Below are 256,853 nucleotides of genomic sequence, written 5' to 3' on the forward strand. Positions count from 1 at the left end.
GTGGATTCTCCATCTCTGACAATTCTTAAATCAAGATTTCTAAAAGATGAATTAGGAATTACTTTGGCCAGTGTTATACAGGAGGTCAGACTAGATTATCACAATGGTCCCGTCTGGCCTTGAAATCTGTGAATATATGAATCTATATATAAAGTCTGGGTTATATATTTAGAGATTTAGAAGACAGCCTACTACATTGGAACTGAATTATTCTCAGATATACAGACTTGCGTTTTGTCTTGTGTTTTCTACAATCTCAGGGTTAATTTCATCTCTGCTATAACCATGTTGATTCCAATGGCAGTTGCATTTGCTGTGCCAGGCATAAATATGTTCCAAATTTTTTTTCTCAATATTATGTTTTAAAGAATAGCTTTCCCTGGTGTTTTTAAGGGCTTGTCTAAACACAAAAGTTTTATACCATTTTAACTATGCAGCATAGTTACAATGGAACAACCCCTATAATGTAGTTGCAGTTATACCAAAATAAATATAGATTATTCCCATATATGCAATAATCTATACTGGTACAAGACACCTTTATACTTGTATAACTGCCTCCACATTATTGGGGTTGTACTGGTATAACCATGCCAGTAGAAAAATCACCCCCTAATCAAAATAGTTATACTGGTATAAAAACTGTATGAAGATCAGGTCAAAAATACCTGTTAATATTTTGATATGTGACTTTTCCTGTTATAACAATACATGGGACAAAATAATTTTCCTTTTCTAAAAATCTATTTTTTATTAAAGCCACTGCCACTAATGCTCTCTAGATATACAGTGTGTGTCTGTAGATTTTTCTATAGTGCCTCCTTTAACCTGGTTTTATAAATCAACAATAACAATGCACTTTAGGCTAAATCTGGCATAAACAATCATTTTTCAATTTAAAATGGCAGATTTCAATTGTAAAGCAGTTAAAAAGCACTACCGATCCCATGACTCTGCAAGCCCCTCTTTTTAGCTTTCATTCAGTGTTATTAATGCAATTTGCATATCACCAAAAAAAGAAATCATGATTTATTTTTAACTTGTCTGTGTCCAGATTAACCTCAGAGTGATACAGTTCCAGAGGTGTGTCTGCCCACTGCTACACACCTTTTCTTTGCCCCTGTAAATCAGTTAACTGTAAACACACATTCTGATTATGCCACCTTGACACCACTGGCAATACCCCTATGCAAGGACAATCATAGCTGTTGTCAATCATAGACAGTTTAGCATGGGACAGAAATTGGTTCCTAGATGGTTTGTGGGCAGGGATCATGTCCTTTCTACATTCTATAAAATGCCTAGCCTAGGTAAGGCACTGTTTAAACTAATTAATAATAATCGGAGTGACCTGGCCATTTGGATCAAGGTGGAATATTAATTCTGCTGTATTATTAATTGGCTTGTTCATAGGGATAGGAGAATATAAGAATGGTCCCTAACCTTCATCTAACCAAACCTCTCTTCAGGTACAAATAAGGACCCTATTCCCTCTCCTTAACTAGAGCATGCCCACATACCATTCTTCTCTCCATGAATTTCCAAAAGGAAGGCAGAGAGCCATGGCCAAGGAAAGACACCGGGGGAGAGAGAGAGGTGAGTTACAGTGTTCTGGGCCATTGCAGTAAAAAGCTTTTCATAAGGGGGATGGAAGGAACCACTTGAGGGATTTGAGCTAGGAAGAAATCCCAGGAGCCTATTGGGGTGTTCCATGGAGAGGAGAAGGAAACCTTTCCAAGTTAGGAAACATTCAGAGAATCATTCAAACTGCTGAGGTTCTCCTCACCTGCCCTGTTAGTGTGTTCAACACTGGGGAGATTTTACTGTAGTTTCTGCCTTCAAGATTGAGAAAAATGTTCGCATTTTCAGGGTGCTAATGGGTCAAAAGATACTTGATATTTGTCACAATGCTGTTAAATAATATCAAATAAAGCAAACAAAAATGATCTGTCATGGCCTCTGTCACCATCGTCTTTGAGTGACTCACAGTCTTTAATGTATTTGTATTCACAATGCCCCTCTGAAGTGGGGCGGTGCTATTAGCACCATTTTACAGGTGGGGAAAGCTTAATTAGTATATGTTTTGTACAAAGTATGCCTTGTGAGGTATCCTTCTAAAAGTCTTGATCTGTTGAACATTAATCTCCAGTTGGATTGTATGTGCTACCATTGTATGGGAAGTTATGAAGTTTGGCTCTGTATGTGTTACTGAAATATGGAAATACCCATAACCAGCCTTTCAGGTACAACAATGGAGAAGCCAGACAGCGCTGATGGCCCATTAAAGGGGAATCCACACTACCATGGACTGTCACAGGATCTGTATACAATGAAGACTTCTCAGAGGGAGCACATAACAAATTATGGACACAGCTTGATTCATGTCATAGCAAAAGATCTTTCCAGCAAGCTGGAAGAATGTATAAAGGAGGGGAAGTGACATCATCATCAGTCCTCACTCCCCACACAGCTCAACACCTGGAAACCCGGCTGGAGAACAAAGACCTTGAACAGGGAGGTGGTCCCAGGCTGAAAAGAGGAATCTCAGCCTGTGTATGAAGGAACTATACCATCAGGGTAAGACACTGCTTGATTCAAATCCTGTCTAGTTTATAGAACTCAAATTGTGATCTACTTTTATTTCTTAGGTGACCAACTTTGATCTGTACAGTTACTACTTATAATCACTTAGATTTCGTTTTATATTTTACCTAAAACAGTGTGTTTTGCTTGAAGTTCTTGGGAAATCTGCTCAGGAACTAGAGCAGGTGCTTGTCCTCTCCACACTGAGGGAGGGGTGGACTGGGTAATAAACTTACATTGGTCAGGCTTCTGACCAGGGCAGGATCATGGTACAGCTCTGGGGTCTTAGGCTGGGGGGGGGCTATGGGGAATTGGCTGGAGTCTCTCTATTGTTAGTTCATGAGAGGCTAGAAGAAGCATGTATCCCTACCTGTGAATGTCTGCACATGTTTGCCTGGACTGGTTTGCAGCTTGTCACAGCATCACAGTGCGAGAGGGAGCCCAGGTTGGTAAGACTGAGGGCTCAGCGGTACCCCAGTTCCAGATTGCATCCTGGGGAATCTGTCACAATAGTGTAGACATAGCCTATGACCAAGGTTGTTAGATTACTCTAACTTCCTGTGTGGACATTATTTGGGCACAAACGTGACTTTTTCTGGTTTAGCTTAAACAGCTTCCAAAGTGACATAAGCCAAACCTGAAAAAGGACTCTGGTAACAGAGTATGGGGAGTTACTATCACTGTGGTTTAAATTTATACCCTACCTTATACCAGTATAACTTCCCATATAGAGAAGCCTTTAGCCTGGGCTACACCCTCTCCCCAGCCAGTGTTAAATTTGGGGTTAAGGCTAGTTAGCTCCTTGGCAGAGACGTGGTTGTGGACTCCATGGGCTACTGATAGTTTTCTAGGCAGAATTGCTGCCACCAGGTGCATTCTTCCCTGGCTTATATCAACAGACACTGAGGGCTCAGTTCACCCTGAAATATACCAAAGTTTTGTCTGTATGTGTTTCCAATAACAGGTGCAGTGCATAGATATAACAGTGATAGATCAGCTAAATCACTATGCCTAGAGGGCATTACATGCTGACGGCTTAGGGAGCAACAAGAGAATATTTTGATCAATGCATTTTATAAACTGAAAAGATATAGCGAGTGAAAACACCAAAATTCAAATATTTAACAAACATCTATAGAAGGATGTGAATAGAAAACCTGGAATTCTATTAGGCTTATATGGACTGGTGCTCTTGGAGATACTGTTTGCTAACCAATCTTGCTCATGTTTCACAACAGAAGAATGGAAACCAACTGCTAATGTTCAGTGTCCACAGAAAAATAATCAAGTGTCAATCACTGGTTGAATATAAGACAGTGGGTGGCAGCAGGGAGGTTGCTCTTCCTACCATATGTCTTTTCTCTTGCATTGGATCCACTGTGGCATTTGTGAAGTGTCAGTACTTGATTCCTTCCATTACCTGGTTTTAATTAACCCCCTAAAGTCCCTTTGTGTGGCTGGTGATGTCAGCTGTGGCTCTGAATAGAAGCCATCCCGTCAATATTTTTCAGAACAAGCTCCTCTTGAATGGGCCCAATGAGCCAGAGGACTATTTCCTCTTTAATCCCACATTTAATAGCACGAGCTGGTGACAATAAACAGCTCCTCCAGCCTCTTCAGGCTTGATTCCATTTGACATATCCAACCCTCTTTTGTCTGCCTCACAAGGACATTCCACCTCAATGTACTCCACACAAGATTCACTTCACAAGTGTCATTGAGATGAAACAGTCAGAGTACTGGGACCTGCAACTCTAGGCCTCAGCCTCCATGACCAGCACTGACACTTCTCTCACATGCCTTTGTGACTATATACCTTCAGTGAATGAACCCATTTTATTTTCTAGAGCACTTGTACAGCTATAGTCATCAAAGCAATGCAACTGAATGCCACTGTATAAATTTTCTTTTTTCCCCCTTATATTCCTATAAGGACATGTTTTCATCAAAGAAGTAAAGGATTATAGATTTTGCCATGGCAACATGCTATTATGAATTCAAATGTACTGCTGGAAAGGAGGGAAGAAAGACATTTATTTCTCATAATTAAAATTAGAAAAGGATTTAAAATTGCAATTTTACATATATATTTTTAAGACTAGAAACAGTGCTCATTGCAATGTCTTGCTCTTCATTTTCTCCAGAAAGCTTTATTTACTTCAAAAAGGGATTTTGGGGGGTGGAAGAAGAAAGGGTTTTATTTACTTTTTCTCATCATAAGTTACCATTTCACATACAAGGTGTTAGGATCTGAAAGTCATTTGCTGCCTTGTGGAGGATTTTGCTATCCAAAAGGAGGAGGAAAGGTCAATGAGATTGTTAATGCCAAGAAGCCATGTTTTAAATAACGGAGACTTCACAAGCAAAAGCTGTGCTGTCTATTGCCTTTCATTTGTATTTACAGTGTTGGAGTCAATCACACATTCATTAAATATTCCTTCAAATACTCACTGCACATGGAATAAATGAACTAATTAGGTTACTTTTTTAAAAAGTCCTAGAATGTGAGACACATCTCAATTGGCTAACACTGAGTTGAACACTGTGCAAAAAACACCTGTTAATATCTTTATTTACATGTTCATATGAATTTATCCTCTTTGCTAATGCAAAAAGGCAAAAAAGATTAACCACAAAGTAAACACCAAACAAAATATCTCAAAGTCAGCAGATTACTGCTACTCCAAGAAGAGGAGAAAGAAAATCAATCTGACCTTAAACATAGTTTAAATCTCTGTTGCTATTTGCTAACAAAAAAAAAAAAAACCTACCGACCAAACAAAGAAAAAGTCACTAAAAGTAGCTGGCCTTAGTTTTGTTAAGGTTATGTGGATATGAACTAAATTTTCAAAAGTGACTAGTAATTTGGGAAGCCTCCATTTCAAAGTGTTCAACTTGAAATAATTTTAAAAGGAGCCCAGTTTCCAGAAAGCAGGTGGCTAGTACATTAATTTCCTCTACTGGGTGGGAAGCCATACATGCTCATCCTTCAGAGGGGTAGCCGTGTTAGTCTGGATCTGTAAAAGCGTCAAAGGCTCCTGTGGCACCTTATAGATTAACAGGCGTATTGGAGCATTAGCTTTTGTGGGTGAATACCCACTTCATCGGATGCATGTAGTAGAACTCTTTGCCGCTTATACATGCTCGTGTGTGAACATATTGTTTTCAAGGGGGTGGCCTACAGAGGATATAAACCCTAGCATTTCTTCCACTACAGCTCCTTGAGATTCTCCTTGGGTTTTGCAGCTAAAGGTTCTGGCTTCTACACTTAATGTTGCGTCTGCACAGATGAGGTGATGACTGTGATATCTGTAGCTATGAATTTGTTAGGTAAGGATTTTGATGGCCTGGACAAACAATAATTAAGCCTAATATCACTTTGCATAGTGGCTAAGTATTATCAGCTGGGTAACCTGAGGTACATGACTTATCCAAGTCCACATGGCATGTCAGAGGAAAAGACCAGAACACAAAATGTTATCTCCTTTGTGCTAACCATTGGACCCACTCACTCCCAATCGTAGGCACTGACTCCATGGGTGCTCCAGGGCTGGAGCACCCATAGAAAAGAAATAGTGGCCACAGCTGTTCGGCAGTGCTGCCAATCAGCTGTTTGGCAGCACCCCTGATCAGCTAATCAGAGGCACCGCCAAACAGCTGATAGGTAACATTGCCAAACAGCTGTTTGGCCACTCAGGAAGCAGTTTGGGGGAGGGCAGAGAGCAGCAAGTGGCAGGAGGGGGTGAGAAGAGGCAGAGCAAGGGCAAGACCTTGGGGAAAGGGGTGGACTGCAGGTGGGGCCTCAGGTGAAGGAGCACCCCTGGGGAAAAGGAAAAGTCAGCACCTATGCTCCAATCACAGGGAACATGTGAGAGCTGAAAGCCACAATTAAAATTCAGCTTGCCACATCACATGAGATCATCTGAATGTTACCCATGTAACCATCAGTGTATAATATTGCCCAGCAAGGACACTTTCAAAGGGTTGGGAAAGAGTGGGACATGTCCAAGTCTTAGGCCATGTCTACACTTACAAACTTACAGTAGCACAGCTGTACTGATAATAGCTGTGCCAATGTAAGATCACTCATGAAGCCGTGTTAAGCCGACAGGTGAGAGCTCTCCCATCGACATAATAAAACCAGCTTAACGAGTGGCAGTAGCTATGTCAGCAGGAGAGCGTGGTTTTTTCACATCCCTGAGCAATAAACATTATGTCAACATAAGTGCTAGTGTAAACATGGCTCTAAATCTGTGCTGAATGCCAGAAAGCAAAGCAAGGGTAATTGCAGTATTTCTAAAACACTGCTACAGACTTCGTGCTCAAACTCCTGTAGCCTCCACAATGCCAGTCTGATGTAATTCTAGAAGGAGCGTATTGCTTGGAGGTGGTATCAGTTTATTCAGTCACTACCCTGCCCCTACCTGGAGGCTCCCGCTCAAACTCTCCTTGAGAGACTCCCACTGCTCCACCCAATGAAACTCACACACACTCTCTCTTCTTTCCTTCCAGCCATTCTCACTCCTACCATATTCTTTCTGCTTAAATAAAGGAAAATATACAGTTTATTCCCACTTTTCCAAACCCCAATGCCTTGATTACTGAGATGGGTAAAAGTTTGGCTTACAGATCCCTAATGGGCCCTGATTCTATATCCTGCATGCTGTGGCCTATACACAGGAAGTAGTGGAATGGAAGCTGAGGAAACATGGTGGGAGTGTTTGCAAGAGCAAAAGAGAGCTCTCTATTACTGCTGTCTTTTTAATCTGTGTAAGTGCATGTGGCTTGCTAACAACTGTGAACTAGAAGGCAATGGGCTGAAAGAGGCTCGGGAACACCGAACTGGTGAGTTTTAAAATTTTTGTCTGTGCTCTACTGTTTATTAGTAAAGTCAGCCATGACAACAATCAGCCATTTTGCAGTTCTGCTGAAGTTGAACAGTGGATAAATTATATTGACTCAGTGAATCAGTTTTTCTTTGCAAATCACAGCCCTGAAGACAAACAGGGGCTTGTGTTGTGAGCTTGTTAGGCAACTGCACATGCAAGATACTTAAAACATCTGACATGGCCTCATTTGGGGAAAATGTATGCTGAGGCTGTTGGAATAGCAGGAGAAATATTGTATTTAAAGTTAAACTGCTCATTTTGGAAGAGAAGTGACTTTGTAATCATAATCTAAACCATAAAGAATTATTTGATGGCTGAAATTCACAGAACGTTGTGAATCTCGAGTAAGTGTAAATGGGCCACATTCAGAGGTGATATAAATGGTGGTGTATAATTAAACACAGATATGGGGCCTAACTTAAAGACTGAGAGGGTAGGACAGGTTTGCATCAGGGAAAATTTGTAATGAAAAGGTATGTAACAAAGCAGTAAAGAGTTAAACCAGGAATAATCTCAGTCATTGCTAGAGTTGGCCAGGAAACGAAATTTCAGTTCTGAGAATATTTTTTTCAAGTTTTTAGAAATATTTTTCATTCTGAATCAGGACAAAAAGCCAAAACCTCAAATTTTGTGTAGAACTGAAATATTTTGTATCTGAAACACTGAAATGTGGTTTTTCAGAAACAAAATATACTCCCCAGGATTCTTGGCAGCCTTCCTGTATTGAAAAAGGTGTTGCAATTGTAGGTTGTCACTTTAATTTGCAAGAGGTTTTCAGGTCCTGCATGCAGGCTAGGGGACTCTGTAGGAAAGCATGCAATCAGAATCAGTCCGCTAAGAGGCAGCTACAACAGAGTGAGATGAGTTGTGACTAACATGGATGATGCTGACCAGACTCATGTTGTCAAGTTAACCTTTCCAGGGCCCATAGAAAGTTCATCAAAATTGCTATTGCTATGATATTTAGTACTGAGACTTTAGTAAGGTTTTGTTAGTTATATTAACTATAACAGAGCCAGAAGAAATGGAAGTAAAATATAATTGCATGCTGCTCTGGCTATGTTTTCATTCAATTAACACTGTTCATTTTAATTCAGCAAAATTAATTGCTTTTCAAGAGTTACTTAAGAGTGACCCAGTAGAGTAAACAAAACATTTTATTAAAAAGTAATTTCTCTGGGCCTATTTCTAGCATCTCACAGCAACTGGTACATGCCAAGAATGACCTTTTTGCTTAGAACAATTTCCTAATGAGTGCTCCCCATGCATCCTCCCTCTTCTCCTTCCAACAATTCCTGAAGAGTCACCTGCTCCGTGAAATATTTTGGCTTTAAAGCCCACAAGTCAGTCTGTGCTGGTTTTGTAACCTATTGTCCTGGATAGAGTTGTGCTTTTAGGCTGGGACAGAATCTGTTGTTTGTTTGGCACATTGTAATAGAGGGCTAGGATCATCTTCATGATCAAATAAATAGTAATATACATCATGACTGAGTGGGTACCAAACTGTGGGACTTGCCCAAGGTCAGACACTGAATCAGCAGCAGAAGCAAAAATAAATCGAAGACCTTCTAACTTTCAGTTCAGTCACAACACCTTGCACCCTTGCCTCCTTATTCACTGGTTAATACACAGAAAGTTTGAATGTAGTTCAGTACAAGTCTCTCCTGTGAACCAATTTCAAAAATATTGTCTCTCTGACCACTACCTGTTCTTTCAGCGCCTGATTGCACACTCGTTAAGTCAATTGCAATCTTTCTATTGATTTTAGTGGGAGTAGGACTGGACCCTAAGTGAAAGTTCTTGGGATTTACATAAACATTAAAAATGTTAATTTCATATATGTATCTCCCTCCTGCAGGATGATAAGGAGTTAATTTGCAGTATGCTGACATTGAGTTTATAATTATGATCAGACTTGCCTCATCTTATGTAGAACCCACAGCAACTCTGGAACTAATTGTTCAATGAAGCAGAGATTTTAAAGACTATACTGTACCTGTTGTACATATTGGGTTAGTGAAGTCTATCCCTTTTTCATTTGGTAGTGCCTGGTTTTGTGATGGCCAGTTGGGAATAGAAAAGAGGGACTGATTTGGTAAATCCCAAATGTGTATTCTTTAAATGGAAAAAGAGAGTTGTCCATTTTTCCTGCATACATTATGCATGACTTATTTAAATGATCATTCTTAGTGCTTGTAAAAAGATGAATGTGTAACCCAGAGGAAATGGAGCATTACAGAAATCTCGCATGATACTTGGCATAAGTATACCGCATCAATATTTTTGAATGATTAGGATCTGATTGGTTTCAGAGTAGCAGCTGTGTTAGTCTGTATTCGGAAAAAGAAAAGGAGTACTTGTGGCATCTTAGAAACTTATGATGAAAGCTTATGCTCAAATAAATTTGTTAGTCTCTAAGGTGCCACAAGTACTCCTTTTCTTTTTTAGGATCTGATTCTCAGTCAAGATCTGACTGTTTTCAGCACTTCAAACACTGAAGTCTACTATTACAGACCACTAGTAATAGGATTTATTACTCTCAATTTGAACTTTCAGCTCCTAAAAACACTGAGAAAAATAAAAGAAATAGAAATAGTCTCAAGTAAATGGAAAATAAATTCTTAATATTTAGAAGGGGGACATTCTAGTTTTTTTAGACTCATTTTAGATCAGAGTTGTAAGGGGTTTTAATGTGTAGGTAAAATATTTGCCATTACTATTAATGTCTCAAAATCTGATGTGTTATGAATTTTTCTGTAAGTGTATTACTCAGCTAGGTGTCATTTCAGGAAAGTATTCCTATTCCAGACAGGAAATTAAGTATGTTCTTAAATTCCATTGAAGTGTTTGGGTCTTAAGCATGTGCTTAACTGCTTTCCTAAATCAGGACCATAAGGCTCTATTGTGTCTAATGCACAACCCTGCTTGTATTTTTATTTCTTTATTTCTATTTATTTTACTAAATAAAGCCCTCAACCCAGTCTCTGGGCTCCCTGGAAAATCATTCAAAATATTCAATTATACAGATAAATAAATGGATTATCTCAGCCACTCCCTAGACAACAGTACCCTGGCCACAGCCAAAAGGAACTAAAATTATAAGCCCTCACTAGCCTCACAAATCTCCCCCCCTCTCAAAAGACAGGGCTTTGCAGTGTGCCTGAAGGTCACTCTTTTGGAACCAGGGAAGAGGAGTGAATTCTTAAGGCAAGGGGGCCTCACGGAGAACAGCAAGAGGGCTCCCGCTCCAGGGGCCTAACTGAGCAATATGGTAGTGGGGGACTGAAGATGTGCACTGTCTCAGGAACACCAAGAGCCATTAGGCCTGAAGCAGACACAGTGCCTCCCAGAAAACCCAATCCTGCCAGAGGCTGAGAGCCTACTAGCCAGCAGGAGTTAATTACACCGAGTCCCTTGCCAGGTAAGGCCTAAAGCTGTAGGGAATACAGTGGCAATATAGCTGCTACCCCACCCTGGAAGAGGGTACAGTGTCCATGTCCTTATACACATGGCCAGCCCTTTTAGACAGTACAGGGGTAAGGCCCTGGCCCTGCCTTTCTTCCCTGTCCGCTCTGGTGCTGGCAGTGGCCCTAGACTCACATAGGCCCAAATCCTGAGCTGTGTCCAAGGAGCCCACAGCATAACTGATGAGGCCAGGGTTTAAAGCTAGGTTTAGCCACCCTGGTGCCCGCTAGTCATTATTGATGACTAGCTACACACAAGGCCAGTCCCCAAGAGTAAACTGGAGCAGCTTGAAGACTCCTGTGGCTAGCACCAGCTGCCAATAGTGCAGGGAAGCCTCACCCATTTTCCCTTTTTTCCAGTCATGTGCCCACCCTTCTGGTGGGCAGGAGAGAGGACAGCATAAGAGGTGGCAATATGCTACTGAATATCAGGAATCAGGGCCTCCAGTAGAGCCAGTCTTCTGTTACCAGATTTTCCCATTAGTTTGGGGTACTCATTTATTTGGGGTACTCTTCAGGTGGGGGGTGTCTGTATTTCTATCAATGTACTGCTTGTGTCACTTGTGTTCTCATACGGAGCTCTCCTTCTCCCTTCTGCAAGTTCACTTCCAATGGAAGTTCCCCAGGGCTGGGTTCTTCCAGCACCAGAATTAGACACACACACACTCTCTCTCTCTCTCTCTCTGACAGAGTGCATCTGAGAGGACTGGGTTAATCAGCACTCACAAGCTGACCCCTTATATGTCCCTGGACTCTGTAGGCTGGGTCGAGCAGCACTTCCAAGCTGTCACCCTTATATGCCCTTGGACTCAGCCAGCTAAGTCAAACAGCACTTCCAAGCTGCCATCTTCCTATGCAACAGGTTCAGCATGTCCCTATCCCCACTTTCATGTTACAATTGTTCTGGTAGTAACCCACTTGATGAGCAAACCCTATAGGATTTTTGGCTGCTACGGGGAGCTGTAGCTTAGGTAAGAGGTGTGTTCCCCAAATGGGGAAGCTAAAAACACGAGAGAGAGAGAGAGAGAGAGAGAGAGAGGGAAGCAACCAGCTTAACTGTAAAAGTTATTTATTGCCAGTTAATAACCATACAAAGAGAGCCAAACAAAACAGTTATATTAAATCGAGCTTAAATTTGATTACAAAAGTCAGGTTTAGAAAACTGTAACTGATCACACAAGTCAGGGTTACAGAGTAGAGTACCTAGAGTAGAAAAAAAAAAAAGAGAGAGAGAAAGAGTTGGGTTTTCACCACTCTGTGAAGCTTGAACCGGTTGAGGTTCCCAGGTGGTGGTGGTGGCAGCTGAGGGTCTGGAGTGATGGAGACAGGTAGAGGCCCCAGCATGATCAGTCAGGAGAAGATGAAGTCCTGATAGAACTGATGCAGATTTTGGATCCAGGTATCAGAGCACTTACTTGAGCATGGGTAGGGGTTTTTTGTAGGGAAACAACAATGGGTCAAGGGAGAACACTAGATTTGTTTATGGGTAAACTGATGGCTCAAGGGAGTATACCAAAATTGTTTTGTTCAGACTAAACAATAGGAACTGATCATTCCTGGCTGTGGGCGGTGTTCCTTCAAGGGAGCTCACAATGCAATTAGGCAGCGTCTGTATTTTGGATACCAGTAAAGGATTTATTACTAGAATTGGTGTGATAACTACTGAGCTGGGGATGTGCAGGTGTGGGTTTGTTAACATCTGGAGCAGAGATTCCCCCATCATGCAGTGCTTTTCTGGTTCCAGAGTTCAGTGTGGTTCTTGTGTTGGAATCTCTGTTCTCCATTCTGTATGCTAATGGAGATGCCTCCTTGTTCCATCTGTGATGGAAATGAGGCTAGGGGAGTTGCCTTAATCCTGTCACCCTTGTCCGGAGGGGTTTAGGTATGTCTCCCACTCCCTTTTCATTGTTTTTTGTAAGTCTTTCTTCTGATCGGTTTTGGTTCAAGCAGAGGCTGGTGGGGGCGTCCTTTGTGAGTCAGACAGGTTGGATACTGTGCCCTGGTTCCCCAAAGACACAGAGCTGACAGGTAACACTTCAGGCAACTTAACGAGCACAGTGGGCCTGTAGTAGACTGCATGACTGGCTACAATTTGATTGATGGGAAGAGTCAGCAGATCAGCTCCTCAGTCCAGCAGCAGTTTGGAGGCTGCTCAAAGCATTTGCCTATAGCTGTGATAGTCCCTGTGCCTGCTTGTTCCCAGCCTTGCCTGACTCCAGGTAACCCAACTCTGACCCTTGGCTTTGGCCTTGGCTCTGATCTTGGGGCTCCTATTCTTTTCTGCTGACTTCTGCTCTAACCAGTATATGCAACCACCGATATTCTAGTCTCTAATACTGAAGGGTCCCCCTTGTAGTGGAGAGATGCTCCCATGGCTAGCTATGCTGGCATTAGGGCTGCTTTGCGCTGGTGGTATAGCACAAAGCAATCAGAGTGCAGAATCTGCCTTGCAGTCTCTGCACTCAAGAGAACACAACTGTCAAGTTGTGCCCATCCCCTGCATGGTTAAACAAGAAAGGGATATTCCCTGTGTTTTTTTCCCCTCTTTGTGACTGTGCACAGAGCTGGGTACGATCATGCCCATGTCTTACAAAAATTATTACTTATTAAATAAAATAGGCCAAATTCTCAGCTGCTGTAGATTATCCTGGCTGCACTGAAGTCAATGGAGCTAAACTGATTTTACAGCATCTGTGGATCTGACCCTGTATTTTTAATATGGAGTTTGTCATTTAAACTATGGTTTGGCAACAAACCAAGTTTTGAAGCTTCATTTATTTTCTGATGAAAATCTTGGTGAAATAAAGCATATTTGTAATGCTATATCAAAATTTTTTGCTGTAAAATTTAAGGAAGTGGTGCTAACAACTACAGGTCCCACTGATCAATACCAAATTTCTGAGAGAAAGCAAGGCAAACAGTGCCCTCTATAGATATTACTGTGATCATTACAGCTCTCCCTCTAACTCAGAAAATAATGCTGCTACTGCAACTCCATAGAAGCTGCAAAATGCTGAAATAATAATTAAAAGACTGATGTTTTGAAAGAACTAATTCTTTGCTCATTTATTTCCCTACATTACTATTCAGTGATGTACAGTAAGGGATTTTCATTACATTTCTAGGCTTGTATTTTTAAAAGCTTTAAATAATTCTGTGTCTAATCCTGTTTTGTTTAGATTAAACTCCTCTTTGTAATCAATAGGCTGACCCACTTATTAATATTAATTTGTTTCCTGTAGCATCCTCAATGTACTGTCCAAACTCAGATTGTAAGCTCATCAGGGCAGGGACTGTCACTTTGAGTGTCTGTACATTCCCTGGCACAATTGGCCCGCAATCCATGATGTGGTCCCCTAGGCAAAACCACAATACAAATAATAAATAATAAAAGTAGGCACAATCCCTGCTCTCAGGTGCTTATAATGATTTGCTGTAGTACATGGAATGAATTGTAAGAATAGAGCCTGATTCGGGCGGTAAGTGTTTTTATGTTATCTGGTCTATCTTTAAACATGTATAAAAAGCAAATTTAACTAAGAAAAAAAGACCAAATCCACATGGGCTTCAGATGTGTAGGTAAGTGTGTGTTTATTTTATGGGGTACTTTGCAATGAAAGGTTCAACCAACAGATCAGTTCAGGAGAATATATTTTAAATGTCAATGTTTTTTCACTGTCTTTGCTGGTTTTAAAACAAACAAAAGATGCAAGCTGCAAAAAAAAAAAACCTAGAAAAAAAAAGTATAATATAATAAAACAGCCAAACAATGTTTACTTTGCAAAAATAAAATCCTTGATTGCTATCCCATTCTCTTCCAACACCCATCCCTAGAACTCACTCACATCTGTGTTTTGTTTATATAAAAAAAATAAATTCCTCCCATGGTACAGGAAATCCCTCGATTGTCATTAATCCTATAATTGGTGCTCCTATCGTTGCAGTTTCTGGCATAGCCGTTTAGCAGACTTTTCTACTTGGACACAAGCTTTCCCCTTTTCTGAGGATCAGTCTCTTTGCACAACCAAAGACAATTGCGGTCTGTTTATTAAAAGATTTAGATGTCCCACACATAAATGAGATTTCATGTAGAGCCTTAAAAAGGCACAGACTTGTGCTGGGGACACTCCACAGCCACTGTGGTCAAGGAGGAGCACTGGCACAGAATGCCTCCTAGAGTTCTCTGGGCTGCTGGGAAAGCATGCATGCTGCTATACCTCTTTATATGGTGCATCACACTTTCCACTGTACATTGGGCCAGTTTCATAGCCCAGTGGAGTCTGTGTATTCCTGAGAGAATATAAAAGGTATAGTCCCTGTGCTTCCCTTAGCAACTGTGCCTGACCTTCAAGTGGGCCATGAATCTGTGCAAGGGAAAAGCCTGGTTCTTTCCCGGGCAGCCGTGCACCTGCACTAACACAATTGTTGTGTGTGACTTCAGCGGGTACTCCAGAGCTTTCTGCTTGGGGAGAAAGTGGAGAAGTAATGCATCTAGTTCTGGCAAAAAAACAGGCACAATACTTCATAAACAGCACTGGCCAGAATTTGTAAAGGACTCAGCATCTGGCAGTTGCTGCTGTTTGCACTGGGTGTTGTTTAGAGCTGAGCTTTATTCAAAATCTGGCCTCAAATATACAAATACAGAAGATTTCATAAAGCCACAAAATAAAAAAAGTTACCTATTAAACCTAATCCCTGCACTGAATCCAAGATGCATATGGGACCCATCACACACTTCAATGTATTTTAGCCCCACAACATTGCTGTGGAACAGGGCAGGGCTCTTATCCCCATTTTACAGATGGGGAACTGAGACAGTGACTAAGTGGCTTGATTAAGGAGACATAGAAAGTCTGTGGCAGAGCAGGGGCTTGAACCTAAGTCTCCTAAATTCTAGGCTAGTGCCCTAACCACTGGATATCCTGCTCTTCTTTGATGTACCTAGATGTCAAGCAATTGAGTGGTCTCAGAATTCTCTTACCAATTGTCTGCAGTACCCAGCAAACATAAGCTAATTCCTTCTCGCTTTTGCGCCCAGCCCTACCTGGACAAAGTCAAACAGTAAAACCATACTGGCAAAGTTCAGCTGCCCACCCAGACAAACATTAACATAGCCCCGGTCTACACTAGGAGTTGAGGTCAAATTTAGTAGCATTAGATCGATTTAACCCTGCACCCGTCCACATGACGAAGCCCCTTTTTTTCCCCCCTGACTTAAAGGGCTCTTAAAATAGATTTCCTTACTCCACCCCCGACAAAGGGATTAGTGCTGAAATCGGCCTTGCTGGGTCAAATTTGGGGTACTGTGGATGCAGTTGAATACAAAACAAGTCTAGTCCATTTCTAGTTTTGATCCACTCCATCTATCTTTTCCATCTTTGGCTGGCAGCAGACAGTGCAATAGGACTGCTAGCCATCCTCATCTCCTGCCTGCTCACCGTAAGATGATACAATAGGACTGCCTGCAGGACTAAAGAGAATGACCTGGTTGAGTTGCTCCTAATTTAGTCCCTGCGCCCATATCTGTCCAGGCGTTCCTGACTGACCTTACTGCGGCAGCCAGGAGCACCTCGGATACGATGAGGATGGTTTTCAGGCCTATTGCACCATCTGCTGCCACAAGGCAATGGGTTGCTGCTGCTGTGTAGCAATGCAATACCATGTCTGCCAGCACCCAGGAGACATATGGTGACAGTGAGCTGAGTGGGCTCTATGCTTGCTGTGGTATGGCGTCTGCACAAGTAACTCAGGAAAAAAGGTGCAAAACGATTGTCTGCCATTGCTTTCACAGAGGCGGGAGGGCGGGCCTGATGACATGTACCCAGATCCACCCGCGACAATGTTTTTTGCCCCATCATGCATTGGGATCTCAACCCAGAATTCCAATGGGCAGCAGAGACTGCAGGAACTGCGGGATAGCTACCCACAGTGCAACATTCTGGAAGTTGATGCTAGCCTTGGTACTGTGGAAGCACTCCACCGAGTTAATGCGCTTAGAGCATTTTGTGTGGGGACATACACAATTGACTATATAAAAACGATTTCTAAAAAAACAACTTCTATACATTTGACCTAATTTCGTAGTGTAGACATACCGATAGAATTATACAAGTCTCTGACCTGGTCCTTAACCCTGATGGCAGTCCCCACAGATTTAAGGACTACTCACATGAGTAAGAGTTGGCAGGATCAGGCCCACACCGTTCAACTCCTTAAAAACAGTATGAAAAGTATCCCTTTTCTTATGTCATACACTAGCATATGTACAATATTTTCAGTATATTAAGAACAATTATTTCTCATGCATGTGTCTTGCAGAATTAAACTCCCCAACCCAACTACTTCAGATCTGACCAAGAAGGTAGCTCCTGCAAGGTAAATGTGGAGATAAAAGAATATTTTTACCTGTGTGTTTTCACAGATGTTTGATGATGTGGCATGTTACCATTTTGCAACTAGTGTACAGAAGTCAATGTAAACAGGGAGAGCAGGGCTGGCCCGGGGTTTTCAACAGGGCATTATATTGTGTGTGGTCCATATGGACTAAGCACATTACTCTGGGCCTCCTTCCAAGAAGAAGCTCAAGTAAAGTTCCCTAACACAGCTTGGACCATTGCAGTATAAGCATCTCTTCATACCATCAGTATTCCTTAACCTTGACCTGTAGTGACCACCTTTAGGAGGGAGACAAACAGTATATCAGCCTCCAAACTCATTCAGTCCTTGGGCTCTTTGCAGAGATTGTCCAGGGATAGTTGATGCCAACTGTGGTGATGGTTTGTTCTTTGGACACTTCTCTGCTAAGAGCTAGACTAAAACCTGTCATCTAACTTCACAGATGGTACTGAACAGTCACTATCTTCCAGCCTTGACCAGCTTTTAGCTGAGAAGAGAACATCCATTACTACTCCCCCAATCCATTCAGTTTCTGGTGTTTTAATGTTGTTATATTTCATAAACCCTCCTTGCTTGTGTAGGTTCTTGTTGACATGTTGCTTATTTCTATTGACCTATGGTTGTAGCAAACCCTGAGGCATCATAAGGTTTCCCTCTGTTACATACACACAATAAATAAATAGAAAAGAAAAAGAACGTATGGTATAAAAGACAAGCTAGATTAGCTCCCCTGTCTGATGACTTCCAAAAATTTTCCCTCAAGGAACTGTAAAACTTGAAATAATTTCCTGATTCAGGCCCTGAATCGGGAAGATACTTAAGCCTGTGCCTAATGTTAAACCTCTGACTTATCATTCAAGTCAGTGAATACTTACTATGCTTAAAGTTAGGCACATGCTTAATCTTTATTTACCTAAAGAATTTAAAATATTCTGCCTCTTCCCTGTAATCAAACCTTCCAGAGGCAGCACTGCCCCCTTTCAGTAGCAGAGGGGTGGGAAGACGCCATAGCCATTGGTACCCACAAGAATGTTAGATAGATCAGATAGTAAACGGGGTGAATTTGCTGTCCGCAGCCCAAAGAAAAAATGTTCTTAATTTGTATGGGAAAAAAATATATAGACATCAACACAATTAGTCTTTTTCCTGTAATCACATTACAGACATGGGGTGAACCAAGGGACAAAGGATATCAGTAATCTTAGATAAATGCACAGTCTGCTGAGCATGCAGGTGGGAATGTGTTACCATTACCAATTACCAATTCTGGAAGTATATAGGAACAACATCAGTCATGCACTACTGGATAAAAGCCAAACTTTGGCTCATTCCTCAGCCAGTAAAGCAGAGCTAAATACTGACAAGGCTAACACCAATCTGGCTTGCAATTCAAGGTTTAGAGTCTGATCCTGTATGGTGCTGAGAGTACCTTTGAAGGTAATGGGAGTGGCAAGTGCACAGCATGTCATAGGATCTGGCCTTTAAGGAAGTTACGTCAATAAAAGGCAGAAGAAATTGGTGTATGATGGATTACTGGAGCACAGGGATTATTATTTGGTTTTGGTAGCACCCATACTGTGCTGTGTGCTGTTCACACAGAAAAGAAGGCATGGTCCTAAGGGCCTCACAGTCTAGAGGGAGACAGATAAACATACAGAGGGCAAGGGAGTAGTCAAGGATCTCAGCCAACATCTTGACAAAGTAAGGCTACGTTCTTTTTTTAATGTGGGCAGTATGAGTTGGCTGAATTCTCCATAGGCAGCACAGCAGAAGTAGACTTCAATGGATGTTGTTTGTGGAAAAGCACAGTTTGTAAGAAGTTCAAATTCAGGGATGGACAAGCCTGCTGGAATGAGGGTTCACAAATTTCTTGAGCAATTTTTTAGTTTTGCAGAATTCACAATCTCATTCAAGATTGTGAACATTACCTCACCCCCAGCCCCCCAAATCCAGCCTATATTTTCTCCCTCACCTAGAGAGAGTCAGTTTAAAAGAAGCTTAACACTAAAATCTAAAAGAGAATCAGGGAAAACTGCACTGTTAAAATTATCCTACAATGCTATTATTGTGGAGTGGACCATTGACATCTAATTAGCACCATCAGTATAAAAGTCTAATGTATTTTTCTTAAGTCAACATGTAAAAAACAAAACACCACAACTCTTCTCCTTGCCAAAATCAGTAAGCTCTGTACTACAAACAGCTGTGAAGGGCCAAATCTGGAGATAGCTGCTTTTTTTTTTTTGGCCACTTGGGTTAGAGTAATCTGTCACCATGTAAGCAAAGCCATGGGCAGCAATATTACAAAGTACAAGAACACTCCCATTTGAGAGTCAGTGTGCTCAAGTGCCAGTAGCCTGTAATGAGGGGGCGGGGGTTCTATTTGCAGTTCTTCCACAGATCTGCTATGTGACCTTATGCACTCTGTGCCTCCATTTCCTTCCTGCTATCTGCCTTGTCTGTTTTGTTTGTAAGCTCTTTGAGGCAGGGACTGTCTCTCACTTTGAGTTTGTACAGTGCCTCGCACAATGGGGCCCCACTTCTAGTTGGGGCGGGGGCAGTGTTACTGTAGCATACATAATTATAATAGGTAAAATAAATGTTTTCTGTAACCCAATAATAATCAACATTTCTCCGTGTGAGGCATTCCCTAGTTCAAAAGCCAATTTGCCAACAGCCGGTAATAGTTGTGTTTCAGAGTAGCAGCCGTGTTAGTCTGTATTTGCAAAAAGAAAAGGAGGACTTGTGGCACCTTAGAGACTAAGGTGCCACAAGTACTCCTTTTAATAGTTGTGTATAACACTCATTTATAAACTGAAGTGCAGCATACCACAAGATGGCACCATTGTACATTACATTAAATTACTTATATAATTTGGATGTTCCTTCAATACACAGCAATGTCAGTTGAAGCATCTTGTGGAAGAGACCTGTGTCTGGGAAAACATTCTGTCAGGCAAACTCTTAAATCTCATTTGTGTAGATACATAAACCTACTCTTGGCATTTTTAGCCCACTCAGAGCAAGACCTGAAGATAATGACATCTTGTTTTGCGACTACATCTGAATGTTTTGGCTTGACAATTAGCATTTCAGAGGCCAAGGATATATAATGACCTGAGCTAAGCAAACAGTTTCTTGAAGTGAATATCAGGATTAATGGTGCAGCACTAAATGAACTGACATTTACCTACCTGAAAGTGTCCTCCTGACTAACAAGGCTCTAATAGATGAGGATGTGAAGTCAATATTATCGAAAAAGCTAGCTCTGCATTTGGTTGTCTGCATGATTGTGGAGAGAGGGGGTGGGCTGAAATAGCATTTGCACAAAGATCAAAATGAACAGACTGCTGTATGGTGCAGACCCAGACATGGAATCAGTTTTACAACTGATTTAAGTTAAACTAGTGCAAACTGTGCAGAAAAGGCCTAAAATTATAACGAAAAAGGATTACAGAAAAAAACGTTTCCTGGATCTTTGTTTGTTTACTCTGTGCATTTGATAGCACTTTGTGTATAGCCAGTTTCGCTGTCTGATGGGCAGTCAGTTTCTCCTGTAGTATGTGCATGGGTGGGTCTTTCACAACTGGGGAGAGGAAAACATTTTAGAAAACTGTTTTTGTAAAACTCCTAAAGTTGGCAGTAAGACTCATGGGCAGGTGTTTATATCTGACACAGTTTTAAACTCATTTTTAAAAAAGGAAGTTTATGCTATCCTTTTTGAAGGGGTAGAGCTTAAAAACCATACGTTTGCCTTCTGTATTAGAAAGTACAGAAGGGGAAAAGGTGTCTGCTCTGCAGCATGTCCCCTCAGACGGCATTGAGAAGACAGGAGCTAGGGCCTTCAAAACTCCCACTGATGCTGCGATCTGAATGAATAATGCATAGGAGACCCTCTGATTCTATGCCAGAATGCGAGGTTCCACTCTACCTCCAGACTTTTCCCTGCTCTTGAGCATAACAAATTTTCCAACCAGCAGATGTTGGATTCCTTCAATCCTGCTTCCAACCTGGCATCCTATTCAAGAGCACAGATAGCATGTATTTAAAGATGGCTGTGGAGTCACAGCTTTCATTGTTGCAGCTCTCATTTTGGAGAGCTGATAGATTTTTCAGGATAAAAAAAACACATTGATATAGGGATAGTTCTAGACCCATCAGCCTTCACAAGATCCCTTAAGTCTTTGCTTCCCCAAAGTTTAGAAAACTTAGCTCCCCTTCATGAAAATAAAACCAGTCATGGCCCATTATCTAGGAACTTGCTAGTGCATGTCTTCATAATATGATCCTTCCTCTCCTTTCATCCATGCTTTGAGCAGTGAACATTTAAAGTGTTATCATTGGCATTTGAGCTAGTACCTATTAAAATGAATAAGCAGTTCAAAGCTATTGTTTCAGGCTCTCTGCTAACTCAGGCAGACACTTCCTAATTGGTTAAAGTCAAGGCACATTTTATGTTTTGTTGGCAGTCATAACAGCTAGAGATTTACTCTCCCCTTCCCCCCCCAAAGGAAACTGAGGCTTTGGAGAACAATTGAGATGTGTCCACACACACTCAGATATCCTTTCGCATCCATCTAAGGGGTTACGCTCCACACTTTAGAAAGCACTGCCTTACAGTAAAGTTAAGGGTCTGTTTTAAACCCACACAAGTGGGGAAATTGAAACTTTGTCCTTAATTCACTACAAGAATGAAATAAGTTGTAACAGATGCCTAGTATATGGGAGTGAAAATGCTGTATGTGCTGTAACACAGGCACAAGGACAGAATTGTAAGATACAATGGAAGTGTGGGATTAAAGTCAGACCCTCAAAGTGACTTCTAGTGCAGGCTTCTGCATGGTTATGCCCTTTATTTTGTTAGCAAAAGTTTAAGTCAGAGGAAATATTCACCTGAAATTCATACGACTGTGTGGATCATTCTAGACTGTATTGACTATTGGGTCCAGCACCAGTCTTAGGATATGACTGTATTGCAGTTAGACACCCATGGCTGGACCATGCCAGCCATCTTGGGCTCATGGGGCTTGGGCTAAGCAACTGTTTAATTGTAGTGTAGACTTTTGTGCTCAGGCTGCAGTTTGAGCCTTGGAACCCTCCCTCCGCACAGGGTCCTAGAGCACAGGGTCCAGCCCGGGCCCAAATGTCTACACTGCAATTAAACAGCCCCTTAGCCTGAGCCCTGCAAGCCCCAGACAGCTGGCACAAGCCAGCCACAGGTTTTTAATGGCAATGTAGACATACTCTTAGTGTTTCTGGTTTGCCAAGGCAGGCAGATCAGAATGCTCTGTTTGAAGCCAGAGTGAGTGTTTTTAGCAGAGATCTTCACTAAGAAAATGTAACCTTCAGGCTCTAATTTCAAAGAAAAGATACAAATAGAAGCACATCATCTTCATGATACTTTGCTAGGTGGGGTTAGTAAAATTAGCAGCCATTGTTCATTTATGTGAGGCTGTTTGATGCATGTTTAGGTCTCAGTATAGTGCATCTATTTACATGGATATGATTAAGAAAGGGACCGGTTGATGAATATGAAATCCCTTCATTTACCTTTGTGTTATGTATTGCTCCTAGGAACCCCATGGAACTATGACACCATATAGCTAATTTCATATCTGAAGGAAGGCTGTGTAAATCGTGCTTTTAGCCCACAATTGTTCATACAAAATGTGTTTTTGGTTTAATTCTGCAGAGTTCAAATCTCCTAAAATCTCCAAACAAAACTAAGCCAAATAATTCCATTTTTGCCTAACTTTGTATGGAAAATATGTCCAGCTATTGAACTTTGCCTGGTTTCTGACAGTTACAATAAATTACTCCTTCACGAAAAATTTAGGTCAGGTTTGCCAGCAAACCCATCAATGAACCTGACCTGAGAAACGTAGCAAAACTGTTGGTACAAGTTTTTCATAGCCAGTCTGAAACCTATCTGAGCTGATCTTGACAATAGCTGAGGAAACTTAATCAAATATACAACCATTTGAACTCCACTTCGAGGAAACCTATCCAAAAACATAGGGCCATATTGTAAACCCCACCCTCCGTACAGCTGCATGCTGGGAGGAACTTGGGGGCTGCTGGTGAAAAGGGGGCAGAGAGTAGGCAAAGCCATTGCTCTCCATCCCTGCACATGGTAGCACCTACAGCTGACCAGCCACGTGGGAAGGTGTATGCTGTGAAAGTATGCTGCATTTCCTGAATGAGTGTTGAGAATAGCTTCTTGGAGCTCTGGAGGCATTGTGCTTCTCTCTGACAGAATGTCACCTGATGCTTTCCATGGGGTGGAACTAAATGTCATAATTGAGCCCAGAGGGCCTGATCTAAAACTCATTTAAGTCAATGGATATGTAAGCAGAGTCAGGATGAGCCCCACCCTGACATCTGGTGGTGAGTTGTGGCAAGTTGTGGAAAAGAACTTCGGGGTCTGATCTCTTGCCTAGGCACACCCACCCTGCCTATCATGAGCCCATAGATGCCCAAATGGTCACTTGGGCTGCTGTGGGATCCCCAGTTTCTCTGTTATTGGGACAGGAAGAATAAATTATTATCCTGATTATGTGAATCAAGGACAGTGGAATTGTACTTGGCCTTTTGTAATGATGGAGGGACTCACCATCACCTAAGTAGCACTCACTAGGCAAGGGACATGGGTTCCAAAACCTCAGTGAATGGAGAGAGGCTGAGGACAGGTATTAATACCTGGTGGTATGGGCCCCCTGGTGAGGGCCTTGCATGCTAACTGCACTTCTTTCTTTCTCCACTGTGGAATATCAGAGCTAATTTTGATTCCATTAGGAGTCTAGTTAGAGGTTGCTGAGCTGAATTCACTTTGGGCTAATGGTGCACCAGCACTGAGGCTCCCCTACTACAAGCTGAAATCACAAAAGAGCTAAATTTACTAAGAGCTGAAATCACTCAGTGTTGTGTTTAGTGGGGGAGCCTGAAGATATATTGCAGAGCAGTTTGCGGGACGGCTTGCTGGCAGAGCAGAGCGGCTCTTGGAGCAGAGCCGTTCATGGGATGGCTGGAGCAGCTCATGGGGCAGCTGGCAGAGCGAAGCAATTCGTGGGATGGCTGGTGGAGTGGAGCGGTGCCCCATGGAGAGGTTGGGGCAATCAGCTTTGGACCATGTAAGGTGCCCCTTAACCCCCACCCCCCGATCGCCACCGCAGTTGGGAAGTAAAACTCTGCAGATAAACTTTCGAACTCTGGTGCTGCACTGACCTGGGACAGAGACTTTTGGGTTGTTGGACTTTTGGTTGCTGGACTCAAGGACCTAAGGGAAAGGTCATTCCCCAATTTGCTTGGGGTGGGTTTTTTTGCTCATGGGTGCTGTTATGAATCCTGTTGGTGGTGGTTCCCCAACATAATGCCACATTTAATAACAGAGAGAAACAAAGGCTTTTGCTACACTCGGACTCTGTGCTTGCGAGAGGGGAAGTATTGCCTCATGGAGGCACCCAGCGGGAGTGGTATACATTTGTCCCAGGTCACTGGGTGGGGGCTTGAGCCAGTTTTGCATTGTGTTATTGGAATGAAACCCCTAGATACTGAACCCGGCCCTTGTTGCTGCCAACTCTGACGGGCAGAAGGGTTATAAATAGAAAAACTTTTAGCCTACAAGGAAAGGCTGTTGCTTTCTTCTTAATGATACTTATAGCTTTGTTTACAGCCCATCACCATATTTCACTGGCCAAAGCCATTAGGTGGCATGATGGGCTTAGCAATGTTTATACCCTATGCCTTCCCCCCTGCCTTATCCTGCTTCAATTTAAGTTAATGGCAGGAATGGGCCCAGAGAGTCCTCCTTTGGCACAGTACCACATACTGCTGTTGGGGCCATTTGTAATGCAAAAAGAGGAAATGTTAGGCTCTTCAAGGGATGGATTGTCACTTCCCATTTGTTTGCACAGTACCTGGCATGGTGAGTGAGACCTCTAAGCACTATTGCAACATAATTGATAAATAATAAGTATTTCAGAAAAGGGGAGTGAAGATGGGAATTCTAAATAGATGGGTGATATCAGTGAGAAAACAAACCTGAACTGGAAAGATTAGCAAAGAGAACAGATAGGATCTCAAGAGTGTGATGGTGGAGCGAGCAGTCAGGAGAATAAGGGGATTGAAGATGTATTAACAATTACACATATTGGGCCAAATTCCTCACTGACTTACTTGTAATTCAAGGGCAGAATTTACCCCATCATGTAACATTAAATTGAAAAAAAATTAGTAAACTCTTCATATATGCTCTTCACATTTGTCTGATATACACTACAAGTGTGCTGTAGCAAGCATGTTGTAGCAAAAAAATTTTTTAAATCATGTTTTTTGAAATAAAATGACCAATTTGACAATTCAGACTTCATAGTGGAATTCTTAGATGCAGAAATCAAAAGGCAAATTGCTAAATTCAAGATAGTTCTGGGAAATTCAGAACTAAAAGAACACTCAAACTCAACTCTTAAATCCACAGACAAGTCTCCCTTTCTAGCTGAATTGTGGCTCTCCTCTCTGCAGTATGAATCTCTATTAATTTGTATTCATTTTACTTGCACTCTGTCCTTGTCTCTGTGGGTCCCACATTTCCTGGCAGATTTTGCTAGTCTCAGAGGCTCACTGTGACCCTCCACATAACCCTTCTCTCTCTAGGGAGAAGGGTCACAGTCTATTGAGCCATTTTCATCATAAGCCAGTGAGGAGAAGCTATCCTCCCTTGCAGTCTCTGTTGTCTCCCAGTCTCAGTGATTAATGGGGGGGGGCAAAAGGGGGAGTCCAGGCACCAGCCCAGGGACCCTAATAGTATCAGCTATGGTAGCTGACCTTTTAGAAACATGACACATACAATTCCCTGGGCTACTTCCTCAAGCTCCACTTCACCCTTACCTCAGGGCCTCCTTCCTTGTGCCTGATATAGTGTGTACTGCTCAGTCTCTCCAACAGCACAACTTCCTCCCACAGCTCCTGACATCTACCCCCACCTGACTAACTGGGAGGCTTTTAACTAGTTTCAGTCAGTCTCTGGTTGGCTTCAGGTGTCCCAATCAACCTGGCATTTTCTCTGCCTTCTGGAAAGTTCTTAATTGGCCCCCAGTGTCTTAATTGACCTGGAGCAGCTGCCATTTCACTTATCCTGGTACCAGGGATTTGTTTAGCCTGGAGCTAATATATCTATCTCCCACTACTTTTCTATAGCCATCTGGCCTTGCCCCGTCACACTCTGCTATTTATTCCATGCTAATGCCCTGCCAGAGAACTTTTGCCTCTTGCTCTGTTGTCTCAGGATTTATGGGGATTTCTCTAACTATGCATCCTTGTGACCGTGAGCTCTGCTGATACATATGTGGTCCTTCAAACCCTTGCTACTAGTCCCATTGACAACTCCAGGTGATGAGCACTACACTTCGATAATATATGTTCGCAGGTTTGGGTCCTATGTGGATAACAATGACACTGACCAAGTGACATAGGTCTGTATTGCTACTTGGAACACCAGGTCAGGTGGGAACAGCTGCAGCACCTGAGAAGTGGTTGACGAAGGCATTACGCTTGAGTAGCTTAGGGGAAATTCCATCTGAAAATCTGCAGTTTGTTCTGACCAGTTCCAGCTGACCAAATAGGTTTTGGAAAGGAGCAACGGGTTTTGGGTACTAGCATTCCTGGAGCTACTGGCTTTCCACTTTAAACCAACCGAGCCTAGTCCAAGCCAGCAGAAAGCAGCAGAAGGATTCTGATGTAGTTTATGGAATTTCCACCCAGGTTGAGCACAGTGGCGCTAGAGAAGCACCCTTGGAAGCTGTGCCCTACCTGTACTAAAGCTATCGTGTGCACTCCCCTCAGAGCTGCTCTCCCAGCATGAGCAGATTGCATGGGGCAGGGAAGGATTCAGTGAGCCTTTTCTCACCATTCTTTCAGAGCAGCGGCTCTGGGGCAGTTTTAACTTGGTCCTAAATATTTAAATGTAAACTATTTGTGCACTGAGAGCATGTCTGCTGCACAATGTCTGTTTTGTTAGCCTGCCACAATTAAAGTTCAGGGCTCCGTGTTTGCTTTCATATATTACAACCATAGTATGACACATTTGTGTGTGGGACACATTTTCAAGATAGAAGCCGTGTTAGTCTGTATTCGCAAAAAGAAAAGGAGTACTTGTGGCACCTTAGAGACTAACAAATTTATTAGAGCATAAGCTTTCGTGAGCTACAGCTCACTTCATCGGATGCATCCGATGAAGTGAGCTGTAGCTCACGAAAGCTTATGCTCTAATAAATTTGTTAGTCTCTAAGGTGCCACAAGTACTCCTTTTCTATTTTCAAGATAAGTATAATGCTACCAATCAGAAGTATGGACAGAGCTAATAAAGACAGGTACTTATCCTGCTGTGTTGTTATTGAAATTTGTAGGCTGGGCTGCTCTCCTGGTTGTCATAGAAACAGCCTGAGCTGTTGGCGTCTAGAAAACATAAAAGAACAGCAAGTGCAAGAGCACACATTCCATCCTGCCTTGTAGATTAACTAGCCTGTCAAACAAGAGCAAAGCATCAGTGGGTAGATAAGGTCTATAAAGTAGACAGCCACTCAGTAAACAGCCTCGCAGACTAAACCTAGAAACGTAAGTACTTGTCTTTGTTTCGTCTTTTATAAAAACATGCACTACTGTGATTAAAGGAGCGGCATTTAATATCTTGTGCATTTTGCAACAGGCAATTTCTCTTATAGCACAATTATTACCCTGCCATTAACTCTTTCTTCAGACTGAAAGTTGCTATTTCAAATAGTATACGTGGTTTTGTTTTCACAGTGAATTGATAGCAAATGCCTTAAGACAGGAGGCTTGTCTTCTATGTGCATGTAAAGTTAACTGTCCATTTTGGGCTCACTACAGATAGTAAAGTAAACAAATAATAATTCTCTAAGTAATAATGCTAAAGAGTGATTTTACTATGGAAATAGTTGGCCCAATCCTGCAAACACTTTCTTTACATAAAAAGAACAGAAGTACTTGTGGCACCTTAGAGACTGACAAATTTATTAGAGCATAAGCTTTCATGAGCTACAGCCCACTTCAGAGTAGTTCCATTAAAGTCAATGGGAATATTTGTGTGAGTAATGCCAGAATAGAAGAGTAAGGATTGGGTCCACCATGTGTAATTTTCTATGAATAAAGCTGCCTTTTGAAAAGGAATGAAAGAGGAGGATCATGAAAGCAGCACCGATGAACTGTGTGTGTTCCTTGATTTAAGTTGTAAATTCAGAATCATGCTAGTTATATATTAAACAATAAATGAGATAAACATTCTGTGGCTGTTTGGCTCTGAAATCCTAGCATCAAGTGACAAAAATGTATAATTAGGAATGATAATACAACAGTTGAAGACATGGTGTGAACTATATATAGTTCTCCTTTATAACTTCACTATCAATTTAATCAGTGGTCATTACTGTTTTTCATCTTCTTTTTCTTTCCCTTTTTTAAATATAGGCTTTGACCCAAAGAAAAGAAAATAATAAAATACACTTTTTACACTTACTATATCTCTTTAGTCAATAGATTTTCCAATACTTTTTCCAGCCTTGGAAAATGTTTCCTGATTAACTTAACCTCTGCCCAGGACATGTTAGAAAAGGCCTAAAGAAATAAAAATTAACCGCATGCAAGCTTCTTGTCCTAGGACCTGATCCTGCATATACACATATAACTGGTGTGGTGGGGGGCGGGTGGGGGAGGGGCACTGATGGAATTTTTTGTTGCTGTAATAAAATGACTGTGCTGTTTAAAAGCTAGAATTAGCCCAATATGTTCTGTAGTCAACATCTTCATGAAACCCAGTAAAAATGAAAGAAATTACCAATAGAAACTAAAGGAGGACTTGTGGCACCTTAGAGACTAACAAATTTATGTGAGCATAAGCTTTCGTGAGCTACAGCCCACTTCATCGAATGCATCCGATGAAGTGGGCTGTAGCTTACAAAAGCTTATGCTCAAATAAATTTTAGTCTCTAAGGTGTCACAAGTCCTCGTTTTCTTTTTCGGATACAGACTAACACGACTGCTACTCTGGAACCAATAGAAACTAGTAATTTTGATGTTTCAACTTTTAGGTACCCAACCTGAGACACCTTAAAGGGCCTTGATATCAAAAATGCTGAAGCACCTACTCTCTGAATATCAACCCTCCCTTATTTTTTCCACCAACCACATTACCTTCATATGTAAAGTTACTCATGCACGTGTATACAGGATGCTGTAAATGTCTCATATGCAAGATGATATAAAATGTCTTAGAGTAGGCACCCAAAACATGAAGCACCCAAAATCACTAGTCACTTTTGAAAATTTAGGCTATTGTACAGTTGAATAACCAAGCATTTGATTATCAATATATTGTGTTTACTAAATGAAATCATTCAGTGGGAGACTGGCACATGCATGCACTCACACAAATAGACACACATTCATGCATCTATGCATTTTTTTTTTGTAATAATTTATTCTTTAAAACCACTGGGAACACAGAATCCTAAAACTACTGATTTTATATCTATTCAGAGTAAGTGTAAAGTACATCATATTTGTAAGGTATTCTCTTCCAAAAGACTGAACAAAGTATTTTCGTATAAGAGGCAAGTCTGGAAAGTTCTGAAATTGATAGCTGATATATCATTTAAAAGTAAGACAAATATCTTTCCATGATATAAATTATATACATGTATTTTTAAGATTTCTCTTTATGACAAACTCAGGATTTTATTATACAGCCCTAACACACCCTTAGGGCAGGTCTACACTACAGCCGGGATCAACGCTTTAAGATCAATCCACCAGCGGTCGATCTAGCAGGTCTAGTGAAGACCTGCCAAATTGACAGCAGATCGCTCTCCAGTCAATCCCGTACTCTACCCCCAATGAGAAGAGTAAGGTAAGTCGACAGGAGAGTTTCTCCCTTCGACCCCCCACGGTGTAGACCCCACAGTAACTCAACCTAAGGTATGTCGACTCCAGCCATGTTATTCACGTAGCTGGAGTTACATAATGTGACCGGTTCGGTCACAGAGACTCCCTTGGGACTGTCACCTGACATGCTGAAGTTACCTCTGAGTGCATTTTCCCTGCCAGCCTGGGACTCCAGAACCCTGTTTGGTTGAGCCAGAAATGCTAGCCTGCTGCAACACAGACCCAGGTCTGGTCCACGCCCTCAAAGCTGCAGACTTTAGGTAACCTGCAGAGCTGTTTTCACTTATCTCCAGCACCCAGACACCCAGTTCCCAATCCCAAATAAATCCATTTTACTCTGTATAAAGCTTATACAGGGTAAACTCATAAATTGTTCACCCTCTATAACACTTCTAGAGAGATATGAACAGCTGTTTGCTCCCCCAGGTATTAATCACTTACTCTGGGTTTACTAATAAACAAAAGTGATTTTATGAAGTATAAAAAGTAGGATTTAAGTTCTTTCAAGTAATAACAGACACAACAAAGTAAGTTATCAAGCAAAATAAAACAAAACACGAAGGTCTAAGCCTAATACATTAAGAAAATGAATACAGGTAATATCTCGCCCTCAGAGATGTTCCAATAAGCTTCTTTCACAGACTAGACTCCTTCCTAGTCTAGGCCCAATCCTTTCCCCTAGTACAGACCTTGTTAGTTCCAGCAGGCATCTTAGGTGAACGGCAGGGGATTTCACATGACTGGGACCCCCTTTGTTCTGTTCCACCCCCTTTTATAGCTTTGGCACAAGGCGGGAATCTTTTGTCTCTCTTTGGGTCCCCACCCCTCCTCCTAAATGGAAAAGCACCAGGTTTAAGATGGATTCCAGTATCATGTGACATGGTCACATGTCCTGTGAGACCCTAGCCTTCTTTCTTCCAGGGCTGGCCTGCACATACCCAGGAAGGTTTGCAAGTAAACAGAGCCATTTACAACCAATTGTCCTAATCAATGGGAGCCATCAAGATTCCAAGCCACCATTAATGGCCCACACTTTGCATAATTACAATAGGACTTCAGAGTAATACTTCATATTTCTAGCTTCGGATACAAGAATGATACATTCGTACAAATAGGATGAACACGCTCAGTAGATTATAAGCTTTGTAATGATATCTTACAAGAGACCTTTTGCATAAAGCATAGTCCAGTTACATATATTCACACTCATAAACATATTTCCATAAACATATGGAGTGCAACGTCACACATAGTGTAGGTCAACTTACCACAGTAGTGTAAACATAGCCTTGGTCAATGAGCCTACTCATGTGAGTGAGGAATATTCATAAGAATGGCCATTCTGGGTCAGACCAATGGTCTATCTAATCCAGTCTTCCAACAGTGGCTGGACCCAGATGCTTCAGAGGGAGTGAACAGAATAGGGCAATTTATTGAATGATCCATCCCTTGTCATCCACTCGCAACTTCTAGCATTCAGAGGTTTAGGGACATCCAGAGCATGGGGTTGCGTCCCTGACCATCTTGGCTAATGGCCTTTGAGGAACTTGTACTCCATGAACTTATCTAATTCTTTTTTGAACCAGTTTTACTTTTGGTCTTCACAATATCCCCTGGGGAGTTCAACAGGTTGACTGCGCATTGTGTGAAAAAGTTCTTCCTTCTGTATGTTTTAAACCTGCTGCCTATTAATTTGATTGGGTGACGTTTGGTTCATATGTTATTTGAAGGAGTAAATAACACTTCCTTATTCATTTTCTCCTCACCATTCATGATTTTACAGACCTCAATCATATCCCCATCATCTCTTTTCTAAGCTGAACAGTCCCAGTGTTGTTGTTCACTCCTCATATGGAAGCTGTAAACTGTTCCATACCACTAATCATTTTTCTTGCCCTTCTCAGTACTTTTTCCAATTCTAATACAACTTTTTTTGAAATGGGGCGACCAGATCTGCACACAGTATTCAAGGTGTGGGTGTACCAAAAATGTATATAGTGGTACTATGATATTTACTGCCTTATTAGCTACCTTTTTCCTAATGATTCCTAACATTGTTATCTTTTTTGACTGTCACTACACCTTGAGCCATGTTTTCAGAGAACTATGCATGATGACTCCAAGATCTCTTTGAGTAATACCAACTAATTTAGACCCCATCATTTTGTATGTATAGTTGCATGTGATGAAGCAGAGAGATCACCACCAGCAGGGAAGGGATGAAAGAAAGACTTTGGGCCCAGTTAGCTTTGCCCTGTTATACTTGCAACCAATGCCAGGCCTGGAGGGGTGGAGGAGGAAAGGAGGGAGTCTGGCTCAGTTTGGGGCTGACTGGTGAAAAGGCAGGAGCTTGCTGCCTCCCTCCCTGAGGGGAAGCGTTACTAGGCTGCCAGCCAAGGCAGTCACAAGGAAATAAGTACCAACTCCCTGGCCGAAGAGACTTAGAAGCACCCAGCCTAAGAAATAACGGCATGACTGAGGCATCGAGACCTTGTGGGGTTCCAGCCCTGCCAAACTTATGGCTGCCCCACCTGGAGGAACATGGGACCGCAGCAGAATGCCACCCAAATTCCACAAGAGGGCACTTCTAGAGATAAGCCACCACAGTGACTTGGACTATAGGGGCCACACCCCAAACTGAAGGGACAACAGTAGGAAGTAGCCCAGGGCAGTGGACATAGACTCCCCATTGGGAGGTCCCCTATTCAGGGGTGGACTCGCGCAAGGCCCTGGGCTGGGACATGGTGGAGTAGGAGGGCACAGGTACCCCTACTCCACGGCCCTAAAAACTGAGACACCTCGATCAGGGAAGCAAAAGGCCAGAACTCAAGTGTTCCAACAACTAGGCCAACTGGCCCTCCAAGATCCCTGTTATACTGGGATTATTTTTTCCAATGTGCATTACTTTGCATTTATCAACACTGAATCTGTCTGCCATTTTCTTGCCTTGTCACCCAGTTTAGTGAGATCGCTTTGTAACTCTTCGCAGTCTGCTTTGGACCTAACTATCTTGAGTAGTTTTGTATCATCTGCTAACTTTGCCATCTCACTGTTTACCCCTTTTTACAAATCATTTAAGAATATGTTGAACAGCACTGGTCCCAATGCAGATCCTTGGAGGATCTTGCTATTTACCTCTCTCTACTGTGAAAACTGACCTTTTGGTCCTATCCTTTGTTTCCTATCTTTTAACCAGTTACCAATCCATGAGAGAACCTTCCCTCTTATCCTAGGACTGCTAATTTTGTTTAAGAGCCTTTGGTGAGGGACCTTGTCAAAGGCTTTCTGAAAGTCCAGGTGCATTATATCCACTGGATCACGCTTGTTCACGTTTGTTGACACCTTCAAATAATTCTAATAGATCGATGAGACATGCTTTTCCTTTACAAAAGTTGTGTTGACTCTTCCCCAATAAATGGTGTTCATCTAAGTGTCTGATAATTCTGTTTTTTACCATAGTTTCCACCAATTTGCCTGGTACTGAAGTTAGGCTTACTGGCATGTAACTGCCACAAATGCCTCTGGAGTCTTTTTAAAAAATTGGCATCATGTTAGCTATCCTCCAGTCATCTGGTACAGGGGCTGAGTTAAGCAATAGGTTACATACCCCAATTAGTAGTTCTGTAATTTTATTTTTGGTTACCTTCAGAACTCTTGGGTGGATACCATCTGATCCTGGTAACTTATTACTGTTTAATCTATCAATTTGTTCCCAAACCTCCTCTATTGACACCTGCAGGCCCGCTGATAGGGGGGAGCAAAGGGGGCAATTGCTCAGGGGCCCGGGCAATTTAAAAGGACCCCAGGGGCCTGCTGCCACTGCCACAGTTGCATTCATTTTTGGCCTGCCTAATTAAACTTTTACACTTGACTTGCCGGAGTTTATACTCCTTTCTGTTTTTCTCCTTAGGGTTTGACTTCCAATTTTTAAAGGATGTCTTTTTACTACTCAAAAAGAAAAGGCACCTTAGAGACTAACAAATTTATTTGAGCATAAGCTTTCATGAGCTACAGCTCACTTCATTGGACCACCTCTTTTATTCTGCTGTTTTGCTATGGTGGTGGTTGGTTTGTTTTTTGTGTGAGTGTGCGCTCTGTATTTTCTTTTGTTTTTGTACCTTCCATCTGAGGGTCTCCAAGTGTGGTTTTGTTTTGTTTTTTTAAACATTAAGGACACATTTGACAGGGCAGATTGGAGGCACAACACCCTACTGGAGGTGCTGGAATAATGGACCTAATTTTCCACTGTTACACCAAATTTACACTATTGATTGTGGTGAGGTTACTCTGGTGGAATGGAAAATCAGGCTCATTGTGCTTCTGTAGACACAATGGGTCCAATTCACCATTGCCTGGTACTTTGTGTAGCCATTTGACCAATTCAAATTGTGTGTTAAATGCGGTCATCTGATTTGGTAGCATTTTACACCGCTTGGCTCTCACTTTGCACTGGTATAAATGCCTACACATGATGCAGGCCGAAGGTGAATGACTGGGCTGGAGCAGCCACAGTGTCACCCTTTGACAGGAAGCAGCATGCACTTCCATCCACACACACCCAAGTGGGACTAGCTCCAGAACTATTTGGGGGAACTAACTCTGCCTAGGTTGTTAGGCTTATACAGTCTTTAAGGAAGACTATGGAAGGCAACTGTGCCTGGCCTCTGTGCAGACACGAGAGAGAGAAGGTCCCTTGTGCTCTCTTCTACCCATGTGGACTTATGCAGAGCTGGGAACAGTCTTGCTCTAACCCAGGGATTGGAAACCTTTGGCATGTGGTCTGCCAGGGTAAGCCACTTGGTGGGCCGGGCCGGTTTGTTTACCTGCCGCATCCACAGGTTCAGCCGATCACAGCTCCCACTGGCCGCGGTTTGCCGCTCCAGGCCAATGGGGGCTGCGGGAAGTGGTGTGGGCTGAGGGATGGGCTGGTTGCTGCTTCCCACAGCCCCCATTGGCCTGGAGCGGCAAACCGCGGCCAGTGGGAGCTGGGATCGGCCGAACCTGTGGATGCGGCAGGTAAACAAACCGTCCTGGCCCACCAGGGGGCTTACCCTGACGGGCTGTATGCCAAAGGTTGCTGATCCCTGCTCTAATCAACTGAAGCTCACAACACCCTTGTGAGGTAGGTAAATATTCTCATCCCCACTTATTGGGGGATAATGCTTTCTTGTTCCCTTTGGGTCTGTTTTTTATGTTAATTTGCCTCACTTAATTTTAAACATCACAGCCCCAAGTCTCTGAAATGTTTTCTTCCAATATCTACAAAAACATGTAGTGGGAGTGACAGGCTGCTATGATACCACATGCTTGACTAAACCAAACACTAAAGTATCAGTGACTGAACCAGTGGCATTCACTAGCTTGCTATTTCAAAAGAATGCTAATATGCATCCTTCACATGCCCAGGCTTGAACAAGAATACTCATTCTATGGTATCTAAGGCCCCAATCCTGCAAACACTTAATCACACATACTTTTACTTGCTTGAATAGTCCTACTGGAGTCCATGGGGCTACTCACATGAGTAACTTATGCACTTGCATGAGTGTTTGCAGGATCTGAGTATAAGGTTACAGTTTTACATAGTTTGTCTTTAAAAGAAAGATTATAAACCCTATGAACAAGTCTGTATCCTTATACCCAGAGGCACTCCTGCTACAACTGTTTGGCTGCTCTGCTTAGAGATAGCAGCCTTAACTTCCCCAGTGCAAGATATTGTAAATATAATTTGCTGTTTAATAACAATAATAGCAGATCATCCTGTGGTCTTGAACCTGTAGCCTCAAAGTCTTTAGAGCATCAGCTTTAATCATTAGGTTATTGAACCTGAGGCTCTTAGGCTGGGGGTTTTCTATATTTATCTGTAGTCTAACTAAATACATACATAAACTGACTAAACAAAAAATCTCATAAGTCCTATTCTGCTATCATCCTCAACAGTGAACCCACTACAAATTCCCTTACAGTAAACTGGACATTCTGGGCCATCCCCAGGACTCTACTGCCTCCACAGTATGGATTCCACCATGGCTTCATGGTAAGGCCAGGTATCTCATCTGATATGAAGGCTTATAAAGGGCCTGACTCTCGTTTACAGTAAGGCCCCTTACACCATTATTCAATGTAAACATAATTTACACTTGTTCTGAGGTTTCCTTACACTGCCAGGTTGGCTTTAGTGTTTTTATAATTAAGAACATAATTTGTAATCCCATTGAATTCAATGAAGCTACTCATGTCCTTAATGTTAAGCACATGAATAAATCTTTTCAGGATGTCCTTGGAGATGTAGTTTCATAGAGTTACAGTAGGACTAAAGTTATGTCCAGAAAATCTGATAGGTTTTCATGTATAAAGGTAATCTTTATGCTGTGTATAGTGGGAAGAAGAGGATGTCATTCTTGTTTCTTCAAATGCCAGAAAGATGCACATCAAAAACTATGAGGTAGTCACAATTTGAACATAAACGCAACCGTCTAAAGGAAATCTCAGCTGTTCTTTTCTAGAGACAGTCAGTATTAAATATAAAAATATACAAAGATGAACACAAGTCTGGAGTACTCTTTGCTCATTAAGGCTAGCTAATTCAAGTGCTAAAAAAGTTTGCTTTTTCTCCCTTCTGCTTCTGTCTTGCGATTTCTATATGAGAAGGGTAGTAACTTTTCTTGGCAAGATATATTTAAATATACAAAGCAGTGATCCTCTGCCTGTGCCTTTTGAGCCTTTTCAGAGCTCTAAATATGGTTCTTCTGCTGTCCATGTGTCTGAAGGGTTCTCTGCATGCTCTGTCTGAATCCTGGAAGAAAGCATGGAGTTCTGATTAATAATTCTCCCTGTCTACCTAATCTATGTGTATTGCTCTATCTGGCATAAAGCTGCTGTGGAGTCAGTCCCAATACCTGTGTGAATGCAAAATCTTTAGTGTGGGAGGGAGGGATAGTTCTTTTTTGAAATTAAAAAACAAACAAACTTTTAAATAGCATGGCCTGATTTAAGCCAACAAAACCAAAGGAAAATTATGTAGTGATGGCAACCAGTCCACCCTTACTGTCATGCTTACCTACTTATTGCAGCTATTGAAATACAGCACATAGCTCTGATATCCTGTAATATCTATGAATAAGGTGAGAGATGGTCCGTCTTCATAGAGTTCTATTTCTAAATGTCTTTGCTTTTGTCCAGCACCCTTAACATTATTTTGATATAGGTCTAGGATTGGTTGGGATTTTGTGTGTGTGTGTGTGTGTGTGTGTGTTTTAATTCAATCTGTGTGCTTTAGCCAGGCTCACAAGACTCTGTGGATTTAAGCTCCTCAGTGTTTGATACAGCACTTTCACATAGTCACATGTAAACACAAGCTATCAATGAAGATTTTTAATTAGTTTTTCTTCTCAATAGAGAATGAAGGAAAGCACCCTGTGAAGAAGTTAATTGTATAGTCTCGAGGCTTCCACTGAATGGGATTAGCTTCCCTGAGACGGCAGCATTCTTACACAACAGCCACGGACTGTTGCTTTTTTGGTTTCCCTAACATACAGCAGATCTGCAATTAACAGAAAAATTACTGAGCATGATCAAAGCAAATTCAAGCATTTAAAATAAGAAACAAATAAAGAAAAATACCCCCCCCCAATTCCCTTTATTACCAGAAGCTGGTAAGAAAAGAGGGGAAAAATCATCTGGCAAGGAAGCTTTTTGGACAGTCTGCTTTAAAATGCAGAAAAACTGGCACAATATTAAAAATGCTTGGTTGAAACAATCAAAGCTGAATCATTCTGATGGTCAGTTTATGACCACTTTGACTTTCAGCTAGCTTTTCTTAAAAAAGCCAATTTAGGTAATTTAAAGTTGTCTATTCAGGGTCAAATCCTCTGCTAGCATATGCATGCCAAACTCTCTTGAAGTCAGTGGCGTTGTTGCTGTTTACGTGATAAATATATCCTGTTGGATTGTTTCCATGTGAAAGCAAAAGTCCTGCAGCTGAGGACACAGCTTCTTTGCTACTTTGTAACTGTATAACTGAATGGCCCCATCACTGGAGCAGGTAGCAGAATTGCTACCCCACTCCTATAAAGCTGGCACTCAAAGGATTGAGGAAGTCTGTGGGGGAAAGTGCTGAGTCATATCTTTCCTCACGTTGTTGTGTGGAACGAGCAATGCACTCCTGAGCAGTGAGTATGTATTGAATTGGATCTGAACGGAAATAACAGTAAGTCAGCATCTGGGGCAAGACTCTTCAAAAGAAAAACAAGCTAAATCCAACACAGTAACTGGTTCTCTGTTTCTTTCTTATCTTCTTTTATGCTCTGTCAGCAGACATTTCTAGGCACAGGGGGAAAACTGGCCCAGAGACCCAATTCTGTGTTCTGAGTATACTTTTCATTAGGCTCTATTATAACATTGGTTTATAAAATCTGAAAGAGAATTGTATTTGTTTATTGTATGTGATACCCAGTACATCACAAGTTCTATTAGCATGAGACATCCTTCAGCAGGATGGTTGACCATGATTCTGATCTTAGACAGATGAACATACACTCTGTTTCTTGTTCAGCTTTCTTATATCAGAAATGTCATTTATTTATTCTCTCAAAATCTAGTTTTTCAGTCTTCTTGGACTGAAAACTACTGGGTCACCTGCATACCACTCAGTAATCTAATTTGTGCACTGACCTTAATAATAACCTTGAAAGTTTCTGAATTTACAAACTTCTGTACTGGGTCAGCTGCCTCTTGTGCTAGACGTTTTTCAGTTTTAATGTATAATTGAAGGAAATGACACAAATGTAAAGATAAGGGAACAAATCCTGCCCATCTTCACATTCTCAAAGTTAGTCAGCCAAATATGTAGCCTGCACTATTTGTCTTAATAGTTTGCAAAGTTCATTCATATGTACTAACTTTTTGAGTGGTGGAGAGGTGGTTAGGTTTCAAAACCATACCCACAAGTCATTTCTTATAACTTGCAATAGAACGGAGGCAAAAACAGAGAGGAATATGGATATTACTAGCATCTCACAAGCAACAATGAGAAATGATATAAAATATATAAAAAATTAGACCTCTAAATTGTGGTAGAGGAAGAGGTAGTTGGTTTTTAAATATAAAAAAAACCCCTTGTAAATAGAGTGCCCTGATGTCAGGCTGCCTTCTTGTAGCCCCTGTGTGCTGAATGATTGTATCATAATGCACACACAAGAGGACAGAATGAAGTTTGCATGAGCTTTGCAACATTAACATATTTTAATGTAGTTTGTTGTAACATAGTTTCCTAGGTTTTGGGGAAGGGGGGAATTATAGAAGGGTGTGTGTGATTTTTTTTGTTTAAGAAAAAAGAACAAACATTCTACTGTGTGCATCTGTAACAGCCCCTCTGCCCCCTCATGAATCATCAGAAGGGGTGGACCCACAGACTGCCACTACCTGAGCTACACGGCTAACAACATTAGTTAGCAAGGAAGAGGGCTCTCTTTACAGATGGGAGGATGGGTTGCTTGGTCCAGGTGCTGAGTCCAGGGGATACTCGGGGGGAAACCCAGCTAGGCCTGACTTTCTCACTCTCCCATCCTCAGGAACTAGGGCAGCTTCTGCCCCAGGTGTTGCTCTCAGCGAGAGAGACTGGCTATTGGCACCAAGGAGTGGCTGAGAGGAGCCCTGTACCCATCTCTTTCTCTCTTTCCCCCTCCACAACTGGATGTTGGGGAAGTTTCTACCCCATGTTGTGCTTTGGAGTATGTGTATGCATGTGAATGGGCCACTGAGAGCATAGGCTGGGTTGGAGATGCATGTGCAGCGCTCAGCCTGGCTGTCTCTCCTCTCTCCCACTCCAGCAGCAGCAAGAGCTTGGCCTCATAACGTTCAGTGATTTTTGGCAGGCTGTCCAAATTTTCCTGAGGAACACAAGTGAGAGAATGGAATGTGTTTTTTTAACATGTCATAGCTCAGCCAAATCATAACTGTATTTCATGAAGCCAAAAGAGAGGGAAAAAAAAAAGCCATTCCCCCGCCAAATATCAAAGGCCTTCTGAATACCATGGAGTTGTGAGAATTTATCAAAGAAAAGATCACAAGAATCTTTTATAATGGAAAATGTTATGCAACCTAAATTTAGGGCTTGCTACCAGCTCCTCCAATAGCACTTTAACAGTGTTCTCTTAAGATACAAATATAATGCAACACCAAGGAAATGAAATTTTAAAAATTACATTGTTGCAATATTATGGATAATATTGCATATACACAAAAGATGGATACATTTATGTTGTAGTTGTGCTGATCCTATGTTGGTGCAAATTAGCACACCTCCATTGAACTTATGCTGATTTTAGCTCAAGAAATGGCCCATAATTCTCACAACAGATTTAGCTCAGATACTTCACATATAGTGGTCTAAATGTTCAAAAGTTGGCCTCTGCTTTGCACCCACAGTTTTTGATGTCAGTTGATGTCATTTGGATATCTAAGTGCATGACTGTGTCAGGTGTTCCTTATGAAACTTTACAATCTCTGAAAACATCTGCTCAGTGTGCAGTGGCAGTCAAAAAAGCTAACAGAATATTAGGAACCATTAGGAAAGGGATAGCTAATAAGACAGAAAAATATCATCATACCACTATAGAAATCCATTCTTTGTCCATGCCTTGAATACTGTATGAAGTTCTGGTCACCCCATCTCAAATATATATATATATATATATATATATATATATATATATATATATATAATTAGAATTGGAAAAAGTACAGAGAAGGGCAACAAAAGTGATTAAGGATATGGAACAACTTCCATATGAGAGGAGATGATAAAGACTGTGACTTTTCAGCTTGGAAAAGAGACAACTAAGAGGAGATATGATGGAGATGTACAAAATCATGACTGGTGTGGAGAAAGTGAGTAAGAAAGTGTTATTTGCCTCTTCACATAACAGAAGAACCAGGGCTCATGTAATGAAATCAATAGGCAGCAGGTTTAAAACCAGCATAAGAAGTACTTCTTCACACAGTGCACAGTCAACCTGTGGAACTCATGCGCAGTCAACCTGTGGAACTCATTGTCGGGGATGTTGTGAAGTCCAAAACTACAATAGGATTCAAAAAAGAACTAGATAAGTTCATGGAGGATAGGCCCATCAATGGCTATTAATCAGGATGGTCAGGGATGCAACCTCATATTCTGAGTGTCCCTAGCCTCTGATTGCCAGAAGCTGGGAATGGACAACAGGGGATGGATCACTCAGTGATTGCCTGTTCTGTTCACTCCCTCTGAAGCACCTGACATTGGCCACTGTCAGAAGACAGGATACTGTGATAGATGGAACATTGTTCTGACCCAGCATGACCATTGTTCTGACCCATTCTTATGTCTTTATGTGTACAGCAAGAAGAATCTGAGCTTTGTGCCTCCTAGGGTAGAGAAAAGGAAAATTGGAGCTAGGAAAGTTGCATGACCCCAGATTCACCTTCCTCACTGTAATTGTTCTCCTGCTGCAGGTAAAGCAATGGGCAGAGCCTTGAAAACCACTCATCTTCCATTCTTTCTATGGCAGCTCCAAATGCACTTGTGCTACAAGAGTACCATAGCTGCATGGTCAGATGGGAGTCTGCAGGCCCAGATTTCAATTTTCCTGTGAGACTGAACTCTGCCATAAGAGCATAATGGCTTGGTCTCTCAGAACTAGCAATGGAAATCCCCATCTCCAGCCTGACCAGTACATGGTCTCTGATGAAAGGGAGAAGGGAAAGTTGGAGCTTCTGGGGAAGGACAGAAAGGAGGGGTCACTCTGACAGTTTGGGGATATGCCTGTGTCAAATTATGAATTCCATATTGTTTTATGCATGCCATTGGTGATTGTAACCTTCATTGTGGATTAGAGCATCCATTTTGTAGCAGAGGCTTGACACCTAGTGGACAGACTATGTCTGAGGTGTAGTGTACACTACAGAGTTAAGTCGATGCAAGTAACGCCAATGATCATAAACCGCTATAATTACATCTCTTGTGCATGTTCACACAATGCTCCTTCTGTTGGCGGAGCATGTCCACAGTTGGTGCTCTAGCATAGACAGTGAGAGGAGTGAGTGCTGGGTAGCTATCTCAGTGCAACTCACCACCTTCTGCTGCTAGGAGTTGTGGGAAGGCAGAGTGGATCAGAGAGCGTTATGATGTGGGCTCAACGTCCATGATGCAGTTTTTTCCGTCCCATCATTCCATGGGCTTCCAATTACATTTTGCACCCTTTTTAAACCACCCCTGTTTACTCTGCATCCTCCATCTCTTCCTGAAAAAATGGATCTTGCACTGCTCTCTATTGTTGTGGTCAATTTTATGCTGATCATGCAGTATATCATAAACTTCAAAATCTGAATAGAAATTTGAGGTGCCTGCCCTGCTGTGTGCCATGGAAAGAAACAACGCCAGATTACTTTTGGCATTCATGGAGCAGCTTCACACAGTGGACCATTGCTCTTGGGCTCAGGAAACAAGCACTGAGTGGTGGGATTGCATCAATATGCAGGTCTGGGATGACAAGCAGTGGCTGCAGAACTTTTGGATGTGCAAAGCCACCTTCCTGGAACTGTGTGAGAAGCTTGCACCAGCACTGTGGCACAAGGGCACCAAAATGAGAGCTGCCCTCTCAGTGAGAAGCATGTGTTGATTTGCTTTGTGGAAGCTAGCAACTCCAGACTGCTACTGGTCAGTCGTGAATTAGTTTGGAATTAGGAAGTCCACCATGGGTATTGCATTTATGCAAGTGTGCAGGGCCACTAATCACATCCTTTTATGAAAGACTATGGCCCTTGGAAATGTTTGAGAAATAGTGGCTGGCTTTGCAGCAATGGGATTCCCTAATTGTGGTGGGGCAATAGATGGCACGGATATCCCAATTTTGGCCCTGGATCATCTTGTGATGGAGTACATTGACAAAAAGGGGTACTTCTCTATGGTATTGCAGGTGCTTGTGGATCACCAGGGTTGCTTCACTGACATCAAAGCTAGGTGGTCAGGGAAGGTGCATGATGTATGCATCTTCAGGAACACCGGCTTTTACAGAAAGCTGCAAACAAGAACTTTCACACCGAAGATTCCACTGGAGGATGTTGAAATGCCCATAGTGATCCTTGGAGACCCAGCCTTACACAGGATACTCTTCCCATCTCAGTCCCCCTTACTTCCCTGGTTCATGAAGACTTGCATAGAAAACCTGGACAGCAGCAAGGAACGCTTCAACAATAGACTGAACAGGTGCAGAATGACCATTGAATGTACATTTGGCAGATTAAAAGCAAGTTGGGGCTGTCTTTATTGCAGGTTAGACCTAAAGGAGGAAAATATTCCCATGGTCATAGCAACCTGCTGTGTGCTGCATAATATTTGTGAGACTGTGGCAGGGCAGGTGTAAACCCCTTTAAGGCCTTGCCAAAATGCTGTCTGCAGTCTACTCTCTGGCCAGGAGGCCGGGGTAGAGATGCAGGTACTCAGCAGGAGTCCAGCTGCAAGCCCTAACGAGGGCTGGCTCAGAGGAACATGCTAAGCTAAGTAGTGACAGCTGGGCTGAGGCAGGAGAGGGCTATAAAAGGCCTGGGCAAACCTCAGTGGGGAGGCTAGCTTGGGAGGAGACAGGAGGGCAGTATCACTGTCTCCTTACCAAAGAAGGAAGTCTCAAAAGCCAGGAGTCTCTGGGGAGGGTCTGTGGGGCACGAGCTATTGGGGACTGCACGAACACTGTAAATAAAGACACTTGGGTGATATAGCAAAAGAAGGCGTGGAAGATTCTTTATTATACCAGCCTAAACACAGGGTGCGGGCTCAAGAGGGAGAAAGCCTCTATCACAGGGTCACCTCAGGCTAAGGGTGAAAAGTTTCCCCAGGGGTGGAGTGTGGAGTTGGATCGCCTGGTGGCTGATTTTAAGCAGCCAGATACCAGGGCTATTAGAGGGGCACAAGGGGGTGCTATTTGAATCAGAGAGGCTTTGAGGTACCAGTTTGACAATGAGCACCGGCAATGTGTCTTTCTATAAAGCATTCTGCCATGCTTTAACTTGCCACCTTGCATGAAAAATTTTGATGATTGCTTCCTGACCATGATTTGCAGACTGCAAATGTGCTAATTGCTCGGTGTATTAATTCCAGAAGCAACCACCATGTGTAGGAGACAAATAAAGATTGATTATCTTTCAGAGAGTATTTTTTATTAAATATCAACAAACAACACTCAGAAAACACTTTCTGGAAAGGGACATAACATTGACCAGGGCACTTCCCTGGCGGAGGCTCTCATAGCTGCATCTCACTACAGCTATCATTTTGGAAGCTGTCTGAAGGGGCGGAGTGAATGGGATACTGCAACGGGCCAGGAAGATGCAAGGAATGTGTGGGAATAATTTGGGGAGGGCATGGCAAGCAGTTCTGTATGGGCGGCAGGGGAGGCGAGTACATGTGTTCTGCCTGCAGCACTATTAGGGACTTGAGCATCTCTGTTTGCTCCTCCTTCACTTTTATCATCTGCTCCTGGCCCCCTACAATTTGCTCATGCCCCTGCTTCCTCTCCTAACTATTTTTAAATTTTCATTAATTGAGTTCTCTCCACGCCTTGTGTTCTTGATCTGTGGCATGAGAGGATTGGAGCATCTCCCAAAACATGTCCTCCTTGCTCCTCCTCAGTCCCTTCCTTATCTGGTGGAGGTGCTCTGCTGGTGTGTAGGGGGTTCCTGTGAAGACCACACCTGCAGAAGCACAAGAAACAATAAACAGAGGCATGATTGTTAGTGCACTCACAACTTCAAATGATAATAGTAAAATACACCTCTTTCTCACTGTCCCTTGGCAAGCACAGAGCTCAGAAAACACCCTACATATGGTAAGTTCAGCTCAGGGATGGGAGAGGGCATTCAAGATGGGGCAAAGGGTCTTGGTGGCTTTTTAAGAGGATCACTGCAAATGAGTATAGACAATATTGTAAATTCTGCCACTATTTTACAAATGTGGGATCATTGAAGCTGATATCTCATTCCTGAGCGTAAGCAATGATGCAAGGGAGCATCTCCTGCATGCATGTGGCTTCAGACCCGGTCCTTATGCTGTTTGCCTGTGTGCTGCTTTGGTCCTTGCACAAATGATTGCCAATTGGCACAGGAAAGTTTCCTACAATGGGGGAAGGAACAAAGCAGCTCTGCCAAAGAACCTCCAGAAGAGGATCGCTGAGTACCTCCAGGAAAGTTTCCTAGAGATCTTTCTAGAGGATTCCTGTGAAATCTCGGTCTGCATTAACCCACTGATCTGCAGGGGCCTCGCTGCATAGCTACGTACAGATACAAACACTGCTAATCTTGTACATTTTTATCCCTTAGCCCACTTCTAGCATATAACAAAGCAAAGGACAGTTCTACCTCATGTAACCAAGCAGTATCAACTCAAAACAAGCACTTACCAGAGCCCCTCTCTCCTGCATTATGCATGCCAGAGACAGAGTGCTGTGACTGGCTCGAACCTTCCAGGGTTGAGAAGAAGTCCTGGCTTGCCACAGCATGACAAGATGTCCCCGTTGCCTGTTCCACCTCATCCTCAATTCCACTTCCTCGTCCACCACTTCATCCTTGGGGTTAAGTCCACAGGCCACTCTCTCCAGCCCCCGTGAAGTATCCACGGGGCTCTTGGCAGAGGAGGTGGAGATGCCACAGAGAATGGCATCCAGCTCCTTATAGAAGCAGAAGGTCTTCAGCACAGCACCAGAGCAACGGGTTGACTCCCTTGCCTTCTGGTACACCTGCCTCAGCTCCTTTATCTTCACCTGGCACTGATGCATGTCCTGTTCATAGCTCTTCTCCAACATGCCACAAGAAATCTCGCCATAGGGATCGAAGTTCCTATGGCTGGCGCAGAGCTGGGATTGCACAGCCTCCTCTTCCCACAGTACCAGAAGATCCAACAACTCAGGTGTGCTCCAAGTGGAAGAGTGTTGGCTGTGTGGAGCCGCCATGGTCAGCTGAGAAGATGCAATGTGAGCTCTCCACGCCGAGCAAACAGGAAATGGAATTTCAAAAATTCCCAGTCCTATAAAGGGGAGAAGGGGTAGTGCAATAGTGGGGGTTCAGGGAGAAGGGTCAGCCTGAGGCGGGGCCTTGGGGGAGTGGGTGGTGCGAGGGCATGGCCTCAGGGGGCAATGTGGCGTGGGGGGACGGGGCCACAGTTTGGGCACCTGTGGCCCCCATACTTGTAAAGTGCTTCCATCACTCCTGCTCTAAGGCGAAAATGTCTAAGAGGTTTCGGGAAGGCTGTGGCACATGTTCTGTGGTGTAGGTGGCCAGACTGAGAGGTTCCACTGCCCAAGAAAAGGTGTCAGATATACGGTCTTTACCTGGAAGTGCATCTGAGAGACCCAGAGCTTGGAACAGTGACCAATCACTACCCAGACCCAGGGACCTTAGAACCACATATGATTCAGTGGTTAGATCCAATCACAACAGCCTGAAGTTCATCCAGAGAGGAGGACTGGCTCAGGCTCTGACAGTCACTGAAAGAGAGGCAACAGAAAACAAACAACAAAGGAAAAAAATAAGAAGAAATAGAACACACCAAAAACAGAAGAAGGAAAACGTGAGGGAGGAAAAAAGGAAAAATGCACAGAAAAGAAAAAAAATAGACCAAAGACAGGGGAAAGAGGGGAAAAAATGAGGAATGAAAGCATTTTTCTGGAACATGGTGCATAGGAACATGAAGGGTAGCAACAGGGAGTATGCCCAGATACCAATCTAATGCAAGGTGAAGGCTCCAATATCAAATGCTGATGAACCCCTGTTGTTCAGTAAAAAGAACAGGAGTACTTGTGGCACCTTCAGAGACTAACAAATTTATTTGAGCATAAGCTTTCGTGGTTTACAGCCCACTTCATCGGATGCATAGAATGGAACATATAGTAAAAAGATAGGTTTCAGAGTAGCAGCCGTGTTAGTCTGTATTCGCAAAAAGAAAAGGAGTACCCGTGGCACCTTAGAGACTAACAAATTTATTAGAGCATAAGCTTTCGTGAGCCACAGCTCACTTCATCGGATGCATTTGGTGGGCTTTTTCCACCAAATGCATCCGATGAAGTGAGCTGTGGCTCATGAAAGCTTATGCTCTAATAAATTTGTTAGTCTCTAAGGTGCCACGGGTACTCCTTTTCTTTTTGCGAATACAGACTAACAAATTTATTAGAGCATAAGCTTTCATGAGCCACAGCTCACTTCATCGGATGCATTTGGTGGAAAAAGCCCACCAAATGCATCTGATGAAGTGAGCTGTGGCTCACGAAAGCTTATGCTCTAATAAATTTGTTTGTCTCTAAGGCGCCACGGGTACTCCTTTTCTTTTTTAGTAAAAAGATATTTATACATACAGGGAACATGAAAAGGTGGACTGTCTGGCCAAGAAGGAAGTAATACTGAAATGCTCCAAAATTTCTTCTAATACCACGAGACTGGGAGCATACAGAGAGGGATTCACAAAGTTATTTAGGTGCCTAACTCCCATGAGAGTTAGCACCTAACTACCTTTGTGAATCCCACACATCATAATCCTATAATAGGGTGACCAGATAGCAAGTGTGAAAAACTGGGACAGAGGGCGGAGGGTAATAAGAGCCAATATTAAAAAAAATCCAAATATTGGGACTGTCGCTATAAAATCGGGACATCTGGTCACCCTAATCCCATATCATAATATGGGCTCCCTCAGGAATGGGGGGAGAGCCGCAGATTTCTGAGTAGGATAGTCCTCTCCACTCAACTCCATACCATCATGGAGAAAAATATTACGTGAAGAAGATAAATAGAACTAGGATCCAAATTATTGGGTATGTGGAAGGAATTTAGAGTTGCATATTTGGAAGGTAGGAAATGGCTGTTCTACGTTCACAAAAACCAAAATCCTGCCTCCAGCACCTATCACAAGTGATGTAGCTGGACCCCTCTCTCACCCTTTGTCAGTCTTGTCTATTTAGACTATAAGCTGGTCTGGGGGAGGGACAGTTTCTTATTATGTGTTTCCACAGCCAGTGATCCACTAGAGCCCTCTATTTGTTTGGAGCCTCTGGACACTATTATACTGCAATTAAATAATAAGAATACATAAATAATGGTTGGGATAACCTATATGGCCTTTGGTCATTGCATAGCAGAATAGCCTCACCCCAGTCAGATATACGCAGATACTCCCAGTAAATTCAATAGTTGCAGCATTAGGTCCAGACATCGTGAAAACCTTGCTACTGGGTGCATCTGAGTTCTTCCAGTGCTGTGCACAGTGTTAATGCATATGCAGTAAAATCAGAGTTAATGATGTAACCTTCAAGCAGGCCTCTCCATACCCCCACCCAAAGATTAGTTCAAGCAGGAATTGCTGTTAAGAATAATCTCTGTAAAGCTGGTAGGTAGGGATCATTGCCGGGGCAGGAGCTCTGTGCAGATGAACATGTCCAGTACACATCATACTAACTCTAGTTACAAAGTGCTTGCAGAGCACTCTCTATATAGGTTTGGAGAGAGGCAAAATAGGGGTGGACAACTTCTATGTCCCCATCCCACTGTTGACCATAGACTTTCTTTCAGGAGTCCATGGGCAGGGCCTGCCAGAATGTGACCCCAAGGATCTAGCAGTAGGCTGTAGCAATAATGCATGATTCTGCCTCTAGACAGGGCCCCATAAAAATAGAATTTACTTGTGTCCAGAAGAAAACAGCTGATTTCTTTAGGAATTTATACTTCATAATGTATGGGGGAGGGTTAAAGTATACCAAGAGTTGGGCAGCTTGACCCAAATAAGACTGTATTTATCTATGGATGAGCTCAAGTTCAGAGGTAGAGTCGGAAGACATTAATCCCAATTCTGTTCCGACTGAAAACTGGAGGCATAAATTAGACCAGCTCTAGAGACTACTCTGCTGGCCACACTTTCTTAGTGCAGGAGCCCAGAACAGCAGGGACATATTGTGCTCTGGTAAAAGGACAATGAGAATACTTAGGAGGCTAAATAAGAGGCTATTGCAGTAATCAAAATGGACTATAATGAGGGGGTGAATGAAAGATTTGGCTGTGAAAAGAAGATTTGGTGATGAAAAGAAAAGAATGGATGTTGAGGAGGAAGAAATGGCAGGATTTGGATCTGGCCTGGATGTATATGATTGGGAAAGGGAGGAGTCAAAAATACCACAAATTGCAGGTTTGAGTAATGAGAAAGATGGTGGTGCTGTCAGCAGAGAAGGTTTGGGAGGAAACATAAGGAGTTTGATTTTGGTCGTGTTAAGCTTCAGCTGATGACAAGACATTGCATCGGGGAGAGAGGCTGAAATGTGGGATTGAATGGAAGGAGATAGGCTGGGGCAGAAAGAGAGATTTGCAAGTCATTATCCTAGAGATGATAGTGCTGATGAAATTGCCCAGAGACAGGGTGAGAATTGAGAAGAGCCTTGGGTATCCCTACAGGCAGCGGGAGAGGGGAGAAGGAGAGCCTGCGACCTGTGCCGCTTCCTGCAGCTCTCATTGGCCAGGAACGGTGAACCGCAGCCACTGGGAGCTGCAGGCGGCCGTGCAAATGTAAACAAACTGTCTGGTGGCTCGCCAGTGGATTATCCTGAAGGGTCACGTGCGGCCTGCGGACCACAGGTTGCCCACCACTGCTTCTGGGGTTTATAGTCCTGTCACTGGTAAGCAGGCACGTAGCAGTAGTAAATGGGCTCCAGAGCCCTGGAGTAAGGGCAGCCAGACTAGTCACAGGAAACTCTGAGAGGAAAGTGATTTTATTCTGTAGGGACAGTGGATTCTAACACTGTATAGGATGGTTGGATTAATGCTAAAAGGAAAGGGGTAATAATATCATGAAAGAGCAGTGATAAGAAGAGCACTTCCTGGTGGTGGAACCTAATTATTATTTCAGGCCTTGGCTCATTTCAGAAACTTGTAAACTTGATTAATTTCCCATTGCAATGGTAGTTCTGAGTGGCATAACTCAGAAGCTGTTTATAGCTGTCTTCTGTTCCTCTCCTGTTGTTCTGTCCATTGAATTTATTTCCACAAGGCACCATTTAAAAAAAGATTCCATGGGGGACGATGAGAGAAAGCAGACCACAGTTTATATTATTTATACATTGGGGGTGGAGTTGGCAATAGTCAGACTTGTAACTGAAAAGAGGACATAATAGTCTTAGGCCATGTCTACATGTACAGCACTGTGGTGAAGATGCTCTATGCTGGTTTCCCGTAGGCATAAAAAACCATCCCTGCGAGCAGCATAAGCTATGTCTGCAGGAGAAGCTCCCATCGCCATAGCATTGTGCACACTAACACTTATATCAGTATAATTTATGTTACTCAGGGGATAGAATATTCACACCCCTCAGGGACATAAATTTTGCTGACATAGGCAGACATAGCTTAGAATTTTCCAGTCCTAACACTAAAACAGATTCTCACTGGAAGCAAAAAATCCTATAAACACTGGCTTAAACTGCCCCTGCATTTGGAGTACGGAACCTCTACACGTTCCATTCAGAAAGTATTTATCAGGCAAACAGTTAATTAAAATAAATGATTGAACTAATTCTACATATCTGATATCAAAATGTACTGATTTTCACCACTCCAAACAATTTTAAAGACTAAATATTGTGCATGAGTTTGGACAAGTTTTACTGTCTGAAACTACTGGATTGAACAGTTATTTAAAAACAAAATCCATACCAGAGTCTTTCTAAGATTAGGAATACACCACCTTCCTCAGATAATATGGCCATACTTTGTGCCAGAATGAGTATGTGAGGATGGACAGTTTCTGTTTACTGACCTCTCGTGGAAGGATAGGGTTCAGTCCACTTGCCAAGCACAAATTTGAAATTCAAGAAGTAATGGTTCCCTGAGCTCTACAGTCTTTCAAAGTATAAACTGAAAAGCTGAAAAAACCTGCATGTGGAATGCTCACAATTTCTCACTTTTATGGTACTTGCTGATTCTGTCAAGGAAATATCATGTCTAATGGAAACAAATTGTACAGTGGCAGAGACTTTTTAAATAGCCATGTATCATTAATATTTTAATGAGGAGTTCCCACAAGAAAATGTCCCTGTTAGCGTGTGATAAATCCCTTCTTCCAAATGTGCCTGGGCTGCAAAGAGGAACGGGACTGACTGAACTGTCTATTCATTCTTTTTATGTCCAAAACACTGTCTCTTAACCGTAGCCAAGGAAGGAGGGCAACAAATGTATAGGAAATACATTTCACTGGAAATGTTTACACTTAGTTTCTGAAAATGTAGGGGGTATATTGATACTACAGCGGAGTGTTCAAAGAAGTATGATTTGAAATGGGGTGTTGTGTACAACAGGCCTTTCCGGGCAGGGACTCAAGTTCCTTCTTTGTGAAATTTTATTAAAGTACCTAACATTTAATGCAATCTTCTGAATTCCATAGACTACTCTCTAGAAGTATTTTAAAGAGCCCCAGGGATAAATTGTCTCTATTAAGGTAATTAAGCAACATCCAGAGAATGAGAGTGTGTGAGGAGGAGGGGTGGATTACATAGCCCAGATTCTCTAGTCCTAAAGCCACTTTGTGCCATGATGCAACCTTGGACACAATGGAGAATCCAGTCCCATTAGAGAGCAGGAAATCACCCTAATCTTCCCTTTAGTTTAGTGGTAGAATTTTAACAAGGGGCTTCTGAGTGTCCCTGTGAGCCCTTTCCAGCACCTCGTGCCTTTTAAAAACTCTCTAAAAATTAATCCAAACTAAGAGTCTCCCTGCAAAGCAGTAAAACTTATTTTTCAGGACGGTTGTAACCCACCATGAGTCGTGGGAGATCACAAAAATCTTGTTAAAATGTTTTCCCCCCTTTTTTAATTTAAATTTGAAATTTCAATGAAGAATCTTGTAAAAAGAAAACAAAAAACAATCCTGAAATTGCAAAAAGAAAAGGAGTACTTGTGGCACCTTAGAGACTAACAAATTTATTTGAGCATAAGCTCAAATAATGCATCCGATGAACCTTAGTCTCTAAGGTGCCACGAGTCCTCCTTTTCTTTTTGCGAATACAGACTAACACGGCTGCTACTCTGAATCCTGAAATTGTTGGCCAGCTCTATATAGCCACACTTGTGATGACTAAACCAAATAGTTCAGAGATTTGGTTTGGCTAAGCACGAAAAGGTTTGTCTACCTAGTTGAACCCAAAAATTCCCATCCATGCATACTCTTCAGACCCTTTGTGTCCTATGTCCCTTTCTCTGTTAGGCTCTTATTTCTCCTTTGGAACTCCCCCTCCACTTTTTCTTTTCTATAGACTCCCAGTGCCTTCTGAGTCTCTCTGATGCCTCATGATCATATTCCAGGTTTCCAGCTCCTCCAGACTTCCCCAGGGGGTCTTTCCTGCCTGTTCAGTTGTGACCCTTGCCCTTCTAACAGCCCTTCCACAGCACTAATAATTATCCAAAAGATGCATCTAAGGGTAGGAGCCATTAAGAGGCTGTGTTCAGGTTTTATCATTGTTTTCTAACTAATTTCTTACTTTTATTTTATTTTTTTTGCAGAAAAGCTTGTTAAAAATCAACAAAAACCTTTTTCAAACCCCCAAAGTGTGCAGACAGCAGAGTAGCTTGAGTAGGAGTTATGTAATGCACATTTCTTTTTAGATAACTGGAGGCTCAAATAGCAGTGCAGTGCAGGTGATTTTAATATTTTGCGGACACTATAACCTACAACAGATATTTCACTGCCTGCATATTGCTTGCCAAAAACACACCAAAATTTAGCATGCAGTACTTACTGCTATGATTATTTCTGAGTTGCAGGGAACAAAAGAGGATAGCAAGTATTTTTGGAGATAAAGCTTCATTCAATACCAAAATACAGAACACAGCTTGTGACTAAACTAACTGTGAAACAGAATTTTCCTATGGTGGCTGCATGAGAGTAACAAAACAAAGCAAAGCTCAGGTGAGTGAAAAGAATTAGCAGAGGAATAACTAGTTAGCTCTGATGAGAATTTATCAAAAAATGTGTTTTGCTTTTGTTTTTTGTCGTGGCTATATGCTTTCAGAACTTACTTTGAAAAATCATTAAACTTCTATTGATTTTGGTTGGCGTTTGCGATGCAGGAGAAATTTTGAGTGGCAGGCTCATATAGCACTTTAATTAAAATCTCTTTTATAGACATTAAATTCATACTGCTGCTAAACTTATCTATGAATTTTGCTTGCAAAATACTATCTTCAAAACAGATAAATCCAGATCATTCTCGGCAATGTGTGAGGGGAATATTACTGCATTTATGACACAATAGTGATACTGTAAATATTCTGATTTATTTTATCATATCCTCAAGCCAAGGAAAAATAAACCAAATGTGAAGGTATGGTAGTAGAATTCTCATTGTAATGCATGATTGGATCCTTAGATATTTGGGGCCAACTTCATTGCTTGTGTAACTGCATAATATCGGGGGAGTTACAGCATGGTTGTACTTGACCTTTGAAGTTTAACATTAACTAAATGTTCAGGTGGCATTTCTGGTATGTTGTAAGAGATAATGCTGTGGAATTTGGATTAAATATTTAATTTCAACAAAAAGCTGTCTGTATCCTGAATTCAAGAGAAACATGTTTTTCTAACTTTTAAAATAGTTGCTAGACATGGGAGGTGAGCATGAAATTAAATTTCCTTGGAGAGAGCTCATTAAAGTTTGCTCTCTAGAACACACATCTTCCTCTTTTCATGGATGTGTAAATCCTGGGGCATTTGCTGGCCACCATAATTTCTGTAGATATACTGGTGTGTGACCAAACATCAAAGAAATAAGTGGACTGAAATGTACCTCTTTTGTAAACTGTAAATTTGAAGTGTAATTAAAAGGACAAAGAAGTCATTCTATCAAGAGGCAATGATGTTTATAATTTTAATGTTCAATGTATCCTAGAATAACAATGTTCTTTGTAGGGTTGTCAGGAGGAAGTGAATCGAGACTGTCTAGCTCCAAAGCAAACCCATTAGCAGGGAGCTGTCCTCTCAGGATCAACCACAGATTACTAATACAAGGCTAACTAACAAACTACTAAATGCATTTTAACATATTCTGTTAATAGGGTGCTACACAAATGTTTGTATATTAAAACGCTCCATTGTTTGTTTAAATTAGGTTTGGATTGGTACCCTATGAATATTCATTAATTATATATTATTATTATATTATTACTATTAGTTTCTTGCGGACCACATTTTTTTAAACAATCAGCTTTTATTGTACTGGCTTTCTGATGCACTGGACATGTGTTCTAGAGATGGGAGAACATTTAAACATTCTAAGGGCTAAATTCTTCCTTCGGATTCAAAGACGATTCTGGCTGGCTTCAGTGGGAACCACACCCATGGGCAGAATTTGGTCCTAATTGGTCCTACTGTATAAGATTTCAAATTAATCAGTAAAAATATATTTCCACCCTGTATCTTATCTCTTATCTTGAGGCAGGATATTATTTATTATTATGATCATTAGTAGTAGTATTTAGCATTGGTAATACTGTAGTATTTTTTTTTTTTGAGTAGGGGCAGGGCAGGGGGCAGGAGCAGAGTCGGGGAGAGGGACAGAGGCAGGATCCTGAGCCTCAGCAGCTGGGCTGCTGGGAGGGGGCCCCTCTCGGTTTGGCTCAGGGATCTGGGGGGTGGGAAGGGGACCCTCAATGATGCCGGGCTTAGGCTCTATGGCTGGGATGGCAGCCATGGCATCGGGAGGTGGACAGTCTTCAGTGGGGTCCCTGCCCGGGAAGGAGGTTGGTTGCCCCACACCTATAAGGGATACCCCATGGGCCTCGGGTCCCGGCCGCGTGGCACTGGCCATCGCCTCAGTAGGCTCGGCGGCCGTCAACGGGGTGCTACCTGCGGATGGGCAGATGAAAGAACCCAGGGGACCCTTGGAGGCAGGAGCAGAAGCAGCAGTTAGGGGGAGGGAGCATGGGGAAAGGGGGACTGGGGTGAGGTCACTTAGATCGAGGCCCGCTGGCAGAGGGTCATCCTCCCCCTGGGTGACCAAGGTCATACCCAGGGCCTCTATCTCCTCATAAATGGAGGGGAGATCACCTTCCACCACCCCAGGGTTCTCCCTGCTGACACCCAAAGTGACGCTCACTTCAGGGCTTTCAGGGGCTTCAGCTGTTAAAGGGGCAGGAGGGGCTCCATCGGGGGCCTCTGAGGGAAGGGACTCCAGTGGAGGAGTGGTACTGCCCTCCGGTGCTGCCACATCTTCCCCAGCTGGTACTGGTGGACAAATTCCACCCGGGGGCAAGGCGAAAGGCCCGGCATCGGTGTCCCCTTCCTGGTCTTCCGCATCAGTGGGAAGGAGCAAGCTCGAGCCTTCTGGTTGTCCCGCTTCCCCTGTACTAGGGTCCAGCCCTCCATGGCATCATCTGGGGGCTGGCTAATAGGGATCAGGTCGGCGGGTAGGGACGATAGCTCAGGGATTCAGGGAGGTAGCAGTGGGGCAGCATGAGGGAGGGAAGATTCCCCCTGGGGCGGGTCCTCTCCCATGCCCGGTAGGTATAAGAGACCAGGGAGGCTCAGCCTCCCCAAACAGGATGCGGCGCACCTCTCTCTAGAGGTGCTGCCGCCGGCCTGCCGCCTTCAGAGTGCTGCTGCCAAAAGGGCATCTGGGCCATAACCTCACCCATGCTCCACTCGTCCTCTCCCCCCATCACCCTGCCCACACTTCTCCTCTTCCCACCCCCTCTCCCTCATTCCCCCAAGGTCCCGCCCTTGCTCTGCCTCTTTACCCCGAGGATCCCAATGCCGCTCACCTCTCCACCCCTCTGAGGAACGGTGGGCAGGGGAGGTCTCGGGGGAGGGGGCGGAGAAGTGCAAGCAGTGGGTAGGGCGGCTTCGGGGGAGGGATAAAAGAGGCACAAGCAGCGGCAGCCTCAGGGGAGGGGACCAAGAGGCACAAGAAGTGGGCGGGGGGCCTCGGGGGTGCAGAGGAGGGAGTGGTGGGTAGGGGAGCTTCGGGGGAGAGGGTAGAGGGGGAGGGGACCAACCAGGAGCGGGGCCTGGGGTGGAGTGTGGACAAGGCCTTGGGGAAGGAGGCAGAACAGGGGCGGGCCTCAGGGTGGAGCAGGGGTGGGGCCACAGTCCAGACACCAGTGGCCTTCCCCACTTCTAGGAAGCTTCTGGTGCTTACACCCAGCCTCCCCAAATGCAGGAGTCACACGCTGCCCATGATATTTATTATTTATACCCACTGTGGTAGGGACCAAAGGCCCCAGTCAGGATCTGGTACCATTGTACTACATACTGAAAAACATGAGGCTGGATGGCTGAAGATCAGGGTGTCCCTATTAGCTCTTGTGGCTCCCCCATCCAGTGCACCCAAGGAGAGCTAGGGCAGAATGAAGAATCTACTCTGTTGTCTGTAGCACACGTGAAGGTTGTTAAACTGCTTTGCTTTGCTATTTTGCTTTGATGAAGTAGTGTAAAGGATGCAGAACATATCATTGAATCTGGTCCCAAAAAGTAAAAAGAAAAGTGGAAAGAAAATAAAGATTTTTTTGTTATGCCTATTACAAGACAGTAATAAAATTGTAAAATATAATAAAATTATAGAATTGTCTAGAAGCTAGGAGGAGAAAGAGAATGAGTGAAGTCAATGGCGACTGCATAAAGGGTCATAAATAAGGAGTGGAATCACCTGTGTTTGGACACGGAAGAGAGGGGAGAAGATGGAGCTGTGAATTGTCTGTTTACTACAATGCTGTCGGAAGGCCAGCAGACAATATAAAATCGGATTCTAAATCAAACTGACTAGCACACCTTAGTTTTCTATCTTGAGTCTTCAATGTTGAATTCACTATGTGGTTTTACCAGTAATAAATGTGAAAGCTGCAGATCAGTGCTGCGAACATATGATTAATGTTTAGTGATTATCAAACTTTGTATAAACTTATCTGACTCTACATGTCTAAAGTTGAAGGGAGTGTAGGAAATAAGTTCTGAAGTAATGAAAAAAAATAATTTTGAAATAAAATGTAAACCTTGATAAGTAGTAAGACAGGAGTCATATCCATCTCAAAAGGTACAGAAAGTCAGTTTTTCAGATTCTTCAAGATTAAAGGAGTCACTGAAACTCTGTCTATTGAAATGGAAGAGTAGAACATTAACTTAATGATCCTGAAAGTGAGACATTTTCCATGCCGTTGTCATCATGAAAACATAGATGTGATGATAATTTAAGTCCCAGTGTCAGGCTCTTTAGCAATTCTTCAGCATCAGGTTCATTTATGAGCAATCTCTGTTCATCTTCTGCTTAAAATTTATGTTCAGGAAAGGAGTTGTTGCACACTTGATTGCATCATAATGGTGAAAAATTATGGAAGTAAAATTAGTTGAATTCAAAATTGTGTCAAATTTTAAAAGACCCACACCCTTGTTTAAGCAGCCCAGTATTAATCAAGTGTGTTTTTCGCATATTTGGACTGGTTAAATCTAAATTGGGCAACAGGTTAGATTCTGAAAAAGCAAATAAGCGGGTAAAAGTATCTCCAAACAAATACAAAAGTCTGGTGGGTCTAGCCAGTTAGCAGACCAGAGGAGTAGATTATTGTGTCTTGTATTTTACTTACAAGATTGCAAGCTCTTCATTTTGGACAGAATGCCTTTTTATGTCTGAGGAATAATTATGCATATGAAGTGAATGTATATGTTTTGTGTTTTACTTCATAAAATCTTCATGGCCTGTTTTAGTTTTACTCAGAAGAAAAAGTGTTACTTTTTTTTTCAGGATGCAGTCAAATCAAAACAGCCTGATTGTAAGATGCTGTCTGAATCAGGTGTCTACACAGTACAGACACTCCATGCCCCTCCCAGCCTGGGTATAAATAGCAGTGTAGACAGTGAGGCACTGCTTAGGTGAGTAAAGACACACCAGAACCATAGGGATGCACTCACCACGGCTCTCTAACTTGCCCAATCAGTGGCCCCTGATCTACACTTTCTATTATTAGCAGTGTATTGTTCCCCTGCTGGAGCCTTGCCCCGCTGCCCGAGTCTTTCACTGCAGCGAGGAACAGCTCCAGCAGCGGGAGCTGCTGGGGCATTTCCCTGCTGCCTCCTCCCCGACAGACCCTTTTCCTGTTGCTGGAGGATCAGGACACTACGCTGCTAAAAATAGCAGTGTAGATGGGAGAGACACTATTTGGGTGAGTAGAGAGCTGTGTAGGATATGTACCCTAAGTTTCTCTCATGTCTTTACTCATTTAAGGAGTGCCTCACTGCTGTTTATACCCATGCTGGGGGGGCATGCAGTGTGTATAGTCTACACGCCGCCATACGTATAGACTATAGCCTGAGAGAAGAATGTTCATATTGGTTTGGTACTCAACCGTAGCTATGATGAGAGCTATAAAATAGTAAAGATTAAATGACTGAGATACAATTTGTTCTTTATAAATCTCCCTGCCTTTATTATTTCTATTACAGGCATGCCTAGAGGCGCCAATGAATGTAGGGACGCTATTGTGCTAGGCAATGTACAAACACATAGTAATAGACAGTCCCTACCCACAAAGAGTTCACATTCTAAGGGCTAGATTGTCACAGCCCTCAGCTATGCAGGGGAGTAAGAGGCAGTAAGACCCCACCTTTTACTTCCCTGCTCAGATTGCCCTCCACTGCAGCTAGTGTTGCAGGGGTTATCAGCACTCACTCAATATTCCTGGCAGCAAGCAAGTGCATTGGGAGGAAACTGATAGGAGCAAGGAGTAGGAGGAGCCCTGTCTTTGCCCTCACCCTTGTCAGCCAGAGTAGCTGGCAAAGTGCACAGGGGAAAGTAAGCTGTTCTATAAAATGGATAAAACAATTTATTCCTCCCCGAGTGGAAGGGAACAGCTGGCAAGAAAGCCAATGGAGTCACAGTTTGTTCTCTGACTTGCACTAGGATCAGTGAAGCTATGTGTCTCCCCTAACCTGAGGAAGTGCTCTGTGTGCAGGGCCAGCTCTAGGCACCAGCAAACCAAGCACGTGCTTGGGGCGGCACTTTTCAAGGGGTGGCACTCTGGCTCTTTTTTTTTTTTTTTTTTTTGCACTTGGGGCAGCAAAAAAACCTAAAGCTGGCCCTGTCTCTGTAGCTTGAAAGCTTGTCTCTCTGACCAACAGAAGTTGGTCCCATAAAAGATATTACTTCACCCATCTTGTCCCCTAACTTAGGGTAGATTGTAAAGTGGCAGTGTAGCCCTGAATAGACAAGTCAGACAATGAGTGGGAGAAAGTCTTAACAATTAAGTGAACCCTAATATAATAAAGTTACTCTTATTCTCATTAGGTAATGGCATGTGATAAGAATCACTCAGTAAAAGAAGACAAGATGCCTGGAAGCATGATGTCAGTATCCTGCCATAAGCACCATTTCCTTTTGGTTGGCTTTCTTGGTTTCTGTCTTAACAGTTTTGTGAGAGGTCAAAAGAACAACACTCTGATTTTCACCAAGGAAAACACAATTCGCAATTGCAGCTGTTTTGCTGATATCCATGATTGTGACTACAGCTTGGCAAACCTCATGTGCAGTTGCAAAACCATCTTGCCTTATACAATAGATAGAGCCAGCTACCACAGTGACCTAACAATCTGGTTCACAGATACGACTGGGCTTGGAATGCTGTTGAACTTTACAGTGGTGCAATACCTGAAGCTTTCGCTCTGTGGCTCCACTCCTCTTCCAACAGAATACCTGGCCATTTTGGGATTGCGAAAGCTGCAAATAAACAGTGAGGTTAAGGGCCAATTTCTAGAGCAAAATTTAACAATCTACCATAGCAGCGACAATGAGATGAGAGACAAACTGAAGGTGCTACACAAAGACAGGCAAATGTTTTTGTATATTTCTGTCTTGGATACATCTCTTTTCAACAGGTATTCTTTACTGAAGTCCTACAGTGTGGAAAATGTTTCCAGCATTACAGACCACTTTCCAAGTCTGCCATATTCTGATATATTTTCAACTACTAATAACAAAAGCTACGTTGTAACATTCATTTACTGAAGTTGTTGAACATGTTTCAGCGGTACAGTAAGAGGGCATGTTAACCTATCATTAGAACAAGATATGGAGCTTTTGCAAGTCTGTTTTGTTTGAGCCAGAAAGGAAAGTAAGCGTGGGTCAGTTCTTACTGCACTCAAAATGACATTACTCACAAAATGTGGGGTTCAAAATAGTTTGAACACAGATAATTAATTCTGTAACCTGTTTCTTAGAGAACAAAGAAAGTGTGGAACAATCAATTTTAAAAGTGCTGTAACTAAGTTTTCAAAATGACTTAATTATTGTATGGTATAGATTGAAATATGTTGATTAATTTTGTTATGAAATGTGCATTACTTGGGCATATGAAAACATGACAATGTACCTTTTAGGTATGGAACTACCTAATAATAATAATAACCCATCTGTAATGTGTTTTTACACATTCTTCTAGATGTAGTAAATATGTGGAAAATGTATAAGTAGTATGAATTATAGTGAGTTTGTCTAGTTATATGTACCGAATCTCTTTTATCTTTTTACATAAAAGTACATGGACCTTTTTCAGTTGTAGTTTGAAAGCTCACACCATTATTTGCCTTGGAAAACCATTAGGCTAGTGTATGATGAACAATTATGTCTCCTTATGAAGCTGTTTAATTACTCCAGTGTTGTCTTAATTTGGTTCTACATTAACACAGAATTTGGAGATACCCAGAAGTCATCTATTACAGGACAGGCCCAACAAAGAAAATAACAGAACGCCACTAGCTGTCACCAGCCCCCAACTAAAACCTATCCAGCGCATCATCGAAGATTTACAACCTATCTTGAAAAATGATCCCTCACTCTCACAGATCTTGGGAGACAGACCAGTCCTCGCTTACAGACAGCCCCCCAACCTGAAGCAAATACTCTTCAGAAACTACACACCACACAACAGAACTACTAACCCAGGAACCTATCCTTGCTGATTCCAATTCCGTCACATATTTATGCAAGTGACACCATCACACTAAGGACCTAATCACATTAGCCACACCATCAGGGGCTCGTTCACCTGCACATCTACCAATGTGATATATGCCATCATCTGCCAGCAATGCCCCTTTGCCATGTACATTGGCCAAACCGGACAGTCTCTACGCAAAAGAATAAATGGACACAAATCTGACATCAGGAATCATAACATTCAAAAACCGGTAGGCGAACACTGCAACCTCTCTGGCCACTCAGTAAAAGGGTGGCAATTTTGCAACAGAAAAGCTTCAAAAACAGACTCCAACGAGAAACTGCTGAGCTTGAATTAATATGCAAACTAGATACTATTAACTTGGGTTTGAATAGAGAGTGGGAGTGGCTGGGTCATTACACATATTCAAACTATTTCCTTAAGTTAAGTATCCTCACATCTTCTTGTCAACTGTCTAAATGGGCCATCTTGATTATCACTACAAAAGTTTTCTTCTCCTGCTGATAATAGCTCATCTTAATTAATTAGCCTCTTACAGTTTGCATGGCAACTTCCACCTTCTTTGTATGTATATATATCTCTTCTTACTATATGTTCCATTCTATGCATCTATGCTGTAGCCCACGAAAGCTTATGCTCTAATAAATTTGTTAGTCTCTAAGATGCCACAAGTACTCCTGTTCTTTTTGTGGATACAGACTAATACGGCTGCTACTCTGAAACTTGGAGATAGACAGGCTTCATATTAATTAAAGTAGTACTTTTGGCTGCACAGATGCAGAAATCTGACAGTACCTTTGGAGCTGGCTCCAACAGACCCTTTTATATAGGTTACCAAAGATGAATTGCCAGTGACATACTGTTTTCACAATAAGGCAAAGTTAATTATACCATATATATAAAGTATAATAAAAAAAGTATCTAGAACAGCAGATCTTTACAGTCTTGTACTGTCAATAAGGGATATCTAACAAATCTTTCCTCCTCAGCCTGTGATAACACCTGGGGGAGTGATGGTGTTAAGGGACTTAGGAATCTATTAATTAGGATTCCTTTTAAATGGGAAAACATTATCATAACTATAACCAAGAAAGATGGCAGGGCTTCTGGACAAAGAACAGTGTTTCTGAAAAGGGAAAGGGGGTAATGGTGTTGTAAGTGGTCAGAAGATAAGGAAATCCTTCCCTGAGAGAGATTTCAAGAATACTCAAAACTTGGCGCAGTCTGGTACATTCCAAAGGCTGGGGAAAAATGAAAAAATGCTCTCTAGAAGTATTTGCTAACTTTTAATACCAGTAGCTGATATCTCTGGCAGGCATGATTTAGCAGTCTGCAAAGAGAGGGTAAACTCACTCTGACCACTAATTTCTATCTTTCTGATCTATATATGTTGTCAGACCATCCTCACCATCATGGTATCTTTAACAAGGAGCTCCTATTTAAAATTATGAAGATATGAGTTAGGCCCTCCACATGCAATATTTATTTATATCCATGAATAGTCCTAAATACCCTGATGCCATAAGTAACTACCAGCATCATTTTACCTACTTTTTTCTCTTTACTCTTTTATTTTCTTTAGGGCTTTGTTTCTGATGGTGAGATTCAGCATTATTTTATTTTTATGTCTGAAAAGACACATTTTCTCTTTTGTGAAAACAGATTCCATCAAAGCACTAACCACTTGGATCTGAAGCTTCTTTCTCCCTTCTCCCAATCAAGAGCCACAAGTACTTACTCATTTTTTAACTTAGTCACTACTCAGGCAAACTCCCATTGCAACAGCGAGTAAGGATAGAGTATAAAACTTGAGTGAAAACTGAGTAAGAACCTCAGAGTTTGGCCCACAGAGAAAAAACAGCTCTTCTTATGCATTCTTCAATTTTATTTGCATGTAGGACCTTTCATTTATTTACTTTTAGGGAATAATTAAAAAGATGCCTATCCAAAAATTAGGCATTCTAACTTGTCCTTATAACATCCAACGACAATATGACGTAGTGCTGAGTGTCCATAGCCACACTATATAGCTTTATTCCAAGTATCTAAATGTTCTACAGGGTTATTACTAGGGCTGTCAATTAATTGCAATTAACAAGCAATTAACTCAAAATAAATTAACTTGATTTAAAAAAATGAATCACAGTTTTAATCACATAGTTAAACAATAACAGAATACCAATTTAAATGTATTATGAATATTTTTCTACATTTTCAAATATATTGATTTCAATTACAACACAGAATACAAAGTATACAGTGCTCACTTTTTTTAATTTTTATTACCAATATTTGCACTGTAAAAAAGATAAAAGTAGTATTTTTCAATTCACCTCATACAAGTACTGTAATGCAATCCAATCTCTATCGTGAAAGTGCAACTTACAAATGTAAAATTATTTTTTTTACATAACTGCACTCAAAAACAAAACAATGTAAAACTTTAGAGCCTACAAGTCCACTCAGTCCTACTTCTTGTGCAACCAATTGCTAAGACAAACAAGTTTCTTTACATTTACAGAAGACAATGCTACTTATTTACAATGTCACCTGAAAGTGAGAACAGGCATTTGCATGGCACTGTTGTAGCCAGCATAGCAAGGTATTTACATGCCAGACATGCTAAACATTCATATGCCCCATCACGCTTCAACTTGTAGATATTTAACAGTGCAAATATTTGTGATAAAACGTAATATAAAATGAGCACTCTACACTTTGTATTCTGTGTTATAATTGAAATCAATATATTTGAAAATTAAGAAAAACATTCAAAATTATTTATAATGTAAATCGGTATTCTATTAACAGTTTGATTAAAACGGCAATTAATTTTTTAATCATTTGACAGCCCTAATTATTACTGATCTGGTGAAACCAGGTTAATTGCAGACAATTGTGTAGCTACTGACAGTCCTTGGCTGGGCAATGTCCCCTCCTGACCTCAAGTCCAATCTTCAAGGCGCTATGTGCAGGGACTTTATCTCTACTGCAGGCTATATGACCAAAAAGTGCCAGCCAGCAGTGATTGTGACGTCAATCCTCTCGTGGCCAGTTCTCAATAATACATCCCTATTATTGATGAAATCAAACCATCTTATACCCAGTAGTCACCGCTGGCAATGCATATGAAATGCCTCCAGCCTCCCTAATGTCTTGTTTAAGCAACATCTATGTTTCAGAATCAGATCCATATAAAAGGCTCAGAAGTACACAGGTTTGATAAATCCATACTTTTGTATGTAGTTTCACCTTCTTTTGGCACCTTAGAGACTAACAAATTTATTAGAGCATAAGCTTTCGTGAGAGCTGTAACTCACGAAAGCTTATGCTCTAATAAATTTGTTAGTCTCTAAGGTGCCACAAGTACTCCTTTTCTGTTTGCGAATACAGACTAACACGGCTGCTACTCTGAAACCTGTCACCTTCTTTTGGCTCCAGGGCCTGTGCAGGTCCTTCATGGTAGAGACTACTAAACCGATTCTCCTTAGGCTATCTCGCTGGCTACAACCATTTGATGACAATGTACTGTCTGGACAGATGAAATTGTCCACTATTTCCACAGTTTGTCTAGCAGCACAGCTATCTTGTATCACAGTTTTTGCACTGACACTCTGGATTTTTGTTTTTGCCCAAGAAATCCTTAGTTCCAGGGCAGCTGCCGCATGCAGGAAGCTCTCTAGTGTGTTTGTAAGATCATTTGCGCCCTGGCTGAAGAGGATGATATCACGCGGATAATCCAGTTTGGTAAAAGAAGTTGATCCAAGTTATATCAGTATTTGTGGAGACATGTTCAAGGAGCCAGTCCATTGGATGGCAGAACAGGGCTGCGGGCAGGACATATCCAGTGGTGCAAGTACAGTGGTACGGTCCAGTATGCCATACCAGTAAGATATTTATAGTTAGTATGGCATACGGGAAAGACACAGGAGAAGCCCGCCCCCAGCCCTTCCACGCAGCGGCATCTCCTGAGTCCTCCTGCCTGGGGTCTACAGGGCTGGGGGTATGTGTGCTGGGGCAGTACAGCAGCTGTGCTGGAGGAGCTGCTGGCATGGGGAAGCCAGGCGGCCCCATGTTCTGCTCCTTTCGCTGCCGCAGTTCTGGAGAGCCCTGATCTCCCAGGAACCACAGTGGCGAAAGAAGCAGAATGTGGGGCCGCCGGGTGGCTCCACGCCGGCAGCTCTTCCGGCGTGGCTGTACCACCCACAGCCCTTCCACACAGCTACATCTCCTGAGTCCTCCTGCCTGGGGTCTGTACAGCAGAAGTCTCTGGCGTAGTAGGAGGAGGGGATTGGACTAGATGATCTCCTGAGGTCCCTTCCACCCCTGGTATTCTATGATCATATTCTTCTTCTAAGGACAGAATTCCATTCCCTCCCCTCCCCCGCCACAGGTAACATGGGATAGATTTGGATCATGGGGAGGGGACAGGGAGAGCACAGGGGCCCTGGGCTGGGGGTGGAGTCACGTGGGGAGGTCACGTGGCCCCCCTCTGTCTCCCTCCCATGGGTGCAGCGTACCGGCAAGAAATGATTTCTACTTGTACCACTGGACGTATCCCTGCTTCACCCCAGATCTAATGTAAAACCTGTCAGACCTATGAGTCCCTCATTGCATCCGTGCCCATGAGTCATTATGTGGATCTTGAATGAATCTCAGGAAGATGTCGGGAACACCAATGCCTGACAGGGCCTTCCACAGGTCAGCTCTATCGACAGAACTGAAGGCTACCTTTAGGTCTACATATGCTGCTGTCAAAGGACAATTGAATTCATGATTGATCTCAGATAAAAGATGAAGAAGTATAGCGTTCATTGTAGATCACACAGCAGTGAAGCCTGATTGCTCTGAGTGATGCTGTTTCACAAGGAAAGGCTGGAGCTGGGCAAGTAGGACATGTGTAAAAACTTTTCCAGGAACATTAAGCAGAGTTATTGACCTATAGCTCCTGCACTCTGTGTGTGGGACTTTCTCCTTATAAAGTGGGTTGATGATCCCTTCCTTTTACTCTACTGGTACATTCACAGTAGTCCAAGCCTAGACAAAAAGTTGGTATAATGCTGCACTTATGGCCTCTACGGCACACCTGATAAGTTTGGGTGTTATACGGGCAGGTCTGGTGCATGCCTGTTTCACAGTTTCTATAATATCCAGCAACATTCAAAAAACAAACATTCAAGAGGAACAAAGGAAGCCCCCAATCCTGCAAACATTTACAATCATGCTTAACTTTACTATCATGAAATCGCATTGATTTCAATTGGACTACTCATGGTAGTAAAGTTAAGAATGTGGATTTTTAAAGGATTGGAACCTAACTCAATTCAGCAAGACAGTGAATCAGCTACAAACAACCTCCTTTCCACCTGCCATCTCTGGGAATATACCCTCAACCTTCTACAAAAAATTATTTCAAATAAATAAATAAATGGCTTTTTAGTTGATCTTGCGAACTCTCATGATTTTATCATGAGTCTTGAAATAACTGGTGTTTTCTTAAAGCTGCAGATCCTAGAGTCACATGTATACATGAGAATTCCAGCTTTCATAAACAAAAACAAATTTCTAGCCTTCCTGATTACTGAGAAAAGCATGGAAATATATTCCCAGTGTATCCTAAAGGCTCACAAACCAGAAAGCAAATAAAAAGAACCTAAAATGTACTATTAATCTTCATCTCACTAATTTTCACCCAATGTCATGATGTTGAGGTCTTACTCATGATATGGAGCCTTTGGCGTTGCTTCATAAATGCTAAGAGCTCATGGCTTCTGAATTGTGGCTGAGTTGAGAGAGACATAGCTCTTCATGAGCAAGTGAGAGAGACTAATTCAGATTGGTTTTCTAGGAACTCCAGCCACCACCTCTCTAATCAAGCATATTAAGATTGAAAGCACAAATTGTTTTTGGATGATTAATAATCCTGAGGCAGGACACTTCTGTCTTAAAAATTCTCAGAATTGGTTTATACAAAGTAACTCATTTATGGATGTTAGTACACCATATATAAAAACTGATATAATCAAGAAAGTCTAATAGATTATTAGTGACTATATGTGAGGGTCTGCTGCCCTCTAGTAAAAAGGCATTGAATAACAAAGTAATTAAGTATTACCATAACATCTTTTAAAATGGAAGCATGCAGTACTATTAAATATGAGCTCTGGCTTTGGTGGGAAGGCTAGTATGGAAATAGGAAAGCACGTAAGTCTTCCAGATACTGTAACTTAAAAGAAAACTGCACTTAGTTTTGCTCAGAGTAATGTTATGAATAAAGGTCGCATAATAAAATCCTCAACCCTATGCCCAGCTGAGCACAAGAGAACTCTGATCGGGAAGTAGGGAGGAATCCTTCCTCCAGCCCATGAGAGGGAAAGGAGCTGCAAAGTGGAATTAGCTAGAGTAGCCTCTGCAGTCCTCATGCCCCTGTTCTAGAGACATCAAAGACTTGAAAGTCAAGTCAATCAACCTGCTCCTTACCCTACCCTGTTTCTGTTGTGCCCTAAAAAAAGCTGCTGCCTTAGGAGATGCCACATAGCTGGCCTCCAGTGCAGCACATGTAGACACCACGTAAGCTGCAAACTCTATTAATGTCACAGTTCAGGACCACTCTCATCTGCAGGTGAAAGGGAGGATCTGGGCCATACACAAGCACCACTATTTCTGGCTCCGTCTTGAAGCAAATAATGTATCTTTGTGAAACAAGTATCGGGGTCCAGGTAAGATGCCTAAAAAATTTTAAGCCATTTTCCAGGCTTTAATAGTAGTTGAACAATTTGATGAAGACCTGTAGTATTTAACAATGTATTTTCATGAAAAGGTTAATGTTTACATACGATTCTCTATTTGGCTCAGTTTGCAGCATGTAAGGAAAGTGGATGCCATAAAGTCTTTCAAATTAATGTGTGCTTCTCATTAGTGGGAACATCAAAAAATTAAATATATCAAAAAATGGAAACTGGTGCAAGGGCTATGGAATGGTTTTCCTGTCACTCAGTAGTTCATGAACAACCTATGAACAACACTATAAATTTAGAACAGCACAGAAATTAGTTATATAGCACCTTTCCTATTCAACAGGGTTTACAAAGTGATGAGTTCGATGCTGGCAATACAGTGACTGTGTAAGCAAGGGGATTCTTGGGGAACCTGCTCTTCTGAGTGACCTCGTCTGCCTCTGCTTTCCATTTCAGTCTCTTTAGCTCTCCATGCTGTCTGTCATTTTTCAGTCTCTCCCACTGATTCTGTCCCCTACTTCTGCCATTCCCTGTACCCATTCTCTCTCCACTACCTCAATTTCCCAAAGTCTCTGGCCCCTTTTTCTAGTATTCTCACCTTCCTTGCCAGCAGGGCAGCCAGCCAGAGGTACCTCTGCCTCCTCCTCCCAGCTACCCTAGGCTTACTTGGATCCAAAAGAGGGAGTTGTGAGAGCAAAGGGAGATGGAGGTAGGCTGCCTGAAATTTCTCTAATATAGATGCCAACTGTGGTTGGAAAGAGGATCTACTGGGAAGCTCCTGCAATCTTGCTAGATGCCTGATATCCTAGGAGGGTTGCAGGGATGCGTTGGGAGCTGCTAAACAGTGTCATGTGAGTTGCTAACTCTTCTGATTTTAGATGCTTTGTTTCAAATTGTATTATTTTCTGATTTCTACCAGCAAACTCATGAATTTTGCTTAGTTAAAATGGCCACCATCTCTTATTACTTCCAGTGGGAGGGACTGACCAGGCTGCCCTCAGTTCTGATGAAACCATTTCCTGACTATAACCCCTAATAAAGATGGTCCCCAATTTCCATTTTTTTTCTAAGAAGACAGAAGCCAGGCTGTCTTCAGGGAGGATGGCTATTCTTAGTGCTTATAGTTGATGAATGGTGAGTAAACATGGGAAGGGAGGCTGCAGGGAGATTGAGGAGGGAGCACTAGGGAATAGGAGAAAGGAGTCTTGAAAGGTTACAGGGTTGAGGCAGGAAAGGAAACTGAGGGAAATGAGCACTAGAAGGGATACATCTTGTGCATTTATAGTTGACCCCTGGGATGTTTTAAGGCCCACTCAATTTGAACTCTGGTAGGACTTGTGTATGATAAATGTATGACCTTGTCCTAATACCTTTATTAGTGGGAGACTTTTATTTTGAAATTTAAACTATAACAGGGGGAATTAACCTCCCTCTGTGGGAGAAAAGGCTGAGACCCAGAAAGTGGAAACAGAACAGAACATACTCCTGGGGAAATTCTGCACCACTGCATATGTGCAGAATTTATATCCCCTGCAGATTTCTTTGCTTCCCTGCAGAAAAATGACTTTCTGACGGGGAAGCAAAGGGAAGTCACAAGAGCAGTCATGCAACCCTCCCCAGCAATATGTTTCGGGAGCCCAGCAGAGAGATAAATCACTGTGGGGCAGGAGGTGGGAATGGGGAAGACCCCACTGGTGGCTCTTACCCTGCACTGGATTCAGCTGCTAATCCCGGCTGGGGAGGATGGAACAACTTCTTCCCTTGCATGGCACCCGGGGCTGGGTCAGACTCATCCCATGATTTCTCCCCTGGCTGAAGGAAGCTCTGCAAACTCTCACCCCCACAATCCCCGGTTTCCTGCCCCCATCGCTCGTCAGCTGCAGGGGGAGGGATCCCTGTACAGGGAGCTGCTCCCCCATCTGCTAAACCCCAATGCATCCAGGCCACCCCCATATCCAGACCCTCCTACCGAACCTCGCTCCCAGCACTCAGAACTCCACCCCCCCCATAAGCCCCATTCCCCCTGCACCACCCTGATGAGTCACCTGCACCTGGATCCCCACCCGACTGAGCCCCAACCAAGTGCATCTGGATCCTCCCACACCCCTCTGCTGAGCTCTATCTCCCCACACCCAGACCTTCCCTGCTGAGCCCTAACCAGTTTCATCTGGACCCCTCTGCACAGTCTGATGACTGTTGCACCCAGAACCCCCCCAACAAGCCTCTTTGCATCCCAAGCCACCTGCACCCAGATTGCCCCACACAGAGCCCTCTCAACCCACACCTGGCTCCCCCTACACTTGAATCCTGCCTTGCTGAGCCTGCCCGCCTACACTTGGTGCACTTGGCACAGAGGGGCAGGCCCAGTCCTTGTGCTGTGTCAGGGTTACATGCAGCCACATCGCTGAGTCTGTGTCCAGGGGGAGGGGGTAGCCTGCACAGTGACCCCCTCCCGTGCAGCCAGGGGCCTGTGCTCCCCAGGGCCACGCTGGCGCCTCCACCAGCCCCTTAGTGACACAAACCCGTAGAGGTCAGTCCTAAAGCCCTAAGCAAGTCATGGGCAGCGCCGAGCGCCGCGGAAGTCAAGTTTCCAACGTCCTCAACGGCACTTCCGTAGCGCCACCCGCCCGACCTCCTGAAGCAAAGGCACCTGGGCGGCCACTGCAGTCACGTGATCGCTCCCCCCCCTCCCTTGTTTCCCCACTCACACAAGATGGCGGCGGCTGTGCAGTCGCGAGTGGGCGCTCTAGTCCTCTACCCTCTATGGTTGCGCGAGGCACGCTAGCCCGGCGCCGCACTCTATGGTGCGGCGCGCAGTCGCTTCCCCTGGCAGCCGCTGGGGGCGACTGGGCGGGCCAGCAGGTGGCGCTGTGGCTGCCCGGTTATCATGCTCCGGGGAGCTGGCGCTGGAGCTGGGTCGCGGCGCGCTGCGCTGCTGCGGGGCGAGTGTCTGGGCTGCGCGGTGCCGGGCCCGGCGGGATGTTCCGCAAGGCGCGGCGGGTGAACGTGCGGAAGCGGAACGACTCGGAGGAGGAGGACGAGGAGCGGGAGCGGGACGAGGAGCCGCCGGAGCCGCTAGGGGCGGACGGGCCCGGCGAAGCCGCCATGGCCCAGGCGGCCCCGCTTCTGCCGCTCCCCACCGGCTGCGTCCCCCTCGCCGTCCCCGCCCTGACGGGCTGCGGGGCGGGCAGCGGCCTAGGCCCGGGCTTCGCTCCCGGCCTGGCCGCGCTTCTGCCGACGCCGCCACAGCAGGGGAACGGGCTGCCGGGGGCCGGGCGGGCCAGGGAGCGGGAGCGGAAGCGGCTGCGGGAGAACAAAGAGGCGCCGGCGCCGCGGGCCAGTCTGCTCAGCTTCCAGGACGAGGAGGAGGGTGAGTGAGGGGGGCCGGGCAGTGGGGCCCCAGCTGCACGTAGCCAGCCCCTGGGAGGCCCGGCCCCCCAGCGTCGCTGCAAGTCAGGAGGGTCGGTGTTGGGGGGGGGGGAGGGGAAGAGGCCTATCGGGCCATCAGGTCAAATCTCCCCCCCCCCCCCATATAGGCCCTGGTTCTTCCTTGCCGGGGCCACGTGTGACTCGGGACTTACCTACTGCGGTTCATATTAAGGCAAAATGTTGAACGTGTGGTTTCCCCCAATAAGGACTAAGTGGAGAGGAAAACTAGCACTGAAAGAGGGGCCATCACAGCGATTCACAGTGTATTGTTTGGGTAATAAGGTATCTTCAATTTTTGATTTAAAAATGATATAAAAAGTGCACGTCCGTTTTTGTGATTTTTTTTTTTCCGTTTGCCTTCTGTTTTTGAGCCTTTAAGATGCAACGAGGGGCTTATTTTTATATTTTAATCTGCAGCCGGGATAGTTAGGTATGTTTTTTTTTTTTAAATGAAAGATGAGATTCTCATATATTGATAAAAAGAAGGAGGACTTGTGGCACCTTAGAGACTAACAAATTTATTTGAGCATAAGCTTTCGTGAGCTACAGCTCACTTCATACAGACTAACACGGCTGCTACTCTGAAACCTGTCATATCTTGATGTGATTCCAGGAGTTTGGGCTTCAAGAAGAACACCTGTTATCACAAGGCTTATGATAAAATTATGAGAGTTTATAGCACTGAAAACATGCAATTGTACTGCCTACTTGTCAAAACTTGTATGTTAAATTTTGAATTTAGATTTATTGGATATTTTTGTTAGTAACTCTACTATGAAGTTGTGCTGTGCACCATGTGAAAAGACTTGACAGATGGTAAATACTTTTGTGAGTTATAGCTGACCAATCTGTTCCCAGGTCATTTAATGTTTTCTGATTTTCTTTGTTAAAGAAGCTGAAGAAGTTTTTAAAGTGAAAAAATCAAGTTACAGCAAAAAGATAGTAAAACTACTGAAGAAAGAATACAAAGAAGATCTCGAAAAATCAAAGGTTAAACCAGAAGTCAATTCTCCAGCAGATGGTAATTGCAAAACTACTACTAGTAGTAACTTGTATTTAATCTTTCAGTTAATACTGTTCATAAAAATGAGTTGTGTTAAAGATGCAGTTTCAATTCTGTAGGGACACTGAGCATTTTAATACTTAGATTGCTCTACGAATTCAAAGTAGTCTGTGTAAGCATTAAGTTAATCCTCATAAGCACCCTTTTGGCTTAGATGGAATTTATCCCCATTTTATGGTTATGGAAATAGATGTGGAGAGGTGAGGACACTTACTAGAAAGCTACACAGTGAATCCTCTTTAGATTTGGGATTAAAGCTGACTATTTCTTGACTCTCAAGCCTAGGCTCATTTCTTTAAATCACGCTGTACTTCTGCTTTCTAACAGCTAGAGTTTGGATCTGCATCTAGTACACTCCTCTGCCAGGATGCCCTCTCAACACAGGTGTTAAAAGGAGAGCATTAAAGTGAGGGAGAAAATTATTGAGGGGTTGGCAGAGTTGAATTCCTTATGTTGAGATCCTGTGTTAGAAAAAGTGACCTACATCTGTGCGTTCCAAACTAAGGACTGGATCAATGAGTATGGGGAGGTGAGGCGAGGCGAGGCAGAGACTGAGATGAGAACAGGCTGGAAGAGTGGTGGGCAAAAAGCTCTCTAACCATTAGAGTACACACCTGTAGAACCTGGAATAGAGCCTAGGGTTCCTGAGTTTCACCATTCCTGCTGTCGGCTAAAAACTGAAGCCTACTGGCAAAGTGTGTGCTTCATCTCCCTCTAACAGCTGGACCACATATAGGATGGCAACCTACTACTGCTATCAGTTACTGTTAGCTTAGGTGGAGTGTCTGTGCTGTGAAGGTTCATGGCCTGCTGATGAATCATGTGAGACTCAGTATGGTTTCAAATGATGGAATTTCAGTTTTTTCTGTTTGCTATTTTAAAAAAAAACTAGGAAATGATATAAAAAATTCCATTAAAGGAATGTTAGTTATAAAGTCAAGCACTCAAAAGTGAGAAAATGCCAGAATGAAGGTTGCAAGTGTAACCTTCATTTGGCCACTGTATATATCTTGTTATGATCGTTTTTGATCATGTAATTAAAGACTAGCTTTGCCCCCGGGATCCCTCCCTCACTCAGTGCACAAAATGTATGTTGCTCAGGGAGTCAATCATGGTTGTGTAGTTAATAAGCCTGTTGTCTTTAGGACCTCTGCCTCTCTTGTGGCAGAAAATCTGGGCCTGCCCAGGGATGGGATGTAGAGAATGAGGCAGAGGACTGCAGGAAGTAAAAGGATGGTTTTGTAGTTGATTCAGTTGAATGGAACTGTGAAGAACTGGATTCTATCCCCGCCTCTGCCATAGAGTTCCTATGTGACGCTGGGCAAGTCATCTAAATCAAACTTTTCACAGGTGGCTACTGTGTGTTCCTCCTTTTTTTTGGTGTCCATCTTGTGGCAGTTGGGGTTGGATTTGCAGAAATGCTGAGTGAGCTCATCTGCAACTGAAGTCAATGAGATCTGTGCTCTGAACAAATAAAGAGCTATGAAATGTTAAATTCTCGGAAAATTCAGGCTGTAAGCATTTCACATTGGGCAACCAAAATTAGTGTGCATTTCTGACAATGCCTCTGTGCCTGTTCCCCTTTTGTAGAATGGAAATAATGTTGCCTTACCTCACAGGAGTATTTTGAAGATAAATGTATGTTTGTGAAGCACTCAGATGTTACAATGGCGAGTGTCATAGAAAAGCCTCTGTTGAAATTAATAATTATGTCTTCAAAGCAGTGTTTGAGTGGTGTGCAGTAAATCGGGTCTGGGGCCACACACTGATGGATGAGAATAAAAGAAAATATTGGATAGCTGCTCATTCAGTGGGTACTGTCCATCTTGTGCAATGAGTGAGGCAGGGTTCCTGTGTGGGGAGGGGGAAAAAAAAAAGGTGTGTGTTGTTGAAGACTGTCATAACGCATATGTATGCGGGTCTACAATAAGGTTGCATAGGCAGCCTTAATTCTGGCATTTCCTGACTCTCAAATGCTTGACTGTGTGAACTTTAATATTTTCTTGGGTGCATTAGTCTTCCTATCTGAGACTGGTCAGACTGTATAGTGTATAGTGAGAAGATTTCAGTGTTTTTTATTGAAGCCACAACATGTTATGTTGTTCTTCTTGTAAGTTCAGTAGTTAAAAATTAATGAGATTGCTGGCTTAAACATAAGTGTATCTGGTGGTATTCTTTAAAAGTGCTATTAAAAAATGTTCACAGAAAGAAACAGATATAGACTTTTTCTCTTACAGCTGAACAGGCCATAGAGAAAACAGGACAGGTTAAGGAAGCAAACCAAGAAGATGGGACTGCAAACAGTGAACAAGGTGAAGAAGAGATGGAAGTCGAAAGTGAGAAGGAAGAAGAAAAGCCTAAAACCGGAGGAACTTTCTCAAGTGCTTTATCATCTCTGAATGTTCTCCGTCCAGGTTTGTACTTTATAGTAAATCTAGTTTAGTGGGTTTGGAAATGCTGTCTCTAACATTTGTAATTTAAGTACTGATATCCAGTCAGCTGTATGCACTCTTCCCAAGCTTAACACCTACACACCCTCGAACAGTGACTAGAAATGAAAATTTAAAAGTAAATGGAAATGTCCACTTTTCAAGGTTCATCGATATTCTGCTGGCCTGTGGAAGAATATATTTGCTCACTGTTTTTGAAGAACTAGGAAAACTGAACTGACTCATTTAAGAACTAAAATAGGACCATTTAATTACCACAGTATCAAATAGCAGAGTATAATATGCTGAAAACGAAGGCTGTAACAAAATGTTTTGTTTTTTTTTAAGTTAGGTATTTATATGAATTCCTTCAGGTGCCAAGTTCGTGGGGTAATATTTCAAAATGAAGCATAACTCAAACTGGAGTCTCTGGTCTTTAAAAAACTAAACAAACACCCCTTCTATTTACAGCATTGGTTTTTCTAAAACTTTGAAATATTGAATGTCCTCAAAACCCACCTCTATTTTTGATATTCTGGTAATTCTCCAAGTAACCTGTCCTGTAGTGCAGGTTGGCATTTATCCTTAATTTAGGCACCAGAAAATGTTCTTACACTTGTGACCCCCTATTTGAGTGTCTTGAATGCTGTTAACTTAGTTAAATAGATTAAGAAATATTTTCTTCAGACCCTAAGGGCCAAAGAAATTAGTTTGAAATATTCGCAAAAAGAAAAGGAGTACTTGTGGCACCTTAGAGACTAACAAATTTATTAGAGCATAAGCTTTCGTGAGCTACAGCTCACTTCATCGGATGCATTCGATGAAATTCGAAATGCATCCGATGAAGTGAGCTGTAGCTCACGAAAGCTTATGCTCTAATAAATTTGTTAGTCTCTAAGGTGCCACAAGTACTCCTTTTCTTTTTGCGAATACAGACTAACACGGCTGCTACTCTGAAAAAAGTTTGAAATATTATTCTTCATGAATTTAATAACTAGCAAATTTGCACATAAGGAAGCTTTTTGTCTGGGGAGTAAGATTGTTGCCTTCATGCTCACAATCCACAGATAACCATGGATCCATCAGCCATAAACATGACGTAGCGGGAAAAGATCTTTTATATGTGTGTCTAGTGGGGGGGGGGGGGGAAGACTTCTCCAGTCAACCCACCAGACTAGTCTGCTTTGCTTTTAGAAGAAATAGGAAACTGAGACAATGGGTGCATTTCAGATAACTTCACATCTAAATATATTACTGGTTCTAGCATATTCCTCCTTTTAAGTGAGGGGAATATCTCAATTTGTAATCTTGAGAACTGGAATTTAATATTTTAAGTGTGTTTACTGAAAATAGGTGGCTGAACTTTCCAAACAGAAATTCCCTCTTAAAATAATGCAACTTGGGTACACACAGCAGACAGACTGCTTGTACAGATTTTTCAGACATGTCTGCCCCCTTGGTTCCCTTATTCACCCATCTTTCCTTACTATCTTTGTCCTACTCTGTCAAGTTCTATGGTAATCTCCCTTTCTGAAGGGACTAAACCTTGAGCAAAATGAGAGAAGAGCTGCTCTCAGTTCTTGCCTCTTCACAGAGCTCCAGACTCTATTAAGAAGCTACCCTTTCTCTGGGAGTACCTCTCTAGGGGAATCGCCCTCCCTCCCAGCTAAATAGGCTGAGGGAAGCAGAGCAGGTACTTTGTTCTGCTGCTGCTGGCTGTTACTGGGAGAGAGATGTCCAACCGGGACTTCCTGCTCCATACCAGTGACTCCAGGAGGGAACCCCCAAGTGCTTACCACAGAGGCTGAGGAAAGCAGAACAGAACCTCTTAGGTTAAAGATATTCAAGACATTGTCATCAGGGATGGACTATGGGAAGTTATCTTTTGGAGGGGAACTTGATGGATTTGGCCTGCATCCAGTTTATTTTTAACATTTATTATCTGCATTGATAACTGCACCATGAGATGCCTTTTCAGAAAATGTAAATTAAAAAAGAATCATACACGAAGGCTTTCTGCAGCATATACTGTTCACTAATTTCTGAACATGATGTAAAGGTAGGAGCATTACATTTAATGACTCTAAATGATTAAGTGTTTGCATTGACTATATATTGCTGGTTCAAAACTGTATTTCTTGCATGCTACCAGAGATTTTTAGCTTCCATGAGCTTTGAGAGTATTTGAAACATAACAAAAATCATGTGAGATGGTGATATTCCATTTAAATAGTGCACCGCTTACTAAGAAACAAAAAATACGTTAGTAATTGTATTGTGCCTACACAGCCTCCAGAGTCCCAATCTTGTTTAGCACTACTGTAATACAAATAGGAATTCTAGATTGAGGAACCTTGGATTGCTGTTTTATTGGAAGGTTAGTACCATTTTGGCTCCCCTAGTCATCAGGAACACATGAGCAAGGGAAAAGAGCTGCCACCAACAATAGTTTGTGTCTAAACTTAGACAGTTTCAAGAAAGAATTAAATCTAGAAAACTATCCACTTGGCTAAATCTATTATATGCAACAGGTGATATTTATGCTGTATTTATGCAACTTGTATATACTGCTGAATTTTCTGCAAGCCCTGAAATATCTTTCAGGGCTTGCCTATCAGAATAGTTTGGGGGGTTTTTTTGGATTTTTTTCTCTGGTTTTCTTAACAGGGAGAAAATGTTTGCCCTTCTTGCCCCTGGAATGTATTAAATAAGGCCTGAAACATGTATATTTTTAAACTTTCTTCTGTTTTTTGTGTGGAATATCTTTTCTTCCCTGTCTTTGCTGGAGGACTCTTAAGTTCTTATGAGCAGAAAAGGGAGCTTTCTTAGGCCTCAGTGGAAAGGGGTGAGAGTGATTTAACCATTAAAAATCTTTTCTGCTTGGATTCCTCTCTTTTCCTTACTGATAAGAAATACTGATGGGTTGATGTCTACTGCCACATCAGCTGAGAAAAATGGTACTGCAGACACAAGTAGCAAAGAGTCTCACTGAATATGGATGCCATCATTGGCTGTTTAACCTTGTAAACATGTTTCCAGGAGAAATCCCAGATGCCGCTTTTATTCATGCCGCTAGAAAAAAGCGTCAAATGGCTCGGGAACTTGGGGACTTTACGCCTATTGACAATGAGCCGGGCAAAGGCCGCCTTGTTCGAGAAGATGAAAATGATGCCAGTGATGATGAAGATGATGATGAGAAGAGAAGAATAGTATTCTCAGTGAAGGAAAAATCCCAAAGGCAAAAGATTGCGGAGGAAATAGGTAAAATGTTTTTGGAAGGATGGTAGCATATCTAATAAATATAGAAACTATTTTCATGGTAGGTTACTCACTCTGACCTTTATAAGCCCTTAAACAAAATGGTCTGCATAACTAATAGCAGTTTTGGTTTACCATAATCCCCATTGTAGTTTGATATAGAATATTTTATTTGAACTCAATGTCATAAAACTTTAATGATCCAATTTTAAGGAATTGTGGTAAATTTAGCTAATAAACACACTCAATTTGCACATAAAAATGGCCCCTTTCTGCTTTTGAGCAAAGCTTTAATAGCACAGTGCTTTTCTGAAGTTTCATGAAAACTTAATTATACAAAATATTTGTGGTAAACTCTTAAGTATAAACTAATTAAAGCTATGCTTGTAAACTGAACAAAATGTATTGTGCCACATTATTCTTTTGATTATTTACTAGCTAATGTGTAAAATGAATTTACGGCGGATCTCCTGGTCATGGAAGATTAGCAAGGTTCTGGCTTGTAATAAGCATTAGATGTTTTTTCTTATTCTAATGATTACGTAAATTTAACTATTTGGAATGAAATATCCTTGGTATAAATCCATTATCTCCATTTTTATCTTGTCTGTTCATTTCCTCTGGGTGCCCAGGTATTGAGGGAAGCGATGACGAAGCTCTCGTGACTGGGGAACAGGATGAAGAGCTCAGTCGATGGGAACAGGAACAGATACGAAAAGGAATTAACATACCTCAGGCATGTATTCAAATAGTTCAAAAAAGATGGTATATGTTTTGGGAAAGATATAGGATTTTTAACCTTTCAGTGCATATATTGACTAAAACTTCCCCAAACTCAAATCAGTATTATGCTGGTTGGTATAATTTGATCTGATGAGATTAGTGGTGTAACTTTTTAATTTATAAAGTTCTCTCATATGGAAGTAGGTGATGTCTTGCTCCTGCTTTCCATTCATTATGGGAGAGTAATGAGCATTGTGGTAGCATTGGCCATCACTTATTAGCTAACTAGGGCCAGTAAGTAATGAAGCTTTGAAGTGAGCTTTGTTTCTATTCTTCCTGTCCAGAAGTTGTTAGGCATGTATGGCCCAATACTACTGCAACTAAAGTCAATTGAAGTTTTTTGCCACTGATTTCAGTGGGATCGATATCAAGTCCACACTAGAAAAACATTCTAATAAAATCTAAAGCCTTAATGAATGTACATGTTCATCCCAGATGTACCAATGCCTGAGCCTACTTTTGACTAGAGCTAGGGGAAATGTTTTGGCCAAAAAATGCAGAATTGGGTTGAGTGAAAAAATTTGCAAATTCATGTCGGGTTTACCAAACTCATTGGGGAGGGGGGAAATGTGAAAAAATGTAAGGGGAGGGGAAACTCCCAAAAACCTCAAACATTTAATTTTGACACTTTTTTTAAAAAACAAAACAAAACATTTTGATTTTTTAATGTTCAAATCAACTTTTCATTTCAAAATTTATTACTTTATTTTTTTTTAAATGACGTTTCAGTTTGGATTCAACAAAAACTTCGTCTGACTCAGAATTATTTATTTTTATTAGTACGGTCAGCAAACTGAAAACTCATTTGTACAGCTCTACCTATGACCTCTTGGGAAGACTCTGTACCTTTGTAGGATTATGCCTTGTGGCAGCTGCGATTCGTGGCTTTGAACAATGATGAAGTAGCTGGCCCAGAGTTGGAAGGGGACACTACTTGGCCTTGAAAGCTGTTTTCTAAAATTAAAAAATGTTTGTAAGGGTTTCGTGGCATGTTGTTAATCTGTATTAACAGCAGAGATTATACAGTTTAGATATTTAGCAATTGGGTGTTGCAGACTTGCTGAAAGTAGAACTCATTCAGTAGTATGCCATGAACTATTACTACAAATAATGATAACCATGCTAAGAAATTCTTCATGGAAGAGGTTGCTTCTGTTAATTACTGTACACCATAATTCTGTGAACACATCTTCGCTCTGTTTGTTTCAATCCATCTTTCATTAGGAAGTTATGAAAAGTGATTCATTTTAATAACCATTGTGATTTGGATAACTTCTATCTCTGCGTATAAAATGTCAAAACTAAGTTACAAAGTAATGTTTTTAAAAGGAGTGACATTAGCATTTTGAGTATTGCATGTCTTGTTTCTATAGGTTCAAGCAAGTCAGCCTACTGAAGTGAATAATCTGTACTACCACAACTCTTACCAGACAATGTCTTATGGTTCATCGTATGGCATTCCTTACACTTATGCTGCTTATGGATCATCAGAGACCAAGTCTCAAAAAACAGATAATACACTTCCTTTCAAAACTCCCAGTAATGAGATGACTCCTGTTACTATTGATTTGGTAAAGAAACAGCTTAAAGACAGGTAGGGCAGACCATCTTTTTTAGACTTAAAAGACTTGTCCTCTAGCTTTCTATTCCCTCAGGCACCCTTTAATCTCGAGCAAATGCAGAATTTCATCGCTGGACAACCACGGACTTGGCACATCATTTAAAAAAAAAAACAAAATGAAGATGACATTGAAACTTTGTTCAAAAGTCTGCTTGGATTTCTTCTGTGGAAGTGAAGCTTTTAATATGTGGCAAATTGATCTTGTTGAAGACCGATCTGAGTTGCATCTTCTGGACACTGAAAAAAATCTTGTAGTCAAGAATTGAAAGGACTGTGAGATGTTTAGCTTATGAAGTAACATTTTATAAAGTGTGTAAATCAGTTTTTTTTTTCCTGAATACATAACAATCTTACATTTTTAGGCTAAAATCTGAGGGTTTTTTAGGGCTTAAACATTGTAACCTCCTTGTTAGGTATCAAAAAGATCCTACTGTATGAACAATCCAATTGCAATGAGAAATATTTTAGAATGAACAGCGCATACTTTTTGTAATGTCTTCAAAACTGGTTTGTATGCCCCTTGTCTTAAAAACTTGCTATTACCTGAAGTGCGTCTAGTCAGTGCAGTATATAATAGAGGCTGTGTTAGATTATATTTCTTGCTAGATATAGCATAATGCCTTTGCTTCTAATTTAATTTCTTAAGGCTCAGTCTTGCAAGGTCCTAAGCGCCTTCGACTCCTGTTGGGATTAACAGGAGTTGACTGTACTCAGGACCTCACAGAGTCTAGCCCATGTAACTTAAACTACTCTCCTTGCTGATAAGGACTGGAGAAGGGAGAAAGCATTGACAAACCCCAGGTAGTGAATGTACCTTGAAAATATTTTTCTTACAGAGATTTGGTACTTGTGCTCTCTCACTCTGAAACAGATTAATATCTTCAACAGTTTACGATATATAAACTTTATGATGTAAATTTGTTATCTATCCATTGTCCCTCAGGTTGGACTCAATGAAAGAATTGAACAAAGCCAATCAGCAGCAACATGAGAAACATCAGCAAAGCCGAGAGGACTCTACCAAGGCAATTGAACGATTAGAAGGGTCTTCTGGGGGTATTGGTGAACGGTATAAATTTTTGCAAGAAATGCGAGGGTATGTCCAAGACTTGCTTGAGTGTTTCAGTGAAAAGGTAAGGATGCAAAAACATTAATCTCTTTTCAATAAAACAGAAGTAGGGAAGCTTAGTACAGGCCAAACCCATGCCTCCTTGTACTTACTCCTGCGTGCCCTCCCCCAAAATGTCAAAAAATCTAAGAGCATACTCAACAGAAGGTTTGTTTTAGAGGTGATGAAAAGTCACTTTTTTCATCATACTAAGCTTATAAAGAGAAGTCTCACTTTTACAGTATAATAGATCTCTGGTGTACTTCCAGTTGGAATGTAAGTGCTGACTTGACTGAAATGTGGTTTTTTTTGTTTTTTTTTTTTTTTTTAGAGAATGGTTTAAGAAATTGATTGAATTTTTTTTTTTTAAATATTTACTCAAACACTTCCATGTACACAGATTGGATGCCATGTTAACGGATAAAGTTAGTATCCATTGTTGGTGAATTGTTAGATTGCATTGAGGTAAAAAGGGTTGAGGTGCAACACTGACTTTTTCTGGAAGCATTTAATGAGTGCCATAAAACACGCTTCTCCTTTTTGCTGTAAATTTTCTGCTAGGAGCTTAAAATATTTGGCAGTGTTCTGATATCTTTTTGGCTGGAAAAGTTATAGAATCAGCATAGCTGGCTGAAGATTTCAGAATTTTTTAGCTTTTTTCTTTTTAGGCTACTCTGTTATACTTCTAACTTGGAAGAACTAATTTTATTTCCCATTTAAGAAAAAATAAGATGTTAACAATCTTATGGATCATGTGTACATTACACAAGTGAATTGCAATACAGAGGAGAGAGCATAGATGTAGGCCTTCACTCCTCTTTTCCTGAAAGTGATTTCTATTTTATATGCGATAGGAAGCTATTTATTACATAAATTACATAAGCCACTAGAACTGAGTATTTAGGATGGGGAAAGTGGCAGCTTTTACTTTTCTATCTGTAGGCTTCCCTTCACATCTACCACACATTCAGGTTGATAAAGCAATTGATTCTTACTATAGTGAGATTAGCTACTGTCTGTTGCTGGTGGAGCTTTCAGAAAATCCCCCATCTGTACTCTGAATCTTCACCACTACATATCAAGCAGAATGCCTCTGAACAACCTCTGTGTAAGCACTTGAAACACATTACTCTCGCTAACTTTTTCTCTGAACAGAACAATGCCAGTTGAGACTTCATCTAATCTTTTTAATGTTAACAGTCAAACCAGTGATCAATCATTTAGGAAAAAATTTGGGAATAAGTAACAGCCATGGCTCTCAAAATTGAGCTGTGTGGAAGGTGGACTGTGTCTTTCATTTGATCCACTAGCCATAATAAAGACTGCTTAACTGAAGAAGCAAAATTTTTGAACCTGTAGCATTGTAGCTGACTGTATAGGTAATGAAGTTGACAATTTATTACTGCCTCATTTTGTTGTGTGTCTAAAGTACAATCCAGATAAATTATGGGCTTGGCTTCTCTTCTCAGACCTTGTCTGTATTCAAAATTGCACCAGTTTAAAGGTGTGACTTTTTTTAAACAACTGCAAAACACAATGCGGACATTTAATTTGTTTTAAACCAGGTTTATTAAAAAAAAATAATGTCCACACTGGTTTGCAGTTTAAATCAGTCTTAAAAATCACACCTTTACATTGGTGCAGTTCTGAATATGTACAAGACACTGGTCTACACTAAAAAACTGACTGACCAGTAATGGACCAAAAACAGTTCTGATACTAACAGTTCAGTTATTTTCAACATTGGTTTAGGGGACTTGTTGCTGACAATCACTGACAAAAACTGGTCAGTTTCCTAATATAGATGGAGGTACTCGAGGCTTGAATTTGTTTAGTATGTCATTGTCTGCTATCATCTCTCTCTGGATGTTCTATAGCTGACTTATTGGGGGGGGAAGGCCTGGTGCCTATATAAAGAAATACTTTAAATAAGTTGCCAAAAAATTACTTGTAAACTAAACCCTTGATTCAACAATAGACTTCACCCAAGCATACTCCTGTATCCATACAGAGCGACTTTGGCTTCAGTTGAAGTCCACAGAGATACACATGCACAAAGTGAACTGTAAAATTGGGGCCTAATACAGACAATTTGACTGTAATATTTAAATACATCATGAAATCTTAAGTATTCTCAAGGTTCTATGTATTCCCTAATTCTGTGGCCACAGAATTTGCACTCGAATCCACTGCCTCTTTTTTAGAAATCTGTAATGTGTTACTACAAAGATCTGTAACCCCTCAAAAGCTAAAACTGTGGGGCAGCATAAAATAACAGAGGCAGCCACACTGCAGAATTTTCATATTAGAAAATTCATATTTTCATATTTCATCGCTAAAACCTTTCATTTTATTTTCATGAAATTGCAGCAGTAGAATTTCCAGTCTGAATTTAGAGATGCAGAATTTAGATTCAGGTTGCTCTGGGCCTTGGGTATCTCATGTTGGCTTTAGTTTGTTTTAAATTTACAATAATGCAGTTCATTTACCACTCCCCTATAGAAAACTTCAGACTAAATTTTATTAAAGCTGATGTTAAAAAATTATATAGTGCACAAGTTAAGAAAATAGTATCTGTACATCTGGTTTTAGTGCTTAGATTATCCACAAATACAAAGTTTTGTCTTATGACTTTTAAGATGCATATAATGCATAATCAGCAATAACCCAAATTTAGGTGAATAAATTTAGCAATATAGTTCAGATACTAGAATCCGAATACTCGGGTCCATCACTCATGAAAAGTTGTACAGAGAGAAGGTTGTGAAAAGCAAAATTATATCAATGAGTGAACATTGTCCCTCAGTAATTGAGAAATTAGGATAGATTTACTACTGACGCATCTTGTTCTATAACACTGAAACTGGTGAGGATTGTGGTTAGTCATTTTCACATTAATGCTGGCACTATGGGGAAACTTTGCATGAATGAGCACAAATGGGTTCATGACAATACATTTTTCTTCAGAAAGAGATTGAGCAGAGGGATGTAGAAGTTCTAGTAGTGTATAGACTTACTCCTGGAATAACGAGAACGTTTTAGTTCTATTAAAATCTTGTCTCCCTGCTATCCCTGTACCTCTCCCCTTTCTGAACTATTTACTTTTTTTTACTTAGCATATTTTTAAGTATCAAACAGGTTTAGATGTGTGAAATACAATTCTTTCATAACACTGAGTTGCAACCTATACTGTAGTAACTGTTACATAGGTTTTAGGATAAAGTAGAATTGTAGGACTGGAAGGGACCTTGAGAGGTCATCTAGTCCAGTCCCCTGCACTCATGGCAGGACTAAATATTACCTAGACTGTCCATGACAGGTGTTTATCTAACCTGCTCTTAAAAATTTCCAATAATGGAGATTCCACAGCCTCCCTAGGCAGTTTATTCCAGTGCTTAACCACCCTGACAGGAAGTCTTTTTTTCCCTAATGTCCAACCTAAATTGCCATTGCTGCAATTTAAGCCCATTGCTTCTTGTCCTATCTGCAGAGATTAAGGAGAACAATGTTTCTCCCTTCCCCTAGTAACAGCCTTTTATGTACTTGAAAATTGTTATCATGACCCCTCTGTCTTCTCCTCTCCAGATTAAACAAATCCAATTTTTTTTTCAATCTTCCCTAATAGGTCATGTTTCCTAGATCTTTAATAATTTTAGTTGCTCTTTTCTGGCCTCTCTCCAGTTTGTCCACATCTTTCCTGAAATGTGGCACCCAGAACTGCACACAGTACTCAAGTTGAGGCCTTATCAGTGCAGAATAGAGCAGAAGTAGTATTTCTCGTGGCTTGCTTACAGCACTCCAGCTAATACACCCCGGAATGATATTTATTTATTTTTATTTTTGTAACAGCATTGCACTGTTGACTCATATTTGGATTGTGATCCACTGTGACCCCCTAGATCCCTTTCTGCTGTACTCCTTCCTAGGCAATCCTTTCCCATTTTGTATGTGTGCAACTGATTGTTCCTTTGCATTTGTCCTTATTGAGTTTCATCCTATTTACTTGAGACCATTTCTCCAGTTTGTCCAGATCATTTTGAATTTTAATCCTATCCTCCAAAGCACTTGCAACCCCTCCCAGCTTGGTATCATTCTCAGACTTTGTAAGTGTACTCTCTATGCCATTATCTAAATCATTGATAAAGATATTGAACAGAACTGGACCCAGAACTGATCCCTGCAGGACCCACTCATTATGCCCTTCCAGCTTGACTGTGAACCACTGAAAACTACTCTCTGGGAACAGTTTTCCAATCAGTTATGAACCCACCTTATAGTAGCTCCATCTAGGTTGTATTTCCCTAGTTTATTTATAATAAGATCATGCAAGACTGTATCAAAAGCATTACTAAATTGAAGATATACCACATCTACTGCTTCTTCCCTATCCATCAGGCTTGTTACCCTGTCAAAGATAGCTATTAGGTTGCTTTGACATGATTTGTTCTTGACACATCCGTGCTGACTGTTACTTATCACCTTATTATCTTCTAGGTGTTGGCAAATTGATTGCTTAATTATTTGCTGCATTATCTTTCTGCAAAAAGAAAAGGAGTACTTGTGGCACCTTAGAGGCTACGGTGCCACAAGTACTCCTTTTCTTTTTGCGAATACAGACTAACACGGCTGCTACTCTGAAACCTGTCATTATCTTTCTAGGTACTGAAGTTAAACTGCCTGGTCTATAATTCCCAGGTTGTCCTTATTTCCTTTTTATAGATTGGCACTATATTTGCCCTTTTCCAGTCCTCTGGAATGTCTCCTGTCTTCCATAATTTTTCAGAGATAATTGCTAATGGTTCAGATATCTCTTCAGTCAGTTCTTTGAGCATTCTAGGATGTATATCATCAGGCCCTGTTGTCTTGAGGACATCTAACTTGTCTAAGTAATTTTTAACTTGTTCTTTCCCTATTTTAGCCTCTCCTTCTACTTCATTTTCCCAACATTCACTATGTTAGACGTCCAATTGCTACTAACCTTTTCGATGAAAACTGAAAAAAAGTCATTTAGCACTTCTGCCATTTCCACATTTTCTGTTGTTCTCTCCCCATCCCCCCAGTTGAGTAACAGGCCTACCCTGTCTTTGGTCATTCTCTTGCTTCTAATGTATTTAGACTGTTTTCTTGTTACCTTTTATGTCTCTAGCTAGTTTAATCTCATTTTTGTGCCTTGGCCTTTCTAATTTGGTCCCTACATACTTGTGGTGTTTGTTTATATTAATCCTTTGTAATTTGATCTAGTTTCCATTTTTTGTAGGACTTTTTTTGTGTGGGGGAATTTCAGATCATTGACTTAACCAGGAGATCTTCAATGTTAAGGGCCAAATCCTGCATTGTCTTCCATGATAATTCCATTGATTTCGCTGAAACTACTTGCATAACTAATTTCAGAGTAGCAGCCGTGTTAGTCTGTATTCGCAAAAAGAAAAGGAGTACTTGTGGCACCTTAGAGACTAACAAATTTATTTGAGCATAAGCTTTTATGAGCTACAGCTCACTTCATCGGATGCATTATTTGAGCTTATGCTCAAATAAATTTGTTAGTCTCTAAGGTGCCATAAGTACTCCTTTTTTTTTTTTTTTTTTTTTTTGCATAACTAGTGCTCACACAACTAAAAGTTTGCAGAATCATGCCTTAATACTATTTTGGTTTAAAGCACAGGGAGAATTTTAGGCAGAATGTAACAATTCCTTGTCCTAGCTAACCGTCAATTCAGATTAATACCTCTTGAGTTACTGCAGTGCTATAAAATCTGGAATGATCACAGATGATCAGAATCCTGACTGTGCAACTCATCCAAGTGACGGCAACTCCCACAGCAGAGTGCCCCACGATGCCATGCTGTCATTGGGATTTAACTGACTAAATTGGGTTGAAGAGTGCCACCTGCTGATTTGGTGCAATCACTTTTTGCAGGAGCTAGGTGGTCTTTTATTCTAAGACTGTTGCCTTCATGCTGCTTAGTTTGTGAGATTTTAGAGGGTCACAAAACAAGGAATGGCTTTCAGCCATCCTACTACCACAATTAACACAACACTGTTTTTGGCTCTCTTAGAAGGTAAAGATATTGGCCATCATATCTTGCTTTCATTGTATAGATATGGAAAAGATGTGGGAGAGTGAGACTGTATGTAGATGTCCAACTATATAGTTAGTTAAATTGTATTGTAATCTTAATAATCCCAGTATTGATATATCAACAAACCACACTTTGGAAATGTAGGTTAAAAACTGATGCAAATGGAATGAGATACTGTGCACAAATCTGTGCACATAGTTTTTTTTTTCGCTGTTTTATTTTTTTGAGAAAAGAATGTAACAATTAATTAACCAAATGTTAATGGGTTAAAGGATTAAATACATATGAATTTTAAAACTATAACAATGTAATAGGTAGTGCGAGCCATCAAGGTTGATCACCAGCTGCAATATTGTGGATGTAAAGAGTACTAACTCCTAAATTTAGTTGGTCTCCAGAAGAAATCTATTTTGAATGTATTCAAACACTCATGCACAAGTTTAGCTTTTCTTTTGATGTTCAGACACTGATTGGAGGAAACCTATAGGGACATTTTAAAACATTCTTTCAACTCTTTAGTTAAAATTTGTAGAATAAACTGCTCACAGGAAGAAGCTATTCTCTTTATGAACAGAAACAACAATAATGCTAGTATATATACTTTACCCTTCAGTTAACACTACTGTTTGGTTGCATCCATTTTTGAAAAGGAGTCTTGTAAATCTGAGTTCAGAATTTATTTAACTCTAGAAAATCTTAAAACTTTTTTGTATCCATTTGCAATTAGTTCAAAAAGCTGTTCTGACTGTTGGTGCTAATGTTCTCAGGCCAAGAATGCTAATGTGAAGAGCTGACGCGTTTTTGCCTTGCTATCAAAGAAAACCTGACTTGTAGTTCCTTTGGCTACCTGCAGTGGCTATTTCAGCTACAGTACCTTTAGTGTTTAAGCTTGGTTGGAGGAGTTTTCCAAATAATGACTCCAGTCCTAGGTTAGTTCAGAAAACATTTTTCTGAAGCCTTTCTTTATTTAAAAAAAAAAAAACACAAAAACCCTGGATTTTAGGTAGCAGTAAAATGCTAAAGAGCTGAAAGATTTTGGACTAGACATATCTGAGGTAAGGAGGCCATATCATAAGTGTTTTAATGCCAGATATGAATAAATTACAGGAGGTGTCTTGCCAAATAAACTGAGAATTACTGTCTATTGTATTTGAATACAAATATGGCCAGTTTTAATTCCTTGGTGCCAGGAACTGGAATCACCCAACATAAGCTATGATGCTGCTGTCCAACGCAGTAAATTCTAGTTGCTGTAACATACCTTTACTTCTAAAGTAATTGTACAACTGAAATACGTTAGTCATATTAAAAAGTGAGTAGCAGATCATCACAGTCTTAAACTCCAGTCCTGCAAAGATTTACCCAAGTGCATAGTTTTCCTCACATGACTCGTGCCACTGAAGTGAAAATTATGCTCTTGAGTAAATTTTTTTGGGTTTGGAGCATCAGTTGGCATATACAATAGCATGTCGATGATGATTCAGTGATAAAATTCAGTAATAGTAAGTGCGCTATCAATCATTGGCATTGATTTAGTAAGTTCAGTATATGTTTTGTTTCTGTACCGCTTATTGTCAATAGCATACTTTCTCAGTGAATTAATTTTTAATCAGCATCTTGTATCTACTGTTGTAAAAGTGAGTTCTGTTAATTGTAATCATTAGCACAAAACATTGCTTACAAGTACATGCAGTGAAGACAATCCCATGGAATACATTTGTGGCATTTATACTCTAGTTCTGCATCTCTTTAAATCAGCCATTAACTTACTGTTCAGGCTTTTCGCACTGCTGCTCATCAATGAAAACTACTTGTACAACTTTTGTACTATAACTGAAGGCCATTATTATAAACTCTGTCAAATGCATGTATTGGCTCCAAAGATATCAGCTGGTAAAAGAAAACAACTGATGTATCTAAAAACTGCAACAGCCTACATTGCATCTTGGAATAGTATGGTACCCCAGACAATTAGGCACCTGAAGAGTTTGATATTACGTAGTGTGTTATATTTTTACAGGTGCCCCTGATTAATGAACTCGAGTCAGCAATGCATCAGCTGTACAAACAGCGAGCTTCCCGCCTTGTCCAAAGACGACAAGATGATATTAAAGATGAATCTTCGGAGTTTTCAAGCCATTCAAGTCAGTCCATCTTGAAGGTTTTTATTATTCATTAAACAACCTTGTTTACTTAGTATGGTTTTAATTTAAAAATAAATACTGCAGAGCATGATTGACTTAAAACTTTTGTGATGACTAGAAGCAAATTCAGATTTAAAGTATTCTGATCTGTTTTATTTAAATACTGAGTCATTCTTACTCTTGAGACTTCATCTCTCCTATCTGCTAGTCTTAACTTTCTGTGTGTGTGTGTGTGTGTGTGTGTGTGTGTGCACACACAGACACACACGTTTTCTCTCTTTCCTAGCATTCAGGATATTTGAGAGTAGTGATGTTTGGCATGAAACTGTTTCCCTATGTCAGGCTCTCTTTTGACCTACTTACATTAATGTAGATACAAAATTCATGATGCATCTACTGTTGATTTCCAAACAGGACTTTTTAAATGTTGATAACCTGAAGACTTAAAAAAAAAAAAAAGTACAGTTTATTCTGTTAGCAATAAGTGTTACATTTCAACAGTAAGTTTCAGACACTTAAAGAAAAGAGAGAGCATTTCAAAGCTAGGGAGGCTTTCTTCTCTTAGCCAGACTTAAGTTGTAATATTCAGATACTAACTTTGTGATATTTATAAATACTTTATACACGATAGAAAGCCTTCTTTTGAGACCACTGCTCCAGAAGTGGAAATCAATTTAAAAAAAATTGGTCAGTATCTCCGTTCTGGTGATCACTGTAAAATGTGTAAAATAAGTTCTGCAAAAAAAACATGATGATCTATATTTTATTCTACACACTAATGATATAATGTAAAATTTCACTCAGGTGCTTTTGAAAACTTTCCTGAAATTGGTAGATCTGGTTTCCTGCTTTTAAGGAGATTTCCATTTAAAAAGTTTTCATTGCCCTCAGTTTTTTTTTTTTTTTTTTTTTTTTTTTTTGAATATGTAGAAAACATGTCCTGTGAGCAATCAAAATTTACCTTCGTCCCCACTTTCTGGTATCCACATCTATACCCATTACCCATTTGTCTATTTAAGAACAGTCAAAAATGGATTTTGTACCTAGTTACAAAACTACATTCTCATGTCCACTGCAAGTCCCTTTTGAAATAATATTCAGCGTGTGCACACAGCCTAATTAATTCTAAAGTTAAAATCACTCGCCCTCTTTTGAGAGCTTAGTTGAGCATAGGCCTTGTGCTGGCTCTCCCATTTACCCTGGGTGCATTGCTTTGAGGCCTATGATATGCCAAGTATGCTCTGAGCAAATTACGTAGGGAGCCTATAGTGGGGCATGTTGGATTAGAATGTGATTTTTGGGGATGGGAAGAGTCCGGATACTATCATAAAGGGGATGCTTTATCTGAAGCATGGGAGCCCTGAGGATATATTTTGGTAAATAGATATATTCCTGAAATGTTTCAGTCCTGTCGTCCTCTCCACTGAGACTGGTAATGTGTTCAGTCGGTTTCTCGGTCAGAGGTGCACAAACGTATCAACTTGACAATCAGCTCACTTTACTACTTAAACCAAAAAGTTATTACCTTTGGAAAGGACTTAAACACATTCCCCAAATGGTTACTTTACTCTGTTTTGTTACAATCTGTAACATAACCTTGACAGATGTAACATTGAACAAATTACAACTTCTCCCATGCTCTAAAGCAGCCGTTCTCAAACTGTGGGTCGGGACCCCAGAGGGGGTTGCAACCCTGTTTTACAGGGGTCACCAGGGCTGGTTTGGACTCTCTGGGGCCCAGGGCTGAAGCCCGAGCCTCAACACTGGGGATGAAGCCTGAGGACTCCATCCCTGGGTGGCAGGGCTTAGGTTACAGGCCCCCTACCTGGGCTGAAGCTCTTGGGCTTTGGCTTTGGCCCTCCCACCTGAGGCAGTGGAGCTTGGGTTTTGGTTATTGGCCGTTCCCCTGGGGAGGTAGCAGGGCTCAGGCTTCGGTCCCTCCTCCTGGAGTCATGAAGTAATTTTTGTTGTCAGAAGGTGGTTGCGGTGCAATGAAGTTTGAGAACCCCTGCTCTAAAGCTTTCCTTTTCTGAAAGGATTTACCGTTTTTTAAATAGGAACACTAAGACAAATCATTAACATTCTTAAATGATGAATGATTTGATAACCTGGTTTGGTAAGAATGCATAACTTTATTTTTGTATAGTTTGAGGCTGTTGTTGAAATCTTGTGATGTTTATTCTAGTGGGTGGATCTGGTATCAAGTAATACTTGTGAGAATTTATCGCAAAGGTTAGACAAGCTGGAGACTTTTGTTAATTTCAGTTAATGGTTATCACCGGCTTCACTGATTAAGAGCAGAATTTAATGTAGCTAATCAGAATGATCTATCATGGAAATGTTGTTTTAAAAAAAAAATGGAAAAAACGTAGGCTTTATTTCCTAGGAGTTTCAGATATATATTAAAACCTACACGTAACTTAGTGAACTTGATTTTGTTCCAGGGAGCAAGACTAGATGAATAGGAGTCTGAGATACTGAATCTTTGTTACAGGGCTGCCTTTCTCTCCCCCCACCCCCTCTTCTCTTCTCGCTTACTGTGGTTTTTAAAATGTTGCATGCTGAATGCTGTATTTATAGCAGCAGTACAGTTTTTTCCATTTTTGTTGTACCAAGCAGTTTAAACATTTACTGCTTTAGGCCACGGAGTGTTGATAACTTGTGAGTACCAGTATTAGAGGGGAAGACTGAAGTGTGATGAAGCCAGATTTGTATTTGAATAAATTTGGAGTATCTTCAATTTGAGATTCCAACTTCCATCACTACTTCTCTCAACCTCTAGTAGCTACAGATTCAAACATTTGGGTTTGTCTGTATTTAGCTGCTTCAAAATACTGGACAACACATTATTCCCTGTTACTGTAGATGGAAGTGTTTTAATTTCAACCAATGTAATCTTGCAGGTAAAGCACTGATGGCACCGAATCTTGATTCTTTTGGACGAGACAGAGCACTCTATCAAGAGCATGTAAAACGGCGGACTGCGGAAAGGGAAGCTAGAAGGTACAGTACTAAGATTTCCTGACTGTATTGGGGTAGCACCCAAAGGCTCCATGCAGTATCATTACATCACGCAGGGATTTCCATAACATGTAGGAAAGCACTGTCCCCACCCTGGACAATTTAGAGACTATTTGCTTTGTGTAGTAATGGAGACAGCATTTCAGTTAAATGACAAAAGTACATATCTGGTTAGTTACAGTTCTTCTTCCAACAAAACTTGCTCCTTTTGTCCTAATCCCTCTGTTCAGGTGCCTCATGCCTCAGCCCATGTGCTTGCCAAGGATATCCTCAAAGAAATATTCAGGCTTAGTATATGGAAGCAGCCAATCAGATGGTTCTTGCTAAAGTTACTGAAAATGCCTATAAGCCACTCCAGTCTTGCTGCAGTCATTACTGCTTTCCCCTAGCTCCCATGGTGAGGAATGGAGAGGCTATCTTTACTTTGGCTCTCCTGGGGGTCAGGAGTAGGACCAGCATGGCTAAAACTGTTGTTCATTTGTACAAAGATCTTAATGATTGGTTTATACTGTAATTGTATTGCTGCCTTATAGAGCCCGTCGTAGGCAAGCAAGAGAACAAACTGGGAAGATGGCAGATCACTTTGAGGGCCTTTCTAGTGATGATGAAGAAACTTCAACAGATATTACTAATTTCAACATGGAACGAGGTTAGAGAAGTCACTTACTTACTTATTAACTGAATGTGGAAATCCTTTAAAAAAAAATGCATATTACACAATATGGATTTTTTTTCTAGACTCAGAATGACAAGATAACAGAATCACAACAGTGACTTGAAGCTGTTTTTTAAAAAGGATTTAATAAGAATATGGAACTTGATGGGGACAATATCAACTTTTAAAACCAAGTTTAACAGACCTGTTCTAAAATCATGTACAAATTCAATTTATTCTATGGAGATAGTCTAGCTAAAATAGAGGAATTGCTCTTCCTCCCTTCTTGCTGAACAAACTTGCATAGTAAAGTGTAACAACATGCCTCCTTCCCCGCGCCACCATACAGTTTTGCACAAATTCAGTGCTCTATTTTCTTTGCAAGTCTGAGTGGTTTCTTTTGCATTATGAAACACATGCTCCGTCTAACGACAGAGTTAAATGTTTAAGTTTGTGTGGATTTTGGCAATTCATTGTTCAGTGGGACACACTTGTATCTGTATCTTCTTAAAAACCAAAAAACTATTTTGGGGTGATTTTTGGCAAGATATTCTATTATCCCCTAGAATTCTGAAGTTGCAGGCTTTGGTAGGTGAAAGACAATGTCTTTTCTGAAGTTCTGCATAAGTGTCTATAAGCTTATTGATGATTTTTATGGAGCTATGTTGCACTAACAGTTTGAAATTTTAATATTTTTTTTCCTTGCATACATGTAACTAAATGGGCTGTGTAGTGACTAAGCCCTGTAAGCCTATAACCCTAAAGTTTCCATTGTTTTAATTGTCGGTGGTTTCACGAAAACTGCTATCCATGCATAAGAATAATCTCTTTGAGTTTTGTGAAGTGTCTGAGATGTTTTTGCAGGTACAATAAAACTTTTGTTAAAAACAATATTAACCTCAACTATCTAGTTAAAAACTTAGTACCTGAACTGCTGTTTTAACTTGGCTTCTTGTGCATATATGAGATTTAGAAACAGATACTATGCCTGCTCAGTATCTATTAAAGACTTTTAGTGTATTCATATCATACACACCATAGATTCATTTTGCATTGCAAGATGCACAAATGGCATACATATAACTGGGACATAATGGCAGTTAAAGATCGCTGGGACAATTTAATATGTTCTGAGTTTAGGTATCACTGTTGTGGGAGACCAGTGTAAAAGATACAGCGATATGATGCTGCACTTTGTAACGCCTCCCATTTGTTTCTCTTTTGGAACTGAAGAGCTATAGGAAGGGCCCTTTGAAGTTTGTCTCCTTTATATTCTTGATGCTCTAACTCTCAACATTGTTTACAACAAAGAGAACTAGAGCTGTAGGAAGAAGGAATGACTAAAATGAAGAGAACATAATTGTGTAAGAAAAGGGGTGAGAGGGAGTAAAAGGATAAAGCAGGAACTTAGACAGCTGCTAGGCTAGTAAACTATTAGTACAGTAAAAATACAAAAAATATTCCTGGTAATTGTAATGTTCACTAAATGTGATTTATTATTATTATTATTATTATTATTATTTATGTGATAGATCTAGATAGATTCATATTATCAACAGTTCAGTACACTCTAAGATCCACATGTCCAAATCCACACTTTCTGGAACCCTCATTTGATTGGCTAGTGTTAAGGATGCCCCATCACACTTAGAACGTGGCACTTAGTTCTTCTTTTTCACCCTTATTTATCATTATTGATAGTCCCACTTCTGGCTACTACTGAAACAAAACTGGTGGTGCTACAAAAGCTTACTAGATCTTGATATAAAACAATATACCAAATAGACACTTAAAGCACCCAGGCACTGTTTGTGTTGCAGAGTGAGGGAAGAACAGAGGACAAGGAACTAGAAAACTGAATTTTTTTTGTTGCTTTTGTCAGTTTCTAAGCTAAAACTCATTTAATTTGCTTGGGTAAACCACCTTATGGGAGCTCTTGCAGACAATAGAACATCAGCTTGTTACCTAGTTCTCTAAACTTTTTCCCCCTAGATCGCATTCTGAAGGAATCCAGCAAAGTTTTTGAAGATGTACTAGAAAGTTTCTACTCAATTGACTGCATTAAATCACAGTTTGAAGCCTGGCGTTCCAAGTATTTCTCCTCTTATAAAGATGCTTATATTGGCCTCTGTTTACCAAAGCTGTTTAATCCTTTAATAAGACTTCAGCTCCTTACCTGGGCTCCTTTGGAGGTAAGATACTGTTACTCAAATTAAGTGAACTGTTGTGCAGTAGAGCATCATTTTTTTTCAAAACAAGGTGAACTACCCTCCGGTTCTTTTCCAGTATGCCACTCTCAGGTCTTGGGCCTCAAGCTCTCAAGATTATAAGGGTGTAAGCTCTTTAGGGCAGGGACCTTGTTTTTGTTCTGTATGTACCACATCTAGCACAATGTGGTCCTAGTCCATGGTTAGGGCTCCCAGGAGGTATGGAAATATAATTAATAACCTTTTTTTTTTTAAATGGAATCATATGATTCTTCCATGCTCAGACTGGGCTTTGGGCTGCTGTCCCCTGTGGTTACCATAGCAGGTCTGACTTTAGTTCAACACCTGCAGTTCTCTTTCCTTTGGGAGCAATGACAGTGGTATCCAGTAACCACTTCTTAAAGAAGTAAACTTCTTAAAGCAAAGTATTTTTTTAGAACAAAAGTACTTAAGGGAAAACAGATCTTAAAACAACTTAAACTTGTTTACTGTTGAGTGTACCTTCAGAATAAAATGAGCTATTTTATTTCCCAGTTAAGCATATAGGTATGTTGAAAACATGCCAGATAGCTTTCCACTTACAATTTTTAATGATGTGGCTATTCATTTAACTTACATTGGAATATAGAAACAGGGCTGATACCAGGAAGGGGATAGGAGGTTATAAATAATATTAATAGATGTCCCCCAATATCTGTCTGTGTGGAGTAGAATCATAAATATAATAGTGTGTGTGGACACATGAGACATTTTGATGCTCACAGGTTTAACCATTTATGTTCCATAGGCTACAAAATGGGCATATAAGAAAACCACATTTATATAAAACAGGCCTTTTTCATCAGGATTCTGTAGTTAGTGTGGTATCACTAGTGTGTTTCATGGTGGAGTTTTGTACAGAGTGGTAGTCAGTGATTTGTATGCTACCAATGTAAGAAAAGAAAATACTTTACATCGCTCTGAAGTAAGTGAATACTATCCCCATTTTGTTAATGGGGAAATAAAGGCAGAGTGGCTTACCCTCAGTCACGCAGAATCAGTTGCAGAAATGCATAGGCCCTAAGTGTGTTGTGCTTAACTAAGGTATTTTGGGCCAGATAAAAATGCAGACAAGTCTGCATTGAATTCCATGTGGGTTAAGTGCCTTTGAAAATCCCATTAAGCGCTTAAACACCTCTTAAAAATCTTGCACTTTCTCTAATGGCTGATGTGCCTAATACTTTTAGGATGTCTAGGATACTTGGTTCATAATTCCAAAGCTGCTATTTTCTTTTTAAAAGGAGGAAAAAAAACTTAGGCCTTCAGGTGTATTATGCTGGTGTTTTAGGATGGCTAAATAAGTTGTTCAGGCTCTTTAAAACTCCTGTTGGCCTCAAACAATGTTTAAATGTATGGGACTAACGTCTGTCCTATTAATTTTAATAGGGCAAGTGTCAAGATTTTGAGAGCATGTTGTGGTTTGAATCATTGCTATTTTATGGCTGTGAAGAACAGGAGCAAGAGAAGGATGATGCTGATATTTCACTATTACCTACCATTGTGGAAAGAGTTGTTCTCCCTAAACTAACAGGTATGACTTAAATGCTATTTTGTAACTTTTACAAATATTAAACCATAGTAAATACAGAAGAACAACATTCATATGGTTTAACTGTCTTAATACCTACTTTTTGAGTACCTGCAAAGAAAACTGTGTAGTAATTCTTAATTATTTTTACTAGTACTTGCTGAAAGTATGTGGGACCCTTTTTCTACAACACAGACATCTAGGATGGTAGCAGTTACACAGAAACTAGTAAATGGATACCCTTCAGTGGTAAACGCAGAAAACAAAAACACACAGGTAACATTTTTTTCCTCATTCACACTTGTTTGGGAATCTGTTTTATAGAATTTCTGCAGCATAATGAGAAACATTACACATATTGGAGCAAGAAACAGAATCTTACAACTAATGGATGTGCCAGTGCCCAGTTCCGTAGTGCTAAAGATCCACTGGAGCAGCTGGGGGAAGTAAACCAGGAAGGGTGCCAAGCCATTTGAGTCTGTACAAAATGTACAATAGGATTTGAACAGGGTGATTCAAAATGTACCAAACTTAGTTATGGGGCTATAATTTCACTTTAAGGTTCAGTTGGAAACACCATTGCTTCTATTTTCATAGCATATTGTATAGCTAGAACCTCTAGATTGAGTGCCACGTAATTCATTTGCTTGTCTTTTATGACAAAAGAATGGCTTTGACAACTTACTGATATTTTGCAGTGTCGTAGCTGTATACTTACAGTTTAGGAGTTAACAAAGTATGAATGCAAACCTTAAAATGATAGGTGATAATTCCCAGCAGAGTTGATAGATTAAGACTGTGTAAGACCCTGATCCTGCAAATTGTTAAAAATTTGTTTAAAGTTAAGCACAGGACTAGCTAAATTGACTTATGTTCCCTTTAAACTGAAGTCCAGTATTTTTACTGACTTGTTAATTGTAGCTATTCCCAATATTTGACTTCAGTAGGACTACTCGCATACTTGAAGTTTAAGCATGTTTATGTACTTTGATGAATTGGGGCTTAAAGCACTTTGCATTTTTAACTTCTAAAGAGGTCTTTAATTTAGCTAACAACCAAAGCAGGACTACAAAAAATTTTTAGCATTTTCATCTCAACTTTTTCAGACACTTTTGAAGGCCCTGTTACTAAGAATGAGAAGAACACTAGATGATGATGTGTTCATGCCATTGTACCCCAAAAAGTAAGTTGCTTGTTTAAATGTGCAAAACAACCATAAACATCTTGATTGGCAATACCAGTTGCCTTTTTGTCTTGCATATGGTAGCTGAGGCTTTTTATAGCTCTGGGCTGCTTCTTGGGTTTGGGTTTTAGCGATTTTTTTTTTTTTCAGATTTAATAACATACTGTAAGAATGTAATGAGGTGAAAATGATGAAAAAAGTTATTTGAAACTTGGAATTTTACTGTAGTCTGCACTCCATTCATGAAAATAAGTATAATCCACAACCTTCAGACTGAAATTTTTATGGTTACTTATTAAACAAGTTTAGAGAAATCCTTTTATTTTCCAGCGTCTTAGAAAACAAGAACTCTGGTCCTTATTTGTTTTTCCAACGCCAGTTTTGGTCCTCAGTGAAGGTAAGCCAACAAAAATATCTGAGTCCTCAAGCCAGGTACTGCTACCATAAAATACACTTAAATATTTTAGAGAATTACTTAAAAATGCATATGGTGGAAGGAAGTTTGTGGGGAAACTTTTTTTGAAAAAATTTAGCTCTGTAGACTAATGAAATTACTATATTCAGTACTTTAAGTGGGGTATATAAGTACAGATATAGTGAACATTTGTAATTTTAAGATAAATTTCAGTTTTAAGTTAAAGTAGCACTGTAAGGTTTAAAGGAAATTGCCTTCTGACAAAATTTCATCCCCTTTTAAAACCATCTCTTATACAAAGAGCAGAGAGAGCTTGGACAGATCACTTTGTAAATGACAACTATTTTAAAATTATGCATTACATATTTATTTGACATACAAAGCAGATCAGTCTTGATAGTCCAAATGACCAAAAAATAAAATCTGACAAAATATAAGTGAGCAGGCAAAATATAAACAGGCTAGCTGAAATGAAAGGTCTTGGTTGGGGACAAAGGACAGAATAGCTACTTTGGTTGTTTGTTTTTAACTTTTAAAAAAGTAGGAAACATGAAACTCATTGTGCACAAGTGACACGTTTATTTATCCCTTCGGCTTTCAGTCACTGCTTGCTCCAGAGTTCTAGAACAATTGTAATCTTGGTCTACTTGAGGCAAGGGGGTAGAGAGAAGATGGAGGAAACACCTTATCTTCACATATGCATAGTCAGAAGGTGGCCCTCTTCTCCCCCCCCCCCTTTAGTGACTGTCGAAATTAGAGACAATGGTCGCTTACCCTTTCATTTGAAATAAAGTATATGAACTCAACAAATAATCCAAACTTTACAGACTTCTGCAAACAGTGGTAGATATATATATATATAAACAATACTTGTAACATTTTGGCAACAAACATTTCAGTTTAAAAGTGTACAGTTGGCCACCCTTAAACCTTTCTTTCCTTTTTAATTATTTTCTTGGGTGTGAGTGTTCTAGAGGAAAAACTGGGCATGGCTCTCGGTTCTCAAGCATTAAAATGAAAGTGATTTGTAGAAGACCAAAATTGGTCATATGTTCATGATCTTGCTTTTTTTTTTTTTTTTAAAGTAAACCAGGAGACCAATGGTGTCCAACCTGTGGTCTAGGGCAGTGGTTTTCAAACTCTTTCTGGGGACCCAGTTGAAGAAAATTGTTGATGCTCGCAACCCAACAAAGCTGGGAGTAAGGGGTTTGGGGTGTGGGGGGGCAGTGTTGGGGAGCGGGGATGGGGGCTGTAGGGTGTGACTGGGAATGAGGGGTTCAGGGTGTGGGAGAGGGCTCTAGGCTGAGGCAGGGGTTGGGGAGCAGGAGGGGGTCAGGGCTCTGGGGTGGGGCCAGGGATGAGGGTTTTGGGTTTGTGGGGGGGCTCAGGGCTGGGGCAGGAGATTGGGGCACAGATTTACCTCCAGACTTACCTCTGGCAGCTCCCAGTCAGGGGCGCAGCTGGGGTGCAGAGGCAGGCTGTCCTGGCATCGCAGACCATGCTGTGCCCCAGAAACAGCCAGCAGCAGGCGTGGCTCCGGTGTGCAGGCATTCCCTCCCCCCTCGCCCCCCAGCTCCCATTGGCTGGTTCCCGGCCAGTGGGAGTGCGGAGCTGGTGCTCGGGATGGGGGCAGCATGCGGAACCTTGTGGCCCCTCTGCCTAGAAGCCGGACCCGCAGCTGGCTGCTTCCGGGGCACAGCACGGTGTCGGAACAAGGAGGCACTAGCCTGCCTTAGCTGGGCAGCACTGCCGATGGAACTTTTAACGTCCTGGTTGGCGGTGCTGTCCAAAGCCATTAGAGTCCCTGGGTGCTGAGCAGGGCAACCCAGTGCCTTATATGCCGCGACCCAATACTGGATTGAGACCCGAACTTGGAAAAACACTGGTCTAGGGGCTCTGAGGCTGAACCCTGAGTCCTGAGTGACAGCCTTGACAAAGGGTCACACACCTTGCATGACACTTCCATTTGACAGCCCTGTTACTTATTCTGTACAACCTGTGAGAAATCTTAGCAAACTGCGGAAGTGACTTGTAATATTGGTGCCACGGGTCGCCAGGAGTTGCTGTGGCACCTGCTGAGCAGGCAGCCAGGCCTCACTGCTTCCCCTGCTGGACCAAAGTAGGGAACGAGCATAGTAGTGGCAGCAATGGCAGCATATCGAAGCAACAGAGAGAAGGTGAGGGGCCTACCACTGACCCCATGCTCTAACAACTATCTGCACCAGCTTTCCCCCAGGTACTCCTGCAGAGCTTTCCACCCAGACAGCCCCAAGTCACCTACCGCTGAAACCATTCCATACTCCCAAATACACTCCAGCACCCATTTATCTCCCCACAGCAACAGCTGTCAAGTTTAGTGCAGCTCCATGTCCTCTCCTTTCACTGTTTGGGACAGATTGTGTTGACTGTAAGCTGAAGTGTCTGGCTGTGATAAAATTTGCAAACATGCAAAATAGCTTATTAAATCTACATAAAATGTCACACACTGAGCAGCACAATTTGACAGCTCTGCTGTTAAGTTTCAGAGTAGCAGCCGTGTGAAAACTGGTATTTTTATACCAAGAAAATTGGTATAAAATGTTGCTCCCTGTAACCTTTTCAATGAAATGTTTTGCATCATCCCTGCTTCAGGGAGGAAGTAGGAGCAGGCACATCCTCCCAAACTGCCTTCCACTACTTTCTTTGAAGCCCCAGCTGGAGCTTTTGCGTGAATTGGGAGTGCTCTGAACTGCTGCTCTCACATTGTAGGGAAGGGTGGAGAGTAGCCCTGGCTGCTCCATTGCCTGGTTTCTTGCCAGGCTATGGGAGCTCCAGAAAACAGGATCTGGAGATTCACTAGCTTTGCCTGTGCTTAGGGGAGTACCTATCAAAAGACATCTCTTAAACCCCACACAGCCACTGACTGCAGCACAGGAGAATAGAAATCAAGGAGAAGCTGAGAACCAACAGCTCCCTTATTCTCTGCGTCAGCACTGGTCTGCAAGATGCTTTAATTTGTACGGTTGGCATTGGTTCCCTGTAGTCATATTCCAGTTGGATATAAAACACTTAGCCACTCTCCCCTGCACAACATGCCCTCTGTACCAATGGCTGATGGGAGTCAAGTGTAGGCACTATCCATGCTGTCTGTACAATAACGGGATTTTTCCCATGCCAGGGCTGTTTGTAGGTGGTACAAAGGAAGCAAGAACATGGCAGCGTCTGCCCCAAAGTACTGATTGTGGTTTGGTTTGGTTTTGTTGTTCAGCTCTCGGACTGAAAAGTTCGGACATGACTGCACTAGACAACACTTAATGGACTTTATAGAACAAATTTTGGCTGTAAAAACCTTGATTTGTTCTTGTTGTTTCTTTGTATATATTTTCCACAGAATGCTCTGTAATCATCATCTTTGTACAGATTCAGTGTTATAACATTGGGAAGAATTTTTTCCACCAAATGCATCCGATGAAGTGAGCTGTAGCTCACGAAAGCTTATGCTCTAATAAATTTGTTAGTCTCTAAGGTGCCACAAGTACTCCTTTTCTTATTGGGAAGAATGACATCTCACTGATTCTATTTAGTCATGAAACTGAACTATAAGTTATTTTCTTTACCTCAGTCTGATCAGTACATTTAAACATGTCTTTTTACCTTCTTAAAAATTAATTTTTTTTTCTAGTTTATCAATAGTTGCTTACGTTTTGCCTTCAAATGTTCAACTACTTCCATTGTCTCTGGTGTCTAGTTACTAGGAAACTTTCTCCAGTGGTATGGAATCCTTTCAAACAAAACTCTACAGGAGTTATCGATAGATGGCCTGCTAAATAGATATATCCTTATGGCTTTTCAGAACTCCGAGTATGGAGATGACAGCATTAAAAAAGCTCAAAGTGTAAGTAAAATGGAACAAAATATACTTAAAAACATTTTCTAACTCTTGAATTTCCAGTCAAGTAAAACGTATATTTGTAGCCCTAGTGGGAGACTCTTCAGTTTCCTATGTTTAGCCTAAGATTTCCAGTGTTGCCCATATCTCTTTACAAATAAAACAGTTACTATATTTTCATAGCAGGTGACTTTTTTTAATAAAAGATACATTATATGAAATTAGAATTCTCCTTATTGCTATCCTTGATATTGTTGGTGAATTTTTTAAAGATTGATTAGTATGTGTTGCTAGGATCTTCATTCTCACATTGGTCTTTAATATGTTGTTATAGTACCCTCACAGTGTTCGCCTTTGTTTTTCTTAGGCCTTACCATTGCCAATACTGGCATCTTGATGGCTTTCTAAAACATTAGACCGTAGGTATTAGTCATTTTTCTTCCCTTTTTGCTGTTAACACATTTTCTTCTTCCCTCATCTCTAGGTAATTGCTTGCTTTCCTAAACAGTGGTTCACTAATCTAAAAGGGGACAAGACTATTTCCCAGCTAGAAAACTTGTGTAGATACCTTGTTCATCTGGCTGATACAATTTACAGAAATAGTATTGGATGCTCTGATGTGGAGAAAAGAAATGCAAGGTAATTTATTTTGAATCATTTATGCAATAGTATCTCATGCTGCTGATATATACAACACAAAAGCACATGTGCCAGCAGACCTGTCTGTCTGTATAAAATCTTTGAGGAGTTCCCCCTTTTTTAAAGTTTTAAATAGGATTTTTAATACGGTATCAATGGCTTTTGGGAATGACTAGTGTATTGTATAAAGGTTACATTTAATCTGCTCCCATTGTGTAGTTCTGCTCTAAACAATTACTTGAAAAGTGGCATTTTGGGATTTTGTTTGGTTTTGCTGGTTTCTTTACAAATTTGCTGATGCAGCTAATTACTTGCCATGTAAATTCCCGCCATTGTCCACAATAAAGATTTCTGTAATCCAAATTGTGCTCTTGTCTTAAACACACCTGGACAACCCACTGGAGAAATTCCTTACATTCTCAGATAACATTGTTTAACCCTGCTCATGAGAATCACCATACCTAAAAGCATAAATGGGATTAGACACTTAAATGCCCATATGTGGCTACTAGAGGTGAATTGGAGGAGGCGAGGAGAGAGATTCCAGTAGAAAATTAAAGTCTCTTTCGATAGTCATCCTAGTTTATAAATAGCTATTTTCTTTCTAAACTAGCTGTCTGCCGGACAAACTCACACTGGAACTGTGGATTAATACTGAAAGGGGAGATGGATATTGAGCCAAAAAGATTTCTTCCTGATATTCTAGTTCCAATTAATTTAGTCGTCTTTGCTCTGTGACTATAACTTAAGTATATGGAAGTATACAAAAAATCCCAAACTTTCCCGGTAACAATTGTGCAATTGGCCACTGATCTATATTATATTTATATATCTATATCTATTGTAAAGTGTGTGTGTGTGTGTGTGTGTGTGTGTGTGTATGTGTGTATATATATATATTACATAAATGTCCTTACTTCCCTTTGCAACACAGCTATTCATCTAGGCTCCTCCGTCCCGTAGTCACTGGGGAAATACTACTCTAGTACATTGTTTTTGCTTTGAAATAGAATCATCAATTACTTATGCCAAGAGGAAAACAAAACATCATAACCCATGTTTGCATCTGTTTGTCTGAGTGTTGGACACCACTTCATAGTTCATTTTGATAGTCCTGTTTAGGGTAGATTTTGGATTTCTGTAGTCATGAACATTTCTTTGGATAGTTAAATTTCATGTCTGCATCTTGTTCCTTTTGTGGGACTTTTAAAATTTTCCCACCAGGCTTGTACATCCTGGATTGCTAGGAGTTTGTTTACTGTGAATCTGTTGTTCCTACCCAATCCAGGTCAATCTATTACAAATTGTAACAGTATTTTTATCTCTTGACGCATGCACAAAAACTGCTCTTTTTTTAAATGTTTTGGTTCAAAGTGTGTGTGTGTGTGTGTGTGTGTGTGTGTGTGTGTGTGTGTTAGTTAAAGGGAGCTGCGACTGACTTCCTAACACCACATGTGGTGACCCACTAGTTTTTCCTGAGACTGTGTCCAAATAAGCCATACATATGCAGCTTGTCTTCCCTTCCTGTTTCTAGGATTGCTATCCCCAAAAGAGACTTTTTTGTTTTCATATCCAGAAACACACTAATTTCAATGAGCCATATTTAAAAAAATTATCCACAAGCTGGCTCACTTGCTGTGAGGAAAAAAGAAATAAGTAGTGAAACATTTCTAAAATTATATTTGACTTGTGCAAGGTTTTGATTTCTAGTTTTATTAACTTATTTTTTCCCTTCATTTAGGGAGCATATAAAACAGACAGTAAAGCTTCTAGCAAGTATTGGAGCGCTGGATCATGCTGTGACAGTTGCAAATGACCATAATGTGAAAGAGTTAAAGGTTTTAATTGAAGGGAAATAACTTAGATGACTCATTTTGAGCTTTAAAACCATTCCTGATGTGTAATTTATGTACATATGTAAAGTTTTCTTAAACTGTAAAATACTGATCCTTGTTTTAATACAAAGTGCATTGTTACATACATCATCCTTAAGTATTGATTTCTTTAAAAAAAAAAAAAAAAAAAAAAAAAGGAATCCAGGAAGACCATCTTTCCAGCAGTCAGACTTCCCTTAAAATCTCTCAACACATTGTTTACAAAAATATTTTGTACCCCATGATAACTAGTCATCTACTCAGTTAATTGTCCCATGGTTAACTGGAGTATGTGTAATATATAATGTGTAATATACAGTATGCTTATATTTATACCACCCTGTTACTTTCACACTGGATATAGTGGTTTTTCTGCTATTGAAATAATTGTTTCAGTTGCTGAAATTCACTTCAGTAAACTGACTGCATTATTGGTCAAAAGGGCTGGCAAAATATACAAGAATCATTTGACCTAAATAGTAAAGAAGCTTTCACATAGCACCTAACTTTACAAAGCAGCTGTGCTTCACTCAGACTGAAATAGCTTAACTTTACATCTTGTATTCAGAGTTAATATGGATCTTTCTTCAGACTGTTTTAAAAATCATCATTAGCATAGTTTTTGATGCAAACAGTAGTCTGATGACTTAAACATGTGGTAACTTACGTTTTTTAAGGTAAATGGTAACACTGTGTGATGGTGTGTGCCGCCTCCTCTCCTCCCCCCCCCCCCATTACTCATCTTGAAGGGGGCAGCATTTCAGTCATGAATCCTGGACTCTCATCCCTTGAACAACTCTGCTAAATCTACTGTTTGTGTTCTATTGCACAGTTTATAATATCTTTGATGTAGATGTCAAATATAGTTGCTCACACATGGATATTTCTAGAGGGGTAAAAGCCAAACAAAGGAAACAAATATTTGAATATTCACTGTGTGATATTTATATTGACTCATAAGACAAACAACTTTAAATTTAAACACTTCCTGTCAAGTAAGACCATTTTAAAAAATGGACTAGCTTACAAAACAAAATGGCCTTTTAGGTGTAAGAGCTGTTTTGGGTCAGAACACTAGAGACATCTTGGAGTCCCAGGAACACTAACTTGCAGTCACTGGCTTGGACAAGCTATCTCCAGGTGTGTCCTATGTTAGTTGGGAATTGTAGCAATAAATTGGCATACTGAGTAACATTATAATCATTGTATTTTATGCTCATGTCATGTGGTATAAATGAGGATATTAAAAATGTACAATTTGTAACATGCACACCTTATTTGGAAACCAAACAATTGTTTTCTGAACTTGGGCTGATGGAGCACATTCTGAGTATCTGCTTTTAAGAATCCTTCCAATAAACTTGTCTGTCATGGAGCTGTGTCAGTGAAACCTGTGAAGCTTATTTTTTGTTCCTTGGGAGTGAGGTAAAGGAAGAAATCTGCATGCTTGTTGACTAATTCTTTAAATAAATAATGAAGGAAAAACTTTAATTGGAGGATTTTGAAATATACCAAAGCCATATTGTTTTGGGATGGGATCTCTTTACATTATTAGGATCCAAATCCACCTTTTATAGTGCAATTCTGGCTGCAATCTTAGTTATGGAGAGGCTATACCTCTTAGTTACACACAGCTGCAGAGCTGCAGCAAGAACCCTGGTCTGCAATTCCTAAATTCAGAGTTTTATGACTACGGTTGTTGCTAGTTAAAAGCAACAGCCCTGAATAGTCAATGGTACTTTATTTGCTGTTGAGTGTAAATAGCTAACATTTTTCATTACTGCAACTGCAGAAAACATACTTGACTCTTTTTAAAATCTTGTAAAACTGAGTGCTTTGAATTCCATTTTAATCAAAGGGGTTTAAAGACCTTACCAGTGTAAGTATATTATTTTACAATATATTAGGATAAAACTATTAAGTACTCAGTCAGCTCCAGTTGAGGTAGAGCTCTTATCCTGAGGAGCAAGACTTCCTGGATAATTGAATTGTGGGGTTTAATGGGCATTGCATGAATGTTACCCAATTTTCTGTGGCCAGAACAATGGCTGCAATTTAATACCTTATCTGGAAAAGGAATTCTTGCAAATTCAAACACCTCCACTGTGGGCTAGAATGTACTATGGCAGGGGCAATGTGGGGAAATGTAGACAATTATTTGATATGGCCTCCATGAATATAATAAAACCCACAAACAAACCCAAATAGCTGTATGTGCTATGGTTGATGCACTACTATATTATCTTATGAAGGAGGCAGCGAGAAGCAGAGTAGAACCCCACCAGTGTGTCTGACTGGTACTTCTAACAGAAGACAAGATCTGTAGGAACAGCTGATTCTATTATGCCCTATGAAGCTGTACTCTGTTTTGGCCTTGCTCTGCTGTCCAACCGTGTCCACCTCCACAGTGTATAAATGTTGCAGAGGGGAATTTTGACTCCTAATGGAAGCAGTATCTCACTATGCTCTTTACACTTAACTTTCCCTGAGAGGGCACATACTTCACAGAGCAACTACGCTCCCAAACTCTAACCTTCTGGTTGTCTTTACCCTCCCTGGAGCTAAGTTTCTATTGAGGGAGTGGCCACTTTCCTCTTCTCTCCACCCACTTACTCCCCTCTACCATGTAGCAGTAGGAAGTGTTATGCCCCTTAAAAAATAAAAATGCAGGCTTGCAGTTGACCACATTATTTCACTGATTAAATCTGTGTACTATATTAATCAGGCTGAACATTTTCAAGACAACTTTATTAGAAAGCTACTGCTACTTACAAAGCTACAAGTTACAGTATCTTACATCAATTTGGGTTGTCAACAGGCCTGTAAATATATTAAAAGAATGACTTGTTTGGGTATAACACACACACCTCCTTTTTCATTACAATAGAGTGATTTTTCTTAATAGATTGTCAGATTATAAAATGGCAGTTTATCCATATGAAGTTAACTATAGCTAATTTACATCTTTAATGAACATCAGTTTGTGCTGGCATGCTAAAAGGGCAAAACAAAAGGAGTAAAGGGAATTCTAACCTCATTTCTTAAGATGCACGTAGGAATGAAATATTTGAAACTTTGCCAAACTTTTAAGTTTAGTTAGTGAAGGATGTAAAAACAAGTACTATGTTCAATTTCTGTTGCTGGAGGATGCAGTGAAACTGTATACTTTTTATACTTTTTTTTCTCCCATAATGTATGTGGCAATTTTAAGAAAATCATAGGATTTATTGCCAAATGCAAAACACTGAAATCCAGCTATTTATCACTTAAGGGGCTGCTTTGATAACAGGATTATCCATCTGCCCCATGTTGGTAGTGATCAAGTTGCTACATTCCGATGGTTTTCACTGCCAGCTGATGGCCATATGAAATGAATTATAGGGTCTCAATCCAGTTTCCTGTTATCCATATTACACTTGCCACCTTCATTGTTGTAGCAGAGAGAGCAAGAACTGAATGCAGATTGAGATGGAATTTTTTCATATCTTCAGGAGGACCTTTTGAGATTAAGATCACTGTATCGGGAGGATAAGTGCAGAAGCTCTGATAGTGCTGATTTTCTGTTGACAAATAGGAAATTTAAATTTGTACAGCAGTCACCTTTACAGAACTGCAAATTTGAGCTTTATAAACACTTGAGCACACAATTTAGCTAGAGAGAGAACCTTATTTGTTTAAAAGTGTTGCATCTTTAGTGATAAATGAAATTTCATTCATGTAGCATTTATCTCAAAGCACTTCATAAACTGAAGCTTTATGCAAGAATCATTCACTCAGCAATTCTATACAGCTATCTCTAGGGTGGCATATAATTGCACAGCACCATAGTTTAGGACATGAAATAGGACAGTATTAAATTAAAATTGCTAGCTGGATTTAAGAAAGTCCCAAGTAAATAAATACCAAATTGGCATGTGGCCAGAAAAACCTGCACTTCCTAAATTTTCCAGTAAATTTTATGGGGTCTCTAGTGACCACAGGTCATTAGACCCTCAATTTTAAATTAACTGGAGGAATGTCAGGGCAGCTGAACTATTAAATCAGTAATGGCTAGGGGGAGATGATGTCCTGTTGAATTACTAATCTCCCCCACCTGCAGCACTTGAGTGATTATTGGATTAGTGATTAAAAAGGAGCCTTTTTGTAAGATAAGAGCAAAGACATTAGCAATAAGAAAAGGACCTAGCACCCAAATAACAAAGGGAAGTGAAATTTGACATTGAAAAGTTGGTGGAGGGGGGAATTTAGCATGCAATCTTTTCTCTCCTTCAGGTACCATTCTTTGCATGAGTTCTTAATCTGAGATTTCTCTCTCATTTACCCTAAAACTCATTCCACTGAATCTTTCAGAATGTTAGAGCCTCAAAATTATTTTAGGGAACCTGCATGTAAACATGCTGCTATGATGTAACAATGCTTTTTTATGAAGACTTTAACCTCATTTAGCTACATAATGTTGCAGTGTGCCACTACTGCATGATTAAGTTTTGAAGTTATATTTTTTTTCTTGAAAGGTAAACAATTAAATGTGAAAAGAAAAGGAGTACTTGTGGCACCTCAGAGACTAACAAATTTATTAGAGCATAAGCTTTCGTGAGCTAAGCTGTAGCTCATGAAAGCTTATGCTCTAATAAATTTGTTAGTCTCTAAGGTGCCACAAGTACTCCTTTTCTTTTTGCAAATACAGACTAACACGGCTGCTACTCTGAAACCTGTCATTATGCAAGGCAATTAAATGTGGCAACCATACTGTCCATTTGATAGTCACTCAAGTGGAAATTAAATATCCCATGATCACGTTTCTAAAAAATGGGGAATAAACCTAGTGTCTAAAATGATAATCTGGTTTTAAAATTTAAGTGCACAAATTAGAGTTTTATTTTATTTTAGAGTTAATAGTTGACCCATAGGAGCCTGAGAGAAATGAGAACTATGACTAGGAGGCTCCATAAATGTGTAGCTGCAGATAGAGGGATAGTCATGTTTTACCTGAAACTGAGCCTCATGCTAGTCTAGTAAAATGGATGTTTTGTTACGAGAGCTGAGCATCTTTTTGCATCTAGCACACCTCAAAAATAAATTCTGCAGTGGCATTAGCTGTGTTAGTCGCATTAGTGTGTTTCCAATAGATTGTTTAATGGCATTTAAACATTTCTGCATTTATAATTTTAAACCTTTCCTTTAGAGTAAAGATGTACAAAATACATTAATCAAAGTAGAATAATAGCAGAGGGGCAAAATGAATAATAATAAAAAGGTTGACAAATTCAAAACCTGATCCAACAAATCACATAAGAATATACTCTGACTTCAGTAGGACTACTCAGCTGCTTACAAACGTGTACTTAGATGCTTTGCTAGATTCATGCCTGTGAAATCTGGTAGGGCACTCTTTTGACTAGGGTTTGATGTATTACCACAGCTGCACACAGATGCCCCAGCCAGGATTGCACACCATTTAGCTCAGTGGCAGTTCAAACACTGAGGGCTTGGCTACGCTTGTGAGTTAGAACGCATTAAAGCAGCCCCGGGCGCCCTATCTCATGACACGTCCACACTGGCAAGGCACGTAGAGAGCACTGACTCCGTGGTTCCTGGTAATCCACCTCAGTGAGTGGAATAACATTTGATGCGCCCTGGGTGGAGCGCCGCAGTGCCATTGTGGACACCTTCGCCTGTCAATGCGCTCTGATTGGCCTCCAGAAGTGTCCCACAATGCCTGTTCTAGCCACTCTGGTCATCACTTTGAACTCTACTGCCCTGCCCTCAAGTGACCAACCATCATACCCACCCTTTAAATTCTCTGGGAATTTTGAAAATCCCCTTCCTGTTTGCTCAGCCAGCCATGGAGTGCTCTCAGCGAATCTTTCCAGGTAATCATGCCTCCACGCGCCAGGTGATTCCCAGTATGGAGCAATGGCGAGGTGCTGGACCTTATCAGTGTTTGGGGGAGGAAGCTGTCCAGTCCCAGCGGCGCTCCAGCCATAAGAATTACTATACCTTCAGGCAGATATCAAGGGACATGATGGAAAGGGGCCATGAGCGGGACGCACTGCAGTGCAGGATTAAAGTGAAGGAGCTGCGGAATGCCTACCGCAAAGCCTGCAAGGCAAACAGCTGCTCCGGTGCTGCCCCGCGAGCTGCCATTTTTACAAAGAGCTGAACGTGATACTTGGGGGCAACCCCACCTCCACTCCAAGTATCACCATGGACACCTCAGAATCCAGTGCAACAAGGCAGGAGGAGGAGGAGGAGCAAAGCAGGAGCCAGGGTGCTGAGGAGGAGGGAGACACCCAGGCATCCCTAGATGCATGCAGCCAGGAGCTGTTCTCAAGCCAGGAGGAAGGTAGCCAGTTGGAGCAGCTGGTACTTGTGGAAGGACAAACCCCAGAGGAGGTTCCCGGTAAGCGGCTTTTATTTTGGGAATGAAATTATTCAGTGCAGGCATGCATGCTTAGATGCAGAATATAGTGTTGATGTGCTCTCTCACATCACGGTAATCGCTCTCAGTGATCTCTTCAAAGGTCTCATCCAGAAGTTGGGCAATCCACTTGCACAGGTTTCTTCGCAGAGCCACTGGGGTCCTTGTCCCAGTCAGGCTAACATGTCTGCACCACTGTTCTGTGAGGGGCGGGGGGACCATTGCTGCACACAGGCAAGCTGCATATGGGCCAGGGCGGAATCCACATTGCAGTAAAAGACCCTCCCTTGCTTCCCAGGTCACCCTCTGCAGCAAGATCTCTTCCAGGACGAACTCCTGTGGTAAATGTGGGGAGAGTGTTCAGTATAGGGGCCCCTGCAGCTGTTGGTTCTCCCCAAGGCAAGGAAACCTAGAGGACAGTACGACCATGAAACAATCAGTCCCCCTTGATCCACTGCTTACTCACCATTTTGGCGCTCCCGTGGGTTATGTTCGCTTGCTTTGGGACGGGCAAATTATATTATTGTGTAGACTGCGCTTGCCCTTAAGTACAGGGAAATCATAGCTCTGTCTGGAGTGAACAATGCTGCCTCTGTTAAGTGTTGCATTTTTCCTTTACAGATGCAACCTTGAGATCTCAGCTGTCCGTGTTATCACCGGCTGAAAGACTCCAACAAATTAGGAAGAGGCCACGTAAAAGCAAAGAAGACATGCTGTATGAAGTCACGCAGCAGGCCCTTAACGAGAATCAAAAATTGCAGGAGTGGAGGGAGAGCGAAAGGAGGATGTGCCAACAGAATGAGGAGCGCTGGCACAAAAGCACAAAGCTCCAGCAGCAAAGCACAGAGCAGCTGATAAGCATCATGGAGCGCCAAGCGGACTCGATCCAGGCGCTCGTACCCATGCAGGCAGAGCACTACGGTGCCCGCCCTCACCTGCGGCCCTTGTTCCAAAACCCTTTCCCTTGTGCCCCCAGGCCACCTCCAACCCACTATCCCCAACATCTGGGTTCTTATCGCCACCAGCTGCCTCCAACACCTGTAGCTTCACCACCCAGCCCTGAAAACCACAACTCTTACCCGCTGCACTCAACCCCCATCACCATGCATTATAGCCATCCTGAAGTGCAGCACTCATTGCACAGTACTCCAACCAGGAAGGCTGAGTATGTTAACAGGACATACGCAAATCTGTGATTGTACCGTTCTCCACCCCACCCTCTTGCCCTGTTTCCCAAGCAGTTGTGTTTCTTTTCAATAAATGAATTTTATTTTCAAAAAATGGATTTTTTGGCTTTGAAAATATTCTTTATTATTTATTGCATAAAGTAAAAGATATCTTACCCAGGAAAGAAACAGGCATTGCAAGTCAGTGTAGCAAACACAGATTCCTACTAACATTGGAACCACCGCACTTCACTCTTGTGCAGGGCACCAAACTTTACTGGTGGCTTTCAGCCTCAAATTACTCCCTCAAGGCATCCCTAATCCTTGCAGCCCAGCGCTGGGCCCCTCTAATAGCCCTGCTCTCTGGCTGTTCAAATTCAGCCTCCAGGTGTTGAACCTCCGAGGTCCATGCCTGAGTGAATCTTTCACCCTTCCCTTCACAAATGTTATGGAGGGTACAGCACGCGGATATAACCGTGGGGATGCTGTCACCGGCCAGATCCAGCTTCCCATACAGAGAGCACCAGCGGCCCTTTAAACGGCCAAAAACACACTCCACAGTCATTCTGCACTGGCTCAGCCTATTGTTGAACTGCTCCTTGTTCTGTCAAGGCTTCCTGTGTAGGGTTTCATGAGCCACGGCATTAAAGGGTAAGTGGGGTCTCCAAGGATCACAATGGGCATTGTGACTTCCCCTACAGTGATCTTCTGGTCTGGGAAAAAAGTCCCTGCTTGCAGCTTCCGGAACAGGCCAGTGTTCCGAAAGATGCATGCGTCATGCACCTTTCCAGACGAATCTGCGTTAATGTCAATGAAACTCCCATGGTTATCCACAAGTGCCTGGAGAACCATAGAGAAATACTCCTTCCGATTAACATACTTGGAGGCTAGGTGGGCTGGTGCCAGAATTGGAATATGCGTCCCATGTATCACCCCTCCGCAGTTAGGGAAACCCATTTGTGCAAAGCCGGCCACAATGTCATGCACGTTACCCAGAGTCATGGTTCTTCTGAGCAGGATGCGATTAATAGCCCTACAAACTTGCATCAACACGATTCCAACATTTGATTTTCCCACTCCAAACTGGTTAGGGACCGATTGGTAGCTGTCTGCAGTTGCCAGCTCCAGACTACAATAGCCACCCGCTTCTCCACGGTTGGGCAGCTCTCAATCTCGTGTCCTTGCGCCGCAGAGTGGGGGCAAGCTCCTCACACAGTCCCATAAAAGTGGCTTTTCTCATCCGAAAGTTCTGCAGCCACTGCTCGTCATCCCAGACTTGCATGACGATGTGATCCCACCACTCAGTGCTGGTTTCCTGAGCCCAAAAGCGGCGTTCCACGGTGGTGAGCATGTCCATGAATGCCACAACCAATCTCGTGTCGTATGTGTTACTCGAGTCGATATCAGCATCAGAGCCCTCACTGTCAGTTTGGATCTTAAGGAGTAACTTGACTGCCAAACGTGACGTGCTGGCGAGACTCGTCAGCATATTCCTCAGCAATTCGGGCTCCATTCCTGCAGACCAAAGCGCACAGTATAAAAAACGTTGGGATAGCTGCCCATAAGGCACCGCTCCCAATGCCGCTGCAAGTGCCGCAAACATGGCCATGCCAGCGTGCTTGTTGCTGTCAGTGTGGACAGACTGCAGCACTTTCCCTACTATGCTCTCCAAGGGCTGGTTTAACTCAAAGCACTCTACATCTGCAAGCGTAGCCATGCCCATAGAATGTGGACATGGTCCCTGACCTGAAGAGTTGACAACGGAGGGACCCTGAACCTGCAAACACTTATGCATGTGCTTAACTCTAAGGGCTTGTCAACACTTACATTTCATAGCGCTCTAACTTGCTGGCTCAGGAGTGTGAAAACTCACCCCCCTGAGCACAGCAAGTCTGAGCGCGTTAAAGTGCTAGTGTAGACAGGCTCGGAGCTAATCCCCTCATGGAGGCGGATTACCAGGATTGCTGGGAGAGCTCTCTCCGAGTGCTCGCGCGCGATCACACTTGCACTTCAAAGCGCTGCTGTGAGAGCGTTCCCGTGGCAGTGCTTTGAAGTTTCCAGTGTAGACATACCCTGAGTCCTTTGAGTTTAATGGGATTATTCATGTGTAAAAATACTCATGTGTAAATGTTTGCAGTAGAAGGGCTTGAGGTCAGTCATAAATGATGGGAGGGCACCCAACAGACTTCTAATTTATAGTGGTAATAAATTTTTTTAATAAAGTGCATGCCAACCTTCCCTAGCCACATATAACACCACCAATAGACCTTGAGGAAGACAGGTCTTAAAGGACATTGTAAATGTGGTTGGACGTGGCCTGACCCAAAGTCCACTTAAATAACTGGGAGTCTTTCCCTTGACTTCAGCATGCTTTGAAGCAGACTCTGGGAGGCCACTCCGGATGTGAGGGCAACACCCCATTAGGGGGCAGAGGACAAACTTTCCATCATCCTTGAGTAAGGATAAGATTATACCATGGAGGTCACAGAATCCATGACTTCCCGAGACCTCTGTGACATTTTCTGCTTGAGTCCCAGGGTGGCGTGGCTGGAGCTCCCAGCTGCTGCAGGCGGTGGTGAGTGCTGGACCCCTGTCCCCATTTTGTCAGTTATTTTTAGTAAAAGTCAGGGACGGGTCATGGGCATCCCTGAATCCTTGTTTTATTGCCCATGACCTGTCCTATCCTTGACTTATAGTAAAAAGTTACTGCCCAAGTTTTCTCAGCAACTACCAGGCCAGACAGCTGTGGTGAGTTTTTAAGAAAAAGCAGATTCTCCCCAGATCCCAGGACTCCAGGATACAAGGTTTTAAAATGGGAAGAGCTGTCAACACTGCTGTAGGCTCCCCTTGGTCAGGCGGGTTTCCCAGGCCCCGCAGGCCTCAACCCCCAACCCAAGGCTGGGCTAATACCGCCCAGCCCTGACCACTCCCACTCACCTCGGGGCTCAGCCGGCCTGAGGGGGTGGATTCCTGGCACGGTCACTCATTTTAGACACAAATTTACCTCATATTCCCCTCCCCCCGCAGCGACCACCCCAGCCCCTTGAGTGTCCCTGCGAGAGCCGTGGTGCGGCGCTGACACTCTACCCCCCAGGTCCTGCAGGCACGGGCGGCAAGTTATATGGGCTCATGGTGCTCAGGCTCCACCAATATTCAGGGCCCAGGGGCCCAGCTCCACCAATGTTTGGGGTCAGGTCTCTCCCCCGGCCCCGCCTGCTGCCACCACACGCCTCCCCCAAGTATCCCCCAGCCCCACTTGCTGCCCCCGCTCACCGCCCCAGAGCCTGCAGCTCACGCTGACTCTGCTCTGCTGGCTTCCAGCATCAGCTGCTGCTGCAGGGTCCTAGTGACCCGTCCATTGGGGCCAGGGCAGGCTGCCGTTCCACCCTAGCCCTGAGCCTCTCCAATGCCCAAACCCCTCATCCCCAGCCCCAGACAGAGCCCTCACAACCCCCCCTGCACCCTAACCCTCTGCCCCAGCCCTGAGTCCCTCCCACACCCCTCATCCCCAGCCCTCTCTGCACACTCTCCTATCCCCAAACTCCCTCCCAGAGCCTGCACCCCTCACCTCCACCCCTTGCCCCAGCCCAGAGCCTGCACCCCTCATCCCCCCTGCACACCCACCCCCTGCGTCAGCCCGGAGCCTGTCCCCAAACTCTCTCCCAGAGCCTGCACCCCTCACCCTTTCCTGCACCCCCACCCCTTGTCCCAGCCCAGAGCCTGCACCCTGGACCCCGTCTGCACCCTAATCCCCAGCCCCAGTCCAGGGCCTGCACCCCAGACCTCCTCCCCCCACCCAAACTCCCTCCCAGAGCTTTTGGCAGGTGGGGAGGCGGAGTTTGGAGGAAGGGCGGGTTCTGGGCACCACCAAAATGTCTACACACCTGCCACCCCTACCTGCAGACTGGGGGGCGGGGGGGCCCCACACCTCGCAGAGACATGAGGGGGGGGTGTCTCGCGCGCCCCTCCGCTTGGAGGCTCGTGAGCGTTTACATACGTGCCAGCGAGGCCACGGCCCCCTCCCACTGCCTCGAGCACCCACCGCCGCGCGCAGCCCAGCGCTACTCTCCCCTCCCCCCCAACTTCCGGCCCCGGGCGGCGCAATGCGGAAGAGATGGTCGGGCCAGAGCGGAAGTGAGGCAACCGCTGTCGCCGGCCGTAGCCGCCGCGGGAGGAGGCGGCCCTGGAGGTGGCGGCGAAGCCGGTGAGGGGCCGGGGCCTGCGGGGGACGCTGTCACTGCGGCCCGGGGCAGGGGCGAGGCTGCGCGGCTCAGCCCCGGGTGCGACCGGCGCGGGGCAGAGGGAAGTGGCGCCGCGGCAGCTGCACAAGATGGAGGATCCTTGAGCATCAGCGGCAGCCACTCGGCCGGCCTGTCTGGCGGGGGAGGTGTTTGGATCTGTCCGGGTCCGTCCGTCCCCCCCCGGGGCAGGGGCAGGGGCAGGGCCAGGGCCGCTTGTCTCCCAGCTCTCGGGTTTGCCTGTCCCTGCCTTGGGGGCTCTGCCTCCCTCCCCCGCGTGAGCTGGTCACCGCGCACGGCCCCCGGGCATTATCCCAGGGAGCCCCGAGGGGGCCGGCCCGGGGTGAGCTCGCCAGTGTCTCGTCCCTTCCCCTCCCCGCCGCTCCGGCCCTGCCGTTCTCCCTCCGCGGCGCCTCTGGCCCTAGGAGGGGAATAATCCGAGCTCGGGCTGCCGCGGCTGCCCGGCGTCCCATCCGAGCATGGCAGCGTGCTCTGAGCTCGCTGGCCCCCTGCGAGGAGACCGGTAAATATCGGGCCCTTTCTAGAGAGGGGAATTGAGAAATGGAGAGGCCCAGGCGGTAGTGCTAGGATAAAAGGTAACCCCGATGTTTTTAAAAGGCCTTATCCTTGTTACTAATAACACCTTAGATTGCTAAAATAGAGTGTTCTTTATTTTATTTGCTTTTCCCCTTTTGTATTTTTCCCCCCTTTCCTTTTTGTTTTTGTTGTTCTGTGTGATTAAAATTAGCCTAATGACTCTGAGTTCACTTTTATGTATAGTCTCTTTTTAGCCAGTCTCATCTTCTGCTTTCTAATCAATTTCACTAGCCCAGTGTCATAATGGTTGAGTCATAGTAAATACTATAGGGGAAGGTTTAAATCCAAACAAGCAACAACAAAAATCTGCATCCATTAAAACGACAGTAGTACCAAAAATATTTCTGTCACCACTAAGTTTTGTAAAAAATAAACAGCTTTTGGGCTTAAGCTACTGGCAGAGTCCCTTTGGTCAGAGTCGCTAATAGAGCTAAAAATTGAACCTGTCTGGGCTCCCAGTCACCCACTTTCATCATTAGGTAGTTGTCACTCTTTGCTCAGTCTGGTTTGTTTGTCAGTGACTCCCTTTCATCCAAAAAGAAAAGGAGTACTTGTGGCACCTTAGAGACTAACAAATTTATTAGAGCATAAGCTTTCGTGAGCTACAGCTCACTTCATCGGAAAGCTTATGCTCTAATAAATTTGTTAGTCTCTAAGGTGCCACAAGTACTCCTTTTCTTTTTGGGAATACAGACTAACACGGCTGCTACTCTGAAACCTCTCATCCAAGAAATCATAGTCTGTTAAATAAATGTTTGTGAAATGGTTTTTGTTAACCTGGCGAAATCTGCAAATGAACTTTTAAAAGTTGCTTATTTAGGTGCTTATGTTCTAAAAGCCAACTCATTGTAATGCTTGTCTATAAATATCCCTTGAATACATTTTTCTGAGCAAACCGAGCTTTAGCCAAAATCATTCAGTCCTTGTGTGGGTTCTGTCTGTCTTCCTCATGACATGACATGTCTTCACCCTTCTTCTCCACACCACCCCCAATTAGATACTCTCTTAAAATACCTGAGTGAAGCTAAGAATTGGGACTGCTTTGCAGTGAGAACTCTGAAGGAACAGGAAGCTTTCACTAACATGGTCTTGTATTGGACAGGGTTGCCTCTGATAAAGGAAAAATGGCTTTCAGCAAAGGATATCGTGTCTATCACAAACTGGATCCACCTCCATTCAGTGTGATAGTGGAAACCAGAAATAAGGAAGAGTGCCTCATGTTTGAGTCTGGAGCTGTGGCTGTCCTCTGTAAGTCGATATGTTTTATTAAGTACAATGTGAAAAGTTGACAGAATGCATTTTCATGTCAATCAGGTATATTTTATTTTTACTTAACTCACAGAAGATGACTTGTTACATCACATAGTCTGTTCTTTTCCCAGCGTTAGATTATTCTTTTATACAGTAACTAGTGTTCAGTTTACTTTAAAATGAGTAAAATGGCAAGGTTTTTCTACCTGCTTAAGAGAGAATTCTACAGTTTGAATGACTTTACTCTCAGTTTGTGTTGCCTGACATTTATCCTACATTTTTCCTGTATTAATTTAATCCCATTACTCCTAGTTATATTTTGTTCATCATAATACAAATTCCTCTTCCTCTGAGAGTACGACATGCAGTTATTTTTCCAACCAATCAACTGTATTTCCTCACAAAAATTCCATATTTCTCATTTCTGTTTATTTTCTAAATTTTTGTTCTCTCTGATCTCTAATGGTTTTCATTTTTTAATCTTCAGTTTTGTTTGTATTATTGCTTTGTCTTGTAACTTTCTGTAATAATATATTGTCCATTTCCATTCTTTGAGCTCTGTTAAGAAATCACAAAGTTGCATATATGCAATACATCTTAGATTACTAGTAAGTAAAATTTTTTTCAGTAAAGGTAGTTTTACAAAGCAGTCGCTTTTATAAATATTCAGTGAAGACTATATAAAATGATCAGTGTAATTTTCCCATGAAAATATTCACTGATTAAATGATTCAAAAACAATCTCTTATGAGCGTTTGGCATCTGCAGAATGACATTCAGTAGATGCAGTTGTAGGTCTATAAGCCATTTCAAGGCCTCTTTTGTGGTATGATGAGTATCATCCAGTTCACTTTTGAATCCATGTTTAGGGCACTGAGTTATGATGTGTTTGATGGTTTGGATGTTCTCATGTTGGGTGTTGCATGAAAGTGAGTCTTTGATTTTACACTTGTGCATCAAGTAGTTGTATCTTCCATGGTTTGTTCAGATGCAGCTCAATGTGGTCCAAAGTCTTCATGGCAGGTCGAAACCGGGAGGGCGGCTTGTTGGGTCATTAATAATAAGCTTGGCTGGAATGGTAGATGGGGTCCAGATGCCTTCTCATTCCAAGGCCAGATCCATAGACATGAGGTGGTCATGAGTTTTCAGGCGTTGTTGGAGTATGTTATCCATAATCTGTCAGATGGGAATGTCTGGATAGTTTTTGATGCATTTAAGTTCTTGTGCTGTGGCTATATGTCAATGGATAACTCAATGGATGTTTGCTAAATACAAAGCCATGGTAGAGGTGTTGATTTTGGAGTTCCCGTGATGATTCACATGGTCTGATTCAGTTGCCTGTCCACAAGTTGGGTATGGAAGCTTCTTGTCCACACCCGTGCACAGTACTCTGCAACTGAGTAGGTCAGGACCCAGGCCAATGTTTCTTGCACCGGGGCAGTTGATCCCCAGCTTGTTCTCACTAACTTCTGAATAATGTTTATGTGAGTCTTTGCTTTAGTTTAGAGGCTAATTTTTAAAGATAGTCATGAAAGGTGAGTGTGTGGTCAAGAATGACACTGAGATATGTTTGCTTTGGGTCATAATGCACAGTTTCACAACAAAACTCAACAGTTAGTGTTTTGTGCGATTCTGTTGTCAAGGTGGAAAGTAGAGACTACCTATTTGCTCGGATTTGGTCTCAGCTGCCACTTGCCTCCATGATCTTAAGGTCAGATGTAAAGGTCGCTTCAAATTCTTTAAAGCTATGGGCCTGAATTGTGAGTGCCAAATCATCAGAATACACAAACGTCTGCGCTATCATATCAGGCGTATCGCTCATGTATATATTGAAGAGTGTTGGAGCAAGTACAGAGCCTTGTGGTAACCCATTATTCAAAGTGAGCAGCTTGCTGGCTTGATGTCTGAGGTATATGCTCATGGTATTCAGCAGCCTGAAAATCCGCACACAGAGGATCTCTTTGGTCAGCTTCAGTAACAGACAACCCTTCTAGACTGTCATATGCTGCTGACAGATTGACGAAAGCAGTACTGGTCTTGAATTTTCGTTGGAATATAGCTTTGATTTTTGTAGTGAGGGCCAGGACCTGGTCACAGCAACTTCTGTGCAGTCCAGCTTGCTGCTTGGGTTGGTTTGCGTCCACAGTGGGCCCAATTTGGTTTAGAATCATATGCTCCATCACCATGTAGGTGGTCCTCGAGGGGGATTAGCCTGTAACTAGAAAGGTGATGTGCAGGTCTTCCAGGCTTTAGGAGTGCAATAACCTTGGCTTTTCTCCACACACGGGGGAATTCACTGGTCTTCAGGATGTTGGTGAACAGTTGCATCATCTATTTCTGTGACAGTGGACTCAGGATAGATACCATCTTTTCCTTTTGCTTTTCCCAATTTCTTGGCTGTATCAATATCCTTACTTGTGAATGGTCCAGACCATTGGAATGCTGGAGGGCATGTGGATGTCACCTGCCAAAGTCAATGCTGGACTTGTCTGCGATACTGTTTGTTCACTGGGTATTTTGATGTCCACAAAAGTTGAGCAGTGAGGGCATTGGTTTTCACCTGCAGCCTAATGGTATGTGGGGATTTGCAGCCCCCAGGTGTCTCATCAAGTTCTAGGCATGTCTGCTCAAGTGTGTGAAGTTTAGACCTATGCATTCAAGCCATTGTTTCTGCCTTGCTGGATCCAGTGATGCCAGGAGGACTTTTCCAATTTCTAGGTCTCTACAATCATCATATTTGTGGCAGAGCTTGTGATGCTGTGTACCTCAGGGGAACACCTGTATCCCCATGTTCATCCCTATAATATGGTTGTGTGGTATCCAGTTTGTCATGTCGGGTGTCTTCGGAAGGCTCATGGTGCACTGAGCATTGTTGTTACAGTAATGTTATAGGTTGTAATTTTATGTATATAGTTCTGAGACTGAAAATGTGTCCTCATAGCTTAAAACAAGCCCAGACAAAAACTCTCCAGAAGCAGAGGCCCAGGCAAAACTCTCCAGGGGCAGTTCACGCCTCAACAGGGCATGTATGGGACAAACCCAGTCCAGCCCCACAGGAACAAAGGACGTTGGCCTAGGCAGCAACAAAGGATCTGTTAGACTCTCAAGTGAGTCACCCCCCGCCCCCCACTTCCCTTGGTCAGTTTGGGACTAGGATGAGGTAATGCTCACCTCAGTCTGAAGGAGGGGGGCCAAGAGGGAAGAAAGGACATGATAAAAAGGAGAGAGGTTTGCCATGCTCTCTCTTTCCCTCCAACCTCTATCTACAAACACCACTACCAAGCGACTGAAGCACTGATCAAAGGGGAGAGCCTGGCTGAAGAACAACGAGACAGCCTGTGGTGAGAAGCATCTAAGTTTGTAAGGGTTAAGATCAGCTTAGAATGCATTTACTTTTATTTCATTTGACCAAATCTGACTTGTTGTACTTTGACTTAGATTTTAAGTGATTATATCTTTGTAGTTAATAAATTTGTTTTTTTATTCTACCTGAAGCAGTGCATTTGGTTTGAAGCATGTCAGAGATTCCCCTTAGGATAACAAGCCCGGTGCATATCAATTTCTTTGTTAAATTGACTAACTCATATAAGCTTGCAGCGTCCAGCGGGCATAACTGGACAGTACAAGATGGCGATTCCTAGGGTTGTGTCTGGGACCGGAAATATTGGCTAGTTTCATTTGGTTGCACAATCCAAGCAGCGGCTGGCCAAAAGCGCACACTCGCGTAGCTGGGATGAGTTTACATGCTAGAGGCTGTGTGTGAACAGCCCAGGAGTGGGGGTTCTCACAGCAGAGCAGGGTAAGGCTGGCTCCCAAAGTCGAGGATTGGAGTGACCTAGCAGATCGCCGGTCCAGATAACACCAGGAGAACATCACAGAGCTCTTGGGTCTCTGCAGTCCAGCGTGGAGTGTACGATGATTTGAGTCCCTGGGGGATGTTCTTCTTTGCGGTGGAGATTGAGTGCAGTAAAACGGTCAAAAGTCTTCAGCGTTGAGGAACTGTGGGAGATTGTGTTATCCACGGTCATAGTAAGAGCAGCCCAGTCTGCTTCTTTAACATTTCAGCACAGTGCTGGTTTTGAGTAGAGAGCATGCCAATATGGTTCAGTATTGGTCTGTGCTGGCTGTTCTGGAATTCACTGAAGATCATCTGTGATGCAGGTATCGGTGTGCCTGTATCATCTTTAGAGATGAATGAAAGGTCAGGGCAATATCGTCTACCCCAGGGGTCTCAAACTCAAATGACTGCGAGGGCCACATGAGGACTAGTACATTGGCCCGAAGGCCGCATCACTCACTTCCCTTGTTGATTCACTAGAGTGGTGCAGGGAGGGAAGTTATCTTGCTGATCAGATTGTTGCTCTCACTATAGTGCATAAATATTTCATGAGAACTCTTATTTTAAAAAATTTAAAATGTATAAGTGCTTTTGTTTACTAAATGGGATATAATTATATAGCAGCCTCCAACTAAACTCTGAACACAGGAGCTGTAGATATGCTGATGTTTACTGCTAAAGCTCTGAGAGCAGTGGTTTTCAACCTGTGGTTCACATACTTTTGGGGGTCTGCAGACTGTGCCTCAGATTTCTAAAAGATCCACACCTCCATTTGAAATTTTTTAAGGGTTCCCAAATAGAAAAAGGTTGAAAACACTGTCGTAGAGCAGCGGTTCTCAACCAGAGGTCCACAGCTGGAGTCCTGGCGCTCCCCCTGCTGGGCCCTGGAGTTTTTATAGTATGTTGGAGTTGGGGCCTCCGAAATAAAAATGTTGAGAACCTCTGGTTTTGGGAACCTTAGAGAAAACATGTTTGTGGGCTCCCTGCAGAGCAATACAGGAGAGTGTGATTGCTTCATGGTAATGAATGACTAGAACAGGGGTTCTCAAACTGGGGGCCGGGACCCCTCAGGGGGTCGTGAGGTTATTACATGGGGAGTCGTGAGCTGTCAGCCTCCATCCCAAACCCCGCTTTGCCTCCAGCATTTATAATGGTGTTAAATATACAAAAAAGTGTTTTTAATCTATAAGGGAGGTTACACTCAGAGGCTTGCACGTGAAAAACCTCTGAGTCTTTTAAACCCTTTCAAGTGGCATCTTAAAAGTAACTGGGATGGAGAAGGTTAATACTTTTATCCCTTCCTTTCTAACTGGGAGGGTGATGGGCTTCTGCTAAGGTGGCATTTAAAGGGGTCCAGTAGGTTTTCATACCTTTCTTCTGGTCCAAGTTCAAATCCTATTTCAAAATCTGTGTGTTCTGGAAGGTGCAGTGTATTGTGAAGCTGGCAGTACTGGAGCTTGTAAATTTCTTCTAATGCTCAGTACATTTCATTTGAATGTGTAGTGCAGGGGTCGGCAACCTTTCAGAAGTGGGGTGCCAAGTCTTCATTTATTCACTCTAATTTAAGGTTTCGCGTGCCAGTAATACATTTTAACATTTTTAGGTCTCTTTCTATCAGTCTTTAATATATAACTAAACTATTGTTGTATGTAAAGTAAATATGGGTTTTAAAATGCTTAAGAAGCTTCATTTAAAAGTAAATTAAAATGCAGAGCCTCCCGGACTGATGGCCAGGACCTAGGCAGTGTGAGTGCCCCTGAAAATCAGCTCACGTGCCACCTTTGGGTACTCTACACCCGAGGTAGGCAGTCATTGACACTACATATGCCCAAGAGTTATGGTTATTAATGGAGTTGTAGAGAACATAAAACTTCATTTCCTATTGCTGTGCATTTTAAATCCAAGCCACAACCATGTATTCATGTTTAATGCATCATAATTTGGGATTATGAGGGAAAAATCCTTTTCTACAGTTTATTCTGCAGTGCTGTCTGCTATGAATTCTACAAAAAGTTACTTTGTCAGTAGCACCCAGCAAAAGTATAGTGTGTGCTTTCTGTAGTTTGAGCTGATGCTGTATTGGATTTAAATGGGAATGTGCTTTTGTTTGGCTACACCTGCTAGTTGTTTCAGCTACACTTTCCAGCTGTTTAGGCAGCTTTTCTGTAGACACTCTTGCAATGTTCTTCTAGATTCATAGATACTAAGGCCAGAAGGGACCATTCTGATCATCTAGTCCGACCTCCTGCACAGCGCAGGCCACAGAATCTCACCCACCCATCTTTCTTCTGTTTCCCTTGCTTGCATGGTGTGTGGAACATCTGGAGGCTTCTGGATTGGAATGGAGAGCTTTTGCTTATTTCCTTACTTGTGACTGGAGATTTGGAGCAGTAGTGCATTCCATAACTTCCCCCAAACATAAAGAGAGCACAATTGCTGCTATTTCTGAAAAAATAAAAAAATATACATTTTGAGGCACTGCTGACTTGTGGATAAGAAGAAGCCTTCAAAAGAGAGAATAAAAAATGAAAGTTGAGGTCTGGAATTGGATTCTAGTTCTCTTCTGTTTTCAGTTCAAGGCTTACCTCCAAAGCTTCAAAAGATTTTGATCCAGCAACTTCAGTGACCATCTCTATTCATGGCTAGTCGTGACAGCTACACTTTCCTTGGACAGAGCTGCTTGCAAAGCCCAGGACAAAGAGCTTGAAAGATAAAACATTCTTAGTTAAGAGGGTTCACCTGTAGAATGATTTTCTGGAAGATATCTGACTAATTGATACTCTTCACAATATGCTGCAAAACGCTTCTTTTTGACAAAGCATTTGCACCATAAACAGGATAATAATTATAGATGACTTCTAGAGATTTTATTTTCCCAACAGATGTTCTGTTAGTCAGGAAGGGAAGAAGAATAGAAAATTCCAGTAGGTCTGCTAAGTAACTAGTCATGCAGTTTTATTTTTGGAGGGAAGGGCTCAGATCTGTGTTGTACACTGTACAAAACATGAGGAAGAAAGATGGGGTTAGTTCTTAAATTGAGATATAATTTCAAATTCCTAGGAATCAAACAAAACTATTTAGTATTATTTAATCAGAACCAGTGAGCTAATGAAACAGTGATAACTTAAAGAAAATAACTTCAGATTCAAAATCTATATCTGGCAGCTTCATGAATCCAGATTCATTTTGTATCTACAGTTTAGAGGGATTAAATTATAGATGCAGCCAAGAGGAAGAGAAATACTTAGCATTAATGGATTTTCCCCCTCGGACTTAAGTGTAACTATTCAGAAAGAAGAAAAATGTTTCTTTGAGGGATGAATTAAATAAGTAATACAGGTGATGAGTCTATGCACTGCGAAGTTATGGATGACATAAATATATTTTTTCGTATGATTTTGATAGCTCATTTTAAAGAGCTCCTAAATCAGTTAGTTCAGGGGTGGCCAACCTGTGGCTCCAGAGCCACATGCGGCTCTTCAGAGGTTAATATGCAGCTCCTTACCTAGGCACTGATTCCGGGGCTGGAGCTATAGATGCTAACTTTCCAGTGCTGGGGGATGCTCGCTGCTCAACCCCCTGCTCTGTCCCAAGCCCTGTCCCCGCTCCACCTCTTCCTCCATGGCCCCGGCCCCTTCCCCTGAGCCTTGCATGCCCTCGCTTCTCCCCTCTTCCCCCCCCCCATAGCCTCCTGCACACATGAAACAGCTGATTGATTTTGGGGGGCGGGGGGAGTAGGCGCTGATTGGTGGGGGCTGCTGGCAGGCGGGAGATGTTGGGGAGCGGATGGGGGGCTGCTGACCTATTATTATGGCTCTTTGGCAATGTACATTGGTAAATTCTGGCTCCTTCTCAGGCTCAGGTTGGCCACCCTTGAGTTAGTTAATGGGTTCTGATGTTGGTCTGCTTGGGATTGGTGCTTAAAGTTAGAATCTCTTGCTCATTTTATATAAATTTAATTCAAAATTTGGTAATATTTGCTTGAGTAAGATCCTTTGGTCCGTTTCATCTTTGCTCCTGTTTTTCCTGCTGTTTTTGTCTAATGAAAAGAGCTTAAAACAAAAACAAATCAGTAGTAAGTGTGGAACTGTGTATAGCTTTCTCAATTGTGGGTTTTTTAATTGAATAAAATGCTAATATGTAGTGGTAATTACTCTTCCCGTCTCTTTCCAGTTATTTGTCTTAAGCTATTCCTTACATATATTATGGTAATTCTAAGAATTATGCACAATCTATCATTGTATCGCCTTTAAAACCTTTTTGTGAATGCTTTTCTCTTCTTCACTGTACGATGTCTCTGCACCATTGTTTTCTCTAACTTTATACCATATACAGAGTTTGCTTTTTTTACTGTACAAAGCATTTTAAGTACAGGCTGTATGAAAGATACTAAAATCCAGAGGGATGGAAAATTATATTAAGAATTAAGGTTGCATAGCTAAACTCCCCAGTCAGAAAATGACAATTAAGTTTGTATACCGAACTTCAATCTTTCCCCATTCATTATGGTTAGGTTTGGCAGAATTCAATTTTTATTTTTTTTTAATAATTTTGATGGATATCAATGTTTGCTTTTAAGCATTTTTTTCAATTTTAAATTTTCACAGGTGCGCAAAACTGGGGGGGGTCAGAATATTTAATGATCGTAGATGTTAAAGTTAAAATTTTATACACATACAAATTGAATGTCGAATGTTGAATTGTCATGTCCCAATATACAAAATAAACAACATTAAATCAAACTCTGAATTCTCAAACAGCATTTTTCTTATTTTGCCTATCTGTAAATTTTGATTGGCATTGGTGGAAATTTTTATTTCTGTTGGTTTGTATGTGTACCATGAAACTGACATTTACCAATTAAAATCTAATCCCTTCCAAGACTGATTATGGTGCAGTATTACATGATCCTGTGTTAGGTTTGAAATAACACAATATAAAAGTTTGTTTATAATTCCTTAGATACAAAATGTGCAGCATTTCTTAATATTTTCTTATGGTTTTCTACTTAGATTATATTTGTCATAATGTTTTAGCGTATTTGTATTATCTTAAACATTTTATATAAATTCCTTTTTATTTAAGGTATGTGTTCTAACTTTAAAAGAATCCATGTGATATACACTTTTCAACCAGCCATTCAAATTTGCTTAGATACAATGCAGAGGATAAGGCATTTAACAATAAAAGTAGTTTTGGTGGTCTGTATGTTTCATCATGTAATCAGACAACTAGACCAAGAAATCAAAATTGCTGAAGAGATGGTTTTTGTTGATTGTGATAATATAAAGTAAAAACCATGTGGTTGATCTGCATAATCACTTGTCTGATTGTGGTTTTGTTTCCACTGTAGTGCGCAGTATTTGAAATAATTTAAATTTTCCAGATTAATGAACTGTAAACTTGAAGTGGTATTATTCAAACAGGTATCTTTTTATGCACTTGTCTCTGATGTATCTTTATTCAGAACTCAGTGTTTTTACTGGTTTTCAGTATTAAAATATAATGGCTAGGACCTGAAAATATTTGGCGTTTTTTTATTTTATTTTTTTATTACTGCATTGAGATCTTTTTGCTATTTAACTCATTCCTCCTCCCCACAATCTTGAAATGTGTGTGGGCTGTTCTATCCTTTAAATATCTCAGCAATGAATAATACCACCACAATGTACTAAACTATGAAAGTGAAACTAAAAATCATGCCTAATTAGATTAAGAGTGAAGATACAAGCTACGCTCCAAATTGCTCAATCTGTTATTTCACTCTTTTAAGCAAAGCATTAAAGATAACCTGCAGATGTATTCCTTAATGAAACCCATCCTGCTCCCATTGAAGAGGAGTAATGTTGCCAACTCTAGTGACATTTTTTCTAAAGCCTCAGCTCCTTGAGTCACTTAATTATATAAGAATCTCTGCTGTAATTCAAAAACAAAAGTGTTTCTAGTCCTCATAATTACAAAGACAAGCTTGAAAACATAAATCCTAAAGGCTCAAAAACATGAAGATGCACAAAATGAACCCTAAAATTATTAAAGCTCTCATGATTTTTTGTAGTTCCACATGTAATTTTTTAAACCTTTTGAGGTAGTAATACTGTGAGTTTTGCCATTGACTTAAACAGGAACAGTACTTGGTCCTAAATGAACTAGATGCAAGAGTAAGAGTTACACTTTTTAAGGCCCCCAAAGTATCTATCTTCAGAAACTGTCAGCCCCTTGCTACAAACTTTGCTACAGAAATATAATGCTGCTTACCTAATTTACTATAGACCTCTTTAATCCTCTCCATGCCCAACAAATTGCATGGAAATAAGTTGTGTATTTGTAAACTGTAATAGGCTGTTCTGTGGGCCCAGTGGCCTATTGCTTAGCACACATGATATCCAGCCCCTTGGTTCCCTGACCAGGCGATTGTGCTTCCTGGTTCCTGATCTTTGGCCAGGAATCTTCTAGTGTCCACTTGCATTGGGCTTCAGCCCTTAAGGGGATGTGGTAAGGGGACCCCGGCCCTCCCTCTCAACTGGGTCCCAGCCCAAGATCCTATATGAAGCAACTACCACAGGGTCCTTCCAGCACAGTTGAAGTTTACTGCTCCGTGCTATTTCCTACTTACATCCCTTTATAGAATCATAGAATATCAGGGTTGGAAGGGACCTCAGGAGGTCATCTAATTCAACCCCCTGCTCAAAGCAGGACCAATCCCCAATTTTTTCCCCAGATTCCTAAATGGCTCCCTCAAAGATTGAACTCACAACCCTGGGTTTAGCAGGCCAATGCTCAAACCACTCAGCTATCTCTTCCCCCCCCCCCCTTCAATTTGGGGTAGTCCATACAGTGTGTAGAATTATATAAACTTGTTTTGAGGTCCAGAAGGAGGTGAGAGGCAAACCAGTTGAAAGTCTCTGGGTGAAGATGAAAGGGGGATGAGGGTGGAAAACATAGGTGGCATGATGGTAAGGGTCTACCATAGCCTACCAAATCAGGAGAAGGTGGATGAGGCATTTCTAAAACAAATAATAGAAATATCCCAAATAAGAGACCTGGTAGCAATGGGGGACTCTAACTACCCAGACATCTGTTGGTTAGGAAATGCTGCAAAACACAAAGTCTCCGATACATTCTTTGACTTTTTTAGGGACAACTTTTTGTATCAGAAGGTAGAGGAATAACCAGGGGGACAGTCATTTTACACTTGATTCTGGCTAACGGGGAGGAATTGATTGCAAAACTGAACGTAGGATGCAATTTGGATGAAAACTATCGTTAAATGATGGATTTCATGCTTCTAAGGAAAGTGTGAGAGCAGCAAAATAAGGACAATAGTCTGGATAATGGTGTAGAAAGAATGCTTATGTAACCTGCGAATGACACAAAGCTCGGGGGGAGGGGGTTACAAACACTTTGGAGCACAAGATTAAAATTCAAAACTACCTTGACAAATCTGAAATCAACAAGATGAAATTCAGTAAAGACAAGTGCAAAGTACTACACTTGAAAGAAAAATCAAATGCACAAATACAAAATCAGGACTAACTAGTTAGGCATCAGTCTAGCTAAAAAGAATCTGAGGATGGCAGTGGACCACAGATCGACTGAGTCAGCAATTTGAAGCAGTAGCAAAAAAGGTAATATTCTGGGGTGTATTAACCGGAGTGTCATATGTAAGACACAGGAGGTAATTGTTCCACTCTACTTGGCACTGGTGAGGCCTCAGCTGAAGTAGTGTGTCCAATTTTGGGCACCACTCTTTAAGAAGGATGTGGCCAAATTGGAGAGAGTCCAGAGGAGAGCAACAGAAATGATAAAAGGTTTAGAACACTGATCTATGAGAAAAGGTTAAAAAAAACTAGGTATGTTTAGTCTTGAGAGAAGAACAAGGTAAGTCTTCAAATATGGTAAGGGATGTTATAAAGAGGACAGTGATGAATTGTTCTCCATGTCCACTGAAGGCAGGACAAGAAGTAATCAGCTTAATCTGCAGCATGGGAGATTTAGGTTACCTATTAGGAAAAATTTTCTAACTACAGTTAAGTACTGGAATAGCTTATCAAGGGAGGTTCTGGAATCCCGGTGATTAGAGATTTTTAAAGAACAGGTTAGACATCTGTCAGAGATGGTGTAGGTATACTTTGTCCTATCTCGGGGAGGGGTCTGGACTAGATGACCTCTCAAGGTCCCTTCCATCCCTTTGTTTCTGTGATTTATGGGGTTGAGTGGGTTTGAAACTTCTTCAGGGTGTGACTGCTGCTTCGATGGCAGTGAAGTGACGGTGGTGTATTTTTGAAGAAATTCATTGTCTTGAGTCTAGTGGCCTGTTTTTTCTGCCACTGGTGCTAGTTCTGTTTCTTCCTGCTTTTTTTGTTGTAGGTCATCAGAAAACAGCAGCAGTTTGTCTAGGTGATAGGATGGGAAAGGGTGCTTTGGTCTGGTGCTTGAGTAACAGCAGTAACTGAAAAGCTATAGTACTTCACTAGTTCTATTCCCCCCCCCTTTGTGTCTTGGTTCAAGGTTGACTTTTCTGTAAGTAAGTCTTAAAATCTGGCAGCGTGCGCTATTTTAAGCACTGACTTGCTAAAGCTTAGCAAAGATAGCAGGCATGTTGTTCATCTTCACATAGCAACACAAGTAAAATATATTTTAATCCCCAGAAGACAGAGTGGCTGTTGTTTTAAAATGTCACTAAATGCTGTTAGGAGTCCTTAGGAATAGTGATAAAATTGAATGTTGTAACTTTCTAAGAGCTTCAGATACCTTAAGCATTATTGCTTTATTTTCTTAAATTTCCAGTTCAGAGTGGAACTATTTTCAGAGCTACATTGTTAAGTCAAAAGGGTTTTTTTAGAATAGTGACTTTATCTTCTTTTTTTATAGCATCTGCAGAGAAAGAGGCAATCAAGAGCACATACTCCAAAGTAATGGATGCATATGGACTTTTAGGTGTATTAAGGTTAAATCTGGGTGAGTTTAAAAAAAAAAAATGAAAAAAGTGATTGATTATTACTTGGAGAGAGCCTCTTTGTCCCTGTAAGAAACCTCAGTGTAACATCTTCAGGACAAGCATTATGCCTCCTTTCGTGTTTGTACTGTGCCTAGCATGTTGTGAGTATTACCAGAAACAAAGAGTAAACAAAAATAACTTCCACTTTCACAAACCCTCTTGCTTTCAATAATACCCTCCCCCAGTTTGCAATCCCTTGACTTCCATAGGGGAAGTTGAGAGCTCACAAATTAGGGGTGCATGTGTATACTTGTTCAAGAAGAGAACACTAATGTCTTCCAACATCACCTACCCGGCAAGGTTCACTGTACTGCCTCTGAATTCAATTTTCACTGTTTAGTGAACAAAGTTAATGCTTAACCCAAAACTAGATATAGTACTGTGTATAGTTGTTTTATGACTTGTAAAATTATCGTATTGCTATGTCAAAATAATCATGCAAAACAGAATACCAAAAGGAATTGCCTTGGTTAAAAATTAAGAGTAAATAAATTTTTCAGAGCTATGGAACTAAGCTTGGTGGATGTAACCATTGGCTATATTGAAATGGTAAATTGAGTTTAGGATGGGGGAAAAGGCTGAAAATCACTAGTTATCTTTTAAAATATTTGTAATTAGAATTCATCACTCAACTATATTTCTGGTTTTACAGGAGACACTTTGTTACATTATCTGGTTCTAGTCACAGGATGTATGTCTGTGGGAAAGATTCAAGAATCTGAAGTTTTTCGAGTTATTTCCACTGAATTCATATCATTACGAAGTGACCATTCAGATGAAGATCGTATTTCAGAAGTGCGCAAAGTTTTGAACTCAGGGAATTTTTATTTTGCATGGTCTGCTACTGGGGTCAGTTTAGATCTTAGTCTTAATGCTCACCGTAGCATGCAAGAACACACCACTGACAATAGATTTTTCTGGTGAGTTGATAATGCATTTTGCCAGGCCTGACATAATATAATGCATGTAAAGTACGCGTGTACATGTCGATCTATGGCAAGTTTTGATCATTGACTCTGTCCTGCAAATCTTGATTGTTAAAATGGGCTCATATATAATTCCATGTTGTTTTATTTCAGACTCCTATAAAAGTGAGTTTGAACGTTTTCTATAGTAAAAATCAGACACAGTTTGGGATGTCATCTTCACTAAAAGATCAAGTTGTGAAAACTCACAATACTGTACTTTGATCAAAACGCTTGTTACAATGATGTAACATTTTGCTTTTTGTGTTGCCTGAAGAAACTGATTGAACCTCTGTAAAATGTATCATTGCTTTTCTATCAAAAACTGTTATTGAATGGGAGATTCCAAAGGGCATTTCTTACTTCTGAGCACTGTTTCTAAAACTGTGATATTCCCTCTGTTGTTTGGAAACTACATGTTGCTTTCACTCTTCGTTTGCAGCTCTTTATTACACAGTTTACTACATTGTGTTCTTCTTTGTAGAAGGTAGTTTTAAATAAAATGTATGTGGCTTTTTATATATGTAATTCTTGATAAAAACAAGTACTATTGCTTTCGTTTCTGCTGAGATTGCAAACAAATGGGTCAATTAGTGCCAATGATAAATTATGGACAGTATTACAACTCTTAAGAGTAAATCTTAGAATTTTTGAAGGTTAGTATACTTGTTGTTATGATTCTTAGGTGAGGTTCTGCTTCAGTTTCTCTTCTCCCCTGCCTTTAGCCTGCCTTTCTTCCATTTCTTATGCTGCATGAATATAGGTAACCCTCCTACAGCTACTGAAAGACTCAACACTGCCCCATTGATGTGCATGCATATTAGAAGAGGTGAAAAGCTACTTGTTTCCCACCTGCTGTAACTTTTCTACTGATGTGGCACCTTGAGCCGAGAGCAGCTCTGTTTTTGTGTCAGTTCTGTCCAACCCTTTGCCACTCCTTCTTGGAAACTGGGGATAGAGGGGTGACAAGGTAGAGCTGTAGTATGAGGTCAAGCATACAAAACATGGGGTGGGGGGGAATCTGGGCTTTGGGGAGATGGGTCAGGCCAGGAATGTCTCCACACACAAATTCCCGTAGAATTCTTATCTTTGCGTGCCAATACTCCAGGAAATTGGCTTAGCCTATATGAATAGGCTAGTAATTTAAGGCTTAAGATCACCATGCTAGAGGACCATCATAGTAGTTGATACTATTCAAATCATCTTGGCTTTAAATTTTCTGTGCATCCTTAACTTTCTTTAATTTATTTAAATCGCCTGCTTTTTGTGCCTTCAGTAACTAGCCAATAAATCACTAGTTACAATGTGAAATAGATTAAATGACCCAGATTTGCATATCCAGAAAACTAAACACTAAAAGTCAATTTTAAAAAATACTATTCTGTATACACATTTTAATCTTGCCAAGAGTTTTGTATATAAAATCCATCTGTCAGATTCCCCAAAGAAAAATGTTGTTTACGTTCCCAATCTCCTATTTCAACAGAGCATATCTTTGTACTGTATTGCAAAATAATACATACCCAACCCACAGAATTTTTGAAGTTTCATTAACAAATACTTGTAAATTTCTCTGAAATGCTTGCTAAAGGTCAGGTATGTATTTTGAAAAACAATGGAGACACTATTAAAATAAACAACTAAACTTAAAATAAACCACTAATGCATTGAGTGTTAAGAGAAAAGTTCTTAAGAAATTATTTGTGGTTACAATAAAATATTCTGAGAACCATCTCTCTTACTGACCGTATCTTTTTTTGCTATTCAATAAACTTTCTCTTTTTTCATAAGTGAATCTCTCACTCCAAAGGAGTAAAAAAGCCAAACACTAGCTGCAAACTATAATCTTATTTACCAGATACTGACAATTTATTTTTTTTAAAGTGCTTCCTGTTGGCTCACAGACCTATGTAGTTTAGTTTATGCTTTTTTCATTTGAGTTGTACTTAATTTTAGAACATTGTGAATGTGATGGTACAACATGTCAGCACTCTGCATTATTACCCCTCTTTACCTTTTCTCTCCTCTTGTCCCCTATCCCCACTTAAACAAACCCTGCTTCAGTATTTAGAAAAGTTGTTTGAATTAATGCTGCTATTATCATTGTGACTGTCATATTAGTAATTTAAAATACTACTTTAGATATTTTGTTATATGAGAATTCTTATAGTGTCTATACTATTGCTTATAAGACATTTACTACTATAATTACATTATGTTTTTGTTACCTGTAGTTAACACTAAACATTACCTGGAGTATGACTAAGTGAATTCATTTTTTGTTACTCCTTTAGTTTTATACTTCATACATTACACAGTAATAACACCAAAGTTATAATTTTTGACTTGCATACCTATTACAAAATCCCATAACCAGTAGTTTAACAACCTGGATTACACTTCATAATCACCTATCCCATTGTTTCGATCAATGAATTTCATCATTAGGCTGTAGTGTTGACTAACTGGTGGTAAACTGACAATGCCATAGGGTGCTTCAAAGAAAACAAGCACTGTTAGTTTAAGTGAACAACATTTGAACAAAACTGAGATGCCCCAAATACTGATGACACTCCTAGAAGCCTGTTGAATTATTCTTTCATTACAGAATCTCTGACATGGTAACATGTTCCACAGTTTTAAAATAAGTTTTTTGGGGGTGGGAAACTGTCCCAAGAAATTGTTAAAGGAGTACACACAGATTTTTCAGTTTGTAGCCAGTCCAAATTCTGTCATGGTTAACAATGTACCAAATGGTTATTGGGTGGCCTGTATAAAATGAGTTGATGGGTCACACGTGACGCACAAAATAGCCCCCCAGTTGGCATTCTGGTTTTATTTTCTCTGAGACTGACTGAATGACCATGAAAACTCTACTTGCTAATCCATGGTTTTCACGTTACTAGGAAAGGATAGGAGAATCTGCAGTATTAACCGAAGATTCTGGGTTGTCAGTTTTTATGTTCATTAAAATTTACTGTGCACAATTTTGTCCTACAGACATCTAAGCTACTTTCTAGAAGGTTTTGTTATGTCAAGTATGTTTAAATAGGAGTTGTGCATGTTATGGAAAGCTTTCCTCTTCACATTCCTTATACTAAGTGTAGAATTTCAGAAATAAGACAACAGTTGCCTAAACAAAATGAGCCATTTTTAATTTTTCTCTCATTGTCATTAATTTGAGTCCCTTCTATTTCTGATAGGAACCAATCACTGCATTTGCATCTTAAGCATTATGGTGTGAACTGTGATGACTGGTTATTGCGTCTCATGTGTGGAGGAGTAGAGATTAGAACAATTTATGCAGCTCACAAACAGGCAAAGGCTTGCCTCATTTCACGACTAAGCTGTGAACGAGCTGGGACCAGGTTTAATGTACGGGGAACAAATGATGATGGTCATGTTGCTAATTTTGTTGAAACAGAACAGGTATGCTATATTATTATAACTATATTGCCCATCTGTCTGTACTCAATATGATAGTAAACAACTTACGGCTTTTTGCTCCAAGGCAATAGATTGTGGGCCAGATTCATAGCTAATGTATGTTGGTGTTCTTCCTTTGAAGTCAATGAAGCGAAGTCAATTTACACTGAGGATTTTGCCCCAAATTTGGAACTATTACTATACTGTAATTCATGAAATTATAGATTATTCTGTGGTAGAAACTTTTGATTGCATTGTTATGAAGAGTCTGATCCTGCAGTTGTATACATATTGGTAGCTCAGAGCTGGGTGAATCTCTGTGCTTGCTTGTCCAGAGTCCCATTGACTTTGACACCCAGGTGCAGGATTGGGGTCAGTATGCAGTCAAGTTTCTTGAACCATATTACTTATTAGATGATAAATCACAGTTTATTTTTATAACATTTGAAATGTATTGCTTTTAACCTAAGGCTAAATATTAACACTTCGAGGAAATCTTGGAGTTAATTTAACTCATTACTTGACAATGTCATTTTAAAAACATGCATCTCATAATGGAAATAAAGTAACTAAACCATCATAAGTCCAAAATTTAACTCTTGTGTTCTAAGAACGTACAGAAATAAGGAAACATTCAGTTATGTAACAAGAGTGAATATTGAATACTGAAAGAGAAATCAAAGCTTCTTCGCAAATTTTAGAAGAGCCTTATGGGACGTTTTAAAGATGAATGTGAAGTGGCTCCTAGAAACTAAATTACTATAATCAGGTTAAATATTTTTGTCTGTTTTTCCAGGATTCTTACATAGGATTGTGTGTAAGAGAAATAAAATGGAAAACTTAAGTCTTCTGTATGCTTTTTGTATAAATGTTACCAAAATATATATTAAAAAGTGGGTGTGAAATTAAAAAGTTGTAAATATACTCCACCTTGGTGTCTTAAAGAAATCTTTACAGAGAAACACTTTTTATGAGAACATGGAGCAAGATTTAATTTAAAAAGAAAAATACCCTCTTTCTAAAACCACATTAAACTTGTCCCTGTGGAATAGTCCATCTTCTTACTATTGAATACTTTTTATTCAAGTTGTGCATTCCGAGGCATCAGACACATAGGTCATTTAATATGAATTTTTGAAAATAACAAATATTGTTACTCCTGCTTATACTATGACATATGCAACATGTTTAGATGTATTTTATTCACTGTGTTTAGATAATGCAAAAAAGACTGCTTTGTTTCTGCAATTCCCCAGTAAAATTACTGCTTTTTCTCAACAGGTGATATTCCTAGATGACAGTGTGTCTTCCTTCATACAAATTCGTGGATCTGTCCCATTATTTTGGGAGCAGCCTGGTCTGCAGGTAAGTAGTTAAGATAGGGGTTTAGGCCCTGTTGCACTGTTATCTTTTTGGCTGAGCTCTGGATGAAACTCTTCTTCGGGGAGAGACTTTTGCTTCTTGACTGACTGTAGATATTGTTGAAGACACTACTTCTTACGGGACCTGAGCACACTATCTCTAATGTTTAGTTTCTTTTGGCCTAGAAGTTTTGAATTCTTTGATTTTTAACATGATTGCTTCTTGGAACAGGTTGTTCTGGAGCACACAAGCAGAGAGGCTACTCTTGGTTTTAGTCCTAAATAATACAAAGGAGTCTGTTCAAGGAGTAACTATGGGTGAGACACTAAGTAATTAAGTCCAACCTCTTTGGGAGAGGAACTGTACGAAAATCTAGTACTGTGACACTAAAATAAAAAATGAGGACATTTAAAAATCCTTAGATGCAGCATGGCAGCTACATAAGCATACCATAACAGTCACAGAAGGTTTGTGTATCCCTAAACAAAAAAGCTAGATGTGTAGTTACATGACAAGGTTCAAGAGGTTGCGTCAAAAAGGTGTTCTTCAGAAAACAAACATTAATGAACCAATAGAAAGAAGCACATATTATGGAAGGAATAATGATGTATGACAGAAATAGGATTAAAAAGGATTTTGGAGAGCAGATAGCCGAACACACACACACACACACTCATGTATGTAATTAAACGTACTCTTCTTGTCAAAGGTGGGATCCCATCGTGTCAGAATGTCAAGGGGATTTGAAGCAAATGCACCGGCTTTTGACAGGTGAAATAGTGGCTTGCATTTTTCTTAATATGCTGTTCTGATCAGGTAGTTTGACTGATTTAAAGCTGTAATTCAGCAAAGCATGTGAGTAGTCCTTTTGAAGTTCAGTGGGCTACTCCTGTGCTTAACAGTTCATCTTGTAATCTTTATTTGGCAACTTCTATATTAAAATTGGAGTTTAGAATTTCATTTCATACTTGTATATAACAATGCTTGGTTAAACCCCATGTAACTTCTTGGTATTGACCAAATGTTTCCTCTTAAGTAGAATATTTGCTACCATTGAACTACATAAATAGCAGTCAATTGTCACTTGGTATCAAGGGGCTGGATCACTTTCGTGAGATAAATTCTAATAAAATGGCTGCCATAATAAATGTACACTGTACTCTAGACCTTCATTCAGAAGGGGTTGATTAAGACAAGATGATGATTTATATTACCTTGTTACTAGCCAAAAGGTGAGTAAGGATTTTTTTTCTTCTGTTAACAGGCATTTCCGAACACTTAAAAATGTATATGGCAAGCAAATTATTGTAAATTTACTTGGGGCAAAAGAAGGGGAGCACATGCTTAGCAAAGCCTTCCAGGTAAATATTATGATCATCGCATGCCCTGTATGTTCTCTGAATTGGCTTATGCCTTATGCGGGTGTTAAATAGTCATTAGAGAATAAAACAGATGTATTATACAGTAGAGTAACTGCTTATTGTTAAAATAAATCTGTTCCTATTTTGCTCAGTTCAGGATCCTAAAAGCTCACAGAGGCATTTCTTAGGATATATACAATGAATTTACAATACAATACAATAGTATTTTAAAATAGTTTTAATGACAATCAATATGTCTGAGCATGTTAGCCAAAATAAGCATTCTTTTAAAAAATTATAACAGCAGTATGGCAGCCTGTTGATAAGAAATTGTAAATTATCTTCCCTTAATACTTGTTTATGTCTAAAGGAAATAACTTCTGCATTCTAATGTTAGTATATAGGCAACAGACATTTTGGTATTTAATACTGAGTGTGCTTCAAGTAAACAATTTTTTTCCCAAAATACTGCTCTAGTAATTCCTGGATATATTTTTAGGCTATCAAGAAAAGGACTTCTTGAACTTCAAATGACTACATCACTTGAGGCTTAAAAATAATTTCATAGTTTAATTGAAATTTAAACTTTTAACACTTATTCAGAAGACCAGCATTTTGATTGTAACTGTCCAGTCTCAAGATTTCTTGCTGCTGAGTTATATAGTTGAATAAAGATTCTCCTGGATTCCAATTAATTAGAGAATAGACTGTAATATCAGTCCAGATTCTCTCATATTATCTTTTTTTCACAGCAGAGATAATTTTAATTTCCGTAATTATCTCTATAATTACTTAAATAATTTATTTACAAATTAACTTATTACCAATTTAGACTGTAAAATCACCTGTAAGATGCTCAGTTATATCTATGAAATATATTTAACCTTAAAATAATACCAAGAAAGAAATTCCAATAGAAAGAAAACTAAGCTGAAGATGATAGTATTGTGTGTCTGGGGCACAGAGAATTTTATTTCATTGTAAATGTCAGTTGAGTTGTTTTTTTAATCTAATTTTAATATAGGTTGCTGTTAATACAGTGTAAAGTTTATTTTGATCATCATTTTTTACATAGTACTCTTAGAGAGAATTGTAAGGAATGTAGGAGCTGCTTTAGTGGAACAGAAAAATGTTTAGTTTAGTCTATTTAACAGTATCAATGCCACGTTTCAGCGAGCAGCATAAAACTTTGAAGTCCACCTCAGTAGTGTGCTGTGGGAAAATGTTTTCTTGGACTCAGTTGTTGTAGATACCCTACATAAGAAGAATTTTGCTAGTCTTTTTTTTTATTCTACCTAGGCTTCTCCTAGCTACAGATGCTCTTCATTTAAATGTCTATTGCTTCTTTTTTGTTTGTTCCCCAGTATTATCAGGATACATTTATATTGATTTAAGAATAATAGGCATTGAATTTTGAATAAGTTTAAAAAGGAAACACAAATTTTCTTCTGATAAAAGCCATTATTTACATAAGATGACAACTATAGTATTCGTTCACTACTTCTACCACTGGACTTGCATATTAATAGTGCTGGAAATGATGTCCCATTTAACTGGTATATTGTCACCAGCTGTGATCTAAAAATGGACATTTTTAGTTAAAAGTGTTGCAAGTGTATTTTCACTTCTGAAAAAATTGCATTTATCTTTGACTACTTAATGAGCACGACTTTTAACATTCCAGACTTCTGAACAACTTCACACAGACAACTTAGTCGTCTCTTTTCCAAGCTGAACAATCCCAGTCTCTTTAGTCTCTCCTCATATAGAAGCTGTTCCATACTCCTAATGACTTTTGTTGCCCTTCTCTGTACTTTTTCCAATTACAATGTATCATTTTTGAGATGCGGGACCAGAACTACATACAGTATACAAGGGATGGGTGTGCCCTGGATTTATATAGTGGCATTATGATATTTTCTGTCTTATTATCTATCCCTTTCCTAATGGTTCCTAACATTCTGTTTTCTTTTTTGACTTCCACTGCATGTTCTTGGCTAATATTATTAACTAAGTTCCAATGGCAAAGTTAAAATTTGCTTTTGGTTAAACTTCTAAACTCCATTAGAACAGTAGAGTTGTCCAAATGTGACTGAGATCACAATTTAGTTTGCAGACTCTTTTATTCTTTAGTGGTAGTGTGTGGGCAGGAAAGAACCCAGGATGACTTTCAGATTTTAGGACGAATTTTCAGTTTGGTATGTTTAAAAAAAACAAACAAACAAACAAAAAAATCACCATTGTTTTACTTGTAAAGAGCAAATTTGCTCAAAGGCATTGAGACAGAAACATGGAACTCCCCCTCAATGCCATTTATACAAAGTCACTTTTCAGAGCAGATTGGCAATTTAAGATCACAAATAAGATATGTGTAGAATTAAGCTGCAAAGAAACAGTCTGTGGCCTAGGATCTCAAACTTTTTCAGTATGGGTCACATGGGTGCATCTCTTGGACTCACTTTCACATTTGCAATCCTGCAGGCTTCCTCCCCATCTTTTTGTGATCACATAACATGTGGCAACTACAGCAACTGTTTACATGCAAAAATAATATTAGGACACCAGTTACCCTACTTTAGCTGGATTTTTTTAAAATGTAATTTAACAGCTGAAAACAAGGAGAGTAGGCATTATGTGACCAACCAGCTCCTCACACAGACTGTCACTGGTCCACGGGCCACTGTTTGCAAACCTCAATTCTAAAACCAGACAACTTGTCAACATATGGATATTTTCCCTGCCGTGGTTGATGAGCTTACTAATACCTTAACTTGTGGAAGAAGCTGCAATACTTACACTGCTTTAATGATGTTAAAGTAGAAGGTAGAATGTAAATCTGATTCTGGTTTTGGAAATTAAAAAACAAAAATTCAGTTCTAATAATTTAGAGTCTTGGTTTATATTTTATTAGAATGATTTGGGTTAGTATATAATAGTGTCTCATTTTATTAGAAAAAGTGATAATGATAAAGATACTGAACAAATGGAGTTAATAACTTTCTTAACATAGGTGGCATATTTGGCTTATACTAATCCAACACCCTGTTTGTTGCTTGGTATATTTATACTTTTTCCTCTCTCTTTCCTGATATCAGAGCCACTTGAAAGCCTCTGAACATGCTATTGATATCAAAATGGTGAACTTTGACTATCATCAAATGGTTAAAGGCGGAAAGGCAGAAAAACTACACAGCGTGCTTAAACCTCAAGTCCAAAAATTCTTAGAATGTGGATTTTTTTATTTCGATGGAAAGGAAGTTCAAAGGTTTGACTATATGACTTCTGTAACTTTCCTACAATCAGAATATGATCGTAATTTAATTTTTCACTTTTAGCCACAAATATAGAAGAAAAATATTTCTGGTTGTTTGTGTGAAGACACTGCTTTTATTTATCTAGGATGGTGACCTAAAACTGAAATATGAACCAGTTATTTTGTGTTTATATGTAAATGTATGCCAGTTTTCTTGTTTCTGAATAGTTTCTAAATGTCCAGGGTGATACTAAATTCATACCGGTATTAATGGAGGCTTACTTTAGATTCAAGTCTTTGTTTTGAACTCAATCATTTTGGCTTATTTAATGCAATAGTCCTTGTTCCTTTTTAGGATAAGGAAGTAACTTTTGACAGGGAAAGCAGAACCAGTTTTCCCTGTTCCTGGTACTAACACTGTTTAAATTATCTTTGGTGATGGAGCATAGCACTTAGACTTAATGGCTGACAGCTGTTTGCCAATGGAACTAATTCCCTTAAATTGTTTCTGAGACTGGATTTCCCATGTGGTTGCGGAGGGCTGTCCACAAAAATTGACTTTTTTTTTCTACTGAATAATAAAATATCCTAAAATCTACTCCAACACACGATCACATTTTAATATCTTATAATCTTAAAGCCATATCAGTTTGAGAGTTTCTTTTTAAAAAAACTATAATTTTGCCATTGAGAGAACTAGAATTAGAAGTCTGTTTTAATTGTGATGTGCGGGTAAAAATGATTTATTACGTTGTCCTCTTGGAAAAACAAACAGCCCTGTTTTTTTTCTTTCTGTTTCTGTCTTGTCAAATTAGATTTACTACAACCCTCTTTATTTTGACCGGTGCAGTCTTTTTTTGTTTACTACAGTAGAAGTAAATATATATTGTTACAATAAGTGTCCATTCTAGCATAATTAGGAGATGGAAAACAAAATAAAACCCGATTTAGAGATGTTTGTTCTTGGAGGATTATAAATATTCAGTTGTTTCCTAAGACACATTTTTCCATTTTTACCAAAATATTAGTTGTTTTAAGCTTTATTAAAGATAAACAAAATGATGGACAACACACATTTTTTTAAAAATACCTTCTGTATTTGTCAGCTTCTTAATAGTTAAGGGAGTACAACAGAGCTAAGACATGTTAAGTTATGACTTGCAGTAGGTATACAAAATATTTTTTTAAGTTTTGCTATAACTTTTTAAAATCTATTCATCCTATTTGTTTTATCTCTTCTCAGTAGGTAAATTATTAATCTAATATAAACAATAAGTCACTTCATTTTTCTTTATTCTTTTATTGTGTCAACCAGATTTCAATAGTTGTTTTTTTCCCAAAGATAATGTTGAAATAATGTATTGGATGCAGTTTTATTACATTTACAGTTTACTACAGTCTTACTTTAATTTCAGCAAATCAGGGCACTTTCCTAATGCTTTGTTTTCTAACATTTGTTTTGTTTTAACTAGAAGTGAATACCCCTGAAATACTTAGAAAATGCATGTTGTATTTCCTGGGTTGTCTAGAAAGAGAGTTCATTCCAGCATTACACTTCAAAAAAACAAGAACCACACCAAAAAATTGAAGGAAGACTGTTTTATTTGCTGGAGATAAATTGCTCTTGTCTAAAGAGATGTCAGTCTTGTTACTGTTGGTGGAGCTATAGCTGCCAACATTATACATGTATTTTTATAACAATAACGTTGCAATTACAGTGCCTTGATTTACTCGTCTCTTTAAGACCTTGGTGTCCTTTGATGTTCTTTGTCTTACTGAGTTATTTCAGTGTTTCTCTTTATTTTGTTGTACTTGGCACAGATATCAAAGTGGTACTATCAGGACAAACTGCTTGGACTGTCTGGATAGAACAAACAGTGTGCAGGCTTTCTTTGGCTTAGAGGTAGGAAAATAATGTAGATTTCTTGATGTAGAACTTGTAACCACTGATTGATTCTGATGCTTCTGTAATACTTGAATGATAAAATTGCCATAATTGTCAATAGGCAAGATTAATTACAATATGCTCAAGTTATGAGTTAAAAATCTGATTTGTAGCATGGCCCTGTAGTTCAGTGGGCTAACATATCTTGGTAGCTCACAATTCTTAGTACAAAAATTGTGGTATACCAGTTTTAAGGAAAGTATATTTTGGACCACTACCATTGATGTATTCCTCTTTCTTTGTATGTCCATCTGTTTTTCCTTTCCGTTTCAGGCTTGCAATTCCAAAGGAGGAGTACCGCAACAGTCCTGCACAAAACCACTTTATTACCCATAGCACTTGCTGTGAGTTCAACTAAGATTCCTCAAATTGAACTTATAGTAAGCGCTGTGGATAATGCATCCGATGAAATGAGCTGTAGCTCACGAAAGCTTATGCTCAAATAAATTGGTTAGTCTCTAAGGTGCCACAAGTACTCCTTTTCTTTTTTGCGAATACAGACTAACACGGCTGCTACTCTGAAAGCTGTGGATAAAGGTCTTTGGTGCACATGCTACTGTCCTAAATGGTTACCAGTACTGCTGTCAAGGAAAACATCATTAATCCATGAGTTGTGGATTACATAGAGAATGTTATGGTTGGGCCCCCAGCAGGGTGGATTTGATTTAAATCACTAGTCAGGAAGACTCGATTTAATCATGGATTTCTACATAAAAGTGCATTCTTGTTGGTTGTTATAACCTTAATACATATTCTTCACAACTCAGAGAGATGAGACCCAAACTGGATCGCTTTTACGGCCTGCTGCTATTATAGGTTTTCCCTTCTAGTGAGAGAATTGTATGGTAGATATCAAATCAAAGAAGGCTACATTCAGAAAGACCTCAAGACTTCTGGAATATGGTGCTCAAACAGTTCACTTTTGTTTCTACTGCCTGTCCCTCCCTTCTCACATTTATCTTCAGACTTCTTCTCCTTGTCCAGATCTATTCCACTCCCAACAATCTTCTATTCACTGAACTTTTTGAAACTTTGCAATTTTAGAGAGAGGTAAGAGACTATGTGTCCACAAATTTGCAGCGGGACAATAGGGTTGAAGTCTTTTTTGCTGTTAACAAGCATGTTATCTCTGGAGACACAAATCCACAGTTTGAGAACTGCAAAACTAAGCATCTCTGATGGTATCTTCTAGACTTAGCACTGAGTCCCATTGGGTAGATAGAAATATTGACCTAAATAATCTATACAGAAGCCCCTGGAACCACATAAGATTGGGTCCGTAAACCATGAACTATTGGAACTCATTTACAAAACTTTTCTTAAACATTACATGAATATATTGTCTCATACTATAGAATTAGAATTTATAATCCCTATTCCATGATGAGATATCTTTGAGCTATAATGTATCTTAATTAAAATTATCTTTAGTTAGGTTTTTTCCTCAACAAGCATTTTATCAAAAAAATCCGATTTTAAATTAAAAAAAAATGATTTTAAATTTTTTTTTTTAAATAATTGGTTGATTTTTATCCACCCTGGCCTCAGATCTGTGGTTCTGAATTCACTCTAGAATTCAGTCTTTTCTGTAAAATTGTGCTCCAGGATATCAGCTTTAATATTTAAGGAAAAAAAAAAGTTTCTCGTGTTCAAGGTTATAAAGCAAAGCTTGACAATATGAACTGAATGTAAACTGATGCAGTGATGCTTGAGTTTGTAGACAGCCTGAAACGATAGTTTTGAGAGATTTGCCGTGCTCCACTCATCTTAATAAATGGTTAATTCTGAAACCTAAACATGAAAACCTGCAGCATATTTAAAAATAGAAATGTGTGGACACTGAAACTAAATTAATATAAAAATAAACAATGTACTTAAGATATTTATTTTTTCTTCTAATTTAATAAAGCCCTCCAATTTTAACATTTATATGAAACTTCTGCAGAATTTTCAATGGAAAGCTGTGGAATCCAGTGACTTTGAAGCAAAATTTAAGTCAAATTGTCTGCCAAATAATAGAGCTTTGATTATAGTAGTTTGCCTGTACAATGATGTTCTAGTCAAATAGTCCACTGAATTGAAACTTTATCAGATTTTTTTGTTTTTTTCACTGTTAACGTGTCCCATCCATAGGTAGATGGTGGATCTAACCAAAGCTTGAAAGATCTAAGGTTTTGTAGTGTTTCAGCTGCCTGTACTGCAGGGAATTATTACAATTTTCATGTTATAGAATTCTGAGAAATAAAGGGAAAAACATGCCAGTTGGGGTCTGTTATTAATATATATTAATCTTGGTTAGTTTTGGAATTCTTCTCTTTCTGTATGACTTAATTCACACTGTGTACTGTAAAAAAGAATTTGATTACTTTAAGTATTCGTTCATCCATATATCTATCACATATTGATCTTGTCATGGAAAAGATACAGAGATTGTAACCTTAAAGAAGATCCTTTTTGATCCTAAATCTGTGTCCATCATAGTTTTGAGCTTGACAGTTCATGTAGACGGATACTCAGGTTCTGAAGTAGTCCAGCTGGGTGAGCAAGGAAGAACTGTATGGAATAATCATTTCTCACGTTTTATATGCATTTCAGTTGTCTGTTTTGTAGAAAACAGACACCTGATACTCACTTGAATCAAAATATATAGCAATTTTATATTTACAGGTCTACATTTTGTTTTCTTGTACCAGTGTAAATCTGGAGTAAAGTCACTAATTTCATTTTAGCAGAAATGTCCAACTCATTCTGTGGTGAGGGCCACATTACCTTTTCAGTTAAAATTCATGAGCTGGGAATATAAAGCTCACCAGCAAATGGCATATTTTTCAGTCTTCTCCAACTGTTGAATGAGCCTCTTTAATTGTATTTAAATGAAATACTTTTAAAAAAAATCTTTATTTAAGGAAAATTTTAAAAGATAGTGCATGTAGGAAGCCTGTTTTTCTCTTCCAATTAGCTTACGTCTAGTTCACACTGTGTTTCCATAGCCACATTGTAGTTTTTTTTCCTCCCTTTTCTCCAACCCCTGCCCCACTTTGGACATTTCTCTTCTCTCTTCACCCTAACCATACCACTTTAGGATTCTTCCCCAAATCTCTTTTCTATTTGCATCCTTCACAGCATTGCCAACCCCAGGTATTCAAAAATCATGATTACTTTAAAAATCACAAGATTTTTTTTTTAAAATGTTATTTGCCGTCTGTTTTTTTGAACATTTAATGTTTGTTTTCAAGCTTGTATCCATAACCATAAGGGCTAGAATCTTTCTTTTCCTTTCTTTTTTTTAATGAAAGAAATTCCCATGTGATTGCAAGACTCCAGAAACTGGGACTTGTATAAAAATACCAGATGTCATGAGACTCACGATAAAATTGCAAGAGTTGGCATAATTCTCTCCCTTCTCCTGAGGATTTGTCCTACCCCATTTGTTGCTCTCCCTGCTTCTTTGGGAATTTTTCTCTACTCCCTTTTCTCAAGCTCCTTCCCCCACCTCCTTTTCCTATCTCCATAAGTTCTTTCTCCTCCACAATTTGGAAAATGTCCCCCCTCCTCCTTTTTGGAATAGGCAGCGAGTGAGGAGAGAGAACATAAAAGAAGCTGTTTCCCCAAACCTGGGATTGGATAACAGCAGCTGGGTACAAGAGGAAGTAGATATCCAGCTGAGTCTGTTGCAGTAGGGTTCAGTGATTATATCAGGGATTGGACAGCAAAGGAAATATCTGTTCCTCTGAACTTTTGTGTGTGGCATTGTGGAGGTGGCAGTGGTGTCTATAAAAATTGCTGCTAGGGCCCAGTCAGGCAGATCTCCTCCCACTTTATCTCCAGATCCTTCCCAGATCTTTTCAGCTATACCTGGCAGGTGACACCTTTGAAAAGGCTGTCTAGACGGAAAGATCCTAGGAGCTAGATCTGCCTGTGGGACATATATGTCTGACGCTTACGGTTTTAAACTAGTGCAACCGTAACTTATAAAGCTTGCTTGATAAATTAACATCCTGCCTACAGTGACTGTAAGAATAGTGATTTGAAGTTTGCTTTTTGACTCTTAGTAGAAATTTGAGGGAAGATAAAGTGAACTACAAAAGACATTGCTGTCTTACTCATTTTAGTATCACAGAGCTCTACATCCATTGCATTCTGTTAGGAAAGGTCAGTGATACTCTGTGGCTGTGGCTCTGATAGGAAGAATGTAGAGTAAACTCCATTTGGATACTAATGCAGAATTTATCACCTGGAAATAAAAGATAAGGTTATGATATTACCATGACATTTTTAGATTAAAACATTGAAAGACCACCTATATCTAACTAGCTATTTCTGGTTTGACTTTTTTTAATGTATATTATGCTGCTGTGAAAGAGTTTAACATGATATAGTGTCATTTTCTCCTGAATGCAGAGTTAAAGTAAATGCATTTTTTTTAAAGGGAGAATTTGACAATATATATTTTAATGTATTCACTTCATGAGCCTTCTCTTGAACTGTTGCAGATGCTAACAAAGCAACTGGAGGTTTTAGGGTTAGCTGAGAAGCCTCAGTTGGTTACTCGCTTCCAGGAAGTTTTCCGGTCCATGTGGTCTGTGAATGGTGATTCTGTCAGTAAAATATATGCAGGAACTGGAGCTCTTGAAGGAAAGGCTAAGGTAAAAGCACTTTTTAATAATAAACATTTTAGCAGTATTTCAAATGAGTGTTTCTTTTTACCATAAATGCAATTACTGTGAGGGTTTTCCTTTTTTAAATGTACTTTTGTAAAAAGGAATGGTGTAATCAAAAAAAGATAAAATTGAATTAAAATAAAAAATAAGTCCTACTTAACAAACACATAATGTTTCAGTAACATCTTTCTCAGTTTGAATTTTCCCCCTATTCCTGGTTAGTACTCTCTTTAGAGAGTGGAGAGGCTTAGAGAAGACGCCCAGGTCAATTCACATTGCAGCGTCAGAAGATATATGTTCAATCCACACTAGTTTCTTTGCATAGTTTTGTTTCTTCTCTGGGCCCTTTCCTTCAATTGCATTAATTTCATCCAACATATCGACTTTCAGTTGAACATATTGTGAAATAAAGTAATAATTCTTGCGTTTACTCTGGTTGGTCTTGTCTTATTTCTTCTATTCACCATGTTAATTTGACTAGATCATAGTTTGTGTTCCTTCAGCTGTACCTTTTCTAGTTTTCTGGTTACCGGGGGGGAAAAAAACAACCAAACAGTTCCTTTTCTAGTTTTCTTTGTCTTGTAATGTACAATTCTGTGCTGTTTCCCCGCGTATGGTTCATTTTATTTCTTCAGCCTATTTTGTCCCAGTTAATACACAAGTTGTTCAAATCACCTAATGCTATTTTTTTCTTTTCACAAATGTTTTTTCTTTCTTTTTCTTATCAGGTGATATATAATGCAAATGTTAAATCATAACGGTTATACCCCTCTCTTAATTCCTCCAATGTGTCCTTTTTCACTCTCATGCAATTCTTCATGTACAAGAATACTCTTCTTTGAAGTCTCTCAGATCTGCATTTCTATCTTCATTGTGTCATTAATATTTAGACCTTATTTAACTATTTTGTTTTTCCACCATACTTCAGTTAATCCATAATGTCAGAAATCCTGTGCACAAGTAGCTATCAATAGCAATCGGCTCCATAAAAATTAGTTAACTGATAGATCAGATTCTGCCTTTTAGATTGATACATGCAAGTCCCATTGATTTGGGAATTGTTTGGTTCCTCTGAGGGTAGAATTTGGCCCAGTATTTTTAATTCTATTTTCTGTGCTAGCAGTGTGACCCAGACCCTGGAAACTTAAGGGTTTCTCCCTGTTTCCTGACTTTTTTCTCCTTAGGCCTTATATGTTTGTTTGTTCAATTAAATTAATGCTTCTCTGTCATGTTTCTGATTATTTAGCATTTCATTCACTTTGCTGGTTTCTGTATAGGCATACTATATCTTGTTCCTGTTTGCAAGTTATAAATATTCCTTGTACAACGTTACCTTCTTTTCTAGTTCAAAAGTACTGTTTGTTCAGGTACAGCTCATTCTGCCTGGTAAAGGTCCATCTGTTCTAAAAGAAACAGTAATACTCACAAAGCACTGCAATATATGACATTATTTTTGGTAACACATCTCAATCCTGCGTGAACTATCATCTGCTTCAGTGGTGTGTTGTTAATATACATAACAATATTGCTGGTAGGTTTCTATCCTGATTTCTCAAAGCTTGTTTGTAATCTGTATAGTTGTCATTTGTATGTAATTTTGATTCTTCAAGGTCCAAGAGTGCTTAAAAGTTTAAAAAAAAACACATTTAAGATGTGAAAAGATTCTACCTTTAAATTGAAATGTATAAATATACTATAGATAGAAGAATCTCACTTTAAGGACTATTATATTCATTTAAATCTAACACCTTAACTACTCTTTCTCTTGCTTTCTCTGGGTTCCTTTCAATTAATTGCCTGAAATGTGAACGGTGAGTGTTTTTTTTGATCGTGTCATACATTCTGTACATTGTCTGATAGAAAGGAAACAGCCTCTTATTATTTTTTTTAAAAAAAAAAAGTTATGGTAAAATAGTGAAACAACTTTACCACAAGAACACTTCATCCATAAGTTTTTAAAAACCATGGTGCCAGTTCACTTCCTTTTAACCTTGACAACAGAATAGCTTCTTTTGCCATTCTGTATTAGGCTCCACAGACCTAAATAGTGGGATGATTTTGAGCTTTCTTAAAACTTTGTTTTTAAGTATAGTATGCTCTGAAGTGTCCTTTGCAAATAATTCAAGCCATAAATTTACAGTTCTGTAGAGAATATAATCCCATGCAACATCCATAAAGTAGTATAGTCTACATGCAGTACTGACTGTGCATACACCACTGGATGAAATGTCAGGCATGCATGACGTGACTATATCATCCTCTCATGTCAGCTGACTCGGGCTTGGGCTATTTAATTGGCGCTGTTTAATTGTGATGTAGATGTTCAGGCTCCAGCCTGGGGCAAATGTGTCTGCTGCAATTAAACAGCCCCATAGTTAAACATAGATATTTCATAACATTAATTGTGAATGCATACATGCATACATATTTCAGAATATATTCTCATAGCACTATAGTTTTTAAAGCATATTCCTATGTAAATATACGGTATTTATAAGAATGCTTTGGTTTCATGTGCTTGTTCATCTCCTATTATTTGGGGAAAAGCCCAAAATTCCATCCCATGGTCTAAACATTGCACTGTGTGAATTTATTTTGAAGACAAAGAACTTAGGTAAAACTAATATTTTTCTCCCCTCTTTTACTGGAATAATTTGGTTTTTAAATGTGCTTTGACGTCTCAGAATTGTTGTGTGACTTTTGCAGAAGGAAAAAATTACATAATGCAGACATTACGGTAAACTCGGAAGTTGGAGTTATTTTAGCATTTAAAGTAAATCAACTCCCTAATGGTAAAAATTAGAAATTGAAATTTCAAAATATGTGAATGAATATTGCCAGTGTTTTAGGAGTTATTTCCAGTGTAAAATATTTATAATCTTCCTCCCTAACAGGCTGGAAAGCTGAAGGATGGTGCTCGTTCTGTGACCAGAACAATTCAAAATAACTTTTTTGATAGCTCCAAGCAGGAGGCCATTGATGTTTTGTTATTGGGGAATACCCTAAATAGTGATTTAGCAGATAAAGCACGGGCTCTCTTAACCACCAGCAGTTTACGTGGTATGTGCATTTCAGGATTTTACTCTATCTGATAACTCTTGATGCTAATAAAATGATGCAGATTCTGTTTCTAAGCATTATTTAAAAGTATAAATGTCAGATAATCTGTTTGTTTTAAAATATAGATTCTTATGTTTTACTAATATTGCCAGGCTAACTTGCAGTGATGGTTTCTGTGCTACTTATATGGTGTGGCTAGTTGTAGAGGTGGGATGGTAAAAGGAATAAATATTTGTAAACTACCTTTTTTAGAAAATAACTAGCTTTGTCAGACAAGTACTGTACTTTTAATAGACAGCTTATAGATGCAATTATTTTTCTCAAACTTTGTTTTATCGCAATTAAAAACCCAAGTAATTACAGATCTAATTTGAGAAACCAAAATTCCTGGTTTATTAAAACTTTCTACCTTTTATTTTCCGGTTGGGAGCTGGATGTCTTCATCTGTTATGTCATATTCATAGTGAAGGGAATTCCCAGTATGAAAATATATTCCCAATAAATTTTGTTAAATTGTTTGGAAAACCTCTTTTTACAGTCAAGTTTTATTTCAGAATACTAGTGTTTATCACAATGTCAGTTTTCTAAGGCATTTCATTGAACAATTAAAGTACTGCATTGATTAGGGGAAAAATAAAGTTATAACTCTGGATGGTTTATTTGCAGCTTGAAGCCCCCTTTTTTTTGCCCTGGTTGACACACAGCAAGACTCCGTATCATTGCAATCTTCAGTGCAGCTGAGGAGTGTTAGATGAGCCTCCTAGAGCAATTCAGTGTCACCCTGAAACTGACTGAATGTTGTTCTGGATTGACTCTGCTTGTTTCTTCTCAATCCTACTGCTGAATGCAAGCTGTCAGTGCAGTGCACATAGATGCTGTTAGCCCAAGGAACAAGAGAGTCTCTGTTCATCAAATGTGGATTTTTTTTTTTTATATGACCATGTGGCCTATTAACAAAAGGGTTACCTGACCATCATGCAAATCATTTTAAATTAAAGGGTTCATCAGAATAGGAACTTAGTTAATGACCATTGTGGAGCTTTTTAAACATCTAGATGCAAGTGTCAGGATTCTGTAGCACACGTAAATATATGTTTGAACTGATAAAGCCAAAAAATTATGTTACAGAAGTTATATTTCAGAATATATTCTCATAGCACTATAGTTTTTAAAGCATAATTGTTTACTAATTTCTTCTTGTTTTCTTCTTGCTGCATCCATAGTTTCAGAGCAGTCATTGCAATCAGGTATAGTATAGTAAATTTAAGCCAGAAACATCTGAGCAATTATTGTTCTTCCCTAGCTTCCTCTTGGGTTCCTGATTTAGAATTCTCTCATTCGCTGTTTGTGTAATCTTAGGCAAGAAACCAAATCTGCTTTGCCTTCAGATTTTTTGGCCTGTGCACTTATGTACCTACTGCAAAGTTGGGGATGATTGTGTAATATGGGGAAAGGGGAAATAAAACACATTTAATTTGTGTGGGAGTGTGATGACAAATTTAATGGATATTTTTCAGAGACTGCTGCTTTCAAGTCACAAAGGAAACTTTTGTTTTTAGTCAAAACCAATATTTCAGCTAGGATAAGGAGTAATATACAATAGCAATATCTTTAGAACAGTCACAGTTTTAAGTACTGTAACGTCGGCTAACTTGCTTTTAAAGAATATCTCTTACTGGTTTTGTGTTCTTGTACACAATTAACTAAGTTCAGAATATGTCATAGGTAAAGATCTAATTGGTTACCCACTCTCTCCACTGTGAGATATGTGATGTATTGTTCAGGCACAACTTTCAGTTAAACATTACACTTAAAGCTTAGAACCCTATTATTTAACAATAATTGTACTTAGATATATGATGTCTTTTATCTGAAGGATAAAACACAAAACATTTTACAAACATTAATTAACATTAAGCCTCACAACTCCCTACAGTATTATTCTTGCTTTACTGATGGGAAATCTGAGGCACAAGAGACCTTGGACATGTCCATACAGAGACTTAGCATACAGCAAGCTGGGAGGTAAACTTAGAGTGCGCTAGCCTGCTGTGGACCCTGTTGCCATGTGGACCTTGCTGTTGTGCACTAAAAGTTCCCTAGTGTACATGACCAGGGTTCACATGGCCAGTGATATGCAGCAGGATAGTGTGCTGTAACTTCATACCCTAGCTGACTGTACACTGAGTCTCTGTGTGGACAAGCCCTAAGCGACTTTCATAGTTTTACACATTGAATCATTTGCAGAATATAAGAGAGAGGCAGAAAATATGTTATGGGAACTGAAGGCTTCAATGGGTCTTGTAACTCTGCCCACCCTCAAGAACCTGACTCCGGAGGGGAAGTGTACATACAGTCATCTTGTTCATTAACTACTAAATGCAGTCATCATATTAGTATGTTGTGCAAGACATGTTGCTGACTTGATAGGATTATCATGTAAAGTGCTTACATATATCTACCACAGTACTGTTTTTGCATGGAAGAAATATTGTGAATTCACTTGAGTATGCAATCTCTGAAATGGGGCTACTCCTGAATATGTAAACAGGTGATGTCTGTACTTCAATAAAACACCCGTGGCTGGTCCATGTCAGCTGATTCTGGCTCATGAGTCTTGGGCTATAAAACTGCAGTGTAAACGTTCATGCTTGGGCTGAACCCTGGGCTCTGGGACACTATAAGATGGTAGGGTTCCAGCCCCTGGGCTCCAGCGCAAGCCCAATTGTACACTCTGCAATTTTATAGCCCTGCAGCCCGAACCCCGTGAGCCCAAGTCACCTGACACTGGCCAGCTGTGGGTATTTTATTGCAGTGTAGACATACCCTTAATGTTTAGTAGCAGTTAGTATTCTCTAGTGCTTGATACACAAACAACAGCCTACTGCTGTTCCAAAGCTAATCCGGCTACTCCTGTAGCTCATTTTCATTAATAATGCATGGCAGCGGTCATTGCAGTTGCACATGACTTTTTTTTCCTCTTTTTAAGAACTCAGAAATTACATATTAAAAATCCACATTAAAAGAATGTTAAGATTGCAAAATCAAGCACTCAGCATTTAGGAAATGCAAGAATTAATGGATAGTAATGCAAAATGCTACTATATGTAAAGTACAGAATAAAGACCTGATGCTGCAGCCGTTATATTGTCAAAACTTCCACTGACTTGGCTTGAGAGAGAACTACATAATCAAGCCAACGTCTTATAATTTAAATCACCAGAATACCTTGACTCATGAGTGTGATGGTTTGTCTGTAAATTAACAGATCATAATATTTTTAAAATGTCCTTGTGGATTATGAAAGTAAGACACTTTTTTGCAACATTCTGAGGAGAAGGAAGAGGGAATACACAATAGTATATTTGATTGGGTAGGTGCAGGGAATAAAAAGGTTGGATTTTATCTTTAACTTTTTAAAAATCCTTAGATTGTAATTGTTTTGAATGATTTGCTAGTATACTCATTTTTATCTGAAAGCCACTTTCTACTGTTGTGCAAGCAATGTAAATAAAGTTGTCATTCTTAATCTGTTTTATATATTATGGAACAATTTAGAGCACTTGCTATCTGCCTGTTGTGCAGTGCACCATCTCCCTCTTCCAGAAACCCTTCTTTAAATCAAATTACTCGCCTGCAGAGATGTTAAAGTTTTGTTGGACATCTAAAAAGTTTGTACGACCATTTCTGGGCCTTAATCTTACAGGGCTTGATCCAACACCAGTTGAAGTCAGTGGCTTCAGTGGAGCATCCAGCTCCACATGCCCCTAGTCCCTGGGTGAGGAGAGATTGTAGACTTAACTAGTGGGAGAGTCCATAGTATTGTTCAGCAGAGACCCTTTGGCCACCTTTCGGGCATTGATAGGTAGAGCTGGGCAAAAAAGTTTTATCAAACTTTTTCTGCAAAAAATGTAGATTGGTGATGTCAAAACATTCTGAAGACTCAAGTTGGTTTTGTCAAATTGTTTGATTGGAGGGGAGGAGGGGGAACCTAAAAAAAAGGTCCAAAAAGTAAAAATGTTTTGTTTACTTTTTGTAAATGAAATGTTTCCGTTTTTTGATTCATAATGACTTTTTATTAGTTTCAAAAAATCCTTTAATTTTATTTTAAGTTAGTTTTAAAATGGTTTTTCAGTTTTGTCCAAGTGAAAGTTTAGTTTGACCCCAACTAATTTTTTTATTTTTCGTAATTGCCAGCAAACCAAAAACATTTGTTGTTCACACAGACCTCTCAACAGATTCTGCAAGGCATCCTATTGAACACTTTGCCTAAAGCAGTGGTTCCCAAACTTGTTCTGCCACTTGTGCAGGGAAAGCCCCTGGTGGGCCAGGCCGGTTTGTTTACCTGCCGCCTTTGCAGGTTTGGCCGATAGCGGCTTCCACTGACCGCGGTTCGCTGCTCCAGGCCAATGGGGGCTTCTGGAAGCGGCGCAGGCCCAGGGACATTATAAACATGAATGTTGAGAATAAACATACACAGTAATTTTACTGTGTAGCAAGATAGTTGAAGTATCTTAAATATTTTTTGTAAAAATAGTCTAAAATGTCTCCAGAATGTACACTGCAGTTAAATTACTTTTTTTTCCCCCTGAGATATAATTTGGAAGGTTTGTGGAGTGATGGAATAAAAGACATTTTTATTAAAAGGAGAAAAAATGGAGGCGATATAAATGTTGATAGGGAGCTATGAAAGAAAATGGGTTCATTAAATGATCTGGGAATGAGAGGCACAATATCACATTTTTTATTTGTTTTCCTTTTCATATATTTTAATTTAGGACAACAGTCGTGTGGTTTAGAAAACTTTCTGGTTTAAAACATTGTTGATTCCTGTATTAAGCATGCTGCTAGCAATCTCCTGAAAAATTAAACCCCAGTCCTGTAAAAAGATACGCCAAAAGGGGCTCCTTGCAAAATCAAGGGCTAAGTGATCAAATATTTAATTTTGTGACATTTTAAAAACATATGTGGTATCAGAGCACTGCTTTTTAAATCTAAAATAGCCACTGTAAATAAGGATGCAAATTTGAGTTGAATAGATGAGAGAATTGTGGTACTTTTCCAAAATATGGCCACTTATTACCACTTGCAGTAGATTGTGCAGATGTTCAGAATATGACCGTGCATACGTTGATGGGTTCCTTTGGTCCGTCTCACCCTCTTTGGGGTTTGGATGCTCTCATTGGCTCTACTAGGCTTCTTGGGCTTGGTTTCCCTTCAGAAAGGCTCAGATGCTTTGCTTGGCTTCCCTTCAGTGGGATTTGGATACTTCTCTGGCATCTGTTGGGCTCCTTGATTTGGCTTTCCCTTGATGCGGTGTGGATGTTCCACTAGTCTGTTTGGCTCCCCCTAGGTGGGCTCAGATACCTTAGGCTCTATTCCTCCCTCTGGTTTGTTGGCCCCGACAGCCCAGGTTGGGGGAAGGAAATCAGAGGTATTCTCCCAAGTACCACCCATTTGTGGTACTTAGAGGAGATGTCAGTTAAGTACTTTGGGCACATCTTGCATAATGGTAATCATCCCTCTCCTTTCTTAATGTTTTAATCAGCAGTGAAATAGTTAAACTCAGATAAACTATATTGGTTTACACTCAGTTGACATTTTGAAGATTTTCTTCCAAACCATAAGGGCTAGAAATTTACTGAGGGTTTTTTCTCTCCCTGTTTGAAAGCTGAGATTCTGGAACAAGATGGTAGCTTAAAAAATAAACAAGTACTAGCTCACCAAACTGCCATGAGTTGACCCAGTCTGATCTCTGAATAAATGAATTGTGATCGGTTGCCCACTGTTTCTCAGTGGAGTACAAGGCTAAGGGAAAAATACAATCAGGCTGTTTTGCTTTTTGTAATTTTGATAGCACACATGCACCAGGATAGTGGTGTTACAAATATGTAAAATAACTATTAGTTGGTAAAACATAATGCACATAAGACTTACTGTTAATCTGTTGCATTTTTTTCTCACTGTGGTTAAAGGAAAACTGCTATGTTAATATAAAAGTATCTGAATCTTTAATCTAATTAGGGAGAGGTATTGTTCACTCTAAAAGAGTCTTCATATATAATACAATTAATCTAACAGGAAGCTGTCACATTACTGATGTATCTAAGAAACTTAGTCCCCCAATACCATGGCATCAGAGCATCTTGCTGTCAGGAGTGGCTCACAACCATGAGTGCCAAACTCAGGGAGACTGTCAAAAAGTAGAGCAGACACCCCAAACTGGCTCTTATGTTCTATAATTAGATTTCCCCAATCCAATAACAAGTGTGTACTCCTAAACCATGCAGTCACAGACAGTCCCCATGGGCATTTGAGTATATCTTGCCACCCAGGGAAGCTGGACTATGTGATAGATCGTCACTTTACACCAAAAATCACAGTAGTGTTCTAGTTACTCCCAGTCCCAAAGGACTGGTTGCTTACCCCAGGTTGTTTGTCTTTGGGGAGAGATCAGAGTACAATGTCTATAGCCAATCCTGTTATAAATTAAGTAAAGGTTTATTAACTAAGAAAAGAAATAAGTTATTTACAAGGTTAAAACAGGAAACATACACACAAACAAGTTAGTCTTGGATTTTAAAAGATATGAGCTTCTGTAATAAGCAGCTCCATATGTCCTTTAGGGCTGACCCATGCCAAGCACCATGGGGGGGGGGTCTCTTGATTATGTTTAGGAATCTTTGCCACTCAGAGTCCAGACATCGTGAAGATCTGTTTCCCCAAGTCCTAGGCTAGTGCCCTACCCATTGGTGAATCTTTCCTCATCTGATATGGAGTTGGATTTTGGGAATTCATCTCCCATTATACACACGCACAGAAAATCAGATTTGTAAATTTCTATTATTGTAAATTAGTATGATTAATTTATAAGTGTCTAACCAAAATAAATCTATTAAAATGTTAGGGAAGGTAAACTATTTGTATAGATTTATTTAAGCTCTCCACATTTAATCAGGGTAGTTTTAAGTGATACAAATTAACAAACCTGAAAGTAGTCTTTTGTGTGCATTTAAACGGGAACTGAATTTCATTTATTAATCAACATAATCAGAGAGGACTTCATTTTAGGATGAATCATTAAAAATGATGATTTCCACTGAGAGAAATCATTCACAGATTAGAGACAGTGCAACAGTGATAATTTTCTAAACAGTTTTAGAAATATCTATTTTAATATATTTTCTTTCTTAGAAAAGTTAAGAATTTAACTCTAAAACATTACAAATTACTCCAGTTTTGCTTTGTCAGCATCCTGCCCAGACAAGTAACATTCTTATTTTCCATTGTGAAGTGCATCACTCTTTTTCAATACACTGCAATTTGCTTTCAAAGCTGATAATTTTCTGAATGCATGTGCATGGATTAGTTGAGTTTTGTTTATGAAGATAAATGTGTCTTCTAGGATCCTGTTCTGTTGAATTTTGTTAATCTTCTTATGCCAGCTAATGCATTTTAAACCTTTTTTACAGCATCTATAAAAGCACTAAAGGGTATGTGTGAAAATTTTTATAAGTATTCAAAGCCAAAAAAAATTCGAGTATGTGTTGGAACATGGAATGTCAATGGTGGGAAGCAATTTCGAAGCATTGCTTTTAAAAATCAGACACTTACTGACTGGCTTCTAGATGCACCAAAGTTAGCTGGTATCCATGAATTCCAAGGTAGGATATATATTCTCTTGATTTGCTTAAAACCTTTGATCATTAGAAATAAAAATTGGTATATAAGGTCTTGGTTATAAAGATAATTGTGAAAAACAAATAGCATCTTTTTATACTTAAATGCAGATCGAAGAAGCAAACCTATTGACATATTTGCCATTGGATTTGAAGAAATGGTTGAGTTAAATGCAGGAAACATTGTGAATGCAAGGTAAGTGATATCATAATAATATACAAATATTGTTCATCTGGTACAAGTATAAAGTTAAGTTTTAGTAAATATTACATTACATTTTAGGAAAATTATAGCATTTTATAACACTTGTGATTCATTTAAGTAACTTTTGGCAGAGGCAACTGGTACAGTGACAATCTTCCAAAAGACATGTACCTTTCCCCAGAAAAAACTGGAAAGCAGCAAATGCAATATGCTCTCACAGATCCAAATAGTCAATACAAGTACATATCTAGAATTGTATCCTCACCAGCCCGAAGACTTTTTCTTCCTATAGTTCTGTTGAGCCAGTTTTATCCCAGAAGAATTCTTCTTCTTTCAGAGTCTTGTACATCCCCACTTCTGGGATAGCAGCTTCTAATGTGAGCATGTGGAACCCTCTTTCGAAGCACTGTCAGAGGGAGTATGAGGACACTAGGGAAGGATGTATGTCAGATGCCCTATTTTATATAAGGAAGCACATTCCTCCAACCTCACTGTTTCTTCACCACTGCAGAGAGCAGAAGGAACTCTTGGTCATGTCCTGGGCTATTCCTAGTTTGCATTTCGCTATTTTATTCCTTGTATATAGTTTTCCTAGTGTAGATTAGTAGGGAGTTATATTTTTTCCAAGTTCTTTCAGAGTTCTCCCCAGCACTGAGACCATGGTCATCAGCATGGACGCTAAAAGGAGTTTTAAGAAGTTCACATTATGTCCACCTTCAATCCCAGAATTAGATGCACATGTTCACTGCCTTGGATGCCTGGGCAAGTCATACTCTATTGCATGATAGGTTGATAAGTAAAGTCAGAACTGGGATTGATAGCAGCCATCACCACCATCGACAACCGCCTGTTCTCTTCTCTAGGTCTTCTGGTGAACTGGAAGAAATTCCTCTTTGACTCACTCTCCGAGGATAATGTTTCTTGGTGCAATGCTGGCCTTATCACAAGCCAGAGAATTCCTTCTGGAAACAGATTCTTCTGCATCCAACAGGCCCGTGTCATTCTAAAAAAGTTTCCAAAGCAGACCACTTGCTTCTTTTGGAGACTCCTGGAGCTTGTGGCATTGACACACACCATTTCTATCACTGTCTGCATGTGAGACTTCTGCAGCATTGGGTAACTCAACTCCATGCCCCAATAGAGAGAGGCTGCAAAGGACTGTCTTGATTCAAGTGTTGCTGCGATTGAATGGTGGGAGTCCAGGGATGGTATTCTCTGAGGATTGTCTTCCTGTTCTAACCTATGATTCTAGATTATCTGCTTCACCTAAAGTCTGAAGGACGCTCTGCCTGTTCCTTGAAAGTCCATCAAACAACTATATCTGCATACTACCAGCATGTTAAAAAGAAGATTGAGTTTCTCACCTTACAGCTGTCAGATTCTTAAAGGAACTTATTAGTTGTTTTTCCTCCTACAAAGGAATCTTTCACTTCCTGGGACTAGAATCTAGTTCTAACAAGGCAATGGAGCCTCCCAAGAACAACTTTCCTTAAAGACAGCTTTCATTTATTGCCATTACCTCAGCAAGGAGAGTTAGTGAGCTAAGAGCTCTGATGGCCAGTCTACTGTATGAAATAGTCTACAAAAATTAAGTGGTATCTACTCTTCACCTTTCTCAAAGTTCTTCCCATCCTGTGTTCTTCCTTAGACTCCATTCGCAGCTTTTATCTTGAGAATACAAAATCCTTTGGAAAGTCAAACAGGTTACTTTCAGCAGATGAGGAAAGATGCCAGGGAGATCTTACCTCAATCCAGAAACTGTTTTAGTGAATTAGGAAGCACAAAAACGCTTTTACAATATAAATGGAGTGCCAGTGCCTGCAGGATTAAGGGTCCTCTGCATATGGCCACTGCTGCCTCCAGGGCTTTTTTAGGCATCTTCCAACATTGGAGGTTGGTAGGGCAGCAACTTGGAGTTTAGTCTATACCTTCAGCATGTATTATTCCACAGAGTAGACATCACGCTCCAGTGCCCATTTTGGGATAGCGGTGCTACAGTCCATATTTCACTAAGAACGCCTTGCCCACTGTTCATCAGAGAGTGCACAGCCTAGAAGTTTAAAAAAAAGTTATTTACCAGTAACTCCTGCTCTTTGACAGCTTCCTCTGCGCATTCACGTTTCCTGCCCATCTTCACCTCTAGCTTGGAGTTCTACATGTTATTACTACTTGTGGTTCAGGAGAAGGAACTGAGGCAGTTTGGGGGTGGGTTGTGTGTGACTAGGATATCTGATGTAAAATGCCATGCAAGAGTGATTGGTCCCTCCTCAATGGATATGGCATTAAAAGAGGGTTCTGCGTGATCTCTTCCAAAAGCATTATAATCTCTATTTCTGTTCAATTGGCTACTACAGCACTGGTTTTGTGTTATATCTGGAATGAGAGCCAAGCCTTTTGACTGCATAAAGAAAAAGCTTTCCAGTCATTGCCTCAAGGGGGAAAGCAGTTCAACTGAAGTAAATGGAGTAACAGCACATTTACACTGCTGTCGCTGAGTTCAGAATTGGACATGGTGCTCTGTACTCACTGTTGAAAATTGTTAGGCAGTGATTACACAGTAAAATTCCTGTGCCGGGGATTTGTTTGATCCTTTCTTGACCCATTTGGTTGCTGACAAATAAAAAGACAGCGACAGCAGGTCCAGAATGTGCCTTATCATTCTTTTTAGGTAATGTGAGATGTATTTGATACAAGATTGATCAATAGCAATCACGGTTACACTGTGACCCTAGAGCCTCTGGCCTCTCCCAAGAAGTTTAGAACAGACCTGCTCTTCAAAAGTTGTGATTCTAACACCTCAGTGGTCTTCCTGCTAAAGAGGAACTTCAGTGAGACTAAATCAACTGCCTGATCCTTGGGCTTCTCCTAGCTGTTTTAGGGAAAGATCGACTTCCTTCATATACCCAAAAGCAGCTTCCACTTGTACAGTTTCCATCTCATTAAGAAGGCTGTCAGAAAGCTCCTCCCAAACAGTTTCCTGTTTCAGACTCTCTTCCAGCTGCAAGACCAGTGAAGAGACTACGTGATTCAGTTCCACATCAAGCTACCTCCTAACCTCCTTTCTCCCTTCCTTTTTCAGGGATCCCTTTTAAAGAGATGAAGATGTTGCTTCTCTCATCAAATTCGGAGTAATAAAAGAGATCCCTCAGTATTGCCCGGAGGAAGGAATTTTATTTTGATGATTTTCTCTTCCTTATCATAAAAAAAAGAAAAGGGGGGGGATATCGTCTAATACTTTAAACTGGAGAAATCTGAATGAACATGTGAATGTTGTATTTTCGTATTGTGATGCAGACTGCTGTTATCCTTTCCCCAAATTAATAAGACTGACCCCCACTGTGGAGGCAGGCACTACACCTTTTGGGTTTTTTTCCTCTAAAATCTGTTGATTCCACTCTATTCCTACTATGAAAGCCCTTGTTCGGGCCCGGTTTGTTTCTCCTGCTGACAACTGCAACCTCCTTTGGCCTACTGGACTTGCACTTTGCCTCCCGCTCATTCTGTACAAAATGTAGCTGCAAATGTCATCCACTTTGTTCACCACTCTAACAGTGTCTAATCTGTCTTCAAATCCCTTCATTATTTCCCACATCAAGTTAAATGTCTTGTCCTGTCCTTGAAGACCATTGGCAATCTCACTTTTGTCTACTTCATTATTGTGTTTTGTTTTTTCAAGGATATTGTATGAAAGATTATTTAAATGCAACACACTGTAGATACGTAGGTGTCTTTTTTTTTTTTTTAAACTGCCTTTTTTATCTCACTGGTAGCACAACCAATCAGAAGCTGTGGGCTGCTGAACTGCAAAAGACCATTTCAAGAGATTACAAATATGTGCTGCTGGCTTCTGAGCAATTGGTGGGCGTCTGTCTCTTTGTGTTCATCAGACCCCAGCTTGCTCCTTTTATCAGGTGAGTGAACAGACAGCTATACTAAAATTGGAATGCTCGCCAGACTGCTTTATGCTGCAAAATAAAATTCAACACAAGTGGTTTGCAAAGTGTGCATAAGGCTTGACACCAGCACTTAAGAAAAGCTGTTAGTTTCCTGTTAAAAGCAGTTGCTTAAATTCTGTAATCTTAGATTGGGAAATCTTGTACCTTGCCTGCAAGACTTGGAAAGCATCCATATGCCCATGCCTTGTCTCTCAAAAACAGTTGATGTCTTTAAAACACTGTGTTGCAATGTGATGTTCATATTTCTGATGATGAAACGATGTAAACATCCAACACCCTGTCATTATTTTGTACTTCTCCAGTTTCATTCAGTGACCGTTAGAGCTCTGTTTGAATGTCACTTATTGCTGCTAAATTTTGTCATTGATTTAAGGTTTAATAGTAAATATTTAAATTATTTTTTAGGGATGTTGCTGTTGATACTGTAAAGACTGGTATGGGAGGAGCTACTGGTAATAAAGGTGCAGTAGCAATTCGAATGTTGTTTCACACATCCAGTCTTTGCTTTGTCTGTAGTCACTTTGCTGCAGGGCAATCACAAGTCAAAGAGAGAAACGAAGACTACATAGAAATAGCCCGAAAACTCAGTTTCCCAATGGTAAGCAACAATGCTGTTCAGATTCCATAATAAAAGAAAAATTAAATCCTTAAGGCCATTAGGGCAGCTGCTGAGTGTGTGATACTTCAATTTTTAAAATGAGTCTAACAAAGATAATCTGTTAACAATCAAGAGCATTACTCCTAAAACTTCAATATGGTGTACTCTGCTTTGCATCCTATAGAAATTTTAAATACAAAGTAAATATTTGCAAATTTGAACAAATTGAAAAATGTTTTGTTGAATTCTAAGATGAAAAAAAAAACCAAGCTGTGATCACTAATTATAGTTTAGATTTATAACTGTGCCTACTACCTTAGTATTAGTATCATGCCCAAATTAGCCTTCGCTAGTTTTCTGTGGGATTGTTTGAAGAGAGGGTTCCTTCCCCTTCGGCTTTGTCATATTTCAGCCATATGAGATGGTCATATTTCAGTTTCTCTACAAGACGCTCAAACATGTATTGTCTCCACTGACAATTTCCAAGACTTAAATCAGGTTGTCTTAAATTGAAAGCAGACTAGTTTGGGAAATGATATAAAGAGAGTGGGAAAAATCAAACTCCAAAAAGAGAGATACAAAAGACTCACCTAGTTAATTATGCCCTTGGCTTTGTTACAAAATATTGTTTGACACCTAAAGATCTTTCATAGCTGAAAAGTCTACAATCTAACCTGAACAGCAAAGCTGCCTTTTTCTCAGCATATCATCTTAGTATGCCAAATGGTCCCAGGGAAGTGGCTCTTTGTTCTTCTTAAAAACCTTTTTGTGAGGCAGAGGTCAGGTTTCTCATTACAGCACCTTTTGAAACCAGAGCAGAATGATAAAATCTGTTAAAATTCAGTTCAGATAAGTCACACATTTATGCGAGAGTATCATCTCATGAAATATTTTTTTTTCTCTCATTAATGTTCTGCACATGAGACTGTCTCTGGTTATCATATGGTTCCATACAGATGATCAGTATCCACAAATATGTGTATTTCACCCACCCGACCAGAAAACACACATGCAGATAGAAATTGCATTTTTTTTTAAGATTGAAAAAACTCAAAGTATAACTCACGCATCTATATTGTGACAAAGTTCCTCCTCTACCTTGATGGGTCTTGCACTTATTGGCGGATTTGCTCGCCTTGGAGCTTCACAGCAGCCCTCAGTTTGGCCATTTTCATGAACCCACAGTCCAGGACAACTCCTTCTGTGTCTGATCAGGAGTTGGGAGGGAACCTGGGCCCGTCCTCTACTCCGGTTTCCAGCTCAGGGCCCTGTGATATGCAGCTGTTTAGAATGCCTCCTGGAACAGCTGTGCAACAGCTACAACTCCCTGGGTTACTTCCCCATGGCCTCCTCCCAACACCTTCTTTATCCTCGCCATAGGACCTTCCTCCTGGTATCATCTGATGCTTGTACTCCTCAGTTCTCAAACAGTCCGCATTCTCACTCTCAGCTCCTAGTGCCTCTTGCTCCCTGCTCCTCGCACACGCACACCACAAACTGAAGTGAGCTCCTTTTTAAAACCCAGGTGCCCTGATTAGCCTGCCTTAATTGATTCTAGCAGCTTCTTGATTGGCTGCAGGTGTTCTAATCAGCTTGTCTTAATTGTCTCCAGAAGGTTCCTGATTGTTCTGGAACCTTCCCTGTTACCTTACCCAGGGAAAAAGGACCTACTTAACCTGGGGCTAATATATCTGCCTTCTATTACTCTTCTATAGCCATCTGGCCTGACCCTGTCACAATATGTAGATTTCTGTCACAAGGTTATTTTTAATTTCAACATGTGTATTGTTTTTCAGGGAAGGCTCCTCTTTTCCCATGACTATATATTTTGGTGCGGCGATTTTAATTATCGTATAGATCTTCCTAATGAGGAAGTGAAGGAGTTAATTCGCCAGCAGAATTGGGATTCCCTTATTGCAGGAGATCAACTTGTCAACCAGAAAAATGCTGGACAGGTAACTCTTTAGAAAATGGTGCATTTAAGAGTCCTTTATTTTTCATACTGTAACTCTTTTTAAAGCTACTTCATGGGGGTGCTTGTGCAAGACTGTTTCACCATTGCATTGTAAACTTGTCACTTTTGTCAAGTCACCAGTCTGGAATAGGGTGGAGTGGAAAAACAGTCAGTCGAATGCTTGTATCAGTTGCTCTGAAGAAATTGTTAGTAGTGCAACTCCAATGACTAGCTTTGAGAATAAGATTTTTGGTGTCCCTTATAAAAGAAACTGCATTGTCATCCTGCTAATAGTGTTTGAAGCATATTAAAGAGAAAACAGTAATGGTTATCAAATGAAGTTGTCACAGCACAGGATTTTTGAGAGAATAGTAAAGTCTTTTTTGGTAACACCACTTGTCGCATTCAAATTATGCTAATAGAATGAATGTATTTGCTGTCTCCTACTTCGTGACAAGAGCAAATAGACAATTGATAGCAGCTTCAAATCAATTTATGGCTTTATTTAGGAACAAAAAGATTTTAGGGGGTGTATTGTAGCAAGGCTTCTGACATCAACTTTTTTTAGCAGGTCATAGTTAAAGGGACACTGGCGATGTAAAAATCATGCACCTGTGTGAAAGTGTTTTATCCCAATTGTTAAAGTAGCAATGCATACTATAGTTGAAACATTAGACACACACATTTTTTCTGGTTTGTTTTTTTTTGTTTTGTTTTTTTTTTACTTTGTGCGCTTGGCAACACTTTATTTATAGGTAGTGTCTACTTTGTTGGAGTTAGCTTTCTCTTACTTGTGTAGGTCTTTTACACAGCAAGAGTGGAGAGAGAAACATTTTATAAAGTGTTTTTTATTCTTTAATAAAGGAATATTATAAAAACAAAAATTGCCCACCTCTGAATTTCCCTGACAAAGTAGCAGAAACTACTTAAATTGGGTTTGATTTTGTTTTTTTAAATTAACTAGATTTCAATTTGATTGTGTCCCTTCAAAACAAGAAAAGCAGGCAAATACTGTATTTATGAGGTCTGCCTTTGGCTAGGGGATCAAAATTAGATTCATATCTCAGGGTTCCTTTAAAGTTATTGAGACTGCCAAAAGCAAAACCAAGTTCAAAGTAGCAGTTGACTCAGTTCTTGCTTATGTAGCATACATTTCACCAGTGGGAGAGCTTCTCTGCCTTTTAGGGAAGTAGACTAATTGGTCTTATTTGTTATTGGGGAGAATTTCAAAAGTGCCCAAGAGATTTAGTGATGCTTAATAGGACCTATGCTCCTAAATTCTGTAGGCATTCTTGATAGATTTCACAGAAATCTCAGAATTTTCCTTTTCTCGTATTTTTGTGCATTGATCAAGAATACAACAGTATTATCTTTTTGCACTTATTGTACTTCTGCTCTTCAATGTCTCTTCCCTTAAGACATTAAGACATTTTTGGTTTTAGTAACTTGTTGGGAGACATAGATGGCTTGTATCTTCTATCCAGGCAAGAACCTCTCATGTAAACATTTCTGCTTAGAAATATAGATGTTGCTATAATGGGATAGACTACTATATGTAGATCAGTATCTAGTCCTAGTATTTGTTGACACAGAACCAGCAAAGTGCACCACAAGGATGTGATTTGTAGAATGCGCTTAGCTTGTTCTAATTGTCCCATATAGACCCTACTGGCGCACTCTTCCTTCATGCTGAGGTAGTTCTATTTCATACAGGACTACATTAATGCGAACTACATACTTTTCAGACAGTGCCAACAGAGTCTACATGGGCAGTTAAAGCGCAACACATTAGTGGCTTTATGAATAACGCCCCTCTGGTATACTTTGCTGTGCCATATAGACAAGTTCTTAGACTATTGCTGATGCAGGGGATGCATTCAAAAGTTAGAATATGAAGATGGATTAACATTCTTCTGAGAGACGTGCGTGGGCTCAGTCTTTTCCTACCATTGAAAGAAGACAGAGTTTTGATTAATTTCCTTAAGTTTTCCACAGTGATTTCCTATCTTTGTCTTTTAGTATGACTCAAAATGTCTTTGTTTATGCAGATCTTTAGGGGATTCTTAGAGGGAAAGATAACTTTTGCACCCACATACAAATATGACTTGTTTTCTGATGACTATGACACCAGTGAAAAATGTCGCACGCCAGCATGGACAGATCGTATTCTTTGGAGAAGAAGAAAATGGCCATTTGACCGATCAGGTTTGAGAGTTTACTTAATTTTAATGCAATATCAATTTAAATTACTTATAGTAGCTTTCCGGCAGTATTCATAATTCCTAAAATGTTTCAGGATTACTACTGAATTCACACCAGAAAAAAGTAATTGTTCATTTTGTTTAGATCATTTGAACAAGAAAGTATATATAGCCCTCGTTCTTCTTTATATGTCTGCCTTTGTTTTTGTGTGCAATGTTGTAACATTGCATGGCAGTAGCCAGAGTTCAATATCAGTTACTGGCATTTGTGTAAAGTAAAAGAGCCTCCAATTTTCCCTGTCCTGTTTTCAGTTTGGTTTAATATCTAGATTTTTTTTTTTTTTTTTTTTTTTTTTTTGCCTATCCATATAGTCACTCTTGTGGGTTTTTTTTTTTTTTTTTTTTCATTTTTTTCTTTTATGCTTATTATAGCTGAAGACCTGGATCTTCTGAATGCTAGTTTTCAGGATGAAAGTAATATCCTTTACACATGGAATCCTGGTACTTTGTTGCACTATGGAAAAGCAGAGCTGAAAACGTCTGATCATAGGTTTAAACTTTACTTTCTGTATTACTCTTAACCATTTAAAATGTAATGCTTTTGCTTTATTATTGTGTTCCTCAGTCACTCTGATGTTTTCTAACTTTTCGTATGTATGTATGTATATTTATTTAAGGCCTGTTGTTGCACTGATTGACATAGATATATTTGAAGTTGAGGCAGAAGAGAGACAGAAAATTTATAAGGAGGTGATTGCTGTGCAGGGACCACCTGATGGTACTGTCATGGTCTCCATCAAAAGCTCTTCACCAGAAGAAAACTATTTTAATGATATTTTGATTGATGAACTTCTTCAAAAGTTTGCAACGTATGGTGAAGTTATACTTATAAGGTTAGAACAGTTCTATTTACCATTTAAACAATACTCTTTATTATTATTTATCAACTTTCCTATAAACTTTCTGAACTGACATTCTTAGGATGCATTTGTGTTTTTATTTACTTCATTGTTAGAATTGAGAAAATGTCTGTCAGTCTGTTTAAATTGTGGCCAATGATGAGAGCAATCAGTATTAGTGGGTTGGTTTATTTTAAAGGGCCTTATTCCATTCTCCATCCAGAAGAGATGAAAAAAATTGAAAAGCCAAAAATTGGTGGTGGGTTCTATTTCTACCCCTCCCTTCAACTTAATTTCAAAATATTAACCTTTGGAAACTAATTTCCAGTTGCATTTCCCATGGAAACTAATTTGGTATCTATTTGGCCAGTGGAGGGTGGGCCATATCATGGCTTGGGAGAGAAATTTAATCTAAATATGCACCTAGATAGGCTCTGTGCAGGAAAACTTCCCAGCAATCAAGGGGAAATAGATGGGAACATTGGTGGGCATAGAAGGACCTGAGAGGAGAAAAGAGCTTGTGCTGAGTGGCATGGAAGAAGGAATAGAGACTTCTTGTGATTTTATTGCATTATGCTAAGAACAGTTCCATACATCTTCAGTGTTCAAAGGGTTGAAAAGATACGATTTTAAAATAGGATCTAGCAAAAGTCACTAATTTAACACTGGGGACAAATGTGGTGAAAACTGATAAGCAACTAAGTCCATCTGTAGTCTCTGGGACAGGTGGCAGATGATAAAAACAGCAGTTCTTACAAAACTGAATATAAGGGGAAATAGAAGATACAGAGTAGAAAAAAGTCAGTTTGTACTTCAATCTTGTTAAATAATGAGTACTCAAACAGATCAGTTTTAACTTCAAGTGGCATCTTGACAAACCTGAAGAAGGAAACCAAAATCATGGTTGTTGGCAGGGAAGTGAGACTTAAAAGATCTAGAGGAGTCCCTATGTCTGACTTTTCTCTTGTCTTCTGTTTTGCTTCCTCCTTTTCGCTCCCATCCACTACCCACTGGCTGGTGGAGGGTGGATTTGTCATGTTCCCTGCTTAGTTATCTGTTGGCAACCTGGATGCATCTTTGGTGGCAATTAATTTATCAGTTGCCAAAGAAGCTGTCCAGCTTAGTAGTAATGCTTTATCAATGGAGACAGCTGAAAAGGGAAATCATGAGGCTCACATAACCTAGTCTTATGATCATTTCCTTTTGTAGCCTTACCATGTATATATTGATCTGGATACATCAGTGAATGAGGACAGACATGGATGGATTTTAAGCAGCAGACCGCAACTTTATTAATCTCAATGCTGGGAAGGGTTGCGAGCCACCCTGTCACCCATACTTTCACATACCAGAAATTTTAAGTGGCTCTAGGGCAGCACCTAGCATATGACCTGTAACTCAGGATAAACTCTTCGGCCTACTCCAGAGTGGATAAAAATACATGATTGTTTTAATTTTAATATTTTATTTAAATACACTTTTATTTTTAAAAATAAACCTTTAAATCTGAAATTATGAAAACCTATGTTAAGACCTAAATTTACTATAATCTATTAAAATAATTTAAATTAATTAAAAAATATTATTAAGCAGAATGTGTTTGTTGCCCAAGTTTTAAAGCAAGTCAAGCCACTGAATTGGTGGAAGTCATTGGATAAGCACCTGGAACCAAGAGCTAAGTCCATTTTTGACACCAGTAGCCTCTTCTGCAGGTACAAAGAGATTGTCTTCATTTCAGTTTATTCAGCTAGTACAGTTCAATGTCTAGTTCACTGAAAGTTGAGATAACTGGAAGTTATAAAAAGCAGGAAAGCTTGTTCTTCGAGTGCTTGTTCATGTCCATTCCACATTAGGTGTACGCGCGTTGTGTGCACGACCGTCGGAAACTTTTTCCCTTAGTGGCTCCCGGCAGGGCCCCTTGAGTGGCACCACTGCGCCGTGTATATATACCCCTGCCGCCTGACCCTCCCACCCCCGTTTCTTCTTACCATCCGTGGCAGCATTGGAACAACCTCTCTCTCTTGTATGAGAGCAGTCTCTTAGCTGTTATCACTTACTTAGCATACCTTTAGTGTGGACATTTAAGTGATTAGGTGCTTGGAGGCTTCCAGCACCCGCCTCGGGCCACGGGCATGCCACAGGCCCACAGGTTTAAGGCTTATGCCACGTGCTGCAAGCCTATGCCACTTTGTGATCCCCACGGCTCATGTCTACATTGCCTGGAGGAAGAACATCAAACTGAGTAGTGTAAGATTTGCAAGGCATTCAAGCCAAGAACAAAGAAAGAAAGAGACTTTCGTTTGAAGCAGTTGTTGATGGAACCTGTTTTGTAGCCACCGGGCCCAGAGCATCCAATGTTGGCTCCAGCTTCCTCGGTGAGTAGTGCCCCGGAGCCGTTGGGAGACCCGGCACCGGCTAAACACCGAAAGCTGTCGGCCCCAGAGCGCTAGACTAGGCCCACTAGGCATGACTCATCCTCCCCGGTGCAGCCCACGGCGCAGCCAAAAGGAAGGCGCAAATGTTCCCCGCATAGGAGGCTAATGCCTTTGAAGGCCCCAGGCACAGATAAGAGTGGGAAGGCTGCTGTACTGGCACTGGCACCAGTGGCTTCAGCACCACAAGTCCCACAGAGCCCCGGCCTAAGAGAGCTCAGTGCGGACGATGGGCTCGAGGACTTAATGGATCAGCCCTCCACGTCTGGCACCTTTGAGGCGGCAAAGGACCTCATTCAGCTGTCGGCGACGAGCCCCCTCCCATACAGGGAGAATCCTCCGGCACCCATGCCATGGGTGCCATCGACAGGTAAGCCGGCAATGGTGTGTCGTTTGAGAACACCGCCAAGGCATCGCTCCCGGAGTTGGTCCCGGTCGAGCTCCATGTCTGCGGACTCCCAGTTGCCCGCAGCTCAGAAGGAAGTCATGGTACCGGGAGTGAGTCAGCTCGAGGAAGTAACGGAAGAGGGACGTCGCCTTGCGGCACCAATTAGAGACCAACACCGGGAGGAGTCGATACAGCCCTCGCTGGAGGTCTCCCTCAGACGTTGGTCCTGGTCCCGAAAACGCCGGTGCTGTTCCCGGTCCCGGGGATATCTGTACCGGTCTTGCTCCCGTTCCATTAGGAGCCGCGCATCGACCTCCCGCTAGCACAGATCATTGGCACCACCGTGGCCTTCGCGGTCGGCGTCACTGCTGTCCAGCACTGACTCCGGCCATTACAGTTACTCTCACCGTGCTCCAGACAGCAAGGACCCTTAGACGAGGTGGCACCCCCAATGGGGGCCACCAGGTCATTGGCCCGTCTGGACTCCTTGGGCCTATCAACAGCTCCAATAGACCCCATGCAGGGCGAGCTACTTGGTGCAGAGGTCCCAGTCCCCCCACCGATGCCCGATGGCACTGGAAGCTACAGTATCCAGGCCTCCAGCATCCCCTCAGGATAAACCAGAGAGACCAACACCAAGTCCAGTGCCACCTCAAGATCTCCTGCCCCGGCTCGAGCCGGAGGCCCCTCCCATGGAAGAAGGGAAGCAGGAGGACCAGCCAGAGGGGGTTGAGCAGCTGCTCACCTCATCATCATCCCCAGATGAGGCATTGGCGGGAACAGCAGTGTCCAGCCAGCCCTCCAACCATAGACCACAAAGCCCACCAAAAGCTACTGCATAGGGTTGCCCAGAATTTGGGGTTGCAGACTGAGGAGACGGTTGAGCAGGAGGACCCCATGGTAGACATTTTGAACCCCGAAGGTCCATCTAGAATAGCACTCCCGCTCATTAAGACCATCCAATCGAATTATAAGACTATATGGCAGACCCTGGCCTCCAGCTCTCCAACGGCCAAAGGTGTGGAGCGCAAGTACTTTGCCCTATCAAAGGGCTACAAATTCTTGTTCTGCCACCCAAGTCTGTGCTCCCTGGTGGTCTTGGCGGTGAACGAAAGGGAGTGCCATGGACAACAGGCCCCGACACCTAAGGCCAAGGAGGCAAAACACCTGGACTTTTTTGGCAGAAAGGTGTACTCGTAGGGGCCTTCGTTTGAGGATTGCTAACCAGCAGGCCATCCTCAACAGGCATAATTTTAACTCCTGGGCAGTAGTGGGGAAGTTTAAGGACAACCTCCCACAAGGTTCCCAACAGGAGTTTACGGCCCTGCTGGACAAGGGCAAGGCAGTAGCTAAGACCTCTCTCCAGGCCTCCCTGGATTCAGCACACGTGGCGGCCAGAAAAATTGCGTCAGGGGTGGTCATGAGGTGCTCAGCTTGGCTGCAGGATTCAGGCCTGCCGCCTGAGATCCAGAGTACTTCAGGACCTCCCCTTCGAAGGGTCCAGGCTCTTTTCAGACCAGACAGACGCGCGGCTGCAAAGCCTCAAGGACTTGAGCTACACTTAAGTCGCTGGCTATGCAGACCCTGATGGTGCAGAGGAAGCCCTTTAAGCTGCAGCCTCCCCCTCAGCGCCAGTACCAGCCTCGTCATAGGCATGAGCCTTACCATAGGCGAGGCAGGGATGGTGCAATAATAACAGTAATGCGCCAGGTCAGAACCAAGTCAGCACAAATCTCAGCCGGGCACTAAGCCAGGGTTTTGAAGGTGCACTTGAGGACAGCGTACCATACCAGTCACCAGATCCGTCCCCTTGTTTCCTGAATCTCCTGGCCCGTTTCTCCCGTGCGTGGTCCAGCATTACGATCTAGCATCCCTCTCACGAGCATCTCCTAGAGAAGGAGCTTCGCTCACTGCTAGAGGTGGGGGCGGTAGAGGCGGTGCTGCATGGCCTAGGGGGGAAAGGTTTCTACTCCCAGTACTTCCTCATCCCCAAGGCCAAAGGGGGCCTTCGTCCCATTTTAGACCTGCGCAGGCTCAACAAGTTCCTGGTCAAGGCAGGGTTCCACATGGTGTCTCTGGGCACCATCATCCCTTCCCTGGATCAGGGAGGCTGGTACTCTGCCCGCAACATGAAGGACGCATACTTTCATATCACCATCCACCCAGCAGATCGGCAGTTCCTGTGCTTTACCATGGGCCAAGAACATTACCAGTTTGTGGTTCTCCCGTTCAGTCTAGCTGCGGCCCCACAGGTGTTCAAAAAATGCATGGCGGTAGTGGTGACCTTCTTATGGAGGCAGAGGGTGCGGATTTACCCATACCTTGATGACTGGCTCCTGCCGGGTCGATCCAAAGTGGAAGTGTGGGGCCACGTGGAGGTGGCCCTGAGATTGTTCCACAAGCTGGGGCTCCTGGTCAATGTCTCCAAGTCCACTGTCGTGCCCACGCAGAGAGTGGAATTCATAGGGGCGGTCCTGGACATGGTGCAGCCAGGGCAAGCCTTCCAGTATCCCGATTCCGGGCCATCCAGCAAGCGGTGGCGTCCCTGTGCCAGTTTCCAACGACAATGGCCAGGTGCTGCTTGCGGCTGCTGGGCCACATGGCAGCATGCACGCACGTGGTCAGGCATGCCAGACTGAGACTCAGGACTCTGCAGGCGTGCCTCGCTCGGGTGTACCACCCAGGCTGGGACCCCCTGGACTTGGTACTGACAGCCCCAAGGGACCTGCTGGACTCCCTGCTGTGGTGGCAGTCCCAGCCTGTGCTTTGCAAAGGCATCCCCTTTCCTGCCCCAGAACCGGACCTGATGCTGGTGACGGACACATCAGACCATCGATGGGGGGCTCACCTGGGGGACCTCAGGACTCGGGGCTTGTGGTCCGGAGCAGAGCGGTCGCTCCATATCAATGTGAAGGAGCTCAGGGTGGTTCATCTAGCCTGCCTTACCTTTCACGCCACTCTGACTGGTCACAGCATGACCATTCTGACAGACAATACTACTGCCATGTTTTATATAAACAAGCAGGATGGGGCACTTTCCTCACTGCTCTGTCACGAGGTTCTCCTCCTCTGGGACTTTTGTATAGCCCACGCCATTCACCTTGAGGCGTCGTATTTCCCGAGGGTGCGAAACGAGCTGGCAGACTACCTCAGCAGGTCGTATCACATGCACAAGTGGATGCTCTGAGCGGACATCGTGCTTTTGCTCTTCCACAAATGGGGGTTTCCCCAGGTAGATCTGTTTGCCACTAGGGCCAGCGCCCAGTGCCCACGGTTCTGCTTGTTCCAGGGCCACAGCCCGGGCTCAGTCGCAGACGTGTTTACGATCCCTTGGGGAAGGGGCTTGATGTATGCTTTTCCCCCACTCCCCTTGGTACACAAGGTCCTGCTCAAGGTACACAGGGACAGGGTGGTGGTGGTCCTCATCGCCCCACTGTGGCCCCACCAGCACTGGTACACAATGCTCCGATAGCTGTCAGTGGAGGCCCTGGTAGTCCTGCCCCCTATACAGGGATCTCGTCACGCAGGACAGTGGGCGGCTTCTCCACCTCGACCTGCAATCACTACACCTGATGGTGTGGAAGCTCTGTGGCTAAACTCCTTGGAGAGCCAGTGCTTCATTCCCATGCAGCAGATTCTGCTTGGCAGTAGGAAGCCATCTACCAGAGCGGTCTATATGGCCAAGTGGAAAAGGTTCTCGTGTTGGTGTGAGCCCCGACAGGTGTGGCCGTGCCAGGCACCGGTGCAGGCCATTCTGGAGTACCTCCTGCACCTCAAGCAGCAAGGGCTAGCCCCATCCTCTCAGAGTGCACCTGGCGGCCATCTCCGCCTTCCATCCGGGGTTTTCGCGGGGCTCAGGATTTTCCCACCCAGTGGTGGGATGGTTCCTTAAAGAATTGGAGAGGATGTTTCCATACTCACGCCCCCCCGGTCCCTCCTTGGAACCTTAACATGGTCCTTTCTAAGCTCATGGGACCCCCGTTCGAGCCCCTTGCTACCTGCTCCCTCCTCCACCTTTCCTGGAAGGTGGCATTTCTGGTGGCCATTACCAGCCAGAAGGGTGTCTGAGCTGAGGGCTCTCACCTCTGAGCCACCATAGACAGTATTTCACAAAGATAAGGTGCAGCTCTGACCGCACCCCAAGTTCCTTCCTAAGGTGGTCTTGCAATTCCGTTTGGGCCAGGATATTTGTCTGCTGGTGTTTTTTCCAAAATCCCATACGGACCCGAGTCACCACAGCCTACACACCCTGGATGTCCATTGAGCGCTGGCGTCGATTTGGAGCCCACCAAGCCCTTTCGTAAATCCACACAGCTGTTCATGGCCGTAGCCGAGAGGATGAAAGGCCTCCCGGTGTCAACGCAGCAGATCTCGTCTTGGATTACAAGCTGCATCCAGGTGTGCTATGAGCTTGCAGGTGTTCCGGCCCCAGCAGTTATGGCCCACTCGACCAGGGCGCAAGCGACTTCCACGGCTTTCCTGTCACAGGTCCCGATCCAAGAGATCTGCAGATCAGCCACCTGGTCTTCGGTGCACACCTTCACGACCCACTACGCGGTCAACCAGCAGGCCGGAGAGGACGGAAGCAGTTGGCAGAGCGGTCCTCTAATCAGTTGTTCCATGACTTGTACCCTCCTCCAGAGGTAAGCTTGTGATTCACCTAATGTGGAATGGACATGAACAAGCACTTGAAGAAGAAACGGTTACTTACCTTCTCATAACTGTTGTTCTTCGAGATGTGTTGTTCATGTCCATTCGACCACCCACCCTCCTACTCCTCTGTCAGAGTCTCCAGCAAGAAGGAACTGGAGGGGGTCGGGCGGCAGGGGTATATATGCATGGCACAGTGGTGCCACTCAGGGGGCCCCGACAGGAGCCGCTAAAGGAAAAAGTTTCTGATGCTCATGTACACGACACGCGCACACCTAATGTGGAATGGACGTGAACAACACATCTCGAAGAACAACAGTTACGAGAAGGTAAGTAACCTTTTTTTTTTTTTTCTTATTTTTCCAATCTACTAGAGATTGAGATCTACTAGTATTAAAATCTTGAAGGTGACTAAAAGCAATCTGTTCAATTCACTACCTACAGATTCCTTTATTTAATAAATTAGTTAAGTTTTAAATATAAAAATGCAAAACTTCTTTTTTCTTCCAGGACATTTAAGATAATTTTATTGTACTAGTTAAAAAACAGTTTTAAAATGACATTTTTATGAATTTTTAATAAAATTCTAATTTATATCCAAACAGCTTATAACAAATCAAGTACAAAAAATTAATCTGTTAAAGAAATCCATCGTTCACCATTTTCTAAAAATATAAAAAAGTAAAAATTAAGACTATGAATAAATTCTTAAGCTATACAACTGCTTAAATTGATATATGTATACCAAACTTAGTGTAAAGGCAATATTTAGGTGCAAAACAACTTGTTTTAATGATTGCCAACCAATGAGAATAGTTAATTCCAAAAGAAAGATTTAAAGTACCAATGCAAAGCATGATTAAAATCAATTATTTAAATCAGTCTCCTGCTTGCTGATTGAAATCATGATTAAAAGTGGCGATTTAAATTGCTTTGATTTAAATCAATCCACTGTGCAACCAGGTGTAAGATTCTGCTTGCACAGATGAATCTGGATCAGAGCTTTATATAGTGAAAGTCTGGGGTGAAATCCTGGCCCCAGTGAGTCAGTGGGAGTTTTGTCCTTGACCTCAATGGGGCCATGATTGTTTCTTCTGCTAAATTCTTACGAAAGGGTGGGGGTAAATCTCACTTGTACAATAATAGTACAAAGAAATACTGAAGAAAGTCTATTGAAATGTGATGAGGAGATTCCCCAATTAATATTAAATATAGTACTCCCCCCAGGCCCTACACACATTTTCTAGCTTAGTTATCAGGGTTGACCAATAGTAACCTAATGCATTACCAAAAATACAAGGTTGACAGAGGTACACTTTTTTTTTTCTTCTTTTCAAGCTTGATCTTATCAGAATCAGCAGCCCTACCTACCTACCACCTACCCACCTCAATAGGGGGGAAAACTTGACGGGATTGGGTGGTGGTGATTGGGAAAGCCCCAATAGAAGGGGGCGAGAGAGAGAAGAGAACATATGTTGTGGGGAGGGGGTTGCAGGAAAATGCAGGGGTGACTCCTCTTTCCCCTTTCATTAATTTAAACCCTAGCCTAGGCCATGTGGGGCCTCTTCTTGCTGTTTTAGTAGCCCCACCCCCACTCCCCGTAACTCTAGTTTTGGAACTGTGTTCTGCAAGGGCTGTGGGTCTTCCCATTTTGGGGTTCAGAAAGGAATTTTTTCTTCTCTTGGGGCCAAATCGGCAGAGGCCTTGTGAGTTTATTCACCTTCCTCGCAGCATCATGGAAGCACAGTTAAGTTGGTTTAGTAATAATATGTGGTAGGGATCTCAGTTCGTCACAACTTTCAGCTGGATCCAGTGTAATTAAAGGCTAAAAGGGATCATTCCAACATTTTTTTTACTTCTGGGATTTTGCTGATGGGCCTTGTGCCCATGGGATAGAAGGAGACCTTGTGGCCTTTATATACCAGCATCCCCTTTTGGCACCTCTGTCCCCCTTGTAGGGTGAGGGGGGAGAAGGATGTTAAAAGGATTCAAAGGATTGAGCTGAGTCCTAGGCCCACGGTGGTGTCCCCATTAGATTTGCCAAATTTCTACTTGCACAAAACTGAACACCCTCACCCTGCTCCTCCCCAGCCTCTTCTCCAAGGCCCCATCCTGCCCCCCACTCACTCCATCTCTCTGTCGCTCACTCTCCCCATCCTCATTCACTCATTCACCCATTTTCACTGGGCTGGCTCAGGGGGCTGGGGTGCAGGCTCTGGGGTAGGGCCAGAAATGAGGAGTTCAGAGTGAGGGAGGGATTCCAGGCTGAGGCAGTGGGTTGGGATGCGAGAGGGGGTGCGGGTTCTGGGGTGGGGTCAGGGATGAGAGGTTTGGGGTGCAGGAGGATGCTCTGGGCTGGGACCAAGGGGTTTGGAGGGTGGAAGGGGGATATGGGCTGGGAGGGGGTGAGGGTTCCAGCTGGGGGGTGCGGGCTCTGGGATAAGACTGGGAATGAGGGGGTTGGGGTACAGGAGGGTGCTCCGGGCTGGGATTGAGGGGTTCAGAGGGCAGGCGGGGGAATCGGTGCAGGCTCCAGGATGGTGTCGGGGTGCAGGCTCCAGGCGGTGTTTACCTCAAGCAGCTCCCAGAAGCAGCCTCTGCGCCGCATGGTTCCTGGGAAGTCCCAGCCACCATGTCCCCGCTCCGGCTCCTATGCAGAGGCATGGCCAGGTGGTTCTGGGCGCTGCCCTGTCCACAGGTGCGCCCCTGCAGCTCCCATTGGCCAATGGGAGATCTGGGGGCAGTGCTTGGGGCAGGGGCAGTGTGTGAACGGCTGCCAGAGGGGGGACATGGCGGCTGCTTCCCGGGAGCCACCCTCTGTGCAGCGCCATCAACTGGATAGTCAGAGGCGTGGTTAGCACTTCTGACCGGAGCTGCCAGGATCCCTTTTCAACTGGATGTTCCAGTTGAAAACCGCACACCTGGTCACCCTAGTCTCCATTGAAATCACAGGAAGCAGCATGTAGGACCAGAGCTGTAGTCAGATCCTGCAAGGTGTTGAGAGCCCTTCCATTAATCCAGTAGGAGGAGTGGAGGGAAGTCAACAACTTGCAAGTTCAATCCCTCCCTCCTTTTTTATAGGTTCTTATTTGTTCTCACATGCCATTAAGCCCAAGACATATGTAAGGAAAAGACTTTGATGATGAGTCGATATTAAAATCAAACTCTCTCTATAAAATAAAAATAAAGCAAAGAAAATTGTATTTAATATATTGTACTCATACAGACAGATAATACGATTTAAATATGCCACAATATGATTTAACTTTTGAGTACTTTAGGCAGATATCTAATAATGTGCCACTATAGTGTTTCCTAAGAGGGAAATAATAATTGTACTGTATGATTTTCATTTTTACTGTGTTTTGTCTTCCGGTTTATAGTAATGACAGACTATTGAAACTATGAACTAAATCAATAGGCTTATTTTTAAAATGAAAAATTTCAATTTATTTTTGCCTTGATTTTTTTTATTGCTTCATTTAGAAAGGTTTATAAGATAGTCAATAGATGATAGATAACAAAGTTGTTCAATCATATTTTGTCATTTCAACATTTGTCAATGTACTTTGAAGGTTTGTAGAAGACAAAATGTGGGTAACATTTTTGGAAGGAAACTCTGCTTTGAGTGCTCTGAACCTGAATGGTATTGAGGTAAAATACAAATTACTGAAATTATCTGTAGTATGCTTAAATTGTAATTCTTTAAGTACTATATGGTTTTCAGCTGCTATACCAGTTGTAAAAGCGCCTATATCTAAGTAGATCCCAGGCCAGATGGATGAGGTTCTTTGGCTTGTGACAGAGGAGGTCAGACTAGATGATCATTTAGATCCCTCTGGCCTTAAAATCTATGGTATCTTCACTTCTGTTATTTTTTTTCTGCAAATGAGCTCACTCTTTTATAGTTATAAGAATGCAAAAAAGAATGAGCTTTTTTTTAACTGGGTTATGATACTTTTCTTTGTGATAATTTGCCTAAAAACAAACAAATGTCCTGAGACTACAGTGTGGACTAGGTTCTCATTTTTATGGTAGAGTATATTATTAATCCAAAATTTAGCACTCCTGTGCGTAGGTGCTGGAACTAGGCATTCGGGGAGTGCTACAGTACCCCTTGGCTTGAAGTGGTTTCCATTATATACAGGGTTTACAGTTTGGTTCATTGGCTCTCAGCACTCCCACTATGCAAATTGTTCCAGCACCCCTGCTCCTTTGATGCAATCCTGACCCTATTGAAGTTGTTGGGAGTTTTGCCATTGATTTCACTGGGACGAGGATTTCACTTGTGGTACATAGTAACTTCTATTCAGGTTTGTGATTGGCTAGATCTCTAATAAGACTTTGATCTTGTAATGTGATCTTCACAGGTAGACTCTTACACCTTTGAAGTCACTGAGTCTCCACACAGGGAGTAGGAGTTCAATTCATGTGTTAGACTGCAGGATTGAATCCTAACATTGTATCAGTACATATTACAGAATTATCATGATTTGCTTAGCTCATAAGTAAGGCTGACTGTCATGACAAAAAAAGGGAAAATAATGCTTTTGTCAGAGTAAAGAATGCAAAAGTCATATTTTAATTTTTTTTAAATGAACACAATAGTTTTACATTTATTTTTCATTAGAAAAGTATTATGTAGTTATTAATAGTTAAAAAGGAAGTGAAGATGTCAAAAAAGAAACAAATGGGTCAAAACTCTTGGAACACGCTTGCTGTGTAGAAGGAAGATTAGAATGAAAAAGATCATGCCTTTTCATAAAAAGCCCCCAAAAATCATTGTTTTGTCACAGAAATCCTGAAAAACATAGAATCTTGTTCATAATATTCTGTATAGCAGATTGTACTTTCTGTGTGTTTGTTTTTTTTTATTTAGACCCCTGATTTTTATTGCTTAGTTTTTAATTTTTGTCCTTTGCATGTGTCTTTTTTTTTAATCATGTGGAAATTCAGGTTTTAGGAAGGATCATAAACATAAACTTGAAAAACTCAGACTGGATCAGAAGTTTGGAAGAGGAGATGAATCTAGAGAAGATGGTTGGATTGCCTTCATCAACCAGCTCCACTTTGCTTTGTGAAGATGCTGAGGTTTCTGCAGACTATGATATGGAAGGTCTGTTGAATCAAATTAACTTCTTTCCATCCTAGATATATTACTTAATTAAATTTATATATCTCTTAAACAATTTATTTTAACTTTATGCCAAACAATCCAAAGATGATAAATTTAAAAATCAGAGACTCTCCAGCAACATATGCACAGCTTGCAGAGCAACATTAGTTTTGGTTTCAGTTTGCACTGTATCTGTGCTGGTGGCTTTGATAAATTTGTCATCATTTTTTTTTCTAGATTTGCTGGGTATCGTTCAGAGGCATAGGAGGCACTGGGAATAAAAGCTGAGGTTTTCAAATGGTTTTAATTAGGGCTGTCAATTAATCACAGTTAACTCATGCGATTAACACAAATTAATTGCAATTAAAAATTAATCCCTATTAATTGCATTCTTAAACAATAGAATACCAATTGACATTTATTAACTATTTATGGATGTTTTTCTACATTTTCAAATATATTAATTTCTATTACAATACAGAATACAAAGTGTACAGTGCTCACTTTACATTATTTTAATACAAATATTTGCACTGTAAAAATGATAAAAGAAATATATTTTCCAATTTACCTCATACAAGTACTGTAGTGCGATCTCTTTATCGTGAAAGTGTAACTTAGAAATCTAGATTTTTTTTTTTTGATTACATAACTGCACTCAAAAACAAAACCATGTAAAACTTTAGGGCCTACGAGGCCACTCAGTCCTACTTCTTGTTCAGCCAATTGCTAAGACGAACAAGTTAGTTTACATTTACGGGAGATACTACTGCCTGCTTATTTACATTGTAACCTGAAAGTGAGAACAGGCATTCAAATGGCACTTTTGTATCTGAAGTTGCAAGGTATTTATGTGCCAGATATGCTAAACATTCATATATCCCTTCATGCTTCAGCCACCGTACCAGAGGACAATCTTCCATGCTGATGATGCTTAAAATAATGCGTTAATTAAGAGCTACAGCACTTGACCCAAGGTTTAAGAATCTGAAGTGCTGTCCAAAATCTGAGAGGGATGAGGTGTGGAGCATGCTTTCAGAAGTCTTGAAAGAGCAATACTCAGATGAAGAAACTACAGAACCCGAACCACCAAACAAGAAAAACAACCTTCTGCTGGTGGCATCTGACTCGGATGACGAAAATGAACATGCATCGGTCCGCTCTGCTTTGGATAGTTCTCAAGCAGAACCCGTCGTCAGCATGGATGCATGTCCTCGAATGGTGGTTGAAGCATGAAGGGACATATGAATCTTTAACATATCTGGCATGTAAATGTCTTTTGAAAGGTGCAGCCATTCACTGGAACACATGCAAAATCACATACTGGGTCCAATTCAGTTAAATGCTTTAACTGGTTTTCCTCCTTTCCTATAGCTTTGATAAAATGTTAAAAGGATGAATTTTGTTTAAAACTGTTTAATGGTGTACAGTGATTAGGTTATGTAAACACCGTTGACTCCTTTGGGTCCATTTATTCCATCTACATGAATACAACCTGCCTCGTGGGAGATCATCATCCCATCATTACGTCCAAAGCCAAAGATCCCCACAGAAGATCTGTGGCACACTTTGGCTGTTTGAAGAGCACTAACGATGTCTTTCAGGTACACAGAATTGACAAGAATATTGGGCTCCTTGTTCATCTGTTTTCATCCAAAGTGCTAAGGACTCAGAGTATCCAAACTATCCCTGGCCAGATGGATCCAGTGCTCTTGTTCCAGATGGAATCAAGGCACACTCCACAAAATCTGTGGTGACTTCACGGGGAAAGGTGTGTGGCAGCACAGATTGTGCTGCGCTTAGAACTGCCTCTGGAAATAGGAGGGGAATAGTCCGTCTGTAGCAGCACCGCCCACAATTCTGATAGCAGAAAGAAAATGCTCAGGTAAAAGATTTACCAATCCTAATACAGAAGATTTTACTTTCCAAGTCGTACCAAATTACGCTTCATTTAACATCACATGGTCCCTTTAACAGGAAAAACACCATAAATAATAATGCCCCACAACTACCTCAGAATCCCTCACTCACCCTTCTGTGAAACATCTAAAAGGATAGATAAGCCTTAAAGCAAGATATAAAGATTAAAAAAAAATCCAGGTCTTGACAAACCAAGAAGGTAACGGGGTCAAGGACTTCTAACTGAGAATGCTCTGTCTGGTATTTCCTCGTTTAAAACTAGTTAACTGTTGATTTAAGCACCTTGGCAGATTGCAGTTGCTGTAGTATCACACATGGTACTGTGCCTAAACTATTTACAGATTTATAGATTAAAAATACCATCTTAAATTCCACCTTGAAATTAATGAAGAACAAGTGCAGATCTCTGAGTACTGGTATGCATTCTCTGCATGAAGCACTTTTGTGTAAGTAGACAGTTGTGTTCTGCACTATTTAAGTGTCCTAATTACTGTAAAGTTCTATGTAGAACATACTATTGAAAAGATTCATACATTTAAAAAAAAAAAAAAAAAGTTTGATAGGACCTCAGACACCTGTTGCAATATCCCACAGGGACATGAAGGCACTCCAAAGTCTCTTATAAAAGATGGAAGGAGTGAAGGGACCTATGTTATCTAGCAATATCTTCAGAAAGAAAAACATAGCTAAATAGTTTTTTCCCCTTATCTTTGACGTATGACTAATATAGCTGGTGAAAATATTTCCCAGAATTCAGCAAACTTTTCTCAATCCCAGCTCGGTTTTTTCTCCTTCCCAGCTCATTTGATATATTTTTCTGAGTGGGAATTATTCATTTGTTTTGGGACATGGGCTCCTATTTTTAGTAACCTTTGGGCTATAGAATTACTTATTCCCCAGTTAGATAGATGTTTCACAATTAGCTTCTGTGTCCTTTAAGTACATACCTAATTAAAATTTCTATTGAAGAAATCTTTATTTGCATTTTATGAGCAGAACCTGATCTTGTCTGGTGGCCATCTGAAAGGATAGGCTTTGTATGAAATCAAGATTTTAGATACTGTGATTTTCCTTTTGTACTTGGCATTTTCAATATGCACAGAGTTTGAGTATTTCCAGCTGCTCTAGATATGCCTACATTCTTCATATGAACAGTTATTTCTTATAAGAATCATGTAGAAAGGATCTTTCAGTAGTTAGTTAATTCTTTGAAATGTAGGATTTTTATGATTTCATTGTGAAAAGTAGACATCACAATAAATAACTTCCATTCCTGGAGTCAGTGTGGATGGGACAAACATTTGTAGATCCCTTTACTTTATAAACTTTTTTCTGTTTTTCTAGGTGATATTGATGACTATAGTACTGAAGTGGAAGAAATTTTTCCTCAACATCTACAGCCAGGTACAAGTTCTGGCCTTCGAACCTCACCAGGCTCTTCACCTCGTTCCAGTCCCTGCCAATCACCCACGTTGTCAGATGGACCACTACCCACCCTTCCAGTGAGACCAAGTCGAGCACCTACAAGAACTCCTGGACCACCTATATCCTCAAAATGTATGCATTATATTACATAAGTCAGACAACTACATCTCATTCTAGTTACCTACAATTTGACCTTGAAGAATATAGTAAATATTAAACTAGTTAATAGGTACTTTATCAGGGTTACATATTATTCAAGGTCAAGTTGTAGGTAACTAGAATAAGTGAAGTAATCTGTTTTATACTTCCAGTGAATAACCTTGTGACATGGTGTATCAATATATTCCTCATTTATTTTAGTCACACTGATTAGATAAGTGTTTGTCAAAAGCAGCCACAGCCTCCTGGCTGTAATTGAGGGACAGGAAAGCAGTGGCTCCTTCCCCAGGGCTGGGGTTGGTCCCTACCCTCTTCCAGAGCCACAGACACTGTAGGAGCAGGCAACCAGTGTGAGTTCCCCACCTTCCCGAGTGCAGTGGGGCTCAGGCTTCAGGCATCTGCCCTGGGGTGGTGGGCTGTAGGCTCTGGCCATGCGGCGGTGGGCTCCGTCCCCCAGCCACAGGGTTTTAGACTCCATCCCTGGACTCACCCCCTACCATCACCTCGACCCCCGCTGTCTCCTCTGGCCCCCCTCCCTCCTTACCCACCTCATCATCCGAGACTTAATTTGTCCTCCAGCATACCATACCTGAGTAAGTCTGCTACTGTGAAAAGTGATATTTGTTAATATCACTTTTCACAGCAGACTTACTAACTAGCAATCTTAAAATAATAATAATAATCAAAACATGCAAAGCACCTTATTTTTGTTTCTATTCTGTTTAGGTCCAGTAAAGAATAGACAACCGTGCATTATTTTTATTACTGAGTCTGCAAAAAAACCCTACATAAATAAATTACAATGATCTGGACATGTATATATGCATATTTATTTGTTTTTCCTAAAGTTAATTAAGTTATTTTAGGAAAAATTCTCAGAGCAGCCACCAGCAAGAGTTGGTGGCAGCACTCTGAGGCCGCCAAAAAATATGTTGAGAACTCCTGGATTAGATACACCTCAATTTAGTGAAAAGTGGATTTATACCAGTATAAGGCAAGATTGTTGCATGACTAACTTCAGCTGGTAGGCGAAGGAGCTTTGTGTATATGATTTTCAGTTTAAACAGCTTTATCTTAGTGATAAGAATGGGAATAGGGAACTGTAATGATACTTTGGCACTTTAAAAATGAATTGGTGTGACAATGTTTTTTAAACTGTTTTTGTGTCACTGTAATGGGAAGTAGTTTTACAGTGATCATGCTTATCTGACAGAACACCCTCCAAATTTCCCTTTCTCAAAGGAAATAAGCAAATAAATAAAGCCTGGGTTGAAATAGAATGGAAATGTATTTGATGAAATGTGGTTTATAAGAATCCTTAAGGTACCCAGAAAATACTTAAAGATCAAACTTTTTGGCAGATATCATTCCTAATCAACTGTGAATTAATTCACACTCTCATCAAAGTCCATTCCTCTTATTCTTGCTCCCCGAAAACTTCAGTGCAACACGACCACAGTGTATATATCCACAGTTGGTGGTATTGACAGAAACCTTTACAAAAAAACTTTTCAATAGAAAATCTTTAGCACTTCACTTGATTTTTTTTTTTTTTAACAAGGTCATTAAATATATGCTGATTTTCTTGATCAGGTTCTCCAGTTGATTTTCAACCAATTACACAACAGAAAGAGTCTACTCCGAGCTTAGAGCCTAAACGTCTTCCTCCGCCTCGCCCAGTGGCTCCACCTACACGGCCTGCTCCACCACAGAGACCACCCCCACCATCAGGTAATGCAGTGATGTATACCATACAATGGACAATCTTTTGATGTACGGTTTTATTTAAGTCTGTGTGATTTTTTTTTTTTTTTTTTGACTAGGTGACTTACTGACTTTTTCTTTACAAAATGTATTCGATCCATTTAACTAATTTTAAAAAATGGAATTTTTTTACTAGATTTTACATATCACAGCTACTTTTTATGATTACTTTTTAATACACAATTGTGCTAATTTTTTTGAGTTAGGAATATCGGCTTCCTATGGATGTTTGTATTTAGCATTTTCATTATCTACGGCATTTTAATGTTTCTTAAGAACTAGTTCTTAATCTTTTGATTTTACTAATTTAATTCAAATGTTAATGATATTCCTGTTAACTTTTGAGTAAGTACAGATTGCATATGTATGTTTAATATAGTAAAGCTAATCACTTTAGGGAAAAGGATATTTAGATAAATTGGAAAATTGGAAGTGTAAGCAGTAAAGCATTAAGAGAAACTGGATATTGAGAGACCATATATGAGCTATGTAACAGCTAACCAAAGTGACTCTTGATGCTTGTAACTTTGTCATTCTTTTTTCTCCCCTTTTTTCTACTGATGCTTTTTCTTTAATGCTGCATACATTTCTTATATACTATAAGGGGGTAGAAGTCCTGCACCTGCTAGAAAAGAATTTGGAGGTAATAATTTAATTTGGTTTTCAAACATGACTAATAAACAGCACAACTTCTATGACTATTAATATAACAGTATATTTATCCTGAGAATATTTAATCTGATGCTTCCCAAAGGCAGAAGTTGATGATGTGTTGTGGCATATAATCAGTTACTTAAAAAAAATTCCTTTAAAAAGTAATACATCTTTTTTTCTGAGAGCCCTTAAACTCTATCCTCTCTCTAGAATTACAGTTTAATCTTAGTGGTCAGTAAGTTCTAGACAGCAGCTACTACTACTTGATGAGTAAATAAGGAGCATGACAATATTTTTCAACAGTTATTGACATGCTGTAGTCCTGTCAGTTAAAACTGGTCCTGATCTTCATAATTTAAACTTAGTCAATATGCACAACACGCTTTTAAAAAAACAAAAGCTGTCTTAACTTCAGATTAGCTTTTTTTTTTTTTTTTCCATGAGGAGCATTGTAAAAAGGAGTATTGTGGTTAACTGATAGTCATGCAGGTAGGTAGTAACATTTCACAGATTAAGACTAGTTCATCCACAATACCTTCTTTTTGTGGTTTAAGGTAGAAAAACCAATAGAGAAAATTTATATTATTTTAAAAATTTTACTGTAAAAAACAAAGTTAAATGGAAATTAAAAGAAACAGTCACAAGAGTGAAATGCATGCAAATTGCATGAAAACTTTAAAAAAAAATTATAGAGGTTCAAACTAAATGTATACCCCAAATGAGAAAGGGGGGTGGGGGGAGTACAAGGGCCAAAAAAAGGCACCGTGGCTAAATAACTGACTGAAAGAGGCAGAGAAAGAAAGAGAGAGAAATCTTTTAAAAATTGGAAGTCACATCTTACTGAGGAAAATAGAAAGGAGTATAAACTCTTGCAAGTCAAGTGTAAAAATATAATTAGGCAGGCCAAAAAAGAATTTGAAGAACAACTAGCAAAAGACACACAAACTAACAGCAAAATATTTTTAAGTAGATCAGATGCAGGAAGCCTGCCAAGCAATCGGTGGGGCCACTAGATGATCAAGGTGCTAAAGGAGCACTTAAGGTAGCAAAGCTGTTGCAAAGAAGCTAAATGAATTCTTTGCGTTGGTCTTCATTGCAGAGGATGTGAGGGAAATTCCCACACCTGAGCCATTCTTTTTTGGTAACAAAAAGGGAACTGTCCCAGATTGAGGTGTCAATAGAGGAGGTTTTGGTACAAATTGATAAATTAAACAGTAATAAGTCACCAGGACCAGATGGTATTCACCCAAGAGTTCTGAAGGAACTAAAATATGAAATTGCAGAACAAGTAACTGTGGTATGTAACCTATTGCTTAAATCAGCCCCTGTACCAGATGACTGGAGGATAGCTTATGTAATGCCAATTTTTAAAAAAGGCTCCAGAGGTAATCCTGGCAGTTACATGCCAGTAATCCTAACTTCAGTACCAAGTAAACTGGTGGAAAGTGTGGTAAAGAACAGAAATATCAGACACCTAAATGAACACGATATGTTGGGGAAAAGTCAACATGGCTTTTGTAAATGGAATCATGCCTCACCAATCTATTAAAATTCTTTGAGGGTGTCAAAAAGCATGTGGATAAGGACGATCCAGTGGATTTCGTATACTTGAACTTTCCAAAAGCCTTTGACAAAGTCCCTCATCTAAGGCTTGTAAGCAATCCTGGGATAAAAAGGAAGGTCCTCTCATGGATCTGTAACTGGTTAAAAGATAGGAAACAAAGGGTAGGAATAAATAGTCAACTTTCACAGTGCAGAGAGGTAAATAGTGGGGTCCCCCAAGACTCTGTATTGGGATAAGTGCTGTTCAATATATTTATAAATGATCCTGAAAAACAGGTAAACGGTGAGGTAGCAAAGTTTCCAGATGATACAAAATTACTCAAGATAGTTCAGTCCAAAGCAGACTGTGAAAAATTACAAAGGGACCTCACTATAACCAGGGTGACTGGGCCAACAAAATGGTAGATGGAATTCAGTATAGATAAATACAAAGTAATGCACATTGAAAAACATAATCCCAACTGATACATATAAAATGATGAGGTCTAAATTAGCTGTTACCACTAAAGAAAGAGATCTTGGAGTCATTGTGGATAGTACTCTGAAAACATAATGCTCAATGTGCAGCAGCAGTCAAAAAAGCAAACAGAATGTTGGGAATCATTAGGAAAGAGATAAGGCTGCAAATATCAAAATGCCACTACATAAATCTATGGTACACCCACAACCTTGAATACTGTATGTAATTTTGGTCACCCTACCTGAAAAAAAAAGATGTATTAGAGTTGGAAAAGGTACAGAGAAGCGCATCCATATGAGCTTCCATATGAGGAGAGATTAAAAAGACTGGGATAGTTCAACTTAGAAAAAAGATGACAAAGGGGGGATATGATAAGAGGTCTATAAAATCATGGCGTGGAGAAAGTGAATAAGGAAGTGTTTACCCCTTCACATAACGCAAGAACCAGGGGTCACCCAATGAAATGAATTGGCAGCAGGTTTAAAACAAACAAAAGAAAATACTTCTTCACACAAGGCACATTCAACCCTGTGGAACTCATTGCCAGGGGATGTTGGGAAGGCCAAAAATATAACTGGTTTCAGAAAAGAATTAGATACGTTCATGGGGGATAGATCCATCCGGGCTAATAGGCAGGATGGTCAGGGATGCAACCCCATGCTCTGTGTGTCGCTACCCTCTGACTACCAGAAGTTGGGATTGGACGACAGGGACCTGATAATTGTTCTGTTCATTCCCTCTGAAGCATCTGATACTGGCCACTGTTGGAAGACAGGATACTGGGCTAGATGGACTATTGGTCTGACACATTATGACTATTCTTATGTTCTTATGAAGATGGCTATGTATACATATTTATTCCTAAATAAATTTGATTTCAGAACTTCAGATATAAAATAGCTGAATTGGAAGATAATTCTGGATATTCCTATATGCATGAACATACTGTGTGTCACGCTCGTTTTCAAATTTCCCCTGTTACTTCCACAAGAGATTCTTGAGTGAGAGTTAAAGTTAACATGTATCTGCTTGCAAGAAAGCACATGTTCCAGAAAAGTAAAACTACAGACTTTTGGTGGGTCTTACAAAACAGGATAAATGTTGTACACAGTACATAAGTTAACAACTCATATTTTTATTGTATTGAGCCATAGATGTACGTAGCACTTAAATACATTTGAGGGGGAAGGATGAGGAAACATTTCTGTGGCAGTTTTGATTTTTTTTTTTTTTTTTTTTAAATGGCAGCTGTTTCCAAATCCAGAAAAAGTTTCAATGTTAGAATAAATAATGGGGGAATGGATTATTGAACAGGTGGAAGTGGCTAAAGGCATATTAAAATTGCATTGTCTGTGCAATTCATCACATGGCTATAATTTATATATGCACACACAACTTTTGTGTGTGTGTGTTTACAGATCTGTTATTCACATTTATCTCTAAATGAATATTTTAAGGTAGTACATTGTAGAACATAAATCCTTTCACTCAATTTCTCAAGTTTAGATAGGTGTACGAGTGTTTATCGTGCATCAATCAAGCTGTCAAAATCCAGTTTTGCTCTCATTTGGTAATCTGTAGTTTAAGATGAACCATTCTGGTTTTAGTTTAAAATAATTACAATTTTAGAAAGCAGCTAATATATGTTGCACTTTTTGCATATTATTATATGATTAGCTTGTATTATATGTCATTGCCAAGTATTTTTCTGTACAATGACAGAATCCTGTCTATCCTAGCTTCAGCCTAAACCGTGAAAAAACTAGTGTCACTCAATGAGCATTGCAAATTATTATTTTATTCTTATGTAACTAGTAAATAAAATTGTCATGCCGTCTTTCATTTCTCATCCTGGCCGTACATTCATCCCATTCTTTCTACCTTACTCATCCCTTCTCTACTTCCCACGCACAGCTTCATGCGTTCTGCCTTGCTTGAAGAGAGGGATTTATGAAGGAATGGAAGGAAGATACAGAGGATGTCTATTCCTTCCAATCCTTCATAAATCCCTCTCTTTAAGCAATTCCTCCTTTCTTCCATCATTGTCCAATCCTGTGACACCACTCCTTGAACTGTTGTCCTGTGTCTTATCTTGTTTCTTTCATCTTATTTAGATGGTAAGCTGTTTGGATCTGATCTATATTTATAATGCATGGTGTAGGTGGTATTACCTACTGTAAAAAATGTTGCAGCACATGGTATACAATAAATATCATTCATAGACACATGCAACACATACACTGACATGAGTTAAGGATTGCTTTCATGTCCTCTCTAATTCTAAATTGATGTACTGGTATGCATGTAAGTTGAATCATTAACATAATTTTAAACATAGACACCTTATGTGATAGTTTTGCCCATAATAATGTTGTTTTTTAACCTTTTATCTCAGGCACTTTACTTCTTCAGTGTCTGTGGCACTGCTCCTTGTGCCCCTGTATGCTTTGAAGACTCCTAGTGGGACTCTAAGCTTTCCCACAGTGTAATTATGTCTTGCATCTTTATTAGGAGTAGGCTAGAACTCAAGGGGGTTTTTTTGTCTTCAGCTTTTAGATATTTGCAAATGAATAATACTTTTGCCTGGTGGTTCAAGCTATGATTGTCACTGAGTACCTTATAATAATAATTTAATAAATAAAATTAGCTTTCAAATCTTTGGAGTTCAGGGTTCAGTTAGCATATTTTGTAGTGCCTTACATATTTATGATTTAGAAATACATCAAGTAATTTCTACAGAATATGAAGAAAGTTGATGATTGTGACTTGTCACCATTGTATAATATTTTTTCCTTTAGCAATAGCAAGTTCTGTACAGAGAATATTTCTGTTTAACTGTATAAAGGGCTAAAAGTTGTCTTTGTCAGTTTAAAAACTATTGTTAAAATGGAGTTAAGATTGAGGATATGTACCAGTAATGTAGAGTGAATACATTACAGGGACGTTGCCATTATCCCAAAAACAAATATTACAAAACCAGGAAATTCAGATTTAAGGTTTATCTTAAAAGAAATACAAACACATTAAGGTATGGAGATGCACAGTTTTATATACCCATACAACCTTTACTCCACCCTCTGATGATGTCATGAAATAACCAGACAGTTGAGATCAGTGCATAATGTTTGTACTCCCAGATTAGGTTAAACAGATTTCAAAGGCCCATTCCATTTTTAATTTTTTCCCCTTCTGGTGTGTGTATGGGGCAGAGTTAAGGTTGCCTGGATGCATTAGGATATGGCAATCATTTTGAAAATAGGTAATTCTTTGTGGAATTCTGTTTAAAACAAAATTCTGCATCCTTTACTGAAGAAATTTTCAGTAATGAAGAAAAATGGCAAAAAAGACCATTAATTTAAAAAAAAAAAACACCTTTGACATAGGGTACTGAATTTCTGAAAGGAACACTTTTTTTTTTTTTTTTAAATTTTCACTCAAACTAATTAACAGATTTACTTGTTAAATCTCAGAAAATTCATTCAGTACTCAAGAGTAAGTGCTGTAATTTGGAGAGGATATACTGAATTCTTCATATATAACCAAGTGTCTACACTTTTAAGTGAAAACTTAACTCAGCCTTAACTATAGACTAGGGACTGGCACTTCCATAATTTGGCTGTGTCCGCTGTTGCTGTGCTAGGGTACTAGTGCTCTCAAGGCTATTTCCAGAGCATTGGGACTGCTGGTATGCTAGTAGACTCACGCTGGGGGCAAGTGTATAAGGAAGGAATTGTGGGTGCAGCCAGTCTGGTAACTGGAAGAGAGAAAGATGGGGAGAGTAATTTTCACACTAGGCAAAATATGTTTTTAAAATGTTAGGAAACAAACTTAAACAAGTTTAAAGAAACCCCAAAAACCCTCTTCTTAAGGACTAGTGGACAGTGGATATTGACTACTGAGGCACCAGGATACTGTCCTTAATCAAAACAGTAATTTGTTCATTGTGAAAAATAAACCCAACAAATTTCACCATTCCATCAGTAATAATTAAAGTGGTGGTGTTCCTTGGAAACAGGGCTGTGAAGGAAATGTGAGATACTAAAAGAATTTCAGTCATAAGGCTCTTTTTAAGACAGTCAAAGCAAATGTCAAATAGCATTTTCTTCCACACTGCTATAAAAAAAAATCAAGAGGTGCACAAACTACAATAAAAGTGAAAAGTGATACTTTACCCCAAAAGACAGATTTTTTTAAGAGCTTTTTCACCGCTGTTAAAATAGAAATCCTGGTGTAACCTTAATTATTAACATCAAGGGTAGCATAAGTGGTGGAGTTGGAGTCATTTGCTCCAGGGGTTCCCAATATATGGTTCCCCACATTATGATCTTTTAATTTTCAATGTTTTAAAATCCATGTGTCTATTGGTATGCCACCGCAGAGTCAGGGGTGTACTTGCTGTAAATCTGGAGTTATTTAATCAAAAGGTTTCTCAAAAAACCTTCCACAGGGAGCTGACTTTAATTCAAATTGCTCTAAAACTCACATGCACAGTGAGATTGTTTTGAAAACTTGTAATTCCACACTAGGAGCGGAGGTAAACATTGGGAGAAGGGGGAGGAGAACACAAGTAGATGAACAAGTCAGTTCACACCTCTGCAGAGTCCCTTCCTTCTGCACTAGCCCCGGAAGTAGAGTATGGAGTCTGGGGCTTCCCTCCACTTCTCCTTTCTGCCTCCAAATGATAGATGTGTTCACAGCCCATCAGTTACTTCCTTCCTCGCTCCCTTGCTGAAGGCGTGGAGGGGATAAGGGAAGAACAGAATTGGTAGCTGCATGGCAGTTAGGTATTCCCAGAAAGCCTTCTTTTGCTCCCCAATCATGCCCTCCTCTCTACCACACCTTCCTCAAAAAACTAAGAGAAATTCACTTCCTTAACACAGAGTTATGGTTGGTAGCAATGCCCTGTCCCCTTCCAGAATACTGAGTGCACCTATACTTAAACGTCTGAAAACCAGGAAATACAGGATTAAGTTACATACCAGTCCCACCCACAACATTAACAATGCCCACTTTGAGTGAGTCTCCAACCTGCTCCTGGCAGACTTTTGTAGCACTCTGTCCTTCCAGATGCTATGGAACACTCTGGGAATACAGCATATGGGTATGGAGGAGAAACCATCAGTGTTTGTCTTCACTAAGAGAAAAGTTGCATTTAACGCAGTCTGAGTGAAGACTAGCTGGCTCTGCCTGGCCTCTATGTGACCACTGAGATCTACTAATGAAAGGGACTATATATGAGCTAGGTGGTACTAATATAATATTTACTCTGCACAAATCACTCTACAGGTCCCAGATGTAACCATTCCTTGATCCATATCCTAAGGATTACCTCTGGAACATCACCTGCCCTTGGGTCTGTCTTGTAGTGCAGTGTGTTGTGTGCCACCAGACTACTATTTTCACAATCCAAATAACTCAGAAGAGAAACAAGAGTTCCTCATGCCTTTGGGCACAGCCACACTTCTCCTCATATTTTAGTATGAACTGTGTGAATCTACTACAAGATATAGCTGCCCCTAATACAGTGAAGGGCAGTTGGTGTGCATACAAATTAATGAAATAATAGAGTTTTGAAGAACTCCATATACCTGGTCAAATATCACATGTACTTAGTCATCTACATAGAGAAATTGACTGGCAGAACTAACCCCCTGTGTGGACACTTTTTATTCCAGAGTAAAAGTGACTTTATTACGGTATAATTACTCCCACATAACTATAGCAGTATAATATAATTAAAATATTTTGGAAGAGTGCAAGGCGCTGCCAATCAATTTTAATTGTGCCTTAACAAAATTTTTAGGCAGTGAATATAGCAGAAATTTAAATTCTCTTTTAACAAAAATGTTAAACTGAAGCCATGTAATATTTCTAAACATGAACTGAATTGTTGACTTATTACCAATTAGTGTGACTTTCTTGTGCTGCTGCAAGTGGTAAGAGTGCAGTATGGTTAGGCCATTTAAAAATTCCTTAAATATGAAAGCTCTTTTGTATGTTATTTCCTGTGTATTTCTGCCTCTTTTCAGTCTGCTGCTTTCCTTATGCAATATACAGCTTCTCTTCTTTCTCTGAAAAGGTCTTGGAGCTCCTCCCAGTCCTGGGATAGCAAGGAGAGAAATAGAAGGTAACATAATGATTTTTGCATGGTAGAAATTAATCTTTAAATTAATATATGAATGACATTAGTATCCTCACTGCTTAAAGACATTCTTGTTGTTTAAGTCCATCAATTTGTTGTGTAACTCCTAAACCTTTATCCTTCTATAGTATATTTTTCCAGACTGTCTTCTACTTGCTTGCATTTGTTGGTTGCTTGCAACTTTATGTTGTGAGTCAAAATTCACTTCTGAAAGATTAAGTGAAAAAATTAAACTGTGGTACTGAAAACTTTCAAGATTTAATCTCAGAATTGTTTAAAATTCAGAAGGGTATGTGTTTATGTGTATGGGGGGTGGGTTAAGGTGAAATCTTTTAAATAGGTACTTATAGGTATCTGTTCTTGGCAGAAGACTTAGGAATAAAAAATATTTTATCTGTGACTAAAGCAGGGCTCTAGTAAGTTGTTTTTTTTTTTCTTTGTTTAAAAGAACTGAATGTCATGTACTTTCAAGGTAGTAATTTCCACTAAAATATTTTAACACACTGAAAATAAGTATTGCCGCAGTGGGAGGGGCTAACTACCCTGCGTACATGCCTGTTGTCTCAAATGGGACCCTACTCAGGACAGCTAGCCCCTCCCCTGCTTGTGCTGCCATGGCTACGCTCAATCTTTAGCATGCTAGCTTAATTAGAGTTAGCATGGGTATGTCTACTCAAACTGGAAATTATACCTTCCAGCTCTAATGTTGACATACCTGAAGGCCGTGTCAACACAAGAAAGCTTACAGCAGCATAGCTGTATCGCTGCAGCTGTGCTGCTGTAAGATCTCCTGTGTAGCCACTCTATGCTGATGGGAGAGAGCTTCCTGTCCACATAATTAACCACCCCTGACAAGTGGTGGTAGCCTGTCTCCCAGCAACGTAGTGCTGTCCACACTGACGCTTCTGTCAGCGTAACTTACGTAGTTCAGAGGGGTTTTTTTCCCCAAACCCCTGAGCAGCATAAGTTGTACCAACAAAAGTGCTAGTGTAGACATAGCCTTTGAGAGCAGAATTATCTGCCAATTAGAGCAAATTTAACCAGTTAAGAGCTGTCTGTTTTGAGATTAGACACACGCATTATTGGGAATCCTTCAAGTTACCACAGCTGACATTCTAACTGGGACCTTCATGATTAATAGGCTGTAGATCTCTCAGTAGTGAGCCTCTTTCCCTTCCTGAGGCATTCAGAGATAGGGATGGGTGAGCGGGTGGGTGTGAGTTGGAAGTAACTTTTTTTTTAACATATTTTGCACTTCATAGTTTAAGTGCTGCATTCAAGGCTGATAATGAGAATCATCATTCAAATGTTGACCTCATTGTCAAAGTGTTGTGTTCAATAAGAGGAGGAAGTTAGATCCAGGAATCTGTACATAAATTCTTTAACTCACTGAACAATGTACAGCTACAGACAGACTTTATTGAGACCATGTTTTTGAATCAGCTCCTCTTCCTGAAACTCATCCTTTTTGAAGACATAGCTGCCAGAGTTGCTGCATAATATGCTATACAGTACAACAACTTCCCTCTGACAGAGGCAGTCTTAACCCTAATATCAATAACGTAGGCAATATCTGCAGAAAGAGATCTCTCACAAAGGTTTTTTCATCGCTAATGCAATCCTATTGTTCCCATTTCTGTTAGTGATAACATACCATTATTCCGTAATAACAGTTTGCACCTGATCTGTCAATGAAAATCTCTTTTTGTGACTGATTTTTCTTCATGCTTCAAAGTTCAAAAAAGCCCTGGAACACAAAGAAAAGATAATTTAGGTAATACAGATAAATGTTTGTTTTGTATTAATTATATTACAGAAAATTTCAACTTAGAAATATGTCCTAAATCAATGGTTTCTAATGGCTTTGTTACAGTTCGTAGTCAGCCTCCACTTTCAGCTGGATTCACAAGCACAGGAACTGTTGGATATAGTGCAGCCAGACCGGTAGGCATTCAAACTTTAAAGAATTTTCCTTTTGAAGTTTTTACACTGTATTAGATAGTTGAGAGGTTTTCTTATGAATGGTGGTATGGACGAGAGATATGTAAAATTGAGTAGATATCTTACAAGTTGTGTGAGGAGACAAAATCTTAAATCATATTCCTGCTGTGTTCAGACTGTAAATACACCAATAAAGATTTTGAGCTGACTTTGTATTGCCTTGGACCTTGTATAGTAATTTACACATGCAAAGAATATGTAAAACTTTATCAAATAAGAGTGATTGCATTTTATGGCCACTTTTAAATAACGACACAATGTATGAAGCAGAATCAGACACTTTATAGTTATTTTGTATGTTTTATAATCTTGTTTAAAATGAGATGATTTGGAAGAATAGGATTTATCAGGGCTTATGTGCATTCTGAAGTCTACAATTAATGGATATATAATGGTGGTTGTACCTTGATTTTAATCAATATTAACACTTTGCCTGGGATCTTTGTATAACTGTGAAGGACTCGGTTGAATGAACAGTAGCCTTTAGTTCCTCTTTGTGCAGTGTTAGTGTGACCAAACTGAAATACTGCATACAGTTTTCAGTAGTTTGGTTACTTCTCTACAGGTAAGAAATAAAAAAAGAGAGAGGGTCAAGAAAAGGGCAATAAATATGATCAAAATTGGATGGAATGACCTATGAGCAGAAAAGCTTGAGAGCTACTAGTCCAAGGACTAAATTTGCTAACCAAAGGCTGATATGAAAAATTATTGTTGGAGCAACAACTGACATTCAAGGGTTAAGCTCAGTCCATAGCTGGTGGTAGGTTTCAGATAAATTTGAAGCAACCCACATCTCTGGCTCCTAGAAGGGAAAATGAATACTTACAAATTCTTCATTTCTTCACACCTGCCCCAGAAGCCACCTAACTGTGAGAGGGACTTGACTCCTCTCTCCCATTCACCAGCAGTGAGTTGGCAAATAATTTTTCCAAGAGTTGCCTATGGGGAAAAATTAAAAGGCTTTAGATATTGTGGCAAAGTCAGACTGCACAGCGGTAAGAGAGTGGAGGAATCCGTACTAGAATGGTAAAAGCCCTTTTCTCCATGAGCTGAAAAGAGGCTACCTCAGGTCAACTAGGGATGCGTGAGTCCAATTAAGGGCTGCCTGTGACCTTTAAAAACCCTTCTTCTGGTGAGAGAGAGGTGAAGAGATGAGACATGATCTGCAACAGGGAGAAAAGGCTTCTCCTGGGTGGAAAGCTTCTCTCCTCCCAGCAATCAAGCTAACTGCCTGTTTGGGGAAGAACTGGCACCAGCATCACAAGGCAACATCCCAGAGAGGGGACAGGAAAAGGTATTCCCTTGTTCTATTGTGAATTTTTCTTTGGTTTGGCTGAAGATATTACTCCCATGGCCTACTCTGAAGCCTACCTTGTAAATATTGGGGGAGGGGAGAAATACCCAAATGAAGAATAAAACCTCTCCTTAGTGAAACTGATTTACTCCAGGTCCTTCCACCACAACCACCCTACCCTGACAAAGGGGGAAAATGCTGAGCCAAACAAGGCAAAGGAGATGCCTTGCCACAACATATACATTTTGTTAAAAAGACTGCTAAGAGGTGGTAACTGTCTACAATTATCAGCTTTGCTATGCTTCTCATAATGCTTTGCAAAATATCCTAAGAAGTGGGGTGAGGGATAGCTCAGTAGTTTGAGCATTGGCCTGCTAAACCCAGGGTTGTGAGTTCAATCCTTGAGGGGGCCATTTAGGGATCTGGGGCAAAAATTGGGGATTGGTCCTGCTTTGAGCAGGGGGTTGGACTAGATGACCTCCTGAGGTCCCTTCCAACCCTGATATTCTAAGAACCGGTATAGTATTTAGTGGGTTGCGGAAGGCTGGTATTTATTAGGACATTTGCATGAAAAATGGGAGCTCTGTTGCTTAGGAGATCTCTGCTCCTTCTGTTTGTTTCTCACTGCAATCACAATAGCAGTTTCAGAGGAAAATAAACTGCAGTAGCATATTCTAGATAAAATATTTTTGTGTGCGTTTGAGGCATTAAGTGTCCATCAATTTGTGAAAGAAAGAAGCTATGGAATGAACTTGTTAAAGGGAATTTAGGCTAGATATAAAGAAATATTTTTGAAAATAAAAATCACTTAGGTTATATTTTGGTCTTCTAAAGGAAGTTGTAGGGAATTCCACCAAAAGAGCCATTTACAAAATGTTTGAAGATAAACGATGCATCCAATGAAGTAAGCTGTAGCTCACGAAAGCTTATGCTCAAATAAATTTGTTAGTCTCTAAGGTGACAAGTACTCCTTTTCTTTTGGGGAGTTAAGATGTTTTTTTCTGTATCGTGTGACAAAGCTCTGTCCTTGCCTCCGTTTCCTGGCGGATTTCACTAGCCTCAGAGTGACCCTCCATGTAACCCTTTTCTCACTGTGACCCTCCATGTAACCCTTTTCTCTCTAGAGACAAGGGTCACAGTCTACTGAGCCATTTTCATCATAAGCCAGTGAGGGAGGTGAGAAGTTATCCTCCCTTGCCCAGTCTCTGTTGTCTCCCAGTCTCAGTGATTAATCAGGGGGCAAAGGTGGGTGGGGAGAGCCCAGGTCCACCCTCTACTCCAGGCTCCAGCCCAGGGACCCTAATAGTATCAGCTATGGTAGCTGATCTTTTAGAAACATGACATGTACAATTCTCTGGGCTACTTCCCCCACAGCAGCCCCGACTTCCTCACGCTCCACTTCACCCTTCCTCAGGGCCTCCTTCCTTGTGCCTGATATGGTGTGTACTACTCAGCCTCTCCAACAGCGCAACTTCCTCCCACAGCTCCTGACATGCACACCCATCTGATCAACTGGGAGGCTTTTAACTAGTTTCAGCTAGCCCCTGTTTGGCTTCAGGTGTCCCAATCAACCTAGCCTTCTCCCTGCCTTCTGGAAAGTTCTTAATTGGCCTCAGGTGTCTTAATTGATGTGGAGCAGCTGTCATTTCACTTATCCTGGTACCAGGGATTTGTTTAGCTTGGAGCTAACATATCTATCTCCCACTACTTTTCTATAGCCATCTGGCCTTGCCCCGTCACATATTTCCCCTCTCCGCACCCCCCGCTCAACAACATAGAGTTGGGCATCTTGGGACACCAGGCAGTATGCTCGTGACAGACCATCAGCGTTGCCATGGTGGCATCCAGGCCTGTGCCATATGCAGAACTGGAGTGGTTGGAGGGATAAGAACCACCTGGTGACCCTTGCATTCTTTTCCTTATTCCACTGCATCCACTGGAGGGGTGCATGGTCCGTCACAAGAGTAAATCGCCGGCCTAAGAGGTAATAACGCAGTGTCTCCATAGCCCATTTGACAGAAAGGCATTCTCTCTCGACTACTGCATATTTCTGTTCTCTTGGGAGAAGCTCTCTACTTAGGTAGAGGATCGGGTGTTCCTCTTCTCCCACCATTTGCAACAGAACCGCCCCCAACTCCACCTCAGAAGCGTCTGTTTGTAAAATAAATTCCCTGTTAAAGTCTGGGGCTATGAGTACAGGGTCATTACAGAGAGTCATCCGAAGGTCTGTAAATGCCCCCTCTGTTGCATCAGTCCACTTTACCATGTCTGGACCTCGGGCCTTCACCAGGTCCGTTAGGGGACTTGCCCTAGTGGTGAAGTGGGGAATAAACCGTTGGTAGCAGCCTACCACGCCTAGGAACACACGGACCTGCTTCTTTCGGGTCGGCCAGGGCCAGTTTTCAATTGCCTGTAGCTTTTGGGGCTTCACTATGCCCCTTCCCACAATATATCCCAGGTACCTAGCCTCTGCTAGCCCTATGGCGCATTTAGTGGGATTAGCAGTAAGGCCAACCCGCCTTAAGGTGCACAGTACTGCCTCAACTTTCTCCAAGTGAGTTCCCCAGTCTGGCATATGAATGATGATATCATCTAGGTATGCAGCTGCATAACTAGTATGGGGGCGCAGCAGCTTATCCATGAGGTGCTGGAATGTGGCTCGGGCCCCATGTACCCCAAAAGGGAGGATGGTGTACCGGAATAGCCCATCCGGGGTGGAGAATGCTGTCTTTTTTTTTTTTTTTTTTTTTTTTTTTTTTTTTTTTTAAGCTTCTTTGATCAGAGGAATCTGCCAGTACCCTTTTGTCAGATCCAGTGTAGTCAAGAATCGGACACTACCCAGTCAGTCAGTTAGTTCGTCTATGCATGATATGGGGTCTGCATCAAACTGGGATATTTCATTCAGTTGGCAAGTCATTACAGAATCTCATGGTACCGTCAGGTTTAGGCACCAGAACAATTGGACTGGACCACTGACTGTAAGAAGATTCTTCAATAACCCCTAATTCTAACATTTTCTTTACTTCGGCCTTGATTTCTTCTCTTTGCTGCTGGAATTCAGTTGGGTCTCAATGTTACCTTGCTCCGGGGATCGTGTAGTTATGGTGATAGGTCTCAGTCATCCGCCCTGGTTGTAGAGAACACATCACAGTTGCAATTAATCATTTCAGCTGCCTTGATCTTTTGGATCGGCATCAAGTCGGATGATATCCTCACTTGCTCGTGTAAGTTATCCTCCTGGGGAAGGGTCTCCTGCATGACTAAGCATGCCACTCGATCATGCCAAGGTTTTAGAAGATTGATGTGGTAAATTTGCTCCGATTTCCGGCGTCCTGGCTGCCGCACCTTATAGTTCACCTCTCCCATGGCTTCGATTACTTCATAGGGCCCCTGCCACTGGGCCAACAGTTTACTTTCTGCTCTGGGCACCAGTACCATCACCTGATCTCCTGGTTGGAACCGTCGAAGCTTTGCTTGGTGGTTATAATGGGTTCGTTGGGTCTCCTGTGCTCTCCCCAAGTGTTCCCGTACAATGGGCGTAACTCAGGCTATCCGATCTCTCATCTACAGTACATGCTAAACTATGTTCCTTCCGGGATTTGGCTCATCTTCCCAGGCTTCTCTGGCTATATCCAATATGCCCCAAGGGTGGTGCCCATATAGTAGTTTGAATGGAGAGAAACCTGTGGAGGCTTGTGGAACCTCCCAGATGGCGAATGTGATGTTAGGCAATAGGATATCCCAGTCTTTCCCATCCCAGCTCACCACTTCCCTGATCATGGCCTTGAGGGTCCTTTTGAACCTTTCCACAAGGCCATCTGTTTGCGGGTGGTATATAGAGGTCCGTAGGGCTTGTACATGGAGCAATGAACAGAGATCTTTCATCAACTAGGACATGAAAGGTGTCCCTTGATCAGTCAATATCTCTTTGGGTAGCCCAGCCTGGGCAAAGATCTGTACTAGCGCCTTAGCTATTGTCTTGGAAGCTGTGTTGCGCAGGGGAACAGCTTCCGGGTACCGGGTTGCATAGTCCAGTACAACAAGCACATGTTGGTGGCCCCGAGCTGTCTTCTCTAGGGGCCCTACCAGATCCATGGCTCTCCGTTCGAAAGGAACCTCTATTATTGGAAGAGGTATCAAAGGAGCCCGCAAGTGCGGGCAAGGGCTATGTAACTGACACTCCGGACAAGAGGTGCAGTATCACCAAACATCTTCATGTACTCCTGGCCAGAAGAACCTCTGCAGGATCCGTGCCTGGGTTTTCTTTACCCCTAGGTGTCCTCCAAACAGGTGACTGTGAGCGAGACTCAATATGGCTTTTTGATGTTTTCGTGGCACCAGAAGTTGTTGTATCTCTTGCTCCTGCATTTGCACCACGCGGTACAGGAGATCTTTCTTCACTATAAAATAAGGTCCAGGACCCCGGACCTTCCCATCCATGGGTATCCCATTGATCTCTACCACCTCTTTCCTGGCATTATCATATCTGGGGTCCTCCGCTTGGTCCCACCCAAAAGTCTCTCTTCCAGGACTAACCTGCCCAAGCTCCCAGGGGCCGGCTTCTGCTTCTTCCAACGGCTCACCGCCGTCGTGACTGGGGGCAGCTTCTGGCTCACCTTCTGTGGTGGAAGTTTCTCTGTTGGCTGCTCACGTCCATCTGTCTACTAGGGATGTCTTCTGGCCTGGATCAGGATCCGGGTTCCCAAGGCCTTCGCGGCCTTCCTCCTCTTTTTTTTTGTCTTCTAGGGCTTTTGGGGGACTGAGAACAGATCCTGAGAAATCTCAGCGAACATCGGGGGTTGACATTCCCCAGGTGACGAGTCGCTGTCCTCAGGGTCCCCACCTCCTTCCAGCCTCTCTGGGGGAGTAAATTATCAAACCCTGGATAGTCCCTCCCAATGACTACAGGATATGGGAGTTTAGGAACTATGCCCATGGTCGCCTCAATGGGGTTTCCCTGAACCTCTGTCTCTACTGGGATGGTGAGGTAATGGCTCACAACCCCATGCGTGCACATCACTGCTATGCGTTTGGCTTGTAGCAGCTGGCTACTTTTTACCAGCTTACCCGATATAAGGGTGATAGCACTCCCAGAGTCCACAAACGCTGTAGTCTCTGCTCCATTTATCCTCACTGGCCTGGTGTAATTATACGGGGCTAATGCGACCTCCGCAAAGTAGATAAGGGAGCATGGGATCTCCCAATCCCCCAAGTTACATTGCATAGGCTCCTTGGTACTGGGACACTGTGCTGGTATGTATCCCCACTCCCCACATGCATAACATCTATAATTGCTTTTAATCACTCCCCTATCCTGGGATCTAAGGGGTTTAGTCCCGGGATTCCCCCCACTCAAACCAATCCCTTCCTTCTGGGGTCCCCACTAGTTTTCACCCCCCCCCCTTCTTCCACCTAGAACTCCCCGGGCGTTTGGCTGCCCAACCTTCCAGGGTTGGGGTCAGGTGCTTGCTTCGAAAGGGGCCTTCCTTGGGTAGTCGGGTTAGTTCCCTGGCTGTCATCCGTCTTTCTACCAGTGTGATCATCTCGTCGTACATGGAAGGATCGTTCTGGCCTACCCATTTGCAGAGATCTGGCAGCAGTCCCCGCATGTAATGGTCTATGACCAGGGTATCCAAAATCTCCTCCGGCCTGCACACCTCGGGCTGTAACCGCCTCCGTGCAAGATGTATGAGGTCGAATAGTTGCTATCTTGGGGGTTTGTTTTCCTGGTATTTCCACTCATGGAACCTCTGGACCCTTACCGCTGCCGTTACCCGTGATCGTGCTAGGATCTCTGCCTTCAGACAGGTATAGTCAGTGGCATCCATGGCAGGCAAGTCAAAGTAGGCCTTCTGGGCCTTTCCACACAAAAAAGGGGCGAGAATGCTGGCCCACTGCTCCTGGGGCCACATCTCACACTGAGCAGTCCTTTCGAATGAGAGGAGATATGCCTCTACGTCATCTCCTGACATCGTCTTTGGCAGACAACCAGTGGCCCTCAGGGTTCGCGTCCTGTTGGATTCCTGGGCCTGAGTGGTGAGGATTTTCAGCTGGTCCACCACCTCCCTAAAGAGAGCACAATCTTGGGTCGCCTGGCTCATCAATAATTGATTGGTTTCCTGCTGTAGCCGCATAGACTCCTGTTGTGCCATTGCCTGATCCCGGGTGGTCTCCTGCTGGGCTGCCGTGGCTTGTACAAGAGCTCTTACCACCTCCTGCATTGTGGTACAAAGCAAACAACCCAAAAAAAAAAAGTTCAAAACCCCAGTGCACTTTTTTTAAAAAAAAAAAAAAACCCCTTTCTTCCGTCACGCTGTGAACGAAATCCCACTTGACACTAGTTGTGACAACGCTCTGCCCTTACCTCTGTGGGTCCCGTGTTTCCTGGTGGATTTCGCTAGCCTCAGAGGCTCACTGTGACCCGCCACGTAACCCTTCTCTCTCTAGAGACAAGGGCCACAGTCTACTGAGCCATTTTCATCATAAACCAGTGAGGGAGGTGAGGAGAAGTTATCCTTCCTTGCACAGTCTCTGTTGTCTCCTAGTCTCAGTGATTAATCAGGGGGCAAAGATGGGTGGGGAGAGCCCAGGCCTACCCTCTACTCCGGGCTCCAGCCCAGGGACCCTAATAGTATCAGCTACGATAGCTGACCTTTTAGAAACATGACATGTACAATTCTCTGGGCTACTTCCCCCACAGCAGCCCTCACTTCCTCACGCTCCACTTCACCCTTCCTCAGGGCCTCCTTCCTTGTGCCTGATATGGTGTGTACTAGTCAGCCTCTCCAACAGCGCAACTTCCTCCCACAGCTCCTGACATGCACACCCACCTGATCAACTGGGAGGCTTTTAAGTAGTTTCAGCCAGCCCCTGATTGGCTTCAGGTGTCCCAATCAACCTTGCCTTCTCCCTGCCTTCTGGAAGGTTCTTAATTGGCCCCAGGTGTCTTAATTGACCTGGAGCAGCTGTCATTTCACTTATCCTGGTACCAGGGATTTGTTTAGCCTGGAGCTAACATATCTATCTCCCACTACTTTTCTATAGCCGTCTGGCCTTGCCCTGTCACAATTGGTGTCTGCCAATACATTCTGTTTCCTAATGAACTGACGAGGAGGGAGGCAGATCCACACCAATCACTTTTTGGCTTTGGAGTTGAGCTCTGTCTCCTTAGATTCTTGGATACTTACAGCACTTTATCTAAACAAAACAAAAGGCAACAAAATTGAAAATTTACTTACATGTCAAAATTGACTCCTTGGGCTTTCGCTGGCTATTAGAGAATGTTGTCTCCCTTCTCTAAGGTACCTCAGCAGTGCTCCTTCTTGGATAGGCCCCCAAAATGACTGACAAGACAGAGGCCAAGGCTAACAGTCCTGAGAAATTGCTTAGGGCATGTCTACATGGTAGGACAATGCACACTGTGGGAGTGTGACTTCTAAAGCACTCTCACATGTTGTGCATTAATTGATCCACATAGACTACTCGTGCACACTAGGGACTTTTTAGGTAGTATTGTTTGAAACAGCACTATGTTAAAGAGCGCTAGAGAATTATTAGTGCATACCTGCAGAATTTACATGGAACAATTAAGGTTTAATATGTTAATGCACTTTAGAAATCACGCCCCTGTAGTGCACATTACCCTACTGTGTAGACATGACCTTAGCCTGCATAGATCTCCTCTTAAGAGGTACTGAAGGGAATTTTTGCCTTTACTGCAAATAACTCCAAAGTTTTCTTCCATTATCAATACAGCACAAGAACTCAATAGCCTACCACCAAGTCATCACTTAGGTTAGAACCCCACATCCTAGGCAGGAGATAATCAGTTCTGAGATCTCTTCAATCCACATGGCTTGATGGCCTAGCTACTGACCGGGAGGAAGATGTGTTGGGGAGATGCCATTGAAGCAAAGTCCTTGCTAGTCATAAAGTTGAATCCGAATCATCTATCCTCCACAAAACCAGAAATGTAGATATCTCATTCTGGATGCCCTTCATACCACATTAGCTAGTGAGAAAGCAAAGATCCTGCCAAGAGAAAGTAGAGATTATTTTCAGTCTTCAATTGTTGTTGTTCCTGGACAACTACTACTGAAACAACCTTCCTGCTGCCCCAGACCTGACTAGTGCAAGGATCTTGAGGTAATTTTTCAACAATCTGGCCTTCATTGTTCCACCAGAAGTGTTAAACTGGCTGTTTCCATTTCTGAGGAAACAGACACAGTTTGAGCCATGGGAGAATCTTTTCCTGTCCCTTTTCTGGAGCTGACATGAGACAGTTGCCATTACTAACCAAAAAGGGATACTCCAAAGAAGTTGTTAAAATTGCCTGGCACCCAGCAAAGATTCCACCAATAGTTCCTATTCCAGGAAATGGCTTTAATTCAACCATTGCTGTTTACATGAATAAATCAGATCAAAATTAACATTTTGTACCACTTTCCCAAAAATAATTAAATTTGGGGCTAAAGGCCAATTCCTGGAAGGTCCACATCTTGGAAATTTCCGGCATAATTCAGTAAAACAAACCAAATCTCATCCCTTCCTAACTGTATGTGAAGGATTTCTTAAAGACCAGCATCTGAACTTCAGTCCAAAGCTATTTGGTTCTTAGAGCCCTAACCCACTAATCATTCAAATCTCAGAGCTCAATTTCCTTATTTTCCTTGACTTACACGGCCTTTCTGGCAGCAGTTATTTCTGCTAGAAGACTTTCAGAATTAGAGACAGCCACAGTGTCCTATTATTACTTATTCCATGAACACTGTGTGGTTTTAAGGACTGCTTCAGCCTTTTTCTATTCTGTTCCGATTCAGAGGAGCCTATATAGGTTTCCTAAGGAAAACAACTTCTGTTATAGATCTTGGAATATAATCCTATCATCCTAAATATCCAGTTCCTAAACATCCAAAGGAAAAGAAGTGGGCATGTTTCTTGGGATGAGTTTTATTCTAACAAAACTTCTTAAAAACTACCTTGGGTTTTTTGGGTGTGGGTTTTGGGTTTTTGTTGTTTTTTTGTTTTTTTGCCACTTGGCAGTCAAAAGGAAGAAAGCTATATGTGTTTGATTTTTTGATGCTTGGTGGCTTAAAGCATTTAAAGGTCATTAGATGGATTTAACCCAGGTATACTGAACCACGGCCATTAAACATTGTCTTCTAAATCTAGTAAATGTATTAGGCCAGATCAAGGGTGATTTCTTCTTCTCTTCTTTTTTTTTAAGATACAGTTTGTATGAGGAATTATGTGTATAAGTTTCGTTCCAAAAAAATCCCTGGGACATTCTCACTGCTGTTAAATCTCACAGTAGGATTGGCAACCGTGGATAAACTGGGGACAGAAAACATTTGCTTCACGTGATCATTCGTTTTCTTCTGGTATCCATTCTTGACAGCATGACTCACACCACATGTAGTTTATAGGCATGTGTGTTCTTTCAAATTAAATTCCTCTTTGGAATAGTTTCATATTTCTCCTTAATGTTCTGCTCTACAAGTTCATCAAAAAAGAATATCCAAGAGCCAACATATTTACTGGCGCTCTTTGGTTAGGCAGAATGTCCCCATCCTGCCTGGAGACACCATACCTACATGTAAGATTTGCAAAAATGGGTTCTAAAGAATAAGTCCCATGTCAAGCATAACATTTTCTGCACTGCACGTCACAGGTCTTTGAGGCATGGAATGCATTATTACTGGGGTGTGTAAAGGGCTCGATAAACGTTTATAGTGCGGTATAAATGGTTTACAATGATTGCCTGTTAGGTCTTTTCTATCCCAGAGTATCTCTGATTCCGGAAAATGATGATTCTTCTTTTCCCATCCTGCAGTACTCCTTTGCTTCTGTTTAGAAATGACCTCTGAGTGGTTTTGAACTCCACCAAATTTTTATTAACAATTTACCAATTCTGACAAAACTACTACTACTTTCAGAATGACATGAACATATATTTCTTGAGACAGCAGAACAAAGGTTTTAAGCCACCTCTGTGACTCCCACTTCTCTGGGTAAAAGACTGTCTTTTTGTTATGTGTTTGTACAGTTCTGAGAACAGTAGGGCTTCTGGTCTATGACTGCGGGCCCTTGGCACTGCTGCAATACAAAAAAAAAAAATCATCAGTCATTCAGCAGGAGATCACGTTAGTTCCAGAAGTATAGCTAAAGTATTTTATTTTTTACCAATTATTATTTCAGACTGTTCCACCCCGAGCTGGAGTTATTAGTGCACCACAAAGCCATGTCCGTCCGTCTGTGGGGAGGCCAACACCTGAAACCCAAACCAAGCCAGCTGAACCACCAAGAGGTAATGCTATACTTCAGAAGAAAAGGAAATGTAATGTACTGTTTAATGGCAAATCTAGGTTGGCTGCCTTATTACCCTATCCAAACCTGTCCCACCCTTACCTTTGATTTGCTTCCAACTGAAAAAGCTATCAGTTTTCTGTGAAAAACAAGATTCTTTCATGTAATAATGTATGGCCATTCCTCATAATTAAGGCTGTGAGTTTGTCACGAAGGTCACGGAAGTCACGGATTCCGGACTTTGCATGACCTCCATGATTTCTGCAGCAGCCAGTGTGCCTGGCTCAAAGGCAACTCAGGCAGCCCCTGCGCCAGTCACACCAGCCGCTGCTGGGGCAGTCTCAGGCCCCGGTGTCCCCCTCCCCCCAGTAGCAGAGTTGGGGGGAAGGGGCATGGGACGGGGTGAGGCAGGCTCTGGGCAGCACTTACCTGGAGGGCTCTCTGGAAGCGGTGACATCCCCCTCACTCAGTTCCATCCTAGATGGAGGCATGGCCAGGCAACTCTGTACACTGCCTCCGCCCAGAGCGCTGGCTTCACAGCTCCCATTGGCTGGGAACCAGGGCCAATGGGAGCTGCGGGGGCAGTGCCTGCAGGTGGAAGCAGTGTGCAGAGCTTCCTGGCTATGCCTCCGCCTAGGACGGAGCTGAGCAAGGGAAATGTCACCACTTCCGGGGTGCAGGAGTCCCAGGTCGCACGCCGACCTCCCCCAGCACCCATGGGGCCCCCAGGAAGGCCGTCGTCCCCCACCCACCACCCCCCAATTTTTAATCATGGGTATTTTTAGTAAAAGTCATGGACAGGTCACGGGGGCCGTGAATTTTTGTTCACTGTCCATGACTTTTACTAAAAATATCCATGACTAAAACTTAGCCCTACTCATAATGCGTGGAATAATCTAAGTCAGCAGTTAATGCCTTAAACTGCACTTAGAAATAAACTAGCAGCCAGTGTAGATCATGGCACCTCAAGTATAATGTGCTTTTAGAGGGAAAATACTTAAGAAGTGGGCTGCCTCATTTTGCCCTGGAAACAGTACTACCTCCTACCTTAAATGTATTTCACAAGTAACTTTTAATGTGCCAAGAGGAATATGTAACACATTGTGTGTTGTGGTAGCCTGGTGCTCCTGATGGCTGCACCGCTAGTGTTATCTTGGGATATTTGAAAGCACCTAAGTGATTTAGGAGCACATGACCAATTGCCTTTCAAAGGGACCACCTTCAGCCTCCATCCTAAACTGACTGATAAAACTGTCTTAAATATGTATTGTTCAGAGTATACATCTGTACAACAGTGATTTTCAAAATACATTTTATGTTTAACCTTAGTTATCTAGATACCTATTTTATTAATCATTTTTATGGAGAAAACATCCAGAATATATTTCTAATAAAATGCCTTGTAAATGTATTTGTAGTGTCACCTTTGCTTCCTGAACCACTTAAACCGCAGGCCATAGTTCCTCTTCAACCCACCATTCAGCCACCATCGGTTCAAAAAATGCAGGAGCCTCTTATGCCTATGATGATGCATACATCTCAGACAACTCCTCCACAGAATCTGGAAGCACCACCGCAACCACCTCCCCGGAGCAGGTCATCCCACAGCTTGCCTTCAGAATCGGTGCCTTCACAACAGCAAGTAAGTGTACAACTGAGTATTTTAGTGTTGTGCCTTAACACAGCCTAACTTGACTTAACGTCACAGATCACAGAAAAGCCCCAGAACAAAAAAAAAAGTATCATTAATGATTAAACTTCTGATACCTAAGCACAGCAGGATAACAGCATGGCAGTAAGATAACACTTAAGGACAATATAGAATCACTTGTATACTGAAAATGTAAATCCTGAATATTATTTTTTTAATTTATTGAGAATTTTTTAATTTTGATAGTTACCTAAAATATAAATTTCGTGTTCTTACATCTTGTCATGTAACAATAGAATTGTAATCTTGTACCTTTTATATGAAAAAATGTTTTCCAAAATTGAATACATTTCACAATAACACAGATCTGTAACTTACAGACTGGGCAACTTAATAGATACTTTTTCTTAAGAGATCTCTCTAAATCTTGCACAGAAATACTTGGAGCTTCATACTGGAACTAATTCATTTCAAGGTGGGAATGCTGAGTCCTAATTTTAACTAAAGTACATTAATTCTGTTTAGTTCATGGTGTTCATTAAAATATACAATACTCCAAAATAATTTGACATTTTAATTCAGTAACATTGAATGCTCTGTTCTGTGTACTAGCTAAAGTATCATTTAAAAACAAACTCTTTGTTTAAGAAAAGCAATAATTCTTCGAGAACTGTCCCTATGGGTCCTCCACTTTAGGTATTGTGGCACCCTGCGCTTCTAGTTGGAGACTTTTGGTAGCAGTGACCTGGTTGGTTGCACCCTTATCTACTTTCATATTGCTTTTATTCTCTGCCCTTTTCTCAGTTTAATTTCCCTCATTGCTAATCTCCTTTCACTTTTCTTTCGTTTCTCATTTAAAAAAAAAAACTCTCCGTTTTTCTTCCCGCCTCAGGTGGATAGTCCCTGAAGAGGCATTAGACCGGGACTATTCCCATTCTTTATTCAGCTAGCCTTGGACATGCCCGGCTCGCCAGGTTTCAAGTGCTGTCTGACATGCAGATTCTCAATACCAGTGACAGATGGCCACTCGCAGTGTGTCCATTGCCTGGGAGAGAGACATGACTCATGGATTCATAGATTCACAGATATTAAGGTCAGAAAGGACCATTATGATCATCTAGTCTGACCTGCACAACGCAGGCCACAGAATCTCGCCCACCCACTCCTGCGAAAAACCTCTCTATGTCTAGCTACTGAAATCCTCAAATTGTGGTTTAAAGACTTCAAGGAGCAGAGAATCCTCCAGCAAGTGAGCTGTGCCCCATGCTACAGAGGAAGGCGAAAAACCTCCAGGGCCTCTTCCAATCTGCCCTGGAGGAAAATTCCTTCCCGGCCCCAAATATGGCGATCAGCTGAACCCTGAACATATGGGCAAGATTCACCAGCCAGATACCCAGGAAAGAATTCTCTGTAGTAACTCAGATCCCACCCCATCTAACATCCCATCACAGGCCATTGGGCCTATTTACCATGAATATTTAAAGATCAATTAATTGCCAAAATCATGTTATCCCATCATACCATCTCCTCCATAAATTTATTGAGTTTAATCTTAAAGCCAGATAGGTAAAGAGTCCCCACTGCAAGAAACTCACAGCACGGACAAGAAAGGCCAGGTACCTCCAATTAAAACTTTTAATGATGGAGAGATCTCTCTGACCTGCCTCTGACCCTGAGTCCAGGACACCACCTTTCCAGTCGTCACCTGCAGCTGCCTCAGATATGGGGTCCTTTTCAAAAATGGCTGCTAAGGATCCTGGTCCTAGCAAAGCCACAAAAAAGCATCTCACTCCTCACCACACCAGGATTTGCCTTTAAAAAAAAAAATAAATAAAAGGCGATCCATGACTGCAAAAACTGCCCCGGTACCGATGGCACTCAGAGCGCCAGGCCACAAGGCACTGGGACCGTCCGGTATTGAGGAGTGAAAGACCCTGTGCGGTCTCATTCTTGCAGTGCAAAACTAAGCCTTAAAGCTCAGTGTGAAGGGAACAGAAACCTCAGCCACAGAGCAGCGCTAAGACGCCACCTGCTGCCCCAATACAATATGACAGGTCTGCGGCACCGACAACACTGGTTCCTAACCTGAGCTTGCCTGCGCTGTCGGCACTGAGTATCCTGGTACTGCAGCAGTTTGTCAGCCATGCAGACCTCCTTATTGCTTCCACCCCGGGAACTCCACTCTTTGGCACCGACGGCACCCTGGCCAGGTCGGGGCCACATGTTATCAATATACCTGCTGGCTCGGCCCCTCCTCTCTCCAGTTATGAAGAGGAGGAAGTGGAGACAGGAGTGGACACATCTCACCACTCCTCTCCTAAACCTGGACCTGCTTAGCCACAGGGCGTGGATAGGCAACCCCCACAATGGGTGCCCCCCCCATGGCCTTCCTGCCGCAGTGGGCATACTGGAACCCCTGGGCATTATACAGAGCCCAAAAAACCCAGCGATCCAATCCATCCAGATCCAGGACACAGCAATTGTGTCTGCCATCTGCTCCGGTTTCCCCAGAACTGCTAGAGGAGGAAGTTGAGAATCTGCAGACAGGCCAGAGGGTGTTCCCCTCCCACCTACTCACATCCTCACTTCGTGTCCGGCCAACACAATAATGCCACTTCCCCCCACATTGGGAGATGACTTTAAATACTTTCAGGATTTGTTTAAAAAAGTAGCAGATTCATTAGACATCCCACTGGCTGAGTTACCAGAGACTAAACACAAGCTGACAGATAAATTGCAAGCTTCTCCGTCAGCCAAGTTAGCACTAACCATTAATGCTGCCATCATGGACCCAGCAAAAACTGTAGGACAGACTCCAGCCATAGCCCCACCTTCTTGTAAGCGATCTGACAAGAAGTACTACATGCCGGCTAAAGGAGCTGAGTTCTTGTTTACCACCCTACTTCAAACTCATTGGTGGTAGAGGCAGTTAATCAAAGGGGGAAGCAATATCAAACCAAAACCAACCCTATGATAAAGATTGGAAATGCCTAGACCTCTTCGGCAAGAAAGGCTATTCATCGGTGACCCTCCAGTTTCGCATAGCAAACTACTCTGCATTACTGGCTAAGTACACACACATTTTTTCTTAGATGTCATCTTTTATTGAGCACATTCCAGCTGACAAAAAAGAACTATATAAAGCCAATATAGCAGAAGGCTTCCTCATCACCAGAATTGCCCTGCAGCCTTCTCTGGATTCTGTTGACACGGCGGCTCACTCCATTACCACATCTGTTGTCATGTGGAGGGCTTCATGGCTCCATCTCTGTGGCTTCCCCAAGGTGGTCCAGGCGACAGTAGAGGACTTACTTTTGAGGGGCAAAAATTGTTTGCAGAGCACGGACATCTCCTTATGCACCCTGAAGGACTCCCGTGCAACGTTACAGATGCTTGGTATCTATATCCCTGTGAACAAAAAGAAATACGGCAGATTCTACAACCAGCGATTCCATCCTGACCCATATGCTCAGCCTCAACAACATTATGATCAATTCTGCAAGCAGCGCCCAACGAGACACAGTCAGATGCGGGACCAGTCGTCTACGTCTCAGCCATCCACTTCTAGGCAATTGTTTTGAATTGTTGGTCAAGGACACGAGAGCCCCATATTCTCCAATCCCAGAGTCACCTCTAATCCCCAGCCCATTTGGGGACTGCGTTACATTCTTTTACCCAGTCTGGAGAACCATCATTACAGACAAATGGGTTCTGGAGATTATACAGAAGAGCTATTCCATCCCCTTTCTTTCCATTCCATCTATCCACACCCGTTCCTCTTCAGGGACCGATCTCACGAGCACCTCTTACAGCAGGAAATACACCATCTCCTGCAATTAGGTGCTGTGGAACCAATACCGCTTCAGCCTAGGGGTCGGTGGTTCTACTCGCATTACTTTCTCACTCCGAAGAAAACAGGTGGATGGAGGCCCATTCTGCACCATAGAATCATAGAATATCAGGGTTGGAAGGGACCTCGGGAGGTCAATTAGTCTATAACCCCCTGCTCAAAGCAGGACCAATCCCCAAATCCCTAAATGGCCCCTCAAGGATTGAACTCACAACCCTGGGTTTAGCAGGCCAATGCTCAAACCACTGAGCTATCTCTCCCCCAATGCAAACTAAACAAACTTGTGAGAACACAGCACTTCAAGATGGTAACCCTAGCAAACATAATTCCGGCATTGGAGAATTGCTCTCAGCCCTCGGCCTGCAGGATGCTTATTTTCACGTCAATATCCACACGACACACAAGAGATTCTTACAATTCACTCTTGGCAACCTACACTATCAAAACAAAGTACTTCCCTTTGGCCTCTCTATGGCTCCTAAGGGTTTTTTCCAAAGTACTGGCTGTGGCAGCAGCACATCTTCACAAGCAGGGTGTGACCATATTCCCCGATCTAGACGATTGCCTGTTAAAAGCACCGACTTACAACGAAGCAGTTCACGCCACACTAACCCTATTTACAAACTTAGGGTGACAAATCAACCTACAGAAATCCACCCAGACCCCAACCCAACAACTGGACTTTATAGGGGTACACCTCAACTGTGTCACGGCATCAGCATGGCTACCCCAACAATGGTTTCTTGCCTTAACAAACCTAATCACAACAGTAAGACACAATCCACAAATGTCCACCAGAACATGCCTACAACTTCTAGGACACATGTCGGCTACGACGTTTGTCGTGAAACATGCCAGCCTGCATTTGAGAAGTCTACAAACCTGGCTACACACTGTATACGTTCCTCACAGACATTCGATCAACAAACGGCTTACAGTGCCCAGCAGAGTGAAAGACTTGCTCACATGGTGGACAAAACAAATGTCCGCTCAGGCGTTCCCTTCCAAATGTAAACCCCATCAGTCACTATCACCACGGATGCCTCTCTGGTAGGATGGGGTCACACTTGGCCGACAACACCATCCAGGCCCAATGGTCCCTACAGGAGTCAAATCTCCACATAAATATACTGGAGCTCCGAGCAGTTCAAAATGCCTATCATCACTTTCTCCCCCAATCCACAACAAAACTGTCCAGATTCTCATGGACAACTTGGTGACTGTTTTATATACATCGCCAAGGAGGGGCCCTCTCTTATCTGTTCTGCACAGAAGCAGTCCACCTCTGGCAATGGTGCATTTTCAACAACGTAGACATCACGGCATCCTACCTACCTGGAAACCAGAATGCCACAACAGATGACCACAGCAGGAATTTCTCACAGATGCACAAGTGGGACCTGAACCCACAAATTCTGCAAACTATATTCTGACAATGGGGATTCCCCTCAATAGATCTCTTCTCCACGACCCACGATGCCAAATGCCCACAATACTGCTCCCAAGCAGGACTGGGACATAACTCTCTCTGAGACACCTTTCTCCTCAAATGGGAAGCCCCACTCCTGTACGCCTTACCCCCGATCTCTGTGTTGAGTCGTATCCTACACAAGATCAGACCAGACAATTCCAGGGTGATCTTGATTACACCAACATGGCCTAGACAAACTTAGTTCTCTTACCTGACGCAGATGTCTGTCAGATCATGAATTCTTCCCCTCCTGCCTCACCTACTGATGCAGGATACCTGCATCACCCCAACATTCCAACACTTCGTCTCAAGGCATGGCTAATCCATGGATGACAGAACTCGAAACAAACTGCTCCAAGGAGGTCCAAGACATTCTACTTAACAACCGACATCACTCCACATCAGAAACATATGCATGCAAGTGGCAAAGATTCTCCATTTGATGCCGAGACAAGCAAATCATTCCACAATCAGCCCCGTTACCCACTATCCTTGAGTACATATTGACACTCAAAAAATCAGGCCTCTCGACTAGCTCACTCAGAGTGCACTTATCAGCCATCACCACCTTTCACAACAAGGTAGATGGACTCACCATTTTCACCCATCCACTGACTAAGCGCTTTCTCAAGGGTATTGAGAACACTTACCCTACATTATGGGACCCGACCCCCTATGTGGGACCTCAACCTGGTTCTCCGTGCCCCCATGGGCAAACCCTTTGAACCGCTAGTGACCTGCTCGTTCCTACACATATCCATGAAGGTTGCCTTTTTAGTAGCTATCACATCAGTACGAAGGGTGGGAGAGTTGGGTGCCCTAATGGCTCAGCCACCTTATACCACATTCCTCAAGGACAAAGTAATCCTATGCTCACATACTAAATTCATACCCAAGGTTGCCTCCCTCTTCCATCTCAACAAACCCATTTACTTACCTGTATTCTTCCCCAAGCCACACACCGACAACAGGGAGGCATCCCTTTACATGCTAGACATCCACAGAGTGCTTGTGTTCTATGTAGAGAGAACAAAAACATTCAGAAAATCGTCCAGGCTATTCGTATCCACAACAGAACGATCAAGAGGCTTTCTAAATGGATCTCTAATTGTATCAAACGATGTTACCAAAATTACAATTTGTAAGCTTCTTCTGGACTTCGCACACACTCCACTAGAGCTATGTCCACATCCATAGCCTTTCTCAAACGTGTATCCATCACTGATATTTGTAAAGCAGCTACCTGAGCATTGCCCCATACTTTCACCAAACATTATGCCCTGGAACAGCAGTCAGCTACAGATGCTCACTTCAGTCTATCGGTGCTCTCCACTCTACATACATAGGCTCCAAAGCTCCTCCTCTCCACCGAGGGGCACTGCTCTTCGATCATCTAAAGTGGAACACACTTCGAAGAAGAAGAGGTTATTCACCATGTGCAGTAACTGAGGTTCTTCGAGATGGTTGTCCCTGTGGGTGCTCCACTACTCACCCTCCTCCCCTCTGGTTTGGAGTTTCAACTCGATCCTCTGGGAGTAGAGAAGGAACTGGGTGGCTGTTAGCTGCGCGCCTGGGGTAGCCGCTCGGAGCGGCGTGAGCATGGCCAACCTGGGCACTGCTACCAAAAGTCTCCAACAAGAAGTGCAGGGCGCCAAGACACCTAAAGTGGAGCACACACAGGGACAACCATCAAGAAGAACCTCAGTTACTGCACAAGGTAAGTAACCCTCTCTTTTTAAACATTTCTTTAAAAAAAAATTAAAAGCACATTTGCAGTACACTGTGTATGCACAAAAGGCTGAAATTCTTCCCTAAGCTATAAAATACTAAAGATCAATGTTGGCAATTAGGGACTTCGCTTCCAAGTAACCAGATACTGAACCAAATTCTCCACTGCCTTAAAAAAGCATCAGTGTACTTGTGCCCACTTACACCAGCCGTGAATTTGGTCTCTTAAATGTACAGTAATTCTCAGTTGTTGGACTGCTTACTTTCAATGCCTATTTGTTCATTTTCAGTCAAACATATTTTTAGAAGAAATTTTCTATGGAACAGGAAATTAATGCTTTGTGTTTATGCCAACATTCTAAATATTTTTTCACATCAAAGAATGTGTCAACCTTTAAAAGCAGTTGCACCAAAGCACTTAAGCATGTGCTTAAATTGATCCCTGTTCAGCAAAGTGCTTAAGCATGCTTAAGATGAGGGCTGAATGGGTCTTTGATGGGTTAAAGATTTTAAATTCTAGTTGAAAGCCTATAAATATCCTCTTCCTTCTCCTGCACTTCTCCCTGCCTCTGAATCACTCCCTGCATTGTGCACCTTTGGCTGCTAATTTTTTTCTTCTCTGATGGAAACTTACAACAAAAAATAGTTTTAAAAATAACCAAAGCTTGATTATCACACTTTTTGGAGGGTTTTTTTTTACATAGTAGTTATGACAGTTTATCTCCATTTCACAGTATGAATGGACTCTACAAATATACTTAAATGGTTAAACAAATGTCTCCAGAACATCAGAGCTTCTGCAATTCTGTATTCAGAAATAGATACGAGTCTGCTGATAGAGACACCTTAGCTGCCACAAGAAGTACTGCAGAATGTATTAAATTCTGATTAAATATTGATTCTGAAGTGTCATTTTCAAAAGCCTTATTTTTAACCTTTCTGGTGTTGTTTAAAACTTGAAATCTTTTATGAAATATGTGCAGTGAATGTCCTTACCAAGTGTTATTCTAAAATTATCTGTATTAATCACAACGGACATTCCAGATGTTTATTTTGATCTTAAAGTATTGTTCTCATCTTTCATTTTTCTTCTCTTTGTAGAATTTAATTATAGAGTGGAAACCATGACTACTTCATTTATTTAGTATTATTTGTCAACATACATTCTTCTGAAAAGAGTTTTGGATTGAAAATATTAAGTTGACGTTTGTTTTTTGGAAGTTTATGGGTCCAGATCCCACTCTCTGATTAAAGATTACTGAATTTTTGTGCATTTGAAAACCTTAAAACTCTTGTTGTCTGTCTTTATAAAATTAACTACTGTAAAAATATGAATTTCATGGGTTCTGTAACTAGAGGGGTAATCAAAATGTTGCAATATAAAAAAGTACCTTTAAAACTCAGGTGAAACTGATCATTTTAAATGTAAAATGACATTTTCTGATAGAATGTGAGATTTAACTGTTATAGGCCCTCTCTTGCTAAATGAACTACGTGGACTAAGTGCTTGGAAAAAGTATTTTAAAATAATCATGGACTGCTCCATAGGATGTGATAACGTCTAAGTAATATCTGACTTAAATTAACCAGGTAGTATGTTGTTGAGTCTTCATGATCAAATTTATAAAATCTTATGCTCCAGCTGAAATTCTACTTCAACAAAATTTTAAAATTCTGTATACAGGGTATTAAGTCCACTGATATTCTCATCTTGTATCTGTTGTATACATAACATCAGACATTTTTCTTTACACGTAATATAGTATTTAAAACATTTTGGATAATAAGAATTATTGAGGTTGGTGAGGTACCTTGGGTTTTTCCTCTAATTTTTTCCTTTGATGTCTTTTTTTTCTTTCACAAGCAGGAGCAACCATCAGGGTAACAGGTACCTGATTACTTACCAATCTTGTATGTGATCTCCATCTCTTCTAGCAGAAAAGATGTATGAGTACTTTTTTTTTTTTTTTGCTTCATACATCTGCAGTCTCATCCACATTAAAAACCACTTGTCCACATACTAAAACAACTGTCATGCCATAAAGTTTGCTTTTCCTTTCTTAATAGATGAATATTGACAGAAGGAGTCTCTTAGCTTTATTTGCTAGCACTATAGTGAAAAATTGACTTCATCATCTTTTATGAACCAATTAAAGCCTTACACAGCTTGTTTATTTTGTAGAGCAAAATAGATCTTTGAAGTAACATGAACCATTACCTCAAATTTAATCTTGATGAAGCTTTCAGAAAGTTTTTTTCATGAGAAACAGATTTTATCTTTTCAAAGTCTAAACAATAGAATAGCCGCTATCTGGGAAATAAAATATACTCCTTGCCTCAATATAAAAAATTCAGTTCTTATATGTGAATCAGTGAAAGACAAGAATTTGTTTTGAAGACCTCTGACCAACATTACTTCAATATTTCTAGTTAAAATTAAAGAATAATTGTGTTGTAGTTGATCTTGGACATCATAAAATTAAATTACTTGCCTGATCAACATGAGACTCAAGCAGACTCTGTTGAACTGTAGTTGACTTACATTGATCTTATAGTTTAGCTTTACCTTTTTTTCTACATTCCCCATGAAAATTATTAAATGTATATAGTCTAATTCTATTTTTTCCCCCAAATTACTACTGCAATTTATGTAGTGTAGTTCAAGATGCATTATTTTTTAATTACAAATTTATATCTGTATTAGGCCAGATCTACACTAGAAACATTTGCAGGTAGAGCAGTGTCAGCTGAGGTGTGATTTGTCTGAAAAATTTCTATGCTGGCAAAAGCACTAGTCTAAAAGTGCTTTTGGTGGTATAGCTTCTTTTGCTTGGCTAAATGGAATAAGCTATACTGGCAGAAGCTGGTGGGGTAGCTATACTGGCAAAACTTTTAATAGTAGAGTAGGCCTTAGACTTATAAAGCACATGATCCAATAATTGTGCATTGCTGCCTACTGAGTGTGTTGCTTTATAAAACAATTCTCAGGAGTCGGAACAGTCTGAAAGTAATTATAGTAAATAAATAACACTGAGATTGTGAGATAAACAAATGCAGATTTTTTTGTAAGCTAAATTTTAGTTGACGATTGCAGTTAGTGTCGTAGTTCAACAAAACTTTCACTAACAAAATAATTTTCATGTTGAAAATTCCAAATTAAGGCTGACATAGCTATATTAAAAGTTTGAGTTGCTTATGAATTTGAGAATCAAGAACCTTGAACATAATTCCTTCACTTTAGTTAATTATGGAGCATAAAACTATCCATAATAAACAATAGGATTAAATTAACAAATCTCATATTTGAGCTTTTTTAGATAGTGTTAGAGAGAATGTGAAGGTTATACTGTACACACTTGGTCACACAAGGAAATTATAAAAGGAGGAATGTTTTTTTGTAAGTTTTTAAAAGATGAGGAAGTTGCATGGAGAAAATTATTATTATTCTCGTTTGGTCATATTCTAAACAATGATAACTTGCTATTTAAAATACATTTTTTTTAAAGGCTGGTGAGCATCACTTCATGTGCAGAGAAATGAGTGCCTTAATTTAGACTTTTTTAAAGTAAAATATGTACTAATAACACTAATTTTCCATTCATTGTGATACTTAAATATTAATAACATCACCCTTTTTATAAATTGTGAATAAACAATGACCCCACAGCACTTAAAACGTTTTCTGTGCTGTGTTATCAGTTGTTTAGAATATACCATATTTGCCCCAGTTCTTCAAATGGTAAAGTGTAATTTTTATAATTTATTAAATGTGGTGTACAGTAGTGCTTTGTCTGATTCAGATAGTTGCATGAAATGTATTCAAGTTGCATCAGCAAATAAGAGTAACATTTTTATATTATTTACAAGAACTAAGGAGGTATTTGTCTTTGTGCACTTAGCAAATGGGATTTTTAAAAGAATGTTGCCTAGAAAACAAATAATCATCATTACTATGTGTACATTGTATACATTATAACTAAACTGCATTGAGGCTTCTGTTTAAGTCCCAAAGCTTCTATTCTTGCTGCAATGGAACAATGAGAAATGGGAGATAGTAAGGATCTTAAAAATAAACTGAAATGCTACTACTGAACCCCTTGTTTTCTTTACAGATTAAAGCAAATGGAGTCTATGGCATTAAACTTGAAACACAGTTAAACAATGACCCTTTTGAAGATCTGTCATTTAATCTTCTTGCTGCATCAAAGGTTCAGACATCTGTTCGAATATCACCTGTTCCAACTTTAAACCAAAAGGAGTTGACTTGGTTGCCTTCTGCAACACAAAGCAATGTTAACAGTTTGGATACTGTAAACTGCATGCCAGCAATGCCTCCTAATCCAGCCTATAGCAAATCCCAGGAACATGTACACAGCTCTCCAAATTTGTTGGTTACCAGACTGAACAGCACAAATCCTTTCACTGAAAGAATAGTTAATGCTGGAAACCCATTTAGAACTGAAACGCGAGAACCTGAAGTAACTTCACAACTTTTAATAGAAGGACCTGCTGCTTGTAACCCTTTTCCCTCTCTAAATCATCCAAATCCTAGTAAAGGCAAGCCTATGTTCTCTATCAATGCTTTTGAAGACAATTTTTGTTTGCAAAGTAAATCTTCTATCGTGAAAAATACAAAACCAAAAGGATGGGTAACATTTGAGGAAGAGGAGGATTCCAGTGTAAAATTAAAGACGTCCTCTGAATGTGTTACAGAATTCAAGAGAGTCAGTTCCAGGAAACCTACTGGTTTTCCAGATTTAGTGGGCACTGAACCAAATATATTTCCTGGCTCAGACTTTACCTTTGAAAATGACTGGAATTCTGCTGATTCCTTCTACATGCTGCCAGCAAGAAGACCACCTGCACCTCCTGTACCATCAAGAATAACCCAGACTATATCCCCTGCAGATCCTTTTGCCTTGTTGGCACCTAAAGTGTCACCAACACAAGATTTTACAGAAAGATAGACATTCTAAAATACAAGAGATTTTAAGTTTTTTGCTAGGTGTATCCAAAAGAATAATTGGGCATTGAGGTTATTCTGTGTGCAATAATTCATTGTCAAATGCACTGAACCTTAACTCTATTCATAGCAACCACTGTTTATGTACAAATTTTGAATATGTATATATGGTAGTGCACAAAAGAATTGTCCCCAATTACTATAAATTTAGATGTAGTCATATTGAAATGATTAGTCGTTAATCCTCATAGAATGTACAACTCTTGGAAATTAGTCTTTGTTTATGAAGCACTTTCTTTCTGTTCTTCTCAGAGGAATTTCAAAATGCTCATGAGACTTCCAGCTGTTAAACCCCTCCAGTCCCTTTTTACTGTTTGGTAACTGATATTTATAAATATTTACCAAAGAACAGCAAAGTTTAATCAAAATATTGAATGTGGACAGGTACTATTTAGAAAGTAATTTATAACAGAGGTTATGTAGCTTAGTAAGGCTTAATTATATTTAAATTTGAGGCACAAACTAAAATAGTTACTTTCAAAATACAAAGAAGACCTCATACTAATATAGTAAATATTAAATTTATTGACTTTTTTGTCTAGTAATTTCCACCGTTTGTTGATGTAAACTTAGAATAGCTATTTATTATTCAATTTCATTCATTTATTCATCATTCTCTTAAAGGCTTTTTTTCCCCAGAAATTGGAAACTACTAATATTACAAAATGCTTTCTTTTCACCCTTTTAAAAAAATAAATCCCATTTTTCATCTTTTGCTTTGATGTTTAAAACCAGGCTCCCGCTGTAAAGATATGAGTGAGGAAATAAGCAATTATGCAGTGACTTCAGGAGTGTGTTTTGGACACCATATTGCCCAGTTTCATCCCTCTCTACTAACTGCTATATTTTCAAAACCTTGCCTTCAGCAGAGAAAGCAGGAGAGCAGCAACCCTCTGAGCTGAATGGTACTATTCTATCAGCCTTCTGTGTGTGATAAATCAGCATTCTTCCCTCCCCCAGAGGTTGTAAACACCACATTTGTGGTGCTGCTTTGAAGATAGTGGAGGCTACGTCTTTTCACATAGGATACTGTAAATATGCAACTGGTCCTGTTTCTATAGTTTTCTGAAGTTCACGGTATTTGCATAAAATGTGGTATTTTGGTATCTTGAAGGAATTTAAAATAACAAAGATTTCTTTAGCAACACTTATGTATGCTAAAGAAATGGTAATGTTCCTTACACTGTATCTTTTATAACATGACTTTTATATAAAAAGTTGTGTACATTCATCAAAATTTTGTTATGAGATGTATTGGGGGTGAGCCACCATACACACCTGCACTTATTGGCTTAGCAAACAATTTATGCTATTTTTGCAACATTTGTAAGTGAATCATAGTTATTAGTATTACATTTATAGCAGCAAAAGAATATGACAATACTACTTCTAAATTCTCCAATACTATCAAAATATTCCATTCAGAAATAATCCACTCTTCCTTTAACAGTATAATTAGGAGATGCTGTTGGATAGAAGTTACAGTAGTGAGTTTTATATTGTGCTTTTCTTCTGTTCACGTCATTAAAAAGTTCTTGTAAATTTTAAACACAGTACCTGTGATAAACTTTGTGCTTCAATATGTGAGTTAACTAGTTTAAACTGTGGCTATTAACATCTGTGTGACTGGTGGGTTTGGTATACAGTCTTTCATTAGCAAAACAATTTTGTTTTGGAAACTTTGCTTGTGCAAATTGCAGTTTTGTGATAAATATGTTCCTTGATGAATATTTAATTACAGTGCTTACAAACTGCTGTCTAAATATACTTAATATACAGCACCTCAACACTTATATGGGATTAAAGAGTTTGACAAAATACTGCACAAAAAGATGCTAATATATAGAGTACAACTAGCTAACCACTCTAATGTGTATTACTGGAAATAATTACTACCAAAAGTACTTAAATACTGAGAAGTAAAATTAGAAATGCTAAACGTATTTTCATGAATTGTGTTCCCCGTAGTAAATTGCTCTGTTAATGTGTAACAATTTTATTGCTTGTGGCACACAACATTTATGGCAGTATACTTTATAAAACTGCAGTATTAAAACTCGGTGGCATACAACATTCCGTACCAATCCTGTGAAATGCAGTAATGTATTATTGAAGTAAATATACCTGTCTTAAGAAGTTTATCTTTATTCTCTTTTATTTTTGGTACTTACATGGCCCCTATTACCATGGTATGTGAGTGCCTCATGATCTATAATGCATTTATTCTTACAATACCCCTGTGAGGTAGGAAAGTACTGTTATCTCCATTTCACAATGGGAGAACAGAGGCACAGAGAGTAAGTAACTCGACCAAGGTCACAGGCAAAGCAGACAGTTGGATCTCAGGCCAGGGATGAAAATTCCACACCCTGGGTGGCATAGTTATCTCGACCTAACCCTCTGTGTAGACAGCAGTATGTTGACAAGGGAGCTTCTATCGGCATAACTACCATCTCTCAGGAAGGTGGATTAACAACCCCAGGGGGAGAAGCTCTCCCGTTGGCATCATAGCATCTTCACTAAAGCACTATTGTGGCGCAGCTGTGCTGCGGTAGCGTTGCACATGAAGACCAGTCTCCAAAGTCCCAGGTTAAAACCCTAACCACAGGACTGCCCTTCCTCTTCTAAATTAAAGGGTAAGGTCGACCACAAAGAGAGACCCAGACAGGGATCCCTCCTACTGCTGCTTTTTAGCTGGGGCAGAGGACAAGCAGCTTCCATTGCTGCTGGTGCCTCCACTTCTGAATGAGGAACAGCCACTGCCCTCACTAAACGGCCCCTTCACCATCAGATCATTCTTCCATTCTCTTACACTTCAGATTCAGCTTGAATTGATAACTTGAAAATCTACTTTTCTGAATTAGTAGTGTCCTTTTAAAACATATGGTCATTTTCTGATAATCATAGTCACAAGACTTTTTACCCATGGATAATTAATTTTCACAGTAATGTGGTGAACTGCTTTACATTACGTATATTAACAGATCTGGAAGTATAAAGTAAGTGCCCAAATTTGCAATGATCTTGGATCAGATAGGTACCCCCTCTCAGCTTTTGTAAATTATCTTAGAGGTGCAGCTATTTTAGTTTGGAGTGTATTAGAAGTAGATATTTTTCCCACCAGGATCCTGTCTATTCACAGTTAATGGGCATTGATCCCTTTCGTAGCCAGACTCAGACTGGCTGCTGTGCAATCACTTTGGATGGCTGCAGTCACAACTGGTGTGTTGAGGGCACTAGGAGATGTGCTATTTCTTTACGGTTATATTCCTTTCTATGTTCTGAAGTAACTCCCCACCCCTGCCCACTATAGGCAAGGTAACTCTCACCTTACAATACATGCCTGGAAAAAGAGAAACCCATGAAATTACCCTCTTGACTGTTACCAGTACCATGCTGTGTGGGCTTCCTTCTGCCATTTTAAAAAGTATTGACATCTTTTATTAAAAATCAAGAAAAAATATTGCAAAAGGCTTTATATTCACACTTGTCTCATTGCTGGCCTGCTGCAGTGGCACCTTTACTAGTAAAAGTGCTACTGTAGCCAGGACTCCAGTGTTTCTTCACCACATCATCACATGCTGCACAGAGAAATAAAAATGTCAGTGGCTGGTCTACACCACTCATTCCGCTATTGGTAGCGCTGCTATTAAACTAGCAGCAGCCAAAGAGCTGTCAATTCCCAGGATAGGAGGTGCAGCCAAAGGCTCTGTCGCTTCCACTGCTGCTTCAGCCCTTGCTGTGGTCCCAGCACCCTGGGCTTTTAAGCTAAACACCCGCTATCACGTAACCCCTGATAAAATCCTGAGTCGGTAACACAGCCAAGGTTAGCAACAGAGGCAACTTCTAGACAATGTGTCTGTTCTAGCCTGGGCTGCTGGGACCCCTGTCCTGTTGGGGCAGTTTGTGGCTGGGGTGCTTGGGGCCTCATCCCCCTCAAAGTATACAAGAACATCTATAATCTACACACACAGTAAATACCAGTTGCGAACACAGCAGGTCTGTCTGGATTTCCTGTGCTGCTTGTGGTTGGTATTTAGCAGTAGGGCAGTGCCACCGTCTCCACTGCCTCTGTAACACCTGCCCAAGCTGTGGCTTGAGCAGTGGCCGTGAACACAGTGTCCCCAACTGCACTGGCAATCATCATGACTTTGGCCACCTCTGAGGTAGATCTGCACAGGTGCCACAGGGCAGTGGTTCTGAAGCAGGGGTATGTGTACTCCTGGAGGTTGGCAGAGCTCTGCCGGGGGTACACCAACTGATTCAGTATTTGCCTAGGTTTACAACAGGCTACCCGCAGTGGTTCTGAAATATTTGTATTGGTGACCCCTTTCGAACAGCAAGCCTCTGAGTGAGACTCCCCCCTTTCTACATTAAAACCACTTTTTTATATTTAACACTATGATAAATGCTGGAGGTGAATTTAGGTTTGGGGGCTGAGGCTGACTGCTCCCGACGCCCACCCCCTGTAATAACCTCAAAAAGAAAAGGAGTACTTGTGGCACCTTAGAGACTAACAAATTTATTAGAGCATAAGCTTTCGTGAGCTACAGCTCACTTCATCGGGAAAGCTTATGCTCTAATAAATTTGTTAGTCTCTAAGGTGCCCCAAGTACTCCTTTTCTTTTTGCGAATACAGACTAACACGGCTGCTACTCTGAAACCTGTAATAACCTCGTGATCCCCAGTTTGCAAACCCTGGGGGCTACCGGAATAGACTCACTGGGGAGAAAAACTTAATTGCTGCTCTTGCTTCACTGCCTCCCCGAGCCACAAGGCTCACAAGTGGAAAAACAGGCTCAAGCATCCCACTGTAATGGAAGGTTTCAGAGTAGCAGCCGGGTTAGTCTGTATTGGCAAAAAGAAAAGGAGGACTTGGGGCACCTTAGAGACTAACACATTTATTAGAGCATAAGCTTTCGTGAGCTACAGCTCACTTCATCGGATGCATTTGGTGGAAAAAACAGAGGAGAGATTTATATACACACACACACACACACAGAGAACATGAAACAATGGGTTTATCATACACACTGTAAGGAGAGTGATCACTTAAGATAAGCCATCCCCAGCAGCAGGGGGGGGGGGGGGAAAGGAGGAAAACCTTTCCTGGTGACAAGCAAGGTAGGCTAATTCCAGCAGTTAACAAGAACACCTGGGGGGGGCGGGGTGAAATGGAAGTACACTCTCTATATTCCGCTTGATGCGTTTTCATTTTTGCCCTAGAATTACAAAATACGAGCAACTGTTCCGGAAGGGCGGGCTCTGACGCTTGCCGCTGTTTATGCCTCATTTTGGAAGCAAGTAGGTTTTAAGTGAGGGGAAGCTCGGGGGGGGGGCGCGAGACGAATCAGACTCCGAAAGGGGCACGGGCGCCTGGGAGGGTGAGAGCCGCTTCCCCAGCGGCTGGGGCGGGGCGGCACTAAAGGCAGCGGCGGGGCGCGCCAGAGTTGCGGGCGCGGGGTCGGGGGTAGCTGGGCTTGGGGCAGAGGACTCAGGGGCCTGGGCTGGGGGAAGCTGCTGCAGCGGGAGGTCCCGGGGCTGGGGGAGCTGGGCCGCCCCTGTCCTAGGCCGAGCCTCCTCTGCGCCCCGGCGGGCGGGGCCGACTGATGCCGGGGCTGGCCCTTTAAGAACCCGCTCTGCTCGGCCTCGCGCCCGGGCCCCGCCTCCAGGCGGGCGCGCTCCCCTGGCGCAGGCGCCGAGGTGCGGAGTCGGCCCGGCCCCCACCGTTCGCGGGGGCTCGTGAGCCGCGGCCCGACGGGGTCGACGCACCGCCTCGCCCCCGCCTCCTTCCCGGCGGTTGGTTGCCAGGGCCGCGGCGGTTGCTGTGGCTGAGAGGCGGCGCGCGAGGGGGCTCTGGCCCGTCCGGGGAGCGGCGGATCGGACACGCGGCCGGCTCGTGCCCCTGCGGAGCGAATCGCGGGCCCCGGGCCGGGTGAGAGACTGGGGAGGAGCCAGGCCGGGGCAAGCCCCGTCGCGTGCACCGCCAAGTGCGCGCACCACCCCCTGCACGCAGCCCCCTCCCCCCACGCACCCCTATGGACCCCCGCTCTGCCCTCACGCAGCACCCCCCGTACGCCCCACAGGCGCCCATAGAGCCCGCTCACCTCTACACACCGTCCCGTCCCCCCATACGCACATACAGCACTTCTTAGTTGTGACAAGAGCGCTTTGCTTTAATCATAAACTAATAGGTTTCCCTTTCTCTCGTCCTCCTTCCCACTCCCCTCTGCAGCTAACAGGGAAGTTACTTGTCCCTTGTTAAAATGTTGGTAGCACACCATTGCCTGGTTCTCAGTGCTTTTGCCCTGAGATCTCTCTCTCTCTCTCTCACCTGATAGGAAATTGGAGCCAACAACTCCCATCTCCTTTCTGTCTCTGCAGAAATGGTTCAGCTCCATGTGAAGCGTGGCGACGAGAGCCAGTTTCTGCTGGAAACAACATGCAGCATCTCCATGGAAGACTTAACACAGCAAGTCACCAGGATCTACAATCGCAGGCTCAAAGTGCAGCGTATTTGCTCAGGTACTAGCCAAATCCATACACCACACAGCATTCCCTGCTCGCTGATCTCTTGTACTTATTTGGCCCCATAACCACATCTGAAAGCCTCATAGCTATTAATGTGTAGTAGGCGAGTACTGCTATCCTCGTGTCACAGTTGGGGAACTGAGGTACAGAGAGAGTAACTAAGTTGGCCAGAGTCATACAGGAAGCCAGTGGCAGAACTGGGAACAGAGTAGAGCTGATTGGAAATCATTCCAATTAAAATTTTTGAACAAAAAGATATGCGTTTGTAAAACTGAAATTTTTGGCAGGAAAATGTCGGTTTTGCTGAAAATCAAAATGAGGGGTCCTGTTTCCCCCCATAGCTTTGAGAGCTGGAGAGGCAGCTTCTTTGACCCCAGAGCTTGTAGGGAGGGCTGAACTCCCTGGCTCCTCTGAAATGAAATTTTTGTCAAAAAACCCATCCTGGAAATTTTTTTGCATTTTTGATGTTTCATCCTGATTCAAGGCAATGTTTTGTTTTGTTTTTTGTTTTAAATCTTTTTCATAGAAAGGGATTTCTGTTTTTCACGCAGCTCAAAAATTAACCACAGAAAGGGACCCTCATGGTACTTGCTTTTTATATACTTTAGCCAGGCCAGAGGAACAAGCAGCCTCCGTTTATCTTTGCCACCAATGATCCTGAATGAATAGGAAACAGCAGATTTTAAAAAAAAATATTATTAAACTGTATATCATAATAAAGTATAGTTGTGCCATTTTCCAAATTTGTTCATTTAACTACTCAAAAAATGTGAAATTTAAACAAAGGAGATTCAGGAATTATTGCTAGAAAAAGGTGGTGGCAGTAAAACAGCAGGTGGCACTAGTGTACATGTGCTTACAAAAGTTCCTCTTTGCAGCTCTTTAAAAGCTGAAACTTAGCCTGTTCAAATAAGTGCCTTTGACCTAACATTGTTTTCTGCTTCTAAACTCTGACCTTGTTTTTTAGAAATGGAGGAGTTGGCAGAACATGGTGTCTTCTTGCCTCCTAATATGCAAGGACTGACAGATGAACAGATTGAAGATTTGAAATTAAAGGATGAATGGGCAGATAAATGTGTACCAAGTGGTGGAAGTGTCTTTAAAAAGGATGAGATTGGACGAAGAAATGGACATGGTAAGTGCATCTTAAACATGCATATCTCTGTATGAGCATAACTAAGACATAGCTTCATGAGGAATTTAAAATTATTTGATATTTCGACTAAATGTTGAGTTTCGTAACAACAAACCTCTAATTTAATCTCAAAACTCTTAAACGAGAGAAATCAAGTAGATGTCAGTTTATAGTTAAAATTATGCCAATTGGAATATCTGTCAGCCGGTCCATTTCCTGTAAAGTACATAATTATAAAGTTTTTTATAAAAGGAGATTTTTAAAGGCAGTTCTAGTAGTATTGGGCAGCAATTAAACTCATAGAAACTGCTGGCTTGGCCGCAATCTCACAAGAAATGAGACTTGCCACATCAGGTCTTCAATTTAGACTTGACTTAATGTTGTTGTTAATTATTCAAGAGTGAATAACACTATACTGCTTTTCCTCAACATGTATTTTAGATTACATCAAAAAAAAATGTGTTAAAAGAACAATAAGGTTGCAAAGTCAAGTACTCAGAAATTAGGAAATTTCAGAATTAATGTTGCCTTGTGCAACCATTATTCAGCCCCTAGATATAGTTATTAATAACATGACCACATTCTATTTTTTCCACAGGACCCCAGCCTCATTTAGTGAATGGGTAGTTATTTAAAATTTCTTTTTCTCCTCAGTCATTAGATGGCCTTAGGCCTTATTTAACGTAGGTTTCCCCCTCTGTTTCTTTTCTCTCCTTTTCCCTCATCTGTCTTCATTGAAATCAGGCAGCTTTCTCCTTGTTCTCACTGCCAAGGTGCCAGCAGTTTAATCATTGAGATCATAGAAGAAACAGTTTCCTTGTTCTCAGTTTCTGTGCCCAACACCATAAATGACCTTTAGCAGAAGGAAGGAGCAATGACCCTTTTGTTTTTATTTTTATTTTCTTCTTTTTCTATTTTTTAAAGTTACGTTCATGTAACCACATTTTACATTAAAGATCAGGAAATTCAAAGCTCTAGTTCCCATAAAAGCATAGCTCAGAATTTTTTCAAGGTATAGAATGAAGAAAATAATATATACGATATGAGCCAGAGCTAATACAGGAGAGTCAAGCTTTATATGTTTCAGTATAACAAGACCATTTAAAAGGCAAAGCCCAATCAAAGTGACCTTCTGGGTGCATGTCATAAATCTTACCCTCGATTGTAAAATAGTGTTTTTGTTTCTTGTTTAGAGTACAATCAAGAAACTTGATTATGAATTTGTAGACTTATAAATATTGAAACTAAGTAGCATGCCTTCTGGGTTCGTGATTTAGTAGTGTTTAAATTAACTTGCTTACGGTAGATTATATATGGCAAATGTAGGCAGATTTTTATAGCAAGAAATATTAATGTATTGTATTAAAGATGCATCTATTGTTTTTAAGCTCCAAATGAAAAAATGAAAGAAGTTTTAAAAAAGACAGTAGAGGAAGCTAAAGCACAAATATCTAAGGTAAGATTTTAAAGTGACGCTGAATCTTTCAACAATGTTATGGATGCTACATAGCTCTTCTTTGCACTCAAATGAAAAATGAATCAGTTATTTTTGAAAAACAGGACAGTAATTTCAAGTAGCAATATAAAATAATTTGAATAGTCTGATTAAAAACTGTGAAACTCCTATTAATCATTTTCTTAATGGCTTGTGGCAAGATTTTTTTCAGTGAGTTACAGAATCAGATATTAAACTCTGAGTGAATGCTGCCATCACAAATTTTGCATTAAATGATTAAACCACATTTCATTCCACCCACATGCTCTTCATTTTTTATTTGTTATTGGTACATTCTTTGAGTGAATGCTTGTCAGGTTTTCTAGTGGAAAAATTAACTACATTCAGAAATTTGTAGATTAATATTTACTCAATTAATTATATGTAAAACTACAGCACACTACATTAATGAGCAATAGATATTTTAAAGTAATTGAAATGAGGTGGTCTGCAATAACAGGGGACTAGACTCGACGACCCAGGGGTTCCTTCCAGTCCTATGTTGTCACTTTTTTATAGCATAGATGATTTAAGCCCCGATCCTTCCAAAGCTTATCCACATGCTTAAATTTAAATACGTGTAGTCACATTGAATTCAATGGAACGAGGCATGTGCATATGTCTTTGCAGGATTGAAGCCTAAATTGTTCAATTCCACTTTAAGAATAGCTGTATATTTTATGTTGATACACTACTTGTTTATGACATAGAAACACAAATTCAATAATGACTTTTTATTCATATACTTTTCCTTGTAAACCATAGCTCTTTGAAATTCTTGTAAAATAAGTTGGCAGAGAAATGTTGCAAACAATGGGGATTTATATTACTGTTTTTTAGTCCCATTAGGTTTAAAATGAACATGCTAATTTTTTAGGTTGGGGGCTATTCTACATCTATAGTGGCATTAGTGCACCATTATTTCTTCAGACTCGGGTGTCAATGAATCCTGTGGATTTTTTTGGTCTCTGGTGCCAAGTCATATCTGATAGCACCCCCTTGCTAGCCACAGGTATTGATCAGCTTACCAACTGCTACTAGTTGCTAGGGCAGTGGTCTCCAACCTTTGTATGCCCAAGATCACTTTTTGAATTTAAGGGCAACCCAGGATCTGTCCTGCCCCTTCCCCAAAGCCCCGCCCCGCTCACTCTTCCTCACCCTCACTCACTTCCACTGGACTGGGGTAGGGGATGGGGTTCGGGAGGGAGGGAGTGCAGGCTCTGGGCTGGGGCTGAGGGGTTTGCAGTGTGGGAGGGGGCTCTGGGCTGAGCCTGGGGCAGGGGGTTAGGGTGCAGGAGAGCATGAGGGCTGCAAGCTCTAGGAGGGAGTTTGGGTGCAGGAGGAGACTCCGGGCTGAGGCAGAGTGTTGGAGTTCAGGAGGGGGGTGCTGGATCTGGAAGAGGGGTCAGGGCTGGGGTAGGGGGCATGGGATGCAAGAGGGGGTATGGGGTGCTGGCTCCAGGAGGGAGCTCAGGCCTGGGGGTTGGGCTGTGGCCTCCCACCGGGCAGCACTTGCCAACCGGGAGCTGTCGGAGGTGGCAGACCATGGCTGCCACTCCCGAAAGGGGCCAACGGACCCTTGGGGGCACATGGCTCTGCTCGCTGTCCCTCTCAGCAAGCACCACCCCCACAGTTCTCCCAGCCAATGGGAGCTGCGGGGACGGTGTTTGCAGGCAGGAGCAGCGTGCAGAGGGAGATCCCTGGCGCACACACCTTAGTGACAGCCATGCTGTGCCACCGGAGACTGTGATTGACCTGAAGAGCCTTTAGGATCGACCTGAAGAGCCTCTAGGATTGACTGGTTGGTGACCACTGTGCTGGAGCATGCTTGCAACTTGCTTACTGTATACTCTTTGCGTCGTGTTCCCAGATGCCATAAAGATTTCTCAGGAACCTATAGGATTTTTGGCACAGATTGGAGAGAAGATGGCTGGAGAGCCGTCTGTAACCTGATAGTCATTGCACAGAAGACATTATGAAGGCACACTATTGCACTGACTTAGGCAGAGATATAATTTGTCCTTGTCCATGGACATTGCCAGGAACCTTCCGGCTGAAATATTTGTTAGTGAGCAGTTTGATTAATCATGATTGACTGTTCACCCATCCCTCTCCCTGTTTGTTCCTTCAGCTTGTTGATGTAATTTTTTTATTAGTAGTATTAAACTAGAACTCAGAATTGATCTCAGAGTCTATGACTAAGAGAGTCAGGGGTTCCTGACTTCCTGTCCTGTTCAGTTCAGTTTCTTATTGTGATGTCTCTAGAGTTTTGGGTTCCCCGTCTGCATGACTTGACTCTGATTCATCTGGGTTGGTTAAAGCAGATGATGTAGCTGTAATATCATCGCTGACAGGGATTATCAGTGTTCCACTTAGTAAGGATGTTGGCCATTTTCAAACATGCAGATCTTGTCCTCAAGAAATTGCCACTTGATAGTAGATTTTTGCCAATTGTTGTCCAGTCTCCTACCTCCCCATTTTCCATGATGTGATTTGCAATACAGTGACCATTCTGTACAAGGTTTAAGCACTACTGACATCTTGAATGCGTTCCAGTTTGGGTTCAGCAATCCGCTTGTAGTGACCCTGCTTACGAGAGCCATGAATTATGATATCCTCGTTTTAGATTACTGCTATTTGGCCATTATGGTCATGCTGGACATCTCAGCAGCTCATATATATGAGGCCTCTTGGCAATATCATTTCTAAATATGAGGTAGATTATTAGTATAGTGCTGAGATGCAATTCTGTGTCCCTTGCTAAATTGAATCCTGCAGGTTTGGTCTCTGGTCTAGAGGAATGCCTGCATGAAATTTGCAGCTAGATACTGTATTTTCATTTTCTGACCATAACTATTACATAGCATTGCTGTGTTTTACCGTGGAGGACGCTGCATGTAAGTAGTGGATTGAAATTATTCATATATTTTATTTTTGTGAAGTGCCTTGGGTTGCTTTTGGATGAAAGATGAAAACATGTTTTTTATTTGTATATACATTATTTATATCTAAGAGCCTTAAAATATGGTCAATTTACTTTGGTTTGGAGGTTAATTTGTTTTCAAATTATCACTCCATAACAATGAAAATGAACATACACAGTACTTTTCTTGCCAAATTTGATCTTACAGATTGGGGAGCAGTGTATTGTACTTGCCAGCTAATGAGGCTAGTAACGGCCACAAGGAGGCATCATTCTTTTAGTCTCCTTTTTATAACTCCCTGTATTGAAAATTTTGGCGAGGCAAAATTCATTAGTGAAATATAAAAGTTTGTTCAGCTGCTGCTTGTTTCTTCTAATCTGTGCAGTGATTATTCCAATCATACGTTTGCAATGTTGGAGCTGTGACAGTCCCAGGATATTAGAAAGACAAGGTGGGTGAGGTAATATCTTTTACTGAACTAACTTCTGTTGGTGAGAGAGACAAGTTTACACAGAGCTCTTCTTCAGGGCACGAACAGAAGTTGGTCCAATAAAAGATATTATCTCATCTACCTTGTCTCTCTATTCCAGTCATACAGCAATTAAGTGTCTGTGCTGCTACAAATCTCTGTATGAACTGCTCAGAGTGCTAAGCATTGCCTTAAGAGCAGATCCCATTTGTGTTTTGCTCGTTCTTGTCTTCCTTTTGCAGGTGCTCTTTTATCTGAAGTCTCAGGTCTATACGACCCCTTCTCTAACCCTCATTTGACTTATACTACTTTTTAACTTTTGTCCATGAATCACAAATAGTCAAAATAAGAAATTTGCCCCTCCAGTTTCTGCAGTCATCGGCACGCTTATTTGAATGCCTGTGTTCAATAGACACCTACAGCAGAAATTTTATTAAGTTGTGTAGCAGGCATTTAATGGAATTTGAGATTTCATTCCTTTGCCAATAAAAGCAAATAGAATAACAAGACACAAGTTTACTGCTATATGCAGCTGTTTTATGAATCAGGATAAAGAGAACTGAGTGATTTGCTCTGACATAAGTTTCTGTTTAGCCAGTTGGCTTCATTTAAATATCACACTGTTTAACATTGTGAACTGATTGCAAAACAGATGCTTTCCTCCTAACTTAATTACTTTGTTTAAATTTTAACAATGGCTCCTGTCTGTATCTCAGAAACAAGTTCAAGCTAATGTATGTGTTAATATGGAGATGGTGAAAGATGCACTGGACCAGCTCCGAGGAGCTGTAATGATTGTTTATCCGATGGGATTGCCTCCACATGATCCAATTAGAATGGAGTTTGAAGATAAAGAAGACTTGTCCGGAACTCATGTATGTAGTAACATATTTGGGTTACATACAGTGTCTGGGTTCAATTTATACTCTCCTAGGAAAGGAAGGAGAAATTCTTCATTTTTATGTGACAGTAATTATTTGATTTCTTGTACATATTTTGATTTCTTGTTGGTTTCTAAATATTTTTGTCTCCAATATTTTTTAAAAATACATTAAGTGTCAATAAATTAATTTAAAAATAAGATGAACAAACACGTATTCAGTTAAAATGCCCCATACTAATGTGAGTTCATGTAGTTGTATTTGATTGTCCACTTGAAATAGCTGGTATCTTTATAACACCACCTGTGAGAATTAAACATTTTGAGTGATAAAACTGGAGTCAGAATTGAGGAAATAGTACTGTATTGGAGGGACCAAGACAATACAGATTGAGATCAGAGGAAGAAAGATATAGTGGTAATGCTTTTTTAATAGGGATAGAGGGTAAAACTAAGGGAATTTTAAATGTTAACTGAGCTTGTTGTTACTCCCAGAGGGATCATCTTATAAACTGACTATGGAAGGTTGGTGCAAGAGTCTGTGTTTATGCAAAAATTACTAGTGTTGTATTTTTTTCTTGCAAATTATAATTGTCACAGGCTGGACTTGAGGTTATTGAAGAGTCTGAAGCACAATTGTGGTGGGCAGCAAAGGAGTTAAAAAGAACAAACAAACTTTCAGACTTCGTGGGCAAAAATGAAAAAACTAAAATCATTGTCAAGCTACAGAAAGTGAGTACTGTCAGTTTCTACTTATGATTCAGTGCTGACTTTTTTTACAGCAGAGAATTTTTAATAGATTTAGAAAATGTATCTGGTTAATTTCAGCTTGGGTCTCTTAAGGTTATAAAACCAAGACTGACTTAAAGGATTCAAATACTGTAAGTCTTCTGTTTTTTATTAATTCCTTTAGTCAGCAGTGAAATCCTGCCCATACCCCAGAATATACTTTTGAAAGAACAACCAAAAATTGCAGATATTAAGGTTTGCATTAGACTAAAAATTAAATAAAAATGCCATTTGATGGAAGTTGAGAGAGAACATTTGTTCTTCAAGTGATTGTCCTCCTGGATTCTCTTTCTGATCCACGTGCATCCTATGTACAAGATCAGATTCTTTTGGCCACAAGTGTCCAGTGGGGTTGCATCTTCACATTGGATGCCCTCACCGCATCCCCTCACATCTGAAGTCATAAAGGATGGAGTATGCCCAACCATCCCTCCATTTCTTCTTACAGACCGTGGCTGCTAGACAGAACCCCTGGAGTGTCGGCTTCCTTGTGTATTGTGTGACTTTCCTAGGTGCTCTGCGTGCGCGTGTGTGTGTAAAGATAGGAAATGTGGCAAGCTGAATGTTTCCTCGTTTTATAGCCATTGGCCCTCTCTTTCTTTTTTTCTTTTTCTTTTTTTTAAGTGAAACTTTATTTGTGCTAGGGACTTCCCTAGTACCGGGATGTAGCTAGGATTATGGTTGAAACAAAGCCCAGAGGGTTCAAAACTTGCCTCTCCTTTTGATGAGGCTTTTCTGCTCAATGACAGTCACTCAAGCTGCCTTTTTTTGTCTTGGTGAGGGGCACATCATCCCTAATAGACGCTCATCGTGTTGCTCCTTCACCCAGAGGACACAAAAGGTGAGAGAGGCCTGTCTTAAACTCTTCCAGAGTACTCAGTGAGAGCTTCCTCAGAAACTGAGAAAAAACGGTTTGAACATTCTTTCTCAGATAACGCTCCTCTGAGCTGTGGCTCTACTCCAACCTCGCTTCAAAGAGATCAAACCCTTCAATGACCAAGACTGTCAGCTAAGTCCTCCTCCTCCTCCACCCAGTCATGTGAAAGGCATAGGCAGGAACATGGTTCCCACAGTGATCACTGGCCTAGGTCACCTTTCCCAGGGCCTACTAAAATGAGGCAAAGATCTTTTCAGGTCACTCACCCTATAGGCACTTTAAAGCCCAAGTTGAGTCCTTAGATGTCTTGGCAAAACCTGGTCACCAAGTACACATGGTACCCTCTGATACAGCTGTCCACAGTTCACTTGGTACCAACTTCTCAGTACCAAACTGTATGAGTATTGGCACATGTGGTCCCGGCACCATGACTGAGGAGCTGACCCCTGTAGTGCATATGCTCCTGGCACCAGCTTTCTTGGTACTAGGTATTAGAGGGGTAGCCATGGTAGTCTGGATCCGTAAAAGCATCAAAGAGTCCATTAAAAGGTGGGGGGGGGGGAGAGCTCGTACTGTAGAGCATTCCTTCCATGCCGCCGCCCCACCACCCTGGGAAGCCAACACGTGTCTCAATTACCTCTGTAGCCGCGCAGTCACCTCTTCCGAGCATTTCTGGTTACACTAGGATGGGCAGCAGCTGGTTGCGGGCCAGCTCCCCTGTTCCCGCCAGGGCAGCGGCATCAGCGCCTGTTCCGGCCCCCTGCGTATCCCCGCCCCTGAGGAACCCCGCCCGGCTGCCTCTTTCCTGGGTGATTAAGCCCGCCGCTCAGTGGCAGCGCGGCTTACTCTGCCCGCAGTGACTCGGCACTTCCCGCCTGCCCCCCAGAGTAGACCCTGGCGCCCCCCACAACCTCCCAGCGCCTCCGCACACTGTCCAGGGCTCACCCTGGCGGCACTCCGCAGCCTTCCCCCCAGGGGATGACACAAGCCTACCCCAGGCCGCAGACAGCCCCCCTTCCCCGTGTCCGACCTGCTGCTCGAAGTCTTTGTTTAACCCTGAGTGGTGGGGGAACTGTTGGTCTGAGCTCAGGATTAAACAAAGACTGTGAATGGCTAGCCAACTACAAAAGCAGTTTCTCCTCCCTTGGTGTTCACACCTCAACTGCTAGAAGAGGGCCTCAATCTCCCTGATTGAACTAACCTCATTATCCCTACCCTGATTCTTGCTTGCATATTTATATCTGCCTCTGGAAATTTCCACTACATACATCCAATGAAGTGGGTATTCACCCACGAAGGCTTATGCTCCAATATGTCTGTTAGTCTATAAGGTGCCACAAGACTATTTGCTGCTTTCTTGGTACTGAAGTTCTTCTCAGTGCCAAGTGATCTTGCAGTGACTACCCAACATGAGTCACCATTGCTCTTCTCAGCCAATAGAACATCTTTTGCTTCATTGTTTAGTAGTACTAGTCAGCTCTTCAGCTCCAGTGGTGGGGGAACTCAAGATCACCAGATAGGGTAGCTCAAGTTCCCTCCAAGAGATCTAAATGATTTTTACACATACCCAGATCCTGGATCACTGGTAGTGACATCAGCAGAGACCCACAAAGATGATGATGCAAAACAAAAATCCCCAAAAGCTAGATTTATTTGGCAAAAGATTTATTCATTATCAAGTCTGTAGATGTGCATGTCAAATTACCAGAGCTTCTGTCAAAATCTGGTTACCTTACCTTTTCCAAATTAACACATTTTATAGAGAAACTCCCTCAAGAACATAGGGAGGAACTGAAATTTATTGTCTGAAGGACAGTTCATAGCTTGAACATCAGAATAGGTTGCATTAACTGCTTAGGATCTGGCAGAACTCTCAGTAGCCACTTCCATTGCCATGTGCAGGGCTTCATGGCTCCAGTCTTCAAGACTACCAAAAGAGGTCCAGATGAAGATAAGGAATCTCCCTTTTGAAGTCTGTGATCTGTTCAGTGTGCATACCGCAGTCATATTCCTGGCACTCAGTCTGCATAGTGGAGCTGCTAGCCCCAGAGCCACAAACCCCTAGGAACAGCAGCACAATGAAACTGACTAGAATGTCAATTTCATATATTTGATTTTGGAAACGCCACGTTTTGGTGTTTCCTAAATGAAATTTTTGATTCACCAAGAAATTTTGTCAACTTGGTTTCATTCCAATGAGGAACAAACCCAGATTTCTGGTCATATTTTTGGATATTATACCTTAAGTATTCTACACATTAACATCCTGGGCCAAGATTTTCAAAAATAAGTACCTAAATTTAGGTGTACAAAGCTATATTTAGGCACTTTAGTAAGCAATCTGTCTTTTGAAAGTGCTGAGCAGTCATCTGCTGTCCTTGAAATAGCCTATTTTATCATTTGTTATGTAGGCCTGTTTCTGGGATGTGCAGAGATATTTATCAATACTATTCAATTTCATACATAAATGTTACACTAGCATTTGTACCATCCTTAGTATCAGAGATTAAAGATGAAATCTAAGTATACTTCTGTTAAAATGTAAATTTTACTTGCTTCTCATAGTTTAAACTAAAAGAAAAGGAGTACTTGTGGCACCTTAGAGACTAACAAATTTATTAGAGCATAAGCTTTCGTGAGCTACAGCTCACTTCATCGGATGCATCCGATGAAGTGAGCTGTAGCTCACGAAAGCTTATGCTCTAATAAATTTGTTAGTCTCTAAGGTGCCACAAGTACTCCTTTTCTTTTTGCGAATACAGACTAACACGGCTGCTACTCTGAAACCCATAGTTTAAACTGTTGGTGTCATGAATACAGTGTACATAGACAAACTGGTTGAACATGGATAAAACTAGTCTTTGAATTTAAAGTTCAGCATAATTGGGGGGGAAAAGCGCATCATGTGCTTCACAAATTTAGATACCAAGATTGTTATGCATATGAGGACAATAGTGAGACATCTTTGAGAATCTTAGAATTGTGGAAAAATAGAATTTAAACAAGACATTTTAAAAAATGTTTTATTATTGGGTTTGTTTTGTAACCTTAAGAATTGCAGCCCTCATCCTGCACCATTAAAGCCAGTGACAACTTTGCCATTGATGTCAGTGAGTATAGGCTAAAGCTTTCTGAAACATTTTGTTAATTACTTTTACAATAGAAATTTCAGTATTTTTAATTTAGACAGAGGCCAAATAAAATAGACAGAGGCCAAATCATCAAGCTCACAACTCCCTTGACTTTAATGTAACTGATTGGGCCCAAAAGTGGAGGAATATTTCTCAGTTAAATTAAACCTTAACGTTGATTCTTCTGTCTTATAGAAAGCCATGAAACTTGAGAAGACTTGCTATTTGAGGAAATATTTGTTTAGCACCTTAAGAGTCTTGTGTACTTTTTTTGAGCTGAACATACCACATGAATAAATTTTATCAATTTACTTTCAGAAAGGACAAGGTGCCCCATCACGTGAACCTGTGATAAGTAATGAAGAGCAAAAACAGATGATGCTGTTTTATCACAGGAAGCAGGAGGAACTCAAGGTAACAAGTGATTCTACTGTGTTACATGACACACCAAATAGAGTGAAGCAAATATAACTAAATCTCTTTTGAATTATTTCATAAAAGCTTCTTAATTTTATTTGCAGAAATTGGAAGAAAATGATGACGACTCCTATTTAAATTCAGAATGGGCAGACAGTCATGCTTTGAAAAGGCAGTTTCATGGTGTAAAAGATATTAAGTGGGGACCAAGATGAAGCTCTCCAAACAGACTTTGCCTCTTTAGAAATAAATAAATAATTGACCCACCCTTGTTTTGTAAATGACAAGCACATTAGTAAACCTCAGTTAGTATTTGTGACAAATGTTGAAATTTCCAGTTTCTTAGTAGAGGTTCATTTTAAGCTTGAGTTTTTTAATGAAAATGTCACATTTCTATTAACTGTCTATAGCAGGACTCTTCTGTAGTATGACTATGTAGATTACACATTGTAAATTTTCATAATTCTGTTTTTACAAATGTTTGTAACTGGAATAATTAAATCTTAAATTATTTTGCGGACAGCATTCATAGCTAATAAAAATAATTAAATTGTTGTGCTGGTAGCCTTAAAGTTTTCTTCTTTATTTTGAAATCAGTTTTCATGTGTACCATCTTGAATCAATGCAAATTCAGTGGTGTTAGCTATTTGTTTGTATCGTAACTCCCAGGTTCATTTTAAACTATCAGTTTTTAAATGAATGGATTTTTGTTAGCAATTATTTAAATAAAGTAGTTTTGTTTGAACACTGATAAAATGAAACTTTTTTGGTATGCTTCAGTTTCACTCCACGTTTTCCTTATTTTTCTTTTAAAACTGAAAGCAAGGAACTGAGCGCAGCTAATAGTATCTTGTTTTCATATATCAGTTTCATGTGTAGACTAAAGGAAATCCAATTGTAAATGATAAGCATAATTTCTGAATCTGATTGAGACAATGCAATAGCTGTGTCTATGTGAAGGTGAAATTTTTTAAATTGTAAGTACTGTTAAGATTGTAAAACAAGTTAGGATTTGGAAAAAGTTACAGTGGTTGTATCAACATCACATTTTCTTTCAAACAGATGATACTTTTTATTTTAACATTTATTATAAAAGTGGCCAGTTATAATTGAGTTTCCATTATAAGCTTGATTTTTGGCCCCTCTCTGAAATCCCCACAAATACTTATATCGCTCTCAAAGTTTATAGCAGTAAGTCTGGGTTCAAGATACAGGGTGGTTGTTTTGGTTTGTTTTTTTTAATCGGATTTAAAGCGAACTGGACATGGGGCTTCTGAATTATGGCACCCTTCAAATAGGGATGTTCACGAGACTTCATTTGTTGCCAAGTGGTAGAAGAAAAGGAAGATTCGGCTAGCTGAAATCCAGTGCACAGTACCAAAGACTATTTGATTACAATCAAATTTGAAAATGTAATAACTTTTTCAGTAGGAAAATTGCTGCGGATCATTGGCTCTGACAAATGTAGGTGTCAAATGCTGGCTGGAGAGCTGTTCTTTCATTTGTTTAACTAAAATATAAAAGGAAGTCTAGCCCTTCTTAACTTTCAGTAGATAACTCAAGTCATTTAGGGAGGCTTACCAATGGGAGAAGAATTTTTTTCACCAAAACTGAAGTTAAGACAACCTGTTTGTAAATTAACCCACTTTAAAGGAAAGTAGTTTCCACGGTAACCAATTTTTACTGAGGAATCTTAAGTAGGTATTTAAATATGCCAGCAAAAAGAATAGAGTACGCCTTTACAATAGTAACAGTAATAAAAATTGTAGATTCTCAATTCCTTGTTCTTTTTTTGGTAAAACAAAATAATATAGTGACAAAACTAGAACATTTAGTTCTTGAGTGATGGAGTCTGTATTACTGGCAGGCACTCTTTATCAAAATCAAAATTGCACAACTTTCTAGCTTTAGAACAAAATGAGACAAAATCAGGTTAACTGGGTTAATCTACTCAATGGGAAATAGGTAAAGTATGACTCCCTTCTATGATGTCTCCCTCTCTCCAGTTCCCTGCTAGCCTTAGTTCTCTTCTGCACAGCTTCCTAAAATGTTCATTTCCCCTGGCTCTTAGTGGTTCTGTATGAGGTGTGTTAGGGGAGGAGAGTAGCTGGCAAGGGCTTGGATGCATTGAGGATTCCAGCAGAGCAGAGGGAATATAAAAAGGGACATGGGGGGGGGGCAGCAGAATGGGGGACATTCCACTATTCTTGCAAACTTTAGGAGCTTCCCCCATCTTCATGATCCTTACAACTCCATCAGATCCTGTCCTTCCCACACACACACCAGAAGTTTTAATATTGATTTAGATTTGTGCATGCTAAAAATGGTCCCATCCATACAGTATAGGTGCCCTTGACCTAGTTTAAGAAATATAACAAAATTATTATCCAGGTGTAACTACACTGCAGCAGTACAATTAAATATAATCCAGTACCAGCAAACCAACACAAAAGCTTACCCTCTATCAATTCCCCACCCTTATCATTTTCCATTGATTTCAGATGCCTGGGGAAAAGGATGAGCTTTGCAGCATGTGCTGATCTTTGTTGTTCAGACTATTTCAGACTTGAGCAAATTAAATTCCTCTTCATCACTCAACATGCTTGGGAGCTTTATTAGGCCCAGCAATCCCCTTAGAAGCCTAAATAGGGACACTGGGAGACTGATAAGATTGCACATGCTCATGTGTCTGATCATCCATTTTAGCTTGTTGGAGGCTAACTGGTCTCCTAAGGCTTGCAGTAGTTGGGGGCTGCACTGTGAGGTTGTGGAAGCATGCATCTTCTAGTTTATAATTTACAGATTACAAAGACAGAAAAGACTACTAATTTGTCAAATGGCTGCTGAATTTGCTTGGGTGGAGCCCTGTTTCAGTATGCACCACCTCAGGTCTCAAGGAGTAGGTTTCCCCTCACGCATGTCAAGATATCCATAGGAAAGCAGGGCAATGCATGCCATTTTGAAGACATCAAAGTTCCCGGAAGGGGAGCCCTCACTCTTGTGCACCTCCTAAGGGAGAGTCTTCACACAAAAGTTGCACCAAATTAATTTAAATGGGGTTAGTTAAACTGGTGCAACTTCTTGTGCATGGGCCCTTATATCAGGTTAGCTTGCATCTGTACATTCACCAAGACATGCTAAACTGCTACAAACCAGGTTTAAAGAGACAGGAATGTCCACACACAGTTGTACTAGTTTTTAATTAATTGGTATAAAATCACACCTTTAAACTGTTACCACTTTGATTTAAGCCTGGTGTGTATACAGTTATTGACTTATAGGGGAGCCAAGGTTGATCAGCAACTTTTGAAAATCAGGCCAGTTTTATTTATGTGTCTGTGTTCCCAGGTTTGACATATTGGGCCACAGTCAACATATGTTACCACTGTCATACTCTGCATTCCCTTCTTCCCCACAGATGATATGATGTGCGTGTCACTGGTTTAGGTACATAGACATGGAGCGGCAAACAGAGGGAGTTCGCCTGCGAGGAGTTTCCACAGAGTTGTTTTGCCTTTCAGGCTTCTGTGAGCAGTAAACACAACATCTGAAGAGGCTCTTAGAAGGAAGACATTTATGCATAGGGAGCGATCAGCTGTTGTGACCTGCACAGGCTATGCCATGTTTGTCTTTCTCCCAGAGGATAGATGCAACTTCGTCTGTATAAAGTGCAAGCTGGTCTCCATACTGGAAGAGAAGGTTAAAGGACTAGAGACCCAAGTATCAATGCTGCATTGCATCAGAGGAAAAGAAGACTTTCTGGATAGAAGTCCGCGTTTGGTACTGCAGGTACAGCATGCTGAAGAATCAGAGAGGGCAGTGCAGAATGGGGAAGAAAATTGACAGCATGTGACCTCCAAAAGAAGAAAGAGGAGAACCCAGATAACCCCAATGCAGATTAGAGGTAAGAAACCGTTTTCAGACTCTCTGCATGTGTACTACGGTGGAGAATGGTTTGGAAGAGTTATGAGGGAAGGGAGCAGAGGGAGATCCCATCGACTAGAAGGCATGGGTTGCATTGTCCTAAGGATGGGGTTTCCATGACCACCACTCCCAAGAGGAGGAGATTGGTGGTGGTCAGGGACTTCCTCCTACGGGGAACGGAGTCATCCATCTCAAATTTCCTGGTCGGGACAGCAGAAGTTTGCTGCTTGCCTGGAACTAGAATTCAGGATGTGACGAAGTGTCTGCCAAAGCTGATCAAGCCCTGGGGCCGCTATCCCTTCCTACTTCTCCACGTGGGCAACAATGATACTGCTAAGAATGACCTTGAGCGGGTCACTGCAGACTACGTGGCTCTGAGAAGAAGGATAAAGGAGTTTGAGGTGCAAGTCGTGTTCTCGTCCATCCTCCCTGTTGAAGGAAAAGACCCAGGTAGGGACCATCAAATTGTGGCAGTAAATGCGTGATTATACAGATGGTGTCGGAGAGAGGGCTTTGGATTCTTCAACCATGGGATGTTGTTCCAGGAAGGAGGATTGCTAGGAAGAGATGGGATCCACCTAACGAAGAGAAGGAAGAGTATCTTCGCAGACAGGCTTGCTAACTTAGTGAGGAGGGCTTTAAATGAGGTTCGCTGGGGAATGGTGACCTAAGCCCTGAGGTAAGTGGGATACCGGGAAGAAACACAAGGAGGAGGATGCAACAGGGGAGGCCTCCTGATTCATACTGAGAAAGTAGGGCGATCGACTAGTTATCTGAGATGCCTGTACATGAACGCAAAAAGCCTGGGAAACAAACAGGAAGAATTGGAAGTTCTGGCACAGTCAAGGAACTGTGATGTGATTGGAATAACAGAGACTTGGTGGGATAACTCACATGACTGGAGCACTGTCATGGATGGGTATAAACTGTTCAGGAAGGACAGGTGGAGGAGAAAAGGTGAAGGAATTGCACTGTATGTAACAGTGCAGTATGATTGGTCAGAGCTGCAGTATGAAACTGGAGAAAAGCCTGTTGAGAGTCTTTGGGTTAAGTTTAGAGGCGAAAGCAACAAGGGTGATGTGGTGGCTGTCTGCTATAGACCAGCAGACCAGGAGGATGAGATGGTTGTCCAAAGAAAGCCTCGTCTAACAGAAGTTTCCAGATCACAGGCCCTGGTTCTCATGGGGGACTTCAATCACCCTTACATCTGTTGGGAGAGCAATACGGCAGTGCATCTGATTGAATAGTTGCAATATGACACACAGAGAAGGGATTTTCCACATATTTCTACATTATCATTTAAATATTCCATTATATATAGGACCCTTGATTTTTGTTTTTTTATTTTATTTAATTTTTTCTCGGAATTTCAGTGTTTATTATTACAACAACAAAAACAGCTGAAAATCAGTCCAAAAAACTATTAGTAGTTTTTCTGGGTAAATATCTGGGTTTATTTTGGTGGATGGAAAGACACAGGAAAAAAGCATTCAGTAGATTAATGCTTTAATGAATGAAATTCAACGTGGTTTGCTGAAGAACTAAAACAGAACTCAAAACACAATGCCACCTTTGAGTTTAAGAAAACAATATCTTTAATCCCCAAATAAAACTTTTCATTTGAATAAACAGTTTACTGCTGTAGTCTTAGAACTATTAGCCTATAAATACTTACATTTAATAATTGGGGCACACCATTTGCAGCGCATACCTTCAACTTCATCCTTTTCTCCTGTTTTTATTTTTTTAACACTTTTTAGAATACTTCCTTGTGTTCTGAAACGTATTCAGCTACAGATTTTTGGTTTCTTCCTGTTTTAGTGTATCAAATCTTTAAACAGCATCTGCTAACAGCTTGAAATGTTTATTTGGGGGCGTAAGATAAATCACTACATTCAGATGTGCATGCACTTCAGAGCTTGCGTGCTTGCCTGTTTGTGTATCGTGTGTATCTTCTAGACCAGTGGTTCCCAAACTTGTTCCACCTCTTGTGCAGAGAAAGCCCCTGGCGGGCTGGTTTGTTTACCTGCCGCGTCCGCAGGTTCAGCTGATCGCAGCTCCCAGTGGCTGCGGTTCGCTGCTCCAGGCCAATGGGAGCTGTTGGAAGCGGCAGCCAGTACGTCCCTTGGCCCGCGCCGCTTTCAGCAGCTTCCATTGGCCTGGAGCAGCGAACCGCAGCCACTGGGAGCCACGATCAGCCAACCTGCAGACGCTGCAGGTAAACAAACCGGCCCAGCCCGCCTGGGGCTTTCCCCGCACAAATGGCGGAACAAGTTTGGGAACCACTGTTCTAGACTGATACATAGCCTTATTTCAACAGGCAGCTTTGCATATACACACAGACTAATGTATTATAATACGTATAGCTTATGCAATTTATTGTATTTTCCTAATGAAACAAGTTATTTTTCATATTTGAATTATACAAAAGTAGGGTGAAAATTTGGAAAAAATTGAATAACACGTTTTGTAAAATCCAGGCATTTTTCAGTAAAAATCGGTTTAAGCTGAAAATGAAGGGGCTTAAGTGTTTTACCCAATGATAATATATAATTATCAGGCTACAGCAAAATGTTGATCGAGCTCACATAGCTGGAACACAACATAGTACTTGTGCTACTTAATAGATTGTTAATGGTCTTTCTACTTTGACCATCAATCAGTAGTTGTATTTTTAAAAATAGTTCTTCAGTCTCGCGTATAAAGTTCAATTGAACATAAATGGAAGTTGTTTGTCTCAAGAATACACTATATATAATATGTATATATTTTGGTCTTTAAATCAGAATGAAAAATATATTATCTTAATCGTTTAAGAAAAACAAATTTGGAATTATTTTAATACATTCAAAGAGTACAGTAGGTTATAAAAGTTGCTACTATCTCATTTCTTCAGATGAACATCTGCGACTTGTGATAACCCATTCACATAGATCATAAAAAGTCTTCATCCTATAAACATAAAATACATACTTGGTGTTACTTGCAAGGGTATAGTGCAGGAAAGCTAGAAGTTCAAAAGGTGTAGCCATATTTGATTCCTTAGTGCCAATAGGATCACAAGCCACAATGGTTTGCGAACATTCATGTTCCATAGCGTCAATTTCATGAGATAGTTTTAATCTGAAGTACATTTTCTAAAAATTCAGATAATTGAATTCGGAAATGAATAATTCACCAACACTGCAAATAGATCTATTTTTTTGCTTTTTTCTAACAATATTTTAGATACACGCACTGTATTGGGGGGGGGAATTGAAATTATTTGTTTCTTTTTTTGAGTCAGAAAAAAACACATAATTGCAGTCCCATTACAGTTGATGTTTTTAAAGTATTTTGTAATTTGAGAGTTCTATAAAGTTTTAAGCACAGTGTACCATGTATCCAAAAGAACGTTATAGCCCAAAGGCAATGCCTGGGAGTATGGCTCTACTCTAAAATAATTCCTCAAAGGGATTGTCTGTGCTTCATGGTTTAAAAGGAACTTTTCTTTAGTTTTATTGTCATAACTGCATTGAGATGGGTGTCCCTGGCAAGATGTTTCACAAATGTTTTGGATCAGTCTTAATGGATGCCTGAAAATAGCCAAATGACTCCATTCTTACAAATAGGACTTTCATCTTAGATTAACGTTCTTTTGAATAGTTTGTGGTGTTAGTTTCCAGGCCTATAAATAACTGAAGTCATTGTTGGCTTATAGCCACTTCGCTAATTTCTATGATACTGTGAAAGTAAAACGGAGGAAGAGGCAACATCACAAAAAAGTCAAAATATGAATAACCGTACAATAAAATGGTATCTGTGCTTTACACATTTCTGCATTTAAACTCGAGAAGATTGTACAACTACTTTGGCTGCTTATGATGGCAGTTTTTCATTAGCAGTGCTAGGGTCCTTTTTGCCAAGAACACTTCTCATTATACTTGGCAAACTTATCAAAGAAGTCGAAGAAACTCTGCTATAGTTCCATGTCTCGTTGAGAGTTGTCACTTCAGTGGAACCCTGACAGAGACGTTTTAATTACCATTGTATGCTAGGAGCTCAGGGAGCACTTGAAATGATGCCTTTGATTTTGTTGTTTACCAGATACTATAATTAATTTTTTTTTTTTTTAAGAAAAAGCAAACAGTCATTGAGCTTATGGAATAAAAGTGAATGATTTGGGGGTGGGACTAAAGGGTTACGGTCAACTTGCAATCTAATGTTTTAAAAATGAGTTAAGCGATTTCAGGCAATATACTTGCCCTTGCATCCCCTTGCTAATTTTTATGATTTTACAAGCAGATTTTCTCTTTTGTTGTGTTAGTGTGTCTGATCTTTCACTGTTGCTGTGTGCAAAACTCACAAAAATAACGGGAAATTGACAGATGGCACAATGGAAGCCTATACCGCAGTCATCCTTGCTAAAAATAAATGTAATCCAACCGGTGCATTAAAATAAATTAGGTTACTTTTTTGGTTTAGCTGCTTTCTCTAACCACTCTTCCTCTCAAATAGTTGAGTTTAATTGTAGGTTTGCTCAGTGATCTAATGGAATGCACTGCCATTTGGGAGACCTGGATTTGATTATTTCCAGTCTCTTATTCCCTGAGCCAGCAAGAACTGGAAGCGTGGCAAAGATGATGAATTCAGCCCCTAAGGAGATGGGCTCTAGTGAGCAATGGCTCTACTTACTGAATGGGGCTGACAAACTTTGAAGGGACCCCTGCCAAGTTCTACTTGCGCAGAAAATTGTGGAGATGGTGCTAGGCCATAAAGGTTGGTATGAAATGGGAAGAAATGAGCAGATCTGCAGGATCCTTACAAGGGCATGAGGGACTCAAGAAGAATCAAAATGCAGGAGTTTTATCTGCTTTGTTTTACACACAGTATTTCAGGATCAGTTTAACTTGCCACTCTATTGACTGACAGATAATTGCCATTCATTCAGTCAGAAACTGGGTGAAAACAAAGGGTCCGAGTATCATCTCGTATTAGTTTATTGTGATGTAACTCAGCAAAACTATTTCTGACTTAAATGTAAGTGAGAAGAGAATTAGGCACAAAGTCTCTGAGTGTGCAGCGTTCCCACCTCCGTGAAATATTTTTGGAAGTTGTAAATAGCAATATGTCTCTCTCTGGGATCTCCAAGAGTAGAAATAAAGACTTGTATTCCTAAAGCTCCTGTTTCCTGTCCCCATCAGGATGCTGCAGGACATAATAAATGGGCTAAAACATAATTTTAAAAAACCTTTCCTCAATAAAGGTAAACAAAATTAGTGTGTGGGGAGGGTTCCTGTGTTTTTACCATAAAACACCTACCTGTCTCTTTCAAGGACTTGACTTGTTCTCACGTTGTACTGAAACAAGTACATACTGTACAGCAGTTAAAATGTTTTGGACTTAGAGGAAGTATATAGCAAAAATAGGAAATTTGGCACTTCCTTAATAAACTGTAGCGATTATTCTTTTATATATATTCCAAGAATCATGAGAGGGTGAGTAATAAAAGCCAAGTATAATTATGCATTTAAAAATTCCTAGTTGCAACATTTTAGTGGGGTCTTAGGATTTTTCTTCAACACAAAAATGCTACCCATTACTAGTTTTGAGTCTTTTGTAGGGCATTGTCTCTTCTGATAAGTGTTTTGGTACCTCAATGTGTTATGCTGGATTGGTTGGAAACATAACCCATAAAATTTAAGAATTAATCCAACAGTTTTTCCATACTGCAGTGATCACTTTTGCTTTTGGTACCCTCTGCTTTCCTGTCTTTCCCTCAGCACCACTTTGCCTCCCATTCAGGGCAAGAATTGCTACCTCTTCATTTATCAATTCTGAATATAGTTAGTCCTGATTTTGAGAGGGTGGGGAAAAAACACAGGGTAAGGGGAACTCCTTACAGACCTCAGCTGACCTGAGGCATATTTATTTTCTTCCCTAGAATGCTTTGCTTATCTCACAGTAGTAACTGCAAAAAAAAAAAAAGAAATATGGGAGAAATGGATAGAACTTAAAGCTTTCAAAAATTACAGCGGCAATTAATTAAAATTTCTCCATCTTGGAGGGTGAATGATTTAGGATTATCTTCATTAGTGTATCATGGCTTTCAGGGGCCATCACTGTCAAGTTTAAAAAAAAAATAGAAGTTTTTGGTGGTGACTAACAAACACTTTCAGTTTCTCCCTGCTCTGTGATTTTAATAAATTCTGTATAACCTTTGTTCTGTGATAAGAACTGTTAACAGATATTTGCTATTGCATTAAATCTTAAATCATAGCTTTGTTGGGTAGTGTGAATGTCAACTTGAATTCTTAGGATCAAATTCTGCCCTATTTCATAATCTGTACAAGCCTACTGGAGTCACGGGGATTGCATGGGCTGTAACTCAAATCAGGATTTGGCTCATAGTCTATAAGGAGTTGAATATTCTGCCATTCTCTCAGCGCTTATCTCCATTTTTTTTATCCTTAGGGGAATTCCTTGTTTCCTAAGGATTAAGGAGGAGTTGCCAGGAGCTGTGTGCTGGGGGGTTGGAGGGTGTCTGATGCCAAGAGTCTGGCCCAGATCAGGACTTGAATGAATCTCAACCCACATTTCCTCATCCACTACAAAGCCGCCTTTCCTCTGAATTTCCTTCTGGTACAAGCTAGCTCACACTCACTGTCCCTCTCAATCCTTTCCGCCCATGCTGGGAAACTAGCAGTGGGGTGGAGTGCACAAAGTCAAATAGAGCAGAAAAGAATCAGCACGTTCTTGGGGGGTTGTGTGTACCTTTAAAAAAACAAACAAACAAAAATGAGCTGCCATATTAAACTGAAATTAAACTAGTGTGAATGAATCATTTTGCATGTGCAGTATTTCAGATATTCATGAGTGTACAGGTATTAAGATCAAATAGCCAGCGGTGTGTATATCAGAAGGTACAATCATTCACATACACCTGTGGTTGTTGCAATTGAATGCATGTACTTCATTTCTTGTAGCAACAGGTATATGCATCGGAAGGTGCAGCCATCATGATAGACACACCCGTCGTAAGTGTGTGCATTAGGTTGGTAGTATAATCAAATATAGTCATCAGTGGTTGCTGGCAGGGTTAGTTAATATACTTTATTTTAATTAGGTATCCTTCTCACAGGGCAATACAGGTCAGTGTACACCAGGATGGATACTAGCATAGTAGTGGACCTTGTCTCCTAGAAGAAAAGGAGTACTTGTGGCACCTTAGAGACTAACAAATTTATTAGAGCATAAGCTTTCGTGAGCTACAGCTCACTTGGGATCCGATGAAGTGAGCTGTAGCTCACGAAAGCTTATGCTCTAATAAATTTGTTAGTCTCTAAGGTGCCACAAGTACTCCTTTTCTTTTTGCGAATACAGACTAACACGGCTGCTGCTCTGAAACTTGTCTCCTAGGGTTCTGTGCCTATCAAAGAACACTGAACCCAGCTCTTGTAAGAGTTATGTGGAGTTTTAATGGTTTAACTTTAGGTTGCTAATATTTGCACAGGCTCAAAAAAAATACTCTTTGCTCCTGAGTTAGAATTTCAGATTGATGGCAGTTGTGCTATTGATGTAGTGTTTGATGTGGAAAACCAGGAGCCATGTGACTGTTTACTCTACCAAGAACCTTAGAGCTCAATCCAAGATTCACTAAAGGCAGTGGGCAGATTCCCGTTGCCATCAATGGGCTTTGGAGGAGGGCTTGTGAGAGCCCTAGAAAATCTATGCTACAGGACGTCTGCTTCACAAATGTTGCAAAATTGCTTTCATTGTGCGGTTGAACTGATCACTTCCAAGCTTGTCTGTGCTCAGCCATGTGACTATGAGAAAGGTTACACAAGGTTTCTATGGGTTTGATTTTTAAGCTTCACAATGTTTATACTGAAGTCAAGCCAGCTGAGTGGTTTCTAAACCTCTCTGTTTTCATTTCTACCTCCCAGGCACTCACATTTTTATGCTTTCTTAAGTGCTTCAGGTGCTCACTTGAGAATAAGGAAAAGCTCTAAACTATTTTAATGCTGCACCACACCTTCTGTATTGTCTTCTTCTTCATGACACCTTTCAAGCGGCAATGCACAGCTCGGCTGATCACAATAATGTCTTGAAAACCGCTGTAGTGCAGCTTCGTGCTTTTGGCTTCAGTGTCAGATAACTGTTGTACACGCACCAGCTGAATGGATTTTGATGAAAGGCCTTCAAAAGGATTCATTTTCAACCTTTTTCAAGTCTGGCACAGGGATTTCTGATAATAAACTTTGGGCTCCTGCGTAGCCTAGTTAGTTCAAAAGAGCAAATTATAGATTTAAAACAGATCCATGCAAACTTTAAACAAAACCTTCCTGCTAACTTAATATTTCATGTTTGTTGTAATTGAATGCAGTGTTTTCAAATGCAAATGTCGTTCACATAGACAGGCATGTAATATAACCCTAACATGTAATGCCTTCAAGACACACAAAGTCAGCCAAGTAACTTGCAAGCTCTGCTTTGTAATATTTTCTTCTTAGGCAGCTCCACTGAGTAGCAGCATGAATTGTACGGCTGAGACTTCATCTTGTTATTAACGCTGGACCATCCCTCCTGTAGTGATGCTGGTGACCTCTGTCACATGGGTTAAGTGTGTCTCTGCTTTTAGCCTGCAAACAAAGTAGATATGAGCTGTATTTCTACTAAATTTTTCAGCTTTGGCATCCCTCTGCTAACAAGTCAATTGCTTTTTCACATTGCTCCGGCAATGGTAAAACAGGATAGGAATGGTACTGAAAGTGGCTCTCTAAGTACAAACCATTTTATGTTTAATTACCCTACATTATTATTTGCTATAACAATTGTAAGTCATTTGTTATAGTATCTGTCAGAGTTCCCTCCCCACTCTGAACTCTAGGGTACAGATGTGGGGACCTGCATGAAAGACCCCCTAAGTTTATTTCTACCAGCTTAGGTTTAAACTTCCCCAAGGCACAAATTCTTTGCCCTTGGAGGGTACGCTGCAAGTGATTTAACAAAGAATTAGGGAAAGGACCACTTGGAGTTCCTATTCCCGCAAAATATCCCCCTAAGCCTTTGCACCCCCTTTCCTGGGGAGGCTTGAGAATAATATCCTAACCAATTTGTAACCAATTGGTTACAAAGTGATCACAGACCCAAACCCCTGGGTCTTAGGACAATAGAGAAATCAGTCAGGTTCTTAAAAGAAGGATTTTATTTTAAAAAAAGGTAAAAATCACCTCAGTAAAATCAGGATGAAAAATAACTTTACAGAGTAACAAAAGATTCAAAAACACAGCAGAACTTCCTCTAGGCTTAGTTTCAAAGTTACAAAAAACAGGAATAAACCTCCCTCCAGCAAAGGAAAAATTCACAAGCAGAACAAAAGATAATCTAACTGGCCTGGCTTTTACTTACAATTTTTGTAATATGAGAGACTTTTAGGATGGTTTATAGGAGAAGGAGTTTTCTGACCTGATGCTTCTCTGCTTCCCAAGAGAACACACAAAACAAAACCTCCCCCCAAGATTTGAAAGTATCCTCTTTCCCCATTGGTCCTTTTGGTCAGGTGCCAACCAGGTTATTTGAGCTTCTTAACCCCTTACAGGTAAGGAGGAATTTTAGGCTACCCTTAGTTGTATCAGAGTAGCAGCTGTGTTAGTCTGTATTCGCAAAAAGAAAAGGAGTACTTGTGGCACCTTAGAGACTAACAAATTTATTAGAGCATAAGCTTTCGTGAGCTCACTTCATCGGATGCATTTGGTCCACCAAATGCTCTAATAAATTTGTTAGTCTCTAAGGTGCCACAAGTACTCCTTTTCTTTTTCCTTAGTTGTATGGTTATGACAGCATCTGTTACAATTGTTCCTCATTAATTTTCAGTTTCTTAAACCAAATTTTGTTTTCAGCATGAGCTATAACATCAATGAAACTGAAATGATCTGTTCACTGCATCTTAATTCTACCAAAAACAATCAGGAAAAAGCAATGAACTCAAAGATGTTGTGAAGCTAAACAAACCATACAGTACTGGGAAGCAAATGAGAGACTTACTGAAACTTCACCCAATTTACTTGCTGTGAAAATTTAGATTTTAAATAAAAATGAAGTAGCAAGTTGAATTCAAATTGTAAACAAGAAAGGGAAACTTCCCCCAAGCAGGAGTGAGTCATGGTTTCCAATCTTATGCAAAACAGTCCTTCCTCTTCTATACCAGGCAACCCTAATTTTCCTTCCCTCATCATCACTTGTCACACTGACTTCAAACAAACGTATCCCTCTAATGTTTCATTTAAATATTCACACTTAAATATTTGTATGTAAGCACATTTTCAGGATGCAGCTCAACAGAGACAGCGGTGGATTGTGGAACAGCTGCCCTTTCTGATCCATAGAAGTGCTTTTACCCAGTTGAGGCCTTTGAATGTTATCATAATTTAAATATTTACACTTGAGCTAAAAATCTGATATGGCACCTGCCACCATCAGATCTCAGCCACCTCACAACCTCCCTGTGAGTGGGAGTGTGCTATTATCCTCACTTTGTTGATAGTAACCTGGGGCACAAAGAGACAGAACTTGTCCCTGTCACACAGGACAGTGTGACAGAGCAGAGAGTTGAACCCAACCCTTCCAAGCTCTAGGCTACAGTCATAACAACTGGATGATCCTTCTAGTCCCACTAATACGACCAATATTGTCTCCAAGGAAATACCAGGTCCTGTAGTGTTCCCTCACATGTTAAATAGACTTTGCTGAAATCCATGCTTATATACACAGCTGAACAAACCATACCCATTTGCCAATGCACAAGGCCAGAATTTAAAGCAGCAATACTTACCCTTTGACTCCCAAATCACATACCTCTCCCTACATCCTACATTCAGCAATGTTCTTAGGTTTCAGGATCCTTGGTGGTTGC

General features: G+C 41.0%; 5 protein-coding genes across 35 annotated transcripts; 4 read left to right on the forward strand and 1 right to left on the reverse strand.

The window, feature by feature from the left end:
- The first annotated feature begins 26,700 nt into the window (after positions 1–26,700).
- Positions 26,701–61,138, forward strand: C1H21orf62 (chromosome 1 C21orf62 homolog). 6 transcript variants are annotated; one of them, XM_043508534.1, is made up of 5 exons: positions 27,787–27,943; positions 30,113–30,251; positions 36,253–36,323; positions 53,102–53,246; positions 59,608–61,138. In XM_043508534.1, exons 4-5 carry the CDS (start codon positions 53,217–53,219, stop codon positions 60,322–60,324), a joined length of 747 nt encoding a protein of 248 aa, XP_043364469.1. In that variant the 5' UTR covers positions 27,787–27,943; positions 30,113–30,251; positions 36,253–36,323; positions 53,102–53,216; the 3' UTR covers positions 60,325–61,138. The 6 variants fall into 6 exon arrangements, with proteins under 6 accessions (XP_043364473.1, XP_038275886.1, XP_043364469.1 ...); XM_043508538.1 differs by lacking the exons at positions 27,787–27,943; positions 36,253–36,323 and adding an exon at positions 26,701–26,719; XM_043508526.1 differs by lacking the exon at positions 36,253–36,323 and having other exon boundaries at positions 30,091–30,251.
- LOC119862742 lies at positions 44,485–47,197 on the reverse strand. Its single transcript, XM_038419979.2, has 2 exons — positions 45,715–47,197; positions 44,485–45,010 (listed from the first exon to the last, which is right to left on the reverse strand). Exons 1-2 carry the CDS (start codon positions 46,261–46,263, stop codon positions 44,957–44,959), a joined length of 603 nt encoding a protein of 200 aa, XP_038275907.1. The 5' UTR covers positions 46,264–47,197; the 3' UTR covers positions 44,485–44,956.
- Positions 61,139–70,897: 9,759 nt separating the features above from the next.
- Positions 70,898–106,747, forward strand: PAXBP1 (PAX3 and PAX7 binding protein 1). 2 transcript variants are annotated; one of them, XR_006279168.1, is made up of 18 exons: positions 70,898–71,383; positions 72,335–72,463; positions 74,743–74,919; positions 77,974–78,195; positions 78,825–78,928; positions 80,349–80,569; positions 81,540–81,729; positions 89,805–89,928; positions 92,832–92,931; positions 93,483–93,598; positions 95,597–95,796; positions 97,237–97,381; positions 97,533–97,654; positions 98,485–98,561; positions 98,892–98,958; positions 102,704–102,850; positions 103,329–103,563; positions 104,346–105,124. XR_006279168.1 is itself a non-coding variant. In XM_038399010.2 (18 exons), exons 1-18 carry the CDS (start codon positions 70,993–70,995, stop codon positions 105,340–105,342), a joined length of 2,805 nt encoding a protein of 934 aa, XP_038254938.1. In that variant the 5' UTR covers positions 70,900–70,992; the 3' UTR covers positions 105,343–106,747. The 2 variants fall into 2 exon arrangements, 1 of the variants encoding a protein (XP_038254938.1); XM_038399010.2 differs by lacking the exon at positions 104,346–105,124 and adding an exon at positions 105,225–106,747 and having other exon boundaries at positions 70,900–71,383; positions 103,329–103,483.
- A 10,245-nt stretch (positions 106,748–116,992) lies between these two features.
- Positions 116,993–225,518, forward strand: SYNJ1 (synaptojanin 1). 22 transcript variants are annotated; one of them, XM_038398956.2, is made up of 33 exons: positions 116,993–117,148; positions 118,882–119,027; positions 131,740–131,826; positions 132,519–132,786; positions 136,035–136,260; positions 137,539–137,622; positions 138,329–138,390; positions 138,884–138,980; positions 142,076–142,245; positions 144,055–144,136; positions 148,672–148,824; positions 151,734–151,899; positions 153,123–153,146; positions 159,372–159,563; positions 159,690–159,774; positions 163,554–163,694; positions 164,145–164,337; positions 166,134–166,292; positions 168,340–168,496; positions 168,925–169,042; positions 169,170–169,385; positions 180,437–180,515; positions 181,818–181,977; positions 185,242–185,454; positions 187,075–187,212; positions 187,850–187,888; positions 196,002–196,049; positions 197,800–197,838; positions 197,938–198,008; positions 209,557–209,665; positions 211,083–211,306; positions 220,229–220,252; positions 222,477–222,612. In XM_038398956.2, the coding sequence occupies exons 1-32, from the start codon at positions 117,048–117,050 to the stop codon at positions 220,247–220,249; spliced, it is 4,068 nt and encodes a 1,355-aa protein (XP_038254884.1). In that variant the 5' UTR covers positions 116,993–117,047; the 3' UTR covers positions 220,250–220,252; positions 222,477–222,612. The 22 variants fall into 22 exon arrangements, with proteins under 22 accessions (XP_038254884.1, XP_038254892.1, XP_038254913.1 ...); XM_038398964.2 differs by having other exon boundaries at positions 220,232–220,252; XM_038398985.2 differs by having other exon boundaries at positions 151,743–151,899.
- Positions 225,519–228,729: 3,211 nt separating this feature from the next.
- Positions 228,730–242,589, forward strand: CFAP298 (cilia and flagella associated protein 298). 4 transcript variants are annotated; one of them, XM_038399028.2, is made up of 8 exons: positions 228,730–228,771; positions 229,772–229,912; positions 230,886–231,053; positions 232,442–232,509; positions 236,658–236,816; positions 237,422–237,553; positions 241,937–242,032; positions 242,140–242,589. In XM_038399028.2, exons 2-8 carry the CDS (start codon positions 229,774–229,776, stop codon positions 242,248–242,250), a joined length of 873 nt encoding a protein of 290 aa, XP_038254956.1. In that variant the 5' UTR covers positions 228,730–228,771; positions 229,772–229,773; the 3' UTR covers positions 242,251–242,589. The 4 variants fall into 4 exon arrangements, with proteins under 4 accessions (XP_038254956.1, XP_038254953.1, XP_038254954.1 ...); XM_038399025.2 differs by lacking the exon at positions 228,730–228,771 and adding an exon at positions 229,074–229,322; XM_038399026.2 differs by lacking the exon at positions 228,730–228,771 and adding an exon at positions 229,075–229,322 and having other exon boundaries at positions 229,729–229,912.
- The last annotated feature ends 14,264 nt before the right edge of the window (positions 242,590–256,853 follow it).

This window comes from Dermochelys coriacea, chromosome 1 (genome assembly GCF_009764565.3).
Source record: "Dermochelys coriacea isolate rDerCor1 chromosome 1, rDerCor1.pri.v4, whole genome shotgun sequence".
NCBI lineage: Eukaryota > Metazoa > Chordata > Testudines > Dermochelyidae > Dermochelys > Dermochelys coriacea.

What these genes read in the sequence shown, in the direction of transcription:
- CFAP298 (XM_038399028.2), top strand. Translation starts at nt 229,774, where the DNA reads ATGGTTCAGCTCCATGTGAAGCGTGGCGACGAGAGCCAGTTTCTGCTG. An exon ending in TGGACGAAGAAATGGACATG is followed by an intron (nt 231,054 to 232,441) that starts GTAAGTGCATCT and finishes ATTGTTTTTAAG; the next exon opens with CTCCAAATGAAAAAATGAAA. An exon ending in TCATTGTCAAGCTACAGAAA is followed by an intron (nt 237,554 to 241,936) that starts GTGAGTACTGTC and finishes ATTTACTTTCAG; the next exon opens with AAAGGACAAGGTGCCCCATC.
- PAXBP1 (XM_038399010.2), top strand. Translation starts at nt 70,993, where the DNA reads ATGTTCCGCAAGGCGCGGCGGGTGAACGTGCGGAAGCGGAACGACTCG. An exon ending in TCTGAATGTTCTCCGTCCAG is followed by an intron (nt 74,920 to 77,973) that starts GTTTGTACTTTA and finishes ACATGTTTCCAG; the next exon opens with GAGAAATCCCAGATGCCGCT. An exon ending in TGTTCTCCCTAAACTAACAG is followed by an intron (nt 97,382 to 97,532) that starts GTATGACTTAAA and finishes TATTTTTACTAG; the next exon opens with TACTTGCTGAAAGTATGTGG.
- LOC119862742 (XM_038419979.2), bottom strand. Translation starts at nt 46,263, where the DNA reads ATGGCGGCTCCACACAGCCAACACTCTTCCACTTGGAGCACACCTGAG. An exon ending in TGCAGGAGAGAGGGGCTCTG is followed by an intron (nt 45,011 to 45,714) that starts GTAAGTGCTTGT and finishes GTGCTTCTGCAG; the next exon opens with GTGTGGTCTTCACAGGAACC.
- C1H21orf62 (XM_043508538.1), top strand. Translation starts at nt 53,217, where the DNA reads ATGAGAGTAACAAAACAAAGCAAAGCTCAG. An exon ending in CAAAACAAAGCAAAGCTCAG is followed by an intron (nt 53,247 to 59,607) that starts GTGAGTGAAAAG and finishes TATTCTCATTAG; the next exon opens with GTAATGGCATGTGATAAGAA.
- SYNJ1 (XM_038398889.2), top strand. Translation starts at nt 117,048, where the DNA reads ATGCGGAAGAGATGGTCGGGCCAGAGCGGAAGTGAGGCAACCGCTGTC. An exon ending in GGGAGCAGCCTGGTCTGCAG is followed by an intron (nt 137,623 to 138,328) that starts GTAAGTAGTTAA and finishes TTCTTGTCAAAG; the next exon opens with GTGGGATCCCATCGTGTCAG. An exon ending in ATGGCCATTTGACCGATCAG is followed by an intron (nt 168,497 to 168,924) that starts GTTTGAGAGTTT and finishes TGCTTATTATAG; the next exon opens with CTGAAGACCTGGATCTTCTG.